General features: G+C 42.1%; 4 protein-coding genes across 5 annotated transcripts; 1 reads left to right on the top strand and 3 right to left on the bottom strand.

Annotated features, from left to right (window-relative positions):
* Window positions 1–47,139: 47,139 nt before the first annotated feature.
* NOG (noggin) lies at window positions 47,140–48,970 on the bottom strand. Its single transcript, XM_054278814.1, has one exon. The coding sequence runs from the start codon at window positions 48,437–48,439 to the stop codon at window positions 47,768–47,770; it is 672 nt and encodes a 223-aa protein (XP_054134789.1). The 5' UTR covers window positions 48,440–48,970; the 3' UTR covers window positions 47,140–47,767.
* A 23,544-nt stretch (window positions 48,971–72,514) lies between these two features.
* On the bottom strand, window positions 72,515–176,762 carry ANKFN1 (ankyrin repeat and fibronectin type III domain containing 1). The gene is made up of 19 exons (XM_054278836.1): window positions 176,667–176,762; window positions 138,128–138,262; window positions 135,000–135,201; window positions 127,994–128,204; window positions 123,033–123,227; window positions 120,898–121,011; window positions 107,012–107,109; window positions 106,328–106,418; window positions 102,947–103,054; window positions 96,174–96,273; window positions 94,889–95,021; window positions 94,165–94,281; window positions 90,715–90,930; window positions 88,490–88,656; window positions 86,925–87,075; window positions 85,007–85,175; window positions 81,461–81,627; window positions 78,101–78,320; window positions 72,515–75,952 (listed from the first exon to the last, which is right to left on the bottom strand). The coding sequence occupies exons 3-19, from the start codon at window positions 135,183–135,185 to the stop codon at window positions 75,159–75,161; spliced, it is 3,237 nt and encodes a 1,078-aa protein (XP_054134811.1). The 5' UTR covers window positions 135,186–135,201; window positions 138,128–138,262; window positions 176,667–176,762; the 3' UTR covers window positions 72,515–75,158.
* A 48,995-nt stretch (window positions 176,763–225,757) lies between these two features.
* PCTP (phosphatidylcholine transfer protein) lies at window positions 225,758–234,961 on the bottom strand. Its single transcript, XM_054278949.1, has 6 exons — window positions 234,761–234,961; window positions 231,928–232,045; window positions 228,348–228,427; window positions 227,843–228,014; window positions 227,126–227,193; window positions 225,758–226,600 (listed from the first exon to the last, which is right to left on the bottom strand). The coding sequence occupies exons 1-6, from the start codon at window positions 234,959–234,961 to the stop codon at window positions 226,529–226,531; spliced, it is 711 nt and encodes a 236-aa protein (XP_054134924.1). The 3' UTR covers window positions 225,758–226,528.
* A 7,822-nt stretch (window positions 234,962–242,783) lies between these two features.
* TMEM100 (transmembrane protein 100) lies at window positions 242,784–255,380 on the top strand. Of its 2 annotated transcripts, XM_054278899.1 has the most exons (4): window positions 242,784–242,903; window positions 243,446–243,525; window positions 246,587–246,730; window positions 249,890–255,380. In XM_054278899.1, exon 4 carries the CDS (start codon window positions 249,952–249,954, stop codon window positions 250,354–250,356), a length of 405 nt encoding a protein of 134 aa, XP_054134874.1. In that variant the 5' UTR covers window positions 242,784–242,903; window positions 243,446–243,525; window positions 246,587–246,730; window positions 249,890–249,951; the 3' UTR covers window positions 250,357–255,380. The 2 variants fall into 2 exon arrangements, with proteins under 2 accessions (XP_054134874.1, XP_054134873.1); XM_054278898.1 differs by lacking the exon at window positions 242,784–242,903 and having other exon boundaries at window positions 243,376–243,525.
* Window positions 255,381–288,358: the final 32,978 nt, after the last annotated feature.

Here is a 288,358-nt window from a genome sequence, read left to right as displayed (position 1 = left end):
TAGTACCAGTCTGTCAATCCTGTGGGATGCTGCTTCAACAAGTCATGGATTTTCAGTGCTGGGCAGCACTTTGGTCACTGCATTCCTGCAGGATATTTTCTTGCTTTTCCTTCTGCTTTCACTTACTCTGTCAACCCAGAAAAATCGTTTAATCTCCTTACACCTTACTCTGGTAATCTGTAAAGGAGCAATTCTGAAGTTTAATTACTATTTGTAAGCACACTAGAATTTCAATTGAAGAGTGACATGGAAATACAAAGTATTGTTGCCTGCTCCTTTGAAACTTTGGGGCTCTTCATTATCCATCAAGCAGGTCCAATTCTCCTTTTAATTACTTCCACTTTATATCACTACAAGTCTCCAAAGTAATTATTTACATTGTTGTAATAGAACAGATTCAGGTTGAGATATCCTCATTTCAGAACCAAGTAAAGATCTTTGAAGATAGTTCAATTTTAGCTTGAACACACAGGATGCTTCTTTGGCTGGTTATTCCACTCATTTTCCCTTCCTCCCCAGATATTTGCTCTGCTCCCTTTTTCATCCAGATTGTTGCAGCACTTCACCTTCCTACAGTATATGTCACACAGTGTGAGTTTATACCACTTGCAAAAGATCAGCAACATTTCTCACATCTGGAAGTGCTCAGTGACAGGGATACAATTCGCAGCAAAGCACAAACTTAAATTTTGCATAGCATGGTTTAGATCAGATAGTCTAAAAGTTCGAAGTACGGTTCCAATATTCATCTGTAAATTGGATCCTTGCAATCTACATTCCATGGTGGGAGAGATCTTCATGATGATTAACACCTCTCTGGGGCAAGTTGGGATTTTTGCATTTTCAACTCAACCACCATTCAGATGTGCCTGGCATTTGGGCTGCCCAAGATCTTTTGACATCTCCAGGGTGAGCATGAATGACACCTCCACATCCTCCAGTGCAGTCAGCTTGAAAACCTGACAGTCCTTGGCCACAGTGCATGAATAACTTCACAGTGAAACCACTTCTCTCTAGAACACAAATGCCTTTATCCTTGCTCTTTCCATCATAACTTGGCCTGCAGCTGAGCAGACCCATGAGCAGCAATACAGAACTCTTTTAGGAGAAATCCTCCTGTGCGTGCTCCCCAGCAGCCACTCCTGTCCCAGGATCCCCACTGGCTGCAGGACTCAGCCTGGGGCTGCTGGTTTGGAGCAAGCTGACAGCTCCATGTAGCTCACTGCTCCGTGTGTTAGCTGATTATGTTTGACATGTGAGGTCAACAAGATCATAGGAAATGTCCCATTGCTGATCTTCTGAGGATCCTCAGAGTTGTCTCTGACAGCTGCTGAAGTGCCTGCCATAGGTGCCATAACCAGACAGGAAAGAAATATCTTCCCAAAAATGTGGTTCCTGTGACTGCTACTTTGTGTAATTGTTCCTTACACATGCACATGAAGTGTCTTGTTTGTCTAATTATTGGGATGGCATGAAATACTATCAATAGCTACAAAATTACAAACCATGACTCTTTCTGAGCTAGCGAGATCATAGCTGCTGTGTTTTAGTTGGAAATACACTAACATCACTGAAAAGGGGGGAAAAGGGTCTAAAACGGGATGATTAATAGGAAATGGGAAGAATTTATTGCCATACCCATGCTATTGTATTAAGGAAATTTAGGTCAAATCCTAAGACGCTGAAGATGGTTAAATTTCATTTCAACCCAGCTAATAGAGAAGCCACCAGGGCCTCCAGAATAATGAGGCTATTTTGAAAGTTTGAAAGTGTAGCAGAGAACTCATGTGGATTTCTTCCCCTTTTATATTCTTTTTTTGTTCCATCTGCCTCCAGATATTTAAGTCCTCACAGAGTGCTGGGTCACATCATCAAGCTTTCCCCCACAAGTACAAAGCTTCCTGGAAACAAAAACTGAGATTTTTATGCATCCATGTGAGATAAGACTTGGGGCTCTAAGCAACGCATCAAATATTGCCAGACTTCCATTAACACCACAAGATACCCCAGCACTGCATTGATTTCAGCTGAGTGATGGTGATTTACACCAGGCCAGCCCTGCTTTGGCCATGAGGCTGCAACTTTGGTTCTGCTCTGCAGTTGTGTGGGCCTGACCCTGTAAATTGCTCTGTACGAATGCGCTCACAGCTGCTGTGGCACGGTGGAATGACACTCACACTCCTGATGTCCTCACTGCCCACCTGTGCCAGCTCTCTCTGCCACACATCACAGCCTGTGCTCCGGGGCAGGGCTGCAGTGTGCCAGAGACACTCCAGCACTGGGAATAACCTGGGAATAACCTGGGAATCCTCCATGCCCAGCCATAGCTGGAACTCTCGGGGACACCACGAAGCAGAGGCTGCTCTGAGCCTCACACAGGGGCTGCCCAGAGCTCAGCCTGGCACATCCCTGCACGGCAGAGAGGGACAAGCCAGAGCATTGTCACCTACATGGTACAAGCCAGAGAGTTGTCACCTACATAGTACAAGCAAGAGAATTGTCACCTGCAAGGTACAAGCCAGAACATTGTCACCTACAAGGTACAGCCAGAGAATTGATACCTACAAGGGACAAGCCAGAACATTGTCATCTACAACCCAGAACATTGTCACCTGCAAGGTACAACCCAGAACATTGTCACCTACAAGGGACAAGCCAGAGCACTGTCACCAACACGGTACAAGCCAGAGAATTGTCACCTACATGGTACAAGCCAGAACATTGTCACCTGCAAGGTACAAGTCAGAGCGTTGTCACCTACACGTACAAGCCGGAACATTGTCACCAACACGGTACAAGCCAGAACCTTGTCACCTCCAGACGCCAGCGAGGCCAGGGCAGCCCGGCCGCTCCCGCTGACCACGGCGTGTCGCTGTCACCCAAACTTTGGAGCTGCTCACGCACCTTCGGTCACAGAGCGATGAGGATGGGAACACAAAAAACCTGTCCCTTTAAACAGGAGGGGGAAAAAAAAATAAAAAAAATCAATGTGGTATCATCTCTTTCTCGCTCCTTCAAAACGCTCAACTTCTCCCCGTCCTCCCCTCCTCTTTTCTCCTGGGAATCAGGATTCCTAAACTCTGTTTGGAACCAAAGTTTAGATTTTTTTGGCAGTGCGAAGAGACTCAAATGAGAGCTAAATTAAACCTTTTTCAAAACCTCCCAAGCCAGCCGAGCAGCAGACAAGAGGCACATTCCAGGCCCGTGTGGGAGATGTGAGTGTGGGGCAGACAGCAAAGGCAGAGGTGACGCTTTTGCAGGGATGCCAACCCGCCTGTGCTGGCCCTGGCACTGCCAAACAGGGCCAGGGCTACTGTCCCCACAGAAACAAAAACCCCTCCCAGAAATTCTCCTGGCCAGGCTGAACATTCGTTGTTAATTCCAAAGTCAGCAGTGGAGCACACACTGGGATGATGGCGAGGATTTACAGAAGTTTAGCACAGAAGGGGGTGAGTGGAGGCAGGAGCAGCTCAGGGCAAGGCTTCAGCCTGGCTTTGGGGGTAACAAGGCCACAAAGGAGAGCCCAGGAGAATGAGGCACCCCTAATCCTCCTCAGATTATCTGTTCATGCCTGCTACAGAGTGAACAGAAGGCAACGGGAAGGTTTCCTGCTGGCTTTACTGACAGTGACATTCGCTCACCATTTCTTTCCTCATCCTTCTGAAGCAGCTTTGAAAGAGAAGCACATCCAGTAGAACAGGGATGGGCAGAGGAAACTGTATAAAATTCCCCTTCCAGCACCATGCTGACCTCCTGCTAGGAATGCTTGGACAACTCCAGTTTTGAGGAATTCTGCATTTTGTCACAATTTCATAACTGTAGGACATTTCTTTGGAAAAACTAGAAAGTACTGACTTTTCCAAGCTTTAAACCAAGATTTTCCCCAAGATAAGAGAAAGAAGCTTATTGAAACCATTTTTTATCTCCATCATTTTGTATAAACTCTTTCATTTAAGTTTTTTTGAACAGCAAAATGGAAACATTTAATCCAAGAAAGATCTGGTTTCATTGTGCACGGGCCACAGACACTGTGGTGTACACATGAGGTACATCTGGGTGTACCAAAGGAGCTGGTCTGAGTAGTTTCCATTTTCTAGGTATTTTACTATGAACATTGAGGGAAAAATCACCATTACTGGTCTCTAAAACAGGCCAGACAAGCATCTGATTAGAAGGGATTTAGGTGGAGCTCATTTTGTTTAGAGCAAGCAGAGGGACTGAACCAGACTCTTTAGGTCTATAATTCTATGGCAACACCACAATCTCTGCAAAACTGTATGGTTTGTTCCCAGAACCATAAATCTAGCCTGGCATCACTGGAAACTCAGTGTTGGAAAGCTCAGTTTAATTTCAGATTTATTGCAGTAATCAAAACTGAACAAAATCAGCCCAGGACCAAGTCTCCTACCTGAACCTGTGACGTGTGGAATGGAAGTGGCTTGAATTTTCTGGTACTTACAAATTCCTGCTGGATCAGAAATGTCACAATCATTTTATGTCTTGGCTTTCAGTAGAATTGCAATCAGAGTGGTTGCCCCAGACAAACAAAACAAACCCCTGTTGGTGGCTGAGGAAGGCATAGTGCACACTATATTATTTTTTAAAAAATTACATAAATATCCTCATGCAAATGGAAAATTGCCATGTCAGGCAGTGACTGAGCCATCCTTTCTGTCTACATTAACTCCTGCTCTATGGTTCATTGTTTTCCTGGGTGGTCCCTACCAAAGTCAGGGAGGGGAAACCAGATGGAATTGGATGACTGACCCCCAATCCTATGGAACTGTTGTCCATTGTTTGTGAGGCTAACATTCTCTTGAGTAGCAGACCCTTGAATGAATAAAAATGGGCTTACTTATTTTGCCCAAATTCACTGATCTATCTGCAACTGACACATAATCAAGTCCACAAACCATCACTGAAATTTTTAGTGTTGGGGCACCCACACACTAAACAGACACTGGATCCCCAATCAGCAGGTCCCAACTAAAGAGCACCACAACTCTGGCTAGTCAAAACTGACACATCACTGGTTTGTCATAAGGCCACTTAAATTTTTAAATTACATTTTAAAATCTAGATGTTTGAATTTCACTGCACTTAGAGCAGACGACTGAACCATTTGCTGTAAAATATACCCAGAGTTGATACCTTTCACTGAAAAACTACTGGCCATCCTCTTAGCAAGATAAGAATCTAATTATATACTTTTAAAGTGACATTTAGAGGCCTCAGTGCTTTTCATATTTGATCTCAGATCTTAGAACTGGCATCTGTTTCTCCTTTTAGTTAAGAAATGGAAAGACTATTTACATATTCTTAGGAGTATATTTCCAATTAAATCTTTTTCAGGACTGCACTCTCAACATTTCATATTAGGTTTCTTGGCAGACAACTATCTTTTTCTTTAAGAGATTTATTTATTCAGTTGGATAGTTTTTTTCATCCTTTGCCTGGGCACTGGAGTCTTTGGCCTCACCATTCTATAATTAGAAAAATGACCCTACTTAGAAGTTTTACAGCTCTGCTCCAAAACATCGTCTTCCCTGTCCATTTATTTATCCACCTTTTTACTGATGGGTCTTCATCTAGTAATTGCCTTTCTCCTGCAATCTGCAGCAGAGTAAATTTAAGTGGGCATTTAGAAACTTGTTATCAAAGACCAACATCCAAACCAAGAAATCAGCTCTTTGAATGGTAACAAAATATTTCTGTAGTCATTGAGAAGAGGTGGGTGGGGAAGACAAGAGAAACATGGGGAAAATACAGACTCTTATAATTTATAAAAGATTTTATAAACAATTCCTTCTGTCCCAAGTGTAAAAATTGTTCCTATCCCAAATCATAGGTAGGAGTCTTTATTATATTTTCCCTAATGGGTCTGTATACATTTGCCATTTAGTTTTCAGGTGATGAAGCTGTCTGCCCAAGAGCCCCAGCACAGACTAAATAACCAGAAATCAACTCCCCAGCATTTCAACCCCTCCGCAGGGCAGAGGAGCAGAGCCGTGTCCTTGTCCTCTCTGACAATGGATGTCTTCTGCAACCTGCCTGGAAAGCCACCAGATCTGGGCTCCTTTGGGCTGGGGTGGGAAGCAGATTCCAGAATATTTCCAATGCCTCATAAAAGACACCCTGGCAGCACCTCTGTGTCATGGAGCAGGGCAGGGGCTCCCCAGCACTGCTGTGACAGCAGCAGGGCTCACGGGACACGTCCTTGGGGGCACCACCCTGCATCCCACTGACCTCCCAGTGATTCCTCTGCTCCCCACTGCAATTCAGTCTACCAGAAACAGACATTCAGGATTTAGTATCCAAATACAAGAATAATAAATAGAAGGAACTTTGGCCTGTTAGATCTTAATGGTGTTTCCTTACTTGTTATAATAAAAGATTAAATCTAAGCCTAGCATGAGTAAACCTTAACTGGTATCCAGTGCAGTTATCTAAGGAACACACAAGTGACACCACCTGCACTTTCTGACAGAGAAATAGGTGGGCTACAAGATTCTTCAGAAGCATTTTGTGAGCCCAGGTTCAGGTGCATCCTACATAGCTGTATCCCCATGGGGGCCACCAGAGCTGCAGAGAAACCTCCCCAAGGCTGCACCAGGGGCACAGGAGTCAATTGTGTCACCTGTTCCTGGCATGCAACTCATAGCTTGACCATCTCATCTGCATTTTACTCAGTTTTTGTTCTATAGTGTTGTCTTTAGGAACCTCTCTCTGCTCAGAGTACAGTAAAACAACCATTTTAGTCCTAGGTTAGACAAAGTGGCAACATCCAGCCACTCCCCATGCAAGCAAGGCAATCTTTGGGCTGATCAAGGACAACCCAGACCAAAAAAATCAAGTTAAACAAGATATTTGTCTGTAAAAATCAGATGAAGGCCTTATAAACAAAATATTATTTTGCTCCAGTATGTAATTTGTTTTGAATAATCTGTAATCTGTGTGAAGGACTTGGGAACTATTGTGCGATAAAGCACATCGATGGGCTGCCTAGAGGCAGGAGGCCTGGAAATTGAGAACTATGAGCCACCAGGGCTGTAACTCCTCTTTCTTCCACCAGTGCCAGACCAGAACAACTCCATGGCCTTCAGGGCAATTTCTTCTGCATGAAGAGCCAGATGAGACTCTGGTCTGCAGCACAAGATGGAAAGATGGAGGTTGTAATTCCATCCGGGGATGGGGTGTGGTCTGCAGACATCAATGAGCCACAGCACATCCCCTCTTGTGGTTCCTGATGTCATTGGAATGACTCAATAGAATTACAGCCTTATGTCGAGCTGGGTGTATATTATTGTACTGAAATTAAAGCTTTTGAAATAGGAGCTTATTGTTTTTAATAACTTCAGTTATGTAATTCCTTTCTCATGTTAGTGCTTCAATAAACATTTCTTATGTTAAATTTTACTCCAGATTCATCCTTGCCAGTTTTAGGCTCAGAACTGATATATTGGAATAATCCTCTTCGTTTTAAGTCCCACAGACACTGTGCTGTTCACATGATGTCATTCTGTGTATATTCCTTCATTTACTACTGGTGAGTCATTATTATCGTAGCTAATAGAAAGAGGATTATCTCTTTATTAAATCAAAGGCATGGCATTTTGTTGGTTGTGCTTTGCCTCCTTGATTTTTAACCCTTTAAATCAGATGTGTCAGGATGTTTCAGCACTGGCTGTTGTTGGTGAAAGGCTCAGAGCTTCTGCTAGAAAGCCACCACAAAATGCTCAGGGAAATGAGGACTGTTAATTCCTCACCAGAGATCTTACAGGAGTACCATGACAGAGCAAGTCAGAACCAAAACAGTGTGAGAGTCTTTGAGAGCCTGGATATTGGCTTCTCACCTTTTTAAATTAATAAATTAAAATGTCACCTTTTTTAATTCATAGAAGAAAATTGATCTCTACCCCATCATCGGTGCTTATAATCTCAGCTGTGATTATAATATATTGCAAAGACAGCAGCAGCAGTCATGAGGTATTGATATAAATTAAGGGATCAGTATTGTGAGAAAAGGCCTGTAGGAAACAGGGCTACCTTCCTGGGAGGATGAAGAAATGCACCTCTATAGTTTAGAAAGGCAAATACTTATCATAATATTTTCTGAGGAACTGCTCTCATGCAATACAAGTTTTTTCAGAGGCTGCAGAGCTATGAAGAATTAAAAGAACAGCTAGAGAAATTAATGTCTGCATTTGCTACACAAACTATGCAGAAACCAGCATTTCTTCTAATAGGAAATTTCAACATTTAGAATCTGTTTTCATTCTCCATTGAAATTTCCGTTTTCCCCCACAACCCAGCATTTCCAAGAGTTTCCAAGTTTCAGAATTAGCTAAACCTTTTTATTACAATAATGTAGAAATTATGAAATCTACCAATGCAACTTTATGGTATTAAATACCTATCTTTGTAAGCATAGTATAAAAATGAAAATCTAGACAGCAATTAAAATTATGGAGTTAAACCAAAATACTTCAGCTTCATGACATTCCTCTCAAAAAAGCCAAGATGCTTCTTTTTAACTTTCCCGTGGAAAATTTTTCCAAAACTGATGCTCTCCCTGGAGAAGCACTTCAATTTTAGTTGAACTGCATTTATCAATAGAAAACTGCTCTGTCAAAAAGAATTTCAAAGAGCTTTATTTAATAGAAACAGTGATCATTGCTGCAATAGAAACAAAAGCTGCCCGTTTGCATTATGGCAAGAAGAATGATTCCAGAAACAACCCCTAGACCTGGGATATCTCTTTGCAGCAAAGTGTCCACGAGGGGCTGGTAAGAAAGGCCTTTAAGAGCCTGTCATCAATGCTGGCTTTCTCTGCTTTAAAGCAGAAGATGCCAAGCCAGTCACCACCCCGAGGAAGCAGCAGCTGCAGGTGGAGTGTACAAGACTGAATGAAATCTTCCTGGCACGTTTCCTCCTCTTATCTCCCCTGTCACCCATTATCAGACAGCAGATTATAGTGAAGAACACAGGGCTGAAACACAATTATCCATGGACATGTTGGAGGACTCACAAATCTGCAAATGTTATAACAAGCCAAGGCCCCCACTGCAGAACCTATCAGCACTCCAGACAGAGGCTCAACTGTTAATGAAAACGAAACCTCAGCGCCAGAGATGCATTTCAACTTCTTGTGGCTGAACCCTGGAACCCAACACATCACAGAAACTTTTAAGAATTACCTAAAGAACAAGCAGTGTTGATAAATCACCATAATTAAATCTTAGCTGATTTCACATCTGAGGTCCCTAAGCAGCAAGACATTGTCATTGAAATGACATCTTGTGTTTTTGTTGCTGCTTGTCACAGTTCACCATTAAAATACTGCAACAATGGGATCAGGACTAGGGTATCAATGCCTTTAACAAGAAGGAATATGCTTCTGGATTCACAATCCTAACACAGCAGCCAGGGTTAATCTGGTGCTGAGAAAGTCAACAGCTTTACAGACATGGGTCCCTCATACAGCACCACTTGTGTAACCAGAAGCACAGAAATCCAGTGCAAAGTTATGCTATTATAGTATTCTTTACTGTTAATGACACTATTTGGAAAGAGATGCTTATCTTGGATTATCTTGCCCTTTTCCTGCAAATAAGTATGTCCCATTTTCAGAGGAGCATAAGCTAAATGGGGAAAGAGTGGGGGAAAGAAGGAATTCTTATTCCAAAATAATTATCCAGGCACAGATCTGAAATGGGATAACTACAGTGGTACAGACAAGCTTTAAGTCAAATACAGACAAGATTTATGAAACACCTTGGGCACAGGCCACAAAATACCTTGAGGATTAGGGTCCAGACCTCGAACTTGACTCAATATTCTTGGAAAGGACAATTTGGAATTCTCATTGTAGCAGCTACTGAGGAAGTGTATTAGAGACAATGCAGTCTACAACAAAATCTCTGTCCTTCAGCACTCCCCATGTATAACAGGGATAGTCAGTGAGGATAATACACATCGTACATCTCACCATGTGTTAGAAGAGCTTTTTGTCAATAGTTCCTATTTAGATTGGAAATTTATAAGGATCGATAAGAAACTCTGTGTATTACAGAACCACTTACAAAGAGAGCTTGATAGAAATATGACAATAAACTGACATAAAAGATGCTTTGTTTTCATTGACAAATCAACTGCACTGCACTGAAAGAGCATCACACAATCACCACACTTGTGTTTACCAATCATGAGGCGCTATTTTCCCCAATCTCCTTACTTTATGTATAAATGTAAAGATTTGTATGGGTGACTACAAAATTACAAAAACACAAGCTTCCACTGACCCAAGCTGCTCCCCACTAGAGGGGAGAGAAGAGCAGTTGCTTTGGCTAAATGCATGAAACATAACAAAATCAAAACCACAGTCAGGAGAGTAACATACAATTCTAAATGGAACTTGAAAACTTGAGAAGTCATTTAAGGGAACCACATTAAATGCTAAATGTTTAATGGGACCCATGTGTCTCAGGCAGAGAAAGAGAGTGAGAGAAATGTAACAGAGGAAATCAAGGAGACAATATGTCTGTGCGACTTGTTCTAATTAGGGGCACAGTGCTGGTGAGGATCATTCATTATAATTTAGCTAAATCTTTAGCATGGCAAAGGCACCTCTGCAGAGTGGTATAAAACCGAAGACCCCCGGTCACAAAGCGAGCTAAGGCCCATAGAAGAGAGGTTAATTTCAGTCATTTGTGCCTGCTGAAGGCAGCACATCCCGGGAATACCAGCCCTTCTTTCCTGCCGCAGCGCCGCGCTCCAGCTCGCAGATGTCTGCAGATTTGGCATGTGGGGGGTGGTACTGCGAGGGCACTGGCGCGTTGTCTCCAACTTGTCTGTCGCTAAACCGAGTGGATCTGTTTCTTTTAGCAGGGGTGGGAAAGGAGTTCAAAGAAAGAATCAAAACAATCCATCCATCCAAGCTTTGGAATATCTGAACTGAGCCCAAATATCACCAAGCACTTCCCAATCTCTGCTTTGAAACAGGAGAACGGGCGATGATTTGCAGCAGTTTGAGATGATTTACACACACACAGCATGTGCAATGCTCCAGTGTTATTTTAAAACTTACAAAGCATCACAAGAGCGAGTGGGGGTCAGGTTCAGGTTTGTGACACCAGCTTGGCTTGTTGCGCACCAGAGCAGCAGAACCAGCTTCAGCTGTGTTTCCCCACAGCAAACCAGGGGCACTCAATTCACATTGCATTTGCTATTGTGTATTTTAGGAGCAATTCTATTTAAATGTGGGTCAGATTCTTAGCTGGTGTAAAGCAGCTGAGCTGCCTGCATTCCAGTGCAGATAAACTAATTCACACCAGCTGAAGGCTGGGCCAGTGGAATTACATTGCTGTAAATCCAGCGTCAGATCAGAACGGTGTTAACCTGTGTTAGCACTGGTGGAACTGAGAACAGAATTTAACCCACAACATTTTGACACCATTCCAAATATTCGTAAAACCCATAATAATTTTAAGTGTAAATGTGCCAAATTCACCCTGGTGTCATTCAGAGTCCAAAAAAACTACACCCTAGGGATAAATTTGGCTCTGCATATTTAATCTGAGTACACGGCATCATCCCAGCAAGGAAAGCAAACGAGCAATAAACATAGGTTTGCTGTTAAATGTTGTCTCCTTGCTCCTCAGCTTCCTAGTACGTTTTGTTTTTGGAGCTTATTTAAACGAGCAGTTTATGGTTTGATCAAGTCCTAAACAGGAAACCTAAAGGGTTTGTAAAACATTGAGAGTTCTAATTACAACTACCTAAAAACCCCTGCATCATGGCAATCTTCATTTCTATCATACCCGCTGTTCCTGGGATGGGATTGTTTCCCAGTGGTTAACAAAGACATCAGGGAGTTGGGATTCTTGAGGTCTAACTCTCAGCTTTGCCATGGACTTGTTGTGTGGGCTTGGGGGAATTATTTAAGTTCTCTGTGCTTGAGCTCACTTACGGTGTGGGACAATTAATGATCACCAAAGGGCTCTGGGTTCCTCAGATGGAAACAGAAGGGGTAGTGTTCAGAAGTATGACAGGAATGCCCTCCCCTTTTCTATGTGATATTATGGTAACATACTAATCAAATTACACCATAAAATAGCCATAATAAACATTACAGTGCCATAAAAATAACAATACTAGTACTAAGACATAAAGATAATAATACAGAGTTATTTATAAAGCTGCTCATTACCGCGTTTCCAGGCACCTCATACACAAATCAGAGTGCATCTCCAACCAAAATTGCTTTGGATACTAGTAGAAGTCCACTGAATTCCGGAGACACCAGGCCCAGTCCATGCCAGTCGATGTGGCCCTGCTCAAATTACAGGGAATTTTAGCAGCTTTCACCAGAGAAAGTCCTGGCCACTTACACAACTTCATTGTAGACCTCAGCAATAATAAATTATGATAAAGCATGCTAAAAAGAAAAAAAAAGGGAAATTGAAGGCCTAGCTGAATTGCCTTTTCCTGACTCCAAAGCTTGAACTCCCATAAAACTTCTGAAGCAATATTTTGGGGAAGTGCTCCTCATTGCCCTCTCCCTCAAATACGCTGAACATCATTTTCCTTCTATTTGTGTTGGTGTGAGATAGCAAGACTCATTTTATCAGGGATTGAAGAAATCATATGTCAAAGAACGGGAACAATCCAGGTCACCAATTCCCAATTTAGGTTTTTTTTTTTTTTTCCAGTTCCTCCCAGTATGGAGGTTTCCAGCTCAAGCTGGCAGACCTGCCCAGGACAAGGAGGGTCACCATGCCAGAGGGGGAATGGGCGCACAGTGACAGGAATGAAGAGCCTCATGTTGCATCTGCCAGTGGCTTAATGCAGGCTCCTGGACAAGGCACAGCACAGGCTATTTTAAGGCAGCTCTGTCTCTGTGTGCTTTGAAAGAGGGATTATGAGGGCTAATGTTCGTGGGGTATTTCAGTGATGGACACCAGGACCTGATGTGTGACTTTGCACTAACAGCCACCAACTCCACACTGCTGTGACTCCAGGTGCCTGTGTTTCCTCAGTTTCAGGCAGAAACCCTATGTTTTATGGCTGATTATGTTAATTGTTATCAATCAATAAAAGGAATGGCATGGGCTTTTCTAGGAATCGTTACATAATGTTTAGGATACATATTACACTGCTTAAACATCACTAAAGTGGGTGGTTAGATACCAGTCTCAGGTTCACCTACAGGTGTATCTGGACCAAAATGTTCACCTGCTGTCTGAGTTGCAAAATAGAAAAATTTGAACTGGAAATTACTGAATTTGAACTGACTTGGTAATAAAAGTGATTTCAGTACAATAAAATCTCACGAACCTCTCATATGAGGGGCAAAGTAGGTGGCACCAACATAAACTCCATGATTCAAACCAGCATAAGCACCAGGGACTAGGAGGAGTCAATTTATCTGGCTATTCCTTAACAGAGTAGAGGAAGGACATAAAATCTGAATTACTAAAAGCTCCCTTTTCCACATGAAAGGAATATGCATTTAAAAAGTTTTAATTTGGTTCACTGGGTAGCAGATCACTATTTTAAGGAGTGATTTTAATTTTTGGGCACCTCAACAGCTTTGACCAAACAAGAGCTCAGAGCCCAGAGCCCAGAGCTGAGCTCAAACAGAGCTCCTGGACCCATGGGCACAGCGTGGGGAGGACACAGGTGAAGGGCAGCTCAGGCCATTAGTGCCCACCGGGCCCTAAAACAAGGAACATCTGTCATTTTTTTGCTGTAGGAAGAAACAGAAATTAGAGATCAAAGAAAAGCGAAATTAGAAGTTTTGTGTTGGCAAAAAAAAAGTATGGGGTTTTTTTCCCCTTAAAATTTAGTGATACTTTTCAACTACACAAGTGGCTAAGGAACAGCAAAAAAATATCTCAAGTTCTCATAAAAAAACCTCCTGGTATTAAAGTGGAAAGGACTCCATAATCAATTATTCAGAATTAACAATAAATCACTAACATCCCTGAAACTGTATTTTTAAAACAATCTCTTTCTGAAGCGGGGAAGAAGAATTGTACTGGCTCCTGTGATAAAAGGCATGCTTTGGCCAGTGGCCTCTGAACTCGGTGTGGGGCTTCTTGTGTAGCTCCTGCAAGACTGGGAATTGTTCTGAACTTACAGTCCAGTTCCTCAATCTGCTTCATCAAAAAACTGGCTGAGAATAAGGGAAGAACATCAAGCAAAGGAATAAACCCCCTAAAATAGAGAAATTGTGAATGAAGATAATAAAGCTTCAATGTAAAAACATCAACACACACAGAGTATGAAGAGTGAGAAGATCTGAACCACCCCAGAGCAAATGTTGTGTTTTCCAGTGTGCAGAAAATCCAAGTAACATTTTCCATCTTGGCTGCTCTCAGTGAGATAGCCAATATACAAAGTGATTCAGTATCCCAAACATCTGAGAAGAGACATGTCAGTGGAAATCACTAAAAAGACATCACTGCAGACTCTGCTGCCTCACCACAGTGGGAACCTCGCTTTGGGTGTGCCCCTGGAGTTCCATGTGCACACTCACAGCACGAGTGGGAGGTTATCTCGCCTCTTGCAGCTATGGAGAATACACAAAACCCCCAGCATGGCTGACTGAAGCTCCTGCCCAGCTAAATACCATTCCTTTTAGTAAGACCTTGCTCCCTCACAAGGCCAGAAAACACTTTATAAGCATATATGAAAACTGAGGTATGAGGAAAACTGAGTTGTAGAATGGCTTGAGTTGGAATGCTACAATTTAACCATTTTTAGACATTATGAAAGTACCCAAACTGGAAATACAGGTTAGGCACTTCTGCTCTTTGGCTCTAACCAAAGAAAGGCTGAGATGAGCCCTTCAGTCCCCTTTCAGCTACTTAATCTTTTATTTTGGACCATCACCTCTTGGGGCTGATGGTGTAATGCTGCACTGTCACCACTCACAAAGATCCAATGGTTCCAATTTTCAGTTCTGGGTCTCAACTAGATTTCAAACACCACTGTCCATGGAACAGCCACCACTCTTCCATCTTAAGACACAAGATTTGCCTGGGCAGGCCAGAAGAAAGTGCCAGCTCTGTCTGATAAGCCACGACTGAGCGTCCCCAGGCCTGGCTCCAGCCCTTGGAGGAGGCTCTATGTGAGCCGAGGCTGCACCATCCATTTCTGCTCCTGTTCCCGTCCATTGGCTGATCCTCGCCCTGAAATCCAAGGGAGTCTGAAAGCATTTAACAGCCTCTCAAAGATATGTCATGCGATCTAACATTCTGAGCACAGAACTGGGAGCCAGGAACTTTTAATTGTGCCTGTAGGAATTGAAGCCAAATCACTTAACCTCTTTGCTTCTCGGCTTCTCATCCATAAAAAGAAAACTATGCTCATGCTGCTGGCTGGGGTTTTATGAGAGTTAATTCATAGACCTGTATGGAAAATGACTCCTCCTCTGCTGTAGAAATGCAAGCTTTGTGTTAGAAAAAAAATTAAATACGAGTAATTTCAACAGAAACTTAAGAGCAGACAGAAGTTGAAAATTCAGGCTGAATTCTTCTCGAGGGAAATACATTTCTTCTGCAAAAGCAGATCTCCATTGTGAAAAAGATGTTTCTGGGGTTTTTGTTTTGTATTCTTTGTTGTGATGTTGTTGTTTGTTTTTGTTTTATTTTATTTTTGCTTTGGTTTTTGTTTGTTTGAATTCAATTTTCCACTGAAAAACAGGGTTGGCAAAATATTGCTGGCCAGCCCTACCAACAATGAGACATACTGCCTTTCCAAGGTGCTGCGCTAGCGGCGATGCCCACGGACAGCGCTCGGGAGAGACCGGGAACCCGCGGGGCCGGTGCGGCGGGGCCCTGCCCGAGCACCCCCGGGACCCCGGGCCGGGGAGCGGCGGCGCGGGGCCGGCACCGCTAGAGGGCAGCCGCGGAGCGGCCACGGGCGGGGTTCGGCTCGGCTCGGCTCAGCTGGCTGGGCTCGGCTCGGCTCGGCTCGGCTCGGCTCGGCTCGGCTCAGCTGGCTGGGCTCGGCTCGGCTCGGCTCGGCTCAGCCCGGCTCGGCTCAGCCCGGCTCGGCTCAGCCCGGCTGGCTCGGCTCGGCTCGGCTCGGCCCGGCTCGGCTCGGCTCGGCTCGGCTCGGCTCGGCTCAGCCCGGGCTGCCTTGGAGCGGTGCCGGTCCCGGGCAGCTGCAGCCCCTGGGGCTGTCCGAGGGTTCCGCTGCCCGTTCCTCGCCCGCCCGCGCCGGGGATGCGGCGGCAGCGAGTCCCGAGCGCTCCCGGTGGCGATGCGGGCTCAGCGCCTCCTTCCGCCCCCCGAGCTCCGCTGGTGAAAGCGCAGAGCTCCGGTCACCGCTGATCTCACCAAGGAATCGCTGCGCTCCCGCCGGCTCCTGGCTGCTTACGCACGCCTGTCCCATCGAAGTTAACTCGGAGAGAATTAGCCCGGAACCCGCGTAAGTGCCGGATGACTGATGCACTGAGCCGCTGATGTGAATAACGCATTCACGATCCAGCGTCGAATTAGAAGATGCTTGGCTACTTGGGAAGAAAAGGAGCGAGATTTGTCTGGTCAGGAGAGAAAGTGTGCTTAGTTACAGGGTGTTTTCTGCCATTCTTCACAGAGTAGCAAAGAAGACAAAGATTTTGCTAAAGTCTTCCCTACGTATGGACAGTGACTTTTAGCTAATAGTCAAAGGGAAAGAAAAATAAACCCCAAACTACCTGATACTAAATGAAGTACTTTACATCCATATATTCACGAATACATATTCAAGTTCATTGAAGCCAGTCAGAGCATGGCTGTTACAAACTTGGTTGCACAGGTTGAGGGCAAACTGGAGCCTGGGCTGTGCACTTCAGGCAAGCAGAGCCTGAGCCCAAGCACAAGGGCCACAGACTTCACCTGGTGGCCATGCAGTGCCAGGGTCTCCCAGGCACTGCCTGGGGAGCTGCAGCAGTGACTGGACTGTGTCTCTGCTGAGGCCCATGGCCTCTCCTGGTGCTGTTCCCAAATTCAATTCATGAGCATTCAATTCATTGTATGCTCCAGCACAGAGCATGGGACTGACTGTCCTCTGCCTGCTCAGGTGGCTCAAGGTTATCCTGCCAAACTAAAGCCAGCAACATCCATTCCCTCCCTCCCAAAGAAAGGCACTGTGAAACACAGATCCTGGAACAGACATGGCCAGACACATGCAAAATATACTTGAGATTAAATAGGTGGGGTCATGTTCCACCAGCCCTGTTGGCCACCACTGGCAAACCCAGCCAGAAGATGACTGGAATGTGGATGTGGTGCACAAGACTGTGGCATGTACACACTGTGGTGGCTGTCACCCCTCCTTGCCACTTCAGGAGCCTGGCACAAGGCAACTACCACTAAGGCTCATTTGAATAATTCCCACATACATTCCAGATGTTGACCACATGGCTTGTCTTTGTAAGGCTTCAAAATAAGGGGGGGGGAAAGGAAAAGGGTGGAATTATTTTTTTTTCCTTCAGTGTCCATATTTGTTTTCTACACAGATGTTTGTAGTTGTACAGAGGAAATAAGCATAAATCAGCACCCCCTCCTTTTTTTTTTTAAGTTCACTATATGATTCATATTTATGGAGCATGCATGGAACTCAGTGGAGCTGTCAGACCTAAGTTGTGAGCTGTTGTGCCATTTATTGTGGAACATATATAGAGGTTTTTAGGGACATGAAAATGTTAAAATAACCCCACTGATCAAATGCACAAACATCAATGCTGCTGCTCTACTCATCACTTTTCACACAGTGGGCCTGACCCTGGCAGCTTCTCTTCCTGCTCTCTGAGCAAGGTGTCTCTCCTCGCCTTTATTGTATCAGGTTTTGGGGCACCAGGAGCAGCCCTGTGGGGCCAGGAGGCAGAGGAATGAGGGCTGGACCCCATCCCTGAGCACAGCTCCTGCTCCAGGAGGTGAGTCCAGGCTGGATGTGTTGCTGCAGGACTGCACAGCAATGCTGGAGATGAGGTGGGTTTGGGTGAATGCCTGTTCTCCCAGCAGCTGGGACAGGTCTTGAGTGCTGCTGGCTGTTATCAGAGTAAATAACTTCAGTTCAAATAAAGATGAGCTATGGGCTCCCTTGTTTCAGAGTTTTTTCTTTTCCTGCCTAATTCAAGATTTTTGTAAGTCAAACATGAAAGCCCAGATGAAAAGTTTAAGACTGTGGAGGGGAAATAATTTCCTTTGAGACTGCAATTCTGCATCTTAACCTGGAGAGGGTGGAGTGGAATATGACAAGATCACCTCCCCAGAAGTTCTGTCTCTTCGTCATTTACAGTACAGGAACCCCCAAATGGTCTTCTCAGCAAGGCACAAATACTGTTTGCTGTGTATCAGTCTTTCACAGTCCAGCAGTGTCACAAAAATGCTTTGGCCTCAGGAGAAGCAGCTTTCAGGGCAAATCCCTTTTCTCCACAGCAGTGGCTGAGCCAGCTGCAGCTGACAGAAACAGGGGCAGGGACCTAAGAACAACACTGGAGCCATTCTCTGGATTCCTCCTGAAGTTGTTAATGTGACTTTTATGCTGAGCTGTAGCTGCTGAGGGCAGAAAATGGATTAGGTAACTGTGCCATGAAGATGAAGGCTGGAGGCACTGCACCATTTCCCCTCCACCATGGGCAAGGCAATGCCCACAGGGCTCACAGGCAGTGGCTGCATTGCCACTCTCATTCTTTTAGGGATCCATGAGGTTCCAACACTAACAGCAAGCAGCCAACACCATGAACAAGAGCACAGTATTTTTACTAAAAAAATATCTCTGTTTTGTTAAAAGTACAATGTGTTGTTGACCAAAGTGTAACGTGTTGTTGAACAGCTAGAGAAGATTTTAAGCTCTCACCCCATTTCTCTCTGCTACTTAATTAATTTGCTTTGAAAGCAGAAAAGGTTAAGGAGATGCTTCTGAGACTTGGATTGTGTGTCCTAAGCAGGCTTAGAAAAGCCAATGCCTGTGCTGCTAATGCAGCCCTTCAGTCCTGCTGAGCCCAGCAAATAAGCTACACCTCATCATCCTCACTGTGAGAGTCCTCTTTTGCATAACAACATCAACCACAACTTCTCTCAAGATGTTTTACCAGGGGGAAACTGCAAAATACAACCAAGACCACAACTTCTGTCAGCACATTAGGAAATAAAGGTCATAACTCTGGTGATTTTTAAAATACGTGAATCACAGACTCAAGGTCTTTCCATGAATCACAACAGAAATATGAAGAGTGAGATAGCATATTAGAACAAAAAAAAAAAAAAAAAGAGAGAAGAGGTATATAAAAGAAGAGGTATATTTTTAGTTACTGCTGGTTTATATGATGAATAAACTTCAGAAGGTCCCAATGTCTCAATCCAGAACTAACACCTAAAGGCAAAAGGGGTCAGAAAGATTTCCTGAGGTGCTCAGTGTGGTGTATGGAGCAGTAGGACCAGGGGAAGGGGCTGTCAGACAGATCTTTCTCCAGACTGAGAGCTGTTCTCTCCCTTTTGCCATAGATACAGCCTGGAGAGATGCAGCCAGGCCTGGAGAGCACAGCAGTGTCAGTGTTAGGCTGGTACATGGGAACAAACCTCTGCTGATAAATGGATGGCACCAAACATAGTTCTTCATTCACTCATTGGGGGTTTCTGCCATAACTAACACTCAGCTGTACCTAAATTAACCTAATCAAGCTCCTTAGCCTGGGTTTGAAGCATGTCTGACAAGAGTTAAAAAAAAAAATAAATTAGGCATCTTCTGCCAAAAGTTTCAGGTCTCCTTATTTCTCAAAAGTGTCCTCTGCTAAAGGCTGACTTGTAGTACTCACACTCACCACCCAGACCCTGGGATCAACACTGATGTTACCCAATCCAGCTCCAATCCCAGCTCAGATCCATGTTCATCCTGTAGGGAATGTTATACCTTTAGGTACAGCCCCCAACAGGGGTTGAGTGTTAATCACAGCATCTTGAAGATAAACCCCAGGCTGTTTGTGACTCACAGACACACCTCTGAGTCACTACTCTCATTTGGGGGTAGAGAGTTACTGCTGGTTTACACCAGCAGCAAACTACATCTCCCTGCTATGCTGACCTTGCTGTTTTGGCTCCCGACTCTTCACACAGAGCCAACATTCCTTCCTTGCTCTACCTACTGGAATAAGGAAGTCACTTGATGAGTGACTCTTCATCCTTCACACCCAGGTCTGAAAATGAAGGGTAAATTTTGTGAGTAGCCCAATTCACTGCAATGGAATTATCTGTTGAGTGATGCAATACCCAGTCTGAGGCAGGCTGGCAAAACACAGTTTATAGCTTGAGATCATTGGAATGAGATGACAGGAAAACACTTCAGTGTTGCCAGATAGAATGAGGGCCTAGGAAAAGTTGGGTAAAAAAAACCCATTGAATCCTTTGGTTTGCAGTTCACATTGTCTATAGAAAATACTATCTATCATTACATCAATTGAAAATAAGCTTCTTGCTCTGAAACAGCTGAAATCCAGAGTAGCTCAGAATGACAGAAATACTCACTAGATCTGAAATCAGATCTCCATCAGGTACCAGTCTCTTGGTACCTAGGATTTAGTCTTATTTAGCCAGGACTGAGAGCAAAAAGACATCTTTCTATGTCACAGAATATCACCACTTTACAGATGCCACTGAATCTATTTCCTTCAAAGTAATGAAGTGAGATTGTTTATGTGAATGTTTTCAAAGACCTGAACCTGCAAGGTCCTGCTCACAGTTCAGGAAATGGCAGAATATAAATCTGTCCAAATTAACCAAGTATTCAATACTGGAACACAGCGACAGCAGCCACATCTTGTTCTTTTGGTGTAATGACTGTTGATGCTGGGATTTAGAAGGATTATGTTGATCTAGGAAAAAGTGGGGAATATTAATATACAAAATTGTTAAATGTCAAATCAAATCCTTTAATAACCTGTGTGTCTGGTTGAGGATGGGAGTGCTTTCAAAACTAGCTACAAATATTCAAGAAATCCATTTGGCAAGTTCAAACAAATAGCCCAAATCAATTACACACTCAGCATTCTTTAGGGGGCACATTTTCAGCATAGTCAGTGGAGAATTAAGCCCTCTGCTCCCATTATTCTTAATGGGATTGGCACACCCAATTCTTCATACACATGGTTGTGAGTTTAAAGCCAACAGATAAAATAAGACTTTGAAAGAATAAGAACGTTTATATATTGTCTAGTCTTTCCTGTACAGTGTAATGTCTGTGTTTCCTAAGAAATCTCAGTCCATAGAGTAGAGCTCCCTGTCCCAACACAGACTCAAAGCTGAAACTGAGATGGAAGAGTGCAGAAATTCTTCTTGACAGCTTTGTGAGAGCTTCAGAGATAAATCCAGGCTATGAAATAAGAACTGTACTTTGTAGGAATTGCTACATTTTAGCACTTACTCTCAAGCCTTTCCCAAAGAACAAAAAAACTTTGTCTGAATTCTCATGCCCAAAAATCAGAGAAGAAGCCAAAAAGGTAAAAAATTCATAGTAATAATTAGTGTACAGCTGCTGTATAAGCTTTAAATTTCTGAATCAGAGGGACTAGAAGCCAGTCAACTCATGTTCTAAGTAAATGTCCCAGTTACCACCTTCTTCTCTATTTTGAAATGGGTGGAAGTAGCAGCTCCTTTCACTCTTTATTTTTCTCTGATTTTGATCCAAATTTCTTCCTTAATATCAGAATGTTGAATTAAAATTCAAAATCTGTTTTGATAAGCTGGTATTCTTCTGTGGAAAAATAATAGGACAGTTGCAGTTAGTGCTCATCGTTGGCTATTTTTCAAAGCACCAGTGCCACACTCTGAGTCAGGAGCCCCTGAAATCTTTCCACTGACTGTAGCTCACTCTCTGGTTGTGCCCATTTCCATGGGCTAAAAACACCTTAAGTGCAGATAGAGATCCTTATCACAGCAATGCTTGGGCAAAATTGAGAATTGAACTCTCAAAATTTGGTTTTAAAATAAGCAGATTTGGAATGCTCTCATCTGCCCCTCTGCAATTACTTGTAAGAAGGTGGATTAAATTCTCCTGACCAGAATCCAGTGACGTTCAGCAACAAAGTCACCAACAAAGTCACCACAACTCTCGAATACCTCCAGTTGCTGTGTGTTGGACAGCTGCAGTTCTTTGCACTAATAGCTGTGTATTTGTCTAGAGTTTATCTCTGTAGGTGCACAATTGCTCAAGGGATAAAAAGGAATTCTGTGTTTGTCTCTGGAGGCTGGAGCCAGTTCACTTCAAAGCTAGGTGCTCTACATGCCAAGGACTCCAGAACTGCTCTGTGAACTTGGTGAAAGAGCTCTTCCAATTCCAACAACAAAGTTTTGCTCCTGATATTCTGGCTAGCTCTCCTCTGCTGTGTTTCCATGGATTTAGTTTACAACTGAATTCAGCCTCTGAATTACACACCCATTTATCCAGTGACACTAAGAGAACACTGGAAAATGTAGCTGCTATTTCTGGCTTTAGAGTTTGCTTGCTCTGTGCTGGTGTATTCCTTACTCTCTCCTCTTTCTTCCTTAGGCGTGGCCTTCAGCAAAGATTCTCATTTTTTTGTAGCCAGGTGGGTGACATTGCTCCTGATTTTCCCTGGTGTTACCCAGCAGCAGACTGGGCCTTGACAAAAAACACTGTACGTAAACAGGAATTACTGAAACAGCAATGACTCCTTTCTGATGCATAAAGCATTGACTGCACACATCTTCTGGAGCTCATAATGATGGAAGGCAAGGCTAAAACAAGGGTATCTTGGATATGGATCCAGAAGCACATCCAGAAATGACTTAAATTCCATGAACCCTTGTACTTTGGTTCTGACTCAGAATGTTTAAGAACAGGGTGTAAAACTAAGGACTGGTTCCACAGATGGTATAAATTGGCATAAATCCATTCACTTCAATCTAAAATGTGCTTCTTAAAGGTCACAATACCTGGAGAGTGTAAATAATTAGGTCTGCGGGTCAACAAAACCTGCCTGCTTGAATGAGGTGTTGGGCCACTTGAGTTGAAGCCAAACATTGACTATTCATTGGAAAATGCTCTTCAAAGTTACTGAGACATCAATGCAGGTAAATATTTTCTCTGCAAAGTCCTATCTGATGGTCACTCTTTACACTTTCCCAAGGAACAAGTGTTAAATTCTTTTGTGAAGATCCTTCTTCGTTTACCGAGTTTTAGATTGGATTTCCAGCAGTGAAAGCCAGGAGGAGGAGAGATGGAAAGTTCTTTTTGGAGCTCTGCAAAAAGTGTACCTACAATTCAGTGCAGACAGCATAATTTTAACCAGGAAAAACCCCATTCTATGATCAATCAAGATTTGATTTGATTTGATTTGATTTTGATTTTTTAAAAATTTAATCAGATTTTTGCATAATATATTCAACTGGCATTTTATTTGCCTAGTAGAACATTCTTCATAAGCAATTTCCATAATGACAGCCTTGCAAAACATGGTGTGAATAAATGAAAGACAATGTGCAATAAAGTTTCATCATAATGAGATAGGTTATTTCAAGCAGTATATGAAAATCATTTATATAAGGTCCTAGAAATAAAAATCCTGCTTAGTATCCTGGGTTTATAAAGCTAAATTTTTGAAGGGGGAAAGAAAATGTGGGTGCAATGTACACATACTTATTTATTTATAAAATAAATATGTTTATAAGTGGCAGTTTTGGTAGCCACTGTGCTCTTAGATATCTACTTGGCCTAACATTAGCTGTTTATGGTAAGGAAGACATTGCTGGATTTTCCACCTCTAAATAGCCACTAGCCTATGAAATGGCCTAAAATCTGTGCTGAAAATAATGCAGGAAGCAGATCCCAGAGTGCAGCAGGGGTCCAATGGAGTTTTGCAATCCAAGAGCCTCTGCTCAGTTTTAGGAGTGTAGGTTCAGTCCATACATCAAATTCCATTATCACCCTGCAAAAGCTGATTCCATGTGCAACCTCCAGCTCTATCAGCATTGATTCTGTGTCCAGGGAATATCTGTCAATTATTCCAATGTTACTGGGTCAACTGCTGTTTTCTAAAAACTTCTCAGCAACCATCCTTGGTCTCACCCCACAGTATGAACCAGTGTTACTTTAAATCTCCACTGACTCTCATTAGTCTTACATCAGACTTTTCACTGGACTCTTCTGGACTGCCAGAACTCTCTCTGGGAGAAAAATTAAAACCACAAATAGCATTATCAGATGAGTTGTGTGAGGCTTGGCTAATTCTGGTCAAGCAGCACACATATTATTTACACACTGCAGTTAATTACTCTTCATATAACTGTGGCATCATTTCATTCTGTCCAGAGCCCTTTTTGCCTCCAGAAGGTAATTCATATCTATTACAACATTACAAAATGTTTGAAGAAATGATGTAGCAGACTCAGAATTATAATGGGTTTTTTTTTAGAAAACAAATAACCTCTTATGACAGTTTGTATATATTTATTGGCCTCTGTTTGCCTTCTTGTCCTAAAAAAAGTGTCCAAGCTTCATACCCACAGCAGTGAGAGATATATTTTTAAGTATAAAACCTGAAAATTGTTATTTTAATGTCTTCTGTTATTCTAAGTTTCAATAGGCTGGGAATACTGTTAATAGAAAGTATGTGGTGAAGAGAGGGTCTATTCTATAAAAATGTAAGGAGGATATGGTAAAGACTGTCACAGTTAAAATGGATTTGAAAGAAATGTTTAAAGCATTGGGACTAAACTCTTGCTACTGAAAATTTACATTTAACTCACAGTGCTGCTTGGGATTGTATCAGATGAGTGATGTGCCCACTGTCTAAAAATAGGAAGAGAAAGCCTGGAACAGCTGTCACAGGGAATTCTGCTTTCTAGAAGTGCTCTGTTGTGACAATCATTGTAAAGATAAGATTCCTTTCCAAGGAATAAAAGGAATTTCTGTGAGACAGCAAGTGTCAAAGCACAAGTTTTACTCAAGACTATATTCTCAAGAATCCTGCTGAGTAAAGCTCAGACCTGCACCTTTCAGAGCTGGTATAACTTCATGTTTTCAGTATCAACAGGACCTGTGAAGATGCCCAAGTGAGGGCTCAGAATTGTATTACAGCTGTGAAAATCAATGTGCATTTCAGGACTGGGAAGGATTCTCTGGGAAACCCACTGGGCACTACAAGCTTTTGGAGATGGAGCTGTTCCTGTAGTTAGTTCAGGTTGTGTGCCCATAAATGCCTAGTACTTGCCTGAGTTGGTCTGAACACACAAAAAATATGGGATTTGCAAGGAACAGCAGGTAAGGACTAATAAGGGAATCTTGTTTATTAACTGCCTTTCTCAGTTATGCTTTAATACAGACAGATTAGTAATATGCTGATTTCTGATTTGAAATGACTTGAACTCAAGGCTTTGTCATTCTTACCTCCCCTGTCTTACGGCTTCTGCTGCTTTTAGACCTTCACAGGCAAGAAATGACTTCAGCATATGCTTGACTTCAGAAAGATGACTCTTCTAAAGACACGGAATATTTACATCCTTGACATGAAATATTTACAAACTTCAGGTCCTGAAGTTTCAGCCCCTCTGTGAGGGACAGGGATTTTGGTCTCCTCTGTGCTTCCATGGAGCCAAGCTCAAAGCTCCCAGCCGGTTCTCCTGTAGTCACCAGTGCCAGCACCACGGATGGCAGCAGCAGAAACTACAGGACCATGCCAGCCACTGATTCTCCAGAGGGAAATTCTTCCTTGGTGGCACGTGATGAAAGAGCCAGGCCACGTGCCCCAACTATCACACAACTGGCTAGCCCCACTCTCCAGGGTAAAAGTGGTCCAGAGATGCTCTGGCAGAGCCATGCAGGGGAGTTTGCACAATGCCTACCCCACCATGTCTGGCTCAAGCCACTATTATTAATCATTCACTTTCATGAGCAGTAAATTAATCCACAAAATTGAATTAAAAAGAAATGTGTAAATGCATTTTTAAAATATGGCATAAAATAGAAATGCCCATTAAAGGAGTGACATGGACACTTGGTGCTTTACTGGGGAGCCACAGAGGAGGGTTTCTTTGTTGTTGCTTTTGTTCTGTAGTAAGTTTTAAGATACAATAAAAAAAAGGCATCAAGAAGCATTGTTTTGAAGGGGTGCATTACACACCCTCTGAAAGAGATCTCTGTCAGCTCAGCACCCAAAATTGCACTTGCTATTAGCAGGTAAAACAGTAGCACAACATAACTTTGTATCACTGGAGACCTCCCATACATTTGCCTGGAAGGGAATACTCTGTGTTGACTAAGCCTTTTTCCTTCTCTGCTAAACAATAATTACATTTCTAGAAGGATTCAGCCCCAAATATTAAGCATTCCTGCCAGTCATTCCAAAAGCAGAGGGGCCAGTTGCTAATATATGAATACTGCTGCACTCAGCAGAGGTGAGCCCTGCAAGAGTCACTCTGCATTGATGCCAACCCTCTGCAAATCCCTGCTGGCAGAGAGGGAATAATTTGGGATTGTGTCACAGGGGTGTAAGGGAGTGCTGCTGTGACAAGGATGAAGCACATTAAGAGACCTTTTTGGCCAACTTGCCACCCACCCCCAAATCACTGAACTTTGTATTGCTTGTTTGTACTGCTCAAGACGTTTGCAAAATAAACTTTTTCATAGATGATTTATATGCAGAGAAGCTAAAAACAAACTGACCTTTCTCACCCATCAAATAGTCCAAGCTTGTTCTTGTATCCGATTGCCTACTTAAACCATCTGAGATTGCTCTTTGTAACGCATAGATCTGCTTTTGTGTGTGTCCCCTCGCAGGAGTTCTGGGAGGGAAAGCAGTGAGGGGGTTTTGCAAGATATTAGTCCATTTAGCAGATGGAACTGCTGAGAAAAATCACCTATTTTTTCTGGAAAAACAATGTTACATAAGCACTTCTGTAACTTTTTTCTGTTTCATAAGTAACCTGGCAAGTTGAGTAATTCACATTCTGGGTATCATTCTAAAGAAATATTTCTAATAATCCTCTCTGTGTACAAAGCTGTATTGCCTCATCCTGGTTTGGCATTTAATCTACAACTTACTATTTTCAGAAAGGCTATTTCCCAATTCAAATAAAAACAACAATCTCACACTTATATTGTGCCTTTCTTCCTAGAAGATTCCAAAGAGCTCTGCAGAATTAAAACAAAACAGACATGTTGGACACAGGGTGGCTTCATTCATCATGGAAATGTGGCCAGCCCTGGGGTGAAGTGTGTCCAGCAGCAGCAGCAGCCCAGAGCAACAGCCCAGAGCAGCTTCCAGTAGGGAGCATGCAGAGCCTGATTCTCTTCCTCCCTATCTTACTGCAGTTACTGGGAGTTCTGTGTGGTTATTTGTGATTTCAACATGATGTTAAGCATTCTAGGCTGTAGCTCAGTAGAGAACAGAAAGAAAACTCAGCCACAAAAGCCCTTTTGCCATCCTGAGAGCCAGGGATGTGACTGTGTTAAAAACTGTAAGAGGTGGAAGAGGGGGAGAGCAGCAGTGACTCAACAGGCTCCTAAGAAAGAAAGGATGGAACATAGATATCAGTGCCATGAAAAATAAAATAAAGAAAATAAAAATTCACCCAGCCTGCATCCTCTTTTTCAAACATCTGAAGGTCAGAACTGAGAACAGTTTACTGACCCCAGAGCCAGTACAACAACTGCACAGCCCCATCTTCAGCTGGATCAGGAATCTCTGGGATAGTCCTTGAAAGCTCCTTGTTATGGGAGCAGCGTGGGAGTGTCTGGGAGGCAGCCACCCCTGATGGTCACCACAGGTTTGGTGCAGCCTGCTGAGATTTCCCCTGAGCACCTGCAGAGCCAGCCTGAGTATCAGGGGTCCCAGCTCTGGAACAGCCCTTTGTAACCTGGAGGGGAAGGTCCGTGTTCTTCCCTGCCCTGCACATACACACACACAGACACACTTTTACCAACTTGATATGAAATATTTTGTGAAGTTTTTTTTTTTCTGCTGCCTCTAAATGTCACAGCATAACTCAGGCAGGCTGTACCAGGATCCAGAGCTGGCCATATTATAATCTCATTTAAAGATACGAAGCAATAATTAGTGAGCTCTGAATAACCATTCTGTATTATGATGTCTAATACTTGTCTTGGCTAATGCAAATACAGGGGAAAGAGTATAATCTTATTTATATGTATCAATGTACTGAATATATGTCTTTACAAAACCTGCAGTGCTTTTGCCTGCACAATTTAATCTGTGGCACCAAAACTGCACATTAACTGCTTATAACAACTGTGCCATGATTAAAAAAAAAAAAAAGGAAGGGAAGCAAAGCACCAAACTTGTTAACCCTCTTACCAGCCTAATACTTAATTGAAAATCCCCTTGGTTGTAATGGATTTTCTCTTTATACGTACTTTATACAGCACTGTATTAAAGTGGCTTTTTAGAAACACAACACATGAGGTTAATAGCTGTAGCCTGGGTTAGGGGGTTTTTGTACCCTAAATCTCTACCAAGACTGTTATATAAATGCTACTATTCTAAAAATAACCCCCCAAATAATCAGGGAAATGTTACATTATCACTCCCCATATCAGGCTACTAATGATGGCAAACCAGGGCAGGCTATTCAGGGGTGAAATAATCCTCTTTTACAAAAAGAACCCATCCTTACCTGCTCACAACTACCTCCTTGAGTATAGGAAATCTTTGAAGAGCATCTTTAAATACATGCTGGTTGCATCAACAGGTCTTTAAGGTGATATATTTGCAAAAAATCACTGACTAAATGGGATATCTGCTTTTTTACAGTAATGTATGCACTATACAAAGGAATGTCTGCACTCCAACAAAGGAAGCAAAGAGAGATCAGTAATTTTTTTTTTCAGATTTTTAGGCCAGAAGATTATTAAAAATCTCATCTATTTTAAACCACAGTCCAGCTGACTGAAAAGACATTTTCAGTGTTTGTAGAAGCCTCAAGGATATTTTACTGCTTCTGATGTAGAAGTCCTGGTATATCCTTCAAGGGAAGCTGGCTACCCTCCCCATCCCCATTTTATGGAAATTTGCTTAGGCACTGTTTTGTCAGGTACTTAGAGTAATTGTGATGAGAAAAAAGGTGCAATTTAGAGCTATAAAAATCAAACATCATAAATTAGTACACCTTGATCTGCATTTCATCACTTGAACAGAGTGTGTTTGCTCCAGGCTTTGACCTTCAGGAAGTGCAAAGGAACAGCCAGAGGCTCCTTTTCTCTTCTGCTGTGTGATCACTGTTGATCCAGGGGATCCCTCCCATGGTGGAGGGATGTGCTGTGGGCCGGGATGCGCTGACAGCAGCGTCTGTGCCACTCCTGTTTGCACTGTGAAAATGTTGCACTGCGCTGCATCCTGCAGGGCAAAGCCAAGGCTTTCTCTGCTCTTGGTACAGCTTTTCTGAGGTGTCTCCCCAGAGCAGGATTTACCCAGAAAATTTCCAGCTCACTGTGCTGTTTTTGGGTCACACGTTAGATTTTACTGGCTTGCAGCAAAGTTCTGTGTGGATACACAGGAACACACATTGTAACATGTACCCCAAACTTATGGGCATAAATTGTGTCCTAGTTGCTTTTTTAAAAATGAAAGATATTATTTCAATCCTTACATATGAGGTAGTCTTTAGCAGTTCTGGACTGGCACCTCGCTCAGAGCCCTTGTAAATAAAGACTTGCAGTACACAAGTTTGTCTGACTTTTGGAGACACGGAAGAGTTCTGGTTTGTGTTGTTGATATCTGTCACAAGCTGTTTCATAATCTCTCTTCAGCATGGTGAAGTGGATATTTCCATTCCAGAGTGGGATGTGGCTCAATGGGAAGAGTTTCTCATCTGGCCTTTCCTTGCTCTGTGACCTCTGACTAACAACAGGCTTTGGTGTCTCATTGATTCTTCTGCAAATGTCCAGAATTATGTCTGCTTTATAATAGTAACATGACCAGGAGTTTGAAAAGTACTTCAAAACCTCCATACAAGTTCAACCAAAGATTTTCAGAGCTTCTCCCTACTACTTTGCAAGTTTACCACTCAGCATGCCACAAGTATTAAGAACACTGCGTTCCATAGAGATAATTTAATTGTATCAGTTGGTGATCAATGGGCTCTGTGCCCAGTCCCACCAAAGACTCAAAGTCCCATTTGACTGGGCACTTCATGAAAACACAGAACCAGGCCTGACCATTCCAATGAAAGAAGAGTTGCCCAGGGAAGTTTGTGGCAGAGATGAAAATTTAACTGGGCTCTCCCCAAAGCCCAGATCCTGTTTCTGATGGAAAAGTGTGTCCCTTCAGTGCTGAGTCTGATAGCACAGGCCTATCTGGGATCTGAGTGTCAGCTCCTAACTGCTCTGGGAACTGACAGACCACAGCTCATGATTTTCTTTTTTTATGGGAAATAAGAAATATTTTCAGTGCTTGTGGATCTTTCCACAGGCTGACTGTGGAAGGCTATCTAGACAGCTTTTATTCTAGCAGAAAATACTCTAGGCATTTTCTTAATAATTTTAGCATTGCTCACTCATTTTTCTTTTTTCTCTCTTCAGTTCCTCTCTGTCATGAGAATAAAAAAGAAAAATTCCATTTGAAATGGAACATTTTCCTTAATCCTATAAAGAAAGAGTATAATTGATTCAACTATAAAATTTATAGGCATGGAATCAATGCTTATTATAGTCAAAACATGCCAGGTCACTTCTTTGTGGCTGGTTTAAAGCTGTTCCGTTAAGTGTAATGTTAAATGAAAGTGCTTTAGTCTAAACATGAAAAGGTTAGATTGTGTTACATCTGCACAGCTCTGTGTGCCTGTTAGGATCTGGTTTCAGGGTTTCATGCAGAAGACCTTCCATTGTTTCCTTTGTACCTTCTCTCTGGGGTAAAACTAATTTTTGACAGTCACAGTAGTAGCTGCTATAATGTAGATATTAATTTAATCTGGAGCTGCATCAGACCTTAAATAGTTCAGACTTTGCCTTTATGTTTTTGGGGTCTGGGAAACACTGAGAAATTGAGTATGAATGGGGCTTAATCACAGCATTGATGGCAAATCTTTTCAGTCTCTTCATTTTTCTGTTCTCAGACGTCTACCTTCAGGGCTAATTGAAAAGATTCAAGTGCTGTGCAGGCACAGTCACTCCTACAGCTCTACTCTTCTGGCTATTAAACATTTCTACACACTTTGCAATTAAGCTACTAAACTTTTCAGCAGATGTTTTTTCTAAGCAGCAAAGTGTTTCTAACTTTTCTGTTGGCACAGAGCGATGCCATCACAGACATCTAATGGTGGAACATTTAGGGAGAGTATTTATTAGGGCTGGAGTCAGTCAAGCTGACTGGAGAACCTCGGATTGAGCAGATTTCCCATTTTCTTACTATTTGTGATTCCATCTTCGAGGTGTGCCTGGTGTTGGTGCAGTACTTGTGAGACAAGACAGTGCTGAGACTGTGATTGCTTGGGGTGGCTGTGCCCTGATGGAGCAGCATCTTTAAATTTCAGTGCCTGGGCCAAAGTTTGCCTTTGGCTGAACAGGTGTAATTCCTGTTGGACCAAGTGGGAATTCCACAGTTTTAAATAAAAACAGCTCTTGGCCCATTATCCACTTACATGCACTGTGCCCAGGGGCCAAGATACACAGCATTGACAAGGGGTTGGGGGTTCCTCAAGAGCTTGAAGCTTTACTACACAGGGCTCAAACAAAGCTGTATTTCAGACAGCAGGGAGCACATGCCAGTTTCATTTGTCTGAATTTCGTCATTCAGAATAAAGGCCTTTAAAATCACCAGTTACTTTCCAAAAAACCACCCCCAGCCCCCCCAGTTATAAATCCTGGCAGTGTAAAAGCCTAAATAAATACATACGTCAGCTGCCAGGATCCTGCATGACAGTTTTCAAGGCGTATATTGCCCCAGACTAGCCTGTAAATAATTTTTATTTTTATTCATGACTTTAAAACCACATCACTAGTGGGCTGGACTTGTGGTTCTTCATTTGCATAGTATATGTTTTGACCTAAACTGGGTGAAATGCAGAGGGAGAAGAAGTGAAGGTCAAATTTCATTAACAAAATAAAGCAGCTCGTGAAATTGACGTCTAGTGATGGAAAAATATGCAACTGAACTGAGCCTTTCACTGGTTATTTAACCAAAACAAGGTCTCTGTAATGACAAACATTCCCATCTTCAACTGCATCACAGACACTAACAGAAAAACTTGGCATCTCTCATTGTATGGGAATATGAGGCAGAACTGGTGAGGGCTTTTTCCTGCCATCCCCTTGCCAACTGTACATTCCATCTGACTGAGGATTACTGATAATTTTTGGCACCTTTGTGGCTACAGAGGACTCTTCTGTACAGTATTTATTTATCCAGGACTTCTAGAATTTATTTTTAACAGAACTTTTAAAAATGCTGTAAACACAAAATATGTGTTAATTGTATTAACAAAAGGATTCCTACACCAAAAATTTAATTTTTCCCCCCAAGCACGCTTAGGGCCCAAGCTCTTCAGTTGGTGTAAGTTGGTAGAGCTGCTCTCACTTTGGTGGACACCTTCCAAATTTAAAATGGTTGAGGATCTTTCCTAGTAAAGCAAAATGCTTATAAAAATTTGAACAAAAGGGAGTATTTAGACATATATTCCTTCCTTAGCAGTACTACCAGGAGCCTTTAACAGTCATGTGTCTGCAGCTCCAAATGGGACCTGATCTGCCAAGAGACACAGACCCTGTCAGAGAGCACCAAGTGAGGAGAGAAAAGCGGTCAAGAATATTGTTCCCATTTTACAGAAGAAAAACGGAGGCAGAAAAGCATAAAGTGACTATTTTGTACCAAACTAGACATAACTGACTCCAGCAGAGCCCTGAGTCACCTGTCAGGGCATGTGGACATACCCAAAGAGATTGTCAGAAAGCTCTGACAAAGCTGAGAACTGGCTTTCTGTGTCTCCATCCACAGCATAGCTTGCTATTCCCTAAATGTCCTGGAAAATCTCAGAACTAGATTAGAAACTATTGCTTTCACCACAAAAAATCTAATGACAACTTTTTGGTTTTCAGTGACAGAAAGCTGAAATGTTTTCGTTTTGAACGAAGTTCTTCCCCTCTGCTTTTGGGTACTGAAATCCAAAGAATTTTTACAAGCAAACCTGATTTTTTCCCTGGTTTTAACAGAAGGTTTTCTACCCAATCAAAGCCTGACAATTTTTTCAGAACCTGAACATTTTGAGATGCATTAGCAAAAGGAAAAAATAACCCAATTTTTTGACAAGACCGACGTTCCACTAAATAAATCACAGCACAAGGGGCAATTTTCTGTATTTTCTTCTTCTTCTTCTTCTTCCTTATCTTTCAGGGACTCCTGAGCTGCTTTTGCTGTTATTATAATGCCTGTGTGAAAGTTCTGATGGTGCTTTAGAGCAAAGAAGGCAGTAAATAGGCTGAGAACTGTGCTCTGAAGGCTCCAGTGGAACCCGGGACACAAATTGCCAACTTAGGAATCTAACTCATGTACCTGGCACAACTAAAGCTGGGCAGTGGAGCTGGCTTTGGATTAAACCTCCTGTGCTTGGTTTTCTGGCTAAGTCAGCATTGCCCTGCCCTGAATTACCTGCACAGAGCCTGGCCAAAGCCAGGCACAGTAACTCACTGAGCTCCAGCTCATGCCTCAGGGCTGAGCAGCACCGAGGATGGCACACAAGAAGCAGGGACAGCATTATTTGATTAAAAAAAAAAAAAAAAAAAAAAAAAAAAAAAGAACAAAAAAGGAAAGAGAAAATTTCTGCTTTAAAAGATTTAATTATTTTTAAATGTAAAATTAAATATCCATAAAGTAGCGCAAAGAAGTTAAACATTTGCTTCAAGGGAATTTTTTTCTTTTTAAAATGATCCCTTTTTCTAATAAACTAGTAATTTATATAATCCATGTAAAACCACTAACACTCTTTCTTCTATTTTTAAGTAACACTGGAGAGCTTTCCCAAGGCTTATTTTATTTTTCTGAGAAGGATTAAAAATTGTGAAGGTCCAGATCCTTCCACACTTCTCTCTGCTGACAAGCACCACACTCCTGCCACAACCCCAGTGAGCAGCAGCTGGGGATGTGTTGTGTGGAATTTTCAGCACTCCACTGGCTGCAGTGGAGCAGTGCCAGGCTGACAGATTCACTGCTCTGAATGCAACACCATCTGATTTGGAGCTTGTTGAACAAGTCATAAATCAAGCAATCTTTATGTTTCTAGACAAACATTTCAAGGAAAACAAGGATAAAGGGTCTCTATATGGAGCTATTTGTTCTATCCAGCCTCTTATCCAGCTTAATATTTTTGTTGCTTCACAACGAGCATATTGTGACTTGCCTGGGCTGCACAGGAGGATGCTTTATCCTTTCAAAGTAACTCCAGGCTGTGTTCCTGTTTTTCACCCAGAAGAGGACCATGGGAAGAAACTATAGCTGAGCCACCATCCTTCCTTGGGCTTGCTCTGCCGGGGATGCTGCTCCAACCCAGACCTAAAACATGCCGAAAGAATATTTTACTCTTAAGTAAGTCACGGTGCTTTAGTTTTGGATCCAGTTTCAGGCTAGACATGGCACAGTACCTCAGATGGCATTGCAGACACAGCCTGAGGGGACACACACTCCTCTCACCACTCAAAGGAGCATGGGGTGAAGTCTACTCAAAGAAAATCCTGCCTGCTCTCCCATACCTCCCCTCTACCCCCTATTTCTCTCTCAAATAATTCAGATATTTTAGCCCTTCCAGACAAAAACTGGAGCCTTAAATTAAAATGTCATCTGTTAGTAAAGAAACTAAGCTATGTTTTTCATTCCTGAGAAAGGACTCACTTATGCTTATAACTATAAGTTGCTAGTGATTAAGCAACTGGTATATTTTCACACTCATTAAAAGAAACATGGTGTGTTCGCCTTTCTAAGAAAAGGCATCTTGTTTGTAATACTGTAATACATTGGGAACACCTTCTAATTGGCTTCTAGTGCCCCTTGCCAAAATTCAGACACAAGTTTGTTTATTTACACAAGGAAAAAAATAAAACATTGTATAATTAGTCGAGTAATGGACTCCTAAATTCAGAAACTCAGAGGTATGCAAAACTGACAAACTTTTTAAGATTCCATTTTGGTTTATGAAATATCTCAATAGGTAGCTCAGACTGCATCATGGCTATTGTAGCAATGTGCTGCTCAATGTGGTGTTTGTGTCGAGATGGAAAACTTTGACATGTTTGATTTTTATGCAAGTCAATTAACCTGTTTTTTAAAACTGTAAGGGCATGCTTTGCAAATAAGATTACTTACTATAAATTATGAGAACATAGGGCTCCATTCAGACAAAAATGTTACACACCCCTTACACATGCATAAGTCTGCAGAATATAGTTCTGCACCCTGACAACTTATTCAGCTAGGGGTAGGAGCTTATTTTGGTCTATTCCACGGGGGCTTTCCTAAAAAGATATGAACAAAAGGGAATAGAGACTTAATTAGAATGTCTCTCTACACCCCACCTTCCTTTGCACCACCCAGGCAATTCTAACAGGCCAAAACCTCTCCTTATGTGGTGAGGGAAAATTCCTTTTTTCAGTTAAGTCAGCGCAGAGCAGAATTAGCAATGGTATGTCCCCCTAACCACAGCACAGACAGACATTTGGCCATTCCCACCTGTGAGTTCTGCTCTCACACTCGGGCACGCTCTGTTGAGAGCTGGCCTGTCCATCTGTTCACACAACCTTCCTTGTGCTTGGCCCCTGCTCAGCTGGGACCCTCACTCCAGGGCTTCAGGGCAGAGCTGGCCTGGAAGAAACGACACTGAACACCAGAACTGACACACCACCAGCACAAATGAAGATGCCAGGGGCATTGCAGACTGCACAAATAATTTTCCTTTCATGCAACAGACATTTGGTCAAGATTTCTTGCTTCCAAAAGGCAGATCTTTCTATGGGTGCATGAGAAATGCAGGATGTCTGTTTGGCACTCACAATCCAACCTAAAGAGCTGCAGAGATGTACTTGGGGCTTGGATGCAATGGCAGTGCCAATACACACACAAAGCAAATCCAGAGACAAGTATGAGTCAGAGAAAGAAAAACTGTGGAATTTTGTCCAGGTCCTTTCCACTTCTACACATGCAGAGAAACTTTACCTAAGCAAACCACCCCACTGATTACAGATGTGAGCAGGAATTGCTCACATGAAGAGAGGTCACTGGATCTAGTCCCTGCTTTATGCATGCTGTGGTATAAAGCCAATTCTTACTAAGTCCAAGACTTGTTGGGTTAAGGCACAAGAGACCACAAAAGAGCATTTTCTCTTCCTTGCCAGTTTCAGTCTAGGTAATGAAGTCATTCTTATTTGAGCAGGACATTAGATTGATTGTTGGTTCTGATTTGAAGTCTGCAGCAGAGATAGTCTGTATTGCAGATTACTCATTGCTTGAGATGTCTTTTACTTAGACAAAAAAGTTAAAACGAGAAGAGATGACTGAGAAGATTAAGGGACAAACTGCTTTCCTGGTCCCCTGGCCATATTCTGGACAACCTTTTCCACAGACTATTTGCTACCAGAACTAACTTTCAGCTTGGAGCAGCAAACTCAAACTCATGAAAATAGTTACAGACATGCAGAGAAACATCTGTGCACTGACACATTCAGAAAAGGCATTTTTGGCAAAAGACCTTCCAGGGTAAGATTCCCATCACTGTGTTCAGAAAAAGGGAAGATGTCAGTGTGACCAGAAATGAGCCATGCCACTTACTGGAACTGACCTGCCACATGTGGAAAGACCCCTCCCATTGCTCAGGAGAACCAGTGTGGCTTCATGTCCCCCAGCAGCCTCACAACACCAGGTCAGCTGCTGTTCCTGGCAGGACACGGCTGTGGAAAGCCTGCAACAGAATCAGGGACTCATCACTACCAGTATGGGTTGCTATGGACACCACTGAAGAAAAGCAAAATCATTTGAGAAGGAAATAAAAGACTCTTTTCCACCAATAGTGACAGACACTCCAATAGGTTAGTGATCCTGCTGGAATGCTAATCAACAGCTCATAGAAAGACTTGGAAGTTATGCAACTTTTAATATTGCTAGTGAGGGAGTGTGGATATAATACTGGCCATGCACACACTCAGTACTCAAACATCACACATTAGTGCCACAGTTGAGTCAGACAGTACTTTTGTCTTGCAAGTCTTTCCTCTCAAGATCTCAGCTCCAAGCCATGGCCACCTGAAGAGTCCATCCACACATTCCTACTGAGCCAAATATTTAAATGGAGATGGATTCCTTGCTGGCATCAAACCACCCAGTTCACCCGACATCAGCACAGCTATGCTGATTTACTGCAGCCATGCCTCTGGCATCTGCTTTGAGCTCTGAGACAATCTAAATTTTCCATTCCTCACAGCTCTGGTGAATAATTTAAATACATGTTTTGAGCTCAAAAATAATACATTTTCAAATTTTTTGGTGAGCTGAAAAATAAGAAATACTGTCTCAGAATCACATGGAATGATCTGTTCCATCTTCACCCCATGTTCCATCTTACTGAGTATAGTTTTGATTGAAATGGGATTTCAGTTTATGCAGGCTAAAAAGGAATGGACTTTTGTAACAGAATTGAATGAGGACTTCTAAAATGGAAAAACACACCAAGTTAAAAAATCAACAGGTATTATGCTGAAAAGATCAGAACAAAATCTTTTGTTAAAAAAAAATAGTTTATTATTTTCAAAGCTCAAAGTGGCCAGATTTTTCAGCTGATGGGAATCTATAAAATGTTATGCTGCCAATGAGTCACCATTTTTTCCCCAGAAAAACTGCAAAAATATTTTCCTCAGACTGCACCAGTAGAGAAATTTATTTACCTTAGTAAGACAATTTGGACATGTAGGGCCAGGAGCATTTACTGTCTTACAGAATCATTTTGAGCAATTTACAGCAGAAACACTCATATGAATCCAAAATACTATGAGGGAAAAGGGTTACAGAATAAACTACAGAATTTCTCAGTAAGGTTGGAAGGCACACTTAGAAATAAATAACATATTTGACTCACACATTTCAAGTGGCATTGCAGAAATGATGCTCAAGAGCATCTGGGAAAGGAGGAGATTTGGGGATGATTTGTAATGGGGCAAAAAAAAAAATACAGTAGAGCTACTCATGATTCAGATCTATCATTCAGTGCTACAGCAATTTTTAAAACACATTTTGTTTTCAATTGAAATTAGGGTGGTTGGACCATGCTGTCTATATGGTAGACTGTGTTAATCTCTATGTTCTCCCAGTTATGAGCATTAAAATCCATCTTTTGCTCTGGTTTTCCAGAAAGTGAAAAAAAAATCCACAAAGTTAAACTTGCAAGACAAAATGCGCAATTTCACAGAACACCTACTATTTGGTAAAAAAATATTTTAATCACAATATTAGGACAACCTTCAGGGAAAACATAACAGGCAAAGAGAAACTTCATTGACAAGTAATTACCGTACTAAAGACAGAAAGATTCTAGGCAATAAGACATAGAAAAAGAGATCTCTGAAAATACTTTGTATTCTTTAAAAGCAGATGAAGATCTTTGATTGGCATAAAATAGCTGCATTGAAGTCAGTATGTTTATCCATCACATCTGCAGGGGCTGTTGTAGAGCTGAAATTAAGGAGGGAGGGGACTCAACCACTCTTTCAGCATATGACACATCAGCCATGCTGATGGAAGGCAGGAGGAGGGAAAAAAGTGAAAGAGGTAATGCTGCCTTAGCTCTTCTTCCCCCATCCTCCCTTTGCCCCCGTAAATCCACCCTGGCTGAAGATATGGCTTAGAATCCAATTGTTTTGCTTTAGGATTTCTCTTGTCTGTGAGAAACTCCAACTCCACCTCTTTTTCTCATTACTTTAGAGGGAGAAGATTTGGAAATGGGGTTTTCTGCAGCTCCTAGGAATGTTATATTCCTAAATGCCCCATTTTAAAACATGTGCATCTATTAGCTCTTTTGAAAACAAAACAAAACACGTTACCATAGCCAATTACAAAATTCACCATATCAGATGGAGTCTTGTACGTAGCAGTAAAGCTACATCTGCTGTTTTTCACAGTGTGGTGCATTATCATTGTCTCCTACTGAGAGCTGTGAATTTCTGCATCCAAAAATGCAAACCAAAGGTTTTTCCTGCCACAGATGTCATCTTATTGAACAAGATGCCTAATCTCAGGCACCCAGGACTGAAAATGTTAACTTTAAACTTTGTTGGCATCTCTCAGAAGCTTAGGAGTAAGAGGAACCTTGTCTGCCTTGTTGGAAACGTTTCTTTCAGATTGCCTGAAATATTTTGTGGATGATTACAGTCTGAACATTTGAGTACATGCCACTTCATTAGACCTACTCATTTTTTTTGTTCTTACCATAGATGGGAAATTAGGAGTGATCTCTGATATTTGATTTCCCATAAGATATGAGAGATATTCAGGGCAGTGTCTGGAAAAAAATTAGGATAATAAGGTGTATAAATCTCTGCTTCATTTGAAACAACGCATAAAAGCCAACCCCACATTAATTTTTTTGCTGAAAGAACTTCAATAAGTTTTAAAGTAAGTGTTTCATTTACTGCCACATGCCACACATACATGGCAAACAGTTTATACAAACCACAACACTCAGCTGTTCCTGGTTAGGTAGAGCAGCCCTCCCCTGAACACCCAAGCTGCTCCCGGTCCCCTCGGGACTCCCCTGCAGGGTGCTGAGGTTTCAGCTGCCCCAAGGGAGAACGTTTGGGCTCTGGGGTGAGCAGGGAGTCCTTGTGTGGATGTGCTTGTGAGGCCTTGCCTGAGTTGTGCTCCAGGGTTTGCTGGCTCAGGGCAGAATGCTGTGCGCTTCTGGAGACAGCTGAAGCGCAGTGTAACTATTCCCAACGTGGTGGTCCAGCTTTAATGCCTTCTACATGTAGTGCTCAGGGAGCTTTATTAGAGTTCCCAGCTCAGCAGAAACTCCACTGTGCACACGCACAACGGTGCTGGCTCTGTGTGGCCGGGTTTGGGCAGCTGGGGGGGCTGCAGGGATGCCCTCGCTGCAAAGCTTCCCCCATGTCCCACAGAGCTAGTTCCAGCTGGCTCCAAGGTGCACCAAGGCTGAGCCCACCGGCCCTGATGGCAGAGCCTCTGGGCAAAGGCATTTAGAAATGGAAACAAAAAATCCAGCTGCTTCATCCCGAGAGAGGAGTGAGATACCGGAGAGAAACAACTCGGCAGCCACCCAGTCAGTGCAGAAGGAGGGAAAGGAGGCGCTCCAGGCTCCTCCAGGAGCTGAGACTTCCCTGCAGCCCCTGGTGAGCACCATGGCCGGGAAGGCTGTCCCGGGGTCCCCGTGGAACAGATATCCCCCTGCAGCCCTGGAGGAGCCCACACCAAGCTGAACCTTTGGGAAGCCCATGCTGGAGCTGGCAGGACCTGCAGCCCATGGAGAGAGGAGCCCACCCTGGAGCAGGGAAGGGTGTGAGGAATTCTCTCGCTCTGCAGGGAGGAACAGAAGGACACGAGATGATCTGACTCCAGCCCCCATTTCCAAGCCTCTGTGCTGCTGGTGGGGAGGAAGCACAGAAAATCAGGAGCGCATTTAAGCTTGGAAAGAAGGGAGGGGTGGAGGGGAGGTGTTTTAAGGTTTGGTTTTGTTTCTCAGTACTCTGATTTGATTGGTAATAAATGAAGTTCCCCGAGCTTAGTCTGTTTTGCCTGTTATGGTAATTGGTGAGGGATTTTCCCTGCCTTTATTTTGACCCGAGAACCTCCTGTTGTATTTTCTCCCCCTGCCATCCAGATGAGGAGCGATAGAGCAGCGTTGGTGGGCACCTGGAGTCCTGCCAGGGTGAACCCCCCCCAGACCCGGTGAATGCTGGGTGGAAAGGGCTCGTCACACCCTCAGATACAATGAGAGACAGGAGAGATACCTGGGTGTTTCCAAGGCCAGGAGATGTAGCACTCTGATTTAATTTAGGCAGTGCCTCTAACTGAGGCTTATTTACAAGAGCTTCAAGGTTCAGGTCAATGACCTCATTTATTGTGCAAGTATTACCTACAAAACAGAAATTTTCCCGCTTATTCCAAAAGGACATGATGAACTTGGAAGTCCACCCGATTTTAAGAGATAGTATTTCAGCTCCTCTCACCAGGCTATGAAATCTCTCTAGTAATTTATGCATGTTTACAATAATATCTGTGCAATATTATTCAACATGCTGTTGCTGTGTGAAAAATGGAATGCCCTTAGAGAACAAATCCACGCAAAAAGCAAAATAAACCTGGCTAGGTATGCAGTGCCTAAATGTCCAAAGCAAACTAGGAGAGGGAGTGAGGGAAAATTATTTTCTGTCCATTTTTCACTCCCAGACAATATTATGAAGTGCCTGGAATACCAGAAGGTTCATTTTAAAACAGAGGATTGATGTTTACACTGGTCCTTATATAAATATATATTGGGTTTATGTACTTGTTTTCCTCACACTTCAAGTTAAACTCAGCTTATTTATTGCTGAGAAAGGTACTGGAGAGAGGTACTTTTTTTTTATTGCACAGGTACAACACAGCAGCCTGGCAAGGATATTCTGAAATTGTTTAGAGAAGTGTGTGCTCAGAGCTGTGTGATTGAGAATCCTATGGAAGGGTAACCTCCACCCTGAGCCCTGGAAAGTTGCACTGCTGTAAATAAGGTATTTGCGCCAGAAGGTGTAAGATGCACTTATTATGAAGCTATTTACACCACCCAGTGCAGGAGGCACTCCAATTAACACAGCAGGCCCTTCTGTTTGCTCTATCTTCCTCTGGACCATGTGTTTGCATCCAGGCCAGGTAGGAAGTTGCCAGGTGTAGGCCAAAAATAAAGGCATTGCTACGCCAGAAGGAAAATGCTATTAGGATTGTATCAATACAAGGGGATATATTGGTTACCTTCTCCTAATTTAATCCCTCCCCACAAAACAAAAAATACCCATCAACAATATACTCTTCACAATCACAATCACAACCACAATCACAATCACAATCACAATCACGAACTGCTAAGCTACTAACCACAAACACAGATCAAACATCCTCATTCCTGTTTCATTTTGCACTTTGGATTGAGAATCCCTGCAAGCATGACAGTTCTGGTGGTGGCTTTGTGATCTGGATCCTGCTTGGTAGGATCTATGCAGAGACCAACAACTCATTCTACAGAGCCCACTCTGCAGGCATCAGATGACTGTGGCTTTCAGTTACTACCTCTGGAGCAGAGCCAGAAGCCTAGTGGTGAAAAGCTCTTTATACCATTACCAATCCCTCGAGCCACCCAGTCCTTCTCCATTGCATACAGGTTTTTAGTGTTGTGCCTAAGATCTGTTCTGGTTCTGAGTAACGTTCTTTGTGATGGGAGCCTTGCCACTCCCCCTCTCATGAGGGAAAGAAAACAACGAGGAGGGAGTGTGAAACCTATTTCCAAACTCTTGTTATGATTATCTGATGCAGGGACTACTCTGGGATTCTCCATGGGAGAGACCTGAGTGCTGGGTGATGTCTGTCCTGGGTGAAGAGCAGACCCCAGACCAGTCAGTGCCAGGATCTGTGCACCTTCAGTGGGTGCCACTGCCTTCAGCCGGGCTCTGGGACGGGAGCACCCACACAGAGCCAGAGGCCCCCACAGGGATGGCTCCAAAGCTTTCCAGGACATCTCCAGGCTGACAGGAGCTCAGAGCATGCACAGGTTGGTCTGGCATTGAGTGCTGACTCAGAAGGATGCTCAAAGGCCCATGAATATAACCCAGAGAGGGCAGAACTACGATTAGTGAGCTCCCACAGCATCAGCTCTCAGCTGGTTTCCAACTAAGCCATCCACCAACAGACTCAGAGGCTAAATTGTGGCATCTCTGCACTCCTGTCCCACAGTTCAGCAGGGAAAGTGACTCACTGTGACGTTACACCCCTGCAGATTTTTCTGCAGCAGCTTTTCTCCCAGACTCTTCAGAAGCACATCACACAGGGCAGCTGCTTTCCCCTCAGGGAACAGGCTGCAGGGGACTTAGCAGTAATACACTGGTACCCAGGATTCACAAAGAGGGCTGTAAGCTGCTGATCCTGCAATAACACCTCCAAGGATTTAGAGTCTTTAATGTTGATTGCTGAATACTTCTGTTCCCGTCTAAACCATTCCAACACTTGTTTCAAGTGAATGTATTCATTCCCTTCCTTTTAACCATTGGAGCTTCTTGCTTGGTCTGGGAGCGGGGAAGAGGGAATGAAAAGGTCTCTTCAAATTTGCTGGAGCTGCTCTCTTAAAAGGGAGCATTGACACAGATCCTGCAGCTCCCACGTGCAGCAAGGCTCCCACTGGACCTGCAGGCACAGAGAGGCTGCAGGATCCTTGTGGGCACTCCAGGGGAGTGTGGCTGCTCTCCTCCCCGCTGGATGAGAGAATCATATCTATTCCTAGCATGGATCTACCAGGTGGCAACATTCCCCTGCCAGCATGCCTTTGGTTTGGCTCACCTTGAAAGCGATGATGTTACATTATATGGTGACGTCATTATATTTATTTCAGCTTTCAAGGAAGATTCCTGGCAAATCTCCAAGCTGGAATATCTTCTCTTTAATGTGTCCGAGATCGAGCCAATGTGGTGCAGATTACATTTAACTGCTGGGAATTTTTTTCAAGATGTTGATGTAACTAAATTAAGATTATTTCTCTATTAAAACTATGGAAAAAGAAAAACTTGTCCAGTATTTACCCAAATACTACTGCTCTAATTTCTAGCTGTGGTTATTTTGGTGATGACTCCACGGTGCCCTCATGCAATGTCAACAACTCATCTTTGTGGTATTTTGAAAATGATAAAAGAAATCAAATAGATTTTTCAATTAAGTATGTATGTGAGGAGTCAACACTTTAATGTGCAATGTTTCCTAATTGGTTCGTTTTCTTCACACTATCTGAACTAATTTTGAATTAGTTAATTTGGACAAGTTACTCTGGTTTACTTTGTTGTGCTTTTATTGACTGTGTTCTCTTAGCACTTTCAAATTAGCCATCATCACAACTTTGGCTAAAAGTTACCTTTTCCCTTGATAATCAGAAGTGTAAAGCATTGGAGAATGATACATAAAATACTGCTCTGCACTCACAAAAACAATGGCTTGGATGCTAAATGCAATGTCATAGAGGAACCTCCCTTGAACACCAGGCCTTAACTTTATTAGATTTTGAATAAACACGAGGTGTGAGAGAATAGATTATTCTGATAACGACTGGCTACAGTGGCAAAGAAGATGAAGTCCTGTGCTCCTCACAGGCAACTGCAGCACACAGGTTCAATGACTCAGCTGGGCCCATGGCAGACACAGAAATGAATTGAAATTCCCATTATTATGCTTTAAGACACTAAAATTGCAAAATAAGAAACTGAAGAGTATCTAAAAGCAAACTTTAAACTTTTCCCTTAATTCTTCCCCACAGTGGTCTTTTTGCAGTCTTATGATGCCACTACAAAGATCAGCAAAGAAAAACTGGCTGTGTTATGAACTGATTTTTATTTAAAAGAGCTATAATTCAATTTTGCTATAAAAACATATTACAAAATCTAATATTAAATAGATTTGCATAGAAACATTCATCAGAAAGATATTTTATTTGTTTGGCTTGAAACACTTCCACTACAAGCCAAACATTTCAACACCAGGGCAGGAGGACCAGAAAGTGGACCTGACCAGAAACAACAGCAAAGACTACTAGTTTACTTTTGATCTACCAGCTGACAAAATTTAGCTATTTATTAAAAAAAAAAAAAAATCATGGGCCTTATGAATGGTGAAACTTGATTTTTTAAACCCCAAAATATTCTCATAAATTTATTAACAGGGTGTTACTGGTTGAGAAGGCATGTATGTAACACATGACTCTCTGATGACAATGACCCTTGGATTAATATTAAGACAGATATGGAGATAAATATTTAGACTACATTAACAGCACACTTCTTTCACACTCACACAACAGTCACCAGTACACACTCAGCTCTGCATGCATATAAAATTTTAAATCTTGAAGCCAGCAGTCAGAGGTGGTTTCCAGATGAAGTCCCTGTCTGCCCCATTGCTGGGATCACAGACAGATAAATCACTGGGTGAGCCCCCTCGCTAAGTAGTGGGAATATTACTTTAGCAAAGTTTGCTAATGGGGCAAAGGACCTTGTATTGTAATCCAGTGACATTTTCAACCTTCGGAGAACTTTTGTTGACATTCCCGAGTCCCTGGCTGCCATCCCAGCATGAAATAGTTTCTGTTCACATAATTCTCGTGTTTACCAGTCATGAAAAACTCTTGCTTTTTTTTTTAAATAAACTTTTTTTTTTTTGCAAGTGAAACTCTGTCTAAAAAAATATTGGCCCCAGGCATACAAGGTTTTGCATAAATTCATATGTGATGAATGGCTGATTTTAATGTTATTTGGGTATTTGTCAGAACCTAACAAATATACATGGTAATGGTGGTTCATAAACTTAAACATCTCAATATACCCTTTCTTCTGGAAATAAATTACGTTTGTTTGCCCTGCCTGGAGTCCTAAGGTAGCCGACATTAGGAATATTTTAAATGTGATCATCCATCCAGCATGTCTTTCAGGCGCCACGAAGATTAAATGAAAGAATCATAAGATGAAGGTCTTTAACTTTTAATCCTTTTACAATGAACCCTTAGATAGACATGGGGGCAGGGTGCCTTCTATGTGAGTAATAATGCCTCTGTTCCTCTTCACTAGGTTAATGAATACCCTAAATGTCCCAAGATCTGATTTTCTTCCCCCCTCCCAAAACTATTGAAATTAGAGCAAAGAGACGGGCGGTGAAACGCACCGAGAGACTGAGCGAGGGAATGAATATGCATTCGGAGATACCGAACTAAGCGTTAGAGAAAGCAGGGCTGGCTCGTCTCAGTGAAAGACCCACGGGTTTAAAATGATTAGCATAGATTCCCTCCGAGTTTTGAAGGAGAAATTAAAAAAAAAAAAAAAAAAAGAAGAGGTTTTTTGGCTCCAAGACTCCAAGATAAATAAGGAAAAGGCTTTCTGCACTGTCAGGGAGCCTTTGAAGAACACGTGGAGAGTTTGTTTTCGCAGTTGGTATCTATGAGATACGAACCGCCGGCTCTCCCAGCACGTAAAAGTCAAACACGTCCCTAATTGGGCCGGGTCCCGAGGAGCCGCGGGACAGCTGCGGACGGGCCGGGCCGTTCCGCAGCGCCGAGGGCACCGGGCAGCGGGGAACGGGCAGCGGGGAACGGGCAGCGGGCGGGGGCGGCCCCGGGGGGCGGGCCGGGAGCGGGCGGCGGCGGGATCGGGCACCCCGCGGCAGCACGGGCGGCACGGGGCGCTGCTCCCCGGCGGCGGAGCTCGGAGTTCCGCGGCTGCGGGCACGGTGCTGCCCGGCGGCAGAGCTCGCTGTCCCCCGGCAGCACGGGGCGCTGCTCCCCGGTGGCGGAGCTCGCTGTCCCCCGGCTGCGGGCACAGCGCTCCCCGGGCTGCCTGCAGAGAGGAGGCTGGAGGGACGGGGTGCAGTCCCCGAACCCCGCAGCCCCGGGCAGCCCGGCACGGGGGCGATGGCCCGGCGCTGGCGGGAGCCCAAAGAGTTAACCGGGCCGGTCCGGGCGGTGTGCGGGGCTGTCACAGGATCAGGCTAATAACGTGTCTGCGCTGAAACCCCCCAAAGCCCAGGGGTCAAGTTTCAGCAGTGTCCCACCACAATGGTAGGTGTGAAAGACACGTGTCCCGTTGTAAATGAAATGTCAAGCGGTTAAAAGAAAAATCCCCGAGCAGCTGCCACCGAGCTCGCCGGGGCTGCGCGGCCGCGGGAGCGGCTCCGCGGGGCCAGCGCGGAGCGGAGCGCAGGGACCCCCCCGCCGGCCGCCCCCATCCCGCGGGGCCGCAGCCCGCGGCGCTCCGGCCGTGGGGGTGCCGCAGAGCCCCCCTAACAGAGCCGTGAGCAGGTTCCCACCTCCCCCTGCCACCACGAAACGTCCTGCTGAGCGTGGAGAACGAGGAGGAGAGAGAAGAAAGCCCCCCCGACGGCGGCCAAACCAAAAAGCAAACAGAATCCAAACGGCTCGTGTTTTAGTGGTTGACTTTAATTCTGCACTGCACTTTTACTACAAGGATATAAAGAATAAATAGCAGATACTCTTCATTTACATAGGATTAAGTCATTCGAACTGTTCTCTCTATTTACAATAACATTGTGCTCTAGGCGTTTATTCATTTTTATTTTAAATCTGAAGTCCGTAAGGAAAAAGAAAAAAAAAACCCTCACACACACGCTTTCCGAATAATGGAAAATATTATCAAAGTTTTCTTATCAAAAAGTTTGGTTTGTATTTTTTAATCCTTTTATTAAAAAAACACCCAACAAAAAACCTACTTCGCCAAAGCGAAGCAACTTCTCTCTGGAATATAAATACAAAAAAAAAAAAAAAAAAAAAAGAAAAAAAAAGAAAAAAAAAGAATACATTAGCAACGATCAGGGTAATAGTCTTGAAAATACAGTAGACGCTGATTATTTCACGTATAATACTGACCTTTTAATAGTATATTAAACCGGTGCCATATATACACACACAATATACATTCTCCTACACGTTACAGTGCATTACAACGTTAACCAGAAAGCAAATGTCTTTTATTTCTGTTGCAGCAAAGGTCCACGTGAGTCCGCTGGAGAAGGGGCGCGAAGGAAGTGCCAGCCCTAGCAAGAGCACTTACACTCCGAAATGATGGGGTACTGGATGGGTATCCATGTGCATCTCTGCCCGCCCCGGCGCTGGCACCTCCACCTCAGGATCGTTAAATGCACGGACTTGGCAGGTTTGCAAACCATGCCTTCGGGGACTGAACAAGACCTTTTACTGTAGCAGCTGCCCACTTTGACATACCGGGGCCAAAAGCGGCTGCCGAGATCGTTCCACGTGTATAGGACCGGGCAGAAGGTCTGGGACCAAAGCCACATCTGCAGCTTCCTGCGCAGCTTCTTGCTCAGCCTGTGCTTCTTGCCCGGCTGCAGCCCGTCGTAGAACTCCAGCCCTTTGATTTCGCTGGGCATCGCTCCCGAGGGTCTCTGCCTGAGCAGCAAGTCCAGCTCGGCTAGATCGTCCACTCCGAGCCGGTCCTCGGGCAAAGAAACAGCCATAAAGTTGGGGTCGAAGTGTCCGCCCATGAGGTTCCTTAGCAAGGTCTCGTTAAGATCCTTCTCCTTGGGGTCAAAGATAGGGTCCGGGTGCTCGATTAGATCCACCAAGGGCAAGTTGTCGCTGGGAGCCGGTCGGATGTGCAGATAGTGCTGGCAGGCGCCCTGCTCTAGCCGGAGACCCAGCAGAACCACCAAGGCGTATATAGTCACAAGGCACTGGGAATGATCCATCCTTGGGAGACCGGTGGGGGGGGGAGGGGGAAAGGGGGGCTGGATTCACCAAGCAGCAAGGCAAGAAGGTGCAAGCAAATGCATCAGAAAACTTGTACGGGGATATCCAAAATAGCTCGTCTTTGAAAGGGATCACGATCTCCACTCGCCGCACCACCAGCAAAGACAGCCCCCTGAGAAGCGCGGAGAACAAGCCCCCTGCAAACACTCTCTCTTGCAGGCTTCTCTATAAAATTTCTCCTGGTGAAGCCGCTCCAAAATTCTGCTGCTGCTGCTGCTGCTTCTTCTCGCCCTTCCCGGGAACGGGAGATGCCTCTTTTTCTTGCGAATTGTGCTTGTTGCTGCCGCTCCTCGTTGTCTGCCCGTGCGTGTGGAAGAAGTAGCTGCCGGTTCTTCCTCCCCGCTCCTCTCCGCCGTTTGCAAAGCAGCCTCCTCAGCAGCAACAGCAGCCACGCACGTTGGCACCAGTTTGTCTGCTTTGCAAGGACCCAAAGCCTTTAAATTTCCTGCACTTTCAGCTTCATCTCCATGGAAACCACAGACTCTCTCCTAACCCACCCCACCCCCCTTAAAACCCACACACACAACACAACCCCCACTCCCACAAAAGTCCAGGAGAGCGCGGCTTCCCCCTTCCCACCGGCAGGCACCCTCTGCTGGGGAAGGCTGAGGCGGGAGCCGCCGCCTCCCCCCCGCCCTCCGCACGCCGCCGCTCACGCGAGCCGCCGCGCCCCGGGAGATGCTGCCCTGCCCGGGGCAGCCGCCGGCAGCTCCGCCCGGCCGGGCGCCCGCTCGTGGGGCCGGGGCCGCCGGCTCCGGGCTCGGCCTCGCCCCGCCGCTCTCCTCGTGGGCGCGGAGCGCGGCCTCTCCCGCCCGCCCCGCGCAGGAGCGCGGCCCGGTGCTCCGCGGGCTGTCCCGGTGCTCCGCGGGCTGTCCCGGTGCTGCGCGGGCTGCCCGCGCCCTCCCGGCCCGGCCCGCGCTGCGCGGCCGCCGGGGGCCCTGCCCGGGCGCGCACATGGGCGCGGGGCGCGCTGCCCGCCCGGGGCCGCTGCGGACGCTCTGCCCGCGGCGCCGGGGCCGCCGGGCGCCTTCCCGGGCGGAGCGAGCCCTCTGCTGGCGGCGCCGCGCCGGGCCGGGGGCTGCCCGCGGGCGGCCGGGGGGCACCGGGACGGCGCGGAGCGGCGGGATGCCCGCGGCGCCGGGGAAACTCGGGAAGCGGCTCCCGCGCCCCGCGGGTGAGCGCGGGCAGAGCCCCGGGGGCGCCGCGGGCGGGAGGAGGCACCTCGGGGGCTGCGGCCGGGTGGGACCCGCGAACGGACCGGCGGCCCCCCGAGACGAGCCCGGTGCTCGGCTCCCATGGCGGATGCTCCGGGAGACTGCCCGGCCCCGCCGCTCTCTCCGGAGCACTTGCTTAGCGATTTTCTAGGGAGCTCGCTAAGGCTTCTTCACCAGAAACGCAATTTCCAGTTATGCCCTCAATACATACAGGAAAAATGGAAAGTGCCTCAATTGAAATGCATAAAACAATTTAAAATTTGATACTAAATGCCACTTCCTTGGCAGAATTACTGTCTTGCAAAGAGCACTTACACGGCGTGGCGGGCAGGATGGCTGTATGGCTGTAAGGATCTATTATGGTTTGAGTAAAATTTCCTGAAGTGCTTGAATCCCATTCCTGCAGGCTATTTAGGCACTTAGGAGCCTAAGTTTAATGGGACTGAAGCTAAGCCATTTCACCTAAATTATTTATGCATTTGTTTAAATCTAACCTTCAAAATTAGGTTCATTATGAAAGTAGTACATAGATCATATTACCAATATTGGGTGTTTTTTATAAAAATGGTATTTTTTCAACTAGTTTCATTCCCAATTTTCAATTTAAAAGTGTTCTTAACTTTGCTTTATTCCAGAACATCTAGGGCATTTTATAAATAATACATAAGTGAAAAAAGATTACATGAAAAAGATGGAAAACTAATCTAAGGTCGACACTGTGAAAGAGTCTCACAGTGACATTTGCTGCTACAGTGTCAGTCAAAGATCTGCTGGAGTTTTATTACAATTTTTTTCACCTGCAAGTTGAGGTCTCCACCTTCACCCAGGCCCTGGTAAACTTTAATTGCTGAAATTTGGCATAAAAGTTATCCCTCGATATAAGTGAGAAGCTACACCTCAGAAACAGAACAGAAGCAAAAATTCAGAAGTTTCATTCTATCATTGCTTATAATTTTTTTTAATAATAAATTAAGTTTCCCTTTAGCTGGTATTTGAAACCAGTTCTTTAATCTTGAGTCTAAAAAGCAAAGCCAATAAGGCCTTTGTATCATCTATTCCATGCCAGATATTTAAGATTCCACATTCAAAATTGTGACTCTAAAAAGGACTGGAAGACAAGACCTTTCCTCCTCAAGTGAGTTACCTGCACAATGAAATGTTTCTGGAATGAGTCTCTTTAAGCCTCTCGGTCCCTCTTTAAGCCCCAGATGTGTTCTGAGCAGAGCAGGCTGGGGCTCAGTAATTCCTCAAGCATGGGTGTCTGCCTTGCCTCAGGTGCACTGGGCTCCTGGAGAGGCCATGAAAGCTTGAGGAATGTAGAAGTGACAGAAGTCACTCGTGGCCCAAGAATTTCTTGGTGGCGTGGCTGACAGCAGGACTGGGAAAGAGCTGCCAGCAACTCTGCCAGAGGCCTCTGGGTCAGAGGGAAAAGGAACTGGTTTATTCCAAGGCTTGCTGAGAACAGCAGTAAATGAAACCTGGAGGTAAAGGGCATGATCCAGGGTCTGTGTATGATGCCAGCCCTTCCTGGGATAGGGAGAGAGGCCAGCAGCTCATAGAGGCCTTAGCTGGTCATTCTACTGGCAGTGATGCATGAAGCAGAGTAGGACAACTCCCTTTGCCTCAGTTTTATTGGTTCTGGAGTGCTGTCAGTACTAAAAATGTGTTTTTTCAGTAGACAAAGCAAATACAACTTTCAAGGCACACAGGAAGCCAGTGTGGCCAAGAGTAAGATGCCACTTCTTCAGGGTGACATCGCTGATGAGGAGAGAAGAGGAATGCAGCCTGCACGGCTCTGCAGGCACAGCTCTGCAAACACATTATGTAACAGCTGACTTCAGTCCACAGCAGCGAGGATGCACAGGAACAATTCAAAATAGATTTGTTTCCTGTTAAATCTACTAACAGCAAATGGCCTGACCTACTTCACCCAACCCAGAGCTCAGGGACATCCTCTGAATTCAGCCCATGGTTTCAAATCAGCCTGGTCTGCAAGCAGTGGTCTCATGCACCACTCCAAACTGCAGAGGGAATCACAGAAGGTAATAAAACACTGGAAAACTGAGATGAAGAAGAAGGATGCCAGGTGTGATTGGCAAAGCTGTGCCTTCCTTAGGAGTGGAGGCTTCCTTAGAACTATTCTTGCTTGCCTTTACACTTAAAGAATATTTAAGTCATGCTCTCATTGCCTTTTTCTTCTCATTTTAAAAAATCCATTGGCATGAAATGATTGTTAAGGAAAGGAAGGGAAAAGCAACAGCATAACCAAATGAGTCCTCTGCTCTGCTGTCATGCAAATTTCTCATATGGCTTTGGGCAGCACATTTCATAGCTCTGCCTTTCCGTATCTGTAGAGCAGGAATGCTAATCCTTGCCTCCTTCATGGAAGTGTTGGAGAGTTTGATGAGATGCTACCAGTATCAGTGGAACAATGCAGAGGGAAGAGTCTCCTGTTCAACTAAAATTGTAGGGGAAACCTGTGTTTGAAAGAGCAGACAACTGAATTAAAACCATTACAATTTTAGTCTTCGGTCCTAGCAAGCTGCTAGTTTTCTCTTCCTTTATACACCTGTATAAATTTTATCAGGAACTTATTTTCTACCTTTTCTTTAAAAACTGAATCCCTAAAGAAATTCTAAAGGACATGCACAGCTTGCAGCCATTTTACATAGTCCAAATATATCAGATGACAAATCTACATTATGAGCTATCAAGGGTCATGTATGACCTTCCCTGGAATCCATCTATCACAGGTGGAGAATCACCATTCTGCTACTTTGAAGCTACATTCTTTAGTGTGGAAAGATTCAGGGAGATCCTGCTGGATCTTTGAAATGTGGTGCTCTGTCCCTCTTCCCTCATGAGGAAGGTACCTCATCAATTTCCCTGCCCCTTTCCTGATACACAGAATAAGGATTGTGCTGAGGATGACAATGTTAGCAGGTGATCGGCTGCTCTGAAGGAAAACAGTTTTGAATTAAAAACTTGGGAAGGTAAAACATACTTGGAGAGAGAAAAGTTCTACCTTGAAATCCCAACAGAATGGAGACAGGGAAGGATACATTTGGCCAAGAATATGTATCTACAGTGATAAATAATATATACATAATATATATTGAAACTAAGCTCTGGGATGAGTGTTTTATAGTGGAGTAAATCCTAAAATGACTAATGCATTAAAACAATGAAGAAAAAAACACCCCAAAATAAGGATACTCCACAAATAAAAAAGCAGCTATTTCTTAGTCTTTTGAGTACAACTACACATAGATGTATCCACTGCCTTAAGAAAAAGTGTCCTTAAAGAATTGCTGTATTTTTATGATTACATGTCATTCTTTCTCCTAAAATACTGTGCCTCCTTGATTCTCAGCCCACTCTCTTCTTGCTTCTGCATTTTTCCTAAGGTATAGACTTTTGTCTTTAGACCAGAGCTTGTGCATTCATCTGCTGATAAACTGTTTATCTTAGCTTTTATGAGGGCGCCTTGCTGCAAGCCAGCCAGAGACAGGATCCTGGGTGTTTGTCTTTTTTTTTGAAGAGGGTCCGGGAAGTGACGGGTATTTATACCTCCCTTGGCTCTATATATCATGGGAGGTGGAACTCCACTGTCTCTGTTTCTTGCTTTTTCTCTCAGCAGTGTCTTCTGCCATAAATCTGAATCTCTCAGAACAGAGTTTTCTTGGCTACAGCCCCACTTGGAGGAATTAGCTTTATTTATTTATTTATTTATTTACGCAAAAGGTTTGCAACAGAGGAACCCCAAAGTTCTTCTAAATCCTCCCCCTCCTCTACCCCACCTAAACATACTACTTTTTGTGCCAAATCCTAACATCTCAGCAGTCAAGAGAAGAGACCAGCATCTCACAGTGTGCAGACTGATTCATTACAGGCAGGGAAGCCAGAGGGAGAATTGGAAAAGATGAAACAGAAACCAAGGCATTTTTTATGTTAAAAAATGACACTTATATTTACAAGCAATGGCTCCTGAAGGGGATCTGAATCTCCACACAGGCAATATTGTTTATCCAAACAAACTCCCTGTGGCAGCATATATTACATTTATACACACATGGCAAGTAGGAATGTATTTATTCATTGTAGCCAGCCTGGTCATTAAGAGAAACATCTATTGAGATAAACCAAGTTTTTACTATTCCTTTTTATAAAACGCTAAAGACAACTGAGGGACAAAGATTCAATGAAGCGAAAAATACAGCAACCTCCCCCAGTGAAGGCCTGTGTGCATGGGAGTGATTCATTGATGCCAGCTACTGAATAACCCTGATACATAACATTTCTCACCTCTGATATTTAAAAAGACCCCCTCGCCCTTTTAGCACCAATGGAGCCCTTCAAATGTTTTATTGCTAATTGTCTAATGCTATGTGATGAACGACTGCTTGACTGAAAATGACAACCCCTTTTCTCTCAACTACTTCATTTTCCTGGCTCCAGTGGGGGTGAAGAGGAAAATAAATCCAATTACATCATATTTACCCCATTGGTTATGAACGAAGGAAAACTGAAACTTATCTTAAAAGTACTTCTGTCAACTCAGTCCTGAGCCCCCAGGTCCCCTGCACTCAGTAAATGCTGCCTCAGACTCTGGTGTGAAAGGTTCCAAGAGACTCACGGGTTTTGTGGAAGTACAAAGTCCAAGAGGCAGGGTCTAATCCTGATCAGAGAGCCAGAGGGAACAGGATCCCAAAAATAACTGACTCAGAAATCCTGGACTAAGTGTAGAATGGTTGCACTTTATGCTCACAAGAAGTATCCTGGCTACGGTGTAATAAAAGAGGAGAATTTAGCCTGTATATAAAACAACTTCTGACGAGGGTTTTGCCTCAAGAATCAGTGCAACAGCAGAAGGTCCCACGAATTCAGAACCACTGCTTTATTAGAAATTCTTTAAATTTGCTCCAGCTAGAAAATGTACGAGGATGAAGGAGCTTTAGTAACTAGAAAAAGATTAAACTGCATGCCATTCCCCAGCATTTTGTATTATCACTCCTTTCCAACTTCTTATGCTTTATCCCTTCAGGGAATCTGATCTCTTAAGAAAGAAGTGGATCACAGTGATCAGCCAGAGTTGTGTGCATAGCATTATCTCTGCAGCCTCTGCAAAATGTCCCAAGACACAACCCCACAGTGGCTGGGCTGGCTGTGAAAAGCTCTGTGTTCAATAGGAGACTTCTCAAAGAAAGTTGTACCTTTAGTGGCACATGGAATGATTTCCCCTTTCTCTCACAAATGATGAAACAGGCACACTCGTGGGGTTATGGGATTAATTCAAATACAGACATTTGAATTGTTCAGAAACAGACATTTGTGTCTAAGAGTGATTCCAAACCTGCTGATGTTCAGTAGCAGTCTCGGGTGTGTTTCTTTGGCTTGGGAGTTTCAAGTCTTTACGTCTAAAGGCAAAGGGACCCAGGCGAGTAAAATAATGAATCTAGGCTTCCCAGACACAGATCTGACATTTGCTCTCTCCCTCTGACTCAGGCTTTGACTGGGTTCAGGGATTAATTAGGCCATGCAAACGAGTTAGGTTCTCTCTTCTGGCAACCTGGTCACGTAGGGAACCCCCACCCCTCCCCTTCCCCACACTCTCCTTGCCCATAATGAAGCATGACTGTAGTAAAACAAGTCTTTTGATGGTGACTCTTCTCATCACTTTCAAGACAAACAATGTCTCAGAAGCCCCCCAGCTGCTTTTATTTTTCTTATATCTACAGTTACATCTTGGGTGTGTTTACTCATCCTCATTAAATATGTTGGTCGTTCGTTGTCCCCTGACTCCCCCCTTTTTCTTAATATCCTTCCTTTATTGCAGTTTACACAAAACATCAACTACAGGATAGAGTTAAAAGCTTTTGGATATTGAGCAACATCCCACAACACCACAGTCTCTAAAAGAGAATTGACAGGGGTATAGGAGGGTACAGCAGGAATATGAGACAAAAAGCACCACAGCACACAGAGAAGTCACAAATTTCTGCTTTGCTCACAGCACAGCTTTGCTTATGTACAGTGAAGTTCTTCTGATAAACCTGAATAAGGACTTGGCGTTATTTTTTCAAATAGAAAATTACCAAGTGACTGTGATCCTCCTCCTTTGAACACAGATACACAGGACGGCACAGGAATTAAAAAACAGCCCATCCCAGGACTAACAACCAGCTAGGCTTTCCTGCATGGACGTGGGTCAGGATGATTTTCTTTCAAGCATCACTGAAATAACACTTCAACTGAGAATCTTTGCTGCCTAGCATGTGTCCTGAAGCCACATCACCTTTTGAAGTACTTGTTCTCATAATAAACACATCACAGTTCAATAACTGCCAGACACAATGACATGTATTTTGACTATTATTTGTTCTCTTTATATGTTAAATTATTCCCATGCAGGAACGGCCTTCACACTTCTCCCATTCTTGACAGAGTAGTGTTCCAAAGATGCATGATCCTGTTCTCATTTATAAAAAGATCAAAATCAAGCAAAAAAGAGCATTGCACTGACCACTCTGGAAGTGCCACAAGAGTTCTCTCTACTTTGAACATGAGGGTTAACTTTGGTCAGCAAAGTGAGCATTTCAACTCAAATATGAGGTATTGAAACAGGCTCAGACAAGGGATTCAAAGAAGAGAGATGCCTTTGCAGCAGAAAAAGAAGCAAAAGAAGAATGCTGCATTTAAAACATCTCATGGCAGGGATGGCTTTTTATGCCACTTTCACTTAAGATCTCCCCACTTTTCTCATCAAAAAAGAAGGTGGGAATAACCTTGCTCAGCAGACCATAATCTAATCTGCTCTCCCTGGGGAGACAGATATTGGAGTTTGCCAATCACCATTCTTGTGTGAGATCTCTCGAATAAAGAAATAAACAAACAAACAAACAAATAAAGAGCAGCCTTCCCTGAGGAGCCGAAGGGAGCCCTGGTGTGCTTGGGTTTCGGTCCTGCCTGGTGCTACCGCTGCAGGACCTGGAGGGAGCAGGGAGGGGGGCGAGGTGGGGGCAATCACCCTCCGACACCGGGAACTGTTTGTGAATTACCCTAAGCTTCCCTTAGTCATTATTCCATTAACTGCCTCTTGGTAGATCTGTCAGTAACTAAGCTGGGACTTATTTGTAGAGAATCAGAGGCTATTTGCTGCACTAAGTGAGCCATGAGAGCGAAAGGGTTTGGGATTTATTTGTAATTACAGTCAGGATTTTTTTCTTCTCCTTGCCTGGACCCCACTGGTACTTTCATTCACATTCCCTAAGCTGAAGCTGGCGCCAGGATCACAGGCTGGCCCTGTGTTTATGTCATTGAGACTAGGACAATATTTCAGTGTGGAGCCAGACCGCAGGGATCCACTCTATAAAACCCTCACTAAAAATAGACAGCCGCCCTGCCCCCAGGCCCGCGGACCGCCGGCTCCCTGCGTGGAGAGAGAACAGCCCTGGGCCGGGCCCGGCTCAGCCCCGCCGGCCCCCGGCGCTGCCAGCCCGGCCCTGCCATCCCCGGCCCTGCCATCCCTGCCCTGCCAGCCCTGCCCTGCCATCCCTGCCCTGCCATCCCTGCCCTGCCATCCGTGCCCTGCCATCCCTGCCCTGCCAGCCCTGCCCTGCCATCCCCGTCCCTGCCATTCCCCGGCCCTGCCATCCCGGCCCTGCCAGCCCTGCCCTGCCAGCCCCGGCCCTGCCATCCCGGCCCTGCCATCCCCGTCCCTGCCATCCCCGGCCCTGCCATCCCGCCCCTGCCATCCCCGCCCTGCCATTCCCCGGCCCTGCCATCCCGGCCCTGCCATCCCGGCCCTGCCATCCCCGGCCCTGCCATCCCTGCCCTGCCATCCCCGGCCCTGCCATCCCCGGCCCTGCCATCCCTGCCCTGCCATCCCCGGCCCTGCCATCCCCCGGCCCTGCCATCCCTGCCCTGCCATCCCCGGCCCTGCCAGCCCTGCCCTGCCAGCCCTGCCCTGCCATCCCGGTCCTGCCATCCCCGGCCCTGCCATCCCGGCCCTGCCATCCCCGGCCCTGCCAGCCCTGCCCTGCCATCCCCGTCCCTGCCATCCCCGGCCCTGCCATCCCCGTCCCTGCCATCCCCGGCCCTGCCAGCCCTGCCCTGCCATCCCCGGCCCTGCCATCCCCGGCCCTGCCAGCCCCGGCCCTGCCATCCCCGGCCCGCCCTTCACGGCCGCGCTCCCTCTGGGCGGCTCCTGGAGGCGGCGGAGCCTCTCGGGCTGCAGCCGGGGGCACCCTGAGGGATCCTCTGCTCCCTGAGCGCTCCCTGAGCGTGGATGTGGCACCTCGAGTGCCCGGCCTCCCCCTGCCCGAGCCCGCTCTGCAGCAATCCCTGAGCAGCCCTGCACACCCCTGCTCAGGCTGCTGCACCGTGCTGAGTTATCCTAAAATCCCACTGGCTGTAACTGGGAGAGCGAGAGACACCTGAAAATGTCAGTGCTTGGGACTCCTCCTTTCCGTCCGTAGCTTGTACATAGAGACCCCAGTAGGACAAAACTGGGTCAAAGACTTCACCTCTGTCTGATAAATCTTTCTTGCAGCAAATTAAAACACGAGCTGAACATTTCCATCTCATAGCTGTCAATTTTATTCAGAAGCATGAACCAGGGCAAATCATTCAGCCTTTTCAATGCCAGTGGTGCATGATCTGTCAGCTTGGAAGGATAAATGTAAATACTAGAATGTTAATTAATTAGTTCAACAGCTATACCAGGTAGATACAAGACACTTAAATCACAGATTTTAAAGGTAAGAGCCTGAACCTGCAGCTTAGATCCTGACGTTGGAAGGGGTTTAATTCAAGAAGCCTGTGAAGTGATAGAAAAACCTCACATGCATTTTAATGGGCAACAGAGCCTTCCAAAAGACAGCAACAAAGAGCAATCGAGCCTCTTGACTCCGTGTGATCCCTGTTTGCCTAGCTGATGGAAAAGCAGCAGACGGGAGTGTGCATGCTTGTACACACAGGTACCCTCAGCAGGGGTGCTGCCAATCAATGTTCAAGGGGAACAAACCCCTCAGAACAGCTTCCTGTCACTGAACCACTGTCCTGGCACAAGCCCTGTTTATCAAGTTAGTGGAACCCTGATGTGCTCAAACCAGTGGCAAAACTACAGTGGGAAGAGGCAGATTTGGTTGGCTAAAGGAGCCCATCTCACCCTCTCTCCCAAGGCCCAGGACAACCTGACTGGTCTCCACCTGGGCTGCATGGCTCATTGCTGATAGAGGTGCAGCCAGTCACCCCCTGAATTGAAGAGATGGTTGCACAAATCTATGATAGAACTGAAAACTGAGCTCTGACATCCCTGTCAGTGCTTTAAAATCCTGCAGTGCCACGTGCTGCTGCTCATAATGAAGGTTGACTTTGATTTGATTGGTTTAAATTAAATCATTTGCTAGGCAAAGAAGCCATTTTGTACAAGGAGATAAGGCTATTGTAATATGGACTGAGAATGTTAGAAAAGGCTGCTTTGAAAATTTTCAAAACATCAAGAACATGTATACAGTAGTAGACAAGGATAGCTGTAGTCTTGTAAAGAGATTTATTATGAGAACCATTGGTAAGATAATCCAACAGATTTCATACAAGCCAGTCTGTTTTCTGCACCATGCTATGGGTACTCAGTGTTTGCTCAGTGATTATTGAGTTCAGCTCCTTCAGGTCCTTCTGCCACCAGGCTGTTCCAGTGAAATGTATCAGGTGAATGTCAGTGAGTGTAACCAGGATCCCTCTGCAGTGGGTATTGGGCATGTGCTGAACAGCAGGTCAGGGTGTGCATTCTTGATCCTCTCAACAGATAGCACAGACAAAACTTGAGAACATAAAATTGGGTAAAGTAGAAAATCAGCTTGGCCAGGGTCACAAAACAGCAAAACCAAGAAGAGGACCAGTTGCTACCTTTTGTAGAGTATCATATTGGCAGGGATAGACCACAGGGCCTCATGGATTTTATAGCATGTTCTGATTTAATAACAGTGGAAGTTACTCATCAATTTCTGCCTTTGTAATACTTCTCACTATTTTATTTCTGCCTCGTGAATAACCACCCTGGGGATAGAGGACCTTCAAATACCTTTAGTCAAAAGTGTGATATACAAAGGAAGGAAGCTGAACTGTCTTGGTGTGGAGGAAGCACATTTTTGATACTGGACCATGTTCTGCCATGTGCCATTATTGTTTGAGAAGCAGCCCTGAACTGTTCTCACACTTCATGCTACAGCTTTTCATTATCTGAGCAAGTGCCATTTGTTGCCCACACTTCTTTCTACACTCAGTGTGTGCATTCCTTTTTCACCTCTGTGCCAGTGTGAGTGCACCTGACAATGGCTATACAGTGAAAGGAAACTGTTGCAGAAACAGGACTCCCTGATTTGTTACAGTAATTAGATGATCTGACCCAAGCAGAAGATTGCAGGAAGATAAAGGCAGCACTTGCAGGAAATGAACATCATCACAGAAACATGAATTGTCTCCCTGGGTTCTGCCACGAATCCCAGTGCAGTAGCATGAAAGCAACTGAAAACTTTCCACAGATGGCCACTTAATGTCTATGTCTCATTTTCAACAACACTTAAGCTATGCAGCCTCGCTTGGGCTCCTTTCATAGCAGGGCATGCAGTCACAACAGCTGCAGTGCAAACCAGCTGGAACTGGGCTTTGAACACAAAGTCCTGGGATGAAATACCAGCTCTTAGGTGGTTTCAATAAGCACAGCCATAATTAGGGGATACTTGATAACTTTGACTGGAGACCATCTATGTCTTGGTTCTCCAGCCATAAAACAATATCACACCCATGACAATCACGGGATATAAAAAAAATATATCCTTTGTAAGATTTAATTTTTATTTTATCATCATACCTAAAAGCTTGGACATGGACCAGCCATGTCTGGTGCTGTGCAAATGTGTAAGAAGGCGGCATTCTTGCTCCCTCAAAAATTTATAGCACAAGTTAAACCTTTGAGGTAACAGATGGTAGGACAGAAGTTAGAGAATGAAACAGAACTATTTTCTGGTTTGCCTCAGCACACCTGTACCTCAGCACCTATGCTCAATTTTTGTTTCCAGATAAAACAGAAAAAAGCCTTTTAAAAGAAGGCTTAAAAACATCAGATTCTGTGATATGACCCAGGAGAAACTTCTGCACAGCCTCTGCACAATGCTATACAGACTGTGCTCCCTACATTTTGATGAACACAGTCTCTTTCAAAAAGTTAGTGCTGTGAACTGCCAGAGAGTTTAAAAGTTTTAAATAATACTGAGAGCTGGAGGGGCTGTCTCCACACAGAAATGGTACCACAGTAAGAGGTAAAAAAACCTGTCTCTACATACTATAGAATGACACAGTGATTTGAGTTTTCCTCATAACTCCAAATAAAGTCTCTATTATAGTGACTTGTTTACTCTTTGTCTGCTGCTTGGCCACCCTGGTCAGATGTCAGAGCCCACCACCTCTCTGGCCATAGGCACAGAGATTGCTCCCATCACAATCACTTTATTATGTGGTTGCTTTCCCAGCTAATTTGAAAGGCAGTCATTTATCTTAATAGAAAGGTTGTTCTGAATCTGCAGATCTCTGCAAAGGGTACAGGAAGACCAGAAAATTCAGCAATCATCATTTAGCAATTTCATTTTGTACATATATTCAAAGTATTGCAGGAATCTGTGGTGGGAGCAATCTGTGGATTCCCTTGGAAAGCTTGTGGGAATGTATTCTTTCAAATCATTACCCAGCCTTCCTCCCTGCCCTCTACCATTTCAGGACAGGAGCAATATACAGTTCTCTCTTTTCCCTGGCATCTGGACAACTCTTCTACTGTCACCACCCTGGAGTCCTCAGCTGGCATAAGAATTCCAAAATAAACGACCGTGTTGTAAGCAGGAGAAAAATATTGTGTCCTTGTGGTGTTGATGTTTTTGCAGCTCAGCTTCTCAATGGTCACCACAAGCTGAGCTGCATATTTCTTTACAAAAATATGCCTGCACTGATAACTTGGCAGGCCACCCTCTGAATAGACATTTAGCTACTTAACTGCTCACTGCTGCCAACAATGCTCAGTTGATGAAGCAGGGAAGCACCTTGACAGGCAGCACATGGTGGCACCAGGATGGTGGGCTTTGTGGCCAGCACACCTTCACTGCAGATCTGCTGGTCAAGAGGTTTTTAAGAGGTTCTGTAAAACCCAAAAACTAATATATGAGTAACACAGCAGAAGGTTTTTAAAGAGGCAAAGATACTGACTAAATATCGCCTAAGTTTAAGCATATTTCAAGAAACCACATAAACGAAATAAGCCTCAGCACATAATTTATAAACCTGCCCACAGGCAACTGAAGAAGAGCACGAGCCAATACTCCAACCCAGCACGGAAGTACTTAAAGGTGTTTTGCTGTGTACAGTCACACAGCCCAAGGGAACACAGTACCCAGAGAACTCCAAGGCCAAGGATGGGATTTTTAAAGAGCTCACTGTTGGCTCAGCTCTGCCAACTTTCACTCCTGCCAATCTGCATCCAAAAATTCAGGTCTTACCTTTGCTCATCTCCCAGAACCAACACTCCTATTGGAGCCACTTAACTCTCAGTATCTGTCAATTCTTCCAATTAGTGAAATTCTATCCCGATTTTTAATAGAACTGGATGCAGAAAGTCCCAATTTATTTATTTTGCAGCCTCGGTGTTCCTACATGTGTTTTTGCGTGCCCCCATCAATTTACACCAAAAAAACCTTCACAGTGTATTAACTTGCACTTTCAATCTGTGCCTTCTTGCCAGCCTCGAGGGCACAGGGTAGAACCAGAGCTATGCATTCATCAGGCTGGAAGACTGAAGTCACTATCACACTTCCAATAGTTTTCCAATGTCCTTTCCAGAGGTCTCAGTGGATTGACAAATCAAAAAATTGGGGAAAAGTTAGCATGGAGAGCTGGATGAGATGCTCCCACACCTGGGTGGGCACGGCACAGACAGCAAGGTCACCATCTGGGCAGCTGTCCCTGCTGAGTGATGACAACCTGACCCAGCAGAGAGGCCCCTCGTGTCCCAGACTGGGGCAGCAGCAGGAAGGTGTTGGTGCACTGCAGCTCCAGGCCCTCTGCACCCTCCAGAGGCCTCTGGTCATCAGGACAGGGACACCAAGGCCACAGGGACACCAAGGCCACACAGGAAGAGCTGCAGCCTGACAGAGCCATTTTTTTCCACAGCTGTCAATTTTCATTACAAAAAGGCAGAGACTGTGTGTTAGGAAAGTCCACAGAATATGAAGCTAATAATAAATTGCAGAGGATCACGTGGAGGCTAAAACTATGCCTCACTTTGGTGGTTGCTAACATGCTGGATATTCAGACTGGTTAACAATGTAGACCAAAAGAATTCCTGTTTGGATTAAAGCACAGGAGATACTGTCCCACCAGCAGCACTGGCTGGATTGTGCTGAAAACATGTCCCCCAGTGTACAGTGGGATGGGGACACTTGGTTCTTTCCACACAAATTTCACACTGAAGAGGGCAAAGGGCAAGTCAATATTCAGCAAGTGTCTCCAAAATTTAACTGTACTCCCTATTTCACCCCAAAGGGCTCCAGTACCCTGACACTGGGGTTGAGAAGGGAATTTCTTGTCTGTGTTAGGACACCTCTATGATCCAAACCCTCCTCATAAACTGAACAGGATCTGAACTAATAGCTCTTAGTCACCTTTTGTTTAAGTGGACTAGAAAGAGTTGCCAAAGTATCTTGCTCTAAGGTATGGTTTCCAACTCCTGAATCATTCTTACTGATCCTTCTGAACCTTTCTGAAGTCTTAACTTCCAGAACAGGATGAAATACTTTACTACTTGCATTAAGAGGGATCTGTATGTGGTAAATCTGCTCATTTGGCAAAGAATTAAAGTTAAAATAATTGGGTAAACCACAAATGGAGGAGACATCTAGCAAGAAAAATACCAGGAAAAGACATTAATTTCACACTTCAAATGAGATTTTTAACATGAAAGCTGAAGACTGTATTGTTGTGAACTTGGACTGTAACCAGCCTCAGGTAGATTCATTTCTCTCACTGAAATGAATCTTCAGTTTGTTTTTAAAATTAATTGCCAAAACTAAAACATAAATCAAACATTGATTGAACTGATTTTTTCTGTAAATTGATTTAGCAAATAATGCAGAGCAGGTTGAAAGTGAAATTAAAAGCTGTCCCAGAAACAGTGGCTCTCCCATCAGCTTGCACATCCCAACAGCACAGATCTTATTTACTCCATACTTGCTCCAAAGTAAAAGCCATGATCACATGATAAAGGATATTCTATCCATAAATGGTATCTATGGCACTTAAAATGTCATTTTATGAAATTATTTTAATAATGCAATGCTGGACATTGGATGCAATCTCTGCAGGATGTAGAACACCAGAGCATGAGATTATTTCCTTTTGAGCTGCCCCCTCTTCTGAGGTTATGGGGAGTTTGCAGATTGATTTTAAGGAAGAACATTACCATAAAAACCCCAGCTGAGGAAATGTGCTTTTAAAAATTTGTTGCATTCAGCCTTTTATTTTACCAACATTGTTACCCAATTCCTACCTTGACAGATGTAGATACTGTGGTCTTTGGGTGGGTCCAGAACTGTATGTATCAATGCCATAAATTTGAACAAGCAATACAGTTTCAGCAGCCTCATCCTTTGAAAACCTTGGGATCCAAAGCCAGCAAAAGCTCAATCAGAAATTGTTACCATCTGAGTTTACACGGCTCCATCTCAAATACCATGGATTAATGCTGAGGGAAAGTCAATAGTGCTAAATTCACCCTGAAGGTTAAACCCATGGATTGCCATGGCATTAGGGACCAGGGATGAGCTCGGCCTGCTGCGGCTACGGCCACCTAATTCAATTAACATTTACGTTCTAAAAAATCCTGCCCCATTTGCAAGTCCTAAGTAATATGGCAAATATGGAACAAATTATCAGCAACAGCAGGGGAGATTTAAAATATGCATCTTGGGTTTGAAGTCGCTCAGGAACCTGCGGTGATGCAATCACTCAAACACAGCGATCCTTATGAGCTCAGCTTTGCCAGGAATCCCCGTGCTAACTATCTTCCCGAGCCCGGGTGACACACAGCTGCCAAAAACTCATCCACCACCACCAACGCCTGCAAGTTTCGCACATCAGTTGTTTCTCAGCGACTTGGAGTGGTGCTTCCTGACCGCTGTTTATCAGAAATCCTTTTTCAGCCCAGGGCAGCGCACAGAGTCCTGTACTGAGCTGGGAGAGGGTGGTGATGGCTGCGCGTTCTGGGGGCTCAGCCTGGGTTTGGCGCTGGGTGTGGAGCCAGGGCCGCTGTCCCATCCCACCGGTGCCGCTCACCTGAGTCCCGAGTGCCAACACCTGCGACAGCGGTGGCCAAAGAGAGGCCGCGATCCAGCGGGATGCGCCTCAGCATGACTGGGGAGGGACCCGCCGGGCCTGGGGCAGGGCTGCGGGCAGTACGGGCAGTACGGGCAGTACGGGCAGTACGGGCAGTACGGGCAGTACGGGCAGGGGTTTGGATCCCCCTCCTGTGGGGCCGCTGCGGGATCCCCCTCAGGCGCTCCCCTGAGGACGGCGCCTCTCCCGCGGGACCGCCACTGCCCCGCGCTGGCCAGGAGGGGGCGCCGCGGCGCCCGCGGGACGCCATGTTGGGCACGCGTGAGGGGACAGCGTGGGGACGGGCCGGCGGTACCGGGGACATTCGGGCAGCCGCCCTCGAGATGTCCCGAACACCGGGCATGGCACAGGCAGTGAGCCCCGGGGTGTCCCACGCACACCCCGGGCTGTGCCACACCGGACACATCGGTGCTGCGAAGGGCGGGCTCAGCCCGTGCCCTGTACCGAGCCCCAGCCGAGCCTTCTCAGGACAAAGCTTTGTCCCCCTGTCACCGCAGCGGCACCAGGGGCTCCGGGGTGCCGAGGTGTAAATCTGGTGTAAAGCTGTGCAGCTCTAGAACTGACCCGGCGGGCGTCACTCGAAGTAAATTAGGACACACTGACTTAGGCTGGTAGAAATATATATTTCAGTGAAAAGTAAGCGTTGCACGGGGTGTCACGGTGGCACAGAGGGTGATGTGGTGATTTATGACAAGCCAGGATGGGCTGGTGTCCTGCACTCCGGGCAAACCAGGAGCAAGTCAGGCGGACAGCGCTGCTGTGCTTTGCTGCCGTGTTGGAGGAGAGGTCTGCAGTGCTGGGCATCACCCTGCCGGGGTTTTTGTAAAATTCCCTTCTCTGGGTATCCAGGAGAGGGGAAGGCATGCTCGGCTTTGCTGTTATGTATGGGTTTTGGCCCATGGCAGAGCCGGGTCTCTGTCAATGCCTGTGGGGATGGGCTGTGGAGCCAGTTTGACTCAGGACAGGACTGTGCATCTGAAGCCAAGCTGCAGAACCAGCTGCAGGGCACAGGCTCAGGCTGGGACCACAGACACACTGAAATGCTGGTTTGCATCCTCCCAAACTAAAGCTGAAAAAGCGTGCGGGGGATGCACCCAGCTCTCTAAGGCAGGACGAGCGGTCGGCGTCGCTCCGTGGCTGCTCTGCAGCGTACCCGAGGCAGCGCTTGCAGCCGGGTCTGCATTTACGCTCAGCGCATCTGGAGACAAGCGGCGTGCGGCTCGTGTGCTGGAGCCGGGCCAGGGTTAAGCCCCAGTAGTCGGAGCTGGATCCCTGGTAGCACTCGTGATGGGAGGTCAGCGGCAATGAAAGAGCCCTAGTAGTTTGAGAAGGAACACACCAGCACCTCTCCTGATGGGAGGTCAGGCACAGTGAGCAGGAGGGCCCCCCTCGTGCTGGCAGCTCCGTTCCAGTGTTTGGCTGGGCTCCAGAAGATTAAAATAGAGCCTTAGACTGTCCCCTCGGCAGCACTGCCAGCCAGAGCCCTGACAATCCTGGGGTTGTACTCAAACGTGAGTCCCTTGGGAGCGTGGGCTTTACCTTAACAGCTGAGGCACTGAGTAGGTCGGAGCAGGCAGGGTTGTTGCTCTTGTGACTCAGACTCGAGGAAGAGAGGGATCAGGATGGAGCCACGAGAGAGCAGGGGATCAGGGCCGAACTACAAGGCACAGAAGGGGGAAAGAAGCAAGTGTGCCCCAGAAGAAAGTCTGAAAAAAAAAAATCCTTGTTCTGCTGTAGCTGGGTTCAAAGCATGCGAGTTGGGCATTCCACTGTTTGAGCTCGAGTTCCAATTTAGCTCCTTTCTGTGACCATTTCAGGAAAAGAGAAGATAAGTTAAAAAAAAGAAAAACCAAACCAATATTTTCCTTTTTCAAATATTTTAAAAAGCACTATGGGAAAAGACAAAGGCCATGCAGGTTCTTGTGAAGAACCCCCACATAGGTGGAAAAATCTTCTGTGGTCTAGAAATGATCACAGCTGTAGGGAACAGGAGCCACGTTCCTGTGATGAAGGGCTTCAACAAAAAGCCCAATTTTCAGAAGTGAGGGGCCCTCCCAAGTACCACTAAAATCAGCACAAGTGACAGATGTCAGTGTTTCTTACAGAGGGTGGCTCAACTCTTACAGAATTATTTATCACCATTTAAGGCATCCATACTTGAAATATTTTGCTTCAGGGTTATAAGGAAGTGATAACAAAGAGTGCCAGACAAAACATTTTGGCACTGCCTTTTTCCCCCCTGTGAAATAATATTTGGTTGAAATTTTGAAAGAATCTATTTTGAAAATATCACACAGATTCAGTAAAAAAAATGCTGACTGCTAAATTCAGTGATTTTGATATTTCAAGAAGAAGCATATATATTTACTGGTATTAGAGGCTGTTTGTCTTTAAATTTCTTTAATAGTAGTTTATAAGGCTTAAAAGTTGCTGCTCCATTTATTTCTGTAATTGAGTGTCTGTGTGAGCAGAGAGTGGATGATTCTACCTGACTCTTTTTGGTATAATAAAGATGAATTGGACAGTCAGAATAAAAAGATGTTGCTCTCACAGGTAAGAAAAAGAAGTCCTACTGATTAATTAGCACCAATTAATGAATATTTATTAGTTAAAAACTTTAAGAAAATAAAAACCTTTTTTTAGCCTTTTGCTAAAGGATATATTTGAAGAGAGAGATTGAAAAAAGCAGTCTGAGGAGGAGAAGAGCAGCCTGGGGAAGAGAACAGTGAAGCTTATAAATGAAGATTTTTTTTTTGTGTGTGTGTTTTCAAAGCAAACAAAAACCCCAAATAAAACCCAAAGCTTTTATTTAAAGACAGAATGAAAAAATAAGTTAATAGTTTGTTCAGAGAGATGAGAATTTATACAGGTCAATACACTGGAGTGAACAGTGAAATGGGGATCTTTTGCTGTCAGAAGAGCGAGTCACAAACATGCCCAGAAGAATTTGTAACTTCTTTCCAGTTGGTTTAAAAGCTTTTCAGTAAAACAGCAGAGAACACAGAGGCAGGTACAGAACAGCACTGTCCTTCATGGCAGACGGGTTGGAAACGTCTGGGGGAGCAGCACTGCTCACTCACTGATCTTCTGGGAGAAAGGGGAATCTCAGCTCAGGGCAAGCAAAACATACAAACAACCAGGCTCCAAAAATGCATGGTACATGCAGAATGCACCAGAGAGAGGAACTGAAGCACATGCACACAAAAATCCTGCTTTGTCCTGCACTCTAATCCCCTGTTAATTTCTTAGGTCACTGTACATGAATAATTACTTGCATTTTTTTTTTTTCTCCTTTTACTAACTTAGTAAACATGGTTCCAACCTTTATGTTTTGGAATAAAAAAATCACGGTAGTGGAAATGACAGACATGTTTTATCTTACATTTTGAGAATTATTTTGCTCTGCCACTTAGCTCCACTTTGGCTGTGTTTTGGTTAAAATATTTTCCATGGGTGAAAATATCCAATATCAGTCCAGTGGCATGCTGTTATTTTTGAAGCTTGCATTGAGTTGGGATGTCAGAGCTGAAATACAGCCCATGGTCACCATGGACATTGCCACATGTGCACAGGAGGCTGCTGCTGGGAGGATGCTGACCAGGAAATTGTGCCCCAGCTCTGCCATGAGCTGTGTGACCTTGGCCATGACACCGACTCCAGTTATGGCATCATCTGACTGTAAAACACATTTAGCAACCTGTCCCTCTGTGAAAGCAGGTAAACTGTGACCCAGAGCAGAGCTCTTCCAGTTTGACTTCAGCCTTCAGAACAGAATTGTTCGTGTTTGCCTTGCTTACATACAGTAACACAGCTCCACTGCATTAGAAGTGTCTTGTTTTGCTTTTTTGTGTACAAGAATATGTGAAAAAAGTTCAGTTTCTGTTGTCTTTTATGGGAGGGTATTTTCACCCACAAACCTGGGAGCCATGCCTATTTCATTCAGGTTTCTGAATTAAAATAAAGATTTGGAGACCAGATTTGAAAGCTTGGCCTTAGAAAAAGACACTTTCCAATAAAAAGAAAGGAATTCAGGGAGAAACATAAACTATGTTCAGATTTCCAGGGTTTGTAAAGTTCACATATGGGGGTATTTGATGATGGTCAAACACAGCTTGTTTTCAAGAAATACTGTTTAAAGATTATGCACAAGTGCATGTGATATTTAAGATCATGTGAGTGTACACACCAGCATTTCTTTGTTAATGAAGACTTGAAGTGCATAATTTTAGAAGATCACAGGAGTGGTAAGAATGCAAGAGCAATTCAAGTCTTCTAAATCTTGAAAGAGCTGAGTTTCTATGATATTAGATCAAACAGAAAAATCCATGTTAAGAACATTTTTATGACAATGATTCACTCAAATAAACTTAAGATTTCTTTTACCAACCGATCTTTTTTTTTCTAAAATAGTATTTAATATCTGAAGTTATAAAAAATATTTGTAGTCCTGAAAATTATTTTTATTGTCTATTTTATGTACTATTCATGCCTCTTTCAGGAATTATTAAAGAAGCATGAGTCATACGGCACTCATTTACTCTTGGCTTGTGGCCATCCTCAATATATATTTTGATTTTTTTCAAGCCATTCACAGGTACATACACGTGAAAATATTGTGTCAAGCCCCAAGCTCACAGTTAGCACAGCATACATTGTTCATCGAGATATTTACAAAGTTTTAGAGCACATAAAATTGTGCATTATTTTGTACCAAAATTTAAACGTTAACATACGCTTGGTTGCATATATAGAAACAAGTTACAATAAAAATCTCAACAAAGACAACCAATAAACAGCCAAATTGCTATGTACAAACAAGGCAGGAAGCAATTAAACTCTACCTCGCACATTTCACTTAAATTACTTTTTCTCGGAGGGGAAAAAACAAACAACCCCTCTTCCCCTCCCCCAGGTCCCCAATAACCCTATTAAGTCTTTGTTTTTATCAGCAAAATGACTGGAACTCCCATTGCATTCAGAAGGGGATCCATTTGCATAACATGGGGGAGAAATGTGGTCCCTGTTAGAAGGAGCAATAGTGAATTCTGCAGCGAGGGCTTCCCCAGCACAGCTGGTGTCGCACAGTGTGCTGGGCTCTCTCTCTGAGCCCGGCTCCAGCCATCCCTGTCACCTCCAGGGGAATATTCTGGGATCAAATGCCTTTTGTCTTCCTTGCACACACCATTTTTTACACCAACATAAATGTTGTTTTCATGATGGCTCCACTGGGCCAGGTCTCAGGTGACACAGAGCTGTGCCTCAGGGTGTGCTGGTCTGTGCATGGTCTGTACCTGACCCAGCTTCAGTGAAACTACTGATTTACACTGCTGCAAAAGAACCTGGAGTGAGGCCCAAGGACAACAGGACTGTGCCCAAATGGACCTTTACATAAAGTAAACCACAAAAACTCTGTGCATTCAGCTTCAAATCTGCTCAATAATTACTACAGTTCACAGTAATAAGATAGATCAGTGCCACACCAACTTCTCCAATGTCAGATCAGTTTCACATTGCTTTTCCAAGAAAGAAAATGAAAATAACAATAAACATAAAAAGTTTGTTCCTAGTTTTTTGAAAAGCTACAGGTGTTTTTCTGTATCCTAGTGACAGCCAAGCTTAGTAACACTTCCCCTGTTATGGGCTGACTGGTGTAAGGGCTGAATCTTGCCCAGGATGCTGTGCTGTGAAAAGACTGAGGAAGGCATTCCAGCCTGGCTCTTATTGACCCCAAAACTGAGAACTGGCTGAGAACCAGCTCCTGGGTCAGAGCTCACAGACACCAGCACTGAGGAGAGGTGACCCTGAGCTGGTGGGATCTCTCCAGCATCAGCAATGGTGGATGGGCAGCTCCAGAGCCTGATCAGATCAAGGTGACCCCTCCTGGCTCTGCAGAAATGTCTGAGCCAAAGGAGGGCTCTGGGGGCTGCTCTAGGATGGGTGCCCTGCTGGCCAGTCTCTGTTGCCAGCTCCAGTGTGCCAGGGTTCACCTTGGGGAATGCTGCCCTGCCTTTCTGCAAAGAACATATGGGGCCAACAGCCCCCTTCTCACTTCTGGGCATGATTCAGTCTTATGGATTCCACTTCATGTGATCAAAAGATAAGTTATACTTACAAATAAAGCATTCTAGTTACTTATGTTTTTTTTTGTAGTGGAAAAATCAGAGACCCAACCCGATGAAATCTCCATTGTCTGAAAATTCAGGGCCTGTTTACTGAAAATAGTTTTTGCTGATGGCAAAGTTCAACACCTTAGAGAAATTCAGAGTAAGTTCCCAAACTGTGTACCCTATTTTCAAATACACTATACCTTTGTTGTTTGTAAGGCTGCATTGAAATATTACATAACAGTCACGAGCCATGCATTTAAACACCTTAAAAGAGTTGACCAGCAACTTAATGCATTTCTTTATACAATTGAGAATTTAAAGATGAACTGTCACTTTCCAAAACACATGAATGTTCAGGATAAAATATTCCATCTCCCTTCTCCCCCTTTAATGTCTATATTTAAAAGCATTATTTTATAGATTTCTTTGTCTTACTATGTAAAAAAAAAACCCAAATTTTAATTAGTCTCTAAAACAAAGTAAAAAATACAAGTATGGGAAATAAATGCTGGAGCCACAGGTGTCTTGAGACAAACTGTCCATTTGCAGGCTGCCTTTCTGTGGATGCAAGAAATTTTGAATGTAAACCTTGCAGTTTACCTATCTCACTTCCTACCAGCAGAAACAGGTAAGTTTGAGACCACTAAACAGGGAGATATAGTCTACATTTTTTTCTTCTTCCTGTGGAGTCATTAATATTAAAGCACTGTATTCTTTTCTAGCCAGTCCAAGTCATGGCTAGAAATAGGAGGGACTGGGTTCAGACCAGGAGAAAATATAATCCCTGAAAAATGCAGGACAAAAGTTCTGGTGCCAGACGGATGAGTAAGAGAGACCCAGAAGTTGCAAAGCCCAAGGACCCTTTGAGAGAGGAGAGCTTCAAGTGATGCAAAGAGAGCACAGGCACCTTTGAATGAATGTCTGCTGGCCACTGGAGCTGGTGTGGTGCAGGCTCTGGGCCCTGGCACTGCCCAGCTCTCTGCAAGAGCTCTTGGAGGGGCACTCGAGCTCAGCCTGGAGAAAGGGCTCCCAGTAAAGGCCTGGATTCCTAACCTTAATTTGATTCTGGACTGTGAGCCTTTACTCAGCTCTATTCAGGGGAGTCACTGGTGGAGTCACTCTGTGGAGTGGGGCTAAAAATGCTGTGCTGTGCATTTTCCAGGATTATTTTCAGTTGCTGAAGTTGCTTGTGAAATGTGTGTGTGATGTTCCTAAGAAAACTGCAGAAGAATTGTGATTTGTATTATAGAAAGGCACTGCTTTCTACTATTTATTTATCTCTGGGTGTTCACTACTGTTCTTTCAAGGACACCCAAAATTGGTAGGGATAGCAGTTTTGAACAAAGAACATGTATTTTTACCTGAATATAAGTCAGTGCTTTATAGCCAGAAGTATTTAAACCCAGAACTATCAGTTAGTAATTTGACTAATAAAGTTTGTGGAAGAACCTCAGTCTGGAGGCAATAGATCAAGGAAGCACATCCCATTGGCCATCACCTAAACACTACTTCCTTAGCAAGGTTAAAACTAGGACAGGATAGATTTTGGCTGGTATTTGCACCCCCAGAGTCAAGTTTCATCTCAGCACAGAAGATTATGATGAAGTCAAGGCCTTCCTTCAAGTAGAGAATCCAGTCCTTTATGAACTACATGACTGCTTCTGGAAAGGTCCAGCAGCAGGAGCAGACAAGAGATTGTTCCATCCTTATCTCACCAGCAGTGTGTGCCTCTTTGCTGGGCGTTTTGCCCTCATTGTCCCTGATGAGCCAAAGAAAAGTGAGGTGGGTTTCATTTAGGAGCATCTTGTTTTATCTCATCACTTCCTGCAAAAACATAGGGCCTCAGTGTATGGTTATTTTATTCTTTAATAGTTTTATGGCAGTTTTCTTTAGAGGCAAAACAGATTAGGGGAGCCCTGGCAAGGTCCTGAATACTGGAAAATGGTGTCAATTATTTTGGTTCTGCACAGGAGCATTCCATTGTTTGTCTCTCCCTGGTGAAAAGCCTTTTGCTAATAAACAGAATGTGAAGTAATCAGCCCTCAGTGACAGTCAGACTGTCCTGCTTGGCTCTGTGGTGAGTCAGGCATTCCCCATCCCCAGTTCCATACAATGTGTGCCCTTCTAGCTGCAAATGGGCACTGCCACTGCTGCTCCCCCTGCATCTTCTCACCCACAGGAATTTTTGGTGTGGGTCTCATCCAAACCCTGTGGGAGTGAATGGAAGTCTTTCCATCCTCACTGTGGATCAGGTAATGAATGAGTATTTTTTGTCCAAGAAGTTAACTTCCTGCTCCCAAAAAGAGAAGTTACAAATGTAAATCCCTTATAGAAAAATTTTGCCCTTCCTATCACTGCAAAGACTCTTCTTGGCTTCCACATACTGACCAAGCATAAAATAGTGAATAACATTTATTTTTGAATTTATGGATTGAGTTCGCAGGGATTTTAATAGCACTGGGGTTATGGAAGTGCTATTTTAATAAGGACCACAGATCATGGGCCCAAATCCTTACCTTTACCTCAAGGACTTGTAAACTCAACTATTTAACTCAAATCTCTTTATTGGGGGCCTTAGAATGTATCCACCTGGAGGCTGGAAAACTGAAAGGTAGAAGGCTACACAAACATGGAGTGAGGGAATTTAACCAGCAGGAATGTGGCCTATAAAATTAAACTTCAAGAACTGTTTAAGAAAATTAAAGCTTGTGCAACAGCTGGGGTTTCTCTACACATTAGTTCATTTCTTAGTAACTTCAGTGTTAGGGTTCTTATTAATATAGATTTCATTTTTGAGATCATCTTCTGTAGTTCTTGTTGTGGTTGCAAAGGACAAAATCCTGACTCACTGTAATTTGCCTTTACACAGTACAGTAAGATCCCAACCTCCTTATCACATTACTATTATTTGGGGCCCAAAGAAAAAAAAAATCTTACACTCAAACTTCATCCCAAACTTTCCTAATATGAATTGCCAGAATATCCCAGCTTCAGACATAGTGATCAAATACCCATGGAGTTTATGGTGAATATTCAGGAATAAAAATAGGGGTGTTTCTTTCCAATGGGTGTGTGAGAGTGATGCCAACACAAAATGTGCTCTTGTTTGGTGGGGAAAAGAAAGGAAAAACTGTGCTTCAATCTCACATACACCCTGCATATTATTTGTCTAGAACCTGGCCTCATTCTGCCTGCTCTTGACCTCAAAGGTTCATCTCCTGAGCTTTTAAAATAACTTGCTACTTAAATAATTTGAAATCTAAGCTCCTGAAAAAACAATTGTGATAATTATGTCAGGCTCTGACAGCATTCAGAGATGGTGTTGATTACATTCTCTATACATTGAAAGAATTTTCATTTCTTTAAGTGGCTAGAAACTCTGGGTTATCTGTTTTGCTAGACCCGTTAGTATTTCAGCTATATCCAACCTAAATTCATTCAAGAGAAGCTGAAAAGCAAAAAAAAAATTGCAGGAGGTGGTGAGAGACAAGTTAATAGACCTTTAGGACACAGTCCTAACATAAGGTCATCGAGGATGTTACAACTTCTGATAACTTGCAGGCAGAACCACTCATGCTTAAAATTTTGCATGCTCAGAGAAACATGGAAATGAAGAGACCTGCAAAACCTGATACTCAATTGCACATTGTTATGTGGTGACTGTTACGAGTCTACCTGCAAAGCTGCAGATGCCAGTGACAATAATGCTCCCTTCATGACAGATGATACCTCTGTGAGACCAGAAATCTGGTGATGAAGTTGAAAGATTAGGATTCTTTAGAGTGGCACAAGCTGCCATTTCAGGAGCTGGATTTTCACCAGTGGTTTTGAAAGTATGGCCTTTGTGATCACAATGCTCATACCTCATGTGGAGTGATGGGAAGCAGTGCAGGATTCTGGGGTTAAAGGGTGCTGCTGAAAACTTCTGGGACAGCAGAACCCGACTGCTCCTCTGGCCCCGTGATCTGTTGCATAGCACTGTGCACATCTGTGTGTTCTACAGCCTCTGTGCTCATCGCCCAGGACCTGCCCTCTCCATCCAGAAATGTTTCATAAGGCTCCACGTGTATCCTATGGACATCCTGCCTTGGCTCCTCATACCTGCCTTTGCCGTCCTCTGGAGGGCTGGATGCATGAGGTACGAAGGTGCCCCGAGGCCCATCGATGGGAATGGTCACCTGCTCGCTGGAGGTAGGTTCTTGAGCCAGGTCTGGGGATCTCATCGGGTGCTGGGTGTAGACACCCTCTGACAGAGAGCCCGCCTGCGTCTCGCTGTGCACGCGCAGCCAGCGGTGCTGCCGGCTGAAGTAGTTGTAATGCTGGTGTTTCCCCAACTTTTTTTTCCCTAAAAAGCCCAGTGGCTGCTTGGAGCTGGAGGACTTGTCCGTGCTTTTCGGTGTAAGCCCTGACAGTGTCAGACTGCTCATCTGCTCCGTGCAACAGTCAGCACTGGTGTCCAGGGCACCACACTCTGTCAGGCTGTCCCTCAGCGCCAGGCAGGGCTTCAGGTCGTGGGCTTGGAGCACGTTGGGTGCGCTGCCACCCAGGCCACTGCCAGCCTGCTGGGAGATGTCCTGGGACGAGGAGTAAATCAGGTCCAGTTCCCTTGGGCTCAAGGCATCGCTGGAGTCGTAGTCACTGTCGGTGGGGAGGAACACCTCGGAGCAGCCTTCTTCATCCGAGCAGGGCTGGGAGTCTGCAAGGAGAGCTGGTTAACACTCACAGGACAAGCTCAGCAGAGACGTATCATTCATGTGGGTTTTGTCCTAATTTTAAATCTCCAGTGCTGGAAATGTATGCGTGTTTCCTCTGTGAAATTGCCACAGGCCGAGGTGACAGCAAAGGCAGTCAGGGAGGATTTGTCAGGGAGGAGTCACAGATGTGTTAGACAGGTGGTGGCAGAATTAGGAAAACCAGAAAGAATTAATTTATTATGTTAAAGATGGGGAAAAAATTGAATTTGAATTGGGATTAAGTTCTGAGAGGATCTGTTTTCTTTTATCTTGCTTTCACTAAATTTCATAGACATGGAGATTTGTGAGAGAGAAAATCTCTAATTCAGTTTCTGTTTTTATTAAAGATGTCAATTAAGTTACTCTAGATTTATATCTCTGTAATGGTGAGCAGTGTGCAACAAGTGTGGTAAGAGGCTCAAGGCACAACATGGATGTTGATAAATAAAAACTGCCCTTTTGGCCATCAGGTGCATTGTGTGTTCAAATCCAAAACAGACACACAGAATTCAAATGCGAATTTGAGGACCACATCTCACACTGACACTGAAATTGCTGCTGTCTTTGGGCTTCAGAGGGATCAATAAGATAATAAATAGTGGCATGTGTGATAGAATAGATTGATGCTCCATTGCCATGGATAGTTCATCTTAGATTCCAGGAATTAAACATCGATTTTATACAGTGCTGACTGCTCACTTGGAGCTTGTGTAAATTGCCATAGAGCCCAATATTAATGAATCCAGGGTGTGCAGGACAAGATAAAACTGCAGTTTGCACTGTACCAGAGCCAAGGATTATTCTGTATTCATGGTCTGTGATACAGGGGAAAAACAGCTCAGGGAGGGGTGCTGAGAAAGAACACCACTGTATCATGGAGTGAAGCAAAGCACCAGCCTCTTCAGGCTTCTTTTCTTAACCTCATGAAATCTAATCAGAATAGATTTATTAATTTTCCTTAACTGTATAAAACTGCCAATTTGAAAAAAACACAAATTATTATTACTATAATGGTCATGGCAGTTGTTTAATGCAGCATCTGTTGCTTTTGTTTCTGCTATTTCATTTACTTGTTGCTTAAAGACATCTCAGCAGAATGATGGTTTATTTTTTCCTCCAAAGTCCTTATTCTGTTAGCAAAATGGGTGTTGTTGTTTCATTTGCTTCATCTTTATTTCCTGTGATCCATTTCTTTCATCAGCTTAATTTTCTGGCTATGCAGTGAAGTAATAATGGTCAGTGAGGTGGGTACTTATTTGTGTAATTTGTGTAATTCAAAATGCTTCTCAAAAACACTGAAAACTCCGAGAGGTGTGTGAATGAAAACAGCTGTTAAACTGGACAATTGGCACTAAAATTTGCTCTATCAAAACAAAGCAAGAGGGGTATGAGAAAAAATTGCTGCAAAACTGAGGAAAACTGAAAGCCTGGAAAGAAAATGGCTGTTATACCTGAGATACAGAAGGTGGCAAATGGAAAATCTGGAAAAAATTGAGTTAGATTCTGTCAAATTAATGAAAACTGTGGGGAAGAATAATAGATACATGAGTGATGAGAATGGGTCAATAGCTTTTGCTAACAACTCATGTCTCATCAGTCAAACAAAACTCTGAACGTGTGCACAATAAATACACAGCCATCATCAGAGCTATGAAGGGCTTGTGATAATGTTCTTTAGCATGGGCTCTGCAGCTGAAATTGGGACAGAGAGAAAGCTCCCTCCCTATGAAAGAGCAGATTGTTGGTGTAGGCAAAAAAATGAAGCAGTCAGCTTCCACCATGGGTGGATTTTACTGGAATTCTGGACATCATGGAGAAGCCAGTGATAGCACTTGTCCCTTCCAACCTGTGCATTAAATGATCTGGAATAGTGAGGTGACAATGTTGGCTGATGATGAGCAGTTATTCTGAGTAGCTGAAAGTAAAAAATGATTGTAAAGATTACAGAAGGATCTCAGTATACTGAGTGGCAAATGATTGGTAAAATGATTGTTAAAATACCTTGACAGGTATGGGAAAAATTTACTCCTTTTATGAAAGGACGTACAAAAACTGTTATAATTAAAAGTGAGTTCAAAGAGTGCTTGGTAAAAAAAGAAAAGTTCTCTTACCACTCACAGCTTTTCTCCTCTGGATTCTGGGCTCAGGAGAAGGGGGAGGTGAAGGAAGACAATCTAGATGTGAAGAGGTGGAGCTCATTTTCTTTTGAGAGTGTTCTTCTGAAAGATCCACAAGCTTCTTTATGGGCAGGCCTGCTGCTGGCTGCTTGTATCTTGCATACTGCAGTGCTTCTGTGATCCATCTCATGTCCCTCCAGATCTCATCAATTTGCTGTGAGGAAAACAATAGTGACAAAATACAGTTAAGTATGAGTATTAATTCTACCTAAGTGTGTTCTTTTTCAAGTGCAAGTCTGTAGTCACTGCCAAGAGAGAGCAGTGTGATCCCCCAAAAGATTGAGGAGGTCTGAACTGATTTTGGTTAAGAGGCACCTCAATTAAGAATGTGTAGTTAGGAGGGGTGAATCCAGACCTAAAATCTGACATGGAGAGAAAATGAAAATTGTATTTTGATGGAGTAAAAATATGATCAGTTTATAGCACACCTGGAAGTTGGTTTGATTCTGCACTGGAATAAAAGTGAGAGATCTGGAGCATCTTTGCAAACCCAGGTCAAAGCAATTGCTCAGGTCAGACCTAGTTTTTATCAAAGAACATACACATGTGCAGATACATAAATGGAGGGCAGAAGCACAGCTATGAGCCAAACTGCAGTTTTCCCTTACCATTTTAGTCTCCATACATTTTAAAAGTATAAATCTACACAAAAGCAGTAGTAAGACATGCCTTTTGATGGCAATAAGAGACAAGTGCCTAAATCAATAGCAGGATTTAAGTTAAGTATCTCTGCAGAGAGGAAAAATGCTGTTTAATGTGGGTCTGAAGAGTGTTTTGATAATTGAACACTTTCAACATCTTTAAGCATCATCTTCAAGCCATTCAAGATCTTTGATGGCTGAGCAAATGTTGCAACCATCAAATGAGAGTAGCTGTGAGTAAATACCCTCCTGCTGCAGTGTCCTTTCTAGAATTTCCCGTGCACTTTTCTACAGAAGGTTCTGAATGTCAAGTGAGCCTTCTTATTAATACTGCAGTGTTTGAGGGAAGCTGCCTTGCAGTTACACAAGCTACATTCTGCAAGAATGCAGTGGGAGTTCAGTCAGTAATGGAGAGGCAAAAGTGAGGGGTGCTCTGTGCAGTGACAATTGTCTGCTGGGGAGTGCCAGAGGGATCAGAGAGCCTGCTGACTGATATTTGAAGGCAACTTCTCTTAGCTGGAGATATTTCACAAAATGCATATTCAAAGTGTGAAAGTTACTCCCAAGGGATGCTGTAGATGCCAGATTTGCTGGGGTAGTTCCTGATGAGCTGTGTTGGAGGCAGGATAGCTGGGCAGCTGGATCTTGGTTTTGACCTAGTATGGCCATTTTTATGTAAAGGTGAAATCCCGACTCCAATGATGTCAGTGCAAGCCTTGCCACTGAGTTAATATGAGCTAAGAATATACATCAATAAGAATAGAAAATGGTTCAGAGATTAATTCATAATCCTGCATAATTTCAAGACTTCAGTGTAGCTCCATGAAGAGAATTCCAGTTAGCAAACATCTTACCTATTTGATTTTAGAGATTTTATACATCCTTTCTGTGATCCTCCCTCAACCCCAAACAAGAACCATCCTGCATGCAGTTTATTAAAATGCAAATCCTGTTGGGATTCTCCCAGGACATTGTAATGTACGGTAGTTCTTTTACAATTTAGGAACATTGGAAGCATTACATGATAGGACTTACAGCTTAACTTCAGTTTTAGTTTCAGTGTCTGTAGATTTCTTTCCTTTCTCTGTAACATTTTGGTAAAGATTCCAGGTACCTTACATTCTGGCTGGGGTTTTTTTCAATAATTTTTACTTTTCAGTTGCCCTCTGACTCCTTTTCAGAACTGCATTTATATAGAGTCCCTTGCTCTTTACAATGTTTGGTTTGTGTAGTGACTTCAACACTGTCTTAGATCTGGGATCACACAAATGCTCTTGTGGTTTCGTGGTCACCACTGAAGATTGTGGTATGTGGTAGGCAGAGATATTTTTGCCAATAGGTGGAATGCAGCTGGTTTTCATTTGAGAGGAAACCTGACAAGCCTAATACACTGTCACAATAATTCAGCACAAAACACAGAAGTTTAAAACGTTCTTCCATATTTTCCCAGCATAGATATGTGACTCAAACACTTCGGAGAAGAGGAACACTGAACTGTCTATACAGTACCTGCATATTAATATAAAAATGCTTGGGTTTTATGTGAAGGGTAACAATATTCCAAATTCTCCTGCAGACTGCAAGAAAGCTAGATTTTCTGAGTGTGAGAATGGGGTGACTGAGAGTGGGAGTACAATGGATCTTCCCTCTCTGCCCTGCTGCAGGTTGCCCAAAGCTCCAAGTGGACAAGGCAAAGGGGGTCTGCATATAGAACAAAGATAAATAGAAATATTATCCTTTTGTTCTGTGGAGGGCCACACATCTTGTCAATGGGATAAATGGTGTCTTGGCCCCTATTCCAACAGAAGAGAGCTGGAATATTAAGATATAGAGCTGAAAAGTTATTTGCATCTCTCTTGTAGAGAGACAGGTCAACCATGCCCATAGATATACTCTGCAAAAGTAATGAGCTTTATCTATAAATAACCAATGATCAAAATCATTTGCAAAAGGACAAGATTTACTGTGCTGTGCAATGGAGTGTAGTTCAAAGAGTCCTGAGTTGAGTAGGTAAAGTCTTGATTTGGGAGCAGTAGAGGAAAATCAGGATGAGGAACAGAGAATAAGCAAATTGGACAAGTGTGGTAACCCTGGGGATCCTCCTGCACTGGAGGACTGAAGCAGTGCCACTGCATGGTGCTGGCCAGGCTCACAGCTGCTTTTGGGGCCAGCTTGACATCTGAAATGCAGAGCTGTGTCCCTGAGCGTGATATTGTTGGTGGAGATTGTCTCCACAACCTAGTCTGAATTTTCATTTTAATTTTTTTAATTGCCAAATTATTGTGGTGAAAAATGTCCCCAGTTCATACAGACAAAGAAAAACTCTTACACAAATGAATGCCCAGACATGGTGCTAGCTTACCTCACGTTAGATGGGAGGGAGTTTTACAAGCAGACTGACACATTTCTTTATAACAGTCTAGTATAACTGTCATTTGATTTTACCCATAAAAATCCTTCTATAAAAGCAACAACTAAGGAAAGCATGTTCTGGGTTTGAATTTCATAAAAACAGAATTGCACTTTTGATACAACTGCTCTTTTTATGATGTCTGTGAATAATTCTCCATTTAGATTTCAAATTACAGCCCCATGCAATTTTTAAGAAAGCCACCTTAAAATCTCCTTGGAATAGTCAGAAACAGACTATTACCTGTATGTAGTCTATAACTTGCTGGTGTCTTTGTTTGGCTGCAGCGACTTCACTGTCTGAAATTGCTTCCCTCAGGGACTGCTGGGTTTTCAGAGAGTCCAGCTCTATGACAGCAGAAAGGCGGCAATACAGGCTTATAAATTTTTCCTTGTAACAGCAAAAATGAGCTGTGAAAAGACCAAGTGCAAAGGAAAATTGTTACATTCTGGTTATGAAATATGAAATCCTTAGCTTTCAGAACACAAATTTTATTAAATATAGTAACTAACTCTTGATGGGTTTCTTTAAGCTAGAAATGAATAATACAGGCTTCAGTTCTCCTCTCATTTACACTGGATTTACTCCGTAGCTTCACTGATTTCAAAAGAGTAATTTCTAATTACATCTAAGTGAAGGGATAATCAGGTCCTTAGTATGCAGCTCCAGAGGCTATCTTGCCTTTGATAGCTTTAATCAGAAAGGCTATTTCTGAGGCTTTTATAGCTCATCATTTCTTTTATCAAGAAAGTAGTGACATGGCTGGAAAATGAAACTAATATTTAATTTTTTTCTTAAATTGAGTGTTTCAGAATGAAACAAAAAGTTGAAGGCTGATAACTTTCTCTTGGACTGTGCTGACTTAAATCAGAAACTTCAATGTAAATGACTCAGCAGGAAAGGCATTGCACTGTTATCACAATTTGGGAGAAATAATTAAAACTTTTTTAGGTGTTACCACACATCATCTTCTGAACTCTTCTGCAGAAGGGTGACACAGAAAGTTCAGACATGACCTCTTGCTTTGTGTAATTTGACTTTGGAGCAGCACAGAACTATCCTCTTTACCAGAGGTAACAGAGACAGCATAGCTACAGTGCCATGGAGCTTTGCAAATGTCAATTTATCCAGTGTGTTAAAGATACATTATTCCAGGACCTGCCACTGCTCAGGCAAAGCTGAGCAGTTTCCTCCCCAAATGGCAGTGCAGACGTACTCATACTTGCTGAGGGAGAGCGAGTTTTCAGAAATACTTCCCCATTCATTGGTGCTGCAGTAAATGCAAACATACAGCTGACCCTGTTAGAGCAGCGAGTGCCAGTGGGATTTACTGCTGCTGCTCCCCTGGACTGGGACAGGGCATTTTTCAGGGTGTTCCAGGTGTAAAATGCATATATTCTTCTCATGAAAAATATTTAAAAAAAGAAATGAAAACAGTGTCCCGTGTCTACTTATCCCTTACAAACAACATGATTAGAATAATTGAGAAGAGTTTGTTCAACTGAGAGATCCAATCACAGAAACATTTTTAGCATTAACAATAAAGGCCTAATCTGAACACAGACATCTCACAAAAAAGAGTGAAAGAATGAATTCTACCTTCTGGTTTCAGCAATGCCTAGATATTGCAGGGATCCAGTGTGAATAGTGTGTGGTCTTCCAGTACATATGCCATATGTGGTGGACTCTTGAGTGAATTACAGCTGCGGTTTCGGCTCCAGTGCTGAAGTTTCGAGCCTTTGTGGTTTTAAGTCAGACCCTTTAATGTTACTTTAACAAATGTTACTTCAACGTAGTCTTTTGTGGTTATGCAATTATATAGTTGGTAGCCACCAGCTAATGGGGAATGGAAGCTTCTAATATTTGAGATGTGAATCACAGTCACTTTATAGAACATCAGGGATACATATATAATAAGTCATATTGAAATGTCATCTGCCTTTGGCCTGAGGATTGCTTACTTAAAAAAATACTCAAAAGTAAAATTCAGCTTTCCATACTGTTTTCTCCACCATGAACTGTTTTCCCACTGTAGCAACATTGCAGAACAGAGAAGGTTGCACCAGGAATGCCTTTTGGGAGGTGGCTCTGTTGCATGTTTGGTGGCACCGCACCATCCCATGCAGGCTGTGTCCCTGAAATGAGAGGCACTCCTGCCCCTGGCCTGTGTTCCACCTAATGAGAATCAAATAGCCTGCACAACCTCTAGTGAGGAGATTAATTACATCAGAGATTAATATGCTCTGTGGATTAATTTGCATAGCAGGGCAGCAGGCCCCCTCACCAGCACCAATGATGTGCTCCGTGCTCAGAGGCCAACAGGCTTCAGGGTGGCGCATCAGAAGATAAAAGTCTGGCTCTAGGGCACTGCAGCCACGGCCATGCGACCCAAAGCACTGAGCTAACTCTTGTATTAGCTGTCCTTTGAAGGGGTAACTTCTCCTTGGCAGGCTACACCATGTATTGTGTGGCTGTTCCACTCATAATTGTGTGGCAGCTCAGCTGGCATCTGTCCTCCCACAGGCAGTAGAAAGCCCCAGAGCTGTCACAGCACCACAGTGGGCTGTGGCTCATGTGCCATAAATCCACTGCTGCTGCAAATGCCTGATCCAAATGAAATTTGTGTTGCTGGGTGATGGTAGGTCATGGATGAGTAGTGACTACAGAAACACAGGCAAGGCAACACCCTCCATGAATATCTAACCTCCTACATAAATGATTTGAGCAGCACTTGGCTCTGATAGGAAGGTAATGGTGTCACACAAACCTCTGACAGGGACATCACTGGGACACAGCTGCCACTAGAGCCTTTCCTGCAGTGGCTCCTGGTGCACTGACTCCATCAGTTTTGGCTCATATCTTTCTCTCTTCTTGAAGGCAGAGGAAAGAAAGATCTCCAGTTTTACAGGCCAGAAAGAAACAGAGCAGACTGACATGTAAGGCTCAGCAGCCCCCACATTTTAATATTCTTTCTAAAAAGAACTGTTAAGTCTTTATGAGCTGCTTTTATGTGGAACCTTTTCTTTTCTCTGTGGACCAAAGAAGAAAAAATGAGAAATAGAGGACCTTGAAGCTAAAGCATCTTATGTCTTCTGTGAAACAGCTGGAAAACTTTGTTTTGGGAAATTCTTGCCCAGTCAGCAATGCAGTGGAAGAAGAGAGCTGAATCTGCTACAGCAGAAGATGTGCTCTCCAAAGAAAGAGATTCAAGTCCAGTGCTTGGGCATTTTTCGCAACAGGCTTTTGGTGCACCACAGCAATAGGACAGTCTCCTGCATTTTTCCAGGTATCAAAGAGAAAAAGATGCCCTTCATATGGGAAAATCTATTCAGACCTTTCACAAAGCTGTAAAGGAGTCAGACCTTGAGTAGGACCATCTATAATCAGGATCTGCATAAATCCCCATTACAGAACCAGCAATTATCCTTGCGACAACTTAGAGAGATGTTTTTTGCATCTCCTGTCACACTCCAGCCTTGCTGTGTCATGTGCAATATCTCTTGGTTCTGATTTTTAAAGAACATCATCTTGCAAAGCAGCTTATAGACACATAGTGGATGACTGTGGGCCTTGCTGTCTGCTCTGCATTTCAATAACGATGGCTACAGTGCATGCTTTAACTGCCCTGCTCCCTCTGTAACTTGTACACCGTTCTAGGGAGTGTTGTTGCCAAAGCCATCATGTGATTTATTGACTCTCCACTGGGACAAGGGGGAAAACAGATACAACTTTGTGATTTTATTATAAGGAGACTGGGTTAATATTTCTAGGTGAAGCAAGCTACTATACCAAGTTCAAACATCTGAAGAGGGAGGTTAAGAAATCCTGAGTGTGGGGTGTAAGGATTATTCTGTCCTGGGGCAGTGCAGACGTCGTCTGAGGCGGGGAGCAGGAGAAGAAAGGAGACATTGTGACCCAGTTCCAACACCTCCTGTGTGTACAGACGGAAGTGCTTAGCCTGTACGGGGACACGCGCGGGGGAAGGAATAGGAGAGAATTACAACATGGCACTTATATAAACAACACCCCAAATGATATAAAACATTAAAGAAAATTTGCACAACATCAAGCTCGGAATTTTTATAAAACGTAAATATTTGGGGCGGGGGGGGTGTGGTGGTGGCTAAATGTGGGTTCATGTCACTACATAAAATAAAGATTTAAAGCTGCAATGTTCCACATTAAAACAACACACACAGGCACAACCCCCCTGAAAACAACATTTATGTTTCTTATTAGGCAGAAAATGATCACATGCCATGTGCTTTTCAAGATTATGATTGCATAATTATGTGAAAACATGAAAATGGATTCAATTAAAAACCTTTAAGATTCAATTTAGGGTTGGTTAAGAGAAATATGCAGCTCTCCCTCAACACAGCACTGAAAAGGTTTAACAAGTGCTGCAGCAAGAGAAAACGGCCCAGGCAGAAGTGGCCTGAGGCTGCTCAGAGCTGCTGTGCGCAGCACTGCCTTCTGCCCTGGCTGTGCCCCAGTGCCACTGTCCCTGCTCCTAGTTACCACAAAAATAATAAAAATACATAAATAAATCCGTGGAATTAAAAATGCAATTCATTAACATAAAAGCTTGGTGCTGAGCCATCAGACCATTTGCATCTGTGTTGAACTGCAAGGTCATGTTGATATCCATCTCTCAGGCACAATGCATGAGCTCAGATGCTTGGCTGAGGAACATATTGCACAGTGATTTCAATATTTTAGTCCCTAACTCTAAAAGAAGAGAAGAAAAGTTGCACAAAAGGTATAACCTCCAAGCAAATGCAGTAATATAGAAACCTGTACAGAGCCCTATTGAATTAGAGCGACTGACCACAAGGCAGCACACCATCTGTCTTAATTTTGGATTTACTTGAGTCTTACTTGGCTCTTCCCTAGCTACAAGGTGAAGCACTGATGGATTCCTTTTTAAAAGCAAAGCCTAAACCTTTCAAAATCAAAAAATGTAGAACCAGGTTAATTTATTTTAAGACCACATCTTTTTAGCTGGACAAACAGACTTGAAGTGATATAAAGATGATTTACTTCTACTTTAAGACCTCTTTACCTTTGCAGACCAAAATAAAATGGAATTCATGTAAACAAGAAACAAACTTCTTAGCTTATTTTTTCATGGATCTTGCACATCATAGATTATTCTCCCTGACTTTATTTATTCACATATGCATTTCTTGTACCTAAATGTAAAGCCAGAAGCCAGACACCTCTCCTCACCCACAGAAATCTAGAGGTCTGGGACTTTGTGTTTTAGAAGGGGTACATTCATCTGTGTGCAAAAACCAGCAAAATGCGGTGTCTTTGCTGGGCCTTTCCTACAGCCTCACTTAGAGTGTCCCAAAAAACTGTCACTTGCTGTACTTGCCTGCAAAAATGCCTCTTTTTCTTTGTCAGCTTCGTAAAGGTGCTCAAAACTACAACTTTCCTGCAAAATTGCCTATTTGGACCTGCCTGAAGTTGCACAAATAAGCTAAAAGATGAAAAAAAATAGCAGGCAGTTGAAATTTGCCTCTTAATCCTTGAGTGTTCACATGTCCAGGACAAGAACTGTTTTACTGAAGATGTTCCCCCTCAGAACAATGGAATACAAAACTTCTCTGCTTTGTTTTTCAGTGACACAGTTTTGTAGCTTTTTGCTGTGTTTTTAAGAATGGGGTATTAAAAAGGTGATAAATCCCACAAAGGCAAATACCTGATGCAGAGGTAGATTGATCTGTTTGAGGAGAGCTTTCACTGCTGTCTGGAGCTCATACAAGAACAATTGAGTAGGGCAGTCTGAAGTATGATCCATACTTTCCACAGATTCTGAGCCAGAAAGTGTTTGGATCCATTCCCACTCATCTCTGTATGTTGAGTCAAGTTAAAATTAGAAATATAACAACAGTTCAATGCACAAGCAGGAATTCAGTGTATGTGCATTTGGGGTCTGTTGATAGTTTAATCCTCATATACCAAAACATTCTAAACTTGTGCTATCTTGATTGAACTTGGAAAAGTTTTATTTTTCTAGCACATGTACCTCAGGCTGAACATTCCTCTGGAAGTCCAACTGCCTTTGAAATATTTCAGTAAGGCTTCTCACTCCAGGTTTTCTCTTTCACATTCTGCATTCCCTATCTACCACAATATTTTAAAAAACATGCATTTGAAATTGCTACAATTAGCAGGAAGTTTGATCTCTGTGAAGGACTATCTTCTACTGACTGCAGCCAAAGAACTTCCTGCTTTCCTCCATGTGTCTCTGTTTGAGACCTGATAAACATGGGAATCCTAGTTCTGGATCCAATCCCTAATTCACCCTGCCTAGTATTCAGTCTTGAATAGCAGCCAGCATCAAACATTAAAAAAAAAAAAGAATGTACAGGAAACCCCACTACAAGACAAGTAATAGTTGTGGTATAATCTGTTCCTAAATAAAGATCTGATCTGAAACTTCAGGAGTCAGGGATTGCTATAAACTCTGAAGCCTTTGCCTTTCTATTCCTTCCAACATTGTTGTTAGTATTCAGTATTACATTCTGGATATTCTCATTGTCTATGTAAATATCCAGTTCCTTTTTCCTTGTGCAAAATTCTCAGCTGGTTGCTGAAATCATACAAGAATAAAAAGCTCCAGAAAAAGATCAATAAAATGTGTTTTCCACTGGGCAAGGACCAGGCAGTACAAACAGGGCCCTTGCCAATGGATAAGGGGAGCAGTGGACAAGGGGAAAATGGCTTTTCCAAAGCACAGAAGTTTGCTGGCTTGTTGCATTTATAAATATGGTTTTCAATTGCTGTGGGTTTGCTGTGGTTTAGGGTGAAAAAAACCAGATATCACACAAGACAATAAACAGAAAAATTCCCCACAGCAACACTCCACAGTCAGTGAAAATCCATGGAAAGGGTGGCACTGAATCCACTGAAGGCTGAGTCAGGGCTGCAGGCTATGATCTTCTGAACAGGTCATTGCCCCTGTGCAGGGCTGGAATAACCATGGAATACCATCCTTAGCAACCAATGGGCCCCATCCATGTGCTCTGGGTGGGTTCTCAGAGTGCTGGGGAAGCTCAGGTGCACCCGTTCAGTCCAGCAGGGCTCTCTGGGATGGCACAGCCTGGAGCCAAACCCTTCTGCCACACTCCAGAGCCAAACCATGCTGCACCTACAGCTTTGCAATGGCAGAATTGCCTTGGCATTAGCATTTGATCAATTGTTTCAAACTTAAAACAACTGTTCTCTCTCTCTCTGTGTAAGTAAATCTCTGTGTTCACTTACTTGGAGACGTTGCTGTTGTCTCGGATTTTGACGTGGCACAGGACATTGGGCAGCTTCTGCAGCACGAGCACTTTGATCTGATCCACGGAGCTGCAGAGCTTCAGGTAGCCCAGGTACAGGCCGGGAGGGAGGCGCTGCTGACTTCGTTTGTGATAGGAAAGTATGTCCTGGTTTGAGGGAAACAGTCCTACATAAAATCCTCTTCTCTTTTTCCACATAAGCAGAAGAGTTTGGGTGCAAAAAGCAACAAATGTTTTTACAGCCGCCGTTCCCAATTCAAAAAGCACTTAAGCACATGCTTAAGCATATGAATAATCTCTGGTAGCTCGGGTGCACTTGGACAACTTCTCACTTAAAGCCATACACAGGATCTCTAAGGTCTCTGTGTCATGCAGGAATTGGCTCTGACAACCTGAGGTTTCAATCTTCTGCAACTGTGGTGTTTAAACTGGCTTAAATGACCCCCACCTCTGCCTCCTGTCTGATCATTTCAGTGGTGAGCCAGGTCAGGGAACTGATTCCTCTGGAAAACAACTTGGGAAAAGGAGCAGTTGTTTTTCAGCTGAGCAGTTCCCTGGTTTGGGTTTGGTTGGTGGCTGCACAGAGGGAGCAGGGCAGCCCTGGGGCAGAGCTGGGAGAGAGGGGCTGCAGGAGCCAGCGCTGTCCCCAAGGAGATGCCAGCCCACATCTCCCCAAAACCTGCTCTGTGTCACCTGCTGTCAACAGGAAGATCTCTGTCAGCATGGGGGTTGGTGGTTTGCAAAACTGAGCAAGTGGCAGCGTTTTCTGAACAAATATCTTTATCAATAAATAGAGCTTAGAGGAAATTAGTATTGATGGCGAATTTGCTGAGGCCAGGAGACATTTTTAGAGCTATGTATAGCAGTTCTCCAAAACTACCTGAAAAATGATGTCTGCTGCCATCCATCCCGAGAAATGTGTGCTTCTGCAGTGGGTGAGGATTAAGACACCTGGCCCTGTGCCTTTACTCTTGGAACCATCAAATTATCTGCCAGTGCTATGCTTGGCTCTGACCAGTGCAATTAGACCCTCATTTTCACAAGCACTTCATGAACAAAATACCCACTCGATGATTAAACAAGTAATAGAAGAAAGGGTGGGCATTAGATAGGAATGTGTAAACCATTAGGGGAACATTTTTTCCACTAGGATCTCTGTGGAAATCTGATCAGGACTTTAGTTTGCTTTTCCTAATATAAAACTTTTGCCCAGATTGACAATTTTCTGCACCTTTAACACATTGTAATACATTAAATCTAGCATGGATCAGGTAAGTTTTATTGTCTTTTGGAAATTTTTTAACATTCCTAAAACGTGGTAACATATATTTTGATTGCCTGTCACTTCCCGGTATGAAAAGCAGAGTCTGTGCCCCAGAAAGTGCCTCTAATTCAAAAATTACCCACAGCAGCCATCATCTCATGGACAGTGCTAAAGAAGGGACTAAAACAATGATTTGTCTTGTAATTTTGGGTAATTGTGTGACAGTTTTAGGGAGATTGGCTGCTGTTACCTACAGAAAACATGTATTAATCTTAACATGGACTGTCCCTGTTTAATGTGTGTTCAGACATAATTCTGAACCCCCACTCAGGGATGGTAACTGAGCTGAGTGTGCCAAGCAGCTTCTGAGATCAGTCCTGACCTTGGCATTTCTCTAATTGCAAGTCTAGGAGCATGTGATGCAGAAATTAAAGGAGGGTTATGGTCAGTTAAGGATTTCTTAGTGGCCATACCAGGCTCCAAGGAACCCTGAACCTCACAGAACAAGCTTATTAAGTAGAACAGTAAAGTTTAAAACCTAGATTTAGTTTTCAAGGTTGGATGGAAAAATCTTACAGAGTGTAGAAATTCTAAGTGTCTGTATAGGTGCTTAAGAACATCCCAGAGAATTTTAAAGCTTTTTTATATCCCTTGCTACAAAATTCCATAGCCTGGTTTCCTGAAATTGATAGAAACTACAATTCTCTGCTAGGACTTTGAAGTAATTTCTTTAGAATCTCATGGATATTTTGCATATTAAGGATCTGATCCCAGATCCACTGGAAGTAATATAAGTCTTTGCTCTCAATGGGAGCCTTGCCATTAATTTTATTGGGCACTGGACTAAGGCCTAAAATTCTACAAGACGCTTCCAAAAAGGGGGGCTCTGGCACAGGCTTTACAAAAGCAAATAACACACAGTAAGAGAAGCAAAGCACTACCTGGATTGTTATAAGCAAGATGTCTAATGCTGTTGGCTCCTCTGGAGTTGAGAGGGATTTCCTCTGGCTTTGTAGTTTGGATACCTGCATCCATTTGCCATTAAAAAATGAGTACAGGCTCTCCACTTCTCTCACAGTAACTATCAGCATATTGCCATGGCGATCCTTGATGGGCTCGTAAAAAACTCTGCCTAAATTGTGAGTTCCCAGCAAATTCTAGAAAACGAATACAAAATGAAAGTTATTTATCACATATCAGGAGAGTATCATTTGAAACATAATTTTGTGCTCATTGACATCACTCCTGTTAGCTTCACTAAGAATGAGGCACATTCTGTGTTTCTCAAACTCTTGCCTTACAGTCATATCATTTAGTGACAAAAGGAAATGTTTTCCCTTAGGCTTTGTTGTGGATTGAGTTGTGGATCCGCTGATGTATTTGGTCCAGCAGTGCTTACTCCAATTTTTAATGGAGAACCTCAGAAAGACTATTATGTCCCAATGCCTTTGTAAAAGGCAAGTTAATTCACCTATTTACTGCAAAGAAATTCACTTATTTGGGCCAAACTTCCTGGTTTTGCCCAGTCATGTAAAGATGAAGGATGCTATTTTTGAAAGCACTCATTGGTCTGCTGGTGATTCCTTTGATTTGAATTTGCATAAGAGTTGGGTGCTTATCTGAACCTTCCCACACCCAAATGTCAGAGATCATATAAAATTCTTCCTTTTCCCCCAAATCACTCCTAACAGACACTTTAAATATTTTTTTGCTATGTTCATTAGCTGTAATCTCCATTCTCTGTTCTCCATTTTAAAATTACTCAGATTATTTTCAGCAACAAAAACAAGAGACCCTCAGGTTTGTGCTGAATGTAAATAATTCTGGAGCTAAACTGTGCAGTGTGTTTGTGAAGCACAGGATTTGAAGAGACACGAATCCTTTTACTTCAGATACCAAGAATGTGCTAGACAAAACAGGCAGAAACTCACAAAACTACCAAGGCAAAGCTCTCCAGGAAAATATGTGAGGATTAAAGAAAAGTAATTTAAAAAGACTCCACATAAAATACATATTTTGGTTAAAATCCCTTTCCTCACACAGTAAGGCATCTGCTTATAGGTGCAAACACACTCAATCCAGTGACCAGCCACTGAAGAGATTCCCAGATGTTGTAAAGAAAAATGCATAACATTTAAAATATGCTCATTACTTTGTGATTTTTCAAGAGATCTACAGTAAGCTGGATAGGGAGAAGGGTAGTGTAAAAGGAAAACTGAATTCACAATGAAGCACATTGTATCTTTGGGGAAGTGCTGTACATTAACTTAATGACATTGTAAACCGATAGATTATACTGAAATTAATTATCTGCAGTTAGCAGGCAATATTTACTTATCAACTTTAATATTATGAAATTGTTTATAAACTCTCAGCAGTCAGCACAGTGCCTGGGTTTGGGCAGTATAAGTTGTTTATTGCAGCTTTGTGCATCTCTTTCCAGGGCAGACTGTTGGGGTCCATACAGCCCATCTCCTGTGCATTGTTTAGCTGCTCTGCCTTTTGGGGTTTGTCTCCTTCTCTGACTGACTCTGGCTGTCTTGAGTGTACATTTTGTGCTAATCCCTGTGTCTCCAGCTGGGGCAGATCCTGGCAGTAGTCCTTAGCCATCTAATTGTCATATTAATTACTGCAGCACATGAATGTGCCCAGATGAAAACAAACAGTTCTTTATTGTCACTATGTTGTGAATGACATTCCAGCACAGGGAATGGGGGACCCACTTATATCAATATGGGACTGATTCATGACCTAAAAAAGTTTTGTGTCTGCTTAGCTTGTTACACCATCACTTGTGCTTTGTTTGCTTTAGTTGTCTGGTGGTAGCAACAGGCAAAGTTGCCGTCCCTGTTGTCTCTCACTCTACTGATCTAGTCCCTGAGCAGCTGTGTCATCACTGATCTTTTCCATTCTGTCCTGAATTCCTGCAGAGTCAGTCTATTAACTGCCTCAATAAAAAGTATTCAACCATATGAACTTTATTGAGATCCTTCTGTTGGTGGATCCCATGAGGCCATGCACCGTTGGCAGCTGGGTGACAATGCCGGTGCTCCTCGAGGACCAAGCAAGCAGAACAGACATTTAGGGCAATACATTTGGCAAAACTTCAGCAGGGAATACACCAGATGGGCATATTTGCTGTGTCTCTGTGTTTCAAGCTCTGCATTTTGCCTCCCTGATAGCCAATAAGGCCATGATGCCCTGGGGATGTTGGGTGTCTCCCAGGGCAGATTTTTGTTCAAGGGGATCTGCACAGGGGGGATGGAGCTGAGCTAACCAAACCTGTGCCACCTGAGCTGAGCCAGCCCCAGGGGGGGAACATTCAGCAGATCCAGTTAAAACTTCCCCTAGTGACAGCTCCAAGGATGACAAGCAGCTGCTGCCTTACACAGGTGTTCCCCCAATAATGTGCAGCAGGCTGGGCTTTGGGGCACGCTGGGGAAATCTGACAGGTGGCTGCCCAGGAAAGCTGCACAGCATCCACCAAAAGGTGTAAAACAAGCCCCCATGCATATTGTCAGCAGCGAGTGGTCCCACAGTGTGTGTGGGGCTGCACACCAGGTCACTGTGACCCAGCCTGGGGGACGTGTGGACAGAGTGACCAGCAGTGTCCAGCAGTGTCCAGCACTGAGCATCTGCAGCAATGCCAGCAGTGCACCACTGATTTTCTGGGAAGTTCTGGTGGCTTCAACAAAAGGTAGGAGAAAGTGAGGCCTGGATATACTTTTTCCATAACAACCATGCACACAGCTTTTTGGAAATGTATTTTCCCACAAAAGGAACTATTTTAATGGAAGTGTCTGCCTGCCATCTAGAGATTTCATGTTGTCGTGAAACCCAACTTAACCCAACTTCAAAGCTTTGCAATAAAGATAGAAATGTTCTGCTGGAGAAAGTGTAATTTCTGTTTGCATAACAAGTAGTGAACTGAGACACAGAAGGATTTAAGTGACCTGTTCAGTAACACTCAGGTTGCATCTGTTGCAGGGGCTGGAATGGAACAGACTTTAAATGCTCCATTAAAAGACTAATAATTAATAATGAGTAGGCCTATAAGAGTCTATCAAGAGCAAATATTAGGATTATAACTTTGAATTCTCAATCTGCAAACTCACAGGCTTCTCTGGCTGGTCATTATTTACTGCTTCATACCTGTTTGTTTCTTTGTCTATTTCTTTTGTTCTTTCTTCCTATTGTTTCTTTCCTTTGTTATTCCTACTCTTTACTTCTATTATAACTCCTTCCTTCCTGGCAGGAGAGACTCAGTGCCTCATTTCTCTGGAGATGAGGTTGCTGCTCCAAAGAACAGTCCTAGGGACAGCTGGCAGCTCTGTCCCTTGCAGAGCAGAAGGTCACTGAGTTAACAGCCAGAAATGTGCCATGGGACCCACCTGTAGCTGTGCTGCTGCTGAAAGCATCTTCTGCCTGGCCTGGAGTGCAGTGGAGGAGGACACAGACACTGCCATGTTCTGCCTCAGCCACCTGATGTCATCCCACATGCACGACAGCTGCAAAAACACATCCACTTCAACCAGCTCTTGTTCTCAGCATTTGCAAAAGCAGAAGTGATACTAAAATGCAATTTGGACTTGAAAAATCAGTAGATACTGCACATTTTGTGTTTCTGCAGATGACAATTCAGCTGACTGGATAAACATGGCACAGATACTGACACAGGAGGTATTCTGTAAACATCATGAACCTGTTTCAATTGATTTTGGACTGCTGTGCAAAACTGATTTACTGTTCTTTGTGGTATAAGAAAAGTAGTGTGAGACAACTTGAGTGATGGCACAACCACAATACCAAATTTAAAACCCCTGGTTATTTCTTTAGGCTCTTGCTCTAAATGTCCATAAAACCTGTAAGTACCCACATAGCAATCACTCATCTAGGATCATACCTTAAGAGTTAATTGTATCACTGTCAGTGGCCCAGTCAGGATTTAATCCACTTGACTGGTTTGTGAAAATTGCCTTTAACATGAGTGATAGAGCATTTCATCATTCAGCTTTTTACTGACATAATTTCATACATTCAGAGTGATGAGCTGAGGCCTATGCATTGCTAGCAACACATTTGCAGAAGCAGTAGATGAAATGAGACTCCCATTACCTTTGTGAACCACAGGAAATCCTGCATAACTGAACTACTGTGAGAGTCATCGATTTCCACAATTGGGATTTGATCTTCATTGGTTACTAACAAATTGTCTTTGTAAAAAAGTATAACAGATAAGTAGAGTCCCCTAAAGAGAGAAGGAAACACTATCAAACACCTTTCATGTCTATTCACATCCATGCCAAATTTAGTCAAAGAATCATAGAGGTCAAGTTCTGATGAGACAAAGTGAATCATCTGGTCTAAACTTCTGTGTAATATAAGGTCATGCATCTTCAGCCAGTAAATTCTGAAAAATATCTGGGAAGTTGATCACTTCAGATAATGTGAGACTACGTGAATCTAAGAGATCTGTGCAAGCCACTGACATCAGTTTCAGTGAGAATTTTGCCAGAGTACACAGTACACAATGGAGGCCTTATGCCCTTTGGAAATCAGAAATTTTACTTTATCATTAATGTGCTTAGCTCTGGACTCCTTTACTTCAGAGCAAATCTGAAGTAACTCTATTGAAAGTAACTTATTGAAATAAGGTGGATAATTATGGATTTACATTGGTATAATTGAGTGTAATTTGGCCAACATATCTGCAGACCTGTTTATAGAGATCATTCCTTTCAATATTTACCCTCACAATTAGTTACATATGTTAAATGGTTACTGCAGGGAATTTAAAGACTCTGGAGAGCTCTTCTGAAAGAATCAAAATCTTATCAAAATACAAAGAAGAAAATGCAAATTGAACACTCCTGGCAATGGAAGAAGAAATAATCCAGAATAAGCAACTCCCATTTGCTAAAACAAATAATTAGGGCTGAGAGTTGGCTCACAGTGGGCTGCAAACCCAGCTGAGGATGTCAGAGTTCTATGTGTGTAGCTTGTTGCCAGTGGACTATTCAAGTGTTATCTGAGCTCTGTGCTTTATATTATGAATGAATAAATGTTGTAGTTTCATTAATGAGCAGCAACAGAGGCAATGCTTTCAAACAGCTCAGTAGCTGCACTTTGGGTTTACACAGAATATTTCACTCTGTAACAATTTGAATCCACTTCCAAAAGTAACAAGGGAAACATTCTATTGATTTCAGTAGGAGCTGCAGCATTATTTTCCTGTCAGCTGCGCCAGTCCTACACATCTGTGATTTTATCACTTCGTTCTGACCAATTGCTGTCTCATCAGTAGTGGCATATTCACACATATTTCTAAGGTTCTTTTCTCTAATACACAACAACAACTGCCAAAATTCAGAATGCCTGGAACAGAGAAGGAATGACAAACCGTTTCAGAGTCTTCACAAACTTGTTTGATGAATGGAAAAGGTGCTTCAGGCTTCTGGAAACCGATTGCTTGCGACCAGCATTTTGTAATTTAGAGCTTTCTGAAATGGGAAAAAGAAGCAAACCCAACCCAGCTCTTAAATTTCAGTTAGTGTCTCATAAAAAACCTTTGTTTCTTGAACCACAGTACTACATTTCAGTCAGTGCCCATTACATTCCTTTCAAAAGACAACATTTAGAAAGATGCTCAAATGCAACCCTTTGATGGTGTTTTCATTAAATTAGTGATACACAGCAGCAAACAATTTCCTTACTTGCTGCAAACTCAGACAAGATAAAGCTGTTTGGCTCTGAGGCAAGCTTGAACCAGCCCTACACACTCTTAATGCTCAGAGAGGATGGGAATTTTACAAGTGGTCTCAAAAACCCAAGAAGGGATTTGAATCATCAGTCAACATTTTTAGGGTGTTGTAATTTCTAAATTTCTTACCACATGTAGCTTAAGCCTCTAAGAAGTGAATAACTGGTGCACTGGCTGACACTGACATCCCAGCATCACCAGTGAAACCTAAGGAAAAGCTTTGAGGAGACCAGATTAACCCTCATCTTTCCCTATATCACATTAAATACATCGGCTGTTGCTTGGATTTTTTTCTCCATCGCAGCAACTTCCTCTCATTATTGCCTCAGAGCTTCCACAATTACCTTTGCTCCCTAGTAATCTGAGTCCAAGGAAGAGGTGTTAAATTCTTTTGTTCACTTCATGTCAAAGCTGAGACCTGTTGTGTGCCTGCCAGCATCTCTGAGCCAGCTCTCCAATAGAAGAATTTATTAAATTGTCCCAATGTTCTAAGAAAAATATTGTTAAATTTTCATACATTGCATTTTTTCACTTTGATGAATTTGACTAAATGTCTTTTCTCATGCATGGCCTTGTAAGCGAAGGAAATATCTTCCCATGGGCGGTGAAAGCCCTGAGTTCTGTAACAGCTGTGAACCCCTGTGTGCCTGAGCAGGTTTGGAGGGGACACCAAGAGGTGGCAATCAGGGACAAGCAGCACTTTATAATGTACTGGCAGTTGCTGTTCATACCTGGATTTGAAAGCAATGGGCATTTAACACTGTTTGGGTTTGGTTTTGGTTTTTGCAGTGTCTGTGCTGTTTAATGTTGTTGCAAGAGAAACAGCAGAAATACTTTGAAAAATGGAGTTAATTATTCAGATATTTGCTGTGATATGAAAGACAAAACAGAAAATGTCACTGTGAAAGTGCATCTCCCTTTTCCAGGATCTGAGTGTTTATTTGGATGAAGCATGGATCCCCATCCAGACTGAAGTGTGAAACTTTTTGAGGGACACCCTTTTTGAGGGACACCCTTCTCCAGTGGGAGAAACCCATGACTCATGAAGAGCCACTTGCTGAAAGCTGCAGTTCATCTGCTCAGGTGTTCTCAGAGTATTTCCCACTTACCTCTGGTGCAGAATAGGAGGGGCCTGCCTGTGTCTCCCTGGTGAGTTCTAATTTTGAGTATTTGAAGAACATCTAAATTTGCTGTTTTCACAAGCCCATCTGTGGAAGTGCTCAGCATATTTAAAATGCTGAATAAATTTGCACCATGATTGGCACATTGAAAGGCCCAGCAAGCAGACACATTGTTAGCAGTAATTACTGCTCTGTGGAACAGCGAGTACAAAGACAACAAGGTTCTGTTGGGGGTGAAATCATACAGTTCAGATGTGTGAGACTTATTAGATCATCACATCCATTGTCTTTCCAGTGCAAACTTGTTCTCCTTGGCATATTCTCCAATTCACTCTTCAGCTTTAACAGACTCATCCAAATCCATGACTACTACTTTGTTTTCTCCTCTTTCAAAAATATTCAATTGTATTTCCATCCATATCTCCTCAGATAATGGTTATTTTACTGTGAACTTTTTTCACTGTATTGCAGTAATGTAAACCAAATGCTACATAAAAACTCCTTTCTTACTGTTTCATTCTTCCAAGGTTAAGATCAATTTAGGAATATAAATTTCATTCTAATTATTTTCTTCTGTATTCCCTCCATCTATACAGAAGAAATGGAGGAGGAAATTACTGAAGGTAAAGCAACATAACTTTGTATAAAACACCAAGAGACTGCAGCATTAAAATAAGAAGGCACATTACAAGTGAAATATATGTTATTGGTCTATTTAGTGGTTTGGGTTTAGTCCACAGCTTTGCAGAAGCCAACAGCAAAAGAATTAATGTAAAACTAGATGGTGATGGTAAACTCTCCTATATTGCTGTTTGCTTTTATTTTACAGTATTGTGTGTCTAAAGCCAGAAAACATGGAGCTGAGATTAGAGGATAATTTGGATCTGCAGGAAATGGAACTTTGTCTGTTACTTAATTAACTAATAAATAACATAGAGTAACCTTCATAGAAAAGCACCAGTAGCAACACAGTAAATTTATATTAACAAATGATACAGAAACTGAGCTGTGAGCTCTTTTAATAGAAGCCTGGGAGTGAGCACATAGCAGCCAAGATGGGAGAATTTCCAGTGATTAGATTTAGATCAGAGGCATTCAAACCTGGTCTGAAATAGGCAACAATTAAATAAGAAAGTGTATTTATGACATTGGCAGCCTTTCTCTTTGAAGGTAGAGGGTGTATAAAGATTTCTTTGCAGTTTTTTATGTAACTACAACCCATACTTAAAAGCAACCTATTGGAAGAATAAGAACCATCCCTTCAAACTCGTGTACATCAGGGGTCTCTTCTTAAATTCTCAACCTGAACTTCTCAATCTATAGCTTGGTTTTTCAAGTCTACTTTTGTATATTCTTACAAAAAATATAATTTAAACATCTTAAATGCCTTGTGGAATCGGAGATTCTTCTCTTAGCTAAATGCAATTAAAACTGTACTTTGCTTGTGAATCAAATTAAAATGAGAGCATTTTATTTCACCTCTGACTTGTCTAGTAAAATACATTTCAACTGAATTTCAGAAGGAAAATGTCTGGTAAGAATTCTACTGAAGAGTTGGGTTCCTTTCTTAATGAAGCATCACACAATTATTTAATCCACTCTGAATTGTTTAGAAAGAAAGATCTAAAAGAAAAAAAAATACTTAAAAATATATTTGAAGTGTTGCCAGGACATACAATTGTTCTAAGTCAGTTATGATAGTCTGTAGCATGGAATTATGAAGACAAATGGATGACTGTTGTTTGTAATCATCAGGGTTTTCCAGAAGATTAAACATATGAAAGCAAAGCTTCTTAAGTAATTCCCTAGGAGATTTCATCATATCACAGAGCAGGTTCAAAAGCAACAGCTGATCTAATTCCAAAAGCTCTTAAACTCACTGTACATTCCAGTGTATTCTTCCTGGTATTTTTGTAAGCTTGTTTTCTCCAGCGCCTGCAATGCAGAGCACAGGGCAGAAGGCAGAGCCTGAATGAACAGACTTGGGCAGAGATCTGCCTGGAATGTGGGCAATGTCCCCTCCCAGATCCCGCAGGAGCAGCAGCACACAGCCTCGTCCTCCAGCTCCTCTGGCTTCTGAGGCTTTTGCCTGCATTGTTCAGATAATCTCAGACCATTCAGATTGATGACTCTCAGGTTTTTCCACCTTCCTGTCACTTGTCCTGCCCTTGGAGCACGAGTGGGACAGGAATCACTGTGGGGCACTGGAGGTGCCTGGGCACCAGGATGGATCCAGCTCTGTTCCCACTGAATCCACAGGAATCACTGTGGGGCACCAGGATGGATCCAGCTCTGTTCCCACTGAATCCACAGGAATCACTGTGGGGCACCAGGATGGATCCAGCTCTGCTCCACTGAATCCACAGGAGTCACTGTGGGGCACCAGGATGGATCCAGCTCTGTTCCCACTGAATCCACAGGAATCACTGTGGGGCACCAGGATGGATCCAGCTCTGCTCCACTGAATCCACAGGAATCACTGTGGGGCACCAGGATGGATCCCTGCTCTGTTCCCACCGAATCCATAGGAATCACTGTGGGGCACCAGGATGGATCCAGCTCTGTTCCCACTGAATCCACAGGAGTCACTGTGGGGCACCAGGATGGATCCAGCTCTGCTCCACTGAATCCACAGGAATCACTGTGGGGCACCAGGATGGATCCAGCTCTGCTCCACTGAATCCACAGGAATCACTGTGGGGCACCAGGATGGATCCAGCTCTGTTCCCACTGAATCCACAGGAATCACTGTGGGGCACCAGGATGGATCCAGCTCTGCTCCACTGAATCCACAGGAATCACTGTGGGGCACCAGGATGGATCCAGCTCTGCTCCACTGAATCCACAGGAATCACTGTGGGGCACCAGGATGGATCCCTGCTCTGTTCCCACCAAATCCACAGGAGTCACTGTGGGGCACCAGGATGGATCCAGCTCTGTTCCCACTGAATCCACAGGAGTCACTGTGGGGCACCAGGATGGATCCAGCTCTGTTCCCATTGAATCACTGTGGGGCACCAGGATGGATCCCTGCTCTGTTCCCACTGAATCCACAGGAGTCACTGTGGGGCACCAGGATGGATCCCAGCTCTGCTCCCATTGAATCACTGTGGGGCACCAGGATGGATCCCTGTTCTGCTCCACTGAATCACTGTGGGGCACCAGGACTGACCCCAGCTCTGCTCCCACTGAGCTCTGGTTCCTGCAGAGCCTGGCTCTGCTCTCACAGCTCATCAGCACTGGAGGCAGAGTTGAGGATCTTCCTCAAACAATGTCCAGCTGTTTACTGACAGCTCTACAACAGATGGGGCAAACAGAGATCCCAAGGCTGGCATTTACTGGAATGTGGTAAAGGGAATCATGGCAAAGAACAGAAAAATGCCTGGGCAGCTCCTCAGTGTGTGTAAACAGCAGGGCCAGGCTGACTCCCACCCTGTCAGTCAATCATGCTAATATACATGAATTAAGAATAGAAATCAAGCTTCTGCATTACATCAAGTGAAAGCTGTTATTTGGGGTTTTCTGAGAAGCTTATCTCAGATCCTTGATCAAACTCCTCAGATTCTACTGAGGTTGATAAATATCAGAATAAAATTTCTGAGTCAAAGTGATGTCATAATTCTTACTTTTCCTGCAAACTTTGTTTTGATTTCTTACCAAATTAGTGAAATAAAAGGGATTGACATCATCATATATTTAAGGAAAGTTCCAAAGGTTCTCCTATGATGATACCATGCTGATTTATCCAAAATATACTACTGTGTAATGCTAGCATTACAAGCAATTATGAGATTTTTATTTGGTTGGAGGCAAGGGTGTTGCTCAAGCTGACTCCAGTGTGGGGTCCCACAGCCTTTCAGGCACAGAAGAAAATGTTCTGAGCTGAACACATTTTCTGTAATGTAATTTATTATTCAAGGAAAAGGTGTTAGGAAATCAACAATGAAGTGATATTTACTCAGTTTTGAGACTGGGGTTAATTTCAGGAGCAGTGAAATTTTATAAGAAGCAGGCACTGGTGTCAGAATGTCAAAAGGAGGTATTTTCTGCATGATGTTTATAACTGCTTTTGTTCTGGGCTGCTATGTCAGTAAAACAATTTATACTAAGAATATTTTCAGATGTTCCATCACTTAGTCCCTGTTGACTTGAAAGGTGGCCTGAAAGAGCTGAGAATGGCACTAACTCCAGAAAGGAAAAACTGTACCATAGAAAATCCCTTCTTTAATAGCACAGAAATCCATGTAAGAGATAGAATACATCATCTGTATTTTCAGTACCAAGACCACCTGCAAGTGATAATGTTTGCATGAATTTTAATTAGAGAAACAACATTTTCTTGCAATATCTCCTTTCCAAGCATCATAGATGAATAGTTTAAGTTGCTATGGTTACAATGGGTTGTGTCAGACTGTGGATCAGTGTGATGGTTACAAATTTGCATGTAAAGAACAAAGGCTGCATCTTTTCATTTCAACCAGATGATTTTAGCTCAAAATATTTCTGTGATTTTAAATCGGTTGATGCAACTTGACATATCAGTCATACTAGGTGAAGAAAAATGAAAATTTCATGATAGTTTAACTTTTCTGTTTAAAGTAAGTCCCTTTGCAATTTTTATTCCAGTTAGAAGTTTATTTTAAGAAAATAAATAGTACTTTTCAACAACCCATATAGAACAGGAGTTTTTATATAGGCTCTAAAAAGAATGCCAAGATGTTGCCTTGGCTCTTGAGCTATTAAAGGCACAGTCTGTTTCTCATGAATGAAGATTGGCTGAGATTTGAACTCTCTCCTAGTTTTGATCCATTCTGTTTTGAAATGTAGCAATCTTATCTTCCCATTGCATTGTGCAAGTATTTTTCATTATGGATTGGCATGCCATCCACTTAGTATCTTCTATTTGGAGGCAGCCAATTCCTCCCTTTTGATCCAAACCAGTTGTTAACTGTCTAAAGTATTTCTTTATATGAAAAAATAAAAGAGCCTTCCTTGAACCATTTTAGTGGAATCCCCTGTGAAACTAATTTGTGGGGCAAAACAAATCAGTAGGTGTGTGGGGTATGGAGAGAGAAAGCCTGTGCCTCTGTGTGTGCACATTGCAGCCTTCAGATGTTTTCATCCAACTAATTTCAAGGGTTAAGAGCGAGATAGTGTGCTAAAGTGATTCCAGATGGGCCAACATTAATATCTTTCTTTTCCTGATGAATGAGAAGGTATGACCTAGTTAGAAAACTGCTAAAAGTGAAGGCACCAGCGAGGCTCCAGCCCAGCAGAGCCGTTCCTGCTCACCTCGGCAGCTGTGGTGCTGGTGCGCGGCTCGGACCTGCTGCAGGAGCCCTTCCAGGGCCTCCGTGTGTCTCCTGTGCTGAGGCTCTCTCCCACTGCAGTCTTTCCAGTCTGGTGAACAAAGGAAATAAACAGAAATGAAACACAAAGGTGCAGGAGAGGGTCTAAAAATATTTTGTTGCCTCTGGTACTTCTCGTCTCTAGAGGAGTTTTACATCTCGGCAGGCAGGAGTCGTTTCTAAGTCTGTTGATACTTGTACACTGAGGTTTCTTTGCCTCGTGCCAGCTGGGTGATTAATCATAATGATTATTAACAAAGAGCTCACAAGCAGCTCTGAGAAGCTCCTGTAGTGTCTGACTTGACCATGGCTGCTTCTCTCCATGAATGGGCTCTGGGGCTGCTCTCAGCCTGTCCTGGCACTCAGCCCCTCACCAAGGTCACACAATGCTCCTTCTGCCACTCCTGCCGACACCAGGAGGATCCACGGCTCACCTACAGTTCTGCAGAGCAGAGAATGAACATCTTCCTACCCCTAGAGCTTGCCCTGTAGCCAGAGAAACATGCTCGGAGTAAAATCACTTCTGGAGATCTGCTCCCAGCAGCGGCCTGAGCAAACGCTGGCAGCTCCTGCCCTGGAGCCATGGGCTGCTCAGCACTGCACTCCTGAGGCAAAAACCTGCTGCATTTGTCCCACACACATTCAACCTCCAACAGACTTTGTTTTCACTCACTTGCTGCTAATGAGAATCTCAGGCTTCATTTTAAAAAACAAACTCATCACAAATAGGAAGAATTGAGTGTATCAGAAAGGAGCTCTTTAATTCCAGACTTGGCTATTTTAATACTTTGATTATAATGAGAAAAGCTCATTGCACCAGTTTCCTGGCCCAAAGGAATGGTGGATCAAGGTATTAAGAGATCTGTCTGCACAGGAGACATGCTCCCATCTTGCTGGCACAGAGGCTGGGACATACTCATAGCCACCAGCAGTTTGCTCACTCACTAAATATACAGATCCAGTTTCTAGTGCAAGTTTGGAGTCAAGCATTCCTTCCAATGGGCTCACTATGCCAGGGATATAAATACCTGTTTATTTACATTTAGTGTAGCAGCCAGAGTAAGCCCCATGAAAGGCTGGAAAGAGAAGACATTTGGTATCCTGATAGCCTGTGGGCAGTGTGACAGCCGCAGAGGGGCTGTCCTGTGTGCTCTGTGCTGCTGCAGACATCAGGGCCAGCTGCATTTACTGCTCAGTGTGGGGAAAATGTCCTCAGAGCTCCTGTGAGCAGCCAGGAGGGACCAGCTGGAGCTCACCAGTATCAAAGTGTTTGCTGTTATCAGACTGGTAGAGTTTCAAACAACCTTGTGATTTCTCTGTTCCAGTGGTTTCCAAACTTTTTGAGCCTCCAGATTGCTGACTACCTTAAAAATGACACAGAAACCAGACCAACTTCTGTCATTGTCCATCACTCACCTGATCATGAATAAACCTAGAAATATTTCTGTCTACTGGGATTTCACAGAGAAACGGCACAATGCTGGCCACCACTTTCCAGGCTGCTGCTGTGTGTGGGGGAAGTGGCAAGTGCTCCCTGCCATCACACACAGACACATGTCCAAGAGTGTCACCAGCCTTTGATGCTCTGGGATTGGACTGGATCAGCATCAGGCCCTGAAGCTTTCCTTTCCCTGCATATTCTCATGGCTGCTGATACAGACAACTTTGTAGAGCATTAATGTATTCCCATTTAAATTTTAGCTCAGGGTCATATTTTGTTATGCAGCACTGGTGTAATGTCAGCTTGCTGCCTCCTTGCCAAGCACAAATCTTCTGCTTTTCAAAACCAGTGGTGAAGGCAGTCATGTGAATAGGGAAATTCTGCCCCCAGTAACTGCAATGGTAAATAACATCTTGTCTCTCTAATGTGAGTATTACTTAATGAAAAGATTTGCATTTAGGCTCTGCTGGTCTTACTGTAAAGCTTAAGCATGTGGCCCTAAACCCAGCAATTACAGACCTTTCTGTACTCTTAGCACCCTGAGATGCTGTACAAGGGGAATGAACAGAATTTTCTGCATGGCTTTTGTGCTGATCCACTGAAATCTGCAGGAAGATTTCCTTCACACCCCAAAACTTTGGAGCTGGCACATAATGTCAGATTTCAGAAGGTTAATAGCAGGGGACTATAAAAAGGGAAGAGAATGCAATATGCTGAAAGCAAAATTCACATCATACAAAGTTGCAGTCTTAAATACCACCTGTCTTGCCAGGAGTGCTCCTTCTTTGGGGGTATTTGGCTGAATAACTGGCAGCTACTGTGAAAGAATCTGTCCCCCAGCTGATGTAAATTTTGGGTTTCTGGGGCCAAGTCCTGTGTAGTTACACCTGGCTATAGTCAAGGTAATTGCACATTACCAAGTTATTAGTTATCCACAGTATATTTTTTCCCCATTATTGTAGCCCATTTTTGTTCTCAAGCAGAATAATTCTTTAGCCTGGTTCTGGTATTGTTCTGGAGAAAACACAAGAAAAAAAAAAGAAGCAAAATGGGACAATGGTAATGCAAAAGCCTTATTTATCCAACCCTCTCCATTACGACTGCTGAGAGTAGGTACAGCTTGTTATATTTTTTCACATTAGCATGCAAGGTTATTAAGTTGCTACATTAGCCTAATAAAAACTAGTGTTAATGCAATAGAAAAGAGAAGTCCCACTTTACAGCATTAATCAACACAAGGGGAGCTGTAATACACTGAGTCAGTTTGGCAGGGAACACTAAGTCTGGAAAAGCAACTAACAATACAATGTGATTATAATAGATTAAAAATTACAAATGACAACTCATAGCCCTAATGAAGTTTGAGAAGACTGCCAGAGGTTGGATAAGGAACATTTTCTTTTTGACATTTCTGCAACATTCGCAGGCTACATCCTACCACCATGTGTGTCCACACTGGAATATTTTATGTACACGATGCTGTAAGAGTGGTCCAGTGAATGGGATCTGTAATGCTACAAGCTAAAGCATAAAACTACATGAGATACTTGTAAGTGTTTTGCTTCTAGCAGCTCAGAATCAGGTTTTGATCTATTAATGTACTGAAAAATGAAGTTCCATATATCAGAACTCTACTAAGAGAAAAGAAGATTAAAATATTTCTAACTTTTTAAAGTGTTAATGACTAGAAAACAATTTTCTGTCAAAGGACTGGAAAAGAATAAAAGCTGAGACATAAATATACATCAATTATTATTTTGCTTAATTTTTGAGGGTTGGAAAGAATTGAGTTTTATTATTTATTTCACTCCTAGGTGGCATGACAATTACATTGTGAACTCCAACATCACTAAGCAAACTGGAGGCCAGACCAACCCCACCTACTTGAAGGAGAAGCATATTCAGGAGTAGATTTGCATGGAGGTCCCCATCCTCTCATGTTGTATGCTGAGACACGGACATAATATCTCTGGCCCTGCAAATGGAAACAACTGGAGTCAAAACTATCACTGGATTCAAAACCTTGGCTGTAACAACTGCAAAGCAGTGCCTCACAAAGATTTTTTTTTTTCAGCTTAAATAGTTTTAATAATTTAAATGCACCATGATCAATTGAAACATACTACAAAGATTTGAGGACAAGGTTTGAGACCCAATTCTGTTTGGTGTAAAATAGATATACAAATAACAAAAATGAGAATGACTGCCATCAACATGTGCATTTCTGGAAGAAGGAGAAGAGAAAGAGCTGTTATGTGAGGTATTGGTCATCAGAGTCAGGTCTAGATTTCTCAAGAGCCTTTGCTCTGCACTGATTATCCCATTATCCAGAAAACAGCAGCTTTTGCTCCAGTCTTTCCCAATTTGTCCTGAGAATGATAACTCAAAACCTGGTTCTATTCCTTTGTGACTTTTGGATTATGGCTACCAGACATGTCGTGCTCAATCACTGGAACATGTTGTTACAAGAAAGGCTCTGCAGTGATTTTCAAGGGTGTGGTGCAAATTCTCTTTGTATCACTGTGGGGACCAGGCCATGAAGGTCTAAATGAGTCCTCTGGAACTCACCGTCCTGAGACCTGTGATGAAGCACCTCAAAGAGTGAAGATTATCCATAATTATTTCACCAGCCAAAGGAGAAAAGTCTTCTGAAGAGCTCCATTCCACTAGAAACAAATAGCAGGAGAAAATCAAGTCAGGTACCAGTCCAAGCAAAGAAGCCAAAGGACTTGAATCACTCACAGGTTAAGTTTTCTCATAGCAGTTTCCCAGTCCATGTGGGTACTAAAAATCGTGTTCAACAGTAAAGTATAGCAAATACACAGCGATTAAATTATATCTTTGTGTATGGGAGATAAAACCAAAATATTGTTCAAAAGCTTTTCAAGAAAGAATGCTTAAAAATAGACTGCAATACAAATTACTTTGAGTTACCGTTGTGCTCATTTGAGCAATTTCTTTTTAAAGACAGAGAAGCAGTGGAAAAGAGAAGGTGAAGGAATTGGGCCTGTTAATGCCATTTGGCAGTTTATACATCCTAACCAACAAAAACCATTGGATTTGCAATGACTTGCATTGGATTTTCCCAGGTGGGCATGGGCAGAGAGTCCTTTTGGCTCCTCAGGTCCACAGACTGCCCTTGGCTAATTGGGATAGAGATATTCTCCTTGGACCAGACACTCACTGGAGCCTCCTGGTTGGTTTCAGAGGTTCTGGCTCTCCTGGCCAGGCCTGCTGCTGCTCTGGTCACTGCAATTACAGAGCTCCACCAGGACCTGGTAAGCTGAATCCACTTTCAGAGGGATTTGGGTGCTGCTGGGCTGACAGACCCCTCCCATCTTTCCTTCAGCCCAAATTGTGATGGACACCTTCACCAAAGTGCTCCTGTCACTCCTGTTCCTGCTGAGCTCAGGGCTTATGCAGTCAGCAGTCCTGCTGTCCATACTCTTCCTCAGTACTTGAAAAACTTATTCTGCACATAAAATAGTATTGAGCAGACCAAGAAATACTACTGGATGATTTTGAAAAAAGAATATGTGCAAGTGAGGAACAGATGGCTGCAGGCAGGAAACCAGCCTTTTTTCTTAAATTATTCCTTATTAATGAGAGGTGCCATCCTGGTTAATCCTGGACTCATACCTCTGGGATTTAGTGACCTGTACCTTCAGATTCAAACTTCCAGGAAAACCTATCAAAACCATAGTGAAATTAATCTCTTGAAATATTCTACAGTAGAAACTGGGAAATCTCATTAATTTCCTGGATTTACACCAAAGAATTAAATATAAAGCTTTTCTTTATTTCCTAAAATCTATTCACAAAATAGTTTTTAGACATTTTATTTGTATATTCATTAGTACTGGAGTTGATAATTTAGAATAGATCAGAGGATATAGGTATTCTAATTTCAACATGTGGAATTTTCATCTTCTGGCAGTGTCATACCAGTATTTTCACATTAAAAGAAAATGGCTTCAGAGAATTTCTTGTTCAGCATATATAACATTTAACTGCCAACACATTTTTCTGAAACAGCCAAGTATCAATAGCACAACTCATTTTTCCCTTCTCCCCTAATCGCTCCTTTTCTATGATTGCACTTTGTTTCTATGATTGCACAGCATGCTCTGCAACATTTTTGTGTTTGCTGCAATGAAAAGAAGATTGGTTTTTTATATTCTCATTGAATTTTTTCACTGTGTATTTTTCTAGTTTTCCACGGGTTTTAAATACCTAATTACTGCCACCTTTAGTGGAAGCTATCTCTGCACATTAGTAGGAAAATGTAGAGACTGTTGCAGTACCGTATTGTAGGGTTTTGTTGACAGCTTAATTATAGGAATACTTAAAAGCAACATTGAACTTGATGGCCTGTCAGAGTTTCCATTGTAAACCGCGATTTTCAAGGTTTCTAACTCCACTCGTATTAAATTGCTGCAGACACTGTACACATGCTGCAGACTTAGACATGTTTTCTGTTTTCCAGAAGGAGAAACCAGAAGGAAAAACCCTTCTCAAGCTGCTGAATGCATTGTCAACAGGCTTGCAGCCACTTCAGACACCCTTTTTCTTTTCAAGGATTCGTGTCACGCAAGACAGTGTCACTCAGGACAGCTCCTGCCAGCAAGTCCTGCCTTCATTGGAATCCCCAGGCATGCCCCAGGGTCCTGCTCCAAGAGCGGGGCAGTGCTTGGGCCACAGTTGGGGCAGCACAAAGCAGAAGCCAAGGATGAGAGAAGTAACTCTAAGCAGCTTTTGATCCTCCCAAATTTTTAACTGTTCCATGGACTGCAGGCTGCCCAGACATAACCTGGTGCTTTGAGAGGCATATTTAAATTTGGGTAGCTTACACAAACAAACTGCAGCCCTGGCCTTGATGTGGGTCCCCTTCCACTTGCATTTGGCATTTAGAGGAGGGCTCCCAACATTTAGAGATGCTGGCACACTGTCTGAAGAGGAGTTAATGCCTTAATCTGAGCAGGATTGCAATCTTACCTGTCTGCAAGCCTGTGACCTGCAGGAACACCACAGTTCTGGTGTTGTGACTAGCAACAGCATGGCAGCTTGTTCTCAGAAATAATCAAAGGCTGCTGAGTTCAGGGAGAGACACTGAGTTTCCAAGGAGAGAATGGGCTGACATGATCCTCAAAGCCATGTCAGGAGCAGCAGGGAAGTTTGAGAGGTTCTGTGATAGTAAATCACAGGGCTGTGCTCTGATCTCCCAGGGCAAGCTGCTGCCCCAGCTGGTGTCAGTGAGGCCCTGAGTGATGCTGGTGACGCTGGCATGTCCCAGCCCCTTGAGGGACAGCAGCTGCCTTGGGAGGGTGTCCCAGTGTCCCAGGGCTCGTCCTGCCATGAGCTGCACCCTGGATGCCCCATGGTCACCCCACCATCCCATCCTTCCCTGGCTGCCAGCTGAGGCTCAGCTGTGCCTCTCCTTATGCAGCCAGCAATGCCAGCATTTTGCTTTGTTTTTAGCTTAGCCAGTGGTGTCTGAGCCCCATGGAACTGAAACACAGGAATATGATATTTGCCTGTGGATCAGGTTATGGTTATCATGGTTGAGAACCCTCCTTTTAAAGGATATTTACCTAACAAGATGGTGTATCCAAAGTTACTCAAAACTTAATTTTCAAATATATTTATTTTGAAACCTCACTTTTGGAAAAAACCCCCGTCCCCCAGTTTCAATAAAAATTTCCATAACTGAAAAATAAATATTTTTTCAACAGCTGTGTTGGAATAGTGCCTTCTTTTTCCCCTCATTTCAAAGTATATCTGTCATAAAGAAACTCATAACAAGTTTTGGAATTTTCTTGCTTACTTATAATTTTAACAAACTTTTTTCCTCCCATGATTTTACTGACTCAAGTGAGAAGATGATATGATACAGCTTTAAAGAAATGCAAATCAATGGAAATAATTTATCACTTAGGTTTATATCTCCTGCTCTGCATTGCCAGTTTTTAGCTCTCTACTGTAATGGTCATCTAAAAATAATACAGAATGTTCTGCTATACTGATTCATTGGGCTGGAAACCTCCTAGGAGGACATGGATACCAGTTTTCCTATTTTATAGAAGTGATAATGAAGTAAGGAGGGGTAGAGAACCTTTTTCAGTCAACAGGCCCCAAAACAAGGGCAAAATCCATGTATCAGGCCAGTGTTGTTCCCACTGCCTGGCCTTGTGGGATGTCTGCAGCTGTTCCTGGTACCAATACAAAGCCACTCACTCATGGTCTTACCCTGGTGAAGCATCTGGACCTAAAAATTATCTAATTTTGCATGAGCAACCCATCATGAAGATTTAGCTAAATCTTTGCCTCCTTTGTGAGAGGGAGAGTGCTAGGAGAGAGCAAACACAAATTACCAACCATTTGTGTCACGCTGAAGTCCTTGGGACTTTAAGAGGGAACAAAAGGCTGCCTCACCTCAGCATGTAAATGCTGAATTATAAACATGCTCCAGTATAGAAAGCTGAGGATGAAGAGGGTCCTTTATAAGAGCCCAGGAACAGGAGCTGGTCTTGTAGACTGCACCAACTGTGCTGTAAAGGACCTGAAAGCTGTTGGGTGAATTAAGGATGGAGCATGTTCCAGTCCTGTTCTGAACACCCCAAAGGGCTGCTTTGTTGTGAACGCTGAATGTCTTTGCTGTTGCGGCTTTCCATCTGACACTTCATGTTATGTCAGAGCAGGGCTTTTTTGTGTGTTTAATATATTGGTGACTATGTGTTTTAATGAAGGTGCCCTGTATTCCAGAGCTAGCAAATGCACGATGTGTTGCTGCGGTCGCCAAGATAAGTAGTAATTTTTAAATAAACAGCAGTATAAACAGTTACATAAAACTCATGTAAATTGCTGGCACATAATTTTAGACTGGCTTAAGTTATGTAACTTACTTGTGGCCAAGTTTTTTTTTTCTGTTTTTTTTTTTTTTTTTTAAATACTCAATTCACCCACTTTAAAATAAAGGGAGAGGTTTATTTTCACCTGTTTCTTTTCCACTCACAATCCTTCTGTTATACTGAGCATGCCTTTAACAGCTTCTCAGAGAGACAGAGAGGCAGATAAAGGGCAAAGGGAAGATATAAAACACCTCCTGACCCTATTGTAGATTCATTCAGGAAAGCACCTTCTCCTGAGTCAAGTAAATAGCTTGAGCCACAGTAGAATTTATTTCTTGTCTTGACATTTGTTTTTCCTTGCACTTATATTATTGAATTGCTGAGGAAATTAATTAGATTGAGGGACAGGAGTTCTGTTGCTGCTTGCTGGGGTCTGCAGAGTAGTGTATGGAGCTGGAATTCTGGATTTTATTCCTGCCTTTGCCACTGACTTGCTGAGTGACCTTGGGCAGTGCATTCTGTCACTCAAGCTTTTAAGGAAGGCTTGAGCAGCAAAGGTTCTGTCTCCCTCCCCTCCTCCCATGTCCAGGGCCTGGGCTGATGGTGGTCTTTTCTTGTGTTTCCAAGGGCCTCCAAACAAATAATTGTGTTATTTATTAGCTTCCTTTGAAATAGAAAACATAACAGAAAGCACCACCAGAAACCACGCCATCTTTTTCTGCTTGCTGATCTTGAAAAAATTTTAATGATTTACTCTCATAATGTCTTAGCAGCTGGATTTAAGGGCATTAAACTCTGCCATTCATATGAATAAAATCAGGATGAAAGACCCTAAACAAATATTTATCAAACAAGTGAAGAGACCTGAATATTAGTGAAAAGCAGGAGTCTGTTGGTGTAGAGACCAGCTCTGATAGAGAACACCGTTTGCAGTATTTGGTCAGCTCCTCCTTGCTGTTTTCAACTGTTGTCTCCAGCCTGATTTAGGAAAGGAACCCAATTTTTTCACATTTTCAGCTCAGGCTGTGCTCATGCCTCTCTCATGTTTGGAAATCCTCCAAGAAGTGATAGGAGAAAGACAAGCCATACCAGCTGTAGGGACTACTGACAGCATAATGCTTCCATTAGGAAAAAACAAATGTTTGGCACTGAGCAGTTTGTGCAAACACAGAAGTTAAAACACAGTCGTGGCCTGGGACTTGGATTTCTAGGTACAGCTCAAATTAAAACCTGTGCTCCAAGCTTCTCTAAATACTGGTGTTCATTATTTTGGATCTTATCTGTAATTTCAGTTATTTCTGTAAACTTAAGCAAGACTCTTTGTACTGGGCTAGTACAAAGAGAAGCATCAGTAAAGCTGAAGAGGAATGAAAAAAGATGCAACAAACAGCTCTGTGCCCACCTGAGGCAAACAAAGCACGGCTGTGGTGTGGTAGGAAAGAGCTGGAGGGGGATTTAAGGGCCTCTCAGCCGAACAAGACGGAGCAGTGCAAGACAGTACCAAAAAAGCATATCTAGACTATTCCTAGAGAGCACATCTTCATTTGGAACTTCCACGGCTATAAATCTTCACATTACTTATTTCAGATATTTTTTCTTTTAATAATCAAATACTTTATTTGCAGTAAATCTTCTTCCCAACAGCTCTGGGCTCCTTTGCGTTTTATGCCTGCTAATAATAACCAATGATGTTAAATAACCTTTCTTGTGGCCCTGTTTCTGGATGTTCCTTTGACCCAGGCCAGAATACTCTATTTTATGTCTTGACATTTATGGGAACCATTATGACAGCAGGCTGGGTGCCAAAGACACATCTTTGCTTGATCATGGTTTCATGACTAGTTCATCTTAAAGCAAATCTGCATTATATAAATGATTTATAAGATACTATTTTTACTGAATTTTAATAAAATTCTCACCAAGACAATATAAAAAGAAAATTGATCTTTTTTCTCAAGTATTTGATTAGTGTTTTCTAAATCCCAGCAATTCTCTATCTGTTTGCAATAAGGCCAGCTATCCCAGTACAAGAAGGAAATTTTTTCCTCTCTTAGTGAAATGACATTTCTTACTAACATTTTATAAATAACTAAGAAAATGCGCCATGTGGGTGCACATGCAGCCTTCCAATGTGGGCTAGTGGTTAGAAAGCTACAATGGATTATAATAACAGCCAAGATTAGTTTCTCAGCCCTGAAATTACAAACATACCCCAGTGTGGCCGTGGAAGGAAAAGTGGGAGAGAACATGTGTTAGAACTGTGAGAGGGGATTGAAGAATAAATGGGGTTCTTATGCAGAGGCTTCACATGCTGGAAAAGCTTGGCTTGGATTCTGGAAGCTTCCCCTGGCAGTGGGAGCGTTGCTCTCCTGTGCTCTGAGCGTCGGCACAACGCGCACGGGCAGGCTCAGCTTTGGCCCAAAACACAACATTGAAATAGAGTTAATAATCAGCAGCTGGGAAAATGCACTCAAAAAAGCAATCTATCACAAGGTAGGAGGCAAAGCAGAGCACTGCACAGTGTGGGGAACAAAGGAAGGAAGTACTCAGAGGGTAATTCAAGGAATCTGTTCAATGGGATTCCACTCCTTGTTCTCTAGTTCCTCTGTGATATGAAGAGGGACTTTGCTGCATAGATGTTGATTAAACATATTTAAGGCTTTTATTTCTTTATAAAATAATCCCTACAGTAACTTAAAGAGCTTTCACCTTCCCTAGCAGCGCAGACAGGTGTGGCAGGCAAACCATCCTTGATTTGGGGAGATTTTACTTAGTTTAATTTATTGAAAATTAACCTAAATTTCTAATAATTCATTCAAAGTAGAAGAAAGTAAATATAATTAGAAAAACATCTAAGTGAACACCTTCCCATCATCTTTCCTAGACTGGACTTAATATGCTTGTCCTCCTGCTCTCCTACTGTCAGCTTCCCTTCTCTCTGTTGTGACTTTCACTCATTGCTGGGTTTTCCATCACACTGAGACATGGCCAGGCCAGCTGTGAGCAGCACACGGCTTCTCCTGACCACCTCCCACTCCTTCAGTTGCCCCTGGCTACTGGAAACTGCCATCCATGCCCATCACTGTGCTCAGGAGTGAGCCCAGTGGGTGCTCAGGTGTGAACTGGGTTTAGAAGGAGCTCGTGGGGGAGCCAGCTGGGTGCTCATTAGTAAATTAACTGGGTGCTTGTGCACAGACTGATGGGGTGTTCATGCCTGAACTAACTGGGCACTCATGCGGCAGGAAACCCTGCAGTTTATGCTCAGCACACGAGGTAGGAGCTTCCAGCAGATCCCAAGACCTGATTCCAAATTTACAGACAGGCATCAGTTCTGGGGGTCAGATCTGATTACTAGAACAGGATCAGGGAAGGCAAATAAGACCCAGACCTTTGATGCTTGTCAATAGTCCAAGAAAGTCCATGATGGGCCAGAGAAGACCTAAGATGAAGCTGTGAGAGGGAAACTTTGCCATAAACCCTTTGAAGACATTCTGCTTTTGTTTAAGTCTTCAGTAAGTCTTCATTCCCAAATCCATTAATCAAAATATCTGCTAAAACATTGATCTCCTTCAAGACAGAAGCTGAAGGTCTTGAGTTCCAGTCCTGCCACTGACTACAAGGAATTCACCGCTTCTGTGCCGTACCTATGAAATGGAAGCTGTAACAGCCACATACAAACCATTAAAAAAACCCCAAAACTCAATAATTTTGGTAAGTCAAAGCAAATGTAAAAGGCAAAGCAGTGTCTAAAATTCAACATCATGATAGGAGCCTTTTTCCTCAGAAATGAAGGCAGACAAAAGTAGAGACTGTATGTCTGGGTTTTCTCATAGCTATTCATCCTGAGCTGCTGTTCAAAATCCTTATAAAACACAAAGCAGGAGGAAAGAATGATTCAGCTGAGTAAATGGTGTTTGATTAGCTACATTAGTTAATTACACCATCACTTAATGTGTGATTCATGTTCAAAGGTGATTTTAAATACATAACAAACTTAAATAATAGAAGGTCTTAAATTTTATGTAAAGTCCAGCACATACTACAGACATTGACAGGAGCTATAGAAATAGAAAGGTTTGTTTTAACTTTTATACATTTCTGTACTGGCTAGGCATAAAAATAGAAGTCAAATTGCACAGTCCTGTTAGCTACCAAAATGTAACGTGCAAATAAAGTGCCCGGGAGACCTAATAAAATGCCATAAATGAACTACTGTAAAAAATATCAGACCACACCTATTCAGCAGGATAAATTCAAATGTCTTACAAAGAAATGTATTCTCTTTTCTTTTTATGGAGCAAGAACTGTTTTGAAAAAAGAGAGAATGAATTTCAAAATACACAAAGAAACTTTGAATAATAAGTGGAAAGGGTTCAAGACCAAGTACAGAATGGTGCTCAATTCCGCTATGGACTGGACCAGAATCAAGCAGTGACACAGCATCTACTTTAGAGAGACAGAGGTATTATTATTAAAGCACTTTGTTTTCATAAGACTTGCTTCCACAAGCATTCATTTCCATAACCAGGGTTCTTCTAGAAGTCAAAGAAAGCACAGGCTTGTTGCTTTGCACTCTGACATTGCTGTGGGAGCAGAGAGTTGCCACCAAAGTGGAGAAAGATATATGTAGATATGGATATAGAGATATAGCAATATATCTGTATATTTAGGTCTTTGAGGATCACTTCAGGGAGCCTGCTATGGAACAAATCCAAACTTGGTCAAACGTGGAAGGCCAACTTTTGATAAACATATCAAACACATAATTAAAAAATGTGGTATCTGCTGTTTGTTTGTGTTCATGGGGACAAGCAGAACCCCACACAAAATGATGAGATTATTTGGTTGTGAAAGGATGACCCCCAAGAATAAAACATGCAGAATCACACAAAATTTATAGATCACTCCTGTAAAGTCTTGGAGGTTTTTCACACTGAAATCTTTAAGGTAAATTTCCATTGACTTGGTGAGAAGCCAGTTGAGAATCCCAGATCCACGTTTCTTTGGAGCTCCAGGGCAGCTCTCACACAGGCCCAGGCTCCTCATTCCTGAGCACAGGTGCTGACCCTGAGTGCAAAGGCAGCTCCCCCATCCCTTACTGAGACTCCCAGTGACACCAGTAAATTGTACTGGTCTGCTCTGGACTGGCACTGACCCTTTTCATGCAGCCCTGTGACAGCAACATCCTGGGGCTGCTGCACATCCAGCCAGGACTGAAACAGTGACTCAAAGACAATTATTCTCATTCAAAAAATAAATCTGAAATAGATCACAAAATGCTTTGGAAGAAAGGAGACAGGGAATGACCTTTTCTCAAAATTTGAGCAAAACACGACTCCTTTTTTCTTGATCTAACACAACCTGTTTTGTTTTGTTTTGTGTTTTAAAGAGCTACACTGACTGAAAATAAAAATCTTCTCTCCATCCAAAAGAAATCCTGGAAGGCAGCTGGGTAGTTCTAACAAACATGAAATACTCTGCTAAAAGACCAAACTAAACAAAAACGTAACAAGGGCTAAAGTGGCCCAGACAGCTCAGCATCACTATCTGGAAAATAACTTGGCATTCACAGCTACAACCAAACAGAGAAGATTAGCTTTGTTTTCTACATCAAACATGTCTTTCTTCCTTTCTCTTCAAACATAAATAGTTCCAGGCTCTAAAATAAATTAGCTCAACTTGGGTTATACAAGCTGTTTCATTTTTTTTTCTTCAAAAGGGAATATAGATGTTTGTTTAAAAATTGTAAATAAAATATAAACAGAGATTTTTCATTGCATGGTGATTCTTTCCAGTGGGTAGTGATCAGCACTATGTCCATTTTCCTTCCTTATCCTATACTTTGGTATCACAGCATTATTATGACTACTTCTCATGGGAAATGGATGAAAAAAAATCATGCAGTAAGAAGAGGTTTATCTGTACTTATTCACTGTAAAAGCAAAATAATAATCAAGTTTAAAATCCACAGAAAATAAATGCGACAAAATTACTTAACATTACTTTTACGTTTTTTCTTTGAAAAATCCCTCTTTCTTTATTTGTATGTGCTATGTGGAATATGCAAACCCAAAAAAGCTGGTTAGTGAAAGACAACAGTTCTTTAAGCCCACCAAGCCCTTGCTGCTGTCTCTGGTGGGTGTTCCTGGGAGCTGAGTGCTGTCTGGGTGCTGATTGTGCTGCTGTGGGGTGGTTTTAGGAGATGGCTGCAGTGCTGCAGCTCTGGGATAACAAAACATCCTGCAGTACCAGTGAGCTGGTGTAAACAGAAAGCTCTCCCTGGCTTCAAACCATGGCAAGATGTTTTGTATGTTAACTGGAACGTTTTTATTGTGTTTTCAAAGATGTAAAACTAAAGCAGGTCCTAAGTACTTCCATGGTGGGATGTGAAGTTTGGCTCTAGGGCACAATTAGCCAAGGGCAGGGTTTTTTTCCCCTCAATATTACAGTGATGCTTCACATCCTTCCTCAAACTGGCTGGGGTGAGGTGTCTCTGGCTTGGAGTCTTTCTTAGCATGGAGCAGATTATTACTTTTATTATTGATTTATGCCATGGCTGTCTGCTTCCAGCCTCAAAACACTTTACTGAGTTACAATATACTTAGGAATCATTTCACGTCAGCCACTACCACGCTGCAGCCTTCTCCAGAGGGAAGCTGAAGGGAGCCATTAGGATGGTGCCTGCAACATTAAACAACAATCCAGGAGAGGAAGTAAAGAATACTCTGGCTCCTTAAAGCAATGGCTGAACAGAATGCAGTCACTGAGCTGCCATCCAGCTGGGACACCAAAGTCAATACCCATTCACCGTGTGTGGTTAAAATTAAATCTCCTAATGAAGTGAGATGGTTTTAGTGGTTAGAGAGTGAGTGCAAAGTATTATTCTCCTCTATGATTATTTGTAAGTTATACAGCTAACAAGGGAAAAGATCACACACAGGAAAACAGCAGACAGTTAGATAATGTTCCAAGCCCAGTTTCTAAAAAACATTTGGGCAAATAAAGCTTTGGGAAAAAAAAAAAAAAGAAAGAAGAAAAGGAAAAAGAAAGATGACACAGGATAAATTGAATTGGCAGTTTTTCACTGTTTTTAGGGAACTAAACTAAGCCAAACAGAATTGATGTCAGTTTTTATTCCCTACAGTTCAGGTCCAAAGAAAAGAACATTATTAGTTTCTGTTAATGAGAAGGTATTCCCTAAACACTGGTGCAAATGCTCCTGAATTTTAATTTGCTTAGAAAAAGAAATGGTAAAGTATTGAGGGGGGAAAAAACCCCACATTAATAGCTTCTTTTTTGTTTGTTTGTTTGGTTTTTTTTTTTTGTTTTTGTTTTTTTTTTTTTTGTTCCTGAATTAGCAAAATGCTTTGGTGGTTTTCTGGACGGGAGGTTTATATATCTGACTAAAAAGATCCTCACACTTTGTTATCAAGCTCTCCTTTCAGGGCTAGTAATTGTTAGCTGGTTCTAATCATTCTTGCAAATGATCATTTGAAAGGTTCATTTTATGACCCCTCAAAGTAGCACAAAGAATCTCACTCCATAATGTAAGAAACAATTCTACAACCAGTGCTTAATTAATTCCTGAAAGTCACCAAAAGGAGCTATTAATGATCTTTCTTTTTATCTAACCATAAATATACAAGTCTCCTGGGACAAAGGATTTTAAAAGAATATTCTGGCAAGACTAACTGTCAACTTGATAAAGCAGAAAATGATCATGAGTGAGGGTAATTCAAAATACAGGGCAGTGCTACCTGGTCTGATCAGAAAGTTAGGTCAGGTTGGATTAAATTTCTCTGTATGCTGTGTTTATCAAAAACAGGACACCACTGACATGGTACAAACCAGATTCAACCCAAATGAATACCCAAGAGAAAAGTACTGCAACCTTCACAAAATTATTTTTAAAAATTAGCTCTGTTTGAGAATGTGATTTTCTGTGAAAAAACCAAGAATCATTATAATTAGAGGGTGGACAATGTTTCAGGATTATTTAAAATACAACTATTATGAAGAACAGTCTGATATTTTCTAGATAACTTTGGTGTTTTAGGAGCCCAAATATTGTTTTCACGAGTAAATCAGGCAGTGGGAAGCTCTTAAATGAAATTTAGTTTCCTGGCAACACAACCCATTGCTGAAAATTAGATTTAGGCTTCTAAAGGGCTTTGATGTTTTTGAAAATCACACTTCCTGCACACTGCACAGCTGACTAGGTGTAATACATTAATTTGCCTTCTACTGAGGCTTGCAGGGCATTATCACTTTGATGGCCTCAGTAGTGTCTGGGAGGTTGGGTTTTGGTTTTTTTTTTTTCATAGAATGCAAAAAATTATTTTGCTGGGCATAGTCAGTGATGAATGGAATCTGTGACCAGAAGCAGGAGGAGGAAGGAAAGAGACAATGTACCTTTTCCAAAATAAACTCCTGTAGTGCTTTGGGAGCTTGTGCTGGTGCCAGTGGAGCCTGTGCACTGCCAGTCCCACCTTTGGAAGGGCTCCCTGAGCTGCTGGACCCTTGAGGGATGGGATCTTTCTGAATTTCTCCTCTTGAAACCATCCCTGGGACACCCCCATGGAAACATGAAACATTCCCCACCACACAGCCAGGACAGTGCTGCCTCTGAGTATGGGAACTTTGGGTTTAGGCACCTCTGAAAGGAGTTTTCAATGATTAACACAAAGAAACAAACACAGCAGGAAGCGTGAAGGGAGAAACTGGGGGGAAATAACTAAGGGAACTTTGAGGCTCCCACTCCCTGACTCCCCTGGGCAGGGCCAAGGAGGCTGCAGATCCCCAGTGCCTTGACCTGTGGGAGGATTCCTGCTCCCACTGCAAGCTGGAGGCTGTGGATTGCGGTGCTGAACACTGAAGAACTTACTGTTCCAAAGATTGTAGAAAACCTGAAAGTTCCTTTAAACAGGAAATTTAAAAAATTCTAATTTTTGTTCTAATCTTCAATAAAACTTGCTTTTTTTCCTTAATGTTGGAATTTCCTGTGGAACAGAAATTCTGTTTTAAAACCATCTCTATTCAACAGGGCTATTCAGATGGAAGCATTTTCTTATTCATTCCACTTTGCAACTAACTGGTGCCACCCCAAATGTATCACTCTTCCAAGAATGATGTGGCAGCCCTGGAATAGCTAATTAATTGGGCTGTATGATGCCTGTGCCAGAAGTTTCAGCTTCCAGAGGCATTCCTTTAAGGAATGGTGGTGTGGGTTTGGCTTTTACAAGGATACACATGGTTTCAGGAGCCCACAGGCACCAAAAGTTAGTTTGTGTTTTGTAACTGCTCATCTCAACCCAGTCATTGAGCTGATGTCTTAACCACAGTGAGTCAAGAAAACTTCTTCAAAGCACTCATGGAGAAAGCTTTTGGTTAATTAATTTTTCTTTTTTTTTTTAATAAAAATTTTGTCCTTGGGTAATCTTTCAAGAAAATTCCACTTCTATGTCTGTTTACTGGGAAAATAATTCCATTTAAACACTACTTGCATCATAATATAACCTCTTGCATATAAATACCTTTGCCACTTAGCCCTCAAATTTTTGTACCCTCAAATTGTTAAGGGGAATGAGAGATGTCAAAATCCAGTACCTTTATACTTGGTCACCACAGCTGAGTTGACACTGAGGGGTTCTTGGAAGGTGACAGTGAGTGATGTGCTGCTTGTTACCATGAGACAGACATTGGTTGGCGCCTCGGGGGCTCCTGGGAGAGAAGAGAAAACATCAGCTCTTCAGCACAACAAATCCTATTCAAACAATGTTCCTGAGTCTTCAAAGAACCCACTGAAAATCACCCTGCAATTGTGAGCTTTGGGTTGTAGGTGTTTGTGTTTTCTGCCTTTTGAGCATTTTAATTAGCGACCCTACTAACAATATCCTGCAGACACCATTTGTTTCTATCATGGTTTTTGGCTCCTTTTTGGTTAAAAATATCTTCCTGCATATATGTAACCCAATAAAACAGATCCATGCTAATTATGTCAATGAAAAGCCCCTATAAATCTCTTAGGGTGGATAAGAGGAGAGGGAAAGGACAAAACCACAAAGAGCTAATGAAACTTTGATGGTTTCACTAACAAACTCAAATTTATCAAAAACCAGAAAACATTTTTATGTTATTCAAAAATTGCAAATTCCACAATGCTTTTGGTGTAATAGTTCCAAAATACAGTTGTCAATTGGGGTTTAACATTTTTGTTTAAAAAATGAAAAGGGGGAAAAAAAGCTTAATTTGCAGAATATCAATAGACTCAGTTCAGAAATCAAACACAAAAATGTCATGACTTACTGCTGGGATGGATTTTAAAAGTCAGTATATTAACTTTCACTATTTCTGTATTTCCTGTATTTAGTATTTAAGAGAAGGAGTATTACATCTGTCTTGAAGAAATAACCTTAACATACCATAAATTTGCAAAAATTATTTGTGAGTACATTTATATAAATATGGGTTTAAAAATGTTAATGGCAATGATCATATTCCATCACATAGGGTACAGCTAAAAGATCCACATGTCTAGAAACAATTCAGGCCTGTTTACTCCTTCATTTGGGCCCAAATTCCATTTAATTTGGATACAGACTCACTTGCACAACTGTTTAAAGTGACTCAATTTGTGTCCGTGGTGATGAAATGGATACCAAAATTAAGATTAGTGCTTATCAAAATTAAGGTTAAATTTTCACAATATTTATGTGCCAAATGAAATTTCACTGCTTGATCAAATATTTAGAACAATCCCATTCCAAAATAGTAAGTTCTTTTGAAAAATAATTAAATTACAACAGAGGAAAGGCCAACGTCTCCATCCCTCTTCCTGGCTATTCATATGTTGTTTTATAGCATCCTGTTTTAAATTCTGAACATGTTAAATGAGATCCAGGAGTAAATGTGAAAAGAGATAAGCAGGGCAGAATCATTGCATCCTGAATGAAGAGTTGGTATGTTGGATGTTGTATTAATTTTATGCAACCTAAGGAGCCATGTGCTTGTTTCTCTCAGATGTTTGGTCCTTTTGTTGTTCTAACAGTGATTTCCTTCTCCCTCTTGGAAAGGCCATTTCACCTTTGTGCCTCAGTTTCCCCATCCCAACCTCCTCCAGCTCCCACTCACAGCAGTGCTGTGAGGATCATCATCTTTGGAGAGGGTTCTCAGCTGCTGATTCCTGCCTGGAATTTTGCTGTTTCCTTGTACTTGATGTCATTTTTGCCTTTTTTCATTTTATATGTTCCCTGTATTCTCCACACCTATATTTGGAGCTCTGTAGCCTGTTGTATTAGTAGCTAGTTTGCCCAGTGCTTTTCCACAGCCCTTCCTCAAGCAGAAAGACAAAACAAATTCCAGAGTTCCAAGCCCTGGGAGGTGCAGGGTCCCAGTGCTGTCTTGGTTCTTCCTGGGAACCAAAGCTGAGAACAACTCCTTGACATCCATTTCATGTTCAGAGCACAGCCAGTGCCAAGGGGGGAGCTCCAGAGAAGGGGCTTAACCTGGGGGGGGGGGGGAATTGCATCATCACTTATCCTCCTAATTGGTGCTTTTTATCCATTATGCTAATTTCCTAAAACCTATAAAAATGTACTCATCCCTGTAGGGGTGGCCTTTTGTGGACATCTTTCTATAACAGCCCCTGAAGGCCTTCAAATAAAGATCCTCTTTTTTATTACCTCCTTACTAAAATTACCTCGAGTTTCATTTCCAAGTTGAGGAAAAGGCAACATACTCACGGGCATGCTCGTAGCCGGCCTTCATGCGCTGGTAGAGCCTGGCCCTCCACTCCCAGCCCTTGAGCTGCTTCTCCCGCTCGGCGCTGTCTGTGCCCAGCCCCTCGCTCGCTGCCTGCGCCGATAACTCCGTCACTCTCTGCTGGGCCTCCTGCACCAGCGTGCTCAGGTGCACAGACCTGCTCTCCACAGTCACAACTGACAGGAAAAGAGGGAAATAGGAAGTGCTTGGCAAAATGTTGGCCGTGCTCAGAACACATCTTAGGTTACAATGTAAGATGTGCTCAAAAGTGTGTGTTCCATCACCATCTTCATAAGCTGTTAGAACCAGACAGGGCAAAGTTCCTTATTTCCTTCATGACTCATCCCTGATAACTCTGAGGGATCTCTTCTATTCATGGGCCATTGAGTGTCCCTCAATGGCTGATAAAATTACATCATCTCCTTGGGAGATGCTCCACCCAGGGGCAGGAACCAAGCATTCCTACCTGGATGTGATCTGAGGTTTGGAACACCATGGCAGCCTTTTCTCCACTGGATTCTCAGAGGACAAGGCCTCCATAACCACCACTGGACCTTCAGAGGAAAATCAAGCCCTTCTACAGGATCACCACTTCAACAGAACCACATTTGTCACTCCAGGAGAATTGCAGCCACCATTTAATCTGACTGCTACGTGCACCCTGAACAACAGGGTGTCAGGTTGTATTCTGACAGTGTTTCTGTATTATTGCATTTATTTTGATTTTCCTTAAAGATCAGGCCACTTAAATGTCATTAACAAAATGAATTAATTTGCCAAATTTTTTCCTCAGGTATTTTTCCTATGCTTAGAATTGTCTTAATTAGACTGAAATTGCATATCTGTTGTAAATCAAATATGAAAATCAAGCTAAGATAATAACCTTGCTCTCTAACTTCTGCTTCGGTATAATATTGTAAACTTACATTTAAAAAAAGGAGATTGTACTGATTACAAACACAATCTATAAACTTCGCCAAACAAGAAGAGATCTGATAGGCAAAATTAAGAATTTTTTGTGCCTAAGGTCCATGGCTGGTAGAGAATTGATCTCTTTCCACAGTTTTGTCCAGAGAATTTAATTAGTCCTTTGACAGGCAGTGAGCAGCTTGCCACATGGAGATATTTTCTTCCCATGCTCAGAATAATATTAATTTGATGTTTAGCTGTTCAGATTTTCTGTGTGAAGTATTGTGGGCTACATCAAGGTGAAAATTAAGATCACATAGGTTACAAACTAGAATAGGTTTGATTTTAGCCCAAGTTCCCAAACAAGCCCCTTGATTGTACAGTGAAATGTGGTGAATCAAGTCCTATTTTCAGAGTTGCTCTTAGCTTAAAATTGTTCAATCTGCAGTTTAGAAAGCAGGACTTGTAAAGATGTTTAATTTGAAAATAAATGCAGGTATTGAATCGGTTTTTAATATGCAGGAAAGAGTGCACTAGAGAAGGAATTCTGAAATCACTTTGGTGTTTGGTGTTTTTGCAGAAGAGCTCTGAGATAGTGTTAATTTAATGGGCCTCTTTTTTCCATAATCAGTGCCCTGGCACATGTGGCTTCTCTTAGCAATAGTGAGGAATTGCGAAGTAGAGACAGGCAGGCTCTTGGTTGCCCCAAGTCTTTCACAGGAACAGCAGGAGTCTCACACAGACTGAACCCATCATTCACTTGCACAAGTCAGGAGCAGCAGACATTTCTGAAAACATCAAACTGTACCATATAAAGCACCAAGACTCTCATAGATTTTTGACACCAAAACACCACAGGAGCAAATATGTATGTGGATATGAACGAATTATCTCTAAACTGGGATTGTATGGGACAAATTAGATTGGAAAGGAACTTTTCTAGACCAATTCTCTTCAAAACAGGCTCAGCCAAGAGGTCAGACTGAGTTACTGCAGGTATTATCCAGTCTGGTCTTGAAAACTTCCCAGGATGGATGGAGAATGTTCCACTGCTTCATTGTCCTTATAGTGAAAAAGGTGTTTGTTTTATCCAGCCTGAATCTCTCATTTTAACTTTCATCTCTGTCTCTCATAACAGTATGACAGCCAGAGTTTAGCAGAGTCTAAGAATAACCCTACTGATGTGAAAAGTGGCCTGGGATCTTTACAGCCACGGGAGAGCAAAGAATTACTCAACACCTCTGACATCCAAAGAGTTGTTTTTGAAGAATGTTTGTCTCTAAGACTTTGCTTTCAGAAGCTGGCTTGAAGCCAGCCTTCTTAAGTTTGATCATTCTTCATATGGACATCAGGGACATATGGCCAGGCTCCCTGGAACCTGCTGGTATCCTCAGAACTGTTGTTTACTGGGAGGCCAGAGGTGATAGGGTTTCCTGGATCCATGCCTACAATAAACATGCAACACATCTGATAGCACAACAGGACTGAGGAAGGAGATTTTATGTGCCAGAGCTTCAGGTGGTTGAGCATTGGCATTGGTTCAAGTTCTCACTAAGGATCTGGCTCTATCTGTTTAATCAAGGCTCAGATCCACATTTGTTGAGTCTCTGATGTCCAATCAGCCAGTGGGAATTTTAATCTTATTTTTATTTTGGTTCACATGAACAAGCCAAACCATGAGTATATGATAAATGATAGTAACTGAAAAGATAACACTTTGTCTTCTCCCCAACTAAATTAATATTTTAAATGGTCTACTCTCTGATCTTAGTTACTTTGTTTATAAAAGATGTTGGGTTCCTGTTGAGATTTATACAATCTGAGTTCCATGTGGAGATGAAGATCATAGTTTTACTTTCTATTGCTTTATCTGCTGCTGTTCCAGGCAGAAATCCAGGTGATACAGATGGAAACTATCTGTCCTCCAGATTCTCTTTTCTACAGAGTTAGGTTAGAGGCTATAATGAAATTTCAGCTGGATCACTGGAGCTAATATATACAGTGAAAGAACAGAGGTATTCTGTGAAGGAAGCTTTTTGTTTACACTTGGAATGAGGAATTCTTCCATTTCACCTTTTCCCAGCTCTGTGCATCTGTCTTGTACACTTCTAATCACATTAAGAGATGCTGTGTCCAGTCCCAGAACTGGGTGAGTCAGGATTTTACCCTCCCATTCAGCCTGCAGAAGTCTGGCTCAATTGCCCACCACAGAGGAATGAAAATGCTCCTGCTGGGTGCTGGATCATGTTCCTGCAGCCCTGAGATGATACAAACAGGATTTAATTTGAACAGGGTTGGTTGAGTACGAAAAGCAAAGCAGAAAATCTGGACAAAATAGAAGGTGACTGCCATCAGTTCCACAAGAGTGAAGACATGCACAAAGATGCTCTGAATCTTTGTTCTAAGGGCTGAAAATAAGTTTTTGCATTTCACTCTCAAACAGCCACTGCAAACCCTTCAGGTAAGAAATCCAAACAAAATGATCGTTTGCTTTTTACTGGGAATGTTTCATCCATTATTTCAATCAGAAAAACTAAAAATCAAGATAAGTGAAGTGGAAATTGGGTGGGTATATTTTGAAATGGAAATGAGGTGGTTATATATTCATATTCTCTGTGTTCATAGGCATGTTTGCATTAATTACAGGAAATGAATACTAATTTATGATTGCCCCTGCTCGCCATCAGACTGCATTTATTTACAGATGAGGTCAATGAAAAATTAGTTTAGTCTTTTTTACTGCTGTTTAGAACACTCAAGACTGTGTTTTCCTCTAGATTTGTCATGGTTAATGAATGTTGCTTCAGCAGTCAATCATGTACTCTAAATGCTGTCACACTTTTTTTTAAAGCCTCAGTCATGAACCATGACAGAAAAATAAACAAATAAATATAAAACTAAAAAACTCTTTTCACTGAGCAGCTACACTATGCAAAAATCTCCAGGGAAGGTTAAAGGAGGCCAGAATAAATGATAATATAAGTGCTGTGGATATAGAAAAGCAATAAAGGTGTACCAACACTGAGGGTCTGGCAAAAAAACTCAACATGCACATGCACACACACTCTCCAGTGAAAAAACTGGCAATGTTAGTAGCCTCAAGGTGCAATTTCCTGGAGCACTGAGATTGACATGCCAGCACTAAATGTTGTTAATTTAACTAACTTCAAATTAATGGCAGAGTCTGCAGTGGCCGAACCCCTCAAACACAGTCTCATTATAGCCTTGCTGGGAATGTCCTAAATATAGGCATTGACGGTTTAAAACAAATTCTCTTACATCGGGGTATTTTTAGACCCACATAAGGCGTCAGAGTTTGTGTCATGGTATATGGTTGATTAATTGGGTTGGTAAGTCACCCTCCAACCCACAAACTGGGCATAAAAAGCCCCATGAAGGAATACAAAGAAGTTTTATAACTACAATATGTAGTTATAAGCAATATTGGTATTCCAGTAAAGTGAGAAGGTCTGTTTTGTGTATAGGTCTTCTCTGGGTCTGTAGAACTTTGAAATTCTCATTTAAGTGGGATTTTAGGCCATTTGAAGACCAATAGTGAGGGGTCTGTGGGGAATGGAAGTGATAGATTTCAATATAACCAGCCTCCTGAAGGCAGCATAGCCAAAATCAAAAGGATAATAAAAATAAAGCAAAGTCTAGACAACCCATCATCCTTTCACTTTTGATGACAAACTCTGCATTTCAGACCACGATCTTTGAATCACTGAGTTCCTGTTGCCATATTTTTAAAGATTTTTTTCTCAAGGTTGCTATTAACCCAGCTGCCCCAGTGTTAATCACATTAGAAGCTCAGCATGATTGATTAGTTGGTGTATCTGAGAGAGAGAAAACAAATCTACTGAGCACGTATTCAACGAGCAGATATTGCTACAAATATCCTCCAGCACTTTTGTTATAATCATCTTTATGATAAAACCAGGCAATTTTTATGTGTCGTGTAATTGATTTTCACTATCAGCAGAACTGATCTCATACAAGCAATTATCTAAGTCAGTTTGTGTTCTTTACTTACAGTGTGGGCTTTCCTTTGCCCCAACGTGCAGAAGGGTCCTGGCAATGGGGACGTTGTTTGTCAGGATGGCAATGTCCAAAGGAGTGAGTCCCTCGCTGTTCGGTGTGTTCAGGTCCAGTTCCTCCAGGGTGTATTGATAAAGAAGAATCTGAACAGCATCCAGGTCCTGCTGCTCTACGGCCTCAAACATAGCTTCATTGCACTGGAAGTTCTGTTGTCAATAAAGACAGAAATTCAGTAAAACTTTTCATATGTTAGTGCTTTAAAAATAGAGAAAATTTGTGTTTTGTGAGTTTGCCCCTGAAAGTAAAATATTGCGCCTCCAGCCCCAACTTAGGCTCAGCTTGAAGCAAGGCAAATGTTTGCAGCAGAACTGAGCTTGGTCTACCCCTGGAGTGCTTGAAATTGCTTCAGGTCTGTGGGAAAATTCAAGTGACATTCAAGCCCATATGAAACAAACACATTTTTATTTAGACATCTGTCCTGTAATCAAACTGTATGAGCAACATTATGTTTGCAGCGTGAAACTGGATGACACACTACAATTTTGGCAGAGCCTTGGACTTCTGAGTTTTTCAAACTCAAAATTTCAAGTAGAAAACTACAATCAGATGATGAAAATCCAGATCAAACAAGCAGTTCTGCAGAAAAACCTTCCCAGTTCCAGTGTGACCCAGTGTGTTTTCTACCACCTCAGTTATTTCTAGGCGCCTGTATTATTGCTTTTAAGTTGTAACTAGAGGAAACTTTGAAATTTGTAGGCCTTATAAGCAGATGTAGAAATGGGACTGAAAAACTGGATTGTCCAATGTGCATGTCTGAGCAGCAGAGAGCACAAGCAGCCAAACATGAGAACTTCCACAGCACCAACTCTCAGGCAGGGAGAACCACTGAACCTTTTCCTTAGCAATGTCAAGGAGATAAAGGAATGGCACAACACAAAGGCCCCTGTTGTTTCCTAATTGAGCTGGGGAGAAGCAGGTGCAGGAGAGTAGCAGGGCCTGCAGGTTTCTTTTATGAGAACATCCTTCTGGAGTCTGCAGTAATGACAAGTTATTTGCCAAGATTCTCTAAATTCTCTCCCAGTGTCCCATTGCCATAATTACCTGATAGAGTTTTTCCCTCTTTGGAGTGAATTAGCAGGAGCAAGAGGCCCAGCAAGGCAAGGAGGGCTCAGAGCACAGATTCAGATACACAGTATAAACCCCAAAACCACTGAGAAAATTCTCATCACAGAATGCACTCTTTATTCCATGAAATACATATTGAACTGAAACCATCTTCTACTGTGATTGGAAGTTAACACTTAACCACACTAAAACTTTATTTTCTTTTTAAAATATCAATTTATCAATAGTTTTATTGGGCATATCTGTGTCCAAGTTTGCTCTCAGTGAAACAACATTGACCTGCTGGAACATCTGTGTGTCTCCTTGTAAAACACATGGACTGAGGGTTTCCACACAGTTCTGGAAACTGCAGTCCTCAGCTCCACCTTGGAATTTCATCAGTTCTACAGGAGCTTTTTTTCAGTGTGCTTGAACTTAAAAGTGTCTTGCAAAATGTTCAGGCCTGATCAGGGTCTTCTGGTCTACTCTTTGCATGTGAATTATTGGTACCACACTAAGAAATTGCAAAGGTGATGTTAGCTAAAAGTTTTAGTAGGGACCCCATCAGTGCTGAATATTGGGGATCAGCAGAACAGGAGGATGAGAGTGCAGAAGGTGCCCTGTACCCCAAACTGCCAATGTAATGAAATGAGATACTTATGTTGACAATCTAAGGGTGAGATGAGCTATGAAGCAATGATGCAAATCTGGGACAGTAGTGCTGAGTTGGGAATCACCTTGTAGACACTGAAGTACTGAACAGCTCATGATGGAGAAATATTTTTTCTGTAGGTTTCCATGCAGAATAAAAGATACGACTTAAACATCAGTGCTCTTCATGGGGTTCTGTCACATTCTTGGGTTTAGACTCTTCTCCAAATGATAAGATTCAGGTTTAATTTATAATTAGGTACTTAGGCCATATTCCAGGGTTGGTATAAGATAAAAAAATCTCAGAAAAAGGGACAATGGAATGGTAAACAGCTCTGTTGTCATTCTTTTTTAACCCCTCTGATCAAAATAAAAATAGTTTGTAAGGATATACATTGTCATTAGGTAGAGCACATGTCCAGAAAATTTTAAAAAATAAGACAGCACATATTTCTCTTATTATAAGGGAAAACTTTAAAAATGTCAGAAATTTTTACTGCAATGCAAGAATACTTCTTATCATTCCAGTAGTTCCACATACCTGTCTTGCTTATGTAACACCTTTCTAATCTTGGTACCTTGGTAGAAACATTACACTTATTCTGGTGTTTTGCCCATACCCTGAAAGGATGAAGTGCTCTTGCTAGAAATCAAAAGAATTTTAAGTAATTATAATTACAAATTTTTTTAATTATTGGTATGATTCTGATACTTCCGTACGTCTTTAGCTCCACTCAACAGTGATATTGATTTAACAGCTGTATGTCACAGTATTGTGCATTCAAAATTAACATATAGAGAGCACTGCTGTGGGAAGTACAGAGGAAAAAGAACGCTTGCTCTTCACTCCATGAGACTTCATTATTATGATGCAGAATTGTGAACAGATAGACTTTTTAAGCATATTACTTTTGTAACTGATCACAGCTATGAAAATCTATTTATTTAGCAGTGAATTAATCAAGAGCATATTACAAAGGGAATTGGTTGAAGAAAACTGAATGACTGCATTGGTCTGCATTTCTTTCAGTTAGGTTCATTTTTGGAAACAGTTTGGGGGCAGAACAAAAAGGTAAAGCTGATGATATTACTGAGTGAAAGGCTGTGGTGCTCACTCAGGACAGGAAGGTAGTTATTTCTTCACATTTTGCCTTCTATAGCACCATGTACACACATGGTTTCCCCTTTTTTAAAAACCAGAATAAATAATTATCTTTTGATTTGCTTTACACATGTGCACAAAAGTTAAATGACCTAGCATTTATAGAGTGCTACTCTAAGTGCTCAATATCATTATTTGGCTTTAATTCAAATTTTGTGAGAAACTCCAGAAATCTTGTACTACATCTCGGAAGTTTCTTCCATTGTACAAACCAAAAATTCACTATTACATGATAATAAAAGAGAGATGGCTAACTTCACTATTATAGCTGAAATTAATCCAAATTATGGCTGACAAAGGCATTTTGTCCTTTTAAAATATACACACACACACACCCCGTAACAGATTTTACCTACCTGTCAGATTGCTGTAGAATTATTTTTAAAATTTTGATTTAAACTGGGTTTTTTGATTATCATGAATTAGACCTGCTGGTGTGCTTTGAAAATGCGTCTTCAGACTTCTGCTTGCCAAATGAAATACCTGAAGTATTTGTGAAATTTTGGCCCTAAGTAAGTTGCTGAGCAGAATCTAAGCACATGTTTAAGTTAAATTTGTCATAAACGCTGTTGCCAACTGATCTGCTGGCAAGAACGTTTCACCAAAAAGGAAAAAATAAAAGCAAATTTCTATTTTTTCATTTCATTAGAAATCTGATTGAAAAAGCTGCACTGATTTAAATGAGAAACAGAGCATGGCTATTATAAGCTGCTTCATCCAATCCAAACCATTACAAGATCAAATTGCAAATATCAGGTTTTCCAAATGAGCAATTCAGACACAGGCAATAGGCTGAAATACATTGGCAAGTTTTGTAATTTCAGAGTGTAAAATCATGGCAGCTGTGATGTGGCCTTTCTAAATGGTCATGTGTGCATCCCTCATCCATAGAATAGCACAGCAAACTCTGCTAGACAATCAAAATCATCCTGGAGAGGCAGCAAAGTATCTATTACATCTTCACCCATGCTACTGAACTGCTCCATTTGGAAATGTGCATCCAGCCCAGCTCTCCAAGTCCAGAAAAACATTCTACACACCTGACCAACTTTTCCCTATTTGCTTTCACACAGAAAACAGAAATATATTTGAAAATAATATAGTTTGCTGCAAAAAGCTTATCACATTCCATGGAGACTTGGAGACTTTCTAGTATTGCAGCATGTCTCAGGCATCTGCAGCCTTGGGATAAGAAATCCAAACAGGTATAAGGAGTAATGTCTTTAAACCCCAGTGCTCTATTTTAGTCCAGCTGATATTGTCACAAATACCAACAAGAGCAATCATTTACCTTTACTAGATAACTTTCTTCTGCTCTGAAAGGACAAAAGCATTAAATTCAAAGGAAAACTTAATCACATTTAAAAGTGATTGGGTGAAGTTTAGGAGCAGTTTTTACATTGCTTTTTCCTTGACTCAGTCCTGCAGCCTCTAATCATTAGCTGGACAGCTGTGCTATGTGATTAATTTATTTAGGTGTTGCTGTGATGCACAAATGTATATACTGAAAAGAACTACAGTATTGCTTTGCAGTAAGTAATAACCATGTTCCAGTAAGTGATTCAGTGCCAGAGTGTTTAGAAATGCAATCTTATGTAGCTTAATTAAAATGAAGTGCCCCTTTCAAGCTATTTGCTCTGAGTTTGACTGAAAAAGTCCACTATGTACTACTGGAGTTGGAAAAAGTGGTAAAGTAGTTTCTGCAAAGACTTGTTTTGATAAACATGAGTTCAAGAATAAAGCTATTTTGGGACATTGCTATGTCTGCAGCAAGACAACAATTTACTGAATGGAAAGTGTTGCACAGCAAGAGAGAGTGGAAAGAAAACTCTTCACAAGCCAAAGCTGAAAGAAAACAAATTCTAACAAATGTTGTTCACTTGTCTGGAGACATGATTTTACTCCTTGACTTAACTCAGCAGCACAGAAACTCAATGATTTGAAAATAGATGAGCTAGCAACTTGACCTGGAATACTTCCACCCCTTCACTGATAGTTTTCTTGCTGTTTATTTCTAGGGAAAACTGGGAAAACAACAAGCAGAATGGAGAGAATGGTATCCAGAGGCTCTCAAGTTCAGTGGGAGTCTATTCACTGCCTGTTGTGGGCACCAGCTCAGACCCCAGACTGGTGATACCTGGAGGTTCCTCTGCTGGGTTTTTGTCAGTGACAAAAGCTGTGACACTCCCACGACAGTGTAGTGGGCTGGGGGAACAAAGTTAGCACAGATATGTCTGTGTCCCATTAAATCCCCAACCACACAACATAAAATCAGGTCTCCCAATGATGATAACTGGTGGAATAGGCACTCCCACTGCTGGCAGCTCAGAGTGAAAAGAGACAGATCTGAGGTTCTGAGTTACTGGCTCAGGGTTAGCAGAGGACTTGGCCCCCAGCAGCAGTGCCCTGCTCCTCAGTCCTTTGGCTCAGCTCACTGGCAATTTCTCTTCTTATTAGTGAAGTATGACAGAAGAGCCCATGTTTGAAGGAAAATGTAATTTGAAAGGTGTATTTAGATAAACACTGGTCAGAAGATATGCTCACAGGCTGGCATTCATTCAGCCTACATGTCAGTCTGCTCTGGCATGTCCGCAGCACTGATTTATCCTCCTTCTTCACTCCCTCAGTCACGCTTGAAATTGAAGTTGAAAAAAAAAAAAAGAATAGAAGATAAGATAGTGGCTAAAAAAATTCATCTAAAGAATCTTTCCCCACAGTTCATACTTTGAGACCTCAATTCAAATCATCCCTACAAACTGAAAAGCATTTGGAAACCCAAAGCCTCAGAAGCAGAGCTGCTGCAGCCGACACCACAGCTGGCTACCATGAAAAGGCTGTTCTCCAGCTCACAAGCCTTGTTTGAATTTCAAGCTTCTCTTATGAAACAAGAATCTATTGGCTCTGGAAGAGCTGAGAGGAAGCAGCCATGGTCCCCTGCTTCCTTCAGGTCACGGTCTTTCTTCACAGAGAGAGACAACAGTCTCCACAGGTCATGCAAGGGTCTTCTGACTTTGGGAAAGCACAATCCTAGGGGACAGCATCAGCTAATTGAATGAAAAATAATTTCCAATTCTTGCACTGATTTATATAATACGTCTCTTACATAACTTGTGAGTATTAAAGGAGTCTAGAGCGTCCTTTCTCCTTCTGACAAAATGTGATATTTTTGTTATCTGGCCCAGCCGTACTGAGTTCCATTTGCTTTGTCATGTGGAAAAATGGGAACTTCTATTAAAAGCCATCTACACTTTTCTCAAAACATGTTTTATTCTTTTCTTGTAAGAGAAACACTTGCATCTATAGATTTAATTCACGTTTTGTCATGTAAGTGCCAAGTTACAACCTTACTCCTAAAATAAAGCATCAGTTATCTACTGACCATCACCACAGTCTGGTAGTAGCCTTACACTTATGTGTCATGCCTGAAAGTTCCATTTGCTCTGTTGTTTGGAAAAATGGGAACTTCTATTAAAAGCCATCATCACTTTTCTCAAAACATGTTTTATTCTTCTCTTGTAAGAGAAACACTTGCCTCTATAGATTTAATTGATGTTTTGTCGTGTAAGTGCCAAGTTACAACCTTACTCCTAAAATAAAACATCACCAGAAGTTACAATCTTACTCCTAAATAAAGCATCACCAACCTTACTCCTAAAATAAAGCATCAGTTATCTACTGACCATCACCACAGTCTGGTAGTATCATTACACTTATCTGCCATGCCTGAAAGTTCCATTTGCTCTGTCGTGTGGAAAAATGGGAACTTCTATTAAAAGCCATCTTCACTTTTCTCAAAACATGCTTTATTCTTTTCTTGTAAGAGAAACACTTGCATTTATAGATTTAACTCACATTTTGTCATGTAAGTGCCAAGTTACAACCTTACTCCTAAAATAAAGCATCACCACTTGAGTAGGTAGCCTGTCTTTACCCTTCAACAAGGCCAAACTCTTGACAAAGGGTCATTAATGGTAAGGCTGGGAAGAACACACGCACTCGTGAGGGAACAAAGCGAGATGAGGAGAATGCGGAGGTGAAAAGACAGCCGAGGAGGGAGACGGGAGAGGGCAGAGGGTGGTGTTACCATGGAGGCCTTGCGGAGGCTGAGGCGGTCGCAGCGGGATCGGAAGTAGGCCTCGTCGAAGGACGTGTGGCTGCCCTTCAGCTTCTCCGACAGGTTCCGGTAGAGCCGCTTGGCCGCACTGGGCGATGAGGGCATGCTGTGCTTTTTGCTCTGCAGCAGGCTCAAGTTGTGCATTTGCTGCGTCATTCTCACCCAGGGTTTTCTAGAGGGAAAGCAGCAGCTGTTTAGTGAGGTTTTGCTAGACCAACGTCGTTGATCAGAAGTGTGCCCCTGAAACACACAGTGCAAGGCTGCTGGGCCTAAAATCACCTTCACACACAGCTTCTGCACATGTTTGGGGCTTTTTCAGTGGCAAATTGCTCTTTATGGAATTACACCCATGGATATCTATGGAGACAGACAATTAAAGATGGAAAAAGAAAACAGATAACCCCAGAATTATTTGCTAATTCATATAAGGAGAAGGAGTTTCAATTAATGAGGGAAACAATGTTTTTGGAGAGTGAGTTCTGGGAATACAGGTGTCAGAAAAAAGTGACACCCAAAAGTAAATGTTGCTATAGACAGTTTCATAACGAGTGGCTTTTTCCTCATGTAGTGGGCAGGCACTGGTTGTGTCTACTTGTTGTTTTACTTTATCCTGCTCTGTGTTTGCCCTGTCCATTTAGAGTACAGCCTTCTCTTCTCCAGCCTTCACTAATGCAGGAAGTGTATTTGTCTCCATCTTCTTCAACTCAGTTGCCCAGATATTTTTCACAGAATCTCTTGAAAGTCATCAAGTTCAAGCTTTTCTTGAGAAGGGAAAAATTGTTTCCAGAATCTCAAATTTCTACAGAGAACAGCTTGACAGCTGCATTTTCTTTTATGAGAAAATACCTACCTGAGCAAGTAAAGGAGAAGCACCTGTCAGTTCTTGGACAGTTTTCCAGGAAATGAGAGTCTTTGGGAGAGGTGCTCTAGTGACACCTGTCCCAATACACATTCAAAACCCAGATAGTTGGCAGGGCTGTTTTCTCTGTTTCAATGTCTACACTGTAGAAAGAAACTGGATTCTCTGTTACAGCATTCTAGAATGCTGGTGTAAGCTTTGAACCAAAGCAAATTTAGGCATCACTGAGGTGCTAATCTGTGTCACCAAGCCAGAAAAAGTTCAGAGCAGTTAATTACCAAGCCTGTTTCCCATGGCATGGGTTACTGTTCTTATGGACTGTGACTAAACATAATTTGACTCCAGATATTACCATTCCTTGGGGTAGCTGGAGTCCTTCCCACCTTGATCTGGCCAATGAACCAGGATTTATCCATTCAGAAGAAAACAACAGAGTGTTAGTAACCACCTAAACAACTTCTGAGGACAGTAACCACAGCGTGCCCTTGCCACACGTGGAAGCTTTGTCAGTAAAAACCCAAAGCAGATCCATAGTCTGACCCTGATGGAAAAAGAGAACAGAATCTTTTATAATCTCATCAATGTTTCTGTGAAGTCAAGAGCTGGTGAATCTATAGAGAAGCTAAGTAAACACCCTCGAAATAGCAGCTAACAATAAAACAGATGGCGTCCTTGCTATCCACACAGAACTGGTGAATCACAAATGACTTGAAACATAGATGTGTTCCCTGTATAGTCACCATCAATATCCCAAAGAAGTGCAGGGGATAACTGTGGAACAATAAAGCAATGGCTGGAATGACATGATGTGAACAAGCTGCATTTTTTCATCAGTGTACTGAAACACCAGTACACTGAAAAAGTACAAAATGCTACTGCAGATTATTGTACTTAGCATTCTTCCTAGTCACATACAAGGTATGAAATGAAAAAAAAAAAAAAAAAAGGCAAGTTGAATATTCTGTAAAACTTTCTGGAAGTGATATCTTATTAGGCTGGAAATGACTCACAGTAGAGCAATAGGAATGAGATTGGGCAGAATTGTGGGTGAAAAGCATAATAAGAAATAAAGAAAAGAGACAGCTCGATCCACATGATTCTGTGATGGAAAGCACAGGGGTTTTTTGGTGCTGTTATTTTTTTACAGAAATCAACTATTTCATGAGAGTATTTTTAGGCTCCTTTAAAAAGTCATTAATTTTATTTCTTTTACAACCATATCCTTGCCTCAACAATCAGGCGAAGACCTAAATGTGCATTGTCTTGATTGAAACAACAAATACCCCAGTTGAAATGCACTTAGCCTGAGGATGTGTCATTGTCAGAACTTATTTTTGCAGCACCTGGAAGACTAATAATTTAGAAAAAGAAGATGTGCAGAACAGCCCCATTTGAGATTTTCACATCTGGAAGCCTCTGCACAAATCTGACATGGGTCAGGATGACAGGATGACATAAGGACCTCTCCATATGGTTTGGGGTAGCCCTGTGTGATCTAATTTGCACCCCCACAGCAAGGTGAGCACTGCAAGAGGCAGCACAGCACCAGCTTTTACTGGGAAAGGCAGAACTAGAAAAAATAACAACAGCAGCTCCCCTTATAACCAGACATAATTAACAGCAGTTTTCATTTCGAAGAATTACAGAGCATAAAAGTCTTGCAGCAGATCTCTGGGGAAACAGTTACTGCCCTGCCCTGGAAATACCCATCAAACCAGTGTGACTGTCACTGTACTATAGCTAGGAACCAAACCAGGGACCGAGGTCTCCCTGGTCATATTTCATATTTCATTCTGCACATCCTGCAGGTTCATCTTTGTGATCAGATTTCTACTTGCACCTAAGCACTGAACCATATTATTCCCCATCACCAGGGCCCTTTAAAAGTCAAATTCAAATTCAAATGGATATAAAATACTTACCTTTACAAAAGATTTGTGGGATTTTTTTCCTTTTTAATTGTCTAATACTGACCTAATATTCATGTCCCTCAAAAACATGTTGCAGAGAAAGAAATAGAAATACCTAAATTATAGATCACTGTTGTATGTGGCACATACATGCCACACTCTAAAGACAGGTGCATTGGTAGGGCACAGCATAGCTGTAAAAACATTCTCTTAGGATTTTAGGAAAACACAACAGCTGAGAAACCCCTCAGCACTGTATGTTTATGAATCAAACATACTTGAAACTAGTAATTAGGAATATGTGCATTAAAGAGTTAAATTGGACTTACCAGCTTAGGCTGTCCAAGGCAAAAGGTGAACAAGTTGCTGTTAATTGTCCCCACTCTTCCTTCAATGAATCACATTAGCTCTGCTGTCTCTGCTGGCTCAGCCCCTGGGCAGAATGAGTAAATCTCTTCCTTACACTGCATGAATGATCAGATACAAAAAAGCCTGTTACTAGTGATTACTGAAGTCCAAGATTGCTGCTAAAACCTCAGAGCAGAACAGTATTTAAAGCAAGTAGTGTTGTACCACAGGTAGAATGTTTGGTGCCTAAACTCTGTCCCAGTTACCTGTGCAGCTGTAGGAATCACCAATATGCGAAGCCTCCATGTGAGAGATGCCATGACTTCTGTGTGCTTTTAGCTTGTTGTAGCCTTTAAAACTGATCAGCAGCACAGCGTGCAAGTAGAAAAAATAATTACTGCCAGAGTAAACAAAACTGTGATTGTAATTAATTTGGCATGAAGTATGAGCAAAAAGACATTAATGCAGCCATCCTCAAGCAGCTGATTTTATGCTAAAACAGCGAGAGGAAGGGGTAAAAATCACAGTGCAGTAGTGCTTGTTGCATGTGATGTATTGTTTCTTCTTTCTCCAAGCAAGCTACCACTCCAGCTGTCTGCAATCATAGCAACAAAAGCAGCAGGCATAGCCATAGCTGTGGGACATCTGCAACATCATTGGAAAGCTCCCAGCCTGAACAGGTTACGCCTCAAAAAGATTATTAAATGGGTAGCAAAAGCACACTCTACACATGCTAAAGCAGATCCTGTGATGTCTGCATTAGGAGGTTCCAAAATAGGAAAATAGTGATATTTCAAAATCCCATTTTTTTACTCTAGAGCAAAAAAATTGCAAATGCTGGAACTCAGAGAATCCCACAAAAAAATTACAAAGTCAAATGTGGAATATTTCAAATACCCATATGCAGAATTCTAAAAACAGTGAAGGTGACAATCAAAGATAAACAACAACCTAGGGAATTGTTGTCCTTCTAGACAGTCCACTGGGTTAAATTCATGCAATCAGAAAACTCCAGTGCAACATCAGATAATAGAAAAGAACCAAAACACAGCAATTCCTGGTCCTAGCCAGTGACCATTAATATCTACAGAAAAGTATTTTGGATTATTTTTAAGGAGATACCGGAGCTACTCTCAGAATCTGCGGAGTTTTATTCCCTGGTTTTATTCAGACATGATTTGGAAAATGCTGGAAACCTCCCAAAATCTGTTGATCAGCCTGATTCTCCCACAGTTCAAACCTCAGCCAAGGTGCTGTGCCTCATACCCAAGGGCATCCCTTTGCCCAAGTAGCTGCAGCTCAAATGTAGTCCTGGGACTGATGTGTGTATGCCATGGAACTGCAAGATAATCTGTATTTTTTAAACCAATTTGGATATGGATCAAACCATTCTTTGGGGGTTTTCTATCAACACACATGCCTGCATGTACATGTGTAAACATACACACAGACATGGGCATATGAGAATATCAAATGCAAATAATGAGAATATCAAATGCTTATAGTTATAGGGCATAATGAGAATATCAAATACAAATAGTTACTTGCTTTGCTGCAGCAGAGAATTGCAAAGTGCTATTACAATATTCTATGCACAGCATTCCTTCTCCTGTACCTTGAAAATCTCAGGCCCTCCATTTACAGGATTCCCTCTTTTGTTCTGCTCCTTCCAAGGATCATTAGTCAGCGAGCTGACTGAGGTCACTGCTCCTTGCCAACAGGAGGGAATTGGAAATCTTTCAAAAACCACCAAATACCTCTCTAACACTGAGATACTATCTGGAAAAAAACATGCTGAAAATCTGAAATGTCCAAATCAGTTAAAAATAAATGTAAGCCTAGGAACTCCATTTTCAGTGCTGTGCTAAATAGGCATGATTCTTCTAAGGCAAAGTCTCCAAATAAGTTTTTTTTGCCTATATAGACCTCACCTATGCAACTCACTTGTAAAGGAATTCTCCATTTCCAGCTATGTTGAGGGGGAAAATATAGAGTGAATTTCTAGAAATCAGTCTATTCTTAAACATTTCCAGCACCTTCTCATTGTGGTTCAATAATTCTATCTTCTGCTTTCTCCCTTCAGCTTGGTGGAAAGCAGCCCTTTTTCATTGCCATTTTGATTTTTTAAATGCTTAGTCCTTTTTCTACCCAAAGAGTATTTAGCAGAGTAGTAAAAGTCAAGATGTTTTCTTGCCCAAGCCTAGCTCTTGTGAAATACAATTAGGTTTTTTTGGCACAAGTTAATATATTTATAATCTTCTTGACCTACGAATATAAATTCATAATTAACCTGTTCAAAATCCAGAAGAAACAAAACAATTCCCAGTAAGGTAAAAGAAGTAATCATACATTTAGCAAATGATAAAAATGAAATTATTAAAATTATTATTGAATATTTGTAAATAACTGTGAGAGGCACCTACATCTAGTTCTAGAAATGAAGAAGGCTAAAAGACCTACAGAAGAAGTAGACCCTGAGTTTATGATGAAACACGCAGAAGAAGATCCTTTAGTCTGATCTCCTGCAGAAACCTGCCCATCCTCAGCCTCTGATGCTCCCATCAGAGGACAGAGAAGCCATCCAGCTCTCCTTGCCCTTGCATTCCTCTCTCCAGAGCTGCACAGAGCATTTTGCTGGCTGCACTCACACTGCTGCCTTAACCTCCTGCCGCAGGTTTTCCGTCCTTGACTGGTGAGTCAGAAGTTCCCTGCCTGCAGCACACAAGGAGAGCTGATCCCACAGGCTGCTCTTGCTCTCACTGCTGCTAAAGCTGCATGTTTTTGTGAAGATGTACATTTAGAGGTACATTTTGTGTAAGGAGGCTGCCCAAGTTGGCTGATTCAGTGCCACAGTCCCCCAGACCTTCACCCTGTGCTGTTCTCAGCTTTACACACCGCAGGCTTTTTAGCGTTGTGTTGGCCATTAACTCCACGTAGCAAATTCTGCTTGTTCCTCGCAGACCTTGGGAGGTTTCTGGGATGAGGAACTCCGTGTTTGGGCTGGGGTTTCGCTCCTCCATCCATCGATAGGTGGCAGCGTCCACCCAGCTCTCCCCAGCCCGGGCAGGTCCCGGAGCGGCGGCCACGCCGGGATCCCTGTCCCGGGACACGGTGCCCAGCAGGGCATCCCCATCTCCAACAGGGTATCCCCAGCAGGGCATGCCCACATCCCGAGCAGGGCATCCCCATCCCCAGCAGGGCATCCCCCATCCCCAGCAGGGCATCCCCACATCCCGAGCAGGGTATCCCCACATCCCGAGCAGGGCATCCCCCATCCCCAGCAGGGCATCCCCACATCCCGAGCAGGGTATCCCCCACCCCCAGCAGGGCATCCCCATCCCCAGAGGACATCCCCCACCCCCAGCAGGGCATCCCCCATCCCCAGCAGGGCATCCCCCATCCCCAGAGGACATCCCCCATCCCCAGCAGGGCACTCCCATCTCCAACAGGGCATCCCCAGCAGGGCATCCCCCCATCCCCAGCAGGGCATCCCCCATCCCCAGACCCCAGCCTGTCCCTGCTTTACATCACCTGCCGTGGCTGTGAAAAACATTTGGTTTTTCCCACTAGAAACTGGGTGGGAAGTTTGGAGTGGAAAAACGGACATGGACCCTGGCTTTACTTGCAGTGATGGCAAAGCTGTTCCATTATAAGAGACAAAGCTGCATTTTAGGCTGTTCACAGTCCCAGAAAAGGAACAAACATTGCTCAAATATCAGATCTCCATCCACTGTCACAGCAGTGGAGCCAGGCAGATTGGATACCTGGGACTGGGATCTCCATCCCCTCCCAAAGTAACAAGACAACATGGCTAACTCTGACACCTGTAGACATTCTCATTTTTAAAATCCATTACTTGAAATGTAGTTAAAGTGACTCTTCTCCCTGAAACAAGATAGTGGGGTAGTTTTTTTCATACAGTCAAAAATATTCAGTGGGAAAGGTAAAATAAAAAGCAAACCAAACCCCCAAACACATAGAAGTGTACGTTTCTTTGTCCCCATACTCATTCTTTCTTGCACATTTTTATACATAAAACGTACTGTAGTAAATTACAACTCTGATTTTGGCAATTCCTGTCTCTCTGGCTCCTTGTTTACCTATCATCTTTCACACATACCCTTTGCCAATTTGTTTATTCTCTGTCCTGTTCCCTGGTTTCTTGTGTTTCTTCAAGGACATTGGTTGGAGTCTTACTGTTTCACTAGTTACTTTAGCCAGTGTTCTTGATCCAAATCCATAGCAAATAACCTATTATCCACAAAGACACAGAAGTATTCAGTATACTTATGAAAAAGCCAAATATTTCCCAGTTGATCAGTCGCAGACATGATCAAACTTGAAAAATTCTGAAATTGTGAGTAAAGAAAAAATAATTGTGTTTGGACTAAGCTTAGAAATAATTTCCCCAAGTATTCTGAAATGTGTGAGGCAATGTGATGTCAGTGATGAGTGGAACTGGGCTTGGCAGCCCTGGCTCCTCCAGGTTTCCTCTGGAGCCACAGCTCCCAGCCCAGGGTCCTGTCAGCCCCACCTGGAACCCAACACATCCAGGCTCTGCAGGGCTGGATGTGGCAGATGCACCCGTGCCTGGGGCCTGCAGATTCCCAGAGGAAAGATGCAGATGGGAGGAATTCTCAGCTTGGTGGCAGCTGTGGACTTGCTGCTTGTACTTCAGAATGTGATTTTAAATGAACTAGCAGAAACTCAGAACTGTTTGGTCAGAATTCTTTAAAGATGGCCTGTTTTTCATACAGTCACAGTGGCTTGTTTACCCTGCTAGTCTTTTTACTTGGAAAATTCCCGAGAATAATAATTCCTGGCTGCAGTGGAATAGAATCAGGCCTGGGCTGTCAGAGCTACAAAACTACTGAGTCATTTGGGATCTTTTGGAGTGTAAGTTAAGGTAAACAGAAATAAAATGGTATAAGAAGTCCATCAGTGCATCAAAGCCCTCCTTGTTTGAACCAAGGAATCAAAGGGCAGGTGCTGTTACCTATCAGGAGGTGTGCACCAATCCCGATACATGGAAGTGCTGCTCTATTGCAAAACCAATGCAGAGCAGAGTTCTTGGCTGGTGGTTCTTGCAATTATTCCCCAGATTAGGAAAACCCCCTAAATCTGTGCAAACACATGCAGTTTCAGGAAGCCTATAAAAGTACATGAGGCCATTGGACATGTCTGAAGATATTGCTGGCCCTCAGAAACAAATTAGCCATCTGAACATCATGGAAATAATGAAGTTGTCAGCAACAACAGGCAGCTGTGATGTTTTGTCAGCCTCCTGTTGGTTATGTTATCTAGTCAGACACTCCACATAGAGATAATTTATGCCGTGTATTGTTCAGCCATGACTGGTCCCAGCTGCACTGCATTTAATTCAAGTTACACCAGAACATTTTACAAACAGAAATTAACAAGCTTTTCATAGCTGGCAATTTCTAGATTAGGAAAGAATAAAGCAAAAACCAGAATTTAGCAAAATTGAGCATGGAACAAAGCTGAACAGAGGCAGACACACAACATCCCAGAGAAGCACCTTCTTTTTTTAGACTGAAGGCATCTTTAGGCTTGTGACACATTCTTTAAAAAGACCAAAAAGAACATACAAATATATAGGTAGGTGTCATTGCAACTTTTATATTATTGTAGTAATTAGCAGTATACTTATTAATATAAGGCCTGTTTCTGAAGATTGATTAACTTTTCTTCAATACTTGTATAAGAGCATTCATTATAAAATACTACACAAGTGCCATTATTTTTCATACTGAATAAAGAAAGAACTTTGATAACAGAAGAACAACTTCCTGCTGTTCTGTGAACCCCAAGCACTGTTTATTTCACTAAGCAGATACTCCTTAAAGAGCAGCTTGTTTGCCCTGATTAAAGCAGAAGTCTATTTATGGCATTTAGTGAATTTAACATATTAAAATCAGACATTTAGAAAGAAACAAATACACAAAACCAGCAGCAAACCAAACCACAAAAAAGTCCAGAGTAGGGTACCATATGAGGAAAACTTTACTACTGAGGACAAACAGTAGGAAGAGAGGGGCTATTTTCAAAGGGCAACATTTACCTGGGGTGAATAATTTGTCCAGATCCTGATGGAGACAGATTGTTCAAGATAACAACGATTCAAACCAAGAGCCTATTTGTCTGCATTATCAGAGGAAGAACCACAAGGAGATCTGTCTCCCTGGATCAGCTTTTGTGAACAGCTCTGTAGGTTATCTTTGCAATAGGGAAGCATCCCCCTGCCTGCCTGTGAGAATCTTCCACAAGTGGAATTCATACTGCAGTCATTTGGTCTGATGTGGCTGTTCATTTACATTTGAGTTTAAATGAAAATAACTCTGAGGAATTCCAAACCAATGCATCACAGAAGCAGTGAAAAAACCCAAACAGAATTCCCAAACAGAATAGAAAAGATTGCTGTGAAGTAATTATAGATTTGCCACTGCCATTCTTTTTCACAATGTTCAAATTTAAACATTCATTTTTTCTGAGAAATTATAATAGCTTTGAATCACGAAGATCCAAGGTTTACTGCAGAGGCAATGCACATGGACATAACAGTTTTTGTTGAAACCTTTTTATACTTTAGAGAGACAAGGACATATGATTGTTTATCCTTTACAAGAGGTCTGGGACACAGCAAAATCAGTGGCAAAATTCAAAAGATGGAATTGTTCTTACCTCAAGTGCAACATTTCAATAAAAGTGAAATTAAAAGGTAAGAAGTGCAATCAAATCTTGTCTGTTTGGAACATAGCAGGTCTATATACTGCTTTCACAAAAAGATTTCTTTTTTTACTGTAGTGAAGGCTTTTAAAAACTGTAGTAGTGAGAATAGCAGCTCATGAAAATATCTCGCCATCACTTTTCTTTATCTCTGAATCTGTTCCCTCTCAATTAACCATTCCAGCCTCTCACTGAGCAGTAAACATCAGTACTTGGCCTTGCCACAAGTCCCATCTCCATCTCACAAACAAGATAGAATACAAAGTGATAATTGCTCCCTAATGAGCACATGCTAGTTTGGATGAATTTAGCCCCTCTTCCCATTTCTCTCTCTTCATTACGTTGATCTAATGCATCAACCAAATCCAAAGGTGAGAAATTAATCTGAAATAAACTCCTGTTTTTCATGGCTGAAATGTTCATTCATGCTGCTTCATTGCAGCATGACTTCCTGTGTTTTCCAGCAGGTCAAAGAGAATCTGATTCAGACTATAAAACTGTGGGCTTTATCTCCACATTCAAACTCTGACTTAGCAAAGTCCTTGGAAAACAGCTATCAGGCCAATTCTTCAAGGAGGGGTTGTGGTATAGGCCAAGTCCTGATGTGTTGGCAAAAGTCTATATGAACTTCCATGCTGTTCATGGACCCTCTGGGATGTGTTTTACTCCTTCTCACCCACCCTCAAATCAGAAAGAACAATGCTGGTTAACCTCAGGGCAGGAGGTGCTTCGAGCACACAGCAGGGCTCTGGCCATGCCCAGAGTCACCGTGGGTGGGACAGCTCAGGGCCACAGCTGGTTCAGTCTCAGCACCTTTTGTTCTTCAAATCATGGTAAAGCACTTGTTAGTCCTAGAACAGAGACATTGGCTGGGAAAACCTTTGAGATATCAGGCTCACCCTGCCCTAAGAGTTTCCTGTATCAAAATGTTTGGTTATCACGTGCTCACTTATGTTTCACTTACATGCAGAAAATTGAAAATATTAAAAAGTTCAAAAACTATAAAACCCCAGCTCCCCAACAGCTCATTATAAATAACTACTTCCTATATTTTATAAATGAGGTACTTCAAAAGTGTTTGTATATCACCATCCTGTTATTACATTCATTAGGGCTGTCACAGGAGACAGATGGGGAATATAATTTGCTGCTGTGTTAAAAGATTGAATATGGATTTGGAAACGAGGACTCCTGGTCCAATGAAACAACACTCTCTGCAGCCAGAAGTGCTGATCTGATTTCATCTGAATTGTGTTAATAAATATTTGCAAAACCAGGCAGCTTAGGTGGCTTATTTAAGAAAACACTTGCTTTTCACCTTTAGTAATTAATTTCCTTCAGGGTCAGCATTTGGTGGTCTTACAGCTATTGCCCAAACTTCTACACACTTTGGGATGATTAATGATCTCTGTTCTGGAAAATTATGAGGTGCTATAAGGAAAAATTAACTGAATTCACACAATGTGCAACCTCTCACTGGGTACCTTTTCTCTGCATTGTTTTTTTAAGGGGCATGGTCTGTGTGAATGTGTGTCATTGAAAAGTGGTAATGAGCTCCCCAAAAACCTGCGCTGAATGCTCACACGGTAATGCAGCCAGTCTCAGCTATAGGCAACACTGAGCCCAAGTGAAATCTTACAGATATTCAGTGCTGGCAAGAGAATTTATCTTCAAGCAGGCCTGATCAGAGTGACACCTGGGCCTTGGGACAGAAAGAAATGCTCAGGGTTTTACTTCAGATGCTCTTCTTGGTTACAGCTTCAACCTTCCTCCCAAAACAGCCCCTCACACACACAGGCAAAGCACAAACACAGAAATGTCCACATTTATCACACCAATTTTGATATCTGTTTTGTGACATTTTTAAAATTGGTAAATAATATGATTTAGGCCATATTTTGCAGCATTTCATTCAATGCAGGTCTTTTGAATGATTGCATTTGAGAATACATTTTGCATCTTTGCAGACACCGTTCTGGGAGAATTCATTCTGGGCCTCTATCCACTTTTCCAAACAAGCACAACTGCAAAAAAATTCCATGCAACATCCAGTGTTGCTACTCAGCTGGAAATAAAGGCATGGATTTGGAATGAGGAGAATAACAATTTAGTATATTCAATCCTGCAACAGAAAATCTTGCGCTCCAGCAGTTTGGAAGAACCTGATCTGTTCTCTTGCCTGCAGTGTCTAATGAAACTGTGTAGTTTGGTTTTAATTAGGGGCCATAATTATCAAGAATTTGGAAATTAGCCACTATCAGTATGCAGGGTGAATTTGTTGTCTGGCTTTGTCTTTTATCTAAATTGGATTAAAACCAGAAGGTTGATTTGGTTATTCCAGCTCTGCTTGGAAGAAGCAGAGTTCAACTTAAATCACTGGGTTTGCTCTAAGAATTTCTGTTGCCTGATGTTCAGGGCAAATAAGGTGACTTTTCTTGAGAGAAATATTGAACTACAGAGAAGGGGGAAAAAAGCCAAGCTGGTATGAACAACTTTGAATCATAGATGAAGAGGAGCCACAAAAAAAAAATTAAAAATCCATTTAAAATTTTTAGCAAAGAAGCTTTAAATGACAGAGTAATTTATTTTACAATATTCTACCAGAAGACTGAGATACATTTTCTCACTGACTTCTGTGAGATGGGTGTTTTGTACTGGAATTACTGCTCTAAGTGCAAACGCTGAAAAGTTTCATGGATCATAAATAGATGGAACAGGAAAATGAAAGCAGGGTGAGTGAAGGGAGAGTTTATCTGAATGGTTGCTCAGTGGACCTGTGAGAGAGCTGGAATTGGACATTTATATTGTTCCAGTGCCTATTTATCCTTCCTCATATGGCTTAATAGAAATGTTGGAATTCTGTCTAATTTTGGCTCATTTAACTTTTATTTTACACCCGCCTCCCTTCAAGAAGTTACCATGGAACTGAAATTTCGGATTACTGACATGCCACATTGGTACTTGTGTTTGAAAAGCCCACAGATTAGATTACATGAAGTTACAACAGAATAAATCTGATGGCCAATGGACGATTCCATCATTTTTCTTTAAATTAGTCTCTATTAAAAACCAGATTAACACTAAGAAGTGAACTTGCACTTCAGCAAAAGCTAGAGTATTAATGTTTTGATATCATAGGAAAGTTTGATTACTGAGCCCATTATTATGCCACAGTCTCACAGTTTAAATACAACAGTGAGACTGTGATATCATATTCTCATAATGTAGTTCTTTGGATTTTCTGGAGAACACCCAGACACTCAAAAAAATTTGTTCAAAGAGGTGCAGTAGTTAAAGAATGATTTTTTAGAAGGGTGAGAAATCCCAGGCTAACTACCAGCCTCTCCTGAAAATAGGCAATCTAAAAATTGAATGCTCTGAAATATCAGCACACAAGCTGTGCTGGGAGAATGTGACTTTGTGAGACACACAAAAAGACAAGTGAAGCAGTTGTGGTTTTTAACACTCAAAGAAGCACAGATTCAAGGTCAATAGTACCAGCCCACCAACACAAAGATTGCATAGAGTTCCCTTTACTTATACCAGAATTTAGCTTTTAAATATAAGTAGTAGAAAAACCTGATTAAAAGAATTACAAATAATTTTAATAGGAGTTTAAGGAAATAGTTATACACCATTGAAACCAGAAATTTTGGTCAGTTTTTCCCACAAACCTATCTATGAACCATTGAAGAGCATTTTAATAAGCAGCATTTTGTTCAGTAGGCTTTTGAAAATAATATGGAGAATACAACTGGTATTTTCAGCCAGAATCATTCGTAGAGCCCTCATGAAAAATAAGGAGTTCAGGCTTAAAAGTGAAATGAATCTTCTCTAATTTTATATGAAATTCCACAGAGCCATGTAATATGATCTTCATTCCATAACGGGGGCTCCTATTTAGTTAGCAAAAAATAACAGCCTCTCTAAATTACTGCCTTTTGCATATCTCCCACAGATCTGATGGCTCAGCTCTTAGGTTTGGATAGGGACAGCCTCCCAGTGGGTTACAGATATGAAACCTCACTGCACATGAGAAATACTTACTTTCATCTCCTTCTTCAAGCCTAGATTCAGCTATTCACAACAGAAAATCACAGCACAAACTCCAGCCCTACAAGCCTTGGCAGCACTGAGCTGCTGCTGTTCTCTGTTGTCCATCAGCTGTCAAGATGGACAAGAAAACTCTTTCTACATTCAGAGAGTATTTCCAAATGTGCACGTGGTGCTCACAGGAGATGACAGTGCAAGAATTGAATGTCACTTGCATGCCAGAAATACTTCTGAAACGTGAGGTGGGAAATAAAGGAGTGATCACGAGGATACAAGAAAATCCAATAGGATTGCAGTGGCAAGCTTTGAATTTGCAGTGAAAGCTGTCTCCCTGCAAAATATGGTTTTGTCCAGTGCATGCTGCAAAGCACAGTCAGTTCCTTTTAATTTCCTTCATCTATCTGTGTGCACAAAGCAGCATCTGAACTGTATTTCCAAGCAAACAATTATATAAAACCAGGTGTCTTCTCAGAAAAGTTTTCCTTCCCTTGAAAAACAATCAGGAAAATTAAGGAATTACTGTAGTGAAAATTAATACATACATAGGTGTCTATCTAAAAAAAAGTAACTGACAGTAAGAATACATTAAAAAATGAAATATTAGATACCCCAAATCAGTTTTCAGATGTTATTAGAGAGCAATTCCTGAAGGATAACTACCAGGTAAATAATTTGCTGTAAACAGCACTTTTGAGAAAACTGCTTGCAGATAATTTCCAAATAAAAAAGGTACAATTCACTGTAGCATTTGCTTCAAAATATACAACCAACTAATTATGAAGTAGTCTCTTTCAACATGAAATAATTAATACAGCCAATAAGCATACACAGATGGGTGAGAAAATTAAGCTTATGAGTGAAGTATGAAAGGAATGGAAAATCTGAAAGTAATTACAATGGATTTTCCCCCATTTTCTCTCTATAGAGAGTATGTTATATTAGTTCAATATAAACTCATTTTCACCTCTGTCTCTGACAAAACAAGCAGGAAACTGTTACACAATATCACCTTTTTGAAATGCCGCCAGATTTTACACATTTTTTAAATCCAGGAACAAATGGATAAGGAAATAAAAAAACCCAAATTGTGTTTCTTTACAATTGATGAGTCATGATTAAAAAAGGTCAGAAAATGACATTTGCATCATCTGTCTTGTCCTGAAAATAGCACTGTATCAAGAATAAATGATACAAAAATATAATCAAAAACCTTAACAAATGAGGAATGAATATCATCAATCAAGGATCAGAAATTTCCATCCAAAGCTGTTGAGCACTGTAAACTCCAACAGGCCCTGAGCCACTCAGTTGCTCCAGGAGCACATTTTGATTGGTTTGATTCTTTTGCTGGACAGCACAGAAGATGTGGAAGACTTTTCTTAGCCACAGGCTGAACGTTCTGCAACTTTTTGCTGATACCCACTACTCAAGTGCCTTTGTTTCTTATTGGCACCTTGTATGAAATCTGAACAGCCAGGCAGAAAGTCTCTTTGACCTCCACTGATACCATCACAGCAGCTGTCAGCGAATCCAAATGTGCAGCATCCATCTATCACTTGTTTGGAGACAGATTTTTTAAAAAAAAAAATCTTGAAACACATTTTCTTTAAAAATTGCAAAGGCTTAGCAATAGTGATTTCATAAGGGAAATCACTCTTGTGTCCACAGTTTCTTCAAGATAAAGTTCAAGGCAGGAAGAGATGCTGAAAATTGAATCAGTACCAAAAGACAGGATGGATTATAGAGAAACTAAAAGAGATGGAGGTTTAAGTTCAGAGATGGAATAATTCCTTGTCTTAGGAGTAGCCATATTCTTAGATAAATAATTCTCACCAGTTCAAACTGATACAATTTCAGTCAGTAGAGGAAAGTGAGGTAGTGTTTTTGTAAACAATTGTGTAAGTTTCTATAGATGTGTATCTGGATCATTCAATGAGAAAACTTCAAAAGAAGTGGTGCAGGATGTGTTCAGATTTATCTTTAGAATGGATTTATGACAGGATAAGGAAAACGTGCAGGGGAATTCTAAAAGCAACTCCTGATCATAGTTTTTTCAATTACAGCAGCAGTTCATACACACCTGAAAAAATAGGGCACCCTCTCTGTTAAGTGTATTCTGTGCCGGAGGAAATAGGAATCTGCTTTTCCAAAAGCTGAATGAAGCAAAACTACATGGACTCCGTGTAACAATGAAAGCAACACTAATTTATTGTATCTTGAAAATATAAGCAAACAATCCAGGATCTCTGCTTGAGAATGGGTAAACATGTATTTATCTCAAGCTTTTTGTCTTTCTGGAAGGCCTCCACAATCTCAGTCATTTGATGAACTATTATATAGGGAAATACAGATTATACCAACTTATTGAAGACATGGATAAAGAGCTGTCCAGGAGACTTTAAGTAACAAAAAGGTATTTTATGATAAGAAATATGTGCAAGTGTTCAACTTGCAGTTTTCTGCTGCAACTCAGCAGCTGTTTATTACAGTTTGAAGATGCTTCAGTTATCACCTCTGTGCTGCCTGGTTACAAGGCCATTGAAGATTCTTTTAAAAAGTTGCATCAAATTTCCCAAGGAAAATATTTAGATACCTGTTAGATTGTGTCATTCTCTCAGAAAATCAGGATTGATTTTCTCCCTGCTTTGATGGTCACCTTGGTGACAATATTCCTGTGAAATACAGTCCTTCAGAGAGGGGTTGGGACAAACTGCTCTGGGAGCTCTTCCTTTTGTTAATGCTTTGTATTGAATGATCACAAGTGTGGTGCATTCACTCAGCAAGGGTTGTCAGTGCCTTCAACACGTGCAAGCTCCTGTTCAGCAGAGCTGGCTGCCACCCAGAAAGACACTGCACTGTCAATTTGCAAACAGGTTTAAGCAAAACAGTTTAGTGATAACTTATACCTAGAATTTATTGCAATGATCAAAATTGCTTTCTTGAATTTGGAATATAAAATAAAGCATTTTTTTTAAATTGTAGGGAAAAATTTAAAAGTCTTCTTTCACACTACCACTGACCATGAAGGTAGGAATTTGGGGGATTTGTGAAATAGTAGAATGATAGCTTGGATCAAGCTTCAAAGTGCTGGTTAGTATCTCATTAACTTTGCTACTGAAGGAATCAACCCTTTCTGATTGATGTCTTAATTATGTCCTAAACAAACCATGACACAGTAATTTCATAAGCACTGATACATTTCCCTTCCCTCACAGCAGCAAAGAAAAACTGTTTTCTTACATATATTCCTTACTCTGTAAATTAAAAGGGAAAAGACGTTTTCTTGATAAATGTGAGACACATTCATGATAAAATATATAAAATTATCAGCAGAAAGATGTCCCATATAAATGGTGTCCTCAAATAACCTTTGATGGAGCTTGAATAACTGTGTGACACACAACTGCTTCAAAAATGAGGCAATTGAATGTATTTTTGAGTCAATTTACATGAAACAGTTTTTAATGCAATTCCAAGCAAGTCTGCTAGATTATTAAACAGTAACTTTAATAGTTAACAGACACTCTAAGTTTCTAATGTAGCTGAAATAACTTCCATCCAAGGAAAAAACTTAATAGAATGAATCCTGCTTTAATCTACATTTTCAGGCTTTTATTGAAGTTGTGGTTTTAATATTTCTTTCAGCTGTCTTCAGCCTGCAACAGCAAAGAGACTTACAGGCCCAGTTCCACCAAATAGTGTGAGGCTTTGCACACACTGAGGCTCATGATTTCTAAATTATATTAAGGCACCTACACAGCCATTAAAGCTCACGTTCCTTCCCCAGAGCTGCTGCAGCAGTGACTGTAGGAAGAAACTGTTCTTTGATGACCTCCCTTGTGAATGAATAATTTTAGATTTTCCTTTATGATTACTCTTGTTTTGCCCACCCACTTACAACATCAGCTATAATGAGGCTATTTATGGTAACTGCTACAAGATAAATTAAACCCACATTTGTGATTCGCATACACAAACCCAGTGCTGCGCTTAACAGAGCACAAACCTTTGTGCCTCAGGAGGGCACTGACTGATGTGTGACTGAGAAGTGCAGTTCTGCCATTTTAACGTGTGCCTCTTCAACCTTTTTTTGTGATTTTTGAGGCACACAGCACGTGGCATTAAACAGCAGAAGCATCCACACAGCTGCTCTTTGGTATCAAGATCAATGAGCCTGTCAAAATAATCAAAGATGCCCCCTTGGTCATGGAAAAAATACTGAGATTTCCAAGCAGGGGTGTGACACCAGGAGTCACAGGGCTGTCCTGTACAACTCCAGCCACATTCATAGAAGCAGCTTTTCACTGCAGCTTTTCACTGAATTTCACACCAAAATACACCCCCATTTGTTCAGGACTCAAGAAGGCAGCCACTTCATTCAACACTGCTGGTGCTCCTGGATTTATAGGATGTGTTTGTAAAAATATTGGGAACAACCAGTTTGAGTTTACAGGTGGCACCTCAGTCCCTCCTCTCCACTCCAGTCTGCAGCCTGTGAGTTTCTAATTACTCCTTGATCTGCCTTTTTCAGAGAAGAAATGTAAGTATGGATTGGAAAATTACAAAAGCAATGCACAGTGGTCAAAGTTTCCAGTTCTCACATCCCTTAGTGAGAAATTCATCCCTAAGCCTAAGAAAATTACTCAAGTGTTGATATCATTGTGTTTTGATAAAAGCCTCAATTTTTATAAAGATCTTTCCGTGAAAACAGTACAGTGAGAATACATCATTAACTCCTACTTAGTGTGATGTGAATGCACCATAATGACCACCCTCTGTTTTGTGCATGAAACCAGCTGAAAGAAACTCCATATATGAAATACAGAAGCTTGGAACATTCTGCAGTGTGCTCAGTGGTTTGAAACAGGAAAAAAAACGCTGCTGAAGTCTTTACAGTATTAAGATATGAATAAGGAACATAAACATGTAGTACCTGGTGACTAATGAGCACAAAGCTTTCATCTTTCTTCGTGGGAAATCCTATGGAAGGCAAATAAACCCATAGAGACCATTGTGGAACCCATACCATACCATTTGAGAAAGCTTTCTTTTATCCCAATAGCTGGCAACAAAATATATGCATTTACAACAGATTTCTTTTTTTTTTTTTTCCTTTTAATCTGTAGCTAACTGCAGTTTTAAAGCCTCTCATTTGTTTAACTACCAGGCTGAACAAGCAAAGTTGGCATTTAGAAAAAGAAAATAAATCAAAATCCAGTTAAATTTGGCACCTTCCTTGTTCATTCTTCCCCAACAATCCTGACTTACAAGTGGTTATTCTCCTTTCTCTTCACATCCTTCTCTAAGCTCCCTCACCAGGATTTCAATGTTGGGTGATCAAATGTGCAAGAGAGGCACCTAATTTCTCACAGGCACTTCTGAAAGCTCCTGACTGGGTCTGCAGTGAACAATTTTCTTTCTCTTCCCCTGCCCCCACCTTTTTTTTTTTTTTTTTTTTTTCTCCCTGTCCTTTGATCTTTGGAAAGCACAAATGCCATTACAGTGAATAAAGTCATAGCCCACAGAGTCAATCCCCTACTATTTACCTCCCCCCCGAGCCAGCCCAGCCCAGGCAGGGCTCAGAGACAGCAGCAGGTATCATCACACTGTGACAAATGACAATGTGTGTCAGGGGAGGCTGTGCAAACAAACACTTGGATGCTTGGGGACACAGACACAAGAGCTAAGATCTAGCTTTCGTTGTTTTTTTTTTTTTCGCCCCCTCTCTTTTCTTTCTCCCTCCACCTTCCAAACAGAAGATTAAGTTTGCTGTGAACATGAGCTGATGAAAAGAATTCAAATAGTGCTTTGAATAGTGCCACTGGGAGTGTCACAGGAGAATTACAAATTGCTGCTGGAGACACCAGTCTCCCTTTACAGAAAGTTAACATAAAAGTACACATATCTTCTTTCTATAAGGTACTAACTTGTAAATTAACCTTTAATGGAGTATAAATGATGTCCTGAAAGAACTGCTTATGCAGCTATATTTATGATCTAGAAAATTGCAAATATTTACAAGATTATAGGTGTTAATGGTCTGTCAAAAATGTTTGTATATTGTACATACATTAAACCTCAGTTTAAGACCACCCTGCTATAAAGACCACCCCATTTCTTGTCCCATATAGAATTTCATTTGGTTCCATATATTCCATTCCTTATAACGAGGCCAGGCCCCAGCACACACCCAAACCACTCCAGACAGGGAACTGCTCCTCTGTGGGATCCACTGGGAAGGAGAATGTGTTTTAGCCTCTGTTCCCATTCCCTGTGCAGCTCCCACCAGGCAGGTTTACCTTTGTACCTTTGTCCCCACAGCAGGTGGACCCAATTGTAACTTCATTTTCTGCATTCAGGAATGTTATAAAACAAAAAAAAGTATTAAAAAAAAGTTTTTTTAATTCCTCCTTTAAATTAATATTAATACATTTTCTCTATACCCTTTTAAAATTTTAAACCTACTTTACCTTTCTCCTAATCCTATCTCACAACAAAAAATAAATACATTAATAATTAATCAACGCCAAAACCTATCACACTCTCTAATACATTAAACCAAAAAATCTTATAATTAAAAAAATCTTTAATAAACAAAACAAAACCACTGAAAGGTCTCACATCTGAGCTTCTTTTTTTTCTTTTTCTTTTTCTTTTTCTTTTTCTTTTTCTTTTTCTTTTTCTTTTTCTTTTTCTTTTTCTTTTTCTTTTTTTCTTTCTTTTTTTTCTTTTTCCTTTTTTTTTTCCCTCACTTCATTATTGAAGCTGTAATTTTCCTCAAAAGAATCTGCATTTGAGGCTTTCTATGAGTGCTACAAAAAGAAATCATCCCCTCATTGAGTTAATTCTGTATTTGTCACTGACTCAATTTTTGCTTTGTAAATAATTATTAATATATATTTTCTGGGCATAAGTTATGGCAACAATAATTTCAATACAAGCCAAAATGTATTTGCTACTCCAAGTGAGACAATAACTCATGCTCTGTTCTCTGCTCTATTACAGCTTCTTTTCTGGGCAATTGAGTAACTTTCTGTATTAGAAATTTGATCCCAACTTCTGAATTGAAATTTCTTTTTCTGAAAACATTGCAAAATAAAAACCAGTTGGACCTTGTTAGTTGTGATAGTGAAATTTCAGAAAGGTCAAAGTTTGAATTTTGAAAGAGGAGAAACTTTTTTTGGAAATGCGCATAACTCCAAATGTTACAATTTTCAATACTTGTTTTACAAACATCATTGAATTCACACATAAATACAGCTGGGGAAAAATAAATACTTTGGGAACAAATACTTGGGGCTCTGCCCAGGTTTTATTGCAACAGATTATTTTCTTTTGTAATTTATCATTTGCTGTGCATTATCTTGCTCAATGACTGGAAAAAAACAACGTTCTTCTTTAGGATAAAAAGTCAAAGGAAAACTTGAAAAGGCTCTCTCCTCCCTGACCTCACGCACATTTTTATTGATATCAAATTGCTCATATTTTTTTGCCTTGCCATTTTCATTTTTATACCTGCTGGATCAGATCTTCAAATGATGTAAACTGGCATTGGCCTAATGGTTTCCATGAAAGTATCAGAGCTGAGGATCTGGCATTAATTACTGGGGATTCTCTGTTATCCAGTGAGATAATGTAAAAGCCGAGCTTGAAAGGGAGTGATCTGTGAGTTAAACACAGAGATACGGCTTAAGTGAGGTGATTTCAGGGAAAATTAACTTCTGAGATTTTACACAGATCTTCAAATGATTATTATTTTATGTCATAATCTGCGCCAAGAGAATAACCAACGTGAAGCTTCTGCAAATTATGTGACGTTTGATTTTCTCAAAAATATAAAATTCATTTAGATAGCTCAATGAAAGGATGCCATCTGGAGTTTTGTTGTTTTACACAGAATGAACTGGCTTGCCTTGGTTTGGCTGCTAAAAGTGGTGGAGCAAAAACAAAAGATTAGATATAATTTTTGGTTTTCAAGCACTGACTTTTTTTTGGCAGACATAACCACACACGTTACAAGGTTCCCAAATATTCCTCTCATTTCGAGTGCTTAATTTTAGTGAGTCTTCTCTCCATTTTCTTATAAGATTATTCAATCAAAAGAGCTTTTTATACAAGTACCTAGAAAAACATCAGGATTTTATTTTCATGAGGATATCTCCTGGTGAGGGATATCCAGAGAGGACAGATCCAAAGACCAAGATTTCCCACAGGTAAATCAGAGATTTTGTTGCAGGCAAACACTGCACATGTCACATTTTCTGTGCTTCCAAAGGTTATTTCCCAGTAAACCAAAGCATTATAGACTATTTATTTATAACCCTGCTGCAGAACAAACAGAACCACCACACAACTATGTGTCTGGGTCAACAAACTTTAAGGCTCTACAATAAATTTTTGAGGATGAGCACAAGACCTGAGATGCCTCTTAATTTTCTTTGATCATCAGGGCACTGAACTATACATGTCCATGAATATAATTTGGTTTTTTGCTGCCAATACTCCCACTGGCAGAGTCTTTTTCACCAGAAGATGGTCACATCCTGATTTACCTTATGTAAACCTATGTATTTGGGGTTAGCATGCTGATTTTTTCCCAGTATATTTGTTTAGTCATGTATATCTAACTTAGGTGTCTTCACTCTTATTACTTATACAGAAAGTGACTGTGAGCTTTGAATCAATTAGTTGATTTTAGCAGCAGAGAAATGTCTTTATGCCATTCAAGTTTTTCCTCTGTAAAAGGAGGATAAAACATCCTTCCTTTCCTCTCCTCTCCATGTTCATTTTCAGACTGTAACTTCTTCTGAGCAAGAATTCTGCTGATCAATGCTGGTTTAGTGCCTACTACAGTGGGTATCTTCTCACAGTGGGGTACTACTATGCTACAAAAATAAAGTAAATATTACTGATGGTAAAAATACAGCTCATTGACCAAAGGTGCTGGAAAAGAATTTTGTCATGTAGGACATCAAAGTTCTTAAAAATTCATATGTCAAGTATTTCCATCTGAACCAAATTAGTTTTGTAGAACTAAGATTTCATGGCAAATAAAAATAGTATATCATCTTAATAAAAGCATCATGTGCAAAGGGAAAATAAAAGCAAGAAAGATATAATTTTATGGTACTTGCACAGTTCTTCTTACTCTGCACTGAAATTCAAAACTACCAAAGAAGCGGCCATCAACAGCCACATAATCAATCTCCTGCAAAGCTGGTGCTGGTCTCCAACTTATTTGATACAAAGGACAGTGGAAACAATAGGAAAGTTTGCAGGAGTGTAGTAAATAACTCCAATGCTTTGAATTGCAAAGGGTAAGCAGCCTACCAAAAGTATTTATCAAAGTCATATTGGGGGAAAGAAACATCACCAAGCAGAACAGTGCAAGCCAGATGCTTGGAGATTAAATGGGGTCAAAAATGCAACCCTAATTTTCATAACATCCTCATAAAAATTCACAGGAAACTGCTTTCTGAACCTGTTTTGGAAGAGATTTTTTTGAAAGTTAAAGGGGAGCTGCAGATTGAGATTCTACTGAATGAGGTCAGAATTACAGAGGAAGAGAAAAATAACCTGTTCATTAAATAAAAATAAGAACATAAAAATCAATACAGAGCAATGGCTAAAAGTAGTTGACAGTTATGTCTAGACTGGTGAGATCAGATTTACATCTTTCAATTTGCACCAGTGTTGAAGGTTCAGATCAGTCAGATCTTTAACCCTTTCAATGAGGGAACCAACCCACTTGGCTTTTGTGAACTCACCAGACTTACATGTAAATATAAATGCAAAGTTAAAAAAAATAGGCTTTACTAATATTTGCAGCTCCTTTCAACCCTAGTGTCTCTCCCTTTTACATACACACATTGTGCTTGTGCCTCATCCTTCAGTTCTTTAAACACAGGTGTAAAGAATAGGAGCAAGGCACACACTTTAAAACACTGCACTTTTTAAATTGATAAACCCAACTTAAAGGCCAGTGAATATAATGGAAGATGACCTAGACGGGCAGAAGACACAACATCATCTTCATGAAATAATTGAGATGGAATCTCTTCCACATGGAAAGACCAAGATACCAGAATTCTCAAAAAAAAAAAAAATTCAAATTATTCAATAGCTCTACAAATAATGAAGGATTTTTTAGAACTTAAAGGAAACAGATTTTTCAAGTTCTCATGATGCCCTTTTGCTGCCATTCAAAAAGCCATCTGACATTTTCTCTCATGGCTCACAGTTCCTGTGCCAGCAGCACTAGGACAATGCTCAGAGCAATGACAGGCATTTAATTTTCAGGCTTTGATGTTGCAAAACAATGCAGTAAAGAGAAATTAAAACTTAACAAATTGATTGACAATTTTCTTTTAGACTCTTCCCTTTCATTTCTACAATACCAATTTACCTCCTGCTGGCTTGCAAAAGAAACACAGGGTAATTAATTTGCCTTGGTGGACAGTGAAGGAATACAGAATGCAAATATGAGAGCCATAACCTTGGTGTATTTTGGCTGACACATAGGCTGTATTTATTATCTGACAACAATTTGCATGCAAGTGTAATTTCTAAAGCAAATCAATTTTCTTAAGAGCAGACAAAGAAGATGGTAAAAAGTAAAAACGAAGCACATCTGAACATAATGGCCACATTCTTTTAGTGAACAGAGAATTTAGTGAGGTTATGAGATGTTTATAGGACATGCAGTGTAAATAAACCATGCATAGCAGTGGCTACACAATGCAATTTATTTCCATCAGCAATTAAATCATCTACCATACTTAAAAAGGTCAACTTTCTTTTTCTATGGAGATTCAGGAAATAATTTTCTTCTGTATTTCAGAAGAAAAATAATCCTTAAATAATAGTGCAAGTGAAGCACAAGCTGCAGCTCACTCTGAGGTACTCAGAGTGTTTGCAGAGCAGGGCTGTGTGGTGTTCAGCCCGTCCATCCTGAGCACTGCCCTGTGCAAGCCTGAGCCTGGATTAATCTGAAACTGCCAATGGATGCAGCTGCTGGTGCTCCAGTTGGCCTCTCATTGTACCTGGATAAATGTTTGAATGTGTCAAAATATTGGAAGGCAAAAGTTTGAAGCGAGAGCTTTCAAAGTATTGGAGGCTTTTCACCTAGAAATGAAAATCTGGAGCTGTAGTATCCCATATTTCTTCACAGTAAATGCCAGCATGAAGAATTGTTTCCAAATAGAAATTCTTCCGTTACTGTAATGACGATAATATTAAAACATGTTGTGACCCAAGAGCTGAACTTTCCCATGCTGGAATTGTGAGCTGATGTCCATGTGTACAGCATGGACAATGTTTCTTGCAGCTGTGGGATAGTTCATTTCTCTCCCTGTATCCTTTGCTACTCTCACAGTGCAGCATAAAGGAAGAAATCTCACTGCTCCTCCTCTCACTACAGCTTGATGCAATATTGAATGTTTCAGAATTATAGAATTAACTTTCTTTTTTTTTTTCTGACAAAATAATTTACTGTAAGATTAAAAGGTTGTAGCAGGCAAAAGAGTCCACAGAGTTTATGACCTAAACTTAAAAGCTGGTACAAGTTAATTATTCATCTTGAAGCTAAAACAGCTTGAAAAAAGGTTTCCTTTGACAGTCATCCTTTTATCTAAACATTTGGCTGCAGAAACCTAAGAAATTTACAGTCCTTCCCACACACTACACTTTTGTCTGGAAGCAACCAGAAATGCAACTTTGTTCCTACCATGTGCACAGAGGAAATAAAGACATGATAAACTCACTATTTGTGCCAAATTCATTTTGCCTGATGTGCTATTTTGGTGTTAAAATACAATTGGAATGATGCTCTTTGCACACAAAATTAGAAACCTGATATTACACTTACTAACAAATATGGCAAACCTGCCCATTCAACTTACTGAAAATTTTGGTGGTGCTCCTTGTCACATGCAGGGTACAGGGGGTCCAATTTCAGTGGTTGAAGAAAGAAAGTGAGCAGAGAGGTGGAGCAGCAGTGTGGAATACTGGATAACACACTGGGCTTGGGAGCCAGGAGGCTCCATCTCTATTCCTGTTACATGACTGTGACCAAGTTGCTTCCTGTTTCTCTGACCCCTTCCACCCTCATCCATCATCTGCCTGCACAGCAAGCCTGCCTTCTTACAGGCAAAACCAAAGAGATCAGGTCTGTAGGTGATCCTGTTACACCAATAATATCTGTACAATGCTTCTTGTCTGTGTTTATTAATACATGTTGCCTCCATGATATTCCATGGTTGGTTCAAGAAATGGCAACACATTACTGTCAGACTCACAGAAAATATTACAATAATCCTAACTGCCAGTGGCGAAATAGTCTTACAAATACATGAGCCATTAATGATGCTAAAGACTTGTTGTTTCCTTTATAGTCTGTAAATCTCCCACATATCAGATACCAATCCATTTCTGAGCACCAATTAATGTATTTTATCTTATTGAAGTGTGTGAAAAAGTTGGTCTTTGGTTACTACCATAACTGCTTACTTTTGTTTACCCATATATTAAACCCACAATTTTATCTATTGTTCTTTTATTTCACATAGAGGTCGATTTTTATGGAAAAGGTCATCAGGAATTATTGGTACTTGATAGTTTCATTGTCTCAAACATTTCTAACTTTTATCAACAAAGCAAAGAGGGAACAGAAGTTATGTTCAAAACTAATAAAGACTGCTCCTAGAATTGTAACACAGCTTCCTATGAACGTGAAGAGTAAGAGAAATAGCAAAAGATAACTGGAGCTCTGTCACCCTTATCTGAAGACCAGAATGACAGTGTTTATTACACACATAGTCAGCTATCAGCTGCCACACAGTGTCTTGAGCCATGTGTCAGCTCTGATCAAAACTCCCTGGTTACAGTTCATGTCATCAGCAGAGTCAAATGCAATGTGCTAAACCCTAAAATGTGTTCAGCATTCTGGCCCTAACCCTGGAAACCATTAAGCACATGATTTTCTTTAACACCTCAGAAGTCTCAGTATTCCACTGAAAATGAGACCACTTAAATACTTGAAAATTAAGTGGAAGCTCAGGTAGGCTGCTGGATTGGGACCAACACTCTTGTAGATCCAACCACTAATTCACATCCTTGTTTTTGTTCCATTTCTATCACCAAGCCTTGTGCAGTGCTTGGGACAAGAACTTACAGGGAACTGTAGAACTGCAGAAGCAGTTTGTTATCTGATAATAGACATGGGAACAAAAGGGTACAAACCTAAACCTAAACTAATGAAAAATCTATTCTGAGTAACATGATGAGTAGTTTCTATACTTCAGGCACCCTAAAATACACAAAGGTACTGCAGTAAATAGTCATCAAACCTCTATCTTTAAGATGGAATACCTCTACCAAAATTACTGCTAAGCAACAGTGAAAGGAATTAGCTTTTTTAAACAGAAAGTATCTGTGCACTGCCATGTCAGGGACTAGGGGTCGTGGGCAGAGCTCTATGTGCAGATTTCACTCCAAGTTTCACATCCTCACAGCACCAAAATCACAGTGTGTGTGTGTGTGAGTCAATCTGTTCATGTGCAGCATCTTTAAAAGTTTTAAAAGTTCCAAAATCCTGAAAAAAATAGTTCAAACACTCTTTATTCTACTCCAATAGGTTTCCTAAAATAATCCAGACTCATTAAGTATGATTTGTCATAGTTTTGTGTGTTGCCCATAAGGTCTTATGGTTTTTGCTTGATAAATATATCCTAGCTCTCACTAATGTCATACCTGAAATTAAAAATAAAAATGACAAAATATAGTTTGCACTAAAATTTACCACTTATAACTCCATTCAAACAAATTTCATGACTGGAAAACTCAAAACAAATTCTCTTTTTAAAACATAGTCTCTTTAGAATGTAAGGCTATTTTACATGTTTGGATTTAAGAAGTAGAAAATAAAGCTCAGCAGAGCCATTTAATGGGAACAATCTTAAGGCTTGTCCACACAGGAAGTTAAGCTAAATTAGCTGAAAGGTGTGAATTTAAAGTGCATTAAGGTAAAGTGAACTACAGTCACTTTATTCTGAATGAGAACATTCACACCAAGCTTTAATGCACTTTAACTAATATACTTTAAAATCATATCTTTAGTTAATTTGTCTTAACTTCCTGTGCAAACAACTCTTCTCTAGCACTTACTGAGAGCCACAATATAGATTGATGTGGTTATATTTATAAATATGCCTATTAACCTTAAGGCTCTGAGTCAAAAAAAATTGGGATGTTAAATAAAAATAAGAAATATGTCCTTGCATGAACTTCCTAGTGCTTTGAGAGTGCAAACAGTCCTAATGTTCGTAGTGTAAACATGTCATTAATTTAGCCCTAATTTATATAAAAGTATATTAGCTATTCAGAGCCAGATTTAGAAAAAGCCACAAACACTTGCATATTGTGACTATAGTAGGAATTTATTTCTGAAACAAATGAAATGTAAATAAATAGAGAAAAAAGTTATGTTTCATTTAAATACAGCACGTGTATTGAGATTCGCCAAGACACGCTAAATATAAAGGACTTTTACCAGAATTAACTTGTAAAAAAGGCTCTGAAATGCTTTCTTTTCTGAGGGGTGTCTGAAAGTCTTCGCTATAAAGGATACCTCAAATTATCTAGAGAATGCAAACAAGATTTTGCCTCAGATAACCTGTGAAATCAGTACTGTGTTTTTCCTAGCAGTGCTCGAGTTCAAAGGACCTTTTCAGAAGCAGTTCTTGTAGAAAGAGAACAGGGATGTGCTGAGCACCCAACGTTGGCTTACAGGGTGACTCAGTGCTGTGACAGACCAGGGGACAATGGCCTGGCACTGCCACCACTGTGGGGATTGTTGGGCTCTACAGACCAGCGCACTGAGCTCAGCCACCGGGAGTAAAAACAGGGAAAAAACCATGCCCTTTGCCAGAGCAGGAAAAGAATCTGGTTTTACAACTGGTTTGGAAGGCTGCCATTGTGTCCCCCAGTACACAGCCAGCCCTGGGTGCAGCCCCACACAGCCTCAGGCTGGCACAGGGGGCTCTGATTTCCCCTGGATCAACTCCAAATTCTTCCTCTCTGAAAGCTGGTGAAGAGCACAGTTCAAAAATAAAACACAATAGTGAAATAGTGAAGAGACCTTTCTTTTTTTTTTTTTTTTTTTTTTTTTTAAATTATGACAGAGAGAATGGGATAGTGGGCCATGAAAAATGGAAAACATCCTCTTTTAAAAAAAGACTGCTAAAATAACAGAACCAGGGGGTTTTAAAGCATAAACTTTTTATGAAAGAAATCTGCTGCTCAGCATACAGCACCCTTTCTAGTTTATCAATTCACAACTTCTACATGATTCAAGCAGATGTTCTGACTGACAAGGCTACAACACAATAGGGATGATAATAATATATCCATCAGGTGATAAATAAATATTTCCATCAGCCTTCATAAATATTTTGAGGTGTTCTGTATTCACAGAAAAGTTCTTTTAGTTAATAGAATCCATCAGTTAAAAGCTTCCTTAACTGCAGTGATAATTTTCTCGGACAATTTTGCACAGTAACACAAACTCAGGGCACTGCATCAGCACAGGTGGCAAAGGTGCAGCCACCCACAGCTCAACATGAAGGAAGGGACAGTCCTTGCTCAGGTGTCCTGGTACTCTGAACATTTGACAGCTTTTTCAGAGCGCAGACTGTTGCTTTGGCAGCACGTGGCCTTGAATCTCAGCTGGAGTCACAAACCCCTTTTAGCCCCTCATGTTTTCTGATTTCCCCTCCTGGGCAGCCCATGGCCTATTTCTGAGCACTCAGGCTAATGCAGCCTTTGGGCAGGCTTCCCATAGCTCAATATTCTGTGTTTTGTGTTGCCATAGCTTTTTAAATCACGCTTCATTTTTGCGATGAAAGCCAGCCACAAACCTAAACTCCCCTGTATAAACTAGAAAGGCTCACCATTAGGTTAAGAGTCCCAGGCAGAGGCAAAAAGCATGTGTGTGGCAAAACTGAGCTGCTTGTTCCATAGAGCCTGTTTGTGCAGTATCTTACTCCTGTCACACCTCACTTGGTACTTTCCCTTCACTGCCAACAGGTTCTCTTTGGAGCCCTTAATTCTGGTATATGTCATGGAATAAATCAATAAATCCAGGAGAAGCAGCGGTTGCTGTGTTTGCCAGCACTACAGCAAATGCAGGATTCCTTCAGGATCCTCCTGGTGTTTTCCCTGAGCAGTGGCACCCACAAGCTAAGCAAACCACAGAGCTCAAGGCTGTCAAGGGAAAACGTTTGGTTGTTTTCTGTTCATGCAGAAACATTAAGAGTCCTAAACTTTTGGGGTCCCATGTTCTTTCTTCTAAGTTCCGCCTAATTAAACTATTAATATGGGGACATACCTTAATCTGTAAAAAGATGTGCATCAATCTTCATAATCCCAGTTATCACATCAGAAAAATACAAAAAAAACCCTATTCAAACAGCAAAAACACTAAGAGCAAATGCACCTGAGACAGGCAGATGTGTCTAATTTGCACCATCAAGCACTTTACAAGCTAAAACTTTAACTTCAGTGATTATGCCTGAGGCATTTAAATGGTTCTAAATTATAAGTCTAGCAGAAGTATTTTTCTAATAATAAGCCATTAATTCTGGCAGTTTCAGACTGTCTGAATCTAGGTGTATAAACTGTAGCTGCATCAATCAGTGCTGTGTGTCTGGCTATTTCAGGCATTCCTTGTTAGTATGAAGAAAGAACAGTTTGTCCCCTAAGCACAACATCAGCTGAGATTCCTGTTGATTGATACCTAAATGTGCCGTAGTGAAAATATATTCGCATAGAGCCGGAGAGGGAGGCACAGCAAAGACGTAATGGGGGCGGAGGAAGGAGGGATGAAATTGGCCACAACAGGAAATTCCTGCTCATGAGTCTTCCAACTAGCTGACAAGATGGATTTCATTCCTGCAGGTAACAGTGCCTTTATATTTAATCTTCTACAACATCTGTAACCATGCAAATTCCTCACTGCTCTGTGCGCAGGCTCAATTACTGAAAAGATGTTCTTGCTGTCCAGGACATTTCTCCGCTGTACATTCATCTGGTTTCATATACAGAATCCACTGATGTCAACAAAATTGGTGTGTAGAGAAAGCCTAAATATAAAGGGAATTTACTCTGCCAGTTGAAGAAATCTTTGCTGGGAAGATGGTAATTTCTGAAAACCTAAAGTGGTTTATTTAGAAACTTGTATTGCTTATTTCCAGAGACCCAATGATTTTGCAACTGAAAACTGGAAGAAGTTCACAGAAGTCACCATAATTAAGTTGAAGAACCTTACTTTAAAATCTTTACAATTCTAAACAGGAAAGGAGTATTTTCTGCTATAGGTGTCAGTCTCAGTGTTCTATACTGTGACAAGTGAACCTCAACCCATTTTCCAGTTTGTTGAAAATTTCAAGGTTTGGGTTCTCAGTTAGTTTTTGGCTTTTTAGTTTTTAGTTTCTCTCTGATCTTTGACAGCCTGAAAACAACTTAGAAGTTTCAGAGCAACAGATTTCTACCATTTGCAAACTGTGAAAATCTACGCTTTAAAACATTGACAAAATTTGGCTCAGATCCTGATTCCATGGAACAAGCATCACTAGAGCAGTCAGTAAGACAAGACTGGAATCTCCAATTGCATTAGTCTCTTTTCTAGCATGCTTTCAATCAGTATGGGAAAATATTTTTTCTCCCAAGCAGTAAAATACTAAATTATGCACTTATGTAAAAATAGATGCAGTCTTGTTAATGACATAAAAGTTAAAAGTGCAATAAATACTTACCTGAGAGGCAGAAAAATCCTGTAATCAAAATGCTGATGTAATCAATCCTGTAATCAAAATGCTGATGACAGCTCTGTTGGGAGATGTAATGAGGAAGGGACAGTGAGCCCACCTGTGAACAGTTTCCCTCCTCCAGTTAAAGTCATGTCCCTATGGAATTCCTTTGGAAAACAGTTTAGGAGAAGATCACACTGCAGCAGTTAAAATGAAGACATGCTCAGGTGCCTGGCTTATGTGAGCCATTTCTAATCTTTTTGAACCAAGGCAGAAATGATGGTTCTACTCCTACACCAACAGCAGTTTGTGAGGCTGCAGTTCACTAAAACAGAATTACATGCAAAAAATTCCCACCTATCTCATAAAAGGGGCTGCATTTCATTTTCATAGTTAGCAAATAATTTATTTTTGCTGCTTTTTCCTAACATGTCTGACCAAGTATAAGCCCTCCCCACAAACCATCCACTATGAGAAACAAGGCAAAAATCATATTTCACTTCTGAACCTCCTGTGCAGATAAGTCAGAAGCAAAGAGGGGAGGTCTGTCTGCCACCAGTGATTGTCTTACAGAACATGAAAACAAATCCACAAAGTTGCTGACAGGCTATTTTTACATTTCTACCCATACAAGTTTGGTCATGGTCTCTCTAAGGATGCACAGCTGTCCTCATTTGAACTTGTAGGAGATCTCAATATCCACTTTTATGGACTGTGTTCCCTTTCTGTTCAGCCAGATGGAAACTGGGGGGGGTTTTTTGCAGCTTTGCAGTCTGGATTGCAAGCTGAGGTTTGCTTGGCTTTTGTCTTTTCCTTTATTTTCCTTTCATTTTCTGTTGCATTTGTCTATCCAGGAAATCACTACAAATTACTCTGGGACACAAATTTACAACACACCAATTCCTTAGCAGAAATTCACTGTGTTATCCTGCTCACCATGTCCCAAAGCTTTAGGAAGTGGAATAAACTTCCTGGTACTTACTGAGTGTTCCAAGTGACCACACAGAGTTGTTGCATTCTCTAGCACACAGACTGACACTTCAGCTTCCTTTGCAGAATTTTTCTACTAGCTATTAGCCATTATCTACCTTAGGTGACATTTCAAAAATATCTTCAGACAGGTATAATATGTGTCTGCTGGTGCCTGGTTTTGGATGTTAATAATCCAGTTCTTCCTGTACAAATCTCTGAGTCTAACCTTTAAATCAAGAAATGAAGGGACTCCCAAGAAAAACAGATTTCTAAAAGCCACTGTTTTAAAATACGCCTCGTACAGAAGAACAAGCTCCTATTTTATGAGATGCTGACTGATCTCTCAACACTCAGATCTGTCTCACACACAGGGAACGTTGCCCCACGTTTGGGGGAAGCCATTATCAGTGGCCATAGTAAGAACGGTGAGTGAGAACTTTTGGAAGCTCTCCATTCCTGTTTAAGATTTAACCAAAGAACAGGAAAGCATTAATGGTGGATTTCACCTGTAGAATCCTGTACAAACTATTCATGTTTCATTAGGAGAAGGCAATAATTGATCTGATTTACTCTGAGTTGATTTTTTTTTTTTTTAATTTGTCTACAAGAATTTCCCTGATCTTGCCAGAGAGACAAAGACAGCAGGAGACTCCAGTAAATCTTTGGACAAAACCAAGATGTGTCTCTCTTCAATTTCTCACACTTACCAAACATGATGCACATTCTGTGTTGTAGCATTGAACTATTGAAAATTGGCAACACAAATTCATTAAAACTTCTAGGATCATAGGCTTGGGTTTGAAGGGACCTTAAAGCTCCTCTCATTCCATCCCCCTGCCATGGGTAGGAATACCTTTTTCTAGACCAGTTTGCTCAGACCTCCTTCCAAACTGGAACTTTATAAATGACAAACTGTTACTAATTTTATTTTTTTCTCAACTCTACAAACCAGAGAACTATGGACAGAAACCAATAGTTCTAGAAAGGAGAAAAGTTCTGGATTTGAACAAAACTACTCTTATGCTTGCAATACAGAAATCCGAAAGCAATGATAAAAACTGTGTTGAATGCAAAGACTGAATTAAAGTCTGTGGAGATCCCTAACATAATAGATTTTGGATGGGGGAAGGAATATATACTAGAGAGTAGTTTGTTTTTTTTTTTTAATAAAACAATTTATTAATACATGGACACACGGCTTGCATTTTTGTTCTGTTTGTTACTATACTGGTGTTGCATTTCAGTTTGGGGAAAATAAAGGTAACTCCAGTTGAAAAGACTATTGTTGGCAAGCTCAAGGACACAAACCAGTTATTCTGTCCTTAGTACAGCAGCCAGCATGGCACATTTCTACTGCAATCGGAAGTTGGTCAGCTCTAAAGCATCTAATTAAAGCAATTATTCTAGGCTTTAATGGTTTCTTTTTATTGCTACAGTATCAAGAGACCCTGCTGAAACTGGGTCTATCCCCTCTACAAACAGCTAGCAAGAGAGAATACTTTGCCTTTCAAGCATTCAGTATAAATAAGGCACAGAGGAATCAGCCAGGGGAAGAGATGAGTTATCTGTGGGTTTGGTTATCTGTGCTGGAGACATGATTACCAGCTGATCCTGCTTAGTTCCATTCCCTTGTCTCACCACTTGGGTGTCTTGGGTTTTACATGTAATTTTGATCTTTAAGAACAACAACAACAACAAATGTAAAATGAATATGAGCTACTAATTAATCTCCGTTACTGGGCACCAAAAATTTCAGGATTCTGATCCTAAAGACCATGGAGTTTTTAGCATGACAGAAAAAATTATTATCAGTTTCATAAATGTGGTATGCAATTAAGTGCACTAATTCTCTAAAACATCCCTTGAAAGTTCAACTCAAAGCTCATTGAAATCAGCTAAAAACTTCCATAAAGTTCAGAGGCTTTTGCATTATGTTCCCTTTCTGTCCTAACAAAACCCCTTTATAAAATTAACTTGAAACTCCAAGATAAATCTGAATACCCTCTTTAAGAAATGTAGGGGTTTAGCTAACTTGCAATAAACAATCCAGCCACTTTTAGGGAAGTCTGTCAGTGTTGAAACCTGGGCCTGTGTTGAAACCTTGTGAGCAGGATAAAAGTGCCAATAAAGCTGGTTGGGCACTTTGAAAGAACGCTGGTACATTGCATATTTTATTGCTCACATGCACAAACCCATCAGTGTCCTGAAGGCAGTCGTCTTTCTAGCTCATTGATTTAAGGCAAGAAAGCAAATCAACACACTTATATATATAAAGAGCTGAATTTGGTGAGGTAAGACCCATGAGAAGGTGTTTGCAAGAGTAAGGTCTGAGACATACGGTTTACAGAGAGTTTGTTCAGTTTAGCTTACAAAAAAACACACTTTATGTCAACAGCTGAAATATGAAGTCTAAAGCATCACCTTTTTCAATATCAATATTAAGCTCAGCAAAATTTTCAAAGGAACAAAAGTCCCCTGCAACAATGGCCACAGTTATTCTCAATGTGCAGTTTGTCTAGCACTAAAGCTGAGCATGACTATCACCTTTCTGCTCCCTACATATTCCTGCAGGGCAGTTAGTTTTAAAATAATTTAAAAATTCGCTATTAATCAACCTAATGAAAAACATGTCAGACACCGAACAGAGGTTCATAACAACACAGCAAAAACAGAGAACTAGTTAATATCTGTAAATAACGTTCAGCTGCAAGTTATGAAGTTTGTACAAAATCACATACATTTATCTTAGTTGGCCACCTCGCCTGGAAAATCACCCTGTACACTGACTGGACAGCCAGGGAGGCTGGGGGTAGCAGGCTAAAATATTTTACTTTTCCCATTACCATCCTCCTATAGCATCTCTCCCGTCTCTACCCCAATGCTTTCTTTGTCTCTTGAATGATGAATCTAAACCTGATCCTAACTGGCACTGTAATCAGGCTGTGAGGACTGACCATGCCCAGTGTAAATAACACCACTTTCACAGCTTAAATGTGGCATCCTGGGGGTTTAAAGAAAGAGCCCTATGAACACGACAGCAAATATCAAGTGAGGAAAGCTTTTACCATTCTGTTCCATTCCCTTAAATAGAAAATAGCAAGGAGTTAGTGTTGTTTGATAGGGACAATAATGAGATGGGATGGGAGCTGTCCAGAGCAATAGTTCTCCCTAAACTGCAGAAAAGCAGTGACAAAATAAAAGAAATTTCTTTCAACTCCTCGCACCGTTCTTTCCTTTTATCCTGTTTTTCACTTCCATTGCTCAGAATCTGGTATGCTGTCTGAAACTTCACCTTCCCCTCAACTTATGGAATTTAAAAATGCCTGTAGCATGTCATGATGTAAAACAACATGCCTCGCTGCAAGACATCAAGTCTTGCAATTCTCAGCTTCTTATCATGTGAATGAAATCGAGTTATTTTTCATGTACTGCTGCAAGAAACCATTCTTTGGCTAATATGACCTGTAGTAGTTCAATTAAATTTGGGAGTGCTGAAACTTGTTATAGCTGAGGCTCAATCCTTACCCCTGCGAGCACTCAGACAGCCACTTGCTGTCCTAAATGCTCAAAATAGATACAGATAATCGCACAAAGTGTAATTTATATAAGAACATACCATTATTATGGCATTCACTTCCAATCCCAAATTGGCCACCATGGTCAAGTTTAGGCAGCATCCGTCTAAGCCAATACAAATTTATGCCAGAAAACTGAAGAACATTTTAAATAAACTACACTGAGACATTCAACTGCCCAGTGATGCCACAGGGTTTCTTTATACACAGTACAGCAGTGAAAAGCAATCAGGAGGCATTAGACAATGGAGGCCACTTCTAAAATTATCAACATTAACTAGCTAGATGTGGCATATTTCATACCATGTCGGTTCATTCAGTTTCCAAAAGCCCCTAAAAATCATCATCTGCTTGAAATTCCAACTCAAAGTAAAGTGCTATGTTGATTATTTTTACATAGTAACTTTCTGGCTATGTATGAAATAAAAATTGAATGATTATTTTCACTTTTGAGCCAAAAAGTATTGTCAATTGTCACACTGGACAGAATCCAATAAACATGGCCAGTTCTTTTCCATATTCTTTTGCAATTATCATAGATCAAATTTTCCATATACAAAATGCCTAGTGAGATATATATATATATATATATATATATATATATATGTATGTATAAAAGAGGTACAAATGGCTAAATGTGAATTCTAACTCAACATTGACTTCTGAACCAATTTGATGAACCTCAAAATAACAATTTTTGAAATATGGTCATAATTTTAAATATTCTTACATAAACTTCCCCAACCACTCTAATCATGCATTCAGTGAAATATTTCAAAATTCTCCTTCAGTTTTTAAATGTGTGCTGGTTGCATATTTCAGCTTCCACAACATGTTACTTTAGTCATTAAAATGTTAGACCTTAAATTTCTATCTGTTTCAAGTGACAATCTGACTGATCTAAAACTTAGTTTAGCTACAAAAAACATTGTGTTTCAGTCTGAGTATCTACTCTGCTTTTCTAAAAGAATTTGTTCCTCCCCTGGTGATGCATGATGGCTGTTGTATAATCTTGTACTGCCCAAAAGAGAGGCTATAGAATCCAGCCTATACAAGCAGAGATTTATGAAGTGGCAAATATTTGCTTGAGACAATTGCTGACCTCAAAGGAACATCTTCAGGAGCCCAGGCCTGCTGAGCGTTGCCATATGAGTCACACAAAGATTAGCTTGCAACAAAAGCTGCTGCAACTTTGCATTTAGAAGAAACTTGGAGTCAGGTACATCTTCTCAGCTTGGCTCCATGTGAAATTTAAATCCGTAAATCATTAATTTCAATATTGTCGGGATACAAAAGGAAAAGGAGACATTAGCCTTAAAAGACTTAGAAAGGAGTGCTTTAGGATCCCTCTGCAGATTTCCACCTTCCCTAGCTCAGCCTCTGCTGTAAGGCAGGACACAAACACTGACCTTGGAGCTGTTCTGTGTGCACTCTTGACATGCTTCTGGAAAAAGCAAGTTTAGACAACAGCTTCAAGCTCATCTTGAACTCTTCTAAAATGCACTCCAAACTCTCAAGGTTTATTAGCACAGAACAAACCCAATCTGAATCACACATGAGATGATCCTTAACACAGTCTTGAATTTGACACAAGAGGAGGCTACAAAATCAGTGATGGGCTTTCGTCTGGTAAAATAAAAACAAACAAAAAACCAAAAAAACAAAAAGGGAAAACTGACATGACATAGGAAGAGAAGAAAACAGCTCCTCAAATCCCATGGCTAAAGAATGAAATGAAACAGGACATAAGGTTCTCCAAAGAGCTGTCCATTAAAACTCTCTTGATAACATTCAAGAGGAGATATCAAACATTAATCTAAATCTTCTCATTTGCATAATGTTTATGAATCTGAAAAGACTTTCAGATGAGTTTTGTTTATCCAAACTCCTTGCTTGAACACTTTCAGATGTCCCACCTACTCTTGCACTTTAGAAAATGTATGTGTGCTACTCATTGGCATTATATTTTCAGCACATCACATTGTTAGCTTTACATCTTAATTGCTGGGGAATATGTATGTTTCAGTGAAATAAACCTTTGGGCTCTGAAATTTTCTGCTTGTTTATTCAGTGCAGTTTATACAATGTCCAATAAGCCTATATATCAATTTAACATAATGGGATTATAGCAAATTTTGTCATTAATGAGTTAACAATGGCAACACTAGGAATGAAGATGTGAAAACACTGGATTTATTACACCTTAGAAACCAGAGTGTTCTCATGGGTCTTTGAAGAGTTTGCCCTCTCATCAGCCTGGAACAAGCTAAGCTCATTGCTGCAGTGTTTTTCCAGCTGCTGTTACCTCTGTCAGTAAGAGCACACTGCTCTTACCTAATGCTACAGCAAGAACTGTGCATGGCTCAGCAATACAACATTACTAAACGGGGATGGGGAAAGGGGCAGTGAAAGATTTGGGGTGACTTGTCCTTTTTGAAACCTTCCATCTGTTTAGGCAAGCAGCTGGGCCATTAGTCCCATGGACTAACTGGCATTTGATCCACATGCATCTTTCTAGCCACAATACAAAGTCTGCAAATTGGACAATAACCAGAGTCAGGACTTACATGACCCAAGTGTTCAGAGTGTAGCTACAGCCACAGACTGTACATGGTCACTGGTCCTGGCTTCTGAAATCCTTTAAGGCTCTCTGAGAAAGCCAGATCAGTTCCAGGATTGGAAACACCTGCATAGGAACCATTCACAACTCCTAGGTTTTCTGGCTCTTCCCACAAAAGATACTGAAAAGCTTTTACAGAAGAGGACGCCCCCTGCCCACCTTGATGCAGTAGTGATGTATTTTAGTGAAGGATCAGACAAGTGATAACAGGTTGCAATGGGCAGCACCACCCCAGACCACCACACCAGTCCTTTTTCCAGGACTACAACATAAAAAGCCATAAACCATACACAACCTAATATATTATCTGCTTTGTATCCAGAGGTATCTTGGAGGAGTTAACCTGCTGATCTTTTAATGAACAAATCAGATTGAACAAAGAATTATGCTATAAACCTTGGCTTTCACTTGGTGTTGAAAAATCATATAGTATATAAAAATGGTGAGATCCTGATATTTGATCTGTGTGAGATTATTCCTCTAGGTAAAACCATGAAACTTTGCCAACTCCTTGGCTGCCAGCCACATAAATCAGTTTCTCATACCTCTTCCTATAGGTCACTCACCACACACGTCTTTAAGACTAACATCCACTTTTTCTCCTGTTTCAGCTTAGTCCTATATGTAAAGCATCAGCTGAAATAGGTGTTGTTATCAATCTGTTCTGCTTTATCTTTGCTTCATTTTCTAAGACATATAGCACTTCTGTAGATCATTAGAATTCTTATTATTTACTTAGTTTCTGGATAAAGTGATCCCTTGGTGTTACTTCCTTGTCTTCAGATTTCTGGGTAGGCTTCATTTATCCAGTGCACTTCAAATGCTGGGATAAAAGCCACAGTATAACAATTGCTAATAACAGGGCAAACTTAGTAAATGTAAAGTTACTAAAAGTGCTCTCAGTGGCTGATTCGTACAAAATCTCTAACCAAGGCCTGGCAAAAGGACTGATGTTTTTGTTTATCTGAATGAAAATTGAAAATAAATTCTGAATGAAAATTGAGAATAAATTCTAAATGAAAACACTGAACAAGGAAAACCTGCAGAACTAGAAATCAAATGGGGATGGGGAAAGTAATTAAGAAGATCAATATGCAATGACTTAAAATTTTTGCTGAAAAGACCCCCACACCCTAAACACAGGATTTTCTTCACATATTGCAAAACATACAAGGCAAATTGTTATTAGAAACTCAAACACTTCACACTAAACATGCAGTATTTTAATCCTGTACAATAGCTGGTATCACTGATTCAAGCAGTAATACTGTTTGAAGTAGGGTATAACAGGATAGAAATATAACCCTAGACAGAAAAAGGAAACAATTAATTTCAGTGACTCATTATTGCCTTCCTCTTTATTCAGACACATAGCCTAATATTATTCATAAAGGTGCAAACATGGCAATTTTTCTTCATTTAAATTGGAGCTGAGAGACAAGTCATCAGTTCCCAGGCACAGGGGAGTGTTGTGCCTGTTGTCACCTGTGGTCCCCAGGCAGAGCTCAGAGGTCCTGCCTGCTGTACCAGCACAGAGCAGGGCATCAGTGGGTTTGTGCTGGGCAAGGAATAGGGAGAGCAACGACAGCTCCTTGCTGACAGGACTGTGGGGAGCTGGTGCGTGACACTTCTGCAGCTGCTCTGCGCATACAGGGACAGCCGCTGCTTCTGCCTGCAGTAATCAAACCCCATCTGAAACACAAGAACTAAGTTGCTGTAGTGGGAACGCGTTCACTGCGACACTGAGACTCTGTGAGGGTGGAATCAAAGGGAGCCTGCATCCAGACGATCAGCGTGCTGCACAATTTGTCGAAATATGAACTTGGATGCTTGAATTTTCATTCAAATGTGATGAAAAATTGTGACCGGAGGAACTTTCTACATCCAATTAGGAAAAATAGGGACAAATTCATCCCTTATGCAAGTCCCCCACAAAATAAACTGGTTTAACGTTGGAATAATTCAGATGTCTCTTTTTAGGTAAAATGAGTACAAACTTAGGGAGTTTATGCATTAGGCTTTTCCAACTGAGATTGGCTAGAGCGCTGGTAATGCATAACACTTTAGGGACAGCAGTTAACTTTAATACATACAAAGCTTAAATTTCATTATTTTATAATATGCTGGATTTCACTGAATCATAGCTACTACCTTATCCATGCTGTAGCTATTTTGAAGGAAATAAACATCTCTATTTCAGTTACTTATAAACCAGCATACACAAATTCTTTTACCAGGCACATATATGTAAAAGCACTACATGCACACATCTCTTCTTCTGTACCGGGAAGAAAAGCAACTAGATCTATCTACAGGAAAGTTAATTCAGCTAAATTCACAATAAAAGATCAGTAATTTATCTCACGTTCTGCACACCTTATCATCAACTTCAAAATCAAATGCAATTTTGACAAGCAATATAATCCAGTACTTTACACTCCTTTTGAGATCCTCATGGCATATAATCTATTTTAATGCAGGAGGAAGGAAAACCGAGAGGTGAGATGAGATGTTCAGGACTGTAAAGGAAGTCAGTAGCATGCTAAGGATAGAGCCCAGTTGTACTAATGTTTCCAACCCCTGAAATGTTAAATGCAGACATGCAACCCCACCAGAAAAACAGGCATCACACGAGTGCCCCTGCTTCAAGCATACATGCCTACTGGGAAGTGCTGGACACTTCTGGTTGCCAGCCAGTAAACTTTCCCCCTCCTCAGCGTGAACTCTGATTGTCTGCCAGTTCGCTTACCCATGATTATCATTTTTTCTGTCTGATGAGTGTGGAACAATCGCCCCTCGAGCACGGGTTAGCCGGAGCCGGAAGAGCTGCTTGCCTCCAGCCCAGCTGTCGGAGTCTCCATGCAAGATGCTGTGCAAAATGTTGAGTTAAAAGAAAACACGAGTAGGGGGAAAAGAGAGCTCTCTGAGAACCTCCACATGGTTCCTGTTGCTAAGGGAACCACTCCCTTTGTCTGCATAGGTTAGGAATGGCTGCTTCATTTGGAGTCTGTCTCTTAAGTACTGAAAACAGCACAACAATTTCAGGGAGAAAATAAAAAGTCCGGAATGTCTTGCAACCTGAGAAATGGAACCACCTAGGAATTCTAACATTAAAAGCATTTATTAATAGTTGATCGGGGTGACTCCAAGGAGACTGTAGAACTCCTCTGTGCCATCTGATGGGACAATACACTGCTGCACACAGTTTGATTTAGTTATTGTAATCAACTTTTGTGGATGAGGATAGCTGATTACAGAGAGATTGATAAAGAAATCAGGTCCAGTTTACTACAACAAATGGAGAGAGATCAGCAGTAATAAATATAAGCATTTAACAGGTATTCATGATGGGCCATAGAAGAGAGGTGCCTTTACTTACATGGGCTCCAAATCCTTAACTCTGATTTCTGTAGCTGCTCTGCCCTGCTGCCTCTCTGTCCCCAGACCCAGCACTGGCCGTATTTCCGAACCCCCAAATATCTGAGAATCAGCCTTCTATACAGTCCCATTGGGCTCAGTCCAGTTTAGTACATGGAGTTAGGAATCCTTGCTTCTTATCTTACCCTCTGTGCTATTAAGGCATACAGTAGGATGTGTACTTTGGTACAAACGTGATTTCACTGTGAGTCTGAGGCCCTAAAACATGAAGAGCTGACAGAAATAGTCAGGAAGGTTGGTACATGGGAACAGAAATCCCCTGAGTGTAAACATTTTGTTTGCAAAATGTCAGCCTCTTTCTGACAATGTACAGCACAAAATGCATTGCACAGCACACTCATATCCTGCTTTCTCTCAGCTGATGCCAAAGCCAGCACCCCAAAGTACTGTCAGTGCAATTTTTTTTCTGTGAATTTACCTGTTTTAATACTGTAGTATTATGGCATAGTAATGGTCAAAGACTTAGATCCCGATACAAATTTTCAAGCACAGACTTCTTTAAGGTTCTTAACATATCCAGAGAACAGTCAGAGAAATGAGTTACAAAATCTTAGTCCAAAATCTTAGATGATGGGCTTCTGTATGGAAAGCAGAATTTTCTTTTTCCACCAGAGAGCAGCTGTGAGTGCCTGCAGCAGTGGAGGGGGTCAGTTCAGTCTTGCAGTAAAGAGCTGAGCTTCACTTAATGCAAGGCAGCTGCTGAGGAAAATCAGTGCCAGTGTTCTGTTTTCCAGGGAGCTGAGATTTTCCCCCTCAGCCAGATTAGAGTATAATGTTAGAGAACAGCAGGATGCTCTTAGAGAACACTAGTCAGATGAGAGTAATAAGATGTCTTTGCTCACACACCCCAGTCCAGCACTGACTCTTTGACATGAAGAATTCAGTTGTCACTTCATTGCACATGTTGAATTGTATTTGCAGCATGTGAGTTGCAATACCCTCCCATCTTCCCCTCACCCCAGTGAGTCAAATAAAGCAGTCAGAATGGCTTTGAAGAGAGGCCTTTCTGCTCTTCCTTTCAAAAGATTAAGAGATTAGAGAGTGCAACCCAGACTTCAGTTTAGGGACATTAGAAAGCAACTGTTAATGGGTTTCCATTGCATCATTTTTATCAAGGAACATTTAATTGGAAACCAATTTAAAAGTTTGTGATTTTATGTATTATTTTCCTTTCACAGGATTAATTGGAATTGCTCAATCCTGCTGTGTATGTGTACACACAAATACACTCATCCCATTTTCTCCTGCTCATGGATAGACTGATGTCAAGGCAAATGCAAATAAAACATCTTGGGATTCTCTGCAGCCTCAGCAAGGGAGAAAATGGATTTTATGACTGAAGTGAAGTTTCTGCCAATACTTTACCCACTTTCTTCTGCTGCTTGTAACCCATGGAACCTTCTTCAGTGTAATAACAATGACAAAAGCAAACCCATGCATGTTTAGAGATTCAAAGTTAATTCCTACCATAATAAAATTCTTCAATGCCACAGATCAGTGCATAGTAAGTCTAACAGTGCACGTTATCTAAGCCTTTTGCAAGTGTTTGGGTATATAATATTATCATTAATACAAGAGCATTCTGCTGATCATTCCCATTTTATCACTTCATGATAAAAAGACACGGGGAGCAAATTCAGCTCACATTTGAGAAAGAGTCAGGGACAGCACCAATGTATCCTCCTGCATTACTACACAATGTTAGCCCCCAGAAAAAAAATAAAACAAAATACCAATATTTTTCCCCTTATTTTAACAAAGACAGGCATTTTCTCCTTTAATAGAGATTTTAGCATTCTATACTGGACATTTACTGTTTTCCCATTATTACGAAAGCAATCCATTTTTGCCAGACTGGCAGTGAGGCTCAGATTTGATGATAACAATGTGAATTTACAAGAAGTGAAACTCTACTCAAGAGCTCTTCTTCAGTGAAATCTTGAACTGTGTCTATTACAATAAATCCCATCTTCTCAACTGAAAAATAAACTGCAGTAAGTACTAGTGTCCTAAAGAGCCCAGCTTTGTTATGCTAATCCAAGGTATTTAGAATAGTCAGAAAAGGAATTCATTAGTGGCTACTTGAATCAACTGCTTTTTGTCCCAAATATGAACACATCCCCGCAGTCAGAAATTACCTACACAGTATGATTGAAGCTTATTTATTTACTTACATATAATAAGCAACTTGCAGTGCATGAAGTGAGGCTATGGAAAAGTACATTACAGTGCTCCTGCTTCAGGGCCCTCTCAGTCAGAATTTTAGTATATGTGCGCATTTTCTGTTTCTCATTCAGGCAAAAACATTGAAATCCTATCCCCTCAGTCCACTTAGTGAGCAAGAAAAGATTGCCTGCCTTATATAAAATGGCTTGCAAGGATTTTTTTTTAAAAAATATTTACAAAGTTCTAAAAATATTATCTTGTTTTGTTAAGTGTGTAAGCACTGTAGCTGTTACAAATATACCTCTTGTTATGCAGTGAAGGAGAGAAGGCAGATGGAGCTGTTGATAGCCTCAGTGACAATAATGCAACATGCATTTGCACAGGAACCAGTATTCACCCTACAAGGAGAATTTTTCATATTCCCCAATTTTCTTTTTTTCGGTCGCGAGTTAGAATTAAAATTCCAACATGAGAAATTTTCCATAGGAGGGTCATATTTAAAAGACCCTCTATATAAAAAAAGCCCTTTACTTTGAATGAACTGACATGGATTTAAATGACCTGTGAGAGTATGTGTACAGTTGTATGTGCATGTATAAGGTTTCTTGTCCACTTTCGAGAGCCCAGACTCCCATCCCTCGTGGCAGTCTGCCAAACAGGCCAGGAACGTGAAGAAACTTGACTTTCTGGCACTGTTCCACGCGAGATGCCGGGGAGCTGAGAGCTGGGAAAAGCGGGTGAGCTGGCAGCAAACCAAGAACATTTCCATCAAAAATTTCATTGGAATAGACATTTTCATGCAACGTGTTAGGTTTTGGTGAACCGGCATTAGCTGAGAGAAAAATGTTCCACTGGAAAGTTTCCAGTTTGTCCCAGTGCTGAGATCTTGATATTTGGACCTCGTATATTTCATTCTACTGAAAAACAGATTTTTATTTCCTGGTGTCATGCACAGAGACAGAATGTAGTTTACTGTACTACTGATTGTCTAAAATAATTTCTCCTGACACTGTAAAAAGATACTTTATTTTGCCATCTGCAGTGAGTGCTGCTGTCTCATGACTCTGTGATTTTTTGCCATCTCCCCACCCCTCTTTATCTCATCTAAATGGATCACAAGAAGGAATGTCAGCAGGCGAGGGACTCAGTTGTGAAAGCACCACTTTGTACTCAGAGACAGATTTAAATAACTATGTCTTGAACAAGATTTCCATCTTACTTTCTATATTAGTTCAGTAGGGAAACCAGTACATCCTCACCTTGAAGTGTTATTGAAATTCATAAATATGGATTATAACAATAAACCTGTAACAGTTCTAAGAAACCTATAAAATACAGTAGCTTCAACTACTAAACTGTAGAAAAGTAAAGTATTTAACAGTATATTGAGTACAGATGGCACAAAGTTGTGGCAGAAAACTGAAGTAGGGAAGAATACAGCACTGGATGAACAGTCAACTCTATATTGAATGCAATGCACCCTTTAAACATTTGATTTCACAGATTCTTTGACACAAAAAGTGTATGCAATACATATAATTTAGTTCATCTCATTCAAGCTCCATGGGTGACAATCCTGAGCTTTTGGAAAACTTGACCAAAATTCAGCTTTGTCACCGATGGGATACGATGGGCCAATTCCATGTGCTCAGCTTTTGAACCTGCCTCTCAGAACACTTATTCATATTACACCCCATTCAGGAAGTGATCTCACTGGAAAATCTGAGCAAAGCATCGGACAGAAGTTCCAGATTCAAAAAGCTAAGGAATGTTCTTTCCCCCCCTGCCACTTCATCCTCTTTTAAATTAATTTAGTCCTTGTGAAAATAATTGGATAGACAGCCCTAAGGACCAGGGCTGTTGTGGACACACAAGGGCACATTTCCACTGTCCTCATTTCACTTCAATGAATGTTCACTCTGAGATGTGTGTTTAACTTCCCATGTTGGGCATCATAGGACTTCACCCAAAACTAGTGCAGAGATAAGCACAGAATTCTTCAGCCTGAGAATAAATAACTTTATAATCATGAATAATCATACAATAATTCATCCCCTCTCTTTTGAGTTCTCATAGCAAAAAAGAAACCGAACAACCACTCCCAACTGAGCTGTAATACACAATTGTTAATACTGGTACTGTAACAGTATCCTTTGGTCACTAGCTCTCTCAGTTTTGAATATGGGCACCAAATTTGAGCCAAACCCAGCATTAAACACAGGACTTCTACCTTGCTTTTTCCTACTGGTAATGAAATAAGCATTAATTCAGTAACAAAGTGTGATGCAAGCTTGAGCTCTATAAGGAGACTGTATCCCAATTCTAGACATAGCACAGCATGTCTTAAGGAAGCTTCTGGGTGCTCCAGTAGCTTCATGGGGCAGAGCTAATTCAACTCCATGTCTCCGTTTTGCTTTTCAGAATTTCTTCTTCTGCTTGGAAGAGTAATCCACCTCATTTTCAAATGTTTGAAAATTCTTCATCTCCATTTCAAGTGGCTGTCGATATTTCCGGGCTGTGTAACCACTTTCCTCAAGTGAAATTTGCAAAATTGGCCCAAATAATCGATTAATTTTTCAGCAGAAGAAAATAGAAAGTATTCCAAGCCTGCTGAAATTGATGCGAAACTATCAAAGTGAGTATGTGCACAGAATTAGCAAAGCAAAAGTCAAACCTGTGAATACATCTTGCTCGATATCTCAAAACAGTCAAAGAACTCCAGCTGGTGTTCCCTGCCTCTACTTGACAATGATGCACATTTTCCACCTCCTCTGACAAGAGCTGACTTCAGATTTATCTCTGCTGTTTATTTCTGTTCTTTGGAAAATACAGATTCAGAAAGTTCTGCCACCCACTTGCAGCAAATTTAAATATCTAAACAAGTGTGAAGTTCAGTGATAGCACTGTGAAAGAAGCTGCTGAAGCATAATTATTCTCTTTACAAAGAGCAAGTCTCTCATACTATGTGTAAGCTTACACATAGAGGTAGACACACACATACATTCACATTAAATTTACTGTACTATGCTTGATTTCTCTTCACTGTAACTATTTTCTGTGCCATCACTGAAGGCATTTCCAATGTATATATTTGCTCTGACACCTCTAGATATCATCATGCTTTCTCATGCCCTTGAGTGATATTGACTCACTTCCATTTCTTCTGTTGCTGTGAAAAAATAAACAGTAGCTACAAAGCTGTCAAAGAATTGGATTTCTTCTTCTGTCTGCTTTTAATCCTTTTATCTATAGACCTGAAATAGCTTGTTCTATCATCCAAGTCATATTCATATTTTACAACGACTCTTGCTCAATTTTTTGCAGAAATTTATACCTGTCCCTTGTGTTACTTTCACCTTTATGAAGCCAGAAAAAACAGCAAAATAAACCAAACTGACTCCATTTAATGCAGCAGCTATGACAAATTGCTCAGAAGTAAGAGTTTCAGAGAAGCAGGCCTTCTGGGGGTGCTCCCACCATTGAGCACACACAGGTAATACTCCTGTCTGTGTCTCATAAAGCAAAAAGAACTCCTAAAATTGAACTTCATCCGCTCCAATCAAAATGCCACTCAAGTGCTGATTGAAATATCCTTCATTCAAATCAGAGTGAGTGCCTTTAATGGCTACCCAAAAGGCTGTCAAATTAAATAAGAAACAAAATGCAAATAAATTAGCATTCCTAGCTACTGATATGCTATAAATATTTATGAGGAAAAAAAGATGCTGTAATTTCAAATGATACCACAGGCCTATTTTGTACAAACAGTTAAAACAGTTATACATGCAATACTGTACTTTGCAATTTTTTTCCATTTCACATCACCATAATCACCTAATAAATATTTAAATGGACCCATTTGCTGTAACTATAAAAGAACCGTGTAAACTTGTTGTCATCTAGACACATAAGCCGCAGTGGAGTCAATGAATTTCAACAGTCACTTAATATTGCAAGCCACAAGCTACCTTAAACCTGCCAGCAACTGTCTGCCAGGAAGCTACTGCAGCACCATGGCTACCTCCTCCAGCCCAGGACACGAGATTCATTATGAATGCTAGCATTGCTACTCTAATTAGGCCTGGGAGAGGTTTAACAACCATGCTACAGTCTTGCTGCTGACAAATATAAAAATAAAGCCTTGTTCAAATTAGCAATGTGAAGTGAGAAGGCCTAGAAGCAGCAACTGTCTGACCAGTAGTGAAACAGTTCTAATCTATAGTGAGGTTATTTTGCTTCATAAACTGCTAGTATGTTACCTGCAGGAGGTCTCCCTGTAAAATGAATTATAGTAAGCTATATGTGATAATTAACCGTGCATTAGCAAATATCTTGAAACAGGGGGGCTCTGTTTTCTCTGTATTTTGACTAATAAAAGCATGAATTTGTTCAACAAATGATCATTTAGGTTGTGGAATGCTAAGCATATTGGAAGAACACAGTAAGCAATAGAATATTGTAGGTGGACTAACAGTTTCCTTACAAAAACAGGCTGTTTAATAGGCTGGCTCCATACTACGTTATTCACAGTACTAAAAACCACAGTGTTGGGAAGACAAATACAATATACATTTAAAATAATATAAACCTTGTACTCATATTTACTTTAAAAATGCCATGGATCTGACAATAAAAAAAAAAATCCATAAGCAAACGTTTATCTCAGAAAGAGAAAATCCCAAGTGACTCTTTCCAGAATGTAAACAGATAGTGAGGCAATTGGTATGGTCATCTTCTCTAGAGGGGAGAAAAATGTGGCTGAGTTTAAAATAGTCTACACCATATGAATGTGAAGCAAGATAAAAAAAAAAAAAAGAATTATGTATACTGCTTAACACAATAAAAATAAAGTGGTGCTATAATTTTTTTTTAGCTTCAAATACATCTTATGAAAACATATTTAGCCATAATGCTTTATGGAGCTGTGGCTGTACCAGCTCCCTCTTGGCTGTGAATCAGAGGTCAGAGCCACTGCAGCAGACACAGATTGACAGTCTGTGCCTCTTTATTCATGCTGTATGGACTGGAGCCCAAGATTCCAAACATCACCAACTGAATTTCATTCAACTACAGGTAATCTATCAGCTTTAGCCAGGCTCCACGTGATAATGACTCATGATAGGATTTGGCTGTATCATGGCTGGATACCCAGCCCCAGTGCCATGGGGATGAGCCACAGGTAAAAAAAGAGAACTGATTGGACAGTTCATAAAGGTCAGCGTTCAGAAGTCTCTCAAAACATTGAGTATCTTTAAAACATCAGAATTGTTCTCTAAATGTAAGACAAAGCCAAGCTCAGCTGTCCCTCTGAGCTGGATGGGTCCATTTCCTTCCCCCACACAGCTCTCACCTGCCCCATAACAAACCACACTGGTCTGTCCCTGCAGCACACCAGGCTCCTCAGCAGAGCTCTGGAAGAACTCCGATTTCTGAGCAGGGGGCTCTCAGTGAGGTACCAGAGCTCTGGAAGAACTCCCTGGTTTCTGAGGCAAGGGGCTCTCAGTGAGGTACCAGAGCTCTGGAAGAACTCCCTGGTTTCTGAGCAGGGAGCTCTCAGCGAGGTACCAGAGCCCTGAACATGCAGCATGCAGACATCCAGGCTGGGAGCATGGCAGGATACTCACACTGCCTGGGGAAAGCCACGGGGCTGGCACTGCAGCATCCTGTGCCCCACAGTCACCAGCACGAGTGCTCCTCACCACCTTCCTGCTGCCTTCCTTCTCCACATCCATTGGGTTCAGCCAAAGGATATTGTCTTGGTGTTGGCTTTCTAATATCTGTCTAAAGTATTTTGTGGGGCTAGTAGATCCAGATAGATCATATATATGAAATATTGTCTACTTGTAGAATTAAACTATTTTTGCAATCAAATTACAAAAGATGGGTCAAGAACACATTGCTGAGGCAGCCTGTAGAATGAAAATAGGCATTCTTCTCACAGAAAATGCTCTATGAACTAAAAATGTTACTACAAATTAATGGCAAGCATGTGCCTACAAGTTATTTCTTCTGCTTCACTACAGAAAGATAAGAAATTATAAACCAAAATTTTCATTCCTCCAAGCTAGTATAGAGATTACGACTCAAGTTTGTTAGTGTGAATCATCTGGTAAAGAAGGATGAATTTGAGATTCTGTTTTCCCCTCAATCTCCAACATAAGCATGTTTGCCTTATGTTCATAAGGAATTTAAATGTACTACTTTTTAATGTATCTCCCTCTTAACAACATGATTTTTCATTCTACATAAGGGCATTAGATAATTTTAACCATCACAATTTGAAAGTGACCACATGTATCCATACTGTTGCAGTTAATGAAGCTTGAAAATCCAGGGTCACTTTTAAAATTTGCTTTTCAAAAAGAAAGCCAAACCCTTCAATGTTTTTTACCATTGCACTAACTCTGAGGTAAATGAGAACTTAGAAAGTAGTGTGCTGTATTTTCTCAGTTGAATTATATTTATAGACTTCCAGGCAGAGGGTAAGATTGCCCCCTTTTGGAATTTTTCAGAGTAACAGTCCAAATAAAGAATTGGGTGCAAAGCATTCCTAATCCCTACTCAAGATATGCATCTCATCAGGGATTATTTCTGCTTCATGCTGTTGTGTTCTCATGTTACTGTGTATGTGGCTTCACATTTCTTATTAAAGCAACAGGCATGAAAGAATTCAACTGCTCTTGCCAGCAACCACAAAGGCACAAAATCTGAAGTCAGATAAAGGTAAACATATGGAACATTCCAAGGAATGCAGTAGTAAAGATGGAACATATAGCTGAATTCTCCCCTTCTCCTGCTCTGTAGGAAAAACTTTAGAGGCAGTAATTTGTAACCACAGTGTCCCATAAAGCAGCATTCTCTGATAAAATTCACAGAGACTGAAACATGCTAAATAAGAAATGGAATGACTTAAGAGCTGAAAACAATCAGGACAGTTCTTCTGATCCCAGATTTAATTTAATAGCAAACTCACCCTTGGTGTACTGATCTAGTAGTTGGGCTTTTTTTTAATTGTCAGCTTTAACACCTAAATCGTGGTCATTAATCAAGTATGTCAGTCCTTTAAAGAGATGTTCATGACCATGAGATGAACATGCCCAATAACCAGGAGCCTGAATGGGCATCTGTATTTGCATTAAAACCTTATTTTTATTATTATGGTGCCATAATGCCAAATATATAAATGATTTCTTACTGAAAACAATGCAGGTTAGTCCTTTAAAATAGTTCATAATTAGTATTATTTGCAAATGAACATCATTAGTCTGTTACTTGACCTGCATCTTCTTCTAATTTTAGAAAGCGAACCTTTACATAAGGCACAATTAATTACATTAATCTGCACATTTTTGTTTCAAAACTTATTTCCCAGGGATGAGACCTTTAAAGCTCTTTCAATTACCAAATTCCATTCATTCTCATTTTAGTAAAAAGTTTAATCTAAATAAATATATTAGTATGGCTTCAACTAGAAGTTGTTCAACAGCCAGCTCTCCAAACATGGAGAGATCTCCAAATGGAGGCAGACTGACAGACTGACATGAACCAGCAATAGGAGAGAAATCAGAGAGTATTAGTGGGAGCTACACTGATGTACCTCATCATAGCTGGAACAAGACCTCTGCTCAAGCAAAGTAAGAAGGGCAGGCTGTCAGTGCACCACATCAGACACAGAGGAAAATAGAATATTTAAGGTGTGCAATTCTCTGAAAAACTCATTGCCCAAATTGTGTGGGCAGTATTAAATAACTCCATCCCATTCATCTGTTCCAGATACAGACTATGAAATATAACATTTAGTTTTCCATCCTATTACAATCAAATTGCATCACTAAAGGCTGTTGTCTTCCAATAATTTAAGTATAGTTCAGTGAACTAAACCAAGATTACACTAGTTCATGGAAAACAGCATCCTTGAGTGTCACTACTGATTTTAAACCCTACAGGACAATACTATAGAACAGTGTTCATGTGGATGCTATAAAAATGTCACTGTGCCAATAAACTTCAATGCAAGTGCCTCAGGAATAAATCATGTCACTCATATTTCAGTTTTTAAATTTTTAAAAAGCCATCAGTAACATTTTTTCCTGTGTTTAATATTTTAATATTCTTAATCTCTGAGATACCAAAATTTTAAAAGTGAAGAAAGCAATCCTTATTCCTTACATATCTTTTATCTTTGCTTCATGGTGAGCAAATTATCACAATAAAGAAGATCAGGCATTGCAAACTTTTATGTCTCCATAAAAAAGCTGAAGTCCCAGGTTTACTGAGTGGAACCCAGAGTAAAAACCACCATTACATATAAAGCACCAAGTGTAACAAGATGAACCGCAATGTAACTTTCCAGACTGTTTGCCCAAGCTGTTTAATGCCCTGTGTATTTCTGTTGAGGGAAAGTGAGAACTTAAGTTGAATTATGTCCTTGCTGCTTTCAAAATACTTTAAACAGTTATTCAAACTGTAGCCAGTGTGTCATGCATTCCAATACAGAATATAAGGATCTATGTATTTAGTGTCACTGTAAGACTTTTACTTCGAGTTTTCCTTTCAGTGCTATGAAGTTAATCATAAGGAAGGAATGCACATTCTGATCATGTTAATTAGCTCAGTGAATATGACTTCTAAAGAGATCACTTAATGAGTCCTCAAGGATGCTGAAAACCATTTTATTAAGAGAAATGCTTGGTTTCCTTTACTGACACATTCATTGGACCAAAAGGCTGTCATTAAGTAGTCTGTAGCTGTCTTGATATCTATATATGGACAATGAAACCACTGCAGAAGAAACACTGTAGATTTTATAACCACATTTTATAGCCACTGAAAAATATGAGGATAAGGATAGAAGCAGAATAGTCACTTATGCTTTCAGGAAATATAAATTTGAACTTCTGAAGGCATAATTTTTTACATATAAAGGACATGAATCAGTGCCCTGGATTGCTGAGCTTAATTCTGTACTTTTATTTTATTTCCTTGCCCTTAATGAAGGATACAAAGAAGCAATGACAACTGATAAAGAGTTTTCCTCATGGTTGCAAAAGTGCTTAAAAAAATTGTCAAATGCAATAAACTTTTAAAGTGCTCCCTTAGGCTAAGGAAAAATGCCTCTGGGTTTTACCATGGCTCAGAGATTTGTAAGACATGTTCTTATCTTTGCCATGTTTTGATTTAGATCCATCTTGTTGTACCACCAAGTCCCTTTTTATGGAGTGGGGACTCAACATAGCCAAAGTCTTAATTCAGTTATTTTGCTTGGGTGGGAGGTTGGCCAAACATCCCCACCTACTGCTGCCATGAGGTTTTCTCCACTCATTCTTCCATAGAACATGAGACACAAGTTCCACCTGATAAATAAACTGTGCTCTTCACCCCTTTTCTGTGCTCTAAGGAGGGGTGGAAGGCATGGCACCTGAAACACATCCACCTTCACTGCACAGCAGTTGTCACAAGAACAGTGCTACTTGTAGGACAGGTAGGAATTCTGTTTGCTTATTCATTTAGAAGGAAAAAAACACTGCGTCTTTAGGAATCCATTCTGGAACCAGGCTGAAGCACGTGCATGGGCTGATATAATGCCACAGAATCTGAGCACGTATAACAGAGAATGATTTGAAAACAAACTCTTTGTGAGTGTAGGAGAGAATGCTTATTATGTGCTTCCATAAGCACATCTTTCATCCAAAATGAGAATATGTTGAGTAAATCCCCAAACAATTCATGACTTCTCTAGAGCAATTCCCACACTTCCCAATTGTTTTTCAGGCAGCTTAAAGGCCATGCAGCTCAGAATCTGCTGTAGGCTGCAGAAAGTTTTCATCTGACCTTCTGATGAGTTTCCACTGTTTTTTCAAAGCTGAAAACAGAGGATCCAGTACTGGACTCATGAATACATCCAAATTCTGGAGACTTGCTATAAGAGATACCATAAAAGTATTGAAAGCTGTGTTTTAAATACAAAACTTTCTTGTGTCTATTAAACATCAACACAGCTACCTTGCCTCTATTTTTTCCAATATTTCCTGCATTTTTCCAATACCACTTAAAGAGATCTAACAGTATTTGCAATAAATCATATAATCAGCTGGGCCATTTATGCAGTACATTTGGGTTGCAAAGTAGAAATTCTGCATAAGTGGGTGGGGAGCATAGTAGGACAACATTTTTGCTTAGTTTTTTTGATAAACTGTTGGGAAGTTTCACACTGATTCACCAATGGCTTCTAGTTGATAAAATGTTTTTCACCTAAAAATAAACTAAGCTAAAATGCAGCTCTAACTGTTTGAAAAAGAACAAATTTCCAATCAGTGTTTTCTGGTTGCCCTTTTCCTCTTCTCACCTTTGTCCTGCCACACATCAAACAAGTCTGGCTAGTACTGAGCCCCACAGGCATTGGCAGCTAAAACAGAAGAAAATTTCTCCAAGTTTAGTGAAAGTCTGTCATTTATGCCAGAATCACACACATTTAGAGCACATTTAGAAATATCATTATCCTGGCAACTTGAATGACCTCACACACCTGAATCCTGTTTTCAAAAATAGTGCCTGGGAGATTTAATACTTTTCATAATAAATGGATCTTTTCAAAGAGATTGAAACCCGGGCCCCCTTATTTCTTAGAGAGACATCATAATCCAGGTGCATAGATTTTAATATTAATTTGGAGAAATTAATAAGCTGTGTGATTTCAAAATACCTGATCTCCCAATAAAAATATTCCACAAAGGTTTTTTGCTGCAGATATCTAATCTAATTTAATCTTAGCTTTCATGGAAGATTTGGATTTTATCCTGCATTATATGATAGCTTCAGACTACAATAAACCTTTAAAAAAAGAACAAACTCCAAAACTATGAGAGGAAAATTAAACAAAAAATTGTTTCCTAGTTTTGATAGTTCAGTTTTGTAACAAACAAAGTTTTAAAGTCCCTGAAGTGTTTCTACAAGGTACATTCAGCTGCATTGGAATTGGAGGTAAACACATCCCCAAACTGGGCACCTTTAGAAGAATTTTCCCTCCTTAACAGAGATACTCAAAGGGCATTGACAAACATTGGAATGAGCAAAATGACAGAGGAAGAATGGATTAAAATTTTGGACAGCTTGGTTTAAATTTTGGAGCTTGGTTAATCTATTCAGTTGTGAGTTTAACCCTATCTGACCATCATTACTGGTATTTTCTTTTTTTATATTTTGATAAATGCAGAGTCCACAAGAACACTATTGCAATGATAATTAACAGTAGAACTTGCAATCAAAACATTAGCAATTCCCAATCCCTTCACCTTAGAGAGTAATTAGTTTTCTACATCAAGCATTATTGAGTTTATGACTAACACAAAATTAACACAGTTGTTGTAAAAAGCTCTTTATATGTATCCCACAGTTTTGCTGAATGCATTGATTTGTTCTATAGGTACACACTAAAAAACAGTTTAGAGTTCAACATGAATTTTGCATGGACTAAACTCTGCAAAATATCCTAAATATAGCTAACAGGTGAAGTTTAATATTATTTTAAATAGGAACTTTTTCAGTCATAAATCTGTGGTGAAAGTTGTTGTCACTAAAACAAAAATCTGTCTTATTTTAGGGAGTGACCAGGTTTCTCCTAAAACCCAAAAAGAGCTGTAGTTTTTGGATTTCACAGCAAAAATACCAAAACTGATTTGATTTTAGGGGAAAGTATTTCTAGTCAGTCCTAATAATAGGGAAGATTCTCTGCCATCATTCAGTTGGGCTGAACAAGAACTCCTCAATTTATTCTATAAATGTAGAAAGTAGTTGTAAGAACCTATATTTACAACATCTAATAGCATCATTCACTAAATGTACACTAGGAAAGCTGCAGGAACACTAAAGGCAAGAGGTGCAAGAGAGGGCCTGTTGAGATTAGCAGTAAAAACTCAGAGTAATTGGACATGGCATCACATTGAAAACAAAGGAAATGGGCATTGATTCCTCTATGAGTTACTGGCCACCCTTCTGTAATTGCTTATACTGAGATCAGGACAGAGTTTTAGGTAAGTTCTGTGGAAAATGTTTAGTTACATGAATCACTCTTTATCTAGAGCCTCTGACAAGAGACAGTCAAATCAAAGTGTTTCAGAGAAGACAGATCCATGCAAACTTATATCCCTCTTTAACTTCCAAAAGGCTTCTTAATCAGTTTATAAAACATGAAAAAATCTACCCTGTTGCGGTGCCACATAAATGTTCTAAAAACCTGAAGTGCTGTTGCTATAGAAGGCACATGAGCTTTGAATCTGCTGCTAATAGACAGTGCGTGGAAAACATAATGAGAAATGATTGCAGGTTAATAACCAGGTTTCAGAAATTCCAAAGGATCCTCCTTTATTCCATGTGTCATAGCAGTCTGAGTGTACAGTACAGTGCAACCTAATCTTAATTAGCTTTCCTAATCTTCTATTGGTTGGAGTTGATTGGTTCTATTCAAAACTGCTCCCCTAAAGTTTTTGATAACTCTCAAAATTACTTTTCTTTTGTTATCACAAACACACACACACACGCTCACACACCCAACCCCTACATTTCTGCAGAGAATCAAAGGAAATAAGAACTTTTCCTTAGAAATAAACCCCAGTTTGTCTTGGACTGTCATAAACTCTATGCATACTCACTCCAGGTTGCCAGTTTTTTGCACTGGGTTTGCTCACACGTAAATGCAGGTAAATTATTGCAATTAACACCCTCCCATAAACTGGCTCTTGAAGAAAACAGTGGAGATATAAACAGTTCCATAAATAGAAATTATGGACACAGAGTCTTAAATATGATGATTGCTGGTTTATAAGTATGTCCCTTTAAAAGGTAGTGGACACTCATCATACTATCAGTATATACTCAGTTTAAAACAGTAGCATTTCCTTGGAAGGCATAACAAAAGTGTTTTCTCCTCAACAAATACTTCAAATTCCACTCTTCATAGAAAATATTCTACATATTTAGAGAACAGCAAAGAAATATTGTGCTCATACATCACATTAAATGAAAAGCAATTTTCATTCTTCAAAGATGAAAAGTAGCGTGTAGAAATGCTTGTGGTAATCTGCTCATCAGGTAAGTGAGCTAAGAAATTATTTGAGAATACTTACATACAGTGACTCCAGTGTGCTTTGCCCCTTTTCACTCCTGCTGTTATTCAAGCCTCAACTGAAGCAAATTGTGTTTGACAGTTTGTATTTCCTCAGAGCTGCTCTGTCTGTAATTCCCGAGATGGACACTCTTCCAATAATTTATATCCCTATCAGAGCTCTCCTGCTCCCCAGGCAGAGGCAGCACGGTCGTTCTCTCATCTCCCACTTGCTGAGCTTCTGCAGCAAAGAAACAATAGAGGGGAAACCGACAACTGATAGTGCCCAACTGCTCAAGGAAAAGCAACCTGAGACCAGAAAGTAACACATTAGATGGTAAGGGTAGACTGAAATGTGTCATCTGTCCTCCAGTGGCATTTTGAACCCTCAGAAAAACTGTAAAATACTGACTATAAGCTTGGGAGGGCACAACAATGCTGGAAAAGGATTTTAAAGCAATCATTCTCATGAATATCATGATATTCAAAAGTTAGATGTTCCTTTAAAATGAAATTATGTCTTCCTAAAAGGAAAAATTGTCAATTCCTCTTTACCAGGAGTGTGTCAAAGGCTGAAATACTCCTGACAGATACTATATTCCCTTCAATAAGTTAAATTCCTCTGTTAATATTAGCACCATCACATTGACAATTATGTTGCATGAGGATTAGAAGCAGTGTAACTATTTAAATAATAAAATTTCTGTTTTGAAGGAATAACAAGAAATAATTATGGTATTCTGACAAAGGCCATATTTTTAACACAGTCTCTTAAATTCATTCTAGTGTATGAGATACCTCAATTACAATAACTTCTGTGGTGAAAGAAGTGAACAGATTGTAACATGAATCTTCAAGGCAAGCTCACCATCAAAAAGAGGTCTCCTCTTCAATATTCAGTTATATGAATCAATAATCATTCCCACAAGCCTACTTATTTCTACAGTGGTAAATTTCATTCTACATACAGGAGTTCACAGGAATTTTATCAGATAGTGCTAAGGTTAAGAAAGCATTCAATTTGGATGGAGAGTTTGGATTAGAATTTAAATCTCCATTGGAACATAATTGATGCACTAACATCTATTAATAACCACAAAAACTGCTGGAAGAGGCAGTTCTGTTACTACTTTTTTAGAGTTCAGTAAAACTCATTTTTATAGACAGGACTAAACATTTCTAACACTTACTTTACAGCCTCCTCTGGGATGGTATATACTGCTGCCAACTCGGCACCACTTCCTGACACTTAAGAGAAAAAAGAAAGAAATATTAAGCACAGTGGCAGAAGAAAAGTTAAAGTGCCTAGATTAATTTTTCTGCATTGGAATCTGACTGAGATAACACTGCTTTTATAAGAGGGTATTGCCTTTTTGAATTGAAATCAATGTGTTGGGATTTCTGCCCCCCACTCCCATTGTAGAATACACAGAATCAGAATCTTGACATTTGGATCATTTGTATTATTGGGAGGAAATAATAACTTAAAGATGGGAAACGCATAGGATATAAATTCAACAATGTCGTAAATTGTCAAAAAAATATTCCTATCTAATAGTCCCCAAACACAGTGCTCAAGTGCCAGAAGTCCTTTAGGACACAAAGTGAAGATATTAAGCAGCTAGAATCACTTAATACCATGACCTCATTCACATGGCAGTGTTGGAGAGCAAGGAGACAAAATAATTACAGTCTCAAGGCTTTAAGTGTGACCTTCTATGGACAAGTCTCGCCAGTGACAGGCTGTTTTCATCCCCTGGATACATAATAGGCTAAAGAAGAAGGGAGGAGAAAGGAACCTGGTAGAAATTTCATTGTATCCCGTGTTTGAAAGAAAGATTTTCTGGTGCAACCCAAAGAGAACCTGTTTTGCTGTAAATCTTTATTTCTTTATTTCATGCAAAGAACTGGTAGAAGACAAACCATTTCATAGCAAAGGTAAAGAAAAGCCTCCCACAGCTGAGCTATTTACACCTCTTAATAGAGCAGATCGTGGCATGCTGGAGATGCAGCATGTGTATCTGGAAGAAGCAAAGGAACATAGTGTGTCTTCTATTTCAAGGGAAAGGCAAAAAGCAAAAGGGACACTGAAGTAGTTGCCACTTGAAGACTTTTTTAGAATGCAACAAAGTGTTCAGGCACACTCCAAATTGTGTCCAAGGCCCAGGGTAAAGGTGTTGGTCAGTGGACCTCACAGGAATTACAGTAGAACATGCAGTAGGTGAAGCCTTGAGAGCCCCAGCTGAAGCCTTTTCCAAATTTTTTGTCAAAGCACTCCCAAACATTTCCCATCACCAAGGGGAAGCCATATTGCTGTCATCCTATGAGGGGAGGGTGAATTAATATTTTCACACTTAGAATAGAATTATTTGTTAAGAAGTCCACAAGGTTCTTGAGACCGTCAGCCAAAGAAGTTGAAAAAATATATTCAGATTCATTTTAGCAATAGCCCACAGATAAAACTTGCAAAAATGTCAGGTCTAACTTTCAGGAGTGATTCAGTCAGATTAGGCTTACAAATCACTTGGATGCATCTGAAATTTGTGCCTGAGACAAAGTCAATTTAAGAAAAGAATATATAACCAAGCTTTTCTTAAACAAGCATTAAGTAATGTTACTAGGCTAGAAAATAACAGATGTGAATATTGTTTGTTGAAAAATTTGAGGGGATAGCTATGGTAGGATTTCCCATGACTTCATGCAATTGTCAGAAGCAAAGGAATGAAGCTATTTTAAAAGCAGCTGCTGTTTATAATGCTCTCCTTTAGATCTCCACTTCCAGATCCCAGCCCATAGTGCAGCACAGACCCTCTGCTGGTACAGGAAAATTCTTGAGTCAGTATTTTCCTTCCCAATCTTTCAGCTGACCTAAGCAGCTCCTAACACTTGCCAGGCTAAGATTACTCAACACTACAGTTAGATAACATTTTTTCATTTCTTCCTCAAGTTCAAATAATACACACACAGTCTTACACTCCCTTCAAGATCAAACCTCAGCAGACAACTTTCAGCTCCCCGCTTCTCTGAAGCACCAATTATTCAGCTTTACTAAGGCTCAGACAAGAATGAGTCAGACGTTGACGTCCAAAGAAAGCAATGTCCTGCTGCGTTATCACTATGCAGGAAAACTCAGACAGAAATTCCAGGCTCTCATGCCTTTGACATCCTACTGTATTCCTAAACAAAGTTGAGTTTTCCTTTTCCTGGCACCTCCTGGAAGTTTACCAGCTGCAGCAAGCAATCCAGAAGTGCTTTGCTGGGTACCAGACCACACTCCTTTCATTAACCCTGGAGGCACAGTTTCTCAGGGCTCATTCAAATCCTCATATTCTCCAAATACAGTTATCAGAATTAGGGAGACACTAAACCTCCTGAGATAAGATCAAAATGGACATTCTCAATCTTCTGAGTTGTTGTACATGTCCAAATGAAGGAAAATAAGTTCTGCCAGAGTTTTGGCAGGGGTCCAATATTCTGAACCCAATCAACACCCACAGAGAATCTTCCACAGATTCAAAGTGGAATTACTGAAATGTGTATGCAGCAAATTTATATTATCAATTTCACCAGTCCCACATAAGCCTAGTTTGTGCCAAGGTGAATGTCACCCACTGAATAGGTGCAACATAACTTTATTCAGGAGTATATTACCAACATTATGAAATCCTAAATCAATCCAACTGGGGTATTTTCCCTGTCAATAAGAGCAATAATGGTTTTTGTTTATAATATCTAATCTCTCCAATTAGGGAGCGGCATAATTCTACTTCGGAGTTGGGGAAATCAAGTCACAGGAAAGGTACTAGCTACATAAAAGTACCCAGTAGCTCAGTGGCTTAAGGCTGGATTAGCACCTGAATATTTAAATTTACCACCCAGATCCTCACTAATCAGCCTCTCAAGAGCTGCCAGCCTCCCACTGTCCCACAGCAGTTATAACTTCATCTCCAGTGGAGAAGCTCAGTCGCAGCAGCCAATAGCTGTGTGCACCTTCCACAGGCACTCACTGACTGCAGGGGCATCTGAGCAGGGCTGGCTGTTTCTGGCTGGCATTCCCAGCTCCAGCTGAGCAGAGTCTGGAGAGTTCACCTGACAGCACTGGCTCAGAACAAGGCTGACACAGACACACAGCACAAACAGGAAGAAATGGAGAGAGACACAGGGTGTTATTGATAAAAGATTGTGTGTTTACTAGGCTAACAGTGTCTGCACATTCCTGTAGGTGTGTGGAAATCTCATTTCCTGAAGGGTGCAGCTGGCAGAATGCAGATAATGCACTTTAAATAAAGCACGCATTACCTTGTCATTTTGTAAATTGGGCTGCAGCAGACTTTAGACAGGGAAAAGGTAATCCCATGGAATTCCTTCACTTCTGATGCTGGTTGAGCCACCATCATTCCTGTCAAGCCAGACTAATTGCTTTGTTTTTGTGGGCTCCTAGGGAATAACACACTTACAAATTTGGAAAAAATAACAACATTGACTGTGGTGACTTTTGATCAATCACCACCTAGCTGGGAATGTCAGACCTATTAAGAGTCCCCTCTTTGCCAAAAATTAATGAACCAAAAATAAGTACCGGAGTTTGGAACCAGCTCTGTCTCAGCTGTATTCAATGCCACAGTCACACTGGAGGGTGAGGAAAGGGGAAAAAGGAGTGAAAGAAGAAAGCAAAGGTTAGTAATAATTGCAGCATGTTTTCTTTTTCTTCATTATTAAGTATGAGCAACTACTAGAACTCAAAGTGGCCAAAGTGAAAACAGGTTATTTTTTATTGTATTGATCAAAGATTCAAAGAGATTAAAATTTAGGAATGAACAATAAATAGCTCTTCTTGTCCATCATTTCACATACACATGGAGTTGAACAGAAGAAGTCAGCCAAATGAACCAGTTTTTCACAAAACCAAATTCCAGCCCCACACTTCTGAAGCACTACAAATTAAATTGTAGTTTTCCTCCAAGTTTTTAATTTTTTTAGATCCTCATGAATTTTCAGGACACTGTCTCAAAGTCTTTGATAAACAACTTTCTGATTAAAAAAATATTAAACAGACTTTCTGTTTTAAGTTTAAAAGAAATATTACATGGTCTAAAAATACCACCAAGAAACTTTAAAGCAATCCAAAGAGGAATGATTTTTTTTTAATTTCCCAGACCTCATCAAATTTTAGCAGTCACATATATGGAGTATTTTGTTCAATTTTTAAAAAATTCAGTACTATTGCAGCCTCTTTTCCTTTTATTTCCCAAGATCTTTTGGCAACAATAAACTTATTTGATTTCCTTTTAAAAGAAGGTCAGATTGTCTCAAGACAATTAAAAGGAACCATGCGGTTTGAAGTAACACTGCCATTATCCTGCTAATGAGCCCTTGTAATCCTGAAGTTATGGTAGGAGTAAAAGAACTTTGGTACAAACAATGACAGTCAGTCCCACAACATTTTTATGTGCCATGTCAGAAGAAATTTGCAAGAGGAAATTGCATCTATTAAGATTATATTCTTGAATCATTTGAAGGTTAATACTTTCAAAATAAATAAAAGGTCAAAAGCACTGCAGGTCTGCAGGTAAAAGCCTCAGACTGTGAGCCATTCAGCCAGAAAAGTTTAGGGTTCAATCAAAGGCTCAATGCATAAATTTGCTAGAGCCAAGAAAATAGTTTGGATTTATCTAATGGTTTATTTAATAAGAAATTAAATCTGAAAAATTTCAGAATGCCAATTTTGCACCTTCTTTCCATATGGAGTGTCTCGCCGTTTTCTATTTGAAACTACCATTAGACTTCCATATTTCTTTATAAAATCTAAAAGCTTTACAAACTTCAAAATATATGCTAGTGTGTTTTCTTTCAATATTGAAATTAGGAGGTGGGTTGGCTAATCATTGTCCCACACCATGGCTAGTTCTTCCACAAACTGTGTGAAACAATGTTTCTATTCTTATATTGCTATAATGTCATTATAACATTTCTGTTTTTATATTGTTATGTTGTGTACAAGTACACATAGAAAAAGCTACATTTATTCCAAGCCTCTGAGGGGTCATGGCCCAGCTGATGTGAGAGCTGAGGCTCTGGGTGCCACCACAGCCCAGGCCATGGGACCAGAGCATTAAACTCACAATGCCACCTCGAATCATAAAACCTTTGTCTCTTCTTCATGTTTCATTATATAGTTGTTTCAAAGAGGTATTGAATTAAGTATTTACTCAATCAAAATTGTGTATTGTGTATAGAATATTTACACAAACAAACATCCTCCTGTGTGGGGCTGCCTAGAGGGTTTTCTGACCACATCCATTTCGGTCTCATTATCTCAGCCACTACACCACCAGCATTGTTAGGAATGGAATTTTTAAATGTGGCCATCACGTGGCTGAAGTTCAAAACTGCGTCTTAAAATTTAAGCAGAGATTTTTGTGGAGGCTGGAGGAGTGTGTGTGCAGCCTCAGCAGTCCCAGCTCACCCAGGAGCCCACACAGCTTCCATAACATCCACAGCCCCCAGCCCTGCCCTGGATCTCATCCCACAGCTGCCCTCCAGCCCTGGGGACCGTGCAGTAAAGAAGAAAGATGTCTGAAATCTGGCTCTATCACCATTAACCCCTCAAAAGACTCACTGCTATCCCAAAAATGTCCCTTGGGCTGCTAAGGCCCTGCTAATTATTGTCCAGGAGAGTATACTGCATTCCAAGGCCTTGCAGCTCCACCTCTGGTTTCTGAGCTTCAGAATGCCATTTTCTTTGTGACAATACATCCCCTTTCTATATCCTCCCTGCCTCTGCTATACTCCATCATTTAGAGGAGACACCAAGTTGTACAAATATTTTAGAAACTTGTGGGGAATGTGGCCTGCCAGGAGTGTTTCTCTCCTGCCCTCCACCACATGCCTCAGGTGACAAGTTTTCCCTTGTGTGACAGCAGTTTTCCCTCAGTGACAGCAGCTTTCCTTTGTGTGACAGCAGTTTTCCCTTGTGTGACAGCAGTTTTCCCTCACTCACAGCAGTTTTCCCTCAGGTGACAGAACATGAGCTTTCCCTCAAGTGACAGATTTCCTTCAGGTGACAGCATTTTTCCCTCAGGTTACAAGAGTTTTCCCTCAGGTGACAAGAGTTTTCCCTCAGGTGGCCATACAGGGGCCATCCCTCAGGTGACATTCCCGCTCTGTTAAAAGCAAAATGTGTTCACAGAAGGAGGAATCCCTTAGGAAGGGATGGAGAAGGGGCACTGTTTATTGATATCCTGTGGTTTAGCAAGGCAAGAACCCTTTTCTGCCTGGCAGTAGTTTTCTTTTGGTCGTTACATTTTGTGCTTTTATTGAGAGATGTGCAAACTCCACCCTTTTTTCTGAGTTTTCTGGAGTTTGGAAGGCTTTAAGGGATGCACTGCATGCACAGCGTATCCTTATCTTGGGTATTGGCTTTTTCCAGGTGGCAAATAAAAAGTGATTCAGCATAAACAGTTGTAAAGGAGAAGGATGGGGCTGCAATATGAGACACAGGGTCATTGTCAAAGATTTCTTTTGCTAACTGTAACTTTGCAGATTGAGCCGCCAACATTACATGGAAAATGTTGGAGAGGAAGGAAATGATCCCTTTCAATTTCTGCCATTGCATTTGATTCCCTTGGGGCTTTATGGGCACAGAATGTAGTCAAGGCAAAAAGGGGAGCATGCTATCTGACTTCAGGCAGTGAAACTGAGGTAGGTATTTTTACTTAATTTACTAAATACTGTGATCAGTGGTAGTTTATAGCTCAGGTATCAGCCTCTGGATGCCTGCCCAGTGTTGTTTTGCTTTCACTCTTACTTATAAACACATCTACAGCCAGATAAAAGCTTCTTTGTAAATTTTATTTATTTGGAGTTTCTACATGGGATGAAAAAGCTTTAAATGGTAGATGCAGAACTAGCTTTGGATCTAGACAAATTTTGCACTCACCAAAACAAAGTTGAGCCAAATTTAGAAGTAGTGCCATATGACATGCTCTTGGGGAGTGAGAGGCTGGCTGTAGGCCCAGATCTGACAAAGATCTTTTGCACATTTTTATCTTTATACTCTGTGAATAGTCCCACTGATCATTCTGTCAACCTGAAGTACTAAAACATCATCAGGCTGGCCCTTAAGTTTTAAAAAATTGATTTTTAAACGAAAGAACTTTTTAAAAAGGTATTTTTTACTTCGCTTTCTGTTTACTGAGCCTTAAGGAAACATTTGTGTCATGTTTTCCAGTCTTTTTTTTTTTTTTTTTTTTTTTTTGCAATGACAGAAACCCTTTTTTTCTCCTAAAATGAATCTGGATGTTCTCATGCAGACTCACAACTTTCAGAGATGAGATTTTAGGCAGATGTCGTACATTGAAGGATTCTTGGTAGGACCTGAGAGACAACACAGCACTTATTGAAAGTTTGCAGAATATCTTGGATCATAATTTCTTTGGGGCAAGAGTGTTAATTGTGTTGTGGCTAAGTGATGCACATGCAGTTGTGTATAAGTGTGTGTAGCTCACTCTTCTGATGCTGTCTGTGTCTGCTTCAGTCTTTTCATTGCACCATTTTCAGTCCCTCCTGCAGCTGGTGCAAGGAAAGTACCAGTGAATTAAAGATAATTACAGGTCAATGACTAATGCTTTTATTCTATGGAAATCATGGGGGAAGTGGGTAAGAAGGTGGCAAAGAATCTGATTTAACTTCAGAGCAGGTGTCTTTTGGAAAAAGTCAGCATACTCACAGCAGCAAGCAAAAAAAGCTCTTAAAATTACTATGGAAATTCTCCAGACAACAACCAGAAAATTAAATTTTGTGTGAATGGGGACAAAAACCAATTAGCATGTAGCTGGAAACAACAGAGAAGCAAGCATTCAAAGGGTATTATTGATGCGCTTTAATTAAAAATTAAAGTAGCTTAGGGGCTGACCTGAAGTGCTGGCAGTGAAATCAAACCAAACCCAAGAATGTTTGTTTCACACACAGCACTTAGCAGCCCCAGCTGCTATCAGCCAACACTGCTACAAGGTTCTACAAAGAGCGCAATTACACAGCCTCTATCCCAAACAATCTTCATTTAGTGTAACAGGCAGAGGGTGAGTTTTACACATGGAGAAATAAAGCATAGAAAAAGTGGTTAGTCCTCTGTGAAATAAAAAATATTTATGAGAGGAGGTGAATACAGATCTCATGTCTGAAGGGAATATTATGCCTTCAGGAGCCTTCTATCTTGACACTTTTTGTGACAACCCACACTGTTACTTTTATTGTATAATGGAATACTTTTATTGCTGTTTAACTGAAGGGATCAGTTAAATCATATTTACCATATTGTTTTTCACAATTTGTCTCTGACACGTTTTTTATGTCTACATGCCCTCTGTGATTATTGTAGATGCCCATGGAAGGGTAAGACATGAATTATTACAGAGAGAAGCAATGCTGTAGGTGCCCAGGTTGATGCATATTTATACATGGATAGCAAATGTTGTATGCAGTTTGAGTGACATAAATTACAATTTCCTGGCTGGGCTATTAAAATCTATTTTCACAGCAAGCAAGTGGACAAAGGGAAATGAAAGCAGCTTTGCCGAACCTGCAGGACACAGATAAACATTGAAGCAGAACTCAGCCAAAAATCCCAATGCCTATGGTCAGGTCTAGCAGAAAAAGTTAATAAATTGTCAAAAGCATACCATGGAAGTGTCTATGTCTTTTCAGACTGCAGAAAATGTGTTTTTCCTTGCAATATACTCACTTTAGCCAACCTTTCTCTAAGCTTAATACAGATTGTAATTACTGATTTCCCCAGAATAATCCCTCTTTAAATACATCCTTCTTTTGGGGGAGACTGTGGGTAAAAGTGTTGCAGCATCTTTGGGTGCTCTGTGTTGGTACAGCCCTGGAATTGCTTAGGACTGGAAAGGCCTTGGCACAAAAGTGATCTGCATATTCTTCTTCCAAAGATCCTGATTTGTTAAAACTTACACAGGAAAAGGTAATGTCTCTAAAATTCCTTGGGAAGTTTTCTTCTGTCAAAAATACTCTGGAAAAAACTTACAGAATGAATAATACCTGTGGGCGCAAGGCTTGTTTTGAATCTCATCAAACCCAAGAACTTCCTTTGACTTTAAGACTTCATTGGATTATTGAAGTCATCATAAATGACCTAAGAATTCCTTGGGAAGGGCCCCTGCTGTGTCAGGCCCCCTGAGGCATAAGACTCAACATTCTAAACATTTGACCTAAAAGTAGAGGTTTTGGCTTCATTAGATCACTTGTGAGAGACCCATAGCAGGTTCCTTACAACCACTGAAGGGAAATCCTAAAGCTTGTCTGGAAATGCAAGTCATGGTCTCTTTCAGTAGAGTCTGCTCTGTGTAGGCACTGGGATAATAAATGATTTCTGCAACAGCATCTTCAGTTTAATTGCTACTTCACCCAACAAAACCCTGGTAAAATCCATAATAAGACAATCACACACCATAACCTTTTATATTGTTGGAATATAGAGGGATTCCCAATTGTCTTGCTGGCATTATTTATGTCCCATTTGTCTTGCTGGCCTTCTGCTACAGATAGATTAGGTGTTTATTTCAGCATTTTATGGCCAATCCTACCAATCCTAAAAAGTGCCCCATATTGAAGTCCCTTTATTAAGACAATTGGAATATGATCTTGTTGTAATTTTATACAATATTATTCTCAAGGAATAGTTTTCTAATGGTGTTGTGCTGTTGGCAATTGATTCTCAGTTGTTCAGCATTCTGGTACCTGCATATTTCTTACATGCATAGACACGCACACTTTTAATTATCTGTCAGATCAACATACTAAGGACCATGATAAGGGAGACACATTTTACTCCAATAATATGACCTTGTCAAATATTGTAATTGACCCTTTTTTCCCCTCCTGTAAAGAACTATTATTTCCATTAAGATCTGTCTTAAATATATACAACAAAACCAAATAATTTCTTAGGCTGAAGTATCTAGAAGCATCAAGAGTACAGTGAACATTTTCTGAAATAAAACTTCTTAAGAATTTTGATTTTTTTTTAATTACCTTACTTAGATATTAAAAATTATGGAATTTACTATCAAGCAGAGGTTTAATTTATAACTTTGAATGTCGAGAAAGCACTTATTACACAATTTATTATACTTGTAGTTAGCATATTAACACTTTTCTTATCCAAAATTGAGGCTGAGCAGGAAAATAATCAAAAAATAAACACTTTTTAAAGACAATGCAAGCCATTTTTATTTAATATTATTTTAATATTTTTAATTTAAATTTCATCTCCTTATAAATGCCTTTATTTAGTTACATAAGAAGCCAAAACAGCATTTCTTCTGTTGTAGCTTGCATATATTTAATGGCTTCTCTGTGTAAAATTCTTAGTAAATAATTTAAGGTTTATTTTTAATGTGAAAAAATCAGAGGAATCTTGTATGAGTTGGTAGAGCACTTCAGCAGTATTACCATGCTGCCCTCTGGAGTACACTGACAAAGCACTGCATGGTAAAACTTTTGGAGGCATCTGCTGTTCTTCTTTGCATCCAAGAAAATTACCCCTGGGAAAAGGCAGCCTTGGCTAAACTCTTTGAAAAGCAGGATGAACATGCAGTGTTTCACTTCACTTAGCCCAGACCTTTTTGGGCATGTTTTCACTAGATATGTTTTGCTATGTAGGATTTCATCTGGCTAGACCCCAAAGCCTTTGATAAAAATGCAAGTGATTGTTGTAGGATCCCCTCAGTGCTTGCATTCAAGTTCTTTAGTGTAGGTTTTAGTTTTTGTTTTAGAATCACCGTTCAGGTTTCTCAGCAAAACTGACTTTTGTCATCTGGAGGTGCAAGAGCAGTGCCAGATTGTCCCATTGAATCCAGCTTGTGTGGCTCTTGTGTGAAATAAGTCTCAGAAATCCTGGGACTCTACTAGGAGAAAGTAGAAGGTATCAAAGACAACAATAACACATTTTGTCTCACAAAACTCTAAAAACCCCAAGATGTTTGGAAGACATATGCATGTGTTGTTTCCTAAATTCACCTTTCTCCAAGATGTGTCTCGTGGATAAACTAAAATTTCCCTTTCACTCCTCCCTCCTCTCCATCCCTTTCCCAAATTGCCTTAAAACCATATAAGAATGAAAACAAAGGTCAGGCATTTATGTTATCTCCAAGTGCTGGGGAAAAAAAACCCATACCAAAACACCAAAAAAAGTAGAGTTTAGGCCCAGTTTGAATTTATTATCTTTTTTTTTGGAATCTCTTCCTTAATAAAGATATTTAACATAAGGATTCCCAGTTGCAGATTGTTGATAGCTGGAATTGGGGTTCAAAAACAGCCCAGGTCCGGAAACAGAAAGTACAATAAACTCTTCCTTTATCCTGCTTCTCCAATACAGAGAGACTTTAAAGTGTATATAATTCATGTTTATTTCTGGGTCCTTTCTCTGCTTCCACAATTGGAAAAATGCACAAGTTAAAAGGAAAGGTTGTCTCCAAGACTGGTTTTAGGGATTTTACAACATTTGGGAGCAGCTAATTAAGCTGTTAGAAGTTATTAAATATTTTAAGTACTTTTTCATTGGTAGTCAACAGGAATTAGATATCTTATTTCTTTAATTCCCTTTTTAATGTAAAAAGGTGCCTTTCTTTAGGTGCCTAAAGACTTCTGAACATCTGCTTTTTCTTAAGTCTAGAGTTTCAGGTCAGGCAGAAAGAAAATGTAAGCTAAGTGACAGGAATTGCAGATCACCTACAGACTGACAAGCCATGAAAAATTAAGATCCTGCCAGGAGTCTGCAACATTCACTATGGTGAGAACACTAAACTGCATTTCAGTATAAGCTAGGAAAATACCATCCATGGGAAAAGCTACCTGTGAAAACGCAGGGACTCTGTAAGGAAACCAGAGAAGTCCCCAAGATAATGACACTGATGGAGACATCAAGGCACTGAGCTGATAGGGCATGAAGAGAGACAGGAGCTGGCTGAGATGGTTTCTAATTGCCAAGCAAAACCTGGCTAAAGGGGCATTCCCAGACACTGAGGAAGTCAGATTGGAATTGTCACTGGAGGTGTCAGGGCAGAGAATCATGACTAGATACACGATTGTTTTTCTCAAAGGAGATCATAACCTCTTACAAATATTTAATTAAATTGTTAATTACTTCATAGTCGTATTGCATAAGCAGCAGTGTAACTACAGCTGGCTCAAATGAGGAATCAGAAGTGTCCTGAATGCTGGACCTCTTCGGATTTGCATTGGATCTCCACTGTCTGAATTCTACTTGGATAGCAGCTCAGTTGGTACGTGAGTGATGATCAGGTTTTTGATGACTGGATGTTGATGGAAAAGGAAAAGAAGTATGTCCAGGTGTTTTGCTGTTTAAATCCTAAGTAGACATTACTGCCTCCTTTATTCTGGAGTTTGACCTAGTAAGAACTCACTCTGACTTTTTAGAAGGCTTATGATCCTAAGTCCCTCTGGCAATTTAAAAAATACCACCTTCCATTTATAATCTCCAGTGAGAGAAGGTTTAATAGTACTAAATAATTGTTTGGGGAATTTGTTCCCCATACAAGTAAGGAATTATTTGTATACATATGACCTGCATGGTGAAAAAAATCCACATTATTAGTATGTCAACTTTTAGGTTTTTTTTGAGAAAAGATCACATCAGCAAATAAATCCACATTATCCTGGTAAATATTTTCAAAGAGGATGCAAAACCAGATCAGAGCACAAAAATAGCTTTACTAACAGCTTCTACTGAGATTAAATATATATAAATATATGTATATCTCTCCCAAGACAAAATACACAGCTTCATATAATCTGCTAAAGAGAAAAGTAAATATTTTGCAACCACAAATGAAGTCAAAGCATAACATTGTGGTGAGACTTAAGAGGAGTTAACAGACCAAAATGTCTCATTATTTCACAAATTATAGCAGCATGAAAAAACACTCCTTTAGTTTCAGGATACTTAGGTCTATTTCATAAAATAAAAACATGTAATGAGAACAAAGCAGCGTTTCAGACGCCGGCTGAGCTCGGTGCGATCGGCGCAGCGTGGGTGACACCGAGCCCACGCTGCAGGTGTGAGAAAAGGGCTCCTGCCACAGAAACGGGCTGGCAGCAGACACAGCTCCCTGCACACCATCTTCCTACGGCCACACCGAGGCCTTCCTCAGGCAAGGTGATACAGTGCATGCTTTAGGTTCCTTTCACCAACGCTACAGATTAAAGCATTAAGGGTAAAAATGCAACTGGTGGCCTTGACCTGGTTTGTAGAGGGTGCCAAGAGCCAAGTTCTGCCCTCAGTTACACCCTGTAGCTCCCCTGAAGCCCGTGGTGGTGCCAAGTGTAACTGAGGGAAGAATTCAGCTGTTCAAACATGTCCATGGTTGCCAAGCCAACTGGCAGCAATTGCCAGGGAATAATAGGAGTGTTGAGGGCAGGAGCCGAGGAGCCTTGGTGGGGCAGTCTGCAGATCTGCACAGTGCTTGCCTGCAGACTGGCTGGCCTCCTGAAGGCAAAGCCATTAGTTTTTCCTACTTGCTCTAATGTACTGCAGACAAAAAGGGTCTTTCACTGGTGAACGCTGATAAATGAAATGCTCACCAGCTGGGGCTCCTGCACTTCTTCGTGCATTGTAGCAGCAGCCTCTTGTTTGTGCCAGACCTAATCTTGAAGTTTCATGGGGCAGGGGGCAGATTTGAAAACATTACAGATTCTAACACAGTAGATCATTATTGTTATTCATGAAGTAGAGCTGAATAGCTTCCAGGCTACTTATGACACAGAAATACTCATCTTTTTGCAGCACGGTCAGTAGTTATTTACTGCTTCATATTACTGAAATTTGGAATAGGCTTTCTGGCTCATACACTGACTCCATCTGAGGAAACAAAAGATGGCTTTTAATTTCCCAGACAGGGAATCAAAAACTGGAGTATCTGTCTGTCCTCATATTGGAAGAAAGGAACTTCAACTCTGGTATCTTTGGCTCCAGTGCCTTTGGATATCAGGGATACACCCCTGATATCCAGCTTCTACTCCAGAGTTGTGAGTGGCCTTGGTCCTACAGCCGCACACTGACAGTGTAGAAAAACTTCTTGACACTGAATAACCTTGATTTAGGGTATTAAAATGGAAACCAAGACATTTGTCTTTCTATGGAACAAGTAGATTTGTTGAACTCCTGCTCATATAGCTGTGTACTATGTAAAAAGTTTAAACTTTACCAGAACAGATTAAAATCCCCTGGCAGCTATTTCTGTTCAGTTTCACAATAAAGATGTAATGAAAAATCAGTTGGATTTACAGTAACTGGATTGTTTTGATTGACAGTATTTTTTTTTTGCAAGATCTTTAGATGGGCAAATTATTTAAAATAATTGGATGGAATCTCTAACTTGGAAAAGGATAGAGTTAATTGATTAATTCCAATTAGACTTTCAGTTGAAATAAGTCTTTCTTGGTTTATTTAAAATAGTAGAAGTGTTTCAATTTGTACCAGTTCACTCTTTCCCATCCCTTGAATAAAAAACACCTCATCATACGAAAATGTCTTAAATACAGTATAATTAACAGGCAAATATAGGAATAAATACACTGTGTTTTGTGAGTTCTATAACTAAGAAGTCCATAATCACTGCAATAACTTCTTTAATGCTAAGCATGTAGACCCTTCCATTTCCTCTAGGGCAGATTCAAGTTAACTGTTCCATGCAAGAAGAGATTTCTACCACCTCCAACAGGTTATTGCAATGTTTGCAGTTTCTGACAATTACTGCAGTTATGTAGAAAGAATTTGCACTTGCATGGTATTGTGCAATCTAAAACACATCAAAGGGACGCTTCATGTGCAAGATACAAAAACCAAATTCATACTTGCAGCAATTTCTGGAAGAAAATATACAAGCCTATTTCTACAAGGAACTATAGACTTCAGTATTTAGAATTTGATACAAGAAATTATCCAGCAATTCAAATCTGGAGGGGATGTGAAGTAGGAAGAACATTAACTGCTTAAGCAAGGATTTGCCCATTTTGATTAATAAATAAATTTTGCTTATCTAAATCATGCTCTTTCCAATGGTCCAGAGCTACAAATGGCTCAAAAGGGAAGGGCTGAGCATGCAATGTCTCAAACTGGCCTCAGTGTTTCCTAGGCAGCGTTGGACAACATGGTGAAATCCAATACTCAAAGGTGGCAGGGCAGAGACACAAAGTGCTCAGCTGTAAAATGAGAGCATTCTAATTATGCTAAAAGATCCTGTGTCTTCAAACAGATGAATGTCACTCCTCCTTGAAGAAACTGCTTTCTAATTATATTTTCTCTGGATGAAGATCCATCTTCAACTATTTGTTTCTATTTTCATTGAAAAAGAGAATTATCTTTCAAGAAAATAAGGAAAGTGGAAATTAAAACTCCGTTGGTAATTCCTATTTTTTTCAAGAAAATGGGATTGAAGGAAAATATTTAAAAGATAGAAAACAGTACATTCCTTCCTTATTGTCCCGTTAAAAATGGAGAAGGGCAGTCAGAATGAGAATTGCCCTTTTTTAAAGCTGTGGTAAAGCATGATACCTCCACATTACTGCATGAGGAGGACCAGTCTCAGATGGCTGACACTGTCAGAATTTCAGGGGAGTCAGAGCAGGTAGCGGTGATTTACAATAGCCTTGGGATTGTCTCTAAGTCCATAATGTTGGAGGTTTAGTCTGTTTGGGTTTTTTGGTTTTGTTTTTTGGGGGGGATTTAGCTGTTTCAGTACTCATCAGGATTATATTTTAGCATCTCAGTGCTGTGCAGTCCAGTTTCATGATGCATAGCACCTGTAACTGCATAGTGGTCAAGGGTCCACAGAAATTATTAAAAATGACCAGGGATGGAGAGAGGCAGACTTCCCTTTTTGTCTGGTGCTGAGTGCCACAGAGAAATGAAATAACATAAAGTCCAAGTCACTCACAAATGTGGGGTGGGAGGTTGTGTAGAAGCAACATTTATAGGTATGAATAGGCCAAATAAACCTCTACTTTATACACAGCACAGATCCTAAGAACAACTGAACAGCTTTTCTGTGACACGAGCATGCCATCATTTCATCCTCACTTTGTAGACTTGGCTGAGAAATAACTTGAAACCCAATATTGCCTCATTCCCACTGTCACAGAGATTGTATCTATATAATCGGTGCACAGAAAACACTTTGCCCACAGCTCTAATGCCTCCTGACAACCCTTAGAAGCCTCTGTATTCAGAAAATGGGCATGGGACAAGGTGAGGCTGGAGATATAAAACATTTTGTGGGATATGGTGCACCAGTTCATCTCCAGCAAATATCAAAGGTCCAGAAAAGGGTCAGAACGATCTGAAGAACAGATTGGAAGACGGACAAGAACATAATCTATCAATATAGCCCTCTAAGCATTGTCCTGAAATTTTAATGGAACTTGATTGTATCTTTCTTTTTAATCTGAATTTTAAATCATATCATCATCATCCTAAAGTGGCTTAGGATTTAGTAAACAGACACTATTAGATAGGGTTTTAAGGCTTGATTTTTAAGAGCCTTTTCCATCAATGAAAGCATGAACATGGGACATTTTAATGGAATAAAAAGTGTTATTTTCGGTAGAACCACTGATGAGAAATTTAGAAGAATAAATGTTCCAGAGAATGGGCACTCAGATTATAATCATGGCAATATAATAGAACTGGTGAAGTACAGCAGACAGCGTGGTGCACTGACCCTGGCACAGCACAGCCATGGCAATGAGCCTCTTCTGCAAGTACAATAAAGCAGAAGCAGCAATCAGCTTCCCATGCAAAGTGTCCATCCTGGCAGAAAATATTTTAAATATGCACACTGCTCATGAGAGTTCTTATCTAGCTGGAGAGAAATTCACTACAGCATACATACATATACAGGCACTCTGGGATGTGGAGGATTTGCTTCAAAGTACACCATTTATTCCAGTATTTTAGTGTTATTTCCAGTATTATTCCAGGGAAAAGACAGAACCTTTTTGACAAATGTTAGTAATTTTCTGATTGTTGGATTTACTTACAGTGATGGTGAGTTTACTGAGTTGCTGCTGGAGTTTTTCTACAAAGGACACCTTGATATGCTTCATTCATCTGGAACATCTGAAATGAATCACAAGGAACGGATGGAATTTTCAAGAGAAAAAGAAAATAATAAAACGCCCACCATAAAAACTAATTCTCTATAAATAATCTCAATCAGGAAAACCTTTACCCCTGAGACAACCCAAGGCTGCTTTTTAAGTAGCTCTTTCCCCTGTGACAAGAGCAAACTTTCCCATGCCTCAAATCATTCCCGTCCATCATTTTTATATAATCTGAAGGAAACTCATCCTGCTGTCACAACACACCCCTTTTTTCAGGTTCAGACAGGGAATTATTTGCCTATTTGGTCAGTAGGACTTATTGAGCTTACAATCAACAATAATGATCTTCCTGGCTGCTTTTGAGACTTCAGACCAGCAATTCCATTTTTGTAGTTAAGTCCTTGCTTAATTGATTTCTCAAACTGAATCAATTTCTAGTTATGTTCTTCTGGATCAGCTTCTGCAGTTGCCATTATGTTGCCAAGTTTACATGACATCAATTACTGCAGAAGAAAGATGTTGGTCTTTCCAAAAGACATAAGTTGGATCAGTGGAGTAATGCTGCTTTCGCAGGAATTGAATATTAGTTTTCTCTTTCCTTGATGGAATGGCCTTAACTTTTTGAATAACTCTGACCCAATCTTTTCTAGAAGCTGATTTTAGCTAAGTCTGATTTGTGAAGGGGGCTGTCTCCTACATGTTTCAGCAGCCTCCCTTCTTGGATCACACCTCTCATTAAGGTCACAGAACAAAACCAGCTTCAGATCCATCATTAACAGCTCCCAGGATGGCAACTTCTGTCACTCAGTTTCTTATTCCATTGCTATGGTTGCAACAATAGGAAAATGTTTGACTTGAAAGCAATATTCTTGTACTAATGTGTGTCAAGCCTCTTTTGATTGCAGATTAGAGAAAACATAATTTCTCCTCAGTGGGAAATAACTCCATTTGCTATTGCTTTGGCCTTATGTACATTGCAAATAAAAGAACCGGCTAATGGCCAGGTTTTTAGGTGCTCTTTTCAGTCTTTGGTAGCTTGAAGGAAGATGAAATCTTTGCCAAGCCAGGAGATTTTTGTGCCTGGTTTGAGTTATTGAGTGAATGGGTCTGCACTGCACAAGGAATTCCAGTAATAAAAAGCTCATTCCCAGCTGATGTTATTGGTCATCCATTTGGGGCTGGGAGACAGGAACTGACACTGATGCTGGAAAATGTTGTATCAGAAGAGCCTGAATGATGATTTGAATATACACAGAGCTGGGAGAGGGACCAGGAAGGGGAGGGAGCAGCCAAGCTTGCAGGCCTTTGCTCAAGAAATCATTTATAGGTACATCACTGCTACATCCTGTGGAGATAACACAGAGGTAAATTGCTCCTGCAATCATTGCAGCACTGCGGATGACTTGCAGGCTGAATGGTAAATTCAAAACAGGATTGATTCTGGGCTCTTCTTGCACAAAACAGTGCAAAATGACAGCATTCCCCTGGTTCTGATGTTTTATAAAGGTCATAAAATGTTAGCCCAATGCAGGGCAAAAGGAAATGAAGATTTGATCTGTAATCTGCTTCTTGTAACACCAGAGGGCTGTTGCAGATCTCACCAGTACTCCTGTTTGGTATTTTTATTAAATTCAAGAAACAAATGTTACAAATTTTTCTTGGATTTTTCCATTTTTAGCATTCCATTTGCTATAGGGTGAAGTTGGGCTGAAGTGTACTTGGCTAGATGTTATTGTAGGGTTCTTGCATGTTGCAAGGTAGGAGTGTCTAAAAATAGAAAAATATTTGCGTTGAACTATGACAATGTGTTGCTTTCCTCTGTGCTCTCCTAGAAATAACTCTGAATATTATTTCTACTCTTGTTCCAAGCTATATAATTCAATTAACTGGAAAAACAAAGACAAAAAGTATTACTTCTTATGGTGTACTTTCACCAAACAGAGACATGAAGACAGCTACCAAAATTATATAAAACTGATTATACTAAGAGATTGTCAAAAATGTCTTATGAGTGACTGGATTTGGCAGCAGCTGGTGTGACATTTCATCCTTTGTCAATAAAAGAAAGCAGTTTTACAACATCACGTTTTGATGTAATACAGAATTTATCAAACTACTTCATCTCAGTGGGTCGAACCATGAAGTAACTATTCAGTTGCTTCAGTAAAAAGGAAAGCATAAATAAGAACTCATAGGTTTGATCCAAAATAAAGATATGAGAGAAAATGTCATTTGTTTCATTTTTATTTTGAGTCACGTTTGAAAACAACAACAAACCAACAAAAAAACTGTGAATCCTTAAAAATCTTTAAACTTTAATTTTAACTTATAATTTTGTCTTCAGGGCTTAGTCAGATGACTACGGAAGTAAAAAAAGAACACTTAAAGATTTCAGTGGATGTTGAATGATGCTCACACTGCTTACATTCAGTTTATCACTTTGCTGCAGAATATACTTTAAAAAAGAACAATATAGCTGAGGGACTTTTCCCAGTACTGTCCAAATTGAATGAATAATTATCTTAACCTTTCTAGTTCCTGAGCAGCATCTCTATCTGGAGAAAAAGTAATAGGTTTTAAATGACAGAAATGCAGAAAAGACTTTTTCACGAATCTTCCCCTGCAGATATTTTAACTCCACATTGTTCATGCCAGTTATGAGCCATGCTTGAGTTCTCTTAACGCATTTTGAAGTACTGGCCCAAAATGCAAATCAAAGGTCTCATGGACTCTGGTAAATTCTCTATCAAGTTTTGAACTATTTCAGCATGAATATTTTTTGTTTCAACTTTCCTTCTACTGCAGCAGTTACAATTACAGCCATCAATAAACATGAGATAGTGCTGACAGCCAAAGTTATTTTAGTCACATCCTACCTAACTGTACTCAGAGCCCATGCAGTTCCAATGTGTTTTCCCTTTGGCAGCCTTTTATTTGTGGTTCAGAATCATTTCCCACCAAGTGTTTTATCAGCATCCAGAAGCTGGCCTCATAAAGCAAAACTTTAATTATAATTCTTTTCATTACGAGTCAAGGGACTCAATATTGACCAATAAATTGCCTTAGTCTTGAATGTTGACAAATTTTTCTTATATGATCTCAGGAAAAACTCGATGGGAAACAATCTGTAAGCCACCTGAGAGTTCTGGGGGGTTTATTTAGAGGAGGAAAAGACAACCCTACCCTGCCTGGGGATTATTGGCTCACTGAACAACTCCTCTTCTCTGATGTTATATTACTTTTTTAGCACAGTTTCTTTCATGCCTCTTGCCTGATTTTGGAGTTTTTCATTGATGCATCCTCACTTTACTCCATATAAGCATCAAACAGATCCCAGGGCCTGACCAAAAGTCACCACGTCACTCTGCAGAAGGCTGGCACAGAGAGCAGCGCATAGGAAACGAAATCTTTTAACCCAACGCCGCCCTGCGCTGTGACACAATTCTGTTCTGAGCCATCGGGCCCATGCTGGGCCTGGCGCACGGCACTAGAGGGCAGTGCCACATTGCACTTCAGGGAAACACCGCTGATCTCTCTGGGACGTGGAAACCAGTGCAGAACGCAGCCACATGTCCCCTCTGAGCTCGGTTCGGTCACCGGTCTGAAGCTGCTCTGAGATGCCCACGTTCCCCAGGCTGCAGACAGGGCCACCCGATGATGCTCTTTGTGTGTGTCATGGTTTCGGCCTGGCACAGAGCCAGTGCCCCCATGAGTATCCCTTCTCCCTGGTGTGTCTGCGGCAGTGTGATGTAGTCAATCTGCCAGGCCATCCCCCCCCGCCCCAGGAGAGACAGAGAGGAGAGCCGGCGTCTGAATTTGATAGCGGCCCGGCCCAGGAGGAGAAAGGGGGGGTGGCTGCCCGATGTCTCTTGGGGCTCCTCCACCCTTCCATCCTCAAGGGCCTCCTCACCCCCCATCTCTGTCCAGGCCCAGGCCTACCACATGGCTGCCCCTCCCCCGCCCAGCTTTTTTTTTTTTTTTTTTCAATTTTTTCCCTTACAGTTTTTTTCCCACTTCTTCCTGGTCAAACCACCACAGTGTGTCTGCCAAGAAAACTGTGGATATTTGTTAGCTCAGACACCAGCAAAATCAAAGTGCTTCATGCCTGTCACATGTAGGCAAATCTGCCATTGTGAAACTGCACTGAATATAAGATAAAAGTAAATTGTGTTAAAGGCAGCGTACAAAAATATAGGTGCAGTTTTCTTACGCTGGGGGTTTTCCTTGGGTGTGAGTTGAAGTAACTGTACAAGAATCCCTGTTCTTATTGTCCAACACAGATGTTGAACAGTTTGTGAACTGCTGAACACTTGCCTGGTTTCCTTGGGAACGTGCTGATGTGGAGATGATAGATGGAAGATGGAGCTATGATTTCAGGAATATCCAAGCCATCTTTTCAAAGAGGAACTTTGTCTCTTGCTTTTCCCAAAACACCTCTTGACTGTGGACAGAGCAGATTTCTTTGCTGAGGCAAAGTTTTGACTAATAAAAGTTTGTGTGAGTGAACTTGGATGTTCTTGAGTGGAGTTTAACCCCAAGGAGCATTGTAGAGTTGCCCACATGCTGTTTATTTAATGATAAAGTCAAAGTGTCTTGCATGGGTTTGTAGTGGCTGATTCAGAAAACTTGAGTTTCACTTCTTGTCCTGCCTTTGGCTCAGTGAAGCACTTTCTCTCATATTCTGTCTTTAGTGTGTAAATAATGCACATGTTGATGAAAGCACATCAAGATAAACTAATGAAAGCAAGTTTTCATTGCAGTTACACTGACTGCTCTCTCATTTCATTTCAGCCATAATGAGGATTCTATCCCGTCCTTTGCACTTCATTTTCCCGCACTCCTTCAAGCAGAACCAATATTTTATCAACAGAATCAGTACACCCTACAGTTTTACACTGGTTCCTTTTTTCCCCTCTCACTTTTCACAGATAGGGTCCTCACAGAGTAAATCTCTTCAGAGGCAAACCTTTATATGCTGTTGCCATGAGCTATGTGGTGACATATAATGTTATGTTTATATATATTTGAGAGTGAGAGACCCTGTTCTCCTCAAATGAAGGTATTAATGCCAGAATCCGTCTTTTGAGCCAAGTTATTGATGGATGGGAAAAGGTTTCAGTGTGAAATTTCAGATGTTTCAGTGTGTATATTTCAGATATTGGTGATATTATACCATGGTAAGTCTCAGTGAGAAACAGCAAACTGTTAGAAATTTCCATGAATTATATTTTGGACAACACTTGTTCCTTGAATTTATCAATCTTCTGCACAATAATTAGACCCATATGAAAGGTGGTGTAAAGAGAAGCACACAAACATTAAGTTTACAGGGACATAATAAAGTAGTAATAGAATTGAGTGAACAATCCCATCCTGACCTGCTGAACCTAAAGTCTGGATTTCCAACCCTAAATGGGATTAGTGAAATTTCCAAGCTTTTAATCCATCTAGTTCAATTCTTTTAAAAATTTGCCTGTAAAAGTACAGACACTTTGAAAGATTTATGTCATTAAATGTCCACGGCCTAAGCAGATTTGGTTTGGGCCTTAATTTTAATAAAACATTTTTAATTTAAAAACCTTAGATCATAATTAATTATAAGCAAATTTCATGTACTTTAAAATCTGCCTTTACAAAAGAAAGTAGAGGGCAGCCAACTGCAGATATAACATTGGGGATTTTGCATTTTCTTAATTTGTATTACAATGGGCTCTCTGAAACTGTCTGATTTTGAATTTGGGGAGGAGTAGAAGGAATATTTTACATTTATCTAGGCAGTTTTGACTAATAATCCAAAAGATGTTACCTGGTAGATGTTTAAAAGACAAAATGACATTTCCACCCATTCTGTTTTTATTAGTAGTAAACAAAAGCATAAAACTGAGTGCTTCCCTGTTCTCATGCTGACCAGGAAAAAATCAGAACATAAAAAAAATTAACTTTTTTTGGTAACACTGGACATGAACAGGAACTGAAAAAAGCCTGTGCAGGGGAAAGGCAAAGCAAAGCTCCCACTGTCTTAGTGCAGGACTTCACCCTGTGCAGGCGGTTGCAGTCTGTAATTAATATATCCAAGAACAAGGTTGGCAATTCGTCATTTTGCTGAGTTTCATTATTTGGGGAAGACTTAAAACTTCCAGCTGCCAGATCTTAGGGTGTATTTGGTTTTCAAGCACTTTTGCAATCCTCACAGCTAGGGAGCCATTAAGCAAATACTCAAAGATGCCTATGACCAGATGGGGATGTGTTTTGTTTGTGCACATATGTGTTGGAGTAAGGAGGGATTTAATGAGATTTTAAATATTGAATTGAGGTTTCTTATTCAATTCACTGAGACAGTAAAACTGTAGGGCAAAAATTCTGTATAATATTTGTACCAGAATTTACTTCTGTGTGTGATTCTCACATAAACTTGAGTGAGGTCCTTCCTAATGACTGATAGTCCCAACTCAGAGTCTGCTTCAGTTGTTTCTTCAGTGATGGCCAGATCCTACATTTTTTTAATATACAAAAGTATTAGAGATGTACTTTAGTCTCTGAATAGCATAAATTAGGAAAATGCTTATTTTTTTATAGGTAAATGAAATTTGTATTTTCAATTTTTTTCTGGTGTTTTTCCAAAGCTACACGAAACATCAGGAAAGTATCAGGAAAAAGGAAACCAAATGCTGATGTGACTTTTCAGATAAAAAAAGAGAAAAGATACTGTGTCTACATTGCTCCTGTTGTCCCTGCACAGAGCAGTGAGGGCTGTGTGCCCGGTGGTGCCCTTTGTCACATGGGACCTGTGGCCCTTTGCAAATGCTTTGATATTCCTTCCTGGCTCTCCTGTGTTTGGGTGCCCAGTTTCCTGCAGTCTTTCCTCCCTACTAAGCTCTATTCGCTGCCCTTTTCCAGGTGCTGCTTCGCCCTCAGTTACTTCCCATGCATCCCTTTCTGTGCCGAGGTATTTTTGCTTTCCTTCCCCTCTGCCACATTCCAGAGCCAGTGATCCTGCTGCCAGCCGACTCACCAGGCTGCAGATGCAAGGTCATGCTGTAAGACAACGAGTCTGCCAATTTACAGCATCACCCACTGCATCAGAACACAGCAGGTTTGTTTGCCAGCACCCTCAAATTGTCAGTGTCTGCTGCCTGAAGCCCATTAAGGAACGATCATATTCCCTGTGCAGACAGTGGTTTGCTCTCTGAAACCAAATTTAGGATAATACTAAATATATTTATTTCTATCCTGCAGTGCCCCTTTGGTTCCCAAACTGGGGTGTTCCAACTCATTCTGAGTTTGCTCCCTCGTGAGGCAGCATCATCAACGCTTTGAAGAGATGGATATTTCTGACTGTGCTGCCCTGTACAGCCACCCTTCAACACAGGCAGAATCCACCCAGGGGAAAAGGGCCAGGATTCTGCTAAAGGATCTGCTGAGAGGGAAGCAGAGATGTGGAGCAAAGCCAGTGTTGGAACTCTTAAACAGTGTGAGAGGGATGAGTCTCATGTTCTGCCCATGCCACACAGCTGGGAGAGGAGGAAAGGGCTATTTCCTTCTTGCCTCTGTTTTATCCAGAGTATTAACTGTTCTGCAGCAGTGGAAAAGGAGCTGAAAAATGTTAAATTATTTCACAAAAGTAAAAATAGTTTTTCCCTCATTTTTCAGTGACAGTTGGAGCATTGTGCCCATTTTCTGCCCAAATCGGAAGATTTATTTTCCTCCCTGCTATACCTTTCTTAGCATCTTTCTCTAGCTCCACTTTATTTTTAGTAATTAATAATTGAAAAGTGGGAAGAAAATGAGGTGGGAAAAGCTTAAATATTTTGTATTTGCATTTGAAACAAATCAAATGACTATTTTTAATGTATGTTTTAAAACCAAGTGAAAAATTAAAACTTATTTATTCATGTATTTTACTGTATTACAGATTTCCCCAATACTTGAAAAAAGTAATTGCTGTTTGTGGGACAGTGAAGGTGAGGTGGCCAAAAACACCATTTTGCTTGATGAGCAGCAGCTAACAAAGAGGAATCCAAAGTGAAAGGCTCAGTATTTGTCCTTTCAACCCACCCAAAAGCCTGTGACATCAGAATAAGCTTCTACAGCATTTGCAATTTCCTCTGATGTCCCCAGTAAAGCAGAGGAACTGTGTGGATGTTTCACTACCAAAAATAGACCTCAGAGTCCAAGCCCTCTGGGATTTCATTCCTTTGATCTCTGCTGGGAAAGCACTGAAGGTGTTTTACTGAAACCGCCATTCTGAGCAGTTTAAAAGGAACCTTTTTTGTTTTTCTCCTTATTTGCAGCTGTAAACAAATGCGCAAACAAACTTACTCCCAAGCAAAATAATATTTGAGTTGGAGCCTCTCTGCAAGGCAAGGGTGGAGCAATGCAGATTATTATATTTTTTTTTACCTTTCAAAATATGAGAAGAAAACAGGAAACAGCAAAAGTCGAAGCTGTCTTATCTAAAATGCCCTAAGAACTTGATGTTTCCAGTAGTGCCACTGTGCTAAACTAACACAGTTTTGCAGCTTTACAAATTAGAAGATAGTCCCATTTCCAGGGACTTTGGCCAACATTTGTGTTCCTTCATTATTTGGCCTAGAAAATTAAAAACATGCAATTTGCATATTTCAAAACATGTCTCTGCTAAATGAAAAAAGAGACTAATGCCCCCGAAAAACTGCCCTGTTGTTTAAATTGAATATTTTATTATAAAATATACTGGATATATTTAATTACGTAATTTTAAACAAAAAACAGTTTGTTTTCAGAATGCTCTTGCCCTGCTTATAATAATTTCATATTTACTACTGTGTTTTCGGTGTGATTTTTATCCTTCCCCCTCATTTTTCTTAATTTCAACAGTTACAAATTCCGAAAGATATAATTCCTATTCCCCAATAAGTACAGATCCACAGATCCAAACACATATTTTGGGAAGGCAATCAAGAATCCATGCAAGATTTTTATGACACATTAAGATGGACAAGCAGCAACAGAGATAAAGATAATATCTGGGGCAGAAGATGATCCTTGAGAGGGCTGTTTGTGAATCCATGCAAGATTTTTATAACACATTAAAATGGACAAGCAGCAAGAGAGATAAAGATAATATCTGGGCAGCAGATGATGCTTGAGAGGGCTGTTTGTGCTCCCTCTCTGGGGCAGGAAGCAGGGCCAGGTTGGCAGCTCAGGGGGCTACGATGTCACAAGGTCGGATCACACACTGGGATTTGGGCTCATCCCAAATGTTGACACAGTATTGAAAGGGGAAGGGAAAGGGGAAGACATGTGACAGTAAAGGACATTGCATTCAGCAGTAAATGTCAATTGGAAATATCCATCATTGGGCTGGGGAGAAGAAAGTCCACGATGGGATCAACACAAAGATTTGTTCTTCTTCTGTTGCTAAATTTTGAATTGGGCTGGTAATAAGCACCAGATCTGGAGAAGAAGAGTCTACTTACTAACAGTAAATATCCTTTAATATGAATTTAATTTTAATTAAATGTGATTGAATATAGATTCCCATCTGACAAAAAGAGAGTCCACAATGTATAAGGCTAAAATGTTGAGAGTGCTATTTAGCTTAGCATGCTGTCTTTAAAAATACTGCCCTGATAGTTAGGTACAACTACAGGATCATCATGGAATTCTTAGATATTCTAAATCTGCATTTTATCTTCTCTTTGATTACATCTCAGCCTTGCCCACTTGGCCCTTTCCCAGCTTTTAACCTTTCAGATATGATCTGCAGCTGGTGGATGCAACAGGAAATGAGCAATAACAAATGGCACCAGTAACATTTCTGGGAGTGTGCAGCTCAGTCTCAGTTTGTCTGCTCTTGCTGTCCTTTTCCAAACTTAGTCGCCATGCTCTCACTCAATAATGTTATTGCTTATGTAATGTAATGTAATGTAATGCTTATTATGATATTGTTTCACTAACAAAAATTCAGAAAATCTGCCTTCATTTAATTTAGCTTAAATTTCTCAGATTTCTCACCGACTTCATACCAGTAATTTTAGTTACAATAAGAAACTAAAGCAACAAAGCAGCTTCCAAAAAGTATCTTGCCAAAAATATCTATGTACCTGTTTTTAATACAGATTTTGATTGTAGGTTTTTCATACACTTGTGTTTCTCATTGTATCTCAGTGGAAGTCAGTCTGTTAAATAACAGCATTTGGAAAGAAAATAATGCTGCCTTCTCAGAAGGATTCACACTGTAATCTCCTAGCTTTATTAATATTGAAAATCTTGTAATAATTCAGCTTGGAAGGACATATGGGATCATCTCATCATCCAGTCAAATGATGACCAGAGCAGCAACAAATTTGAGGCTGGCTCTTATTTCAAGGTCAGATAAATTTCCTGGGGCCTTGTCCACTTCAGCTCTGAGTATCTCCAAAACCAGAGATTTCAGAGTCTCTCAAAGCAATTTGTTTAATTGCTGATTATCATCACTGAGAAAAAGCCTTTTTTATTTTGGCATAAAACATTCTGATATCTACTGGCCACTAAAAAAATATTACTAAAAAAGAGCAAAATACAAGTTTTCTACACAAGTCATATTTTCACAACAAACTTACTAACAGATATTGAGCATACAGAATTACAAGTCTGAAAGAGAGGATGGCTTAAGCACAAAATTGTGAAACATACTTTATGCAAGGGAAGGATTTATATTATGTGATGCCTAAAATTGCATTTGGTGACCTGGCAGGTACTTCTAGGCCTGTCTTTGAGGAAAGACCTTAAAAGATCCTCAGATTACTTCTTTATCCTTATTCTCTAACTTGTTCCAAATGGATTTAAAAGTTGTTTTTCTAAATGCCTGACTGTCACTGTAATGAATTTATCAAGCTCATTATTCAGTGGTAATGCTCTCAACTTCATGGTTCTTAGAACCATACCTTAAATGTTATCAAGGGTCAGTTTATTCCCATGTTACAAGAAAAAAAATCAGTGGAAGGCCATGTACTCTTATACATGTCCACCTCACACTCTGGGACAATGGGCCCTTCTAGTGCCACAGTAATTTCCTGCTGAAGGCATGTTCCTACTGTTTGTTTTGATTTGAATAGTTGAACAGCATCGTCAGCCTTTCACAGGGTTAATGGTTGGCCAGGCAATTTTGGCCTCTTGTGAGATCCACTCAAATGCACAAATGGATTCTATGGCTTCCGTGCTGAGAAAACACATTTACTTCAAAAGGCACAGCAGTAGCCTGGTCTCAATAAAAATAATATTTAAAATCCACTCTTAAAACATAACTCCAAGTTGCAGCTGAATGTGAAATATCCATTTCCAGGCAATTACACACAATTTCTACCATGCTTTGGAAGACATGTATATGCACCAGGAATAATAAAAGCCAAACTCCCCATGGCTCCGAGTGATCGAAACAGGAAAAGACTTAAAATTTCCAAAATATGCAGAAATGCAGTGAGCCTTGTAACTTCACAGCAGGCCTCTGGTCACAGAACAGAGGAACCCTTGGCCTTATGTGTTGTAGAAGAACTGCTTCAATCCCAAACTTGTCATCCTAGGAATAACATGATTAATTCTCATGGGTTTCTTACATACATGAAGAATGAAAGGACAATTAAGCTTGGAGCAAAACCTGATTCTTACAGTCCATCACATAATCTCTTTTGCCTCCAGAGCTGAAACAGGCCTTAGAAAAATATTGGTATTTGCAGGAAATACAGAGAGTACAGATAAAGGCAAACTCACTTAAATCTTAATATTACAGGTACTTGTGCTTACAATGCAGGAAGAGCTTTCAGTTTAACCTGCTTCACAGCTGGGATGCAGGAAAATTTTCACAGCTAAAATGAATATGTGTGTTTAAGGCCTTCTGACATGATTATTAAGGCAGGTTCCACTGAAACACTTATTCACAGGATGCAGTCCTTACTTTGGAAATGAAGGTTTCCAGTGGAGAGTTCCCATTTAAAATGTTCCTGTCTCACAGCAGGACTTAAAGATACATTTATCATTCACATTCCAAATCAGAATAATTGTTTATGGTCAAGTTCTCAAACAACAGAGAATACTGAGCTAACAGAAAGATAACATTCTCTTTATGTGTGCAAATGTAATCCTAATTAATATGTTCCTTGGAGTAACAGAGAAGAATGAGTAGGATGCTTTAACACCAGTTTTATTTACCTTATTGATCAGGACTCCAAAGTCTGCAATTGCAAACAAGAGTGGTATGAAAAAACCCAGCAAAACCAATTTTGCTGTAGAGATTTGTTCTTTTTATTTCTCCTCAAAATGCATTTATCTTTCATGCAGTCCATCTGGATTTATAACAGCTCTGCTCATGCCACAAGCCTTCTTTTCTATTTTGGAAACTAACTTCTATGGAAGTTTTCTGTGTATTTTAACTGAGAGGAGTGAGAACAAAGGTTTTTGTCTGAAAGTGTAGTAGTTTGATCAGAGAACTACAGTGAGATGTAAATTTGGTTATGAATTATCATCTAGATAGAGGAAGGCAAATCTGTGCTCAGGGAGAAGCTGCTCGCACTGGGTGACATTTAAGTATCATTAGATCCCTTTTGAAAATGTTCTTTATACATAGAATGGGAAGCAAAATTGCTGCTGGGAAGATAGATCATCTACTAGCAAGGACTAGCATCAGCAGTCTATCCCCCTATCTCCTCACATTTTTTGTTCCACTAAATCATAAAACAGATGATGACCTGCTTGAGAAGTGAAGCATCAACCAGTTGTTAGTTTCCTGAGCAAAAATAATTTGTGTTTCCCTTTGCACATTGTCTTCTAAGAGGCAGCTGCAGTGACTGTGAATCTAACATCATTCTCTGTGTTGACTTTGGGTTACTGAGAATCTTTGCCTTACTTTACCTCCCAACTCAAATACATTCATTTTACAGAGAGATTGCATGGAAAGAATGGAGTTGAATGGCTGGAACACATTGTGGAAGAATGGTTTATATTCATTTTGTTACAGCATCATTCCTTATGGAAACAGGGGGTGGGGAAACCAATCATTCCAAAAAAACCACCACTTCTTTCTGTGGAGAACATGCCAAAACATGTTTCAGTAAGAGCTACTAAATTTACAACAGAAGTTCTATATGAGAATAGATGCAAAGCTTATTATGATTTATGCAAACTCTGATATTGCACTTTGGAGCAGATACCTGTTTGTTGACTGAAAGTACAGCACTTTTCTAGTTCTATTTGGCTGCTGAGAAACTTCATTAGTCCCTGTTAATCTGTAGTGTGATACCTCCCAATCTGTTAACTGGGGTGGGATAGAGAAGATGAGAGGCTCAGTCATCACCTAACAGAAATGTTCATTCCTTTTTTATTCAAACAATCATTTACTTACAACAGATCACTAAAAGAACTAACTTTGCACTCCAGTTTTAGGAAAGCTGGTGAAACAAAACCAACTTCGAGGTGCTGCATGAACAAATAGCATGGGAAGGGGGTTTCATGTTTTATAACCCTGTGCACCAGAATTCATAATGCATGGTGACTTAACAACTTTCCCTGCAGGTAAATTCCTGCTCAAGCTATCCAGGAAGGCTCACATGACACATGTATAATTTATGGAAGATCAATATTTAATCAGTCATTAATAATGCTCTAAAATGATTTAAGAATGTCTTTACATCCAAAAACTGAAAATACCAATTCTTTTTAGTCACAATCTCCCATGCAGATACGAAGCCTCATCACACAGGCTGGAACTTTTCTTCCCTAGTAATACAAGATGGGTGTAGTAACCCAGACTTAAATTGAAGTGTCACTGCATATTTATGTCACTTTAAAAGCCCACAGGGAACTTAAGACAAGATCCGATGTTGCTTTCATCTCACATCATTGCTTAGTTGCTTGTAAACAGTGGAAAAGCTGGGTTTAGTATCTGCTGTTTAATCAAACGTGTTTTAATTTAGAAAGTTTTGTCCAGAACAAGAAGCTGCCTGTGCAAGGGTTTCAGCATGGATATGTGAGCAAAGGCTGTGTGTTCTGCATGCTCAGTGCAGGGTCTGCAGGAAATCCAATTTTCAGCAGGATTGACAATGGAGCCATTCAGCCCCCTGAGCTCTCAGCCTCAGTGTCTCAGCACACTGCACACACAGGGATACCCAGTCTAAGACAAAGTGAATTCATGATTATAAAATGCTTTCAGTCTTCCTCCTGCTTTCACTTCCTTAAAAGACTAAACAAAATTAGATTGCCTGGAGAAAAAGAATGAAAAAGTGACCTATTTTATACATGATTCATCTCTGTGCACATACTCAGCTCACTAGGTACACGTTGCTTATAAACATTTCAACTCAAATTTTAAGGTAGGTTTACAATTACAGGGAAGTTTTGGACTGTTGTGGCACAGAGGTCAGTTTTGTTCAGAAAAACCTGCAAATTAATTAGTCTGCATCATTGCTCCAGGAAGATTCATCCTCCTTCTATAATTTTGTTATATCATGTTGTGTAACACTGTAATATCCAATCCAGTGACAGTCTCCAAGTCAAACACATTGAAAAATGCCTGAATTGCTGGCAGAACACAAGAATCCTGCTTAGTTCTAATCCAACTTATTCTTTCAAAATCCTTTAACAGTAAGGCAGCTCAGGGTATCAGCCTGTCATGTGTGACCTGCCCAGCATGGAACTCTTAAACCATGGAGACAGAACAAGAACACTACATGGACAAAATAATGATTTATTGGAAATAGTCACACAAGGTGTAAATGCATCATTTCAATTGTTTATTTTTTACAACATAAAGCTACTCCATTACCAGACTTATTCAGAAACAGGATTCGATTTAGGAAAAATGCTGAATATTTTAAATCCCTGAGAATGGTGTCCTGTCATTCCTTTATGCACTCCCTGTCCCTCCTCCCCCCACCCCACTCCCAGAAAATTTAATTTCCTGCTCAGTTAAGCTTTTAGTGTGTCACCATCCCTTCTTTATATCAGCATATTTATTTTTTTATATTATATAAATTTTATATATTTAAAAATGCAAGCAAGCCCAAGCTCCACATCAAGCTCATCCACATTCAGTGGCAGGCACCCAGTTTAAAATTACCTCCAGTTTCAAGTTGGTGTCCAAGCTGCTTTATAGATAAGGCTACTGACTCTGGAGATAAAACTTGTTCCTCTTAAATCAGACATGCAAGAAGTCACCTCCTTTTTCTTCTAGCTGGACACAAATAAAAGTTTTTACATTTCATGCAGAAATATGGAGCTGTGAATGCAAAGCTTTAGGCTTGATCTTTTTACAGCTGGATTTAAGGGAGCTTAGCATCACAGACTTCCTATTGCACATTTCTAGTAATTTACCTCATTCCTCAGCCTTTTTTAGGTTTATATCAGGCAGAGAGTTTAAGAATGACAAACTTGGGTAGCAAAAGCAGATCCAGGCATAACCCATGCAGATAATCTGAAGTCCAAGTTCAGACATTTTTCTGGTAAGATTGTTGTCTCTTGTGCAAGGACGTAACACATCCAGCACAGAACTCCTCTAGCTGATACCTGACAACCAGCATAAACAAAGCATGGGAAACAAGGTAAAACTTGAGTATTTTCAAAAGCTGCAGCTGATATTGGTGCTACTTTGCCAGTGGCCAGCTCTTCAGTCGAAAAAAAATGTAATAAAACTCAAGGCATAACTCAAACTAAAATAAAATTCTTTCCAATATTAGAGGTAGATTTTATCCAGTGTAATATATAACATTTGCTCCTGTAACAGCAGAGATCTAGGAATTAAATGGTTCAAATCAATTTCAACACCCATGTGTCTTAGAATAATTAAGGCAAGCTTTTTGTATATCCTTCAAGAAAGCAGGCACACCACTCTGTAAAGAGAAAGGCAGAAAAGTTATTCTTGCATAATGAAACCAATAAAAACTATAAGCAAAATGAGTATTCCCTTTATATAGATCAAGGACATCAAACAGATACAGTTCTAAGATCCAATATCCAATTGTCTAAGATAAATTCTAAGATCTGGTACATAGCATCAAGCCATTCTTTGAATATTTTGGGAATAAACTGCATTACTGAAGTTTGCTTGTCTTGAGGCTATTCATATATTCTCTGAAACACAGATTATTTGGGGTTTGCTGCAGAAATTTACCTGCCTGGTTGAAAAACCAAAGGAATTTGACAGGAATTAAAATAAGTAAATTAATTAAGACCATTGTCATGAGAGCATACAATAGTGAGACAGAAAATATGGCACTGTGTAAAAGCTAGGAACACTGATATATCTGTTCCAGAAAAAAAAATTCTGCCCAAAACATAGAAGATGGGTATGACTGCAGTGAATTCATTGCTTGAAACAGATTAGCCAAAGATCATTATCCGCATCCTTTCCTTACCTTGGCAGCCCAGTTGACCAGCCAGGTTGGAATCATGCCACCAGGATTATCAAAATAGTACATGTAGACTAGAGAGGAGAGAGAAGTTACCTACCAGTGACCTGAGCCAGCTCTAACACACTGTGGCAGAAGCTGTCAGTGCATCCTGAAGCACCAACTACAACAGCTCTACTCTCAATTCTGCACAAAAAATCCAACTGGTCCTGAAGTGAAAGGTGAAGTAAATACAGGCATTCCCTGTTAACCTCTGGGAAGCTGACAGAGCCACAACAGGCATTTCGATTACTGTAAACCATTTTTGGCACCCTGTCTTATAAAATAAGACTGTCTTTAAAAGTCTCATCTCAGACAGAAGTCAAGCTCTAGGCAAACCCTTTAATCTACACATCTGTCAAACACAATACTTGAATCATTGCTGAGTTAAGAAAATTGCAGCAGTGTCTCCCCAGCTGAACTGTCTGGCAGGAAAAGCAGCACAGACTGGGGCTGGGATGGGAAGGCAGAAGGAAGTGGTCAGTGGACTATTCTTAACCACCCAGCCCAACTGCTACATAAAAAGATTCTTCACACTAGTGCACTGCACTGGACATTTCCAAAGGTTTCCTCCATTTTAAAGTAAACCTTGGCTTAACATTTCCAGTCCCCCTCTTTGTGTGTTTTGCCAATATATACACTCCCTGCCTACACGACTTGCCACACATTTTCTTGACCTCTTACCTTTACTTCCAGCCTTGCCATCACTTTCAATTACCAGGCTTTGTTTATAGCTCTTAACTCTGATAATACCAGGCTTCTCAGGGCACTGAGGAACAGCCACACTTTTTGCCAACACAACCCAGATCTTCCTCCCCTGCACATCCATCTCCCGGCTCTCCCGGATATAGACATACTGCACTGCAAGTTGAGGAGCCACGTCAAAACAATGTCACTTTGAGGGATGAGGAGCTGACAAGCGAGTTCCATCACAAACAGCCCCTCCTTTGAGTTATTTCTCGTGTCCCTACAGGATTCAATCCTGCAGAGCAGTAATTCAGCTGTGGGAGCTCTAGCTCTGTGTGGGAAGAGGCGCCCACGCTCCTCTTCATGCCACATATATTCATGCAACACAGGGAGTGCAAGATCTTAGATCAGTGCAGCCCAGTGATGGAATCAGTTCATTGCTGGGATTCCTGGATGACCAAGTGGCAGAAACTGCAAGAGGAACAAAAACTTGAAAGGATACATCTCTGTTTGAGAGAGGAAAAGGGTACTTCACTTCCCAGTAGATTACTTTCTCACCATCATATGTTTCCTCATACAGTTCTACGGTTGAAAAAAGAAGACTGTTAGATATTTTTAATTTCTACTGCAACAGAAATATAGATGGGATCAAGAACTGCTCAGATTTCTGACATGAACACATTTTACATGCAACCCTGATGTCAAAATTGACAGGTATGTAGGATTTTAGCAGTAAGAAACATTAAGATGTTCTGTACCAGGATTGTTCAGGAATCAAATACACAAAAATAGGTGGCCTGTTTTTCTTTGGCTATTGGATTAATTGGTGGGAAAAAAAAAACCAAAACCAAAAAAATCCAGAAATCACAGCCCATAAAATGAGAACAATTCTGAGGGCAACAGAGCCAAATTCCTTTTCCAACAGTTTTCTCATTCAAAGCTTTTCCATCTCAAAGCTTTTTCCTCACCTGTGCATGTTCTGCATAAATCTAAGTCACAAGTACAATGTGCTTTTTCACAGGCATGTCATCACCCTTGTAAATTATACTGAATTAACATGGAACTAGGATGAGTGCAGCTTTCTAACACCTGAAGACGTCTTACATGGGGATTAATGAATTTTGGAAAAGCTGTCAGGAATTTCACAGCAGTACATACATGCAACAGCAAACTAGAATCCTGAGCAGTTCATGAGCCTTCATTACACCACCTTCAGTCTGCCTGGAAACTCAAATCAGAAGGCAGCAGAATATGAAAAAAAGTAACCTAAGAATAGTGCCTAAAACATGGCAGTGACTCAGTTGGAGAGTAGTCGTCTGAAGGAGAAAAATTAGTTCTAATCAAACCACACAATCGAGTTTGAAAACCTGTCTACAGCACAGCTTCCTTCCCGGAGGCAGCAATGGAACCTGATGAGCCCTGGGGCTGAGCCAGGGTGAGCTGCTGCTGGCCCAGGGTCTGCAGTAAAGAACAGTGGGATCCAGAAAGGTGCTTCACCTTCACAGCCACAGTGGCCTCTTCTTCCTTTACAGCAGACTTGTGTCTGAGGTGCTCTATATCCTCCAGAGCCAGGTTTTTGAAAGTGAGGCCAGAATAAACCAATAATCTCACTGACAAGGCAAGAACAGTGCCCCACATGGGAGATTCTTTCCCTATATAATATATTCCAAACCAGGATTCTGTTGGCATGCCCTGCAGATCAGCTGTCACCCACAGAAACAGCCTCTCCTTTTCTCCAGCTGGAGCAGCACTGGACGCACCTGGTGTTGTAATAACCCACAACATTTATGTTTTCCACCAGAGGTCACTGGAGCATTGGATTATTCACTCCTAACCACAGAGATCTCCTTTTACAAAAGCACCATGACACTGTTTTAAAGACTCCAATTACTCTTATTAGCTACCTCATTTACCTGTGTATCTTTGCAAACACAGGAAAAAAACCACAATACATAAACCACATCCCACCTGCATTCACTTCAAACCAGAACACAGTGCATTTTAATAATAATCTGATTTCATTTAGCACCACTACAAGAGATCACAAGTCTGTTCCATCCATAATAGGGACAGCAGCACTTACTGCTTCAGCAGTCAGTTATCACTGTGAAACTGTTGGGAAGTCTGATCTCAGTCAGGAAGGTGCTGCAATCAGGACCAGCCAGTTTCAGTATTGCTCAGGCCCAACCATTTTGCACCATGCCACAGCAGCACGTGGTACCTCAGTCACAACTTCCCTGCTGAGCTGGCAGCTGCAGCACAAACCAGGCCCCAGGGTGTCCACATGTCGTGGATATTCAGGAGCATGCAGAAGAAGCAGTTGCCTTTTCAGCTAAAAAGGCAGCTCCTTCTGCTCTGATCAGGTTTTTATTTCAATGTTCAGCAGAGAATTCTCCTTTGGACTGCCACTTGCATGGCTGTAAGAGCACCAAGGAATAAAAACAGTAACACCACGAGCAAGAAGGCTCTCAATGGAAGTTTTCTGGGGTTTCTTCCCAAATGTGAAAGAAAAAACCCAGGCTGAACTGGGGTTACATTTAAAACATTGGCTAGCACTTTCATCATATGTACCATCCTAAAAAACAGGTGGGCTTGTGTCAATTTTTAAGTAGGAAGGAAAGCATTACGTTATATTTAAGCCCTCTAAGAGTTAATTTCTGTGAAATGCTGGACTTAAAGCACCAGCACAAGTATAAATTAAGAGATGAACAAACCATGGTCAGCAAGGATACAAATGTCAGCTCTGCAACATTATCTAGTTTTTAGTTTAAGGGTGTAGCTTCCCCCAGCAGCTTCCTTTCTTTTCTCTATGAAGGAATTAAAAAAAAAAAAAAGTGTTTATTTAAGAAGCATTCATTTCTCCTAAATGCACTTAAAGACTGCTGAAGTAACTCAACAGAGTATTTTTACATCCAATACAATAAAGCTGAGTCCCACTCTGACTCTTTGTTTCATTAATGGCAAAATGGCTTTTGCTACAAGAAAGCTACTGAGCATTTTGACAATTAACACTTCTTAATGAAGACACTACTCCTTAAATTTGCCCAAGACTGACATGAGTTAAATTTATGGGTCTCTGTATCAATGCAGCCACTGGCATTATCAGCAATCATTCACCCTGGAGCTGTTCTAAACCTTACAAGCACAACATTTAACAAGTCTTTGGTTTTTAACACTGCTCTTTGCTCAGCAAAACACTCAGACCACTTTTCAGTTTTACTGGCCTGCTCTGACTTCAAGCACAGGCTTAAAAAGAAAATGCTCCCCATCTTTAAAATAAATGGATTACTAGATACCTACATCAGCTGCACCCTTACCTTGTTACTGCTGACTTAGGATGTTTTAGCACCATATGGATATCCAGGTTTAATGCCCCTTTTCAAAGACAACATTAAATAAACTTAACTAAATTAGTTATTCCTTTCTCTGTAAAAGCCATACACTCTCGATACACCCATTCCTTTCTGTAAAAGGTGCCAAGAACAACCCATGCTTTCAGGAAAAGATATTCCACCATTCGTCAAACTGGTGGAAGCCCGAGGAAAAATTTTCATAAAGACATTAGCCTTTGAAATAATCTCCCCAAGGACAAATTTTAAGACTCAGCTGAAGAGGGTGCGAGGCCATTTTGTCTTGACTGTGCTCTCACCAAGGAAGTTTGGACCAGATGATCCCAGAAGTCCCTTCCAACCTGCAATTCCATGATGCACTGCTCCCCTGCCCTGTGCAAAGATGCACAGAAGGTACCAGCCCATTTCTCCCCAAGACATCTACTAAAATTTAACCTAAGCATTACAAGAAGAAGTTACAAGAGCTCCAGCATAACCAGCGATGCCAATCATATGCTTTAACCAACAGGGAAAGAATTCATTCCAGAGGAAAGAGAAATACTGTTGAGACATTAGAGATTCCATATCAGTGTTTACTTGTGTATTTGCAGAGTGCAACCTTATCCCAAAAGATATTTAAGTCTGACCCAAAGTCTTTGGAGACAGTAACTTTGAAATACCTTTGAAGAAAGTTTTAGTGGGAACAATCAATGTGGATTCCAGCTTGCTTTTACACTGCCTAGATGAGCTTACCTTTAACATACTGATCCCACTTTTTTCTGAAATCCAAGTCCATGTAGACATCTGCACACAATTTTGGGGGAATGTCAGCAAGACCACCAAAGATTTTATATTCATAAAGTCCTGATTGCTGTGGAAACAGAATGAAGAGAGGAAAAGTCACACAGGAAAGGGAAGTACTCTGCATCAGGGAGAACAGCTCAAGGAAGTTAGGTGGGGCACAAATTACAAATATGCTCAAGAGCTGTGAAAGCAAGTGCTCAGAAAACAAGATTCAGTCTTTAACCTCTCGACTTTTTGATCTATACATGAAAGTGTAAATGCAGCCAGGCTGACCTGCCCTGCACAATGGCTGTTCCTTCCCTTACACCAGTGCCCTTTTACTTCATCAGGAGTTCCAGAGGGAGCATGCTTCTTCACAAACACAGCCCCCTCTTCAGCTCCAGTGGTCAGTGTGGACTGAATCCTGCCCACACTGAGGTTTACCAGAAGCATTAAATTCTTGCGGCAAGTTAGTTCTGCTTACACATCGGGCTGGGATACAAGAATGCTTTACAATGTCCATGCTTACATACAGTGCACTCATATCTGCCTTGAATATTTATCAGCTATTTTCTTTCAGAAAGCTGTATGCACTGAAGGGGTGGGGTGCAGGATATCTCCTGTTTAATGTCACTTTCAACATATGGTAATTCCATCTGTGCCTATGGAGCAATGTTTGTACCATTGTTAGTACGAGTTCGGGACTACTTTAAAACAATGACAGTTCAGGACTAAATTAAAAGAATGAGAGTATTTCAAATATATAGTGTAGAAATCAAATCAAAGCATTCCCAAGGAAAGGAAAAGAAGGCTTATACAACATTCTTTTCTTCTTTACCTGGCCTTCACAAATCAACTCCAGAAGATGAGGATTTGAAGTACCAGAAAACAGTGATGTGAGCAAGAAGCTTAAGCTACTCATCTTCACTGTGGCTTCACTGAAGCACCAATCACCAGCTTCAAACCTGAACTATTCAGCATCTGTGTAACCCCACGCACTCATCATCTTTCTAAGAGGCATCAACATTTTTATTCTCACAAGAAAACCAGCAATTTACAGTAAGAAGGTTAAAACAAGAGTGAAACGTTTCCATTTTTCTGAGGCATGTCATCAGGAGAGTCAATCAGCTTGGCTGGAATGCAGCACTGAGCAGGAAAGCCCAGATCTATTTCTGCAGCCTGCAGAGAAGGTGGAAAGACAAGGCAAAAAGAGAAGGCAACAGGAAGAATAATTGCTGCTTTCAGCTTCCTGGAGTACTGTTGCTGCAGGGGAATTGCAGTTCAGTAAGTTCTAAAAGCTAATTTTCCCAGTAACAACTTTAAACAAAGACTCTACTTCTAGACTTCATCTTCTCTTGCAGCAATCTGAAGCAACTGAAAGACAAAACAGTAGATTTATTTCCTAGAAGAGTCACAAGATTGGACAAGAGTCCCAAGATTGGACTTGAAAAGGTCCCTCACATCCTACGCAGTCTGTCCATCCAGCCCAAACTGGGGGCATTGTACACTACATTAAAAATGACAGACACCTGTAAATAGGTTTTTTTAGTTTCAAATAGTCCTTTTATCTCTACAGTCCCTGTGCATAAAAGCACAAAAGGATGAGGAGGAGAAGCCTGAGCTGCATTCATACAATAGCAGCACAGCCACTGCAGTGAGCCAGGGCTTCCCTGCTCCCATGAGCCTGGCCAAATCCAGCCTCCCAAAGTTCCTTTGCCTTCATCCACGGCACAATGCATTTACAGCTCTGGGTTGAGCTCTAATCCTAAAGCCTGTACTTCATCCACTCCAGCAGGAACACCCCCAGCACCCTGAACTCCAGCAACTCACTGATCCTTGCATGGGTACCTGGCAGGCACCCCAGTCTCACCCAGCTGTGTGCGCTGACTGATAAGCTCCTCTTGCCATCGCCAGTCACCACATCCACACTGTCAACACGGACTATTTATCACTGAAGAAAATTCCAAGGCCTACGAAGTGATGTTTTTTTTAAAGAGGCTTTCCCCAACCCATTGTGACTTTAGCACAGCCCTGTATGCTTTCTGGTTTTTTCTAACATTACCATGTCAGAAATAATTTCTCAGAATACAAATACAAAATTGTCGTGCAAAGAACAGCATGAAGTCCAGAGGGAGCTGAGAGGAAACTATGATCGCTCAGTTAAAAACCAGAATATTTATACATATATTTAAATATGGATTTAGAAGTCAGTATTGAATAGTAAATCTTTGTCAGAATGAAAACACTGTCAATTACAAGTCAGTTCCTAAACCATGGAAGTTCTTTAAAGAAGTTAGTCACCCCAAAAGGGAAGAATTTCATTCCAACCCTTTCTGAACTACCTCCTGATTTTAGAGGGCAAAGGGTGGGAAATCAGTGTGGTCTGGAGAGAGGCAGGAAGGGGGGCGGGCTCCTGGAGAGAGGATGCTGTGACACGGGCGGGGCTCGGGATGTTCGGGGACACGCTCCCCTGAGCACAACCCTGTCCGAGGGGGCTCGGGAGGGTGGCACACGGAACCCCCGGAATTCCCCAGCTCGCTTCCGCGGGGTCACTGCGGCCCAGCAGCTTTCTCATCAGCACTTAATGGCATTACCCGGAAAGCGGCTTTCTGCGAGCCTGAAGAAACCGAGCCCAGGCCTGTGCGGGGAACCCGCGGCTGCGGGCCGGGTCGTGCGGGAACCGCATCCCGGTCACCACCGCACCCCTGCCATCCACCGCCCCCATCTTCGCCACCACCGCCCCGGCATCCCTGCCACCCACCGCCCCCCGGCCGCCCCGGGCCGGCAGCCGGAGCCCGCCCACCTGGTGGTACAGCCGGTAGATCCGCACGCCCATGGTCTCCACCAGGAGCTGCCAGGGCCCCGCCGCGGCCGGCGCCGGCTGGTCCAGCTCCCGGCAGGCGGCCCCAAACTGCTCCTCCGAGAAGCCCCGCGACAGCGCCTCCTGCGCCTCCGGCGGCGCCGCCATCCCCACCGCTGCCTCCAGCTCCGGCGGCGCCGCCATCCCCACCGCTGCCTCCAGCTCTGGCGGCGCCGCCATCCCCGGCCGGGCGGGCGGCCGGGCGGGCTCAAGCCCCGGCCGGGCACTGCCCCCGTCCGGCCCGCCCCGCTCCGCCCCGGGGCCGGGCCCGCCGAGCCTGCGGGGCCGGGGGAGCGGGCCCGGGGCTCCCGGCCGGTTCTCGGGACGTCCCTGCCCTGCAGGTGCGCTCCGTGCCCACTCGGGTTAGGCGCGGTCTCCGTGGTGCTGCCTCTGAGTGTGTGTGACATCAGCCAGGTCCCAGAACCGGGACAGGTCCGTGGGTGCGCTGGTCAGGGCCTTCCCTTCCTGGGTATTCCCCAAGGACACAGATCGAACACTATGGGCACATGTATTTTTGTATGTCTTCACGTTTTGACAGGCAGTTTTCCTTATGGGCTGTACATACGAGAGTATGATATAAAGAACCCAAACTGCTGTACAGCTGCTTGGCAGGTGAGCGTGGCCCTGGCCCACCCAGCGAGGCCCAGCCAGCCTGGCAGGGAGGAAAGGCAGCAGGCTCTGCCCATGGCAAACTGGGCTGCACTGGGCTGCACTGGGGTAGGCAGGATGGAAAGAGACAAAAAACTTTCACTGGGATGAGCTCCCGGGCAGGAGGAATCCGCTGCCAGGGACACATTTTGCATCTTGCTCAGGCTCTGCAGTGACACCACCTATCACACTCAGCCAAGCATTAAAGCTTTGAAAATGTGACTATGGCAGGTTTTCTCCCAGAAGTTGTAAATCTGTTTTCATTACAGCTTTATTCTTCTAATTCCTGTGAGATTTTCCTGCTGAACACTGTGTCTTCAGAATAAAACAAGCAGCTCTGAGCAGTGGGGCATCATCAACCTACTGACTGGCAGCACCAGCCAATGTATTTGGTGGTAACCTCTGTGCAAGGCTGGAATAATGCAGTGTTTCTAGCTTCCCTGCCAAGTGGCTGAGCTCTTTGACAAAGAGTTCACTTATGTCAGCTGTCCTTTCCAGTTCCAGTCAATTGGTTTGCAAGCAGAGCATGAGGATTTCTGGCTGACTGGTTTGGACATACAGGCTGACCCTCATCCTTGAACAGTCCAGAAAACTTTTGGAGAGAGCATTTTGGCAGAAGGCAAGATTGCATCTCACAAATTTCCTCCCAGTATGTAAATTTGATGCCAGAACTTGACCTGTACCATCTTCATAAAATAATGTCAGTAATAATAAATATCTGCTCATATCTTACCTGCTCTCACCTCCCCACTGAGACTGCTTGGCAAACATTTCAGTTCTTTTATTTTTTGTAGTAATCTTATGTGTAGTATTATTACTAATATTTACATAATAGATATAAATATTTTGGCTGATTTTTGGGTTTTTTTCTTTAAACATTACTTTAAATGGCATGCTCTCAGTGAACGCAGTTGGTTCTCCAGATATCAAGGGAATACATTTCTTATGGCTCATCCCTTACGAGTAATTTCTTGGCTAAGCTGACTTGAGTGAAGCTGTGCTGCCCACCCAGCTGAGGAGCTGGTCTTTAAAATGGAATTTGAGGCAATGGCCTGGAGGTGAGACTAATTTAGTTTTTCTTTTTTCTTGCAGAAATATTTCTTTACTTTTGCAAAGCTTTTGTCAGATTTCTGTCTCACTTCTAAGTCCCATTCTTTCTCTGAAATAGGGCTCAGTGAAACTGAAAGAGCTTGTGGCTCTTGTTGGCACAGAGATGACTTTGACCCACTATGAAAAAGGAGGAGTTGTGAGTCAAGAACTGATCATTAACATGCAGCAAGGGCACATGCCTGTGAGATTACCTGATCTCCTTGTTTGTGCAAAAGGACTGAAGGGATCACAGCTCCATGTTGCCTATTATTTTAGGGTCAGTGTTTTGCATTATATGGTTGTCTACATGGCATCAGTAAGTTGGCTTCATCTGCCTGACCACTCCCTGTTTCCCCAGCACTTTCATGGAAAAATAGATTTATCTCACAAGGCCACTCTAGGGACAAAAGCTTTCAAAAAAGGCATTACTATGTGACCTTTTTTTCTTGGTAAATAAGGAGTGGTGATTACTAAGAAAGCACAAGCTGTTCTGAGAGTTTATTTTCTGTTTTCATGTATGTTTACGTAAGTGTTATTATTTATCCCTTGTATTTCCATGTATTGCCCTTAGCTTAGGGATAGAAGGTGAAGTTTGAGCCCAAGTCCTTTAGAATCTTCACTGCTGGGTAGTGGCTGTGGGCTGGGATGAGTTCAGGACTGATTTTGTACTGCTCTGCCCCAGCACTGTGGGCAGCAGCTGTGCTGGGAACAGGAACCCTAAGGCAGCCTGGACACAGCAAAGTCCAGTCCCACACATGGACCAGGGACCCAAATGCCACTGAAGGGAAAATAGAGGGTTACTGTTCTGGGGCAATGAGGGGGAGTTTCAGAAGTGCCCATAACTTGTTCTGCATACTGGGTGGATCTCAGGCTTCAGGGTAGTTACCCTGTGGTGTTGTAGTTAGCAGACCTGGTTTCAGCCAGGCTTTCTGGTATGGGAAGGTTTAGCTTTTATCCCTGGTGGTGTTAAGGACAGGTTGGACTGGGCTTTTAGCACCTGGTCTAGTAGGAGGTGTCCCTGCCCATGGCAAAGGGTTGGAATGAGATGGGATGATCGTTAAGGATCCTTCCAATCCAAACCATTCTGTGATTTTGTGATTCTATTCAACTACTCCTGCTCTGAGTGGGAAATGTACCTCAAGGCAACTTGCTGATTTGGGCTATCAGTGGCATTAATGTACCTAAATCTTCCACCTGTTTTTTAGAATGGAATAAATCTGTATAAATTCCCTGCTAACACCTAACCTTTCTGTTACTGAAATCGGTGCTGGGTAATCCAATGAATTCTGTGGCATGGAACAAAACCAGGAAACTGGACAACTCCTACATCAGAAAATCATATTGGCCAGAATTGAAACCAGCAATGAACACTAGATTGATGTTTCCAGGCCCCAGGTGATTTTCAGTGTTTGTTTTGGATATGGACATCCATATGTGGGAGAATGTTCCCAGCTATATTGTGTTTTCCTCTATCTGTCTCTGTGTGGCACTGGTGCACTTTGAAAAATTCTTGGAGATGAACTAAAGATGTGGGGTTTTGATGAATTCAACTGCTGTGCAGACATTTATATACTACTGTAATTCCAAAAACTTTGCAAAGCTGCTGAATAGTCCTGCCCTACCATTTATACAATTTGTAGATTTGCATTTCTAGTGTACACAGCCAAGGCAATTATAAGCTTCTCCTGCTGTTCTTTATTGACTGCATCATGTAAAAGCCTTTCTCACAAATTGTTTCATGACTTTTACAGTTTCAAGAAGATGATTCTTCATCCAAAAAGCTGAGAAGTAACAACAGCATCTCCCATCACAGCCATGCATGTGTAAGGCAGTCTATATTCTCCTCTCTTGTATGAGTCAAAGGGAAATCTGTTTTTTCAACATTTTTAGAGTACACATAAAATATAGCCTGTCTGCTACATCAAAACCTTTATATATTTTATGTATTCTGTATATGTTTATTTATGTTGATTTATTTATATATATATATATTTTATTCCTAAGTACTTAGGCAGGGAGGGTCACCTAGGATGATTTTTACAGAGAAATAGCACAAAACATGCACTGCTTGAGCTGACATAAATGGCTGTTAAATACTGGTTTATAATGGCCTTCTTCATAGAGTTGAATTTAACCCCAAACTGCGACTGTTTCTGTATGGAGTATCTAGTTTCAACAGTTCCACCCAAATAGAAGAGGATTCAGAGGGTAACTGGAGTTCTGCAGTTTTTCTGCCTTCAGATATGAAGTATTTTTTACCTTTGGTAGATAGTTTATTGAGCTGGACTCCTGGTGTCAGAACCCATCTCTTTCATTTGGCCATATTTGCTTTGATTTCCATCTTGTAGCCACAGTTTCTCTGGAAAATAAGGCACTCCCAGTGCAAATACACTGGAGACAAAGAGGTACAACGTATTTACCTGGTCCTGAGGAAAGAGGGGTAATTTTAAACTTCACTGTAGGAAGGAAGGGATTTCGCCATCACCTGCATGACCTAAAATGACTCATTCAAAAGATAAGACAGCCTGTTTAGATCTTCACTTGGTTTGGTAAATAGTTATCACTACCACACCCTCTACTTTCTTGACTTGTTTACATGGATGTAGAAACACTTCTAAACTTCCTTTAGCAGGTGATGCTAAAGCAGATGATATATATGAAAAACTCTCTTTTGTGGGAACAGTAAGAACTTAATTTGGTCTTACTGCAATTATTCTTTTTTTCCTTTTCTTTTCTTTTTTAACTGCCCTTTAGGTCAGACACTTGACTTACTGTAAATTTCACAGAAGTCATCTATTATGTAAGAGAAAAGCTGTGTATTTTAACTTTGTGCAGTATTTTAGATAGATCTTGTGTGTAAATTTAGTCCTAAGGATTGTAGTGAAGTAGGACACAGAAAGACTCATCAGCCAGGAAGTAATTCAGCCAACGGCCTTTATAGCTTACTTTAGAACTCATAACTTTCTTTCTTTTGTTGGAGAGTCAATAAAAGCTGGCTGAAATGCTCCATGGTCATTAGACAGACCATTTGCAGAGGGAACAGTGTATGCTCTTTATACCCTACCTACTGAGAATGGAAGCAAATGAAATAAAATGTCTCTTGACACTATCCACTAACTTGGACTAGTCACTTTTTCAGCTTTTTGTCTGCATTTCCCTTCATGTCTTTGAGCCCTGTAAATTCTTTGGGTGACTCAGTGCAGGTGGAAAACCAAGAAAAGAAATAATTCCTATTTTGAACTTGAATCTCCGTTGAATCTGCTGCACGCTACTGCAATAGTCTCTAATAAAAATCCTGGTTATGGTGGAATTACAGTGCCTGGAGTTTGCTCCCACGCTTCCCCCAGCTTGGCCAGAAAGCTGCCACGGATCCAGAGGTCTGGCCAAGGATCCAGAGGTTCTGTAACCAACTTATGCAAGGTTGAGGAATTGGCTTCTGGTGGTGTGATGCATCCCTCTGCTAATTAAAAGCACATGTCCACACAAGGAATGCAGCTCTTCCAATGGGAACTTGGTGTAATTATGAAAGCAGTAGGAGATAAGAATAATTGTTTTCAGTTCCAGATATCCTGTCTTCTTCAGCACTGCAGGAAGATTAAGTGAAAGTCAAGCAAGGCAATAACAAAGTTCACATGCACAGCAGGATAACTGATGTTGACCAAAGCACAAGTAGGATCTAATGGAGTTCAAAGAAAATTCCTTTCCATATTCCCAGCCACCAAAGAGGTTTCTCACAGTCGTTATAAGCACATCCATTTCATGAGCCTGATTACCCACAGAGTGCCTGGTTTGCACAGCTATCAACCAGCTGGTGGGGTAAACTGTGTTCAGGAGAGGGGAGCTACAGCATTTTATGAGAAATTATTTGCTTCTCTGGCTTAACTGGCTTTTGGCTCTTTTTGGACTCCCATTCCTCATCACAAAACTCATACACTGCATGGCATGGTAAGGACAATTTATAATATATTGAACATGTTGAAAGGACACTTTCCGAAAGTTTCACAAAAGGCAGTAAACTGATGTGTTGTGTCCCTGTGTGGGCTTAGGGATAAAATAAAAGAAAAATTCAGTGACGGGTTCGGGAAAAGATAAGAAAAACTAAGTGAATAGGGAGCCCACAATGGTTGTACTTTGCCAGATTAGTGAGTCACTGTTTGCTGTGCTGTTAAGGCCCAGGAGACTGTTAGAAACTCAAAGGAAGCCATGAAGTATTGCAAGTGTGTTTCAGTCAGCAGAGCAACAGCATTGCTCAATTTAGGAGCCAGACTTCTCTCTCAGAGCTCCAGAATCACACACGCCTCTTGCTTATCAGCCCAGCTTTGGGGCTGCACTTCCCTCTAAGCAGCTGTGTTTGGGCCCCTGGGAGGAGATTTTGTCATTCAGGGCAGGTCCTAAAGGGGAGCTATGCATCACTGAAGCCTGGCAGTCCAAAACTGTGAACCTGTAACCCCTCTGTGCAGCTGCTGCTCAGCCCTGAAGTCTCCTCAGCTGTTTGCACAGAATTTCTCCAGGTGCCGAACGTGCTGCCCCGGGTGTGTCTGGTCCTTCTTTCCTTACATCCTTGGAGAGCCGTGCTCAGAACACAGCAGCACCTTAAAAGGCACAGGTTGTCAGTCATCCCTTTTTTTAAAAGGCCAGAGGGCTGGTGCCCAAGTTGTTTTAAACCCTTCAGTGCCTGAGTGCTACAAAGCCATCCTTCATGGGGAGAGCACACTGATCTCTCAGCCATTCCCTCATTCCCATCGCTTTCTATTGCAGCTTTTATGCTTCACAGCAAGAAATAAGAATTGCACGAGGTCTAGCAGAGCGTGTGACTTTTTTGCCTGTTGTTAGGGCATTTATTTGAACAGAAACATGAATTCTAAGCCCAGCTTCGGTGCTTGTTTATGTGTACTAGAATAGCTCCTTAAAAAATCAGTTTCATGAGATATCTTATGTAAAACTTTCAGTATTTTATGTAAGACTTTCAGTAACGGAGTTGGCATGAAAAAATAAGAATGTACTAGTGGAGCTGTGGATGGTGTAAGCCTGAGAGGGAGGCTCTCTGTCAACAGAGGAGTACCAAATATGAGACTGGAAGGACTGGAGAGGAACTGATGTAACAGGAATGGGGTGAAATTTAGGTCATGCACACATGTGCAAACAGCAAGAATTTCTGATATAAAGTGAAAAATGAAACTGATACTGGAGAAAAAAACCCCAGACATCCTGAACAATCAGAAGAAAATTATGAAATGTTAGTATTACTAGTAGACCAGGAAAAAAAATACTTGCACTTCCATGGAAGAAGTTGGTAGGACATCTAAAAAAATTATTGAAAACGAGAGAGTTTAATTTATCCTCTTAGGGCATTAGAGGATTAATTGCCAAAAGAGAGAGTAGCTGCTTCAGCCAAACATTTACTTGCCCATGTATAATTGTCTATGAACGCACTCAGCTAAAAACAAGGTTCCTAAATATCAAAATAATAAGGCTGGTAGTCTCCAACAGGAGGAGTGGGAAACCTGGTTATTTTTGAGGTGGAACTTGTAAAGTCTAATAAAGGTATTACAGACATGGCTGCCTGCATTGGGAAGGAGCAGACAATGGTCAGGAGATCCTGCCTAATGGAGTTCCCCTCAGATCCAGTTTCTTTGTCATTTCTGCTCAAATGCTGATGTGTTTGACAGGAGCACCAGCAAGTGGGGGGGGGGGAAAGTGACAGTTTCTTGCAGAAAGCTGTGGAGCTTTTCCAGAACCTGGTTGATTTGTCTGGAGGAGATGAACCCTTGGCAGGGTCTCCATCACTGGGCGGTTCTTAACAACACACAGGACGGAATCCTGGCCCCTGTGAAGTTGGTGGAAGTTTTGTCATTAATTTCTGTGAGGCCAGGATTTCACCTTAGGAGTCAAAAGTACATGCATGCTTTCAGAGACAGAGTGGCTGATTAAATACATCTGGTGCACTGTTCTTTTATCAATCATTGATAAAATAGTGCCTTTTAAATATAAGCTTTGGTTGAGCTTAACCACAAAATTCAAATATGTCCGTTTACAAGACTTAAAAGCATAATTTGTCTGCTTTTTGTCTGAAGTAACAGAAATCATGGTAAAAAATTAACACACACCCACATCCATTCTCTCCAAACCCCTGTAGTATTTCATGTGCTGCAAAAATGAGTAATCAAAGCTTAGAAAAGCCAGTTAAAATATTTCTAAATGATACATAAAACTTTATCCTTTAAGAATGCCATCCGGAGCTATATTCCTCCTCCTTTAATTCCTGAGCTAGGGGTTCATCTGGATTCCGGCAGGGACTGTGCTTCCAAGTGACCCAGCACGGGCACCCAGCGAGCTCAGGACAGGACAGGTACGGGCCCTGACCCGCATTGCTGCAGCCGGGATGGCCCTGACACCCGGCACGGGGCTGGGGGTGCGGGAGGGCACGGGGGGCTGGAGAGAACAAGGGGCTGCGGGAGGGCAGAGGGGGCTGCGGGAGGGTAGAGGGGGCTGCGGGAGGGCAGAGGGGCTGGAGGATGGCAGAGGGGGCTGGAGGATGGCAGAGCGGGCTGCGGGAGGGCGGAGGGGGCTGGAGGGTGGCAGAGGGGGCTGGAAGGTGGCAGAGGGGCCTGCGGGAGGGCAGAGGGGCTGCAGGACGCGCCCCCGGCCCGTGTGTGTGACCTGCCGCGGGCAGGGCGCGGTGCTGTCCCCGCCGTGCGCATCCCTGAGGCGGGCAGCGAGCAGCGCGGGGCGGAGGGAGAGGCGCGGCCCCTGCTCGGCCCAGCCCGGACACCCTCACGGCCCCCCCGCCCCCGGGACCGTCCCGCTGCCGCCCCGCCCGCCGCAGCTCCCGCCGCTGAATTTGCTCCGGTCCCTTAATTGTTTCGCTCTCACCGAGAACTTTGTTTACAGTCCCTTGTGCGGCGAGCTGCATCCCCTCTTATGCTGCCTGCGGGCTGGTGGCCGCCGCAGTCCCGCCCGGCGGCCGGGAGGTAAGGCACGGCTCGGCTTCGCTAGGCACGGCTCGCTATGGCACACTGGCTCAGGCTATGGCACACTGGCCCGTGCTATGGCACACTGGCTCATGCTATGGCACACTTACTTATGCTATGGCACACGGGCCCGTGCTACGGCACACTGGCCCGTGCTATGGCACACTGGCCCGTGCTATGGCACACTGGCTCATGCTATGGCACACTTACTTATGCTATGGCACACGGGCCCGTGCTACGGCACACTGGCCCGTGCTATGGCACACTGGCTCAGGCTATGGCACACTGGCCCGTGTTATGGCACACTGGCCCATGCTATGGCACACTGGCTCAGGCTATGGCACACTGGCCCAGCCTGTGGCATGGACTGGCACGGCTCAGCTCGCTGGCAGCCCCGGAGCCGCACGCCCCGCGGCCGCGCCCCCGCCGGCTCCGGTGCCCGCGGAGCTCCGGCTCCGGTGCCCGTGGAGCTCCGGCTCCTGTGCCCGTGGAGCTCCTGCTCCTGTGCCTGTGGAGCTCCGGCTCCTGTGCCCGTGGAGCTCCGGCTCCGGTGCCCGTGGAGCTCCGGCTCCCGTGCCCGTGGAGCTCCGGCTCCTGTGCCTGTGGAGCTCCGGCTGCCGTTCCCGGTTCCCCGGGGCTGCTCGGGCTCCGCTCCGGCACGGGGCTGTCCCCGCTTCCAGCATCGGGGGGCTCGGCAGCCGGAGCCGCTCCCGGTGCGGGTCGGTGTCCCCAGGTGCCGCAGGGCTGTTCGGGCACAGGGCTTTCCCTGCCTGCTCGCCTCTCTGCCCTCTTGCAGAGGTGCTCGGGGACAGGAGGATTTTAGCCCAGGTGCGTGTGTGGCGTGCAGCAGGCGCGTTCGAAAGTTTTGCAGTTGAAACATAACAGAGTTGGTTTGTGTAGGGGTTGGGTTGGCTCCCATCCTACACCCCGGCTGTGCCGGGAAAACGAAAAAGGTGCGAGAGTTTAAATCTGTTCATGATTTTACTTAAAATCTTGGTGGGAGAAACTTGCTGCATCCTGAGGCAGCTGATATGGAGGCAGTGTATTCTTCTGCTGCCTCTGTAGCTCAGGGCATGGTCCCGGAGTCTTGTAAGTACAAATTCTGGTTGTGTATTTCCAGGAGCGTTCACCTGGGCAGAGCTGCGGGGTTGTGTTGAGGATTACTGTGGTCTGTTGAATTCTGAATGAACTCAGGCTCTCCTCTCGGGACACAGGGACTCCTTAGGCTATTTTCCGTCGTCACTTTAATGCATAGCCATGGTGTGAAGTGTGAGCATTATGATTTTTTGGGATTTTACATAAGCAAAAAAGGGTGCCTGAAGTGTTGTAAGATAGAGAGAACCTGGTCCAGAGCTTGAAGGCGGAAAACTCAAAACGTGTCCCACTGGTTATAAGTAAAATATGAAAAAGAGGAAAGGGTTGTAGTGGCTCTTTGCCCTTGCACAGAGATACTCCATATGTAGGAGCCTCCTGAGAGAGCACCACGTTGAAATGATTCCGAGTTAAAACACTGGAAGCTTCATGTAGAGATTTCATGTGTTTCTGCTTCTCAGTTTTGTGGTGAGAGGGGGAAGGAGAAGGGAAGAAATTTCAACTCTAAGAAGTTGCTCTGTGAGAATTTTTTATAAAGACATTAATTTGAAATAAAAATATTTAAACTGTGTTCGGTCTGGGATAAATACAAATAAATAACTGACAAGCAAATAACTTTTTTCGAGGAAGATGCTGTCAGAGTTGCTTAGGGGGCACAATCGTGCTGAGAAGAGCTTTCAAACAAATGTTACCTTGCTGTAAGCCAAGTAGAAGTTGACTGCAAGCACGTTTCAGAGGTCTGCATTTGTTGTAATGAAATCTAGATTATTTATCTGAAGTCAGGATTTTTTTTCCTGCATTCCCTCCAAACTTTTCAGAAAGCTAAACTAATTGCTAGGTCCTGTGGAAAAGAATATAATCAATGAGATAAACAAGTAGACTTCCTTATTATTAGCTAACTTCAATAATCAGCTAAATATACTTTGGCAATGTCACAGGCTTATTCCAAGGATCTTCTGGAGAACAGCAGCAGTTTGTGCCTGTAAAAGTTTGTGTTTGTGAAATGTTAGCAGGGTCTAAATAACTTAAAAACAGAAAGACCCTTAAAGTTTAATGTTATACAAATTTATTCTCGTGAATTTACTCTCATCCCCACTTAGGACTCCTGCTTCCATGTTGAAATCATCTCCCGTGATCATGCACTTCTAGAAAGGGTGTAAGATTAATAAAGAATAAGATTAGCAACATAAATCTGCTGCTTTGTGAGTTTTACCCAGCAGCCTGGTGACTTCACAGCTGTTTCTGCAGTTGATAACAATTTCCATCGCTCTGCTTTCTGCAGAGTTGTCACTGCCCTGCTGCAGAGTCCCCCTTGTCCCTCGTGGAGTTACGAATCTTGTTTTTAAAAATCCAGGAACAGAAATGAACAATAGTAAATACAGTGGACTTGTGTTTATTACAGAGAGTTCTTGGACTGTGTAAATCTCTGCCTTTTTTTATTCTGAGTTTTTGGGATTATGTTACTTAGGTTTTCTTATAGTGGAAGAGATCTAACAGGTTTTTTTAGTGGTGTGTTGTCACAGTCAGTTCACAGCTAGGAAATCTGAGGAGCAGGGAGATGGAGTGATTTGCTCAAAGAAATTGGACTCATAGAAGAGACAAACTCCCATGTATTCTGAGTCATTATTCACACAGGTGAAGTCAGCAATAGAAATTAAGTTAAATAAGATTTTTATCTACAATATTTCTTGTGCATTGCCTTTTCCTGCCTGGCTCTTTCTGTGGAGCCATAATCCGTGACTGGGTTATGATACTCACTACTGGGACGTCACAGCATCACAGGAAAATGTTCCATTGGGCCAGAAATGGGTGGCTGCTTCCAAGAAAAGTGGCAGAGGCCAGGAGGAGAGCCAGAGGGAGAACATCTCCTGCTTTGGTTAGGTCGGGAGCAGGAGCCCACAGCAGAAGCTTTACACTCAGGACTTTTATTCTTAAGAAGCTGATAAATATCCAACAACTTTTCTTGTAGGAAACTTCCATGCTAAATATTGGCAGCTCCAGCTCATCACTCAGCAATATCTGACACTTCAAAGACTGGAGCAGCTCTTTCTGCCTTGAATTGTCACACAAGACATCTTCAGCACTCTTTGACCATGGATTTCTCTTGGATCTGGTAGGTGTGCATGCTGATGGAATTAATGTCTTTTTGATAAATCTAAATTCACCCTTATAAGTGGCTAAAATATTTCTCTCCCCTTTACCCAGGGTTAGCCAGAGATTGCCACAGAAGCACATTCTTCCTCCAACTCAAAGCAGCTCCTTAAGATAGTACTTGTGGTGTGATTAGTGAGAGGATGCTGGTGTTGCTGGGTGTCTTTGCCTAAATTTCTTACCCTGAAACTTGAACCAAATCACCTGTTGGCTTAAGTCAGAAGTGACTTTGCTGGCAATGAGGATCCAGTGCCCTTTTTTCTAGGGCTAGATACCTTTGCTCACACTTCAAATAGGTTCTGTTGTTTATTTAATTTAATAGCATTTCAGTAGGGGATTGTTTATTTGTTTTATATGAATGCCTGCCTTCTTGCATCCTACTCCAGAAAAAAACTGTGCTCCTCAGAAATCAACAGATATTTTGCCATTGACTTAATTATTATAGATTAGAATATTTTTTTAATTCCTGTTAAATTTGACTGTATAAATATATCTCCTTCACAAATCTCTATATAGGAGGTCTAGGAGAATTTAATGCTCATTGAAGATGCAGCTGAAGCAGAGGGACAAGGACTTTAGAGACAGGAGTAAATACATTTTGATTAGAGGTTAAAATTTTTCAGAATAATAATGCATATTGTGGGCTTTTTCAAGTCACTCGGCAGTTCCCTATTTCAGTGACTGTTAGAGTTCTTGGACTTTTGAATAGTTATTACAGTGTATTTGAGCCAATAGACCTTTTATATGCAAAATATTTAAATATTTAAATTTTTTCTCTCTCAAATTTCATAATAAAATGTTTTATTAATTGAATGGTAATATTAAAAATGGTGACATTTAGGGACCACATTCTTATGTTATGCTGAACTTCTGTAATGTTTTATGGATAAGCAATGCAGCAACATAATGGCACCAGTGTACGTCTCTCTGCTGTGTCAATCATTATTGAAAATGCAGAACTTGGGCTCAGATCCACATAGGAACAGATTAATGACACTCAAGAGCAAACCCATGGCTATCCTGGGCTCTTTCTGTCTGATTTAAAAGGCATTTAACCATGAATTGTGACTCAAAGAACACAGCTACCGAACCTAGGAGAATTTAGGATATCTGAGGTGTCAGCACAGATATAACACTGGAGATACAGATATAACCTTGGAGATACAGAGTACTCTCACAGAAACAGGCAGAATCATTGAATGCTCGTGGTTAGAAGGGACTTCTGGGGGTCGCATGGTCTGACCCCCTATTGCTCCTAGGCAATGCTGACTGTGCAGATGGCTTTGGATTATCTCGAGGGTAGGCTCCAAAACTTCGCTAGGTTCCAGTGCTCAGTTACGCTCACAGTATAAAAGTTTTTCCTGGTGATCAGAGTGTTTCAGTGTGTGCTGATGCCCCTTGGGCTGTCACTGTGTGTGCCTGGGTGTGCTGTGTGTGCCCTGCAAGCACAGGCTCCTCTGGCAGGGCTGAGCCCACAGGCAGCTCTCACAGCAAATACAACAGGGAGCTGAGCACTCTTCCCAGAGCAGTACAACAAAAGCTTCAGCAAACCAGATCTGGGCTTTTCTTCTCTCTTAGGGTTCAAGGGGGCTTTGTATGCAAGCACTCTATATCCAGCATTTAGCCTGGTTGTGCTTGTGTTTTTTTAAAAAGAGTGAAATCCTCTTTCTTGTAAAACCCACAGTCAGTTATAGGAGGTACTGAGACATAAAACCAAGGGCTCTCCACAATGAGCGAATATATCTTAGCAACAAGGGTGGAGTGGTGGGAAAGGAAAAGGAGAATACTAGTATCTGGCAATTAACTTCCTAGTCACAGATGTGAAGGTGATAAAAGTGATAAAAGCATTACTGCATTGCCAACGCTCTTCCTTGTTCTCTGAGCTGCGTATCGTGCTGCTCATGACAGCAACAGCGGCACAGCCCACGCCAGGGTGGTGGAGGAGTGCTGGGAGCTGCTACAGCAGGACAGCCAGGGGGTCCCCAGCGGCTCCCTAGTGGCTCCCCAGTGTCCCAGTCTCTGGAGTGTGTGTTGGGGTGCACTGAGCTGGGGCCAGGACAGCACATCTGTGCAGCCTCGGTGTTGGCAGAGCTCACTGCAGGCCCCAGAGTCACCCCACATCCCCAGAGCCCCAGAGACAAGGCTGAGCTGTGGAATGGTGGAGAGCTATGGGCTGCTCTTGCTCTGAGCAGGTGGGCTCTGATTCTTCCCTGGGCCCAGAGCCAGAAGGTATTTGTGTCCTGTGCAGATGCAGTCAAACTGAGCATGCCTTCAGGACTGGGAGTGTGTTTACAGTCTGGAAACAGGAGGAAAACAACCTGCTCTATCTGAGATGAGTGAATATGATGGTAAATCTCTCCTTCTTTCCATTGCCACCACCTCCTACAGTAACAGGGATATAATTTCATGGATTTACAAGAGACTTGTTGCTTTTGCTTGAAGCCAGTGTAAATGGCAAGCTGTCAGTCTGGCATGGATATTGCTGTAACTGGGGGTTCACCAGCCTTGAGCTGAGCCAAGTGCTGAGGAGCTGAGGAATCTGTTTGCATCCCCACTCCCCCCACATCTACACCTTGTTGTGACCATTCAAATTTTTTCCCTAAGTTGCACTTGCACTGAGAAAGAGCTCACTGTTCATCCTGGTTTTTGCTGGGCTAATACTTGACCGTGTTATTGTGATGTGCACTGGAGCAAATCTGTGTAATGTATTGTGTGTAGGTGTAGAAAGAAACTGTGTGAAAGTGTGTGAGCAAAAATCAAAACAGTGTGTGAACTTCACCTCGTTGTGAGAAAATGTAATGCCATTGAAATCTAAATTATGTCAGAAATACTGACTTCAGGATGTAACTTAATGTAGGATTTGGCCCACAACACTTTAATGCTGGTGCCTGTCTTGGTCTGTGACTCTGTTATTTCCAGAACTTACATACATATTGTTGAGCACTACAAGAAATTATTCAGGTCCTTCACAATCAGTCGTGTCACTGTTGATCTTGTGCACAAATCCTTGCGGGGTCTGAATGTGTGGTTGCTTGTGATCCCAAGGGGATACTTCTGTGTCGCCATGTGTCATATAAATAATTGGTAATTATTGGTTGAACTCATGCTCTTCTCTCCACAGTGCAGCACGAGCTCAGCAGAGCCTGCTCTAGCCTAAGAACGGGCCGAGTCAAGACAATCAAGATGACAAACGAGCCTATCAAAGAGATCCTGGGCACCCCTAAGCACCCTGATTCTGTACCCACAGAGAAGAGCAACAACAATGACTGTGTGATAACCACCATTCCTCTGGTCAGCGAGTGCCAGCTGACGGCGGCCACGGGGGGAGCCGAGCTCTCCTGCTACCGCTGCACCATTCCCTTCGGCGTGGTCATCCTCATCGCCGGCACCGTGGTCACCGCCGTGGCCTACATCTTCAACTCCCATGGCTCCATCATCTCCGTCTTTGGCCTGGTCCTCTTGTCCTCAGGACTCGTTCTGCTGGCTTCCAGCGCCGTGTGCTGGAAGATCAGGCAGCACAAGAAGAAGGCAAAGAGGCGGGAGAGCCAGACGGCGCTCGTGGCGAACCAGCGAACCTTGTTTGGCTAAAGGCAGCCGGGAGAAGGCTGGACAGAAGGCAGAGCCTTTGTAAGTCAACTTGGCTATTTATCAGTAGGAGAGATTGCAGGTTTTAATTTAACTGTGGAAATGAACTGAAATGAAAATGGAACGGATTAAGAAATACTTGTAACAACTCTGCAAGTGCTCTCAATATATTTCTTACTGCAGAACTGGTAGTGATTCTTTTCAAGACAGAGGAAAACCCATTTTTCCTTCACAGAAAACTGTGTCACATAACTGCAACCATCCTAACTGCATTCTGCAACATGCTGATCGTGTTGGAAAGGGAACGTGTGGGAACTGAGAAAATAATTTGAATTGACTTGAAATGCCAGAGGTCTCCTTAAAACACTGACATTTGACTAAGGGAGAAGTCATAGCATTTGAAGTGACTTCAAGCTTATGGCCAGAGTATCTGGGACTTAAACTGTAGCTGGGAAAAAAAACAAAAGCAATAAGAACACATTGCAATTTTCTCAATAAGCTGATTCTTATATTTTATGTAACTTCCCCCTCCCAATACCTGTGGTACTTTCCCCCTTTTTTAAACCAACTAATATTGATTTTGTTTCAGTATTGAATATAAATCAGTAGAAATGTGTAATTATGTTGTTTAACCTAAATAACAAGGTATGATCATAGCTTAAAACATGAGAATTTTTTTTGTAAATTAAGTGGTCAGGTTTAGCACTTTTGATTATTTTGCTATAAAATTAAAAAAATAAATTTCATTAAAATAATATCCAGTGCTGCTGGACCTTTAGAAAATATTTCTTTATTGCTATCAAGATAGCTTGTATCTTCAATTCTGACTACTTTATATTTCTATTTTTGTAGAACAACCCCTGTGACAATAACTGTGAACGCATGTACTGCTGATCTCTTACAGAAACCTCTGCAGCCTCTGGACTTCAGTTTGATAGTCCAACCCCCTGCAGTTTGATTAACAGCTCTGTTATTGAAAAATCATAGCAGACAGTTCTGCAGACACTCACTGTCACAGTCAGTTTGAGACATAACTATTAATAATAACTTGTGGAAGCAAAGCTATGTGTAGTGTTTGCTGACTGAGCTTTGGGATTACAAATCTTCATGAAAAGCAGGTGCCAGGTGTCCCCCGCTTGTGGCTGAGGTATTGATTCTCTAACTCTTGTGTTGTAGAGGTCTTCCAGCTTTTCTCAGTTAATGGATTGTTGACAGGCTTGTCCCAAATTGAAGCAAACCAGATCATGATTTCTCCTTCTTGAAGGACAAGTGGTGCTGAGCTGAGTCACAGGTTTCCACCCTGGTGTGTATGAGAAGGCAAAGGGGCTGCATGGAGCCATATTCCTATTTTTCCTCTCTTTTAATTTCCTCCTTACTTTCTCCAGACTCAGACGGGCTGGGTGTGATTTTTGCTTTCCACTATCAAGGTGAGACAGGCCTGTGTCTTCTCTTTGCCCTCAGAGCCTCTGGCAGCCAGGACAGTTTTGGTGATGCTGCTGCAGAGCCCACCTGCCAAAGGGGTGCTGCTGGGGTTCCTTCTGCACCTCATCCTGGATCCCTGTACTTCTCCTGCTGAAACCGCCAGGAATTCTGGCTTAGGTGCCACCATTTCCTCTGCCCTCCATGCTTTAAGCTTGTTACATCCATAACTTATCCCTGGATTTGCAAGCTGCACCTTGTGTTTTAAATAGAGTGAGCTATATGTGCAGGAGGGGATGTTTGGGGTCAGTATTTGCGTTGCCACACTCCATGGTTACCAGACGCTATAATAAAATCACTTGCATCAGAGGAAAGCTGACAACACATTTTAGCACTTCCATAGCCCTCAGTTAATCACGGCAGGAAGCTTTCCTGCTGCTAGGAGAACATGTTGCGTCACCAGAACATCTGACACCGGTGTCTAGTGTCAATCACTTTGCTTAAGGTCATTAAAAATATTAGGGTGTCCCCTTACGATGTACAGGTTTTGCATGAGTGACAATTCATGGGAAACGCATAGCATGATAAATAATGGAACAGGTGGACTAAAGTGGTGCCTTTCCTGTTTAAAATGAGAGAAGTGATTGACATCAGCAAAGCTGGAGAAGCTAAATAGAGCTGTTCATCTTTTTCCCTCCCTGGGAACACAATAGTTTTTCTGACTCCTTCTCTCCCCTCCCCATTTCTTTTTTCGTCAGTGGAATTTCGGGGGCTGCTGAGGAGAGAACTGCAGGGGCTGCAGAGATGCAGTGATTTCCACTAAGTGTGTGGCAGCTTGGCTCCCTAGGCTGAGCCCAGAGCAGGAGCTGCCCACTGCCCTCTCCAGAAGCCTTTCCCACCCATGGTCCTCCTTTGGCCATCACTGTGATACAGCTGAGCTTGCTGTGAAAGGAAGGTACAGGTACAAGGTGAGGCTCAGCTCCAAGTCAAAAAAGAAAAGCCAGACTCAGTGGAATGGAGATGATGGGGGATTTGGAGCAGGTTTTTTTCAGGAAGGGTAAATAGGAGTGAGTAAGAATTGCTCTGCTGCTGCTAGAGATTATTTCCCTTTCCTTATCTCTGCTCTCTTTGACTTTTTCAGTGCATAGGCAAGGACACAGCAGAGTTCCTGGATCACCCTCTGCCTTGCTAATTGTGGGCACCTGGGCATTACCCAGCCTGTGTGCAGGGACAGACACATTGCAGTGACCCTGGATGTGACCCTGGCACAGCAAAGCTTCAGGCACACCGTGGTCCCCTGAGCACCACCTAACTGGACAGGCTGGGAGGCATCTGGGTGAGAGGGGCTGCTGAGCTCAGCAGCATCGTCTGTGTCCTTTAGAGATGAGGTACATGCACAAGCATCTTCATCCCAAGAAGCAAATGAAAGGCTGTGCACAAAGTCAGGCTTGTTTGTCCTTTGTTCAGAGGAGCAAAACAGTAATTTTATGTGGGAGAATCCCAGCACCTGATCCTGGTGTCCTGCAGGAGCAAAGCAGAGGTTGTGAGCAGTTCAGGCAGAGATGTTTAGGCTGTTGAAGGTGTTTTCAAAGGTTTCATCACTAGGTGTTCACACGGCCTTCGGAACTGACTTTTCCCCCATGATTCATTTGCATTGATTTTGGGCCAGTCCGAAGCAGTAGCAGCATCTTTTCTTACTGACCAGCAATGACATCCTACCCATGTCTCACAGTCTATGCTTTTTTCTTCTTGCTAATCTATTTTAGATATTTTCATTATTATCCTCTCTCTCTCACTCTCTACACACCCAGGAACAACACATCCTTTTCAGCCCTTAAAACCCAACCAAAATTTCTGCTTCAAATTTTGAGCCCCATGACCTAATCTGGATTGGAGTTTCCTGCCTGGGTGCTGGGTGCTGCAGTGCACCAAGTCTTTGATGCAGAGCCAACTGGAACTCCATGACTGCTGCTTGGTGTTTCTCATGGGAATCTGAGAAGCAGAAGGATGCAACCCTGTGGAGATCAAAGTGACTTTCCAGCTCAGAAACACCTTCCCTTCTGGTGTGAAAAGGCTTTGAATGCCACAATTGGTGTTTCAGTTCTGGGAGAGGCTGGGTGGGAGCTGGTGCAAATTTTATTGTCACAATTGCTTGTCTATCCCTTCCTGAAAGCCCTGGCAGCACTGCACAAGCAAAACTGCCCTCACAAGGATAGAAAATTATCTAATAGAGGAATTGCGCTGGTGCTCCGGGCAAATGTTACAGTGATCTTAAATAATAATTGCAAACCCTAAGCACAGGAAATTGTGTCTGTAACTACACCCTGTATTGCTATTGTACACAAAGACAGTTATAGCCTGGGACAGTATTTTAAAATAATAATCAGATTGGTATGACAATGCTTAGATTTTGTTCAAGTCAAAACGCCCAATTTACGATTCCCCAGTCATTTCACGTGTTGTGTTTTGTACATGACTCTGGCTCTAATACCATAATTTTCCAGGTTAAAAAAAAAAAAAAAGAGAGAGAGAAAGAGAGAAAAAAAGGTTAGTTTCATGGACTTGTGTCAAGAATTAAGTTTCTCTGCCATGGACACTTGGGAGAGCTCCTGTTACCAAACAGCAAATGTGCAGTGTTACTGCAGAGAACAGGAACCAGCTCGGAGTGAGGAACGAGGAGAGGCCTGAGAGGCTCATCAGCATCCGGAAGAGTCAGCTGAGGAACAAACCCTCTGGAATATCCCGTGTTCCTGCCCCAGCATTGCTTATCCAGAGTCAAATCCAGCGTTACTGCTCCTTTGATATCTGAGGTGGAAGTTGGTGCATATTATTAGCAGGTTTCACCTAATTTGTTTCTACAATGGGCTGCAAAACAAGAATAGAAGAAAAATAGTGGCTGCCACATTTTGCATAGATATTACCAGTACCTCTAAGCATTGACAGATACCATTTTGCTTTTATATTTCCAATACCTTTGTTGCCTCTAGCTTGTATGACATTTTAGCTATATCAATGTAAATATTATCCAGTCATGAAGGGCTTTTATATATTGAAGTACGTTGCGTATCAAGAACTGCACTGTATGGTGTGAAAACTATAAATTCTGGCAGAAATCTGTGTGTAGACTAAATCTTACAGGCTAAACCATGTGGGAGAACAATGGTCTTAAACTGCCAAATCAACTTGAATTTTTGGCTTTTATTCAGGTTGTTGATGTCACTATTAACATGACACAGGACCTAATCCTTCCTCTTTCGAGCAGCCAGTTGGAGCCCTATTGTCCTGACTCTGTGCATCCTAAAATTTGCATTTGTAGCAAACATGGCAATTTTGAAGAACACTTCTTTTGCATTGATTGCCTTTCCTCTTAACTATTCTTCTGTGCTTTCTATACTAATATCAAAATGACTACATTTTAAAAACAGAAAAAGAGGAAAGAAAGAGAAGAACATACAACTGCAGATGTTGGACACTGCATGGAGTAATGGAAAGATAATAAATGTGCCTTGTTGATGGAGACCTTTAAAAATATGTAAGTCTTGTTTCTGATACATCCTGGACTTTATCCTCAGTTTCATCCTTATACAATATTTTAAGTCCCCAGGTTAACCTCATATTTATTTTCTGTTTCCCAGGAAGCATTTAGCTCAGCAAAAGGCAGATTCTTTTACCATCTTTTGCAGCCTGACTGACGTCGAATGCCCATATAGGATTTGCAGAGGCAGTGTCCCCATGGTTTTTTAAGTTAAAAGGCATTCAGCCACAGTCTCCTCTTGAAGGTGTAGGCACTGTGCAGAGGTAAAGATTTCTGTGCTGCAGCAAGAGATGTCAGTGAACAATCTGTGATAAAAACATCAATAACAGCAGAGCAGCCCTTCACCGCCTCTTCTCAGCCACGTTCCCTTTCCATCTGAAGGCCTGGGCTTGTGAATAGAGTTAACAGCTTTCCTGGAAAACTGGCCCATGACATGATTTCCTTGTGAACTCCATCCACCTGTCATGTTAGGGCTTGGTGCAACGCCAGGGCTGGCAGGAAATAATAGGCAGCAGGATGCTGGTGTGTGTCGATGGCCCTGACCCTCCCATTCCTGAACATGAATAAGCCTCGGGCTCACCGGGCGTCAGAGCCGCTGCTCCCGGGCCCTGGGACAGCATGGGAGGGAGGCACAGCCACTAAAATAACATCCAGCCAGCAGAGCTGCAGCCCAGAGCGCTGTGGGAAGGGATGGTGTCACATTCTCACTGCCTGCTGCTCTTTGTTCTCTCCCCTTCACCTCACTGCGCTGCAGGGAGAAATCTGCTGCCTCACACAGTAAAAAAGACAAAGTAGACATCCATGTGAATTAGCTGAGATCCCCCTGAACAGGCTTATTTCCCTGGAATCCATGGGATATGTTATGGATGACCATCTCTGTTGCCACTTCTGCTTTGTTTCTGTCTAGGTAATTTCATTCTTTGCCTACCAAATGATGGTGCTTCAAAGAATGACCTCTGCTAGCATACAAGCAAAGGACTTTTCACTCTGGATTGCAAAATGAACTTTTAAAGAAATATCCTGATCTCTTAAACTGTTTCTCTATAAACAGTTTTCTCAAGAAAGTATAATGAAGTCTGGAAGTAAATTGTTTCCTAATCTGGAGCAAAAAGCAGTACAGCAGAAGTTTAATGAAATGCAGGCTTGAAGCAAAGCATCCTGTTGCCCCTTTCCCTTTTTATCCCCAAAGGCAGAACTGCTGAAGTGAGTAACTCATGTGAAAGATCATAAAGGTGGTCAAGTTATTGCTGATGTTTAAGCTCTTGCAAAATGAGCAACTAAATGCATATAGGACCAACACCTCATTAGTCTTTTATAAGCAAAACCCCCAAAAACTTGGAGGGCAAGCTGTTATTCCCCTGGCAAAACCCTCAAGTTCCACCACTGCAGCAGCTGGGCCATGATAGGCGTAGCCTCAGCTGCCACCAGCTCCAAGTGTTGCCAAAACACAAACCATCGGTGTTGAGCTCAGCATTCACATCACAGTCACTGCTTTGCTCGTCTCCTGCCCCTCTGGGAGCTGCCATCAGTGGGGCTGAGGTGGCTTTTCTGACATCAGTGGGACTGAGGTGGCTTTTCTGACATCAGTGGGGCTGAGGTGGCTTTTCTGAGCTGCCATCTCTTCCTCACTGCAGCCTGGGCTGCTCCAAGCCAAGCAGGACTGGAGGGACCACAGACACAGACACAGAAAAGTGCAGTTGGTCTGCAAAGTGACCAGAAGTGAAAGCATGAAGCCTGGAGCTCAGGATGGGACAGAAGAACCAGGGAGGATCCACAGGCCCATGTGTGTTTTGCTCACACTAATGCTGAAGCAGAGATAAGTACTGCAGAGGAGGGCTGAAGCATGTTGGCAACCAGCCTGGGGAGGCTTCTCTTCCCTGGCTCTGTGAAGGGCTTTGTTTCCCTCTGCACAAAGCAGAAGACAGCCAGGTGCCCCACACTGAGCATTGCCACCCCAGAGCTGTGTCCCTGGAGTGGCTGAGACCCTTCTGGCAGTGGCTTTGTGGCACTGCAGAGGAATTAACTGGCCATGAGCTCATTTCCCCCGTGGGCCACCAACCAGGGACTCAATCAGATGGGATCAACTTTCACTCTGGTCTTTGGTCAGAATGGTCAATAAAAACCATTCCCCTGGTAGTGGTAAAACCAATTGTGCTTCTGTGGAAGAATTGCTACTCAACAGCCTTTGAAATATAACAGGCTCCTTGCAGAGCTACAAAATTTAAAAGTGACCCCAGAACTGGCCATTACTGAACAACAGGACTGCACAGGAACTGGCAGCCAGACAATCCCCTGCCTGGAAAGTCATGTTCTACAACTGCCCTGCTTCCCAGCATTTCTCCAAAACTTTGCTGTGTTTTTACAGGACCCAGCTCTCTTAATGCACTTGCTTTTGGTGCATTTTCCGTGTTCCAGCCCCTGCTGAGCCCACCTTTGTTACAGCTCTGAGCATCCCCTGGCTCTTAGTGATGGTGAGGGGGCTGCCCAGGGCTGCTGGCACAGCTGCCTCCCCCAGGCCTTTGCACGGCACCAGCCGAGCAGGGACACAAATTTGGGATATTTTTGAGCGCCATCTACTGGAGCTTTTTCTGTTTTCTAATTGCACAGTTTGAGTGTTTATATTCACACACCGATTCAATAATTTAACACTCTGTGTTCAGATTTAGGACAGATTTAAAATTGCAAAGAACGAGAAAGGAACCTGGTGCACCCACCACTGAGAGCATCCCTCAGCCTCACCACAACAAACACTTAGTTGTGCTCCTGTGGTTCTGATAATCCTTCATTTCCTAGGATGACAGATGTATTCCAAATGCTGCAGTTACAGCTGGTCAGAAACTCCCAAGGGAATAGTCTTCCACTGGAAAACTATGATCTTGTTAAGTCAAAACATTTCACAGAAATGTAAACTTTATTGCTTATTCATTTTTACAGGAAGTTGTAATCATTGGATTACCACATTTAATTTTCAACTGCATTGTATTTAAAAAATCAGAAAGAGCAGGATAACACGAAAGATTTTCACTTTGCTGAAATGAAATATGCACAAGTATGAAAGCTCTGTACCTAAATCCATGCACAGATAAACTCCTGAGGCTGAGATTTGCATCCTTATTTAGGAAAGTAAGAAAATAAGAATACCCTTGGAGTTTTTCATGCAATGAAATTCCAGACTATGTAGAGCTGTGATCACTGAATTTTATTTCTCTATTCTACTTGGTTTTGAGAGAAAATAGCCTGACTTGGGAAATTTTTTCCCTCCATTTCTGTCCCACTGCTGATACCTTGCTAAACCCTAATTCTGCCGATGCACTCAGTTCAGCAAGACTGTTGGCAGTTCCAGCTTCCTGTAGCAAAGGCAAACCTTTTGTACTTTCTCCCTTTGGGCAGTTTTCTTTTTTCCCAGTAATAGGAGTGTGTGAGGCCTTTCCAGCTGGGAAATGCACGTTGCAGGCGGCAGGGCCAAGTGCACAAAGAGAAAGGAGGCTCGGTACAAGTTACGCCACCGACATCTGGCAGATCGATTTGACGTCTCTGTCACCTCCTCTGCTGGACAATGCTCTTATCCCCAGAGTGAAGCCTTTGTTAAACACTGGAACTCTGAAAATGTGACTGGCATCAGCTTTGCAGAGTACTTGGAGAGCTCTCATCTGTGCAGATCTGTATTTGAAAGAAATAAATGCCCTGCCAGTCTCCCCAGCTTTGCGTCCTCAATGAATATCAGGTTTTGGGGAGCCAGCCTCTGTTGCAGGAGGCTGCAGTGTGGTCACAGGGCAGCAGACCTCCAGCTGGGCTGGGGAATGATTTGGAGAGGCTGAAGCACAGACGTGCTTGGGGGAGGAGCTGCAGTCACAGCTCGCTCTCCAAATAACTTGCAAAAGTGGCCAGTTCTGCCCAGGAGTTAGAGGGCTGCTCTTCAGACCGCAGCCCTGCTAGCCCCTGATGTTGGCACACCACCTGTGGGGGATGTTTGCTATTTCCATCTCATTCAGCCACTCTTTTTAGCTGCTTTTGGATGGGCTTTGTGCAGAGGGATCATTTCGTCACAGGAACAAGACTGAGCAGGAGCTGTGTGAAGGACATCCTGCAGAGTGACTCTTCACTTTCTCCCCAGCTCAAAGGTGGCAGTGGGAGGGTTGTTCTGTGGGTATGACAGTGCTTGGGGATTTGGATTTAGTTTCTAGATCTCCCAGTCTTTGTGGGGTGTGTGGAACACAGCCCAGGTGGGGATTTGTGATCGGCCTTGCTGGTGAGTGGCTCATCGAGGTCAGCAGAGCCCTTCTGCATCCCCTGCACATCACAGACAGAACGAACAGCAGTGTAAATTATATTAAGTCTAATTAGATTTTTCTTTTTTTCCGGCAAAGTTTAAATCCCCCTTGAAACAAAGTTTTCCTTTTGGGCTATTGGAGCACTTCAGCTGAACATAAGAGATGTTATTAAGCAATTTTTGGCAGGGAAGAGATTAAGTACCATGAAGCCTGAACCAAAAGCTTGCAGTTCAGCAGCACACAGAGCATGAAATCACATTCCTGAACATGTGAACTGTGTCATGGTCAGGACCCAGGGCCATCTGACAATTGCCTTGGGAAGTTTTATATTAAAGCCCCATAAAGCATTACAAGTGTCCTCAAGTGATGATGGAATGAGAGATTAGAGAGGGGCCTGTGGCAGAGCCGGCAGCTGCTAATGGAAGGCCTTGAAGTGTAGAAAAACACCCCAGGCTCCCTTCAGAGGAAGGACACGTGCTAGAACATCAGCTCATTTATGGGGTTGATAAGTCTGTTTGTAAATGAACATGTACAGCCACAGAGTGGCCTCCTCCCCTGTGATACAGAACAACCTCAATGCCAGAAAGGGGCAAAACAAAAAGCAAAAAGCTGTGTTGGTTTTTTTGAAGGGAAATTGTGATTGTGTGCCCAAGAAGAGAACTCAGCTCCCATCTCTGAGTTTGCTCTTTCTTATGGAAAATGGTTAAAGTCTCTATGTTTTAATAGCAGCTCTTAAACACTGGTTTATTTCCATCATCTTTTTTAATTTATGAAGCATGAATAGGGAACTTTCTCATGCATGGTCTGTGTTTGTATATGATATTTATATGAACCATATGTATTATACCATATGATGTTGGAACGTTTTGGCAGTGTTTGTCAAATACAAGTTTGTGTCTCAGGTTTCTGGATAATTTAAAAATTTCCAAGATGGGCTTATTAGCTATACTTTCCATGAGACACTTCTTTGTAATGGATTAAGTTAATTTAGTTTGATTTTGTTTTGTCAGAGTTATTTTTACAGACAATATTTGTTTTTATTGTTTGTTTTTCACATCTGTTCAATTAAACTTATTATCCTTATACATATAAGCAGTCATCCTGTTATGCCTTACTCTTCACTAAAGTAGGTGATCTGTAAATATTGATTCTCAAAATTTAGAAATGTGCTCTGAGAAACACAGCTATAAAATTATATAATATAAATAAACTACTTTTTAGGAAAAGCACTTAATTTTTCCTTAATGAACCAGATGATGTCTTTGTCTCACTGGTGATAGTAACCCAACCTTCAGATTTCCATAAACCCCAGATTGTACTCACAGTTGTTTAAGTGTTGACAACTGCTTTTTAATTCTAAAATGAGTTTAACTTCATAACAACTTTATGGAACTGAGAAAAGAAATGTATCCCTATTCTCTAAATTAAAATAGAAAACAGAATCTGTCACTGGATCTTTCCATGCTTTCTATAGGTTGTACCCACAGTGCAGGATAAGGAAAGAAGGTTCATTTGCCACAAGCATGAAATGGCACTAGAGGCTGTTAAACCTGCTCAGTGTCAAGGAATTCAAGTTTCAGGGTTTTTTTCTTTCTGGTGAAAGACATTTGGTTTGGGGCCATCAATTAAGACATCGAAAAATCCAGCAGAGCCACAGTTTGATTACAATCTAATCACATTGCAGGGGAACTGCACAGCAATCACACTTGTCATTGCACGACACAAAAGGTTGCTGTGAGCTGTCAATCTTCCTATCACCAACAGGAAACTCAACTTCCATGCTGTTTACAAGCCTCTCTTAGGAGCTCTTGGGCCTAAATCCTAAACAAACTTCCTCAATAATTGCCAGCAGAATAGCACAGCATGGAGACTTTACCACTGGAGGTCCATTATTCTTTAAATTGCCCTCTCACAGAGCCAGCCCTGGCGTCTTCAACACTTCTTTTGTTTGTTCCCATGCCAGAGGTTCTTGGTAGTATCACAATGAGCTGCAGACATAGCCTTTCCAAAAACTAGTATTTGAGTGCATCCAAAGAGCAGCAGTCAGCTCAGTATCCAATCCCCTTATTCCCTGGCCTATGTATTTGATTTGGAAATCACTGAATACATTTCTTGGGATAAAAGCCACAGAAGGGGCTGCACTTTGGGACTTTCTGCTGTAGTTGTGGATTAAGCAAAGAATCCAGAGATGGGTAAGGCTGAGCTGGGTTCTGATGCTCTGCTGGACCAAACTTGAGCTAATGCACATCATTCCTGAACCAACCCCTGTGTATATCCTTGTACCCCTGCCCTTCAGTGACAGGGCAGAAGGATGCAATGAGGTGTCTTTCCAACCACTGTGCTTTGTCCAGTGAAGGCTTCACAGCTCTTGGTCTCTCTGCTTAATTTCTGCTGCAGTTCAGGGAAGGGATTTGCACGCAATGAGAATATTTTTTCAGAGTTAAACCAAAATACACTCTTATTTCAAGGAAGGTTTGGAGGACAGCCATATACATTTTGAAATCCCTGGCCCAGAATTGAGCCATTAAAGCAGATATTGCAAGATGCAGGGCTTTTTACAAGAAAGGGAGGGAATGGATCTCTTGTTCATTTTAGGCCCTAAGAGTAATGTTTCATTACTCTTTTTCCAAAACAAAAGTGGAACTAATTGATTGCTTAAAGTTGCTTATTCAGGAACATTCCAATAACATCCCACCTTCTGCTTTGGCTCCTGTAATAGCTTTTCCCTGAGCTCCTTACAGCAGGGTTCTGCCTTTTGCTGAGTTAACAAGAAGCTCTCCAGAGTACTGATTTACAAGGAAACTGCAAAAGGGGACCTGGACACAAGACACAGCACGCTTGAGACCTCAGCCAGACTGCTGGGTATTTGCCAGTCCTGGATTTCATGTTTGAAGACTACAGAAGCAGCACTCAGAATCCCACTGTGCCCATTGGAAAGGTCCTTCTACAACTCCCCATGAGACAAATTCTCCTGGGCTTTTATTCACGTCTGTGTGTTAATGTGTACCTGTGTTTGCGTATAGATACACACAAATCTCAACCTTTAATGTTCTTTCCTTTAAGAAATCAAATGGTCTTTAAAAGTAATTTGTAATAAGAAGCATAACTTTCTTTTCACTTTAGAACTAGGAATTGATTAACTGCCTGTGGTGGGTTCAGTTTCGGAAGCCAATGTCCTTAATTGGTTTCTAATGAACCCAAGTGCTTTATTAATGTAATTTCAAGTCAGCCTGAACTCCCAGTAAGCTGAAGGCTCCTACTGATCCCAGTGGGACATGCAGGTTTGTGAGACTATGGTACCTTTAATTCTTGTTGACTGAAAATGTGTTTCTGTAATTGTTTAGTGAACTAGAAAAAACAATGGGTTGAGAAGGACTGAGAAGGAAAGTCAGGAAAATGAAGGTGGGTTCTGTGGCTGGGCTGGTGTCTGTATCAGGTTTGCATGTTAATAGATCTGGAAGAAAGTCACTGAGTATCTTGTTGCCTGGCCAAAGCAATTATTGGGGGTTTTTTGTGTTTATTAAAACTCTTGGTGCACTTGAAGCTTGATTTCTAATTCAATTATCTACTGAAGAAAAGAGGATTAGAAAATATTCTTTACCTACAGTGTGATGTTTTCTTTTATAAAGATAAGCATACAGGGCACTTAGCTTTTATGCTAAGCAATTTTTCCTACAGGATCCCTTATTTGTATAACAGGATTTAGTTTTACTGTTTAGTATCAGAAAGACCAAATAATTCTGGTTTTCCCAGGGAATTGGTAATGCACTGTGCTCTGGGCTGTAATGCACTGTGCTCTGGGCTGAAGAAGCCAATGTATTGCTTATAAAATCTCCAAATTATTCTGTATCTTTGAAGGGTTCTGGGAGGATTACATCCTCCTCAGCCATACCTATACGTGGGAAAGAGAAATGTAACCAATTCCCCTGCTGACCTTTATCTTATTGTGTCTGTTTAAAACAGGAAAAGCGTGCCCATTGGCTCAGCTAATACCTTAAATAACTAAAAGACACCCTGCTATTCTCCATTCCTGACTACTTCCTTGCTTGTTTCCCTCCTGGCTAGCAGCAGCCTGTATATATATTGATATATGCATGCAAATTTTCAATGCCACCCAGGGCTTACCCAAGAGAACAAAACAGTCTGTAGCTCTTCCAAATCCCTGTCTGAGACTCCTCACCTGGGCTCTGTTGGGTACTTTTATTTATATTATTGAGTTGTTATCTTTTGATAAGACACTCTCTTGCTGCCTTTGATTTTAAGCTAGATAGAAATATGTTTTATGTGTTTGGGGTTTTTTTTAATGTACATGTATATAATCACTTTTGGACTTTTCCAGCATTATATGCAGAACTTCAATGTAAACCTGATTTATTAACCAAGTTGTGACCTTGAGCAATGCTCTCAGTGCAAGGAAACTGGAAAGCAAAGGCAGCTAGTGGAGATCTTGAGGGAAAATATTGATGTTTTAGGTCTGTCCTTTTGAAGTAAAGGCCTATAGTGCCTTAATTGCTTACACCAACAAACCTCCCACTTTCAAAGGTACTTTAATGTACATATAAGGCCTTTAAGGATTTAAAACTTAAAAAGAAAATATTTTTTTCTAAAGCCCTTTAGGAACCTGGTGCTGTTTTGAGCATCTGGATCCTCAAGCCCTTCTGTGAAATCTGCAGTTTGCCTGAGGGATCTGAGTGAAGGGGTAAAATGAGCTGAGCCTGGAACAGCTGAACATCCTGATGCATGTCTGGAGTTTATTTCAAAATGCTTAAGTCAGATGCTCTTTGGTCAATTCCTGGCACACCAGGGAGTAAATATGGTCACCTACAGGAACTGAATTGATAAGAGCCACATGCCAGTGGATCTGGGAGTCCCTGGCACAGCTTCTCAAAGAAGAGCTGGGGCAGATGGTGAGTGCAGGGGCAGGGAGCAGCACTCCCTGTGCTTCATTAGCTGCCTTTGGTGCTCGGCCATTTGGCTCCTGTGGAGATCCAGCTGCTTTCCAGGGGTGAGCAGCTGCCTGGAGAGATGGAATGGCAGCTCCACCGCAGGAGCCCGTGCAGCTGGTTGTTACTGCAAATGGAAATGTTTGGGGTTTATTTATCAAGTGTGTTCGTGAGCAGACGAAAGGACAATTCCAGTTGTTTGTAGTGAGGCTTGAGCCCTGTTTACTGAGGAAGGGAGGGCTGAGGAGGGACGTGGTTATCACACAAAGCAGGCCAGGAGGCATGGCGGGAGCATTCGGTGTTGCCTTGGCTGATGGTTGTGGGGCTGTTCTGTGACTCCACAGGTGCTGTTGTACCTGTGCTTGTCTGCCCCAGGCTGTGGGGACAAATGCTGCCTCCCGGATGCTTTGCCTCCTCTTCCAAGGACAGCACCTTGGAAGTAGCAGATGCCAAACAAAAGCAAAGCTTTCCCTATTTCACACATAAAGAAGGTGAACCCAGCCCATCATCCCTTCTGTAGCTGCAGCCTGGCATCTCCTCTCTCGCTGCCCTCTTACAGGACTTGTCAGCCACCCCTTAACTACCAGAGGCTGCAGAAGTGCTGGCCAACAGCAGCCCCCGAGCCTCCTGAGCTGCTGGCTCGCATGGCAGGGCCCAGGGTGGGTTTTGGCATGTCCCACAGAGCCTGGAGCTCTCCTGAAGGTGGTAGCAAACAATGTGTGTGGCTTGCCAGGCAAACATGTGGTGGAACTGCCATTATGAAACACAGGGTTTTGGGAAAGGAACTTACTTTCCAGAGTGACTGTTTGGGAGTGAGTCAGTAGATCAGCCCAGATGTGAGGCCAGTGGAAAGGAGAATCCTTCCATTCTTGGGTAAAATCTCAGTGCAATTCCTGTTAGAAATACCAGAAACTTGCAAAGGCACTTACAGAGCCACAGTCCCTGTGCTCTAAGGAAAGGCTGGGAAAAAAGTGATTGTGGAGTTAAAAAATCATCTGCCACCTTTACTACATGAAGGAAACATGGCAGGGGATGAAAGGAAGAGCTTTATTTGCTGTTGAAGATGTTAGATTCCATGTGGCAGACAACATCCAAAAATATGAAGTCACTTCCAAAAAACACAGCTGTTCTGTGGGAGCTATGATTTCCATATGCCTGGGCTGTCTGAGAACATCTTGGTGGCAGTCTCGGGACAGGAATGTCGTCATGAGCACTGCTGAACTTTAGAGAGGACTGGATTGTTTTCCTGGTAGTGCCTGGTGACACTATTTTGTAACGCTAGCCTTTCGGAAAAAAGATATTCCCCGAATTAGCACATTACGAGCTCATTTAATGAATGTTCTGCCTCTCCGAGAGATTAAACCCACTGGGGTACAGCTCTAAGGCTTTTATTGGTTTGATTATCTTTAAAGTTACATTCTATCTTAGGCCTTTGGAATAGTGAAGAAATTGCTGGATGAAACCCTGGGAATGGGGCTGTGCTCAGGCTCATCTTAGAGGGGTGTGTTCCCCTCCCGAGGGATCATTGCTGTAGGAGGAACAATCTGCCTCTGCTGCCGAGCTACTGCAAGCCAGTAGGGCTTGGCACTGCCTTTACCTTCTCCTGTGTGTTTTTGTAGCTGCACACTGGAATCTCTCTCTGAGGTAGAAGGCAGTGTCCTCTTCCACTTGCAAGCTAAATTCTGTAATCACAACTTTCATGTTTTCTATAATTTGAAACAGGCCTGGTGTTCAGGTTTCATTGTAGGTGGGAAAAAAATCCCCTTTAACTTTTGCAGTAGAAGAGCAGTAGGATTTTTTGGTTAGAGACTTGGGTTAAAACAAATTTGTCGGCCACTGTTCTGAAAGATTGATTGATATCTCACAGATCCAGCTGCCTGTGAGGTCTGAGCAAACCCCAAAAGAGCCTAAGCACACTCTGTGTGTGGGAGAGGAGCTCTGCTGCTGTGCAATCACTTATGGCAGCTGACACGGGATATTCAGCCTTGGGCAAATAAATACACCCAAAATGAGTGACCTAGTGAGGTGAAGTGGCAGCTCTGGGGTGAAGGTGGTGAACCTGTGTTGGGATGGAGCACACACTGCAGGGCTGGGGAGGAGCAGGGTTTGGGCTCTCTGGTGTCAGCAACGTGCGGGTCGAGAGGGCTTGGAAGGGGGAAGAATGGCCACAGTGTTCTTGTGGGGATGGAGCCAGCCCAATTTAATATGGTTTGCTAAACTGCTGACAAGCCTGGATAAACAAAGTGTGTGTGGACAGGTCTGAAGCTTAGAAGAGGTCGTTGACTTCAATTATGGTTCAGCAGAAGAAAAATCTGAGCTGGGGTACTGGAAAGGTTGAAGCTGGATGCTCCCAGCCCGGGGGGATATTTGGACTCTCTGGATGCCACAAAGCAGCTGTCCCTGCCTGCAGTGTCCATCAGGTCACAGCCCACACTGGGTTGTCTGGGCTCTGTGCACTTCCCCTGGAGTTATGTGGGCAGGCAGGTAACACAGAAAATAACATTGCCTGATAAACTTACAGTCACATCACCCAGCCACTCCTGAGTGATTTTGATATAGTCCCTGCTGAGGGCAGGGCTTCCGAGGAAGCTTTTTGGAAGCACTGTGGGATGCTCTTTGATTTGCATCTACATACCAAATATAAATGGTTTAAGTGTTCCAGAGCCATTAACAGCCATTTCAAACATTCCATTGGTGGACCAGGTCAGTTTTCTGACTGTGTTTAACTTGTTTCCATCCTCCCTTGTTCAGATCCTGTTTGTTAGCAAGGCCTCCAAGCTGCTGGGCTTGTATCAATATTCATATTTTTCCCTTCATGCAAACAATGGAGAATTTGAGCAAAAGCCCATACAAGATCCTGGGAATTTCCTACAGAGTTCAAAGGACTTTGGAACTAGCTTATAAATTATCAAACTGTTTTAATTAGAAAAGTTATTTTATAAATGTAATCTGTGCAGGGCTAGGAACAACTTGCTTCACACAAATCCCTGAGCTGCTTCTGTTTTCTTGACTCCTCCTCAAGCTGCTAGAGAACTTTCCAGCATGGGATTAGCTTCTCAGAGAACAGCCTGTATCTAAATATTTTTATTTTTTAATTGTGGATTTGCCCTATCATATCTAGAAACTGAAATTATTCAGGAAGGTGTGGACAGGGGTGTGCTGTGCTCTGCAGCCCCCGAGTGCTGCGTGTTCAGTAGCAAGCCTTGGCTCACAAACTCCCCCAGCAGGAAGCTCATAATGAAAGAGTTATTGAGCAAGAAACAGAAAGATTTAAACTAAAGTCACTCCTTACTGAACAGCTGTCTTTGTTTTTAATTTGTGCTATCGTGAAGGGATGGGGCAGTGGGGAGGAAGCTTTCCCTCCTCCTCGCCGAGGCCATCCCTGACCTTCAGGTGCTTAATCACAGTCTTTTACTGCTCCCTTCTAACACTCCCCCATCTGCACCATCTCTCTTCTAGAGAAGTGCTTTAAAATTGTGATTAATTGTGAATTTAATTGCCATCCCCTCCCCAAAGAAAGCTAACCACAGCCAAAGCAGACAGAAGAAATGACTGGCCCTGGGAAGGCTGGAGATTGGAGCTCAGTGCTGGGAGGCAGAGCTGGAACCCAGAACAGAGAACTCCTCCTCACTTTCTTTCCTGATGAGAGTATATTTCTTGGAGGCAGAATGTGTGTGTCAGGATGGACAGGAAGGGTGGAAATGTGGTCCTGGAATTGTACTTTGCCAGCTCTTACCATGAACTAATTGCATTTGGCTTGCCCAGCAAATACTCATTGCCTTGAGAAAATACAAATAGAATTTTGCAAGACTGGACTATCCCAGCCCCAGCTGTGATACTTCCTACCCAGCACTCCAGCAGAAATCTGTGCTCTACTCCCTTTTTTTTTCTTTTTTTTTTTTTTTTTCAAAGCACTAATGATTTTGCACTTGATGCATGCCTGGTGCCACTGTACCGATCCCTGACTTCTCTCATCTGCAGCATGCCTGATGCTGGCTGATTAACTCCTTCCCCTCCAGGTGTGGCTGCATTTCCTGCCAGATCTGCCCATGGTGTAAAGTTCATTAAAAGAAGCTTGGAACTCTTTAACATGAAAGCCCCTCTCTTGGTGTTATGTGGATCATTAATGTGGCAGCTCATACCAAGTGCTGCTGCACTTCTCATATTCTCAGCATTGCCTTGAATTCCTGCCCTGCAGAAAGGTCAGCATTTCCCCACTGCTTGGCTGGGCAAAGGCTCCAAGTCTGCAGGCAGTGCCCAAAGCAGCTGCCTGCCCTCCCCAGGCTGGGAAGGGCATCCTGGCTCTGCTGCCCCTTGCAGATGATGACAGTTCAAAGAGGAAAAGAAATTATTTCTATCTTGCATCAAAGCTACTGTTCCTCCCCACTGTACCCTGTACTACAAGCAGCTTCAGATAGAAAAACTAAAAATCCCACCAAAAATCCAACAGAGGATTTTCAGAGGGGTTTTCAGGTTAGAAAAAGGAGAGGGAACTCTTCAGGCTTCAGGCTGGTAGAAATCCTTGGTTTATCAAAAGAATAAGAAAAGTTGTTGCTCCCCTTTGAGAGTCCTCTGTAGCTGGGAGTTGCTGCAGGCTCAAAGCTTCCCCTGCTCCTGCGCTGGCATCTCTGCCCCAGAACAGCTCACCTGGGGCAGGGCTTTGGTCTCAGCAGCTCTCACTGAGATTTCCTCTGTCCTCCTCATATCTGTGTGGCTTTCAGAAAATCTCACTTGAATGGGTATCTTCTCCCAAACAGCAAGCATTACCTTGCTTCTCTTTGCCCCTATTTTTGGAGGAATGGTGTTAAAAATGTACCTTTCTCTTCAGGAAGACTTCTCTTTCTTCCTTTGTCTCTCAGTCTCCCTTTTGATGCCCTGAATGCAGCAGTGCATGCTTGGCATGTAGTGCCTGCTCTTCAAATCCTTAATGCACATAGGCATTCCTATGGGATGCAGCATTCCCTCTGAGTTTTACACCTGGAAGCTGTGGAAGACCCTTGAAAGTTAAACCCAGTAAGGGGGAAGTGTCTGTGCTCCCTCCTGTGCCACCCATACCTGATAAGAGATGATTTCTTGGCAGCCCCTGTGTCCCTGGGATTGCCTTCCAGAGCTTCCTCGGGAGCAAAACCAAAATCCGGGGACCAAAACCAGAAAGGAGGTGAGAGCTGTGTCTGGCTAAGCAAACTTGGGCCATGGGGTCCCCAGGAGCTCAGACTTTCCTGCTGGGCAGGCTCCTGTAGAAGGGAGGGGCTGAGGCCACGCTGTGTGTGACTCCTGACCCTGCTGTGTGACACCTGTGCTGCTGCCACACTCCAGCACTGTGGCTTTAACCTCTGATCTGGGTGACTTTCACTGTCCAGACTATCTGTTCTTGTCTCTAGAGGTCCTACAGTCTCCTGGGGCAGGTCTGTCCCCTCTTAATGCTTGTGCTCACATCCAGAGCCTTGAGCCTTCTTGCCTGACTCCCCCAGCCCCTCCAGAGTCCAGGCTGCTTCTATATAATAAATAAATCTCTTTTCTTTTGCCTCAAAAGGAAAAGGGCTGAGGGCTTCCTAAACCCAATTGGGCAAATTGTTTATTGTGCAGATTTCAATAAGGGTTTTGAAAAGGAAGTGGTCTGTAAGCCCTGATAAACATTGTGCAGTAGATAGCAGTGGGGAAGGGTTGTGGTTCCATCTGGATGTACACACAGCCCTGGGCCTCTCCTGGGTCTGTGAGAACAATGAATTATATATATCATGAGCTACAGGGCTGGCTCCTGGGCTGCTGACATCAAACCCCACAGCCACCGGTACCAGGGATGGGTTCTGGGCTGCCATGACCTGTGTCTGACCTGGCACAGCAAGGATGGCAGCTCTGGTGGGCAGGGACACACTCAGTGATGCTGTGGCTGGCTCACCCCAGACTCAACTGTGCGAAAAAAGGTGAGCATTGCATGGGGAATAATAAATACAGCCAAATGTTGGCCCCCCAGCCCAAGGTGGGTGTGTGTATCTTGCCCTGTTGCCTGTGCAGGCTCCCTCCTAGCACAGCCACAGCAGATTGGGGATCTTTGCTCACAGCTGACAAATCCTGAAAACAAGATTTTCTCTTTTTTGCCTGGCCAAGAACTGTTTACATAATTATGTGCTTGAAGAGTGGGGCTCCAAATAAAGACATGATTTTGGATATAAACACGCATTATCTTCAGAGCATTAAAAACTCCCACAAAGTAGCTTTCTAACTGTAATAGCTTGAGTTACTGTGTGTTTAGAGAATTAATAATCAGTGGAGGCAAGATGGCACAAGTGAAGTTGCAGCAAGAAAAGTTCAGTATTAAAATTACATTTAATGTTTTCAACAAATAATTGCCCTTTTTTCTCTTGTTAAGAAGGATCATCAGACTTAGCTTAGTGGTTATACTCTAGGACTAGTAGCTGCTTCTTTCAGCAATTGTTTTTCTACCAAAATTGTAGGTAATTCCTTGCTTTAACTAGCATCTTAAAAGGAAAAAAATCCCAACATTAAAAAAAACAGCTAGAACTGATGTGGCCAGAGCAGAAACTCATCTGGAAAATATATGAGAACCTCATAGGATGTTGACTTGTATTGGCTCTGAAGTCCTTTACGTAATTGGTTCACTCTTGTATTGAAAATTATACATCATCTGTATTCCAGGGGTTTTTTCCAAGTCTTTCTGGGGAAATCCCTGGATATTGGTCAAGTTCTCTTGACAGATGAAGAGAAAATATTTAGTGTGCTAAGGTTTTGCTGGGATAGCTTAAACCATGAAGCGCCTGTTCCTGTTAACCCATATTAAAGTACTTCACTGTGTGCAGCCCCACTAATTCTGGTGAAACAGAATGAGCAGAAATTACTCCTGTGAGTAAAGCTGGAGTTGGGCACAAGAGTTGCTTTTGGAGGAGGCTGAAGGTGTGTCTGGTGCAGCTGCAGAGGGTCATGGTGCAGATCACAATGAGCTCATAGGAAGCTCTGTAGTTTCTCTTGGTGCACGTGAGAAGTGTTTGTTTAGGAGTGTCCTCTCCGAGCTGGGGAGCCACAGAGGCAGAATGCTTAACTTGCATTTTGGAGGCAGAGCTGCAGCTCTCCTGGGGTAGGGCTGGGAGCTCTGCAATCAGCACTCCTGCCCTCAGCGTGATAGGAGAGGCGGAGGGGAAATGATTTTCCAAGTCACTCCTAGGAGCTCCCATTTCCATGTGAGACAGGCAGGCTTGGCAGGTCCTGCTGCCAGAGCGTGGGCTGGAGCACAAACCCCTCCTTGGCCTGTTCTGCACACAGGGGGTACTGGGGGGCTGCAGGAGCTGCTTTGAGGTACTGGGGGCCTGCAGGAGCTGCTTTGGGGTGTGACTTTTTCTGCTTCACAAACCCAGTGTTCTGAGGATGCATCAGGACACTTCAGTGGAGCCCCACAGAAGCCGTCACAGTCCGGAGATGGAGCAGCTCAAGGGCCCAGCCAGCACAGTGAGCAATGCTCTGTTAAATGGGAGCATAGATGAGCGTCCTCTTGTTCAAGGAGCTCACAGGAAAGGCTGGAAGGGTTGGGGAGGACATTTTGCTGTCACAAATGTACTCATGGAAAAACAGGACTGAGAGACAGAACATGTTACTAGGGGGCAAAGGAAACGGTGGCCAAGTGGTTTCCATGTCCCCGAGTGCCAGCCCAGCAGTGTGGGCCCAGGGCAGCAGCAGAAGGAGCAGAGCTGTGCCAGGACCATGGCCCAAACGCCAGGGGTGGCTGCAGCCCCGCACAGTGTTTGTTGTGGGGTTGCTACTGGAGTCTGTGGTCCAAGGGAGTTTCTCAGGCATGTTGGTGAGTCATCTGATACAGGAGGAGCCTGAGACAGGAGCTCCACGTTGCCCTCACCCAGCAGTGGATCCTGGCTGGTGGCTGCTATTTAAATCAGCAGCAGAAGTGTCAATGTATCTGTGACATTTTTTTCAAGATGGCTGAGGAGACCAGGAGCTGACAAATGATTCTTCCACTTCTCCTGGCTAATTTTGGATTAGCTGCATTTACAAACAGGTGCAGACACATCCACAGGTCCCAAAATTCCTCAGTGTGTATCTTGGGGGTTTGCAGCACCCAAAGCTGTGGAGGGCAGAGGAGTGAGATCAGGAGTGTGGGTGTTCCATCCTGTGCAGGTGTGTCACACATCATTGGGTGGGGTTTCAAATGCCACCTTGGCTGATCTTTAGAAGGAAGCAAAGCACCTTCTGCCCTTTCTTGGTGTGAGCTGTGGATTTTGCTCAGTTTGGCCTGGTGCTTTATGTCAAGGTGCCAAAGTGGGTCTGTGCTGGCCAAAGCAGCACAGCTCCCAGCAGAGCCTGTGGGCACAGAGGAGATGACCCTTGATACAGCCTGTATCCAGCTGGGGGAAACCTTGGTGTGGTGAAATGGATTTTACCATGATGAGACAAGTCCAGGAGCAGGAAATCTCCTGGTACAGACTCACAGGAGCCTGTTGGTCTGTGTTTGCTGCCAGGAGAGAGGAGGCCAGCATGCACTGAGAGCTTGGGTGCCCCATCAGGTGCGGCCTGTGAGGCCTTGCCCCAGCATGGAGCAGGAGCAGAGCAAGCTTGGGGACATTCAGCTGCTCCCTCAGCCCTCTGCTGAGCTGTGTGTGTGGAAGGTGCCATAACTGCAGCACTTTCTAAGAGCCTGGTTATCTCTGAGGCATTTCCAAAGAAAATACTTGATTTCCCCGGCTTTGTGCTGGCACAACTGCTGTGGAAAGGGAAAATTAAAAACAAACAGAGCTCCTTTCCAAAGGGCTTGGTGCAGACCACAGTGCTGTCCCATGCTGCTCACATGGCTGTCACTGAGGACCAGACAGCATTTACTGAATGGCTGCAATTTAACTTGGGGGTTTTCCCCACAAACTCTGTGCCAGTGCTTTCAGTCCCTACCTGCTTGAGGGAAGAGGCAGTTTGGCTTCTTGGATATCCCTGAACCTCATCTCACATCACTGAGAAGAAACATCATTTCCTCAGGGATAAGCAGTCTGATAATATTTCATCTTTTATCATGATTTCCATGGACCCTATTTTTTGGTAGTTTTTTAACATTTTAATTTTAAATTCCTAGATCCACAGCACCTGCAGCTTCTTCAGGTTGTGAGCCCTTTCTCACCAGGGTAGGAGCCCTGAATAAGCATCTCTTCCCCAGCATCCTCCCTGGGCTTCTGGTGCTCTTCTGTCCCTCAGCACATAGCACGAATTCAGTCCCTGAGTGAATGTCACCAGTGTAAATGGGAGGGAAAAGGTTCATCAGTGGCTCTTCTAAAGAAATGTAATGTGTGAAATGAGGCACTTTGAGGACACTAATAGAGAGTTGATGCATGTGGTACTGAGAAAGGGCTGTTGGTCAGTCTGACCTCCTGTACCTCAGCTGTACATGTGTTTGGGGTAAGGTGAAAAGCACAAAATACTCTGCAGTCAGGTCTAGCCTCAAGCCTCAAGATTTAATCTCAAAGGCGAGGATGCTGACAAGAATTCAGAATTTTGGGGAGAATACAATGCCTTTGACTATCTTGTTTTCCATACTCCTTTACTGGGTATTGATTGAAGGAGTCTGAAGGAAGCCAGTGCCCTAAAATCAACATGCTGTCAAGTAACAACACCATGAGAACAGAGCTCCTCAGAGCTGCTGCAGGCCTGGGCTGCCCTGGGAACTGTACAAGCCTAAGAAGTCAAAAGTATTGACCTGAATAAGAATGAGACCATTTTTGGCAGCTGAAATTTAATGTGGAGCCTGGATAAAAGACTTTCCAGTTCACTGGGCGTAAATGTGAATAACTTACTGTTTCTTGGCTGAAATCATGGTGTTAAGAGCAGGGAGCAGCATTTCACAGCACACTTTTCAGTGCTGATTTCAATTTTGATACAGTCCCAGTGGGACTATAGAAAACTCTGCCCCATTATGTTTCAGAACAATGGGATCACTGCAAAAGAAAGACATCAAGTGTGAACGTGCCAAGCTGATTCCTTTCCAACCTCAGCTTGAGCAAAAACATTCAGGAGCAAACACCCACAGATCTTGAGGTGGGCAGAACCAATATTCAGATCTGTGTGGTGTGACTTTTTTTTGCCTTTCTTTACATTTGTAACCTAATTTTTGCAAAGATGACTCATCACTTTCTTGGCTCCTGAAATGCCATGAATGCCATGACACATCTGCCAGAGCCCTGAGCTGCTGTGTGAGCACTGAGTACCTGCAGCACCTTGGGGAGGGGTTGTGGGCTGGAATACTGATCCACCAGGTCCTGTCTCCAGTTGGGATCACTGTCGTGAAGGTATAAATTAACTTTTAAAAGTTATAAATTAACTTTTAATGCAGATGTGCATTTATACCTCCATAGATTCTTTATGTGCTGGTGTCTCACTGCCCTGGCTTCCAAAAGCTGAGGTCACTCAATGGTAGCCTTGTGACTAAAAGTCAGATTCCTCTTCCTGTATCCATTTTCAGAGAAGTTAACAGGGAACAAACAGGACATAATAGGAAGATGTTCAATAACACTTTTTAACTCACAGTTACTCACAACTCACAGATTAAAAACTTTTAACTCACAGTCAAATTTAAAATTTTTAACTTACAGTTACTCGCAACTCACATTAAAAAGTGTTCAATAACTCTGGGACAGGGACTGACAATCTCTGACAGCAAGAGAGGAGCCAATGGGAAAGATGTAGAAGCTTTCTGAGTACAAGCCATCCTCACTGGATTAGGAAGGTAATAATATCAGGAAGGTAATAAGTGGTTTGGACTGGTGAAGCATCAGGGAGAAAGAACTGTTTCAACAGGGCAACATTGGCACAAGAATAAATAAATGTAGGCTGGCCATAAATATTCTTGGTGGAATATTCTTGGAAGAAGGTCTCTCTAGCCATCAGAGAGTATTTCTTTCATTCAAGAAGTGTGGGAAAGGAGCTGCTGGTTGAGTTTTTGCCCCCCTAAGATGAAGTTTACTAGGTGGATATGAACAATTATGTCTGCAGTGCTGAGGATCCCTTCCTGAGCTGTGCCCCTATTTCAAAGGATAAAGGCAGATTTTTGTCAGTTAATTTTTATAAACAACTCCTTGTGCAGTTCCTTGAAAACCCAAATGATAGTAATTCCAGCTTTGGACAAAAGTCTTTAGATTTCCAATAACTTTTTGAATCTATTCAGAAGAACTGAGAGCAGCAGCCAGAGAGTCATGTACAGCACATCTAGCAGAGCTCACTGGCATCATTCTGCACTTTGCTTTTCCAGTGCTAACACTAGCAAGTCATTGGAAACTAAAATTTGCAAAGAAAACCATGTCAATAGACAATAAACTGGGGGGGGAAGAAGGTAGTAAATCTATCGTGTCTGATCTCTATAAACCAAATGATGAAATCCTCATCAGAGGGCAGCGTGGGTGGTTAACACTCAGAGCTGGTATGGCTCTTGCTTTTCTGAAATGTGAAATTTCATTCCGCAGTGGGACACAGCTCACAGGTGTGTCCATGTGCTCCAGTGGTACTGGAATGACTCAACAGGAGGCACACAAGAGACAGCTGTCCCTGCTTGCTGTTCTCTTTTCCTCAGTGTTTGCAGAAGCTTCTTCCCTCAGCATCCTCCAGGAGCTCCTTTCCTCACAGGAACAGCACCAAACTCAGCAGACACATCTCAGAGTTCATGTCCCTAGGTCACCTTGTGCTCCACATCCTCCTACTTCAGGCCCAGGGACACGTCCACATCTCCTTGTGGACCAGCCTCTTTCTTTCTTGGCTTTTGTAACCCATAATTGGCTTCCGGGCTGTTGGCAGAGCAGTTGCTGAAGGGGTCTCCCAATGTTCCCTCAGTGCCTTGCCCTGCCTGCCCAGATAACAGCCCAAACATGGCTTGCACTTGTTTTTTCCTCAAAAGATGCCTTTGGACTTAGGCTAGAACAGGCCAGGACTTTGACAAAACTAGTCTTTCATGAGGAGGGGAAAAGTTTTCCACTTGCTGAAGCTGAACTTGTGTGCAGGAAAATGCTGTTCCCAACTAAACTTTCACTGTAGCTCTTTGATCCAGAGTGGAATTTCTGGACAAAATTAAAGTTCACGTGAGGCCAGTTCTTTTGTTTTCTTTCCTCAAGATGTTTGGCTCCTTTGAACCCTTTGTTGCATTGTGGAGGCACCACTGTGCCTGGGGATGTCTCCTTCAATCTGCTCTCAGCTGCTTTTTCTCTTTCTTTGGCTGGCAGTTCTCATTCCTCTCATTGGGATGAGCTTACCTTCGTCTGAAATTTTCTTCATACTCTAATTCTTTTAATCTCAGCTTTAGGAAGTACCTGCTTTAAGACAGGGTGAACAAGTGGTGTGGAACAGAGGATGTGGGAACTAAAATGTCTTGAGGTAAAATCAAAGATTGCAGACTTCCACCCCAAATACCTCTCTGCTCCATCCTAAACAACTGAGGCTCAGTAGGTTTTCTTCCTCTTTATCTCAGTAACATATTTGGAATTCCCATTAAAGTTCATAATTTCTCTGAATGTACTCCAGCAGCATAACTATATCAACACCACACAACTATCTAAACTAAAATATCAGAAGTACACTAAGAATTACAAACAGGCAGGTTTAAATTAATTTAAGCAGTCTCTACTCCAGATAACTGAATGTACAAGCCACTGCAAGCTTTCAGGAAGGCTGATACAGTGGAAGATATTTTGGTGTGCCTTTACAGTCAGATTTCTTCCCACAATGAGACCGATTTTACTTCAATTCCTGCCTCTTTGTATACTTTCTTGTAATGATAAATGACCCAGCCTTGGAGATGTTTACAGTTCTCAGTTCACTGAGGGTGGAACAGATGGCAGCACTCACATCTTCCAGTTGTTCTGAAAATGCTCTTACTGGCTGTGGGGAAACATTGTCAGGAGGGGATCTGTGCTAATAAATATTTTTAGGATGGAGATGGATTTTAATGATTTTTGGTAGCCATGTTCCCTCTTCCTCTCTCCTTTTATTTTCTTGCTTCTTTTTAAAAAATCTTTTTCCAAATGTGCTGAAAGAATAAACCAAAATGCACTATACAAGCTATAAGCACATAAAGAAATGAGCCAGAAAGTGATAGGATAAGTCTGAGTTATTAAAATCAGGTCATACCCTGAAGGAGATTACAGCAAAATGAGCCAACATAAATATACACTGTATTTCTGCATATGTCTTTGTTACCCTGGGTGGCCTGCAGTCAATTAACAGGGCAAGGAGAGAGAAGTAGAATACATGAGTGTTACAGGACCCTCATACAGCTGGTTGGAATCCAGTTTTTATTAACCAACTAATTTATATTCCTTCTCTGAAGCAGAGGTTGATGTTAGTCTGCTGTGACTCTGGAGGAACAACTATAATTCTGTGTTTTACTGACTTCAAGTCCCACAGCCATCAGCCCCTTCTCCTCCTCTCTTGTTGAACGTTCCTAATCCCCTAAACAACAAAGGGAGGTTTAATGTGAAACAAGATAAGAAAAGCCATGTTAAATTAAATGCAAATCTTGCACAACCCATGTATTTTATGGATTTTCAGACCTTGATCCCTGGATAACCTATAAAGGAAGGCTTGCAAGGGTTTTGGAGGGAGATGCACAATGCTGGGAGACATTCATATATTGGCCACAAGTACAGAGAGTGTTATCTCTTAAGATGTAGAGCCAAAGTCTGGTTTTCATTAAACTGGTAAAAATATGGGAAACACTTTTTGCAGTGCCATCACTCAAGATTTGCTGTTGATTTAATAAGAAACAGAATTGGTTCTAACATTGAGCCATCAGCCCACACAGAGTTAAGCTCTGTTGTTAGTCTGTGTTAATGAAGGTGTAGGCCTGAATTTTGCTTGGGGCAAAAATAAGGGCTGAACATGATCTCCTCTGTGTTTATCTTCTGATAAACTTTCCTTACAGGAAAACATTCTGAAAACTCCAAAGATGCTGCCCCCAATGTGGCGCCTTTTAGCACCCTGTGGGAAGCATGGCCCCAGCAAGGTTGCTCCAGCAGAGGAATAAAGCAGGGATGCATCACCCTCTGCAAGGCTGTGCTCCACAGCAGCTCAGGGCTCTGGGAACAGCACCACCCACCCGGGCATGGCTGCCAGACCTTCTCCAGGAGGGACACTTTGCTTGTCCCAGGGCAGCTCCAGTTCAGGAGGGACTTCTCAGTTCAGGGATTTCAGAGTTTACACCTGAGAGCTGCCTGAGGTGAGCGTGTCCTGCAGGGGGGGTTTGGATGCTGACACAAACCAGGGCTGAAAGGGAGCAAAGTCTGCCTTCCCAGAGCGGGGAAACGCCCTGCAAACACGGGTGTTTTATCTCAGCTTGTAAGTGCTGTGTGGGATGGGGCTGGGAGCTGCAGCCTGCAGGGTTCCCCTTGAAAGAGCAGGAATTACAGCTGTGATGAGAGGTGAAGGCTTCTTTTATCCTCCATTGCAAATGCCAGCATGTTGGCAGCGCAGTTTCCTGTTTGAATCCTGGCAGATCGGGGAGAAGCTGTTTTAATGAGCCCAGTGCAGGCACAGTAGGAGTTTGGGGCCACAACAAGCCTCATGCACAAGGTGCAGCTCTGTTCTCCCAGGGGATTTGCCCTGCTGCTGCCAGCACTGAGGGCTGGCTCTGGACAGGAGCAGGACAGTGGGCAAGGGGAGGCTCTGCACTCATCCTGCTCCATTCTGTGGCTGTAAAAATAAACAAACACGTGGGGTTGGGGGAGAACCCTCCAAAAACATCACTCCCTTGTTTTGCTTTGCCTATCACAAATCTAAACATAATATTTTCTCATTCTTGGGCCTGTATGAATTTTTGACAGTACAATTGGGGGCTGGAGCACATTGTCTGGAGGAGCTTTCCAAGGAAATCGAGAGTTTGGTCAGCAATTGTAAATATCCTCCCCTAATTGAGTTTGTTTGTTCTGCAGCGTGCACCGGCGTCACGGGCTGTGGGACACCCTGGCACCAGGTTACTGGTGGGAAAGATCCACTGCTCAGATAAGGATGGGAATAAACTCCACCCACAGAAATGCCACAGAAAAATCCGTGATTTATCCATTAATTGCTTTAAGGGGTGGTGAGAGTGAGCACAACAATGGGGTATTGACAATAAAGTGCCTCGTTGGCAGGAAAAGGGCTTTCCCCTTGCTCTGAGGCTTTAATGTGCCTGTTCTTGGAATTACAAAATGTTTGCAAGTCCTGCACTAGTTCAGGGATGCAGAATGAAAGACAAGCACCCAGCAAAGAAAGCAAATGTTGCAATCAGTGTTTCCTGCTTGAAATGAAGCAAAATGCTCTTCTTGCTGTGAAATTTATCCAGCATCACAGGCTGGGAGTCTGTCATGGAGTGACACCAGGGATTATTTAGGGGGTTTTAAGATTCTTTTTGTGTCCTGCTTCTTATTTGTGACACCCTGGGTACTCAGCACATGGAAAAAAATCAGTTTGTGAGAGAAGAATAATTTTCAAAACCCAGACATTTTCTAAAAATTGCCCATAAAGAGTAGCAGCAGCTGAGTTTCAGACAGCAGGGGCTGTGGGGAGAGTGGGTCTGGCTGCTCCCCCTTGGGGTGCCAAGGGAATGGAGAAACAGTTGGGAACACCTGAGACACAGTAACTGCTGGGGCTTGAACAGGAACAAGTGCTAAAAAATTGCTTGAGCCTCTTTTAAGTCTTTTGAGAGATGTTCCTCAGCCACAGGGCTTTCACTCCATTCTGTTCTCACACACTTCCATGATGCTCTACACTGTCTGCTGCATTCCCAGAGGCTGGGAAATTGAGGTATGGCTCAAGATGACAAAGATCCCAAAGGATCAAAATCCTCAGCAATGGCCAAGTCTTGGGATTTAAGTGTTCATGGGCCAGTTAGTGCTGCACTGCAGAAATCCAGGCGGAGCCTCCCTGCTTGGGCATTCCCAACAGCACCTCCTGCTTGTGCTGGCAGCACAGGATTGCTTTGCCTTTGGGAGAAAAGAAGCTTCTTTCTGTGCTCTGTGTCTTCAGGTGCTTGCAGAAGATGTGGGTGCTGCAAGGCAGGGCATGCCTGGGGACACTGGCAGCCAGCAAGGAGCCACCTGCCCCACACATGGCCAACCCATGGCAGCAAACCCCTCTCTGAAGGGGTTTCTTCCCACAATCCTGTATAAACAGTTCCCATGCTGATGAATACATTGACAAATCAAACCCAGCTTCAGCAGAGTCACTAGGGAGAGCCAGGTGGGATGCACCACGAGAAATATCCCTGGGGCTCTTGGAGCAAGTGCTGTGCCATCCCTTTGGGCCCATCAGGGTGCTCCTGCTCCCAGGGGCAGGATGTCAGGGCTTTGCATTAAGTCTGAAATGGCTTTTAAAGAGACTTTTCCATTTCACTGTCAAGCAGGAGATAAACTTTTCCGTGCTACAGAAGTTGCCCTTTGCATGCAGTGGGTGTCAGGCTGCAGCTCAGTGCTAAGTCACACTGTGTCCACAACCAGGGCAAGAATAAATTGTGCTCAAGAGATGTTTACCTATTGGGAGCTAAATTTCAATGTATGCTCCCTTGCTGATGAATCAGAGGTCCAAGTCTGTTCCCGTTTACACAGCATGAACCTCGAATGCACAGCAGATGCTGCTCTCCAGTAAACCAGGTTATGCTGCGAGAGTGAAGTTGTTCCAAATTTGCCAAATTTATATAATTGAGAGCAGAATAGGGCCAGGCAGCTGAGCTGGCAGCAGTTGACTCAGTGCATCTTAACCAAGGAGACTGTGAGCAACTGGAAATGTTCTCCACAAGGTGACTGGAGGATGCTTCAGTGCTGTGGTTTCTTCAAAGCCGTCATGAGAAACTTTGCTATGATGTTATGTACATGTGCTTGATCCCAAAACAGGATGGGAACCTATGGAAGGGGAGCTGCAGAAAGCCCTGGAGCCATTGCCATGGGCAGGACTGGCTGGTGGGTTCCTGTGCTTGTGCTCAGAGAGCAAATGTGGAGACACCTGAGCTCCCAAAAGCTGCAGCATCCACAGGGTGGGCAGAGGTGCAGGACAGAGCCTGCTCTGGTCCCTGCAGCACTGGTGGGACTCTCACAAACAGGAAAGAGATGCTGATGCAGATGTGATCCCATGGTGCTGTGCTGAGAGCAGATAGCTGAGGGCTGGGGGAGAAGAGGCTGGGCACGTTGTGTATCCACAGCTCCAGAGGCAGGGCTCTATTGTTCTGTGCTCTGCAGAGGCTGTTCCCTGGAGGATATCCTGTCTGGACAGCTCTGTGCCAGTCTGCTCCATGGTGGCGGAGGGGCTGGATGGCCAGCCTGGAAAGAATTCAATAATGCCTTGTAAAAGCAGTGATTTATCTGCAGCAGTGGTGAGCGAGCAGAGTCTGAGATTTTGCCCCTCTTGCTGGTTTCTATCAGTGTGCCCATTATCCCTCTCCTTGGGCATCCCTACAGGCTCCAGGCACTCACAGTGCCAGGTAAGTGTGCAAGGATGTTCCATTGTGTCCATCCCTCTCCTGTGGGAACACAGCCACAGAGGGAAGCACCCAACTGCAGCCGAGTGAGGAACCCCAGCCCAGGCTCTCCCTGAGCTCTGGTGCAGTTTGGAAAATGCTCTGGGAAGAGCTGTTTATTCCAATGGAACTGACTTGTGAATTCCCTGCCTCTGACTCACCTGCTCTGCCTTGCTGGATGTGAAAAAAGCCCAGAATATTTAGTGTATCATTTAAGCTAAATAACACACCCAGTTGTTCTGGACATGGAACTGACAGAAGACAGGATGGTTTTGCTCCTGCTGGCTGCTTCCAACAGTGGTTTCAAGGATGTGCTGTGAGCCAGTGTGGACCTCAGAGAGAGCAGCTGGTGGGACTCTGGGCAATCTGAGCTCCTTGCTGATCCTCTGACTCATCCCTTTGACTCTGGTGCTGCCATTTGTACCATGAGGGGCTCTGGGGGTTCCCAGTTTGGAAGTGATGGTTGAGATGGGATGGGATGGGATGGGATGGGACAGGAACAGGCCCTTGTGGGGTAGCAGCAACCAGACTCTTCCCATCAGCTCTCTGTAAACACAGGCAATAGTTTCTCATGCATCTTTTTCCAGTGAAAAGTACAGATTTGTAGATATTAGGATGTTTCTGAGCCTATGTTGTATTTTGCTGAGGCTTTTGTTTACATTTTCAGATTTTCCTCTAAGAATAACTTCAATGACCTCTTCTGACATTCTCAAAACTAAGGTGATGCCCCATCTTAGAACAGAGGTGGAAATAGTTCAAGCACTTCCTCCAAATGAGAAATAAACTTTAAAAAAAATTAAAAATTGAAACCTCAAAAATGTGAAAAAAAAATTTTTTGGAGCTATGTTTTCAGTCAATCAAAAATAAAATTTCAGTCTTGCTTCCTCTTTTCAAGTGGAGCTGCTGAAACTGCCAGGATGGAGCTGCTGTGGCTGTTGGTGCCAGCAATGCCTCTGGGATGGGAAGGAGAGGGAAGAGCCCTGCCATCTGCAGTTTAAGCCTTGTTTTGTCACTCAGGTCACCAGGACAGGGCAGTGCCCACCACACCATCCCATCTGTCACCTGTGGAGCTGCAGTCAGCTGCAGGGACTTTGGACCAAGGGCAGCAATTTATCTGCCTTCCCAAGTCAGTGCTCATTAAACCCGAGTGACCTGAGCCTGCTCTGTGAGCTGGACTCTGGTTCCTGAGCAATGCCAGGGCAGTTGGAGAGGATTTGTTGTATTTGCAGTTATAAATCACAGCCCAGAGCTGAGCTGCCCCACCAGAACTTTTCTTGTGGCTCCTTCCCTCTCCCATCCAGAAAAACAGATGGCCACAGTCCTCCCCTGCACTGTAGAGCAGCACCACAAATTGCACAGGGTGTGAGTGGGGAAGCCAGGCTTATTCAGCTTCCAGATTTTACAAGAATCGTCAAGAATTTAGCTTAGACTTTCCACAGAAGTCTAAAAATCCATTATTTGCTGCAGTTTGGCAAAAGGAGAGGGGAAGGGGCACACGGGCCAGGGCTGTGATCTTCCCCTGGGGCTGCAGCAACAAGGATGTTGCTCCCACAGAAGTTATAAAAGAAACTGCTGGTTTCAGCACTTCATTTGGCTTCAAGTTCCTTTGGAATTGGCTTCTCTGTTTTTTAATGAGCTGAGAAGACTTGAGGTCTTCTGCACCCAGGCTTGACACTCACCAGAAATGCAGCTCTTATTTGTTGTAAGCATCACGAACAAACGAAAGATTTTAAGTTCCCAGTTGGGGAGTTTGATGGTGCAGAGCTGCAGGACCACGGGGACAGTGCTGGGGATGGCCACTTCTGTGGTCTGAGGAGCAAGGGGACATCTCCTCCCAGCTGGCATGGCCAGGGCACCCCAGGGCTCAGGGCTGTGAGGAGGATGTGCAGGGCTGACTCATTTGGCCCCTGAGTCACACCCGCTGCACCTCTGGGTGCATCACTGCCCCTGCAGCCTTTAATGGGAGCCTTATGTAGGATTCCTTGGAAACTGCTTCTCCTAATTAAATCAAAGGAAAAGCATCACTGCATTCAGAACCTCAATTAGCAGGAGAAGCAGACTCAGCATAAGAATATCAGCTCCTTTCTGGAGGGGGACAGTGAGCTCTGCTCCATGCAACCAGAAGTTTCCAAAAGGCACTGAGTGTGGCAAGTGGCAGGAGGAAACTGACCCCTAAAATTACATCAGAATAGCTTAGAGATGACCAGAGAGGAGCATCCAAGCTCAGCTTCTTCTCACACAGCAGCTCCTCAGGGCAGAGCTGCCACAGAAGCGTGGTCAGGGAGGGTAACTTGGGACCTGTGCTCTGTCCCAGGGGCCATTCAAGACATTCATCAAAATCCCAGGGCTTCCAATTGGCTTTTGAAGACATTGCAGACAAGAAAATATGCTAATTCACTAATTCAGCACTTAAGCACATACTTGAAGCTGGACAGCTTTTTAAGTGCCTTTATGAGTGGGAGCCAAGACCACGAGGGAACGCAGCAGATCCGATCATTCTTCCCTGGCCTGAAATCAACAACGACTTCAGCACATCCAAGGCAACAGCCATCTTCAGATTCCTGCTCTTCCTTCCCCTCTCACGTGAGCTAGAGCCACCAAATTCACTGCACTTGTCACTTCCATGCTGGTGCTGGTGGCACCTCCCTGCCAGCCTGGCCCTGTCACCCTGCATTTACCCATGCCATTGAATGAATGCATTTGTGGATACAGAAAGGAGGGAGTGGCACATCTCAGTGAGAAGATGAAAAGAACATTTTCCTTTTGGATAATTAATTATCAATTATTGGTTTCATTGAGAAGAACCTGCACTTTTTCCTTCTCAGTCTCTTGATTCGGTGATTTTTTTGTTTTAGGTGATGATTTATTTTGCACAGCAGCTGCTGGGAGGCAGCAGAGCTGTGAACCCTGCCATAAATCCAGACTGTCCATCTGTGGTCCCCAGTTATGAAAACAGAAAAAAATAATTCACATGCTGGCTGCTTCATTGGCTCCACTTTCCATCATTTGAGGCAGTTTGCTTGTGCAGTTGAGTGAAGCCTCCCAGGGAGATGGCTGCAGCAAGAGGAGCTGTGCATTAACTGAGATCAGCTCAGATCCTGACAGTGTGTTTGGTGAGCAGGAGAAGTGGAATAATTCATTGCCAGCAAGTAGAAAAACAACCCTCTCCATGCTTCTTCCAGAGAGACAGACACATTGTAGGACACTGTGGCATGTGAGCCCTGCCAGAGCTGGTGTGGGTTGTGTGGCTGTCTCCTGGTTGGCTGGAAAAGTCACTTGCAATATGTCTGTCTGTGAGGATGTGTAAATTTTGGCAGGGAAGACAGCCTGGTCTCATTCTCAGCCCTGATTCAAATGAAAATGATGCTATTTCCTACTCTGCTGGAATCCCTTTCATTGCCATGGGTAAAATACTCTTAACTGTTGGTGCTCAGGCTGTATTTTCTGTGTGAATCTGGGAACTCGGAGCAGCCCCTCCACCCACCTTGGGGCTGAGAGAGGCCCTACCTGCTGTTCTTATCAGATTGCAATTACATGAATATCTTGATGGCTGGATTTAGGATTTCCTGCTAATAAAAGTGTGGTGATGTTAATGGGTTTGTGATCAGGAGATGGGATCTGATTTCCTGTATATTTCCCACTTCTTTCTGCATGTCCTGGGAACAGAACCCCAGGCTGGTGGTGCTGTGGGACAGTCCCTGCTGACATGGGCAGTGCTGCAGGGACATCAGGTTTTGTCCTGTGCTCCTTGACAGGGCAGGGCTTGTCCTTCCTGATCCTGTCTTCATCCTCTGGCTACACCAGGCAGGAGGAAGATTTCCTCTGCAATAGGATGGGCTGAGAAGCAGATGTGACTTTCAAAAACATAATCAGCACTTTAGACTCAACCGGCACATGGGTATTGTTTGGGGTTACAGTGAGGGGGGGTGCTTGAGGCAGGGGAGCTGCAATGGATTTTATCCTGGGCTCAGGAGGACCCCAGACCCACTTTGGTGAAATCCACTGAACCTCATTGCAGGATCAATGCCAAAGCAAAATACCAACAGGTCTGAGGCTGCCATGCTAACAGCCACTGTCGTGCTCAGGAACAAATGTTTGGCCACAGAATACATAGTTTTTATGTGTGTGCACGGAATTACCAAAAACAAAACCATCAATTTTTCCTTTTTTGACATTTCCAAATGTTTTTGCTGCCTGATTTGCTGCAAAGTGCTGGTGCTGCAAGTTCAGTCTCTCTGGGGTTAAAAGGAATGAGTGCCTTGCACAGGCTGTTGTACTCTCAGTTTGTGGTTGTTGAGTTCAGCATTTTTGGTGTATGTGTTTGAAAGAGTGATTCACTCATTTTTGCTCAGGGCAAGCTCAATTTCAGCCCGGAGCAGGCCAAGGAGGATATGGGTTTGGTTTTGCAAAACCTCATCTGTGACTTTCAATTTGCTAATCCAAACCCAGAACTAAAGGGTGGCTGAGGTCCAGCTTGCAATTTATCTAAAATGATTGAAAACCAAAGGTGAGGTTTGGGAATGTGGATGTTCTTTTAACCCTCTCTCGCTCCATCATTTTGTCTTCTCTTTGAAAAAAGAATAAGCAGGAGACAATCTAAATGACCATCAAACACTGGAAAACTTTTGATGGCATCATTTTTGATGGCATGCCCTTTTCCTGGTGATTTATTTCCAGCTGGCTTCAGTCTTGCAGAGCTCAGGGAGATATAACTTCTGAGGGTCTCAGCCTGGAGCAGATTTGCATCCAGAGCAGCACAGGGGTGCTGGGTCTGTGGTGCTGGTACTGTTTTCTTCTTGGCTCTTCTCAAGGAAGAGCCTGGACTGTCCCAGGGGACAGGAGGGAGCACTCCTAATCCAAGCCTGCAGCCTCTCCCCAGCCCTGCCCCTGATAAACACAGGATGTAATTGGGCAAAGGGACATTGTCCTGTTTTGTGCCTGGGAAAACAAGGCTGAGAGGCAGGAACAGAGTGCCCAAGGGGACGTGGCAGAGCCAAATCCCCAGTTCAGGCTTTCTGGCTCTTTCTTTTGGTCTCAGGGCCACAGTTTGGAGGGGCTGGAAGGGAAGGCTGTGATTTCATCCCTGGCAGTGGCAGGGGAGCAGCAGTGTGTCCTTTACCCTCCCACACAGGCAGGCAAAGCACAGTGTGATCCTGCTGGCTGTGCTCCCTCCTCTCCTGGGCACACTCCTGCTGAGCAGAGCCCTCTGTGCAGCCATCCCCGTGGCAGGGAGCAGCTCAGACAAAAGGGTTCCTGTCACAGGATTTTATTTCAGCTTTCCAAGAGCCTCCCAAACACAGAGCTGCAGTGTCTGCGAGGGAGCAGGAATTGAACATCTGGTAAAGGTTAGGGTCAAACATATAAATGGGGGAAGCACAGCACATTTCATTAAAATACCCAATCTGTGACGTCAATTAAACTGATCAAGCCCTTCTGCCTTGCAGTTAGGGAACCATTAACTTTATCCAGTGAAGAGTGTTTATATGGAAAATATGAGGCCAGGAAGTCTCTCCTGATTGTGATATTGAGGCTATCAAAGGAGCTCGCTCTCCCTTTTTTATTTTTAATCTCTACATGTTGCTTTTCCACCCTGTTACAGTAAGAGCAGCCTCTTGCCTGGCCCCTGTGGGGTGACATTCACCATCCCCTCTCCAGCCAAGCTGCTGCTGCTGCCTTCTGCCCCTCCTGGGCTCAGATGCCACAGGAGCCTGTGCAGCCACTCTCCCTGGTCCCTTTTGCACAGAGCTGTGCCAGGCAGCTTCCTACCACACGTGCACAGCTTGGCCACTGTCCAAAGTACACTTGGAAGTATTAAGACTAGGTTTAGGAGAGTAATAAAAAAATTAGCTTCCATGGGAACAAAATTTCTGTCCTTGCAGTTGTTTAAAATGCAGGATACTCTGTCTGCATGGGCATAAAATGTCAGTGATAGATGTATGACACCCCAATGTGCTCACAGGCAATTGGAGTTGTGGGGTTTGCATATACAAAATGAAAGAGTTAATGTTTTTCTCTAGTAATTCTGGTTCATTCAAAGCCTGTTCAGTTCTGCCAGGCAAGTAGAAATCTTGATCTGTGTGCTCCAGGAACAAAAAGAAGCTGCCATTGAATTACTTGATGACAGGGTCTGGTTCTTGGAAATCTCACCAAGGGTAAAACTGGCAGCATTTGTTGTGTGCCCAGGGAAACCTGCCCTTCTCAGCTGCTCAGCATTGCCCTGCAGCCCTGCTGTGCTGAGCTTGGGCTGCCCTGGTACCCTCAGTCAGGCTGGTATTTCATCCTCACAGGGGCTGTGTTCAAACCCAGTCCATGGCTGTGCTGGGGGCTTCTCTGCTCTGCATCCATCCATGGCTGTGCTGGGAGC

The sequence above is a fragment of the Melozone crissalis genome, unplaced genomic scaffold (assembly GCF_028551555.1).
Source record: "Melozone crissalis strain CALT ecotype California unplaced genomic scaffold, PUWL_Pcris_2 ptg000026l_1, whole genome shotgun sequence".
NCBI classification, from domain to species: domain Eukaryota; kingdom Metazoa; phylum Chordata; class Aves; order Passeriformes; family Passerellidae; genus Melozone; species Melozone crissalis.
The sequence above is the reverse complement of the archived record's forward strand: the minus strand, read 5'-3'. Positions and strand labels throughout refer to the sequence as shown.

Coding starts and splice junctions, on each gene's coding strand:
- NOG (XM_054278814.1), bottom strand. CDS start 48,439: ATGGATCATTCCCAGTGCCTTGTGACTATATACGCCTTGGTGGTTCTG.
- ANKFN1 (XM_054278836.1), bottom strand. CDS start 135,185: ATGACGCAGCAAATGCACAACTTGAGCCTGCTGCAGAGCAAAAAGCAC. Junction 95,022..96,173: donor TTTGTGAAGACTCTGAAACG/GTTTGTCATTCC, acceptor TTCTCTCTTTAG/GGGACTCTACTTATCTGTTA. Junction 94,282..94,888: donor ATTTCCTGTGGTTCACAAAG/GTAATGGGAGTC, acceptor GTGTTTTTGCAG/CTGTCGTGCATGTGGGATGA.
- PCTP (XM_054278949.1), bottom strand. CDS start 234,961: ATGGCGGCGCCGCCGGAGCTGGAGGCAGCGGTGGGGATGGCGGCGCCG. Junction 232,046..234,760: donor TCTACCGGCTGTACCACCAG/GTGGGCGGGCTC, acceptor CTGTTTCCACAG/CAATCAGGACTTTATGAATA. Junction 228,428..231,927: donor GTGGGATCAGTATGTTAAAG/GTAAGCTCATCT, acceptor TTTCAACCGTAG/AACTGTATGAGGAAACATAT.
- TMEM100 (XM_054278899.1), top strand. CDS start 249,952: ATGACAAACGAGCCTATCAAAGAGATCCTGGGCACCCCTAAGCACCCT.